Here is a 278369-nt window from a genome sequence, read left to right on the forward strand (position 1 = left end):
TTCCACCATTCTGTCTTCCAGCTCACTTATCTGTTCTTCTGCCTCTGATAGTCTGCTATTGATTCCTTCTAGAGTATTTTTAATTTCAGCAATTGTGTTGTTCATCTCTGTTTATTCTTTATTTCTTCTAGGTTCTTGTTAAATGTGTTAATTGATTCCTGCATTTTCTCCATTCTGTTTTTGAGGTTTGGGATCATCTACACTATCATTAGATCTTCCTGGTGGCTCAGACGGTAAAGCGTCTGCCTGCAATGTGGGAGACCTGGGTTCGATTCCTGGGTTGGGAAGATCCCCTGGAGAAGGAAATGGCAATCCACTGCAGCACTCTTGCCTGGAAAATCCCATGGACGGAAGAGCCTGATAGGCCACAGTCCATGGGGTCGCAAAGAGTCGGACACAACTGAGCGACTTCACTTTCATACTATCATTACTCTGAATTCTTTTTCAGGTAGTTTGCCTATTTCCTCTTCATTTATTTGGACTTGTGTGTTTCTAGGCTGTTCCTTCATTTGCACAATATTTCTCTGCCTTTTCTTTTTTTTTTAAACTTATTGTGTTTGAGGACTCCTTTTCCTAGGTTTTAAGATCAAATTCTTTCTTCCTTTGGTTTCTGCAGGTAAGGTTGGTCCCGTGGTTTCTGTAGGCTTCATGTAGGCTGTGATTTGTGCTTGTGTTCTGGTGGGAAAGGTGAGGGGTTTTTTTTGTCTTTTTTTTAAACCTCTGATGGACAGGGCTGTGTGAGGTGGTAATCCTGTATGCTGATGATTAGGCTTGTATCTTTGCCTTTGTTGTTTGGATGAGGTGTCCTGCACTGAGTGCTGCCGGTGGTTGGCTGATGCCAGGTTTTGTATACTGGTGGATGCCTGTGTGGGAGTTCTTGCTAATTAATGCACCCTAGGGTTAGGAGTTCTCTGGCAGTCTAGGGTCTTGGAGTCAGCACTCCTACTCCAAAGGCTCAGGGCCCAATCTCTGGCCAGGGAATGGAGATTCCACAAGTGGTTTGTTATGGCATTAAAGGGGATTAAAACAAACACACAAAAAGAAAAGGCAAATCCCAGACAAATGGCAAATACAAAATCAGGCAAATAATAGAAAAAGTAATGAAATATACACAAGTCTATATACACCACTAAAAAAAAAAAAAAAAAAATCTCCCTCACCAAAAAAAAAAACAGTTCAATAGATTGGCCCAGCAAGCAAAAGAAACCAAAAATGATATCAACCAGTTAAAAACAAAACTAACTAAAGCACAAACTGGAAAACAAAACCAAATCAAGGTGCCAACTGGGGAATAAAGCAATGAAAACAAAACAAACTACCAAACATGGTGAAAAAAGAAAGAGAGAATAGAAATACAAAGTTAAATAGAGATAGATAAAGAAGATTTACATAGATTAAAGAATAACTACAATAGGAAAAGCAAACAAAAGAAAAAATGTAGAAAAAGATAATAAATTTAAAAAATTTTTTAATAAAAAAAGGAAAGCCCCACAAAATAGCAAAAGGCTAACATACAGGCAGAAGTATATAAAAGAAATAAAAAGTGTGATTAAGAAAAATAATTCTCAAAAAAAAAAGAAAAATAATTCTCAAAAACTTAAATAGATTTAATAGTACTAATAAAATCAACAATTGTAGCAACAGAGGGGGAAAAAAAGAAAAAAAAATCCAGAAGCAACTACAGAACTAGTCAACATAAAAGAATAATAAATGTTTTTCTTGAATCTCAGCTGTCAGCATCCTTTCCCTTGCTGTGAGTCACACTCCACCTCTCCTCCCTAGGATGCCCTTCAATACTGGGCTGATCTCTGGACCTGCTGTGGGGGCTGCTCAGACTAATCTGGTTCTGCTTCTGTGTGTTCTTGCCTCCAGTATCCACACCTGCCAGAACTATTGCATTTTCTTTTGTGGGAACACTCATTGTCCTTTTATATACTCCATAGACACAGAGTCTGCCTAGTTGACTGTGTGGACTTAATCTGCAGCTTATACAGCTGGTGGAAAGGTTTTGGGTCCTCTTTCTTAGCCACACTGCCCCTGAGTTTCAATTGTGGTTTTATCTCCACCTCTGCATGTACTTTGGCCACCTCATGCGAGGAGTTGACTCACTGGAAAAGACTCTGATGCTGGGAGGGATTGGGGGCAGGAGGAGAAGGGGATGACAGAGGATGAGATGGCTGGATGGCATCACTGACTCGATGGACGTGAGTCTGGGTGAACTCCGGGAGTTGGTGATGGACAGGGAGGCCTGGCGTGCTGTGATTCATGGGGTTGCAAAGAGCCGGACACGACTGAGCGACTGAACTGAACTGAACTGCATGTGAGTCATCCACAGGCCTTTACTCCTGAGGCTTCCCTGGAAGACTTGGGTCTGCCCCATTGAGGCCCAGGTATGGAGGTAGTATAGCTGCTTGGTTCACAGGGGCTCTGGTAGCACCAGGTACTCAGGAGAGCCAGTGGCTAGGTCAGCAGGAAACAGTGCTCTTAGGGTTTTTTATAGCCTCTGGCAGCTCTGTCCCAGTGGGGATCGAGTGTGAATGTGGTGGGGTTTCTTGGATCACGGGGATCCTGGCAGTGCCAGGTACTCAGGGGGGCCAGTGGCTATTGTCACGAGATACGGTGCACTAACAGGGCTTTTTCTAGCCTCTGGCTGCTTTGCGTCAGTGAGAATTGAGCATGGAGGTGGTGCAGCTGCTTGGATCTTGAGGACCCTGGTGGTACCAAGTCTGTATCTTGGGGACCCTGATGGTGCCAAGTCTGTTTGTATCCTGGGGACCCTGGCAGTGCTAAGTGTGTACCACTTGGCCGCAGGAGCTATAACCCTATCAGAATCTTTTTCTAGTCTCTGACAGCTGGCAATCAGAGGGCCTCTGACTGGTCCTTCTCTGTTGCTTGGTGCATCAGGTGCTTAAAGGGACAGCCTCTTTGTGGTCCTCATTGTTCAGCTACTGGTGCTGCTCTATGGGGAGAGAGAGGCTACAGTACTGGTCCCACCCACTGCACGTGACTCAGCAGTACTGCCCTGCCTCCAGTGGCTACCTGGTTTTCCTCCACAGGCATTTTCCATGTGATCTCCCCCTTGACGTCCCCTCGGGCTGTCTCCATGCAATCAATAGCAGACCTTGCCCTGAGACTGCTCTCCAATCCCTACGCATCATCTCCCAGCCACTATGCTTTCTAGGGGACTTGCATCCTTGTCTGGGGTATGTATAGCTATGACAAGGACTCTATGTGTGATTCTTATTCCATTCAGACTGCCACAGATCAGCTGCTACAGTCAGTCTCAGCCTCAAATGCTTTTCCTCTGTCCTGGACAATTGCCCCAATGTGGGGATCTGACCCCTGTTTCAGTTCTCCACCTTCCAGGTGCAGATCCAGTCCTGCTCACTCTCCTCTTCTCCCCCTGCTTCCTTCATCCCACTGAATTTTGCGTGCTCTATATGTTCTTTTCCAGTGGGCAGGTGCTCCTGCCTGCTCTCTGCTGGTGTTCTGCAAGATCTTTTGTCTCTGAAGGTGTATTCTTGATGTATCTATGGAGAGAGATATAATCCACTTCTGCCTACTCCTCCACCATCTTGTTCTCCCTTGCTGTTTCCTTCTGCAGGGAATCTTCTCAACCCTGGAATTGAACCTGTGTCTCCTGCATTGGCAGACAGATTCTTTACTACTGAGCCACCAGGGAAGCCCTGGCAATTGTATTGGGTTGGTCAAAAAGTTTCTTTGGGTTTTTCCATAACACTGTACCAAAAACCCTGAGTGAAATTCTTGGCCAACCCAATATATTCTCCTGACAGATCAGCTGTTGTCCATCTTGTTTTCCTGTAGTCCTTTCCATTTCTGGTGTATTTCATGGCATTGTGGATTTGTTTTGCTGTTCTTTAAAGTTTAAATCCCATTTTTAGCCACTCATGGTTTAATTTAAGTTGGTAGACCCCTGAACCCTTGCGGTAGGCTGAACAGTGCCCTCCTCAAAGATGCCCACATCCTCATCCCCAGAACCTGTCAAAGACACAAAAAATAATTGCAGGTGTGATTAAGTTAAAGATTTTGAGATGGGGAGATGATCCTGGATTACCTGGGTGAACCCTAAATGTGATCACAAGGATCCTTGTAAGAGGGAAGCTAGAAGATCAAATGAGGAAGTAGGAGATGTGATGATGGAAGGGAGAGATTGGTGGGATTCAAGGAAGAAGTTGTGAGCCAAGTAGTGTAGGCAGCCTCGGGAGCTGAAAAGCAGGAGATTCAGATTCTCCCTTGAAGTTCTAGAATGAACCACCTCTGCTGACACCTTGACTTCAACCCAGGCAAAGCAATTTTGGATTTCTGAGCTCCAGATCTGTAAAAGAAAAACATTATCTTGTTTTGAGCACTGAGTAATTTGTGGTAATTTGTTACAGTGGTGACTGAAGAGGTCTTTGGGGCCTAGGAAAGAAAACAACAGTTTCAAAGGCCCTTGATGAATCATCTAACTTCGGAGAAAACAAAACAGAACTTTAGGTCCCGCCCTGATGCTCCAGTCTGGTTGCATCTATCTGGGACTTACCATCCCCTGTCAAGAAAGGCAATGCCAAAGAATGCTCAAACTACCGCACAATTGCATTCATCTCACATGCTAGTAAAATAATGCTCAAAATTCTCTAAGCCAGGCTTCAGCAATATGTGAACCGTGAACTTCCAGAAGTTCAAGCTGGTTTTAGAAAAGGCAGAGGAACCAGAGACCAAATTGCCAACATCCGCTAGATCATTGAAAAAGCAAGAGAGTTCCAGAAAAACGTCTATTTCTGCTTTATTGACTATGCCAAAGCCTTTGACTGTGTGGATCACAATAAACTGTGGAAAATTCTGAGAGAGGGGAATACCAGACCACCTGACCTGCATCTTTTGAAATTTGTATGCAGGTCAGGAAGCAACAGTTAGAACGGGACATGGAACAACAGACTAGTTCCAAATAAGAAAAGGAGTACGTCAAGGCTGTATATTGTCACCCTGTTTATTTACTTATATGCAGAGTACATCATGAGAAACGCTGGACTGGAAGAAACACAAGCTGGAATCAAGATTGCCGGGAGAAATATCAATAACCTCAGATATGCAGATGACACCACCCTTATGGCAGAAAGTGAAGAGGAACTCAAAAGCCTCTTGATGAAGGTGAAAGAGGAGAGTGAAAAAGTTGGCTTAAAACTCAACATTCAGAAAACGAAGATCATGGCATCTGGTCCCATCACTTCATGGGAAATAGATGGGGAAACAGTGGAAACAGTGTCAGACTTTATATTTTTGGGCTCCAAAATCACTGCAGATGGTGACTGCAGCCATAAAATTAAAAGACGCTTACTCCTTGGAAGGAAAGTTATGATCAACCTAGATAGCATGTTGAAAAGCAGAGGCATCACTTTGCCAACAAAGGTCCATCTAGTCAAGGCTGTGGTTTTTCCAGTGGTCATGTATGGATGTGAGAGTTGGACTGAGAAGAAAGCTGAGCACCGAAGAATTGATGCTTTTGAACTGTGGTGTTGGAGAAGACTCTTGAGAGTCCCTTGGACTGCAAGGAGATCCAACCAGTCCATTCTGAAGGAGATCAGCCCTGGGATTTCTTTGGAAGGAATGATGCTAAAGCTGAAACTCCAGTACTTTGGCTACTTCATGCGAAGAGTTGACTCATTGGAAAAGACTCTGATGCTGGGAAGGATTGGGGGCAGGAGGAGAAGGGGATGACAGAGGATGAGATGGCTGGATGGCATCACTGACTCGATGGACATGAGTCTGAGTGAACTCCGGGAGTTGGTGAGAGACAGGGAGGCCTGGCGTGCTGCGATTCATGGGGTTGCAAAGAGTCGGACACGACTGAGCGACTGAACTGAACTGAACTGATACCTCCTCTTCCCAACAAAAAACTACACAACTCATTGGGCCAGTCTCTGACAATGTCCTACTCTCAGCCTCTTCAAACCTAACCTGTATTAACTACTCTAGTCCCAACTACACTGGTCTTACAAACTCTACTCCCTCCTTCTGTTCCACTTGGGTTCTGGAACAGCACAAATAATTGGGCCAATCCAGGAATCTTCATTCTCTGTGGGACCTATGCATATTCATGTCTTCCGTTGGACCCCCCTGGACCTTGCATCTTGGTCTTCCTGTCCCCAGGTCTAATATTCCTCAAAGAAGAAGAGATAGAACAAATAGTCTACCCCCAAGGGGAACTTTCCCACCGAAAAAGAGGAGCTGTCATAGCCCCTCCTGATTAGGGCTGGCAGAGCAGCAGCCCTAGGCACCGGGATTGGAGGCATCTCGACCTCTGCCCATTTCTACTACAAGCTGTCCCAAGAACCTAATGAAGACATGGAGCGGGTAGTGGAGTCCTTCGTTTCAATTCAAAAACAAATTAACTCATTAGCTTCTGTGGCCCTTCAAAATAGGCGAGCCCTGGACCTTCTCACCACAGAAAAGGGAGGGACCTGCCTTTTCCTAGGAGAGGACTGCTGCTATTTTGTTAATGAAACGGGCATAGTCCAGGGCAGAGTCAAAGAACTTAGAGACAGAACTGAATGCCACAGAAAAGAGTTACAAACCCTTTACAGTCCCCAAAACCTGTTCCAACAGGTCCTCCCTTGGTTGCTCCCTTTCCTGGGACCACTGGTACTTATCATTCTATTCCTCTTATTTGGACCCTGTCTCTTCAATCTCTTTCAAAGGTTTCTCCAAGAACAGATCCAGGCCATCTCTCGAGATCGGGTCAAGATCATTCTTCTTCTCGAGAGCCTCACCCTAAGCTCAGAAAAAGGAGACCCTGGGCCCTAGGATGATCCTCCATTCCAGACCCCAAATCATCGCCCATATCCAGCATGAAGTAGCCAGAGAGATATGGTGCCCTTTCCCCCATTTTTTTATGATTTCAGGGTCTGGAATGAAGGAGTCTTTTGGGCCTAGAAAATAAAACAACAGTTTCAAAGGCCCTTGCTGAATCATCTAACTTGGGAGAAAACAAAACAGAACTTTAGGTCCCACTCTGATGCTCCAGGCTGGTTGCATCTATCTGGGACTTATCACCCCCTGTCCAGAAACCTTCCACCCACTACACCTGCCCAGAAAACTTATCACCCCCTGCCCAACTACAAATGCCATCTCAACTAAAGAATACCCAAAACATCACATCTGATTAACGTTTCCCTTATTGCTTCCACAAACCTCCCTACAAATATGGAGCCTCCCTGATCCCTCTCTGCGCTCAGCCTGGTCCTTAGGCCAACTGTCGCCCCCTCCTTGCCTGAATGAAGGTAACCTACTTCTGTTGAGGTCGACTTTCCTCCTTCTGCCTCAGCCTGGACTGAACCTTACAGTGACAGGAAATGAATAGTCTTCTACTTGTGTAACAAGTTTCTGGGTGTAAGGGGAAGGTTAGGATTCAGTATAGATCTGGAATTGCTTATTGACCAGTTCAGGGTGGAGCTGGAAGCACACAAACCTGTCCTACATAAATAGACCAGGGGAGGAGTACACAAAAGGGCTTGAAGCAAGACCTGGACCAAGTGTCTTCCAAGGAGCTGAAGAGACAGCCAGCAGGAGAGGCTAATGGGACTTCCAACTCCAACAGGTCCTACAGTGAGTTTGCACAGGTAAGGGCCACAAAATGTGGATGGAAGTCTGAGCAGTAAATATTTTTAGATATTGGATCCTATCTTGCTTGCATGTGTGTGTGCTTGCTAAGTCTCATCAGTCGTGTCCGACTCTTTTGCGACCTTATGGACCGTAGCTTACCAGGCTTCTCTGTCCGTGGTGAGAGGGTAACAGGCAGGACGGCCAGGGGTCTCCAAACGGAGGAAATAGGCTGCAAGTGTCAGACATTTTTATCTCTCTTAAGCGGCAGGAGGAAACAAACTAGTGATATTTTTTTCCCTTCTTTATACAAATTTAAAAGGAGGTTTCTCTTAAAATACTGTGTGCCCATAATGACACCTGGTTCCACCTGAAGTTAACTATCCTCAAACCTTGAGTCAACCAATGCATTTTTCTTATGGAAATGTTTGTCTTAAGTCATGTTAATGTACTGTGCATTTACCCCAGACTCTGTCTTCAAGTTGGTTCTGCCTAATGGCTCAGAACCTACTTGACAAATCATTATGTTATACTCAGTCATTGTTTCCCTAATCTATGTAAACAAAATAAATCTGCCCTTCTACAAGATTCAAGTCATTCATTTTATGGCCTGGGAAGACTTGTCTGGTGCCAAGATTATCCCAAAATACATCTTACGGATGAGGGACCTGGTGCTATTCTGAATTTTAAGACATTCCTTTCTTTCATTAACAGACTGCTAGTGACTCTATAACATCCAGCTGAAGACTAGCAGGGGGGTACTCTTTCTGCCCCCTTCTGATGCCTATGTCAGAAGCTTTCTCTATCTCCTTTATACTTTAATAAAACTTTATTACACAAAAGCTCTGAGTGATCAAGCCTCGTCTCTGGCCCCGGATTAAATTCTTCTCTTCCAGAGGCCAAGAATCTGGCCTCTTTTCGTGGTTCAGCAACAACCTTTCAGTGGGATTCTCCAGGCAAGAATACTGGAGTATGTTGCCACGCCCTCCTCCAGGGGATCTTCCAGACCCAGGGATCGAACACACAAGTCTCATGTCTCTTCATTGGAAGACAGGTTCTTTACCACTAGCACCACCCGGGAAGCTCTCTATTATTCCCATATTAATAATGGAGAAGAGAATCTCCACAAGGGTGTTGGTCTGGACTTTTTTTTTAATGTTTATTTATTTGTCTGATGGGTCTTAGTTGCACCACATGGGATCTTCATGTGTCATGTGAGAATTTTTGTTGTGCTACACAGACTCTCTAGTAGTGGCATGTAGGTTCAGTAGTTACAGCATGTGGACTTAGCTGCTTCCTTGTGTGTGGGATCTTAGTTACCTGATCAGAGATCAAATCTGTGTCCCCTGCATTGCAAGGTGGACTCTTGACCACCAGACTGCCAGGGAAGTCCTAGTCTGGATGTTTTTTGATGTGGGTTACTGGCACCCAGTAAGGAAGAAGGATAGATACAATGCACGAAAATGCCTGCTGGTAGACGAAACAGTAGGTGCTGAATTCTAGGAGGACAGATGAGGCTGGAGGTTCCCTGTAAGACTGGGGAATTCATCCACCAAGAGGCTGGGGAAAGAAATCGTGGGCCTCACTGAATCAGGGCCAGATGTGGTTGAATATTCTGCAAGTAGGTTATTTAGCTTGACAGTTTAGTAACGCTTCACTTATATGGGTATAACCAAAAGTCAGAAAGGATATAAACATTTCATGAGTAGTCAAAAATGAATATTTCAGTGTTTGCATTCTTTGGTTTTAGAACAGCCTCAGAGCTCTTGGCTCAGCTGTCTCCATTCTTCTTGTGCATATAATTCCAAGGAGTGTAATTATCTGATCACTGACCAACTAGATAAAAAGCAGCAAGAAGCCAGGAAGTGAGGGCACCAAATGGACAATTAAGAAGCAACAGCTGACAGCCTATGTTACAGTTTGTCATTGTTATTCAGTCACTAAGTTGTGTCCATGTCATTGCAACCCCATTGATGGTAGCCCACCAGGCTCTTCTGTCCATGGGGTTTTCCAGGCAAGAATACTGGAGTGAGTTGCCATTTCCTTCTCCAGGGGATCTTCCAAGACCAGGAATTGAACCCATGTCTCAAGCATTGGCAAGCAGATTCTTTTACTACTGAGCCATCAGTAAGGAATCATTAACTATTAAAAAGTGAACATACACACTGGTACCTCCAGATGCTCCAGCCTCCCAGCCTTTCCCCAGCACTTCCCAATCTCTTTATAATCTATCAACTAAAGAGTTAACTTCTAGCAGAGCAGAGTCCTCCAGACCCTGCCTTAGCACCAAGTGTCATTTCTGTATCGATTGGTCTTCTGTTGTTGCTGAGTGGCTAAGTCGTGTCCAACTCTTTGCAACCAACCTCATAGACTGCAGCAAGCCAGGCTTCCCTGCCCTTTACTATCTCCTGGAGTTTGGTCAAATTCATGTCCATTGAGTCAGTGATGCTATTTAACCATCTCATCCTCTGCTGCCCTCTTCTCCTCCTGCCCTCAGTCTTTCCCAATATCAAGGTCTTTTCCAATGAGTTGGCTCTTTGCATCAGGCGGCCAAAGTATTGGAGATTCAGCTTCAGCTTCAGCATCAGTCCTTCCAATGAATATTTCCTTTAGGATTGACTGGTTGGATCTCCTTGCAGTCCAAGGGACTCTGAAGAGTCTTCTCCAGCACCACAGTTTGAAGTCATCAGTTCTTCAGTGCTCAGTCTTCTTTATGGTCCAACTATCACATCCATACATGACTATTGGAAAAGCCATAGCTTTTACTATACTACCTTCTGTATGTTACATGCCTTCTATATGTTAATAATTTGATTATTTTACCCATGAACATGGGTGTACATTGCTTTAATAATTGAGAGATGAAATTCCTCCCTCAACATCTAAAACAAGAAATCCAAAAGTGTAACAGTTAGGGTTGTTTCATGTAGGGAGAGGACTCATAAAATTATAGGCCAGTGGGCATAAATACATTATGATGAAGGATAATAATTGATATGTATATTAGTGGGTCTTGGTCATTAAGAAAAGTTTATTGTTTGCCACATACCAGGTGCTACTCTTACTATTACATCCTCAGGAGTATTGTATCCTCAGGAGGAGGTTGCTGTTGTTCAGTTGCTCAGCTTAATCTATTGCAGACAACAGGCAAGAGCATGGTACACCTTAAAAGTTTTAATCCAAAGTGGACTAAGCATCTTAGAGGTGTTTATATAGAATTGAACCCTTACTCATCTAGACAACTAACTTCTTGAGAATGATTCAGTCTTCAGGGTTCCAGAGCTGGAACTCCTAAATGAAACAGAACAATGGCCTGTCTGTATTACTTACGGCCAAAATGTATGTGCTCTTGTGTAGCCAAATTCATCTTTCCATGCCAGTCCTGTGCAAACCTGAGCATTGGCTCCCTCGGGCTTACAGTACTTCCCTGTTTATGTGGCTGATAGTATTTCCCTGTACACCTGGGCTTCTCACCCCTCCCTGCTCACCTGGACTGGCCATATCTCCTTGTTCACCTGTGTTAATCACTTCTTTCTGCTCACCTGGGCTGATTACCCATCCCTGCTCATCCAGACTGATCACCCTTCTCTGCCCCCTGGACTGGTGTTGCTTCCTGGTTTATCTGAGCTGACCACACCTCACTGCCCTCCCTTTTTCTTTGCCTCAGTGGGCCTCCTTCATTTAGCTGTGGTGGCACCAAGGAGAAACAAGCCTCCTTTGTCATTTCTGACATTATGTTGTGATTAAAAATGGCATCCTCGTCAACTCATCTCAGACAGCCGCTCAAATCACAGTCCCCAGAAAAACAGGAGTTGAGAATAAGACACATCCTTGATGAGCTGGAGATGTGGTTGGATGAAAACAGAAAAGACAAGTTCAGATTGTAATGTGGCACATGATAAAAACCGAAACAATATGCTTTTCAAATACAGGGCGGAAACATGTTCAAGGTTAATTAATGGAAAATTTTAGGGTCAAAGAAGACAGTGAGCTACAAAGTAGGCAACAAATGTGACCTTGACCGATTCTATGTGGATTAGGTCACTGGAGTCTTCTACACAGGAGAGGGAGGGGACCCAGAATTCCCACCCTTCTCTAGTAAGGTGCCCTCATTAGCAGATGGGACTTGACTAGTCTGATCACTTTATTAACATAATCATTCACCCTAACCACTTATTCGCAGTGTTAGCCAGCTGTACAGACTAGCAGCTGGCCAAAGAGACAGAAAAACCCAGGCAAAGCTGCAGGTCTGATGGATGGATGCATGTTCTGCAGTAGGGTTCCAGGTGAGGGATGCTCACATTACAGATGCCCAAAAGCAACTGTGTACTTACTTCAAAGATTTCGCAGAGCAATAAGGAACCAGGGCTCTTTCAGGCATCCCAAAGCGCTGACCCCAGGACCACACTTATCACACACAAATGAGAGATGGAGCGTGGGAGCCATTGGAAGTGGCCGACACTCAGGCCAGACCATGTGGCTCCAGGAACCCTCCTTTCTCTGTAGGTCTATTCCCATCTCCTCTCATTCTCCTTTCTGCCTCCCTCTCTGCAGTTTTCCCTGTCTTACACTCTGGCTTACTTGAGTTCCTTCTCACATCAGCAAAGCTCCTTGGCTTCTCCACATCAGGATCTTTCTGGCTCCCTCTGCAGTTCTCTAATTCTTTCTGTGATTATTATTTTTTTTTTCTTTCTGTGATTCTTAAGAAAAAAGTTTAGATGGCTCAGTTTTTGTTTTCCTGCCAGTTGGGTATCAGGGCTCCCTGGCATGTCTAAAAGTCCTAAAGGTAGATGCCCAGCTCAGTGTCCTCAGAAGAACTGGGGTCTTACAAGGTGGCCCTTTCAGCCAGACCTGGGCCCAGCAGGCTGGGATCTAACTTCCTTAGCAAAGACTGGGCAGTGGATTTCCTATTTCTGAAAAGCTGGAAAGCTGTTTCAGTTGGAGATCGAGTTCTGCATTTTCACCTCTGTTCCCTTCCCAACAGGCTAGGTGACAATGATGTCACTTCCTTTCTCCATAAAATGATAATAACACTGTTTGCCACACACCAGGTACTACTCTTACTATTACATCCTCAGGAGTATTGTATCCTCAGGAGGAGGTTGCTGTTGTTCAGTTGCTCAGGCATGTATAACTCTTTGCGACCCCATGGAATGCAGCACGCCAGGCTTCCCTGTCCTTCAATATCTCCAGGAGTTTGCTCAAACTCATGGCCATCAAGTCAGCAATGCCATCCAACCATCTCATCCTCTGTTGCTCCCTTTTCCTCCTGCTCTCAGTCTTTCCCAGCATCAGGGTCTTTTCCAATGAGTTGGCTCTCCACATCAGGTAGCCAAAGTATTGGAGCTTCAACTTCAGCATCAGTCCTTTCAATGAATATTCAGAGTTGATTTCCTTTAGGATTGACTGGTTTGATCTCCTTGCATGAGGAAGTACTAACCTTAAGTCTTATTCAACTGGAGAAATGGAGGCAAAGAGCAGTTGAATAACTTGCTGAAGGTCACACAGCTAGTAAGTGGCAGAGCAGGGTCTGAACTCTGTTGGTCTGGCCACAGAATCCTTTCTCTCCACCAGAGTTAAATCATGCTACTGTACTGCCATTGCAGCATCCCTCAGGCTCCAAGGAAAAGTAGGCCATGAGATTAAAGAAGCTGCAGAGGGCCTTAGCTCTGTTCTGCAGAACAGGACAGTCCTTTGTTTCAGGCCAGGAACATTTCTGCCCTTTGCCTGTGTCCTCTATGAAGGGCATGGGAGGTGTGAGCCTGTCAGCAAGTATAATCTCGAAAACTTCTCTCTCAGTTAACTTCAAGGACTGTTTACCCAAGTGGACACAGGAAGATTAGGCAATTCATTGATCCGGCATGTAGGATGGGTTTGGGTGTGACCAAGCGCACTGTGGCTGTCAGAGTAAATCCATTCCATAGAGCAACTCAGACACCCACAGCAGCTGGGATAGCCCAGGACATGTGTTGGGATGTGGCTCATGAGCTGGGACTCAGCATCCACCAGTGATTCAAGAGTTAGGATGAGGAACTTCCCTGGTGGTCCAGTGGTTAAAACTTTGCCTTCCAACACAGGGGGTGCAGGTTTGATCCCTGGTCTGGGAGCTAAGATCCCTCATGCCTTGTGGCCAGAAAACCAAAACATCAAAAAACAGAAGCAATGTAACAAATTCAATAAAGACTTTAAAAATGGTCCACACACACACACACACACACAATAGGCTTAAGAAAAAAGAGGATGAGAATAGGACAGCCTGCAGTTGGATTTTCCATTTTATGCTCAAACATGGGGCTTCCCCAGTGGCTCAGCAGATAAAGAATCCACCTGTAATGCAGGAGACAGAGAGACTTGGGTCTGATCCCTGGGTCAGGGAGATCCCCTGGAGGAGGAAGGGGCAACCCACTCCAGTATTCTTACCAGGAGAATCCCATGGACAGAGTAGCCTGGGGGCTACAGTCCATGGAGTCTAGAAAGAGTCGACACCACTGACCATGCATGGGGCCCAGGCCATCTCTCCAACTGTCTGGCTGAGGGCAGCCCTAAGTCTGCATTAGTGGCAGGTGTCTACTGCTGAGGCAGGCAGGAAATACCACGCAGCATCCGGCTGGGGTTTTAGGCACTGATGATGCTCCTCACCGGTTCCCTTCCTGGGCCCTGCTTGCCAGGAGCGAGGTCAAAGAAAATGCCATTGTTTTGGAAAAACCTCCCCACTCTGCAGCCCTCTGCCTGGGGCCATCTCCTTGGCCTGAGGTAGTCGCTTGCCCACAAAGGCTGCACTGTGTGACCCTCAGAGTGAGTTTTCATAAATCAGACAGCAAACATCCGAACCCTCGGGTGAAGTGGACTCAGTGCTTGTGCCAGAGGTGATGGGACAGGTGCGCGTCACCTGGCCGGGGAAGCAGGGGTGAGGGGCGTGCTATTTTTCAGTGGGCGCAGCGAAGGGTGGATCAGCTGGCCAGACCCGGTAAATTGTTATTTACAGTTTCTGAGCTTTTAAAAGAGGAGCCTCCGCAGCATCGGCCCTGACTCCAGACCTGCCGCAGCATGATCACCCTGCTATTCCTGCTCGTGGTGGGAGCCCAGGCCCAGCACGGGGCCGAGTGGACCTACTCAGGTAAGGCCCACCCCAGGGGCAGCGCCCACTTCTCGAGGGTGAAGCCTGGTCAGTCAGGGGCGACCACGTACGACAACTGTGTGCGGTGCTGTTGGGGGTTCCGCATCTCGGGCTAGGGGAGACCTCGGTTAGGGAGAGGAGGACAGAGTTCTCCCCATGCTTTTCCGCTCCTGGTGCTGGCTTGACAGCCCACTCAGTGCTTCTGACAGCAAAGCCATTTGCACTCTCTGTGTAGATAAAAAATAAAGTGGTTATATGGAGTGAAGTAAGTCAGAAAGAGAAAGACAAATACTGTATATTAACACATGTGTATGGTATCTAGAAAGATGGTACTGATGAACCTATTTGTAGGACAGCAAGGGGGATTCCCTGGTGGCTCAGACGGTAAAGAATCTGCCTGCAATGATGGAGACCCGGGTTCAGTCCCTGGGTTGGGAAGATCCCCTGGAGAAAGGAATGGCTGCCCACTCCAGTATTCTTGCCTGGAGGATTCCATGGACAGAGGAGCCTGGCTGGCTATAGTCCATGGGGTCACAAAGAGTTGGACATGACTGAGCGACTATCACTTTCACTTCAGTAGAGATGCCAGCATAGAAAACAGATTTTTGGACACAGGAAGGGGAAGAAGAGCGTGGGAGGAATTGAGAGAATAGCATGGAAACAAACACATTACCATGGGTAAAACACATTGCCAGTGGGAATTTCTGTATGACTCAGGGAGCTCAATCCAGTGCTCTGTGACAACCTAGAGGGGTGGGATAGCGTGATGGGAGGGCGGTTCAGGAAGGAGGTAACATATGAATGCATGTGTACTAAGTCACTTCAGTCATGTCTGATTCATGGACTGTAGCCCACCAGGCTCCTCTGTTCATGGGATTCTCCAGGCAAGAATATTAGAGTGGACGGCCAGGCCTTCCTGCAGGGGATCTTCCCAACCCAGGAATCAAACCTGTGTCTTTTATGTCTCCTGCATTAGCAGGCAGGTTCTTTACTACTAGCATCCCTGAGAAGCCCAGACATATGTATTCCTGTAGCTGATTCATGTTGATGTATGGCAGAAACCAACCCAGTATTGTAAAGCAATTATCCTCCAACAGAAAAAAAAAAAAAAAGTGGTTGAAGGGAGTTCCCTGCAGTCCCACCGAGAATGTGTGGGGTTTGCAAGAACTTTCTTATTGGAAATTCCATGATACACAGTTTATCTAGAATGACTCAATGTGCCGAGAACCAAGTGACCACTACACGGCCTCCGGGCTGGTCTCTCTCCCTTGCCTAGCCCTGCTGAGGCCCCAGATTCACACCTTGAGCCCCACTTACAGGACATGAAGTGGAAAAAAAAACTCTGGTGTTTACCACAGGCCCACATGTGAGCCAAAGAGAGGAAGATTGTGGGGTTCAGATAAGAAATACCTCTTCTGCGTGGCAGGAGCAAAAGCACCTGCCTGGCCCTCCTCCTTTATGTCCTGGAGGGAGGCATGGGGCCCAAGAGGATGCTCACGGCTGCTGGAGTCAGGAGCAAGCAGGTTTTGAACCTGTTCTCTGCACAGTCCACCCTGGCCTCAGATACTGGGGGGAGTGTCCACCTAGGGTGTCCTGTTAAGGGCAGCAGAGTTAGGGACATCATGGGAAGACTCAGGAAGTCTAGCAGCAGAGGGCAGGACAGCCAACTGACCAATCATTCTGTCTGACCCAGAGGATCCCTCCCTGGCTCAGCGCCATGAGACCCCAGGGTTTCTGCTTGGGCAGGCCCATAGATGCTGAGGGTGGTTGTAGGGTAAGGACAAGCGAGGATTCCCACAGTGCAGACTGTCCCTCTCAGCTCAGCACAGCCTGAGACTGTGGCCTTCTGGAAGCACCAGGAGTACAGGAAAGCTACTGCAAATACCTCTTAAGAGGAAACACTTGAGAAACCCCTATGCTGGCAAAAAGCCATTTGGCCCATGAAGGGGCTGTGCTCAAGACATTTGGCCTTGGGACTTCCCTGGGGTCCAGTGGTTAAGATTCTGCACTTCTAATGCAGAGAGCAGGGGTTCGATCCCTGGTCCCAAGACCTTAGATCCTGCATGCCAGGCACAGAGCAAAAAAAAAAAAAAAAATTCTGACTTTGATGCTTGCATCTGCCTCTAGGAAAGACTTGCCTACAATTTGGTGTGTATTATTGAATAGTGAGGAGCAGAGGAGAAATAAAGAATTGACTTTTTATTGAACCAGGAAACTATAAGAGGCCCAGATATGATCATCTTACTCAAAATAACCTGTGGATGACACAGCGGCCCACTGAGGGGGAAAGAGAGCTGGAGTCCCTGTTGCAAACGGGTGAGACCAGACTCCTCAACTGTTTGCAGGCTGAATAACCCAGTACAAAGACTTGCTTTTTTTTGTTTTTTGTTTTTTAATTTTTTGGCTGTCCACACAGCGTGTGGGATCTCAATTCCCAGTCCAGGTATCTAACTGTGGAAGTGCACAGTCTTAACCACTAGACTATCAGGGAATTCCTATGATGACTTGCTTTTATCACTCTTTTCTGTGATTAGTAACTACCTTTAAAAAGATAAATTTCCTTTCTTTGACATTTTTTCAACTAATTAGTCTAGGTCATCCTTGAACCTGATGCTTCGTTTCTTGCCTTGAATCCACAGTGTAGGCACCCAGGTGGTCTTTACAATACTGGGAACCAGTGAAGGGGGGTTGGGAAAGAAAAGAGGTGGGAAGGTCCTGCCGGTAGGGTGTAGATGGGGCTTTGATAGTGTTGAGGGCCAGGAAAGGAAACTGCCACTTAGAAGAAGTGAGGAAAAGCCCTTAAAAGTAACACAGGAAGGCCAAGGCCAAGGAGCCCTCAGGACCATTTATCATCTGTGTGCCAAGTTCCTTTAGTCAGGTCCGACTTTTTGTGAGCTCATGAACTGTAGCCCACAGGCTCCTCTGTCCATGGGATTCTCCAGGCAAGAACACTGGAGTGGGTTGCCATGCCCTCCTTCAGGGGATCTTCCCAACCCAGGGATCGAACCTGTGTCTCTTTTATCTCCTGCATTGGCAGGAGGGTTCTTTACCACTAGCACCATAGCCAGATCCCATATTCATCAGCTGACAGTCACTCAAAGGAAAAACCAAAGCTAGGTCTTAAAGATAGCCATTGCTTTCAAAATAATAAGTCATGTTCTCAGGGCCACTGGTTGCAACAGAAAAATTAGGAACCAGCCGCGAAGCCCTCCAGGGTCTGTGAAGCTGATTTAGAAGCCCTTCCTGCCTCTTTGGGCTTCCCGGATAGCTCAGTGGTAAAGAATCCATCTGCCATTGCAGGAGATGCAGGTTTGATCCCTGGGTTAGGAAGATCCCCTGGAGAAGGAAATGGCAAGCCACTCCAATATTCTTGCCTGGGAAATCCCAGGTTCAGAGGAGCCTGGCAGGCTACAGTCCATGGGGTCACAAAAAGTTGGATGCAACTGAACAACTAAACAACAACAACCCGCCTCCTGGAGGCCCTGCTCTGCTTTCTGGAAGGCAGGCCTCCGGCCTTGACCTCAACCTCTGCCGGCCTCCCTGGCCAGGCCCTGCTGTGAGCTACCAGCTCTGGCCTCTATACTGGGTGAAGTGCCCACAGAGAGGGCCCGGCTGGGCAGCACCTCTCACTGTGATCCCCTTGGCTCTCTCCCATGTCAGAGGGGGTGCTGGACGAAAAACACTGGTGGCTGCAGTACCCGGACTGTGGGGGGACAAGACAGTCGCCCATTGACCTGCAGATGAAGAAAGTTCGGTACAACCCTTCCCTGAGGGCTCTGAACCTCACAGGCTACGGACTCCGGCAAGGGGAGTTCCCCATGACCAACAACGGCCACACGGGTAAGGATGGGCGACAGACCGGCTTCTGTCCCTGGGGGAAGCGGGCAGTGGGGGAGGCTGGCAGGGCTGCCCAGAGCTGGACACACAGAGCTGCAGAGTGTGGCCTGGGGGCTGCAGGTGTTGAGTCCTGGCACTTCATCCTGGGTCACGCAGCAGCTGTCTGTAGACTCGGTTCCCCACACACCCCTTCGTTCCGCACTGGCCTCTCTCCAAGCCCATTCTGACCCAACCAGCGGAAACTCAGCAGACAGACAGGTGACGCAGCGAAGCTGCAGGGCCCACTGTGTGTTCTGTTGATCTGTGCCCTGGTTTGATTGGCCACGTTTTCTATGTGTGAAGGTCAGACAGGAAAGGCTGGGTGTTGGGGCCCCCCTATTTTAGAAGCCCAGACTGGACACTTATAAAATCCGGCTATACCTTGGCACACATCTTTCTCATTGTCACCAAGTGGGTTCGTCTCCTCCAAGCCTCAAGACAAGCCCAGAGGGAGGTATTTTTTAGGCTGAAACCAGGGACTTTGAGAATCTAAGGGACTTCCAGTCATACAGTCTCTAATGGTCGAGCTGGACACAGTCCCCAGATGTCTGATTCCTCCACCGTGTCCTCCTTGGAAACATCCCTTTCTACTCCCATTACTGTCCATTTGCATAGGCTTATGGAGGGTAGGGTCATAGGACTCAGATTCCCTCTTTGCTCTATTGAGAAAATAAAACCCATTGCTCTTCATGTGGCTGGTGAAGATAGCAGCCCTCAGATACCTATGATTTGGATCACTGACCTCCACAAATAATTCATGAAAGCGTCATTTTATCATGAATGTCAAGATCCTGCTTCCAACATCACTCTCTGAAGCATCTGGGAGGTTGGCAGAAGAGTGGGACCTTTTCAGACTGGCTTCTTTCCCCTGTGTTGTACTGTGCTTTGTCACTCAGTCGTGTCCGACTCTTTGCGACCCCATGGACTGCAGCCCACCAGGCTCCTCTGTCCATGGGATTCTCCAGGCAAGAATACTGGAGTGGGCTGCCATGCCCTCCTCCAGGGGATCTTCCCAACCCAGGGATCTAACCGGGGTCTCCTGCATTGCAGGCAGATTCTTTGCCAGTTGAGTTACCAGGGAAGCCCTTCTTTCACCTAGTCATACGCATTGAAGGTTCCTCTTTGTCTTTTCACAACTTGATAGCTCCTTTCTTTTTTAGCATTGGATAATATTCCATTGTCTGGATGCACCAAAGTTCAGTTACCCATTCACCAACTTAAGGGCATCTTGGCTGCTTCCAAGATTTAGCAATAAGGATAAAGCTGCTATTAACATCAATGAACACCAATGTGTAGATGTTTGTGTGGACATAAGGTTTCCACTCATTTGGGAAAACAGCGAGGAGCATGTTTGCTGGATTGTATGGTAAGAGTATGTTTAGTTTTGTAAGAAACTGCTCATCTCTCTTCCAAAGTGGCTGCACCATGTTGCATTCCCACCAGCAATGCATGAGTGTTCCTCTTGCTCCACATCCTTGCCAGCATTTGGTGTTGTCAGTGTTCTGGATTTTGGTTATTCTCATAGGTGTGTAGTGGCATCTCATGGTTGGTTTAATTTGTATTTCCTTGATGAACTGTGCTGTGGAGCATCTTTTCATATGTGTATTTGCCATCTGTGTATCTTCTTTGGGTAGGTATCTGTTATGGTCTCTGGGTTTTCTGTCTTCTTATTGTTGAATTTTAAGGGTTCATTGTCTATTTTGGGTGGCAGTTCTTTATCAGATGTGTCTTGTACAAATATTTCTTCCCAGTCTATGGCTTGTTGTCTACTTCTCTTGATGCTCTCTTTTGCAGAAGTTTTAAATTGTAATTGAGCCCAGCTTATCAATTCTTTCTTTCATGAATTGCGTCTTTGCTGTTGAATCTAAAAAGGTACCATACCCAAAGTTATCTGGATTTTCTCCCATGTTATCTTCTAAGAATTTCATAGTTTTGTACATTACATTTAGGTCTGTGATCTATTTTGCATTAATTTTGGTGAAGCGTATAAGGTCTTTATCTAGTTTTTTTTTTTTTTTTTTCGCATGTGGATGTCTAGTTGTTCCAGCACCATTTGTTGAAGAAACTCTCTTTGCTCCATTGTATCACCTTTGCCATAGGCTTCCCTGGTGGCTCAGTGGTAAAGAATCCACCTGCCAATTCAGGAGATGAAGGTTCGATTCCTGGGTCGGGAAGATCCCCTGGAGAAGGAAATGAAAATCCACTCCAATATTCTTGCTTGGGAAATCTCATGGACAGAGAAGCTGAGCAGGCTACAGTTCATGGGGCTCACAAAGAATCAGACACGACTCAGCAAGTAAAGAACAATAACAACATCACCTTTGCTACTTGGTTAAAGATCAGTTGAATATATTTATGGGGGTCTATTTCTGGGCTTTCTTTTCGGTTCACCGATCTATTTATGTATTCTTCCACCAAGACCACACCGCATTGATCATTGTAGCTTTTTTTTCCCCTGGCCTTGTGGAGAGGCGTGTGGGATCTTAGTTCACGACCAGGAATTGAACCCATGCCCCCTGCAGTGGAAGTGCAGAGTCCTAACCACTGAACCACCAGGGAAGTCCCCACTGTAGCTTTTTAGTAAGCCTTTAAAAAAAAATTAATTTATTTATTTGGCTGGACTGGGTCTTAGTTGCTGCATGTGGGATCTAGTTCGCTGACTAGGGATCAAACCCGGGCTCCTAGATGGGGAGTATAGCGTCTTAGCTACTGGACCACCAGATGTCCCTACTGAAGCTCTACAGTAAGTCTTAAAGTTGGGCATCATTGGTGTTCCAACTTTATTCCCCTCCTTCAACACTGTGTCAGCTATCCTGGGCCTTTGGCTTCTCCATGTGAATGTCAGAATTAGTTTGTTGACATCCACAAGATAACCTATTGGGGTTTTGATTGGGACCACGCTGAGTCTCTAGGTCACATTGAGAAGAACTGACATCTGGACAATAGTGAGTCTTCCTATCCAGTAATATGTACTACCTCTCCATTTTTTTAGTTATTCTGTGACTCCTTTCATCAGAATTTTTCAGTTTTCCTCATATAGATCTTGTATATAATTCATTAGCTTTATACCTAATTATTTAATTGGGAGGGAGTGCTAATGTAAATGATACTGTGGGGTTTTTGTGGCTTACACCACAGAATCTTATTTTCTCACTGTTGTGGAGAGTAGAAGTCCAAGATCAAGTGTCTCAAGGTTAGTTTCTTTTTCGAGGCCTTTCTCATTGATTTGTAGATGGTCAATGGGATTGTGTTCTTAATTTTAAATTCTGCTTTATATGTCTATTTTATGTTTATATCCTTCCATTTTTATTATTAGAATACAGATATAAAATTACATTTTAACAAAAAGAAATCGAAAACACACTTGGATGTTGAGAGAAAGTGCTGCAAAAGTTTCTAAAGCTTATTTTCTTCTTTAAAAAAAAAAACAGTTATTTATTTATTTATTTGGCTGCACCAGGTCTTGGTTGCAGCGTGCAAGATCTTCAGTCGCTGCTTGTGGGATCTACTTCCCAGACCAGGGATTGAACCCCGAGGCCCCATGCATTGGGAGCATAGACCACCAGGGAAGTCCTTCTAAAACTTGCTTTCAGTTTCTCTATTTTGTTGTAGACATGAGCACAGAAAATGCTCAGATCATGTGGTTTTTCTGGGCTGATAAGAATCTGGTTAAATTAGTTCCAAACAAAGAAGAGTAAGCTCTGGAAGTTAAATCAATTGTCAGAATCCGGAAGGTTCAGCAAATTGATTTTGGGGAGGACTGCTAGTTGGCCTTACCTTTTCAAAAGCACAGTGATAAGCCCAGAGTGCTGCCATTTTTCAATCGGGCCTGTGCGATCCCGTTGATACAGCTTGAGAACTGAGACATTCTGTCTGCAGGGGATTGTGTTTCTGGGGAAACACGCTTATCGGGATCTCTGTTACGGCTCCTGTGGTACTAACTGTCCTCAGCTCTGCAGTCTCTGGACACAGAAAACTGAATGCCTTCTTGGATAAACTCTTCCATTTTTCTCATGGGAGCACTGACTTTGAGGCTGGCCACATTTTAAGCACTAAACACAAAACACCTGTTCTGCCAAAGGGCATGTAAAACCTCAGAGGCCAGATTCCTGCCTTCTGGCATATTATGAAGCTGTCATCACGGCTTCCTGCTGCTTCTGGAAGGGAAGAAGGGGGCATTTGACAGATATCAAATTCCTAATTTGGGGGCTTTTTGGCCACACCTTGAGAAGTGTGGAATCTAATTGCTTGACCAGGGATCCAACCCATGCCCCCTGCATGGGAAGTACAGAGTCTTAACCACTGGACCACTAGGGAAGTCCTCAAAGATCTCATATATGCTCGTTAAGAAATGTGCTTGCTTATAACTATTATCAATGACTTTAAATAGAAAAACCTTGTTAACAAGACAGATGCTGACTGTCCCTTTCCAAGTCCTAAGTTATACTCTCATAGATATTTTTCTTGGTCACTTTTGGGGTCACTCTGCATGTCTCCCTTTTGCCTGACTCATTCCAAAATATAGAGATTTCTCTGAGGCCTAAGCCAGTGGAATAAACAAGACAGCTGTCTGACCAGAGTGACTTCCCTGTAGAAAGTCTGTAGGGCCCAAGGCATGAGTTAGCTAGAAGACTGAACCATTTTCCTGTCGGCAAGAACCTAACATTTGAAACTGTTGATGATTACATCAAATTCAATCCCGTGCTGAGAGTCTGCGTGTTCTCTGACATGCCGCAGAATTTGATCTCTTGTCTTCTGAAAATAAGTTGAGGCCTAAAGTGATGATGTCCTGTCCAGGCCTGGTTCTGCCTGGACCTATCAACTGAGTGACTGCAAATCTTTCTACCTCCCTGGGTTGGCTCTTTGGTCCATAAAATAAAAGGACTTCTCTAGGGGTCCAGTAGTTAAGAATCGGCCTGCAAATGCAGGGGACACAGGTTTGATCCCTGATCTGGGAAGATTCCACAAGCCACGGGACAGCTAAGCCCAAGCACCACAACTACTGAGCCTGTGCTCTAGAACCCAGGAGCTACAGCTATTGAAGCCCACATGCCCTAGAGCCTGTGCTCCACAACAAGAGATGCCACCATAATGAGAAGCCAGCACACCACAACTAGAGAAAGCCTGAGCAGCAATGAAGACCCAGAGCAGTTCAACAACAAAAAAAGTGTTGAAACCCTCAGGGGTGCTCCCTTCTATGCAGCGGGATGGGTTGTTAGTTGGGCTGGTTCTAGAAGTCAACGTGGGATGAAGATTTTAGCCACATCATGGAAAAGATAATGACCTCAATTCAGCCTTCCAGGGTATTCACCTCAGGTAGTAAAAGTAACGGAGAAGGCGATGGCACCCTACTCCAGTACTCTTGCTTGGAAAATCCCATAGATGGAGGAGCCTTGTAGGCTGCAGTCCATGGGATCGCTAAGAGTTGGACACGACTGAGCGACTTCACTTTCACGCATTGGAGAAATAAATGGCAACCCACTCCAGTGTTCTTGCCTGGAGAATCCCAGGGACGGGGGAGCCTGGTGGGCTGCCGTCTATGGAGTCGCACAGAGTTGGACACGACTGAAGCAACTTAGCTTAGCAATAAAAGTAATCAAAACTGTCCCAAGAGGCCCCACTTCCTGTTCCCTACCCTGTGGGCAAATTCCAAAACTGGCCACAGGTGAAGAGTGGAGGCTTCCACACTCACTAGCCCTATTTTTTCAGGGATAATCAGTTGGACCTGCCCTTTGGTGTCCTGCCCCTGACCTGCTGGTCCTGAGTGGGAAGGTGTGTGCCCTGGGATAAGTGCCTGTCCAGCCCAGCTCAGGGCCTGGTCCGCAACTGGCCCTGTGTGCCAGTGCCTCCTCCGCGGGGGTCACCCTGCCCATGGCAATCCAGGTCTGTCTATAGCACCAGCTTGCTCCAGGAGTGGGCAGGTGAGCAGGGTCGCTGCCTCACCTTCGGGCCTGCCCTGTCCCCGCCCATCAGCACACTCCTCGCCCCTCGTCTTCTCTTCTAGTACAGATCAGCCTGCCGTCCACCATGCGCATGACGACCTCCGACGGCACACAGTACTTAGCCAAGCAGATGCACTTCCACTGGGGCGGAGCATCCTCGGAGATCAGCGGCTCTGAGCACACTGTGAATGGGATGCGATACATAATTGAGGTACCTTCAGGCTCCTCTTTCTTTCAAACCCCATAGTCATGTTTGTGTTACTGTCTTTTTAAAAAATATTTATTTACTTATTGGCTGTCCTGGGTCTTTGCTGCTGCGAGGGCTTTTCTCTAGTCTGCCACCCCATGGACTGCAGCCCGCCATGCTCCTCTGTCCATGTGATTTCCCAGGCAAGAATATTGGAGTGGGTTGCCACTTCCTCCTGCAGGAGATCTTCCCAACCCAGGGATCAAACCCAGGTCTCCTGTGTTTGATCGGCAGGTGGATTCTTTACCACTGAGCCACCTGGGAAGCCCTGTTTGAAAAAATATTTATTTATTTTATTTTTGACTGTCCAGATCTTCATTGCTGCTAGGCCTTTTCTCTAGTTGCAGTGGTTGGGCTTCTCACTGCGGTGGCTTCTTTTGTGGAGCACGACTGTAGAGCCTCAGACTTCCATAGTTGTGGCGTGTGGGCTCAGTAATTGCAGCTCCCAGCTCTAGCGCATAGGCTCAGTTGTTGCGGAACAGAGGCTTAGTTTGCTCCTCAGCATGTGGGATCTTCTCAGATCAGGGATCAAACCCAGGTTTCCTGCATTGGAGGCAGATTCTTTACTACTGAACCACCAGGGAAGCCCTGTTTAATTTATTATTACTATTATTTTTTGGTGGCTCTTGCTGCTTCTAGGCTTTCTCTAGTTGCAGTGAGTGGGGGCTACTCTCTAGTCATGCTGCACGGGATTCTCATTGCGGTGGCTTCTCTTGTTGTGGAGCTCGGGCTCTCGGGTGTGCAGGCTTCAGCAGCTGTGCTGCACTGGCTGAGTTGCCCCTTGGCACGTGGGATATTCCCGGACCAGGGATTGAACTGGTGTCCCCTGCATTGCAAAGCAGATTCTTAACCATTGGACTACCAGGGAAGCCCTACTTTTCTCACTAAAAGAGCCAAAAACACTTTGTGCAGTGGTGAGTAAGGTCACCCTGAGGTTAAATTTATTTTTCATTCACTCACCACTAATCACTGCTCTGTGCTGGGGGTTCTGGATGGGTCCCCTCCTTCACGAAGTCAGCCCAAAGCAGGAGTATACAGCCCACAGAGTGGGGCAAGCCCTCTTTAGTTTCAGCTGGATTTCTGTGTGGTAGATTTGCTAGTTTCCTCTCTTGCTTAGGATGGGTGCGTGCCAAGTCGCTTTAGTCATGTCTGACTCTTTGCAACCCCATGGATCGTAGCCTGACAGGTTCCTCTATACACAGGATTTTCCAGGCAAGAATACTGGAGTGGGTTGCCATGCCCTCCTCTAGGGGATCTTCCCGGCCCAGGGATTGAACTTATGTATTTTAAGGCTCCTGCCTTGGCAAGCGGGTTCTTTACCACTAGTGCTACCTAGGAGGCTTCATAAAGAAAGCCTATTGGATTCTACTTCAAAACAGAGACCTGATGAGACACTACCTGAAAAGATGTGGCTAGTGAGGATTATTCGGAGAAGGCGATGGCACCCCACTCCAGTACTTTTGCCTGGAAAATCCCATGGATGGAGGAGCCTGGTAGGCTGTAGTCCATGGGGTCGCTAGAGTCGGACACGACTGAGTGACTTCACTTTCACTTTTCACTTTCATGCATTGGAGAAGGAAATAGCAACCCACTCCAGTGTTCTTGCCTGGAGAACCCCAGGGACGGGGGAGCCTGGTGGGCTGTCTATGGGGTCACACAGAGTCGGACACGACTGAAGCGACTTAGCAGCAGCAGCAGCAGCAGTGAGGATTATTACTGCTTTGGATGACCATGGGTTTACAGTGGCCTCCTGAGGTAAGGGGGCATATGCCCACTCTAAGGAGACCTCAGGAGAACCTCGTGGCCTCATATGATCTCCTGGAACTCTGCCAGCTTGTCTGCCTGGGAGAAGGTGAATTGCCATCTCCCCATAAGAGATGCAGGTTTGATCCCTGGGTCAAGAAGATCCCCTGGAGGAGGGCATGGCAACCCACTCCAGTATTCTTGCCTGGAGAATCCCATGGACAGAGGAGCCTGGCGGGCTACCGTCTGTGGTGTCACAGAGAGTCAGACGTGACTGAAGCAACTTAGCACACAGCACACATAATCCCACTCATGTTCTTTGCATTCTTGGAGAATTTTCAGGTCTTTTTTTTTTTTAGGGTCAAAATTTTAATTTAAACTTGATTCACATATTTTATACATTATTCTTTTTTATTGATATATATATATTATTAAAGTATAGCTGATTTACAATGTTTCAGGTGTACAGCAAGAAGATTTAGTTATACATATATACATATATTATTTTTCATATTATTTCCCATTATAGGTCATTACAAGATATTGACTGTAGTTCCCTGTGCTATACAGTAAACTTTTGTTGCTTGTTGTGTATCTGTTTTTTTAAAATTAGAAATCTAGCACTTATTCTTACTAAGCAAGCAAGTGATATACATTATTTTTTTTTATTGAGTACAGGCTATGCAAATTAAGCTGTTTTAATAAATACTGGAAATGTTCATTACTTTGCAAATATAAAGAAAAATCAGCTAATACAAACAATACAAGCCTGCATTAACCAGAGCTTCTCCCCATGAACATTTCTCAGCCCTCTCCTCATGTCCTTCTCAGAACTTTCTGGTCTTAGATCTTGTAGTCCAGATGGAGGGAGATGGTGGTCAGCAGTGTTTGTTGGTCAAGCAGAGGCGCCAGATGAAGCATCTTTTTTTTCATTTTCCTCCTTTCCTGAAAACCTGAAGCATTTGAAGATTATGGGAATTGCCCTTGACTTGCCCTGCTAGCTCAGCCTGTAAAGAATCTGCCTGCAATGCAGGAGACCCTGGATTGATTTCTAGGTTGAGAAGATCCACTGGAGAAGGGATAGGCTATCTACTCCAGTATTCTTGGGTTTCCCTGGTGGCTCAGTTGGTAAAGAATCCACCTGCCATGCTGATAACCTCTGTTCAATCCCTGGGTTGGGAAGATCCCCTGGAGAAGGGAAAGGCTACTCACTCCAGTATTCTGGCCTGGAGAATTCCATGGACTGTGTAGTCCATGGGGTCGAAAAGAGTCAGACACAACTGAGCGACTTTCACTCCCTTTCTTGCTTCCACAGATTCATGTCGTCCACTACAATTCTAAATACGACAGCTATGAGGAAGCCCAGAAAGAGCCGGATGGTTTGGCTGTGCTGGCGGCCCTGGTTGAGGTAGGCTGAACCTACACACTCGAAGTTATAAACTGGTGTCAAAATAAGTGTTAAGTGTAGACAAAGGGTTTTCCTACTTGTCTCTCCTCATGTATTCCCGAGCTCACAGTTCTTGGAAACAGTGACTTGATAAAAGATTTACTCTTTTAAAGAAAAATATTTGTCTACTTATCTGGTCTTAGTCGTGGCATGAAGGATCTTTGTCCCTTATTGCAGCATGCAGCATCTTTAATTGAGACATGTGGGATCTAGTTCCCTGATCGGGGATCAAACCTGGGCCCACTATATTGGGAGTGTGGAATCTTAACCACCAGACCATCAGGGAAGTCCCTGAAAGACCTACTCTTTCCCCAGTCCTTGCTCACAGTTATTGAGGTGCTTCTGGGTCACCAACCTCAAAGACGTTGGATGATCTGGACAAGCTGAGTTAGAAGAGCTGATCCCAGAGGGGCTGACTTGATAGAAATTGGTCTGAGGACATGAGAAAGCCTGCGCCCCAGTAGACAGAGGCCACATCTCTGCATTCCTCAGAAAGTCTGGAAGGTGGGACTTATGTCTAGGCAGCAAGAAACGGTCAGTGAATACGATCCCCTCCCAAAACAAGTGTTATATTAGCTTCCCTGGTGGTTCAGCTGGTAAAAAAACCACCTGCCAATGCAGGAGACACAAGAGACATGGGTTCAACCCCTGGGTCAGGAAGATTGCCTGGAGAAGGAAATGACAACCATCTCTAGTATACTTGCCTGGAAAATTCCATGGACGGAGAAGCCTGGCAGGCTAAATTCCATGGGGTCACAAAGAGCTGGACATGACTGAACAGAGCACATCAAAAACAAGCATATCAGTGCTCTGGAAATGGACCAAAGACAGGAACAAGGTAAAGAACTTATGTATGATAAATGGTGAGAATTTTGAGTAAGAACAATGGGAGTTTGTGGGCTTCTTGCCTGGCATTCTTTCCATCTGCTAACTTGGTCAGTAAGTAATCCTAAAGGAAATCAAACCTAAATAGTCATTGGAAGGACTGATGCTGAAGCTGAAGCTCCAACACTTTGGCCGCTTGATGGGAAGAACTGATTCACTGTAAAAGACCCTAATGTTGGGAAAGATTGAAGACAGGAGGAGAAGGGGACAACAGAGGACAGGATGGTTGGATGGCATCACCGACTCAATGGACATGAGTATAAGCAGACTCCGGGAGATGGTGAAGGACAGGGGAGCCTGGCGTGCTGCAATCCATTGGGTCGCAAAGAGTCGGACACAACTTAGCAACTGAACAACAACAATTTGGTCAGCAAGGTAGTTTCATCAGGGCAGATGAACAGGAAAACCAGCAGCTTCACTGCCTGGTACAGGGATTCATTAGATTTGAAGTAGAAACTGAAAACCCATGCCCGAGGGGCATTGCTGATAAAAGTAGCAAACAACAGAAAAGACAGAAAACAAGGAAAACTCACAGCTTTGGGAGTCTGTCACGTCCTAACTGAGGTGAGTGGCAAGGGGCAGGCAATCAGAAATCTAACTGGGAGATCCTGAAAATGAGAGAGCCATAGAGAGCTTGTATCGGCTTCTCAAGAAGGCCTGATGGAATGTGAAAGCTGAGTCTAACTTGGTAACTGGCTGACCTTTGAATGTGCTCCTCAACCCACACACAGATTCATCAGTTTGGGCTCCTGGGGTTTGAGCACAACCTCTACTAAAATCACTGAGTGACTGTAAAATTGTGCTGACCATAGATGGTCTAGGCTAAAAAAATAAAAATAAGACTTAAGACCTGAGCAGATTCATCAGCTGCTACACAGTACTATGGACACATATTCTACAGATAAAGCCCAGGCAAGTCACTGAATACTTACATGAACAACAACAAAAACTCCACAGGATAGTTTTTAAAAATCAGAATTTATATGAGCTACCATATATTATCTAAAATGTCTAGTAATCAAGGAAAAAGTTCAGCATGCAAATAGGAAAATGTGATCTGTATTTAGGAGAAAATGCTCAGTTGTGTCCAACTCTTTGCAACCCCATGGACTGTAGCCCTCCAGGCTCCTCCGTCCCTGGAATTTTCTAGGCAAAAATACTAGAATGGGTTGCCATGCCCTGCTCCAGGGGATCTTCCTGCCTGGGGATCAAACCCAAGTTTCTTGTGTCTCCTGCATTGGCAGGTGGATTGTTTACCACTGCGCCACCTGGGATACTCTCTAGCACAAACTGATGTGAGTTGCACATTGAAGTCACTAGAGCAACCATTAATAACTTAAAATGGTTACATGGTACACTGAAAGTATTTGTTTAACATGAAAGGTAGCTAGAAGAACAGAGAAAGAGATGACACATTTAGAAAAGAGATAAACGACAGTCAAAAATCCAAGGAAGGGGGTTGGGAGGAAGGAGGGGGACGGATGTATGGGAGAGAGTAACATGGAAACTTACATTACCATATGTAAAATAGATAGCCAATTGGAATTTGCTGTATGACTCAGGGAACTCATACTGGGGCTCTGTAACAATCTAGAGAGGTGGGGTGGGGAGGAAGGTGGGAAGGAGGGTAAAGAGGGAGGGGACATACATATACATATGGATGACTCATATTGATGTTTGGCAGAAACCAACACAATTCTGTAAAGCAATTATCCTTCAATTAAAAAATAAATTTAAGATTAGAAAAAGAAGAAATCCAAGAAAGTCTGAATTTTCACCCAGTGGAAGAATGGATCAGCATCACTGACTGAAAAGAACCATTGTTCATAGACCTTTTTCACCAAAAGCAACCTTCCTGTCTTCTAAAAAGTAAACACTCATTCAAAAAATAGAGGATGTCAGAGGTCAGCATTGGAGCAGTTTTGCCTTGGACATCTGGCTCTTGTCCATCCAGTCAAAAGTCCTGAGGATGAAGAAGGGAGCACTTGAGACCAAGCCCCCTGATCATAATGCATCTGGGGGCCTCCCTGGTGGTCCAGCAGTTAAGACCCTACATTTCCCCTACAGGGGGTATGGGCTTGATCCCTGGTCAGGGAACTAAGATTCTGCATGCTGTGTGGCAGTGGCTAAAAACAAAAACAAAAAACCCACAATGAATCTGACTGTGGCTGACAATGCCCAAAACAAGGTCACTGGGGATATTTTAACAGTGACTTTGGCCATTCCATGAGGATATCACCAGATACTGCCAAGAAGGTCTTTTTCCAGGAAGCTGCCTAAGTGCTCCATATCTTGTCTTTCTGGAAGAAACTGGTGAGCCAAGGCAGTTGGTGCAAAGAACCGCCAGACTGTCTCCCCGGATGCCTCCTTGCCCTCATAGCTCTGCACCACCAGCCAGGATACCGAACAGCTGAATTAAGGGAGATAGTACCAGATGGAGGACCCACCTCTCTTAGGTTAACTGCTCCATGTTTCCCCTGCAGGTAAAGGATTATGCTGAAAATACTTACTACAGCAACTTCATTTCTCACCTGGAGGACATCAGGTATGCAGGTAAGAGAAACCAACAGAAGGTGCACCAGGGCAGAGGAATGAGCCTGAGTGTGATGGAGACGGGGGGCAGGGAAGAGTCACGGGTGGGCAGGGTTGCAGATAAGCTTTCCAGGGGACACTTAGCTCCCTGTGCAAGGTCTCTGGCTCCAGCAGTTCCCGTGGCTGGCTCACGCTGTACACACCTCTGGGAGATCCGTTCATAAACTACCTGTCGATTTCCATGACTGGGACGTCTGGATGGCCAGAGTTCCATGAATGAGGGATATTTTCAGTTAAGTCACCCTCACCTCTGGCCCCAGCTGGTAGTGATGATCCTGGTCCTTAGACAGAGATGAGCTCCTTGGTTTCTAGTTGAGAAGAGTCTCAAGAGTGAAGCCTCTTGTCATGGTGTCTGTGAATGCAGACACGGGGCTGGTCTCCCTTCTCTCTGCCTCCAGAAGGCAGGGTTCTTATCAGAACATTTGCCCACTCCCATGATCAACTCTTGACTTTAAGCTGTTACCATGTCTGCTGCAGCCTTGGTTCTGGGCATCTTACTTTGCCCCATATACCAGCCTCCAGTTCCCTGACCTCAGTCCTCACCCTCTCCAGCAATCTCCTGACCTCCAAGTCATGGGCCTCCACGTTTTGACTACTTGTCAAGCTTCTTGCCTCTCAGTTCTCTTTACCTGGCTTGGATGCCACGGACCATCATTCTGACACACCCATGCAAATGCCCTCCATCCCTCCACAAACTTACCTGATAAAGCCCTATGCCAACTTCTACTTTCTCAGACTCTGTAGCCAAACAGCCTATAGGGAATGTGCCTGAATGAAACACAGATATTTCTAACTGGTATTACTTTCATTCCTAGCTAAAATATAAACAAGTACTAACACTACTCAGAAATCCTAAAATACTCCTCTGGGCATTTTCTTTTCCCCTCTTATAATGATTGCATCACCTTTCTCCTCTCTCCTGAAGCACCCCCTCCCTGGCCCCAGCTTCTCCCCTGAAGGGGATGCCTGACCTCCCACTTCATGGAGAAGGTAGCCAGTTACTCACTCATCTTCTTAACTTGGCAGTCCCGTGGTTAAGACTCCCAATTTCCACTGCAGGGAGCACAGGTTCAACCCCTGTTCAGGGAAGGAAGATCCTGCATGCCATGCAGTGCAACCAGAAAAAAAAAAAAAAAAAACTTAGAAATTTTTTGCCTGCTCATTGGGCTATGCACTACTAGACTTCACAGCCTTGGTTAAACAAACCTGTTTATGTATATATCACAATGATATCCTCTTTGCCATTAAAAAAATGCAGAAGTGCTCAGGGAAAAACACAGAGTTCCTGCCTCATGCAGCATCTTTCGTTGCAGCATGTGGGATCTAGTTCCCTGACCAGGGATCGAACCCAGACCCCCTGCATTGACAGCATGGAGTCTTAGCCACTGGACCACCAGGGAACTCCCATGAGTGTCCCGTGTCTATAGACAGGTGCATATCCCGCCAGGGCCACCCAGCCAGAGGAGGTATTTGAGTGGGTTTCTCCCCAAAGTCTTTGCTCTTAACCCTTTCCAGGAAGCAGTACACTGGGTGATGTTTCCCAATGATCAGGTTCTAAGTTCTTCTGCTTAAATCAGGAGATTTAAAGACGGTGAGATATGAGCCAGAGCTGACCTCTCAAGGGGCAGCAGTGGTCCCTGACTTTGCTTCTCATCCCCTCTATAAGGACAAAGCACAGTTCTGAGGGGCCTTGACATTCAGGACATGCTACCTGGGGACCTCCGCTACTACTACAGCTACTTGGGGTCACTCACCACTCCTCCCTGTACAGAAAACGTCCACTGGTTTGTGGTAGCAGATACTGTCAAGCTCTCTAAGGCACAGGTAATGTACAAGATTGCGTTAATATCCAAGTCTCTCCTTTCCATGGCCTGATCAACAAGAGCGTTCCCCTAAATCCTATCTTATGCCAATACCTGGGCTCCTATAGTGTTTTCTATGTCCAGGGCTGTAGTGCCTCACCTCTGTCACCATGGGTGATCTTACTAGTGCTGTGCTGTGGCAGAAACGGGCCAACAGGCATCAGAGAATCCAAGAAATCTATAGGCAATGCAACAATAACAAAAAAACACTGGGACCTGATCCAAATCATAGGAGAAAATTTGCATAGTGAAGGCAAATATTTACTGAGTGCCGCTCTCACCAGTATTACATGTGCAAACTCCATGTCCTTATGGGGCTACAGTCTAACCTCACAAATAACTTTATGCAAGAAGGACAGCTTCAGATTTAGCCCTTTACCACCTAAAAATGTCTGTAGCCCTTTGAGGGGAAGAGCTGTATCAATCGTCTTTTGTCCTTAAGCCTAGCACGGGCACATAAGTATTTGTTGAGTTAAATAAAGGACAGATGTTACTGAGGTTGCAAAGCAAACCTTCTGGGTTCCTCAGAAGTGAATATTTCTCTTTTTAAATTTTCCATTTCCCTATTTCAGGAAAAAGTGCAAAGACCCCTTATTCTTATACCAACATGTAAAAACATTGCCAACCAGGTTGAAAGTGCCCTAAGATACCTAACAAAAGTCAATGTTAGTTATCTACGAAAAATGCACCTTAAATTCAGATCTAGAAGAATTTCTACAAATAAAGTTATCTGAGAGGACCTCAATTTAAAAAAAAAAATCACAAAATACCAAGAAAAAGGCACTATGAGTGAGTATCAGCAGAATTAGACCTACAAAGATTTCAGATATTGTAATTATCAGCCAATTAATATAAAGTATGTTTAATATTATAAAGAATGCATAATATCTATAATTAAACATATTTGATATGTTTAATATGTACAAGAGTTTGAAATACAAGGAAAGATCAAAGTATAAAAATGACCAAGTCAACTTGAAAAAATGTAAATTGTTAATTTCTAGAAATGAAAAGATAGTACCTGAAATTAGTAATCCAACAAATGAGTTTAATAGCATGTAGGACAAGTTCAAGAAAGAATTAGTAAGCTGGAAGACAGAGCTGAGACAATTATGCGAAATGCAGCATAAAGAGAAAAAGCGGTAGAAATATGAAAAAAAAGAGAGGTATAGAGAAAATTCTAGAAAGATCTGAAAAATGTCAAGTTGAAGTTATAGTGGGAGAAGAGAGATGGCATAGAGAAGAGGAATAATTTAAGAAATGTTGACTGACAATTTTCCAGAGGGTTGAAAGTCACCATGTTATACAACAAGGAAGCCCAATGAGTCAATGAAAACAAAAAGAAGCCCACACTAAACACATCACAGTGAAGCCACAAGCTATCAAAGCAGAGAAGATTTAAATATCAGCCAAAGAGAAAAGATGATTAGACTGAGCGTTAATTCAATGCAGTAACAATGAAAGTCAGGAAGCAGTGCAACAACTTTTTCAGAGCACTGAGAGAAATGAGTAGCTTACCTAGAATTGTACGGCAGCAAAAACGTCTCTCAAGAATGTAGACGAGGGACTTCCCTGGCGGTCCAGTGGTTAAGACTCTGCCTGCCAGTGCAGGGGACACAGGTTCAATCCCTGGATTCAGAGGACCCCACATGCCTCACAGCAATTCAACCAGTGCGCCACAACTACTGAGCCTGTGAACCTAGAGACTGTGCTCCACAACAAGAGAAGCCACTGTGCTGAGACGCCCTCCCACCACAACCAAGTGTAGCCCCCACCAGCCACAACTAGAGAAGGCCTGAGTGCAGCAGTTAAGACCCAGCACAGCAAAACTAAATAAATAAATAGAATTTACTCTAAAAGAAAATGTAGACAAAAACACAGGCATTTTCAGAAAAACAGAAATTGAGCTTACTACTTGGTATGTCTCTGTTTGCTTCTTTCTCTCTTTTCTGCTATCGGCTAAATACCTGTAGAAAAAGATTGAAAGATATTGTCAGAAGAATGACTGGGTGGATGAATGCCAAGGCACATAGTGCCCAGAACCGCTTCAGGATTTGAGATCTTCTTTATCAGAGTTATATAAATCCAAGCGCTGGTTCAACTGTTAACTAACTTAAAAAAAAAAGTTACTCAGTGCCTCTCCTCTCATTAATTCCTTTCATGTTGCTGGCAGATTGAGAAGCTAGAGAATTCCTTATTGAATCACCAGAACGAGACCATCCAAAATGGTTACCGCAGCACTCAGCCCCTGAACCACAGAGTGGTGGAAGCCAACTTCGTGTCTCACCCTCATCAGGGTGAGTGAGATCAACTCTCGTTTGTTCTTTGCCATGTGCGATGATAGTTTCCTGTTTTCCTCCTTCTCTGGGTGAGCCCATCTCTTCTGGCCACAGTAAGGGAAGGGGAGTCACCCAAACCTCAGGGGGCACAGGTGGACCAATTAGAACGGGGCTTGGGCGAAGAGGATGACTCATTTTCCCAGTCCAGAAAGTGGTACTACTGAGTAGGACAGAGAGGGTGATGAGAATGAACCAGCTCCGGAATATCACCTAGTATTGGCCAGAGACAGTGGGAGAAGCAAGATGTCAGGAACATAAGATGCTCCCGTAGAGTGTCGGCGCAAGTTAACCTCATCATATCCAACTCAGATATTTCCCCCACACTTCTATCTTGGTCTGCATTACAAACCCATCCTCAACTCCTCCCATAAATTCCCTCAAGGTGAAGTTAACTAGACCACATAATGCTTATTACCTTTTCTTGGGGATCAAACTGGGGATGGATTAGCCACCAAATGGCCTTTGAGCCTTGCAGGTGGCTCAGTGGTAAAGAAACTGCCTGCCGATATAGGAGAAGCACAAGATGCAGATTAGATCCCTGGGTCAGGAAGATCCCCTGGAGGAGGAAACGGCAACCCACTCCAGTATCTTTGCCTGGGAAATCTCACAGACAGAGGAGCCTGGTGGGCTATACAGTCCATGGGGTCACAAAGAGTTGGACACTTCTGGATGCACACAGGTGAAGCTGCAGATTCCAGGATGCTGGAAGCAGGCATAAGTGGTCCAGTTTCCCCTGGACCTTCCAGTCCAGGAGGTGGGGCTTCAACTGTGTCAGTTTGACTTACCTCATTTCTGTGGTCACAGGAATGTAAATATTCTGCAATTTCCCATCTTTATTTTGTCCAGTTCTCTGTAAAGTGGTGGTGAACTACACACATTCCCTGAATTCATTGTCTTTACAGTATATTCCTATTAACCATTCCTGAGGACTTTATTGAAGTAGGAAATGGCAATCCATTCCAGTATTCTTGCCTGGAAAATTCCATGGATGCCTTTATATTCTTTAATAAATAGACCTGGTCTCCAGTCAATATTACCCTATCTCTACATGTACCTTGCAAAAGTTAAAAATTTCCGTACATACTCCCCAGCACAATAAAGCTCCATTTATAGTTTTCTCCCCATCTCTCCTGGTTCATTTATTGTTTTCCATTGTATAAGTTTGCTCCTTTCATACAATACTAACAGGAAAAATGACACCACCTATAGTTTTAATTTCCCCATATTATACTTTATACGATATTGTTGTTGTTCAGTCACTAAGTCATGTCTGACTCTTTGCAACCCCATGGATTGCAGCATGCCAGGCTTCCCTGTCCTTCACCATCTCCCAGAGCTTGTTCAAACGTGTCCATTGAGTTAGTGATACCATCCAACCATCTCATCTCTGTCTCCACCTTCTCTTTTTGCCCTCAATCTTTCCCAGCATCAGGGTCTTTTCCAGTGAGTCGGCTCTTTTCATCAGGTGGCCAGAGTATTGGATATTAACAGTCACAATTTCTTTTTCTAAAGGATGACACCCTCCTAAACAGGTCCAATCACTAGCAGACTAAACAAAGGGCGCTTAGACCCATTGATCTGTCTCCTTGTTCTAATTTTGCTATGCTCCCTGTTTAACATTTTATGCTATTCTTGCAACAAGCACAGATTGTATCATTCTCCTTAGGCCACTTCTCAAATGCTCTTTCCATTGCAGCAGGGCAGGAGTGTCATTCCAATGTACCCTCATGAGCGACCTCAGAGGTTCTAATAACCACTTCTTAGTCCAGAACGTCCCATCTTGCAGTATGTTATTTCGGCCCTCACTTCTGAGACTTGCTATTTAGGAGGAGTACACCAACTCCCAGGCTTCCCTGGTGGCTCAGTAGTAAAGAATCCTCCTGCCAATGCAGGAGACTTGGGTTCCATCCCTGGTTTGGGAAGATCCCTGGATAAGGAAATGGCACCCTGATCCAGTACTCTTGCCTGGAAAATCCCAGGGACAGAGGAGCCTGGCAGGTTACAGTCCATGGGGTCACAAAGAGTCGGACATGACTTAGCAACTAACGACAGCGATAACAATAGCAACAACATACCAACTCCCAGGAGGTAGAAAGAGGGCTTCCTCCCAACCCCAGCCAAGGGATCTGAACAATGCCCTTCCTTTACTGAGAAGAGAACAGAGAATTGGGCATCATCTCACTCCAACTTTACTCAGACCCAGACTTCTATGTTGGAGAAGGCAATTGCACCCCACTCCAGTACTCTTGCCTGGAAAAATCCCATGGACGGAAGAGCCTGGTAGGCTGCAGTCCATGGGGTCTCTAAGTCTGGCACGATTGAGCGACTTCACTTTCACTTTTCACTTTCATGCATTGGAGAAGGAAATGGCAACCCACTCCAGTGTTCTTGCCTGGAGAATCCCAGGGACAGAGGAGCCTGGTGGGCTGCCAACTATGGGGTTGCGCAGAGTTGGACATGACTGAAGCGACTTAGCAGCAGATTTCTATGTAGCAACCCAACTGTACAATCCACATGATATTTCATAGTTCTATAGTATCCATACCAGATCGGTTAATATGATCAACTCATCAGAGATGAATGACCTGAGAAACAAAGATCAGTTATAAACACAGGAGAATAGCAAAATCAGCCCTCTTGCAACTTATTTGTTAGAAAACACCTATGTATTCTAAGGTAAAGGCTACTGAGCTTCACATGAAAACCAAGGATCAAGGGTTGAGCCATCTTCGACATGTCACCCCTTGGATTCTGGCAGCTTACAAGCCTAAATTCAGACATAGCAAGGATGCCTGAAGCCAATGGGATGGGAACATGGAAGGCATATGAAAGAATCAAAAATATTTCTCCTAAATATACATGTAGGGTGTGGTATCTGGCTGTCCTGTGTCCCCTGTTTTCCTGAATCTCTTCGAAGTTCTGACTTTTTCCTGTTAACTCTTTTTATAGAACACACTTTAGGCTCCAACCTCCACTTTTATCTAAACAACATTGACCAAAACCTTGAGTACCTGAGAAGATTTATTGAACAGAAGATAACAAAGAGAAAAAAAGAAAGGTATGGCCTTGAAGAGTGAGCCCTGCCTTCTGTTCAAGAAGCCCTGGGTGTCCAGATCATACCATTTCTACCGAGGCAGCTGCTTAATTTACGATTAAAACAGGAGAAACCATCATCCATGAACGGAAGTGAGATGGCTTAAATGCATGAGAAGGGTTTGAGCGAGATGATACCAATGGGAATTGACTGGAATAGAAATTTAACTACCCTCCTCTCGAATCACATACATTGATTTGTCTTAATTAGAAATCAACCTGAAATCCTGATAGCATTTAGATGAAATAAAATAACTTTGGAAATTTGTTATTTAGAAACTTCTCTTTTCTATTCCTTTGTGCCATTTCAAATATCGTTTTTTTGCTCTATCCGGAGGGACCCAGGTGATGGGGTAGAAATGAAGGTGGGAGGGATTTCCAGCTTTTTTCAAAAGTTCCCACTGACGTTATTGAAAGGTTAAAAATGAAAGCTTCCAATCAACAACTGATATTTTTATAACTTTTATGAAAACTGTAAGTACTATTGTTTGTTTGTATTATTACTGTTAACTTATGCTTCCAACTTTTCACTATTACAACAATGCAGAGTAGGAATTTGGCTGTGCTCAGTCACTTCAGTCGTGTCCGACTCCCTGCAACCCTATGGACCACTGCCCGCCAGGCTCCTCTGTCCATGGGATTCTCCAGGCAAGAATACTAGAGTGGGTTGCCATTTCCTTCTCCAGTGGTAAAGTGTGAAGTGAGTGAAGTGAAGTCGCTCAGTCGTGTCTGACTCTTTGCGACCCCATGGACTGTAGCCTACCAGGCTCCTCTGTCCATGGGATTTTCCAGGCAAGAGTGCTGGAGTGGTTTGCCATTTCCTTCTCCAGGAATTTGGCTGAGTTTAGCTTAAAAAACCTGACTTCCCTGGTGTCTCAGACCAGGGAAGAATTCACCTGCTACACAGGAGAACTGGGTTCAATCCCCGGGTCGGGAAGATCCCCTGGAGAAGGGCATGGCAACCCACTCCAGTGTTCTTGAAACTAAAAAAATAAACCCAACACAACAACAACAAAAGCCAAAAACACCCAAGGAAAAAAGTAAAATGGTTTCAGGTGATATTAATTTGGGCTAATGTTATTTCTCTAGATTGTCATTGCGAACATTTTAAAAACTATCTGCATTGGCATGGAGTCTTTACCACTACACCACCTGGGAAGCCTTTTTAAACTAAATTGCTGTCTATTTTGTGATCCAAAAGTTTTGTCCTGGGAGGGAGCTGGGAGGACAGAGGGCACATTGCATCCTAGTGACAGCAGAAAGTGTGGTTCTTTAAAAAGCCACAGAAACAGCCTCCTGCTGTCAGTGAGAAGAAAGCCACTTGGCCAACCACCCCCTTCAGGGGCAAGCCTGGGTCCCCCAGGAGCGGAAGCTGGGAGGACCCCCTTTGCAGGCTCTGCGATTTCAGAATTCCAAAACTGGTTTCCATGAGTTCGTGGTTCTCGAGAGAAGTTTTGAAAAACAAAATATCCCTTAGAAACAGCCCCTTAGTTGTTCCATGGTGCTCTCAGTGGACGTTCCTCTTCAAGAGTGCCGGGAATTTCCCCAGAGGCCTTCTGTGCCGGTGCCATTTTGTGAAGGACTAACTAAAGCAAAGGTTTTTGTGAAGGACCGATTAGAGAGGTGAGTGGGCCAGCTGTGTTTGAAGGGAAGCTGCTGCCCTCCAGTGGCCACTGTGAGATTGGCGGGGCCTGTGCCCAGGGGACCTTGGCAAGCCCCTCCACCCCTCCCATCTTTCCTGTTGGTAACCTGGGGCCCAAAGACCTCTAAGGATTCTTCTGTAAGTTACAGGCGTATCAGGAACGAACATTACAGTGCAAGTCCCTGGACTTCATCCTTTTTCACACAATGAAAGACGTGGAGTTGCACCCACTGGGCTCTGGTCCCTCTTACTTCCATGTCCTGCTTTTAGAATTTCAAAGCATCATCACTCTTGGATGATAGATACCCAGCCCTTCCCAACCACCCTCTTGTCACCTGGGGGCCGCCTCCCCGACCCCTGCTGAATGGACAGGCTGGCAACTCAGATGCCCCTTCTCAGGCCTGAGCTGGCAACTTGAACCCAGCTGACATGAGGCCCGGCTGACGTCCAACCGAGGCCGTGCAGAGGGGCCCAGGACAGCACCTGGCAACCCTGAACCTCACACAGGGGGAGCAGATGCCATGCCCTCCCAGGGACAGCTGCTGTCCAGAGAGAAGCTGCTGGAGAGAAGCACAGAAGGACCTCCGGTCTCAGAGAGGTGGTTCAGTGTGGCTGAGAGTGGCAGGTGGTGAATGCTGGACTGGGATGTACTTCCTGCCATTGGAAGTCCCCTGGCCACAGGCCTCGACTGAGCAAGTTATGATTGTATTTTTGCTCTCCACAAACACACAATCTCCAACTAAGACATAATACATCTCTTATTTTGTTGGAGCCTCAGAAGCAAACAGCTGGAGGACCTGGTTTGATTATCTCCAGATGAGATAATCAATTAACTGGGACCAGATAGTGTGCTCTGACACACAGCATCTTAGTGGGGAAGCAGGAACTCAATGGATGTGAGAGTTGGATCACAAAGAAGGCTGAGCCCCAAAGAATTGATGCTTTCCAATTGTGGTGCTGGAGAAGACTCTTGAGAGTCCCTTGGACAACAAGGAGATCAAACCAGTCCATCCTAAAGGAAATCAACCCTGAATATTCATTGGAAGGACTGATGCTGAAGCCTCAATGCTTTGACCACCTGATGCAAAGAGCCAACTCATTGGAAAAGACCCTGATGCTGGGAAAAATCAAAGGCAAAAGGAGAAGGGGTTAGCAGAGCTTGAAGAGGATGGTAGATAGCAGCACAGACTTAATGGACATGAATCTGAGCAAACTCTGGGAGAGTTGGATGGGACTTAGCAACTGAACAACATCAAGGAACACAACTGCAAGTCCTGTGCTATAACCACGTTCTTGTTGACCCTTTGGAACACTGGAATTGGCCTAGGGAACAAGTCAGGAAGAGGCAGGGGGTTATTTTCAGGATTTCAATTCAGTGGCCTCAGCTCCACCAAGGAAGATCCCTGGGGTGAGTTTTAGGGTGTCAGTACCCCAGAATCTTCCAGATGCATGGTAAATGCCTCATTGGCCCCTGCTCCAGAGCTCCCCACCCCACCCCTGACAGCATAACAGGCTGCTGGGGGGTGGAAGCTGAGAGAGAGAGGCCCCCGATGGCTCCATGGTGGAAGCTCAAACACTGGTCCCTCTGTGGGGAGTCACAGGAAGGCCTGCTGATGTACATCTTGCTTAGAGGTAGATGGTGGGCAAACAGAGCCATCACCAGGCCCAGGGTCAAAATACCAGCACGTGGGACAACTAGCCTTTGCCAAGGATGAAAGGATCCAAGGAGGGTGTTAGAGGCACTGCTCGCTCTGTCACCCCCTCTCCACCTGGTGAGCTCATGTCATCTTTCGGGGTGCAGTATTCTTGCCTACAAGATTGCCCACCGATATGATGCTGGGACCCTGATGCTGGGAGAGGTTGAGGACAAGAGGAGAAAGGGGTGACAGAGGATGAGATGGGTGGATGGCATCACTGACTCAATGGACATGAGTCTGAGCAAACTCAGGGAGATAGTGAAGGACAGGGAAGCCTGGCGTGTTCAGGTCATGGAGTCGCAAAGAGTTGGACACGACTGAGGGACTAAACTACAACAACAATGATACACATTTAAGAGGAAAGACCAGAGATGAGGAGGTTAAGCAACTTGCTCCAGGTGCTCCAGGTACCAAATGGGAGAGCAAGATATAGAACCAGGTCTCCTGTTTCTTAGGTTAGTTATCTTTCTACTAATTTCTCAGAAGGTAAAAGCGTCTGCCTACAGAGACTTCACTTTCACTTTTCACTTTCATGCATTGGAGAAGGAAATGGCAACCCACTCCAGTGTTCTTGCCTGGAGAATCCCAGGGACGGGGGAGCCTGGTGGGCTGCTGTCTATGGGGTCACACAGAGTCGGACACAACTGAAGCGACGCAGCAGCAGCAGCAGCAGCACAGTGCAGGAGACCCGGGATCGATTCCTGGGTGGGGAAGATCCCCTGGAGAAGGAAATGGCAACCCACTCCAGTACTCTTGCTTGGAGAATCCCATGGATGGAAGAGCCTGGTAGGCTACAATCCATGGGGTCGCAAAGAATCGGAGGCGACTGAACAACTTAATTTTCACTTTCTCGTTTGAGGAGAACCTAGGGCTCCTGTCAGAAGTTTATATCATCAGAGATTTAAAATCCTTTATGGTCAACAAGCTTCTCTTTGAAAATGAAAACACTATGGGGAGAATTCATAGATTAGGCTGTTACCAGTTATTTCAGTCTCAGTATGAATTAAATGCATAGTTCAAGCCCAGTAAATATTTTTAGGATGAAGGACTGTGATACCTTTCCTTTGGGTTTAGAATGGTGCTTTTGATGAGGAGGACTTAGGAGTAATCTGGTTTATCACAGGTTGCTCCAGGGGGGCTAGGATTGATGGATGACAGCCTGAGGTTATTGACTTGAGGGTTCATGGATATGGCGATGAAAGAAGGTCTAGAAGGTGAGAAAGTGCTGTAAACTGTTTCCTCTGTGGTGGCCATGGTCTATCAGCTGAGCCAAGAGTTCAGAGGACTTCAGAACTGAGCTGGAGGGACCCCCACATGCAGCTAGTGGGCTTTGAGGCTATCATACTGAGTCTCACCTCCTCACTGGGCTCTGGATCTGACTCCAGGAGCCTCTGGGACACAGGAGAAGGTTTGCTAGGGCTGTTCCTGGAAGTGGGGGGCAGGTAGGGGAGGCACAAAGTGAAATGGGTGTGAGGACACAGCCGAGGTCAGGAAGCTCAGAGATCAGGCTCCGGGCCAAGGCAGGGCTGTCTGAGGCTGAGGGGGCCTGGCCTGGGGCCTCTGTGTGCCCTGAGTGCATGGATCAACCTGTGGGTCCCACCCTCTGTCACAGGGAGAAGGAACCACACCTGAGAGTGGTTTTGAGCAGCTGCCTGGGCCTTAGGGGCTCTGTGGGCACTGTTAGTAAAATAAAAATAGGATGTAAGGCTTCAAATTGTGGATATAAAAATGAAGCACAGTAGGGACTTCCTTGGCGGTCTAGTGGTTATGACTCTGAGCTTCCATTGCGAGGTGTGAAGTTTCCATCCTTGGTCAGGGAACTAAGATCCCACATGCCCTGTGGTGTGGCCAAAAAAAAGGAGGAGGAGATATTTGTATACATATTGTTGTTCAGACGCTCAGTCATGTCCAACTCTGTGATCCCATGGACTGCAGCATGCCAGGCTTTCCAGTCCTTCACTGCCTCTCAGAGTTTGATCATTCATGTCTATTGGGTCAATGATACCATCCAACCATTTCATCATCTGTCATCTCCTTCTTCTCCTGCCTTCAATCTTTCCCAGCATCAGGGTCTTTTCCAATGAGTCAGCTCTTCAGGTGGCCAAAGTATTGGAGCTTCAAGTGCATATCAGTCCTTCCAATGAATATTCAGGGTTGATTTCCTTTAGGAGTGACTGGTTTGATCTCCTTGCTGTCCAAGGGACTCATATAGCTGATTCAACTTTTTGTACAGTAGAAACTAACACAACATTGTAAAGCAATTATAGTCTAATAAAAAATAAAATAGTAAAAGAAAAAAGAAAAAGGAATTAAGAAATGAAGCAAAGTTAATCAGCATAGGGAGAGATTGGAAATTGAAAAAAAAATAGCAAGAACATATAAGAAGCAAACCATAAAATAAGACGCCAAAGATTGCAACAAGTATAAATGGAATAACCTCTGATGTTTGAGGGCTGACTCTCAGATCAAAGGAAAAAAAAATCCTGAGCATGTCTAAAACATAAGACACAGAGAGGTTAAAAATATAGGGGTGAGTAGATACATACTGGAGAAGGCAATGGCACCCCACTCCAGTACTCTTGCCTGGAAAATCCCATGGACAGAGGGGCCTGGTGGGCTGCAGTCCATGGGGTCGCTAGGAGTCGGACACAACTGAGCTTTTGACTTCACTTTCACTTTTCACTTTCATGCATTGGAGAAGGAAATGGCAACCCACTCCAGTGTTCTTGCCTGGAGAATCCCAGGGACAGGGGAGCCTGGTGGGCTGCCGTCTATGGGGTCGCACAGAGTCGGACATGACTGAAGCGACTTAGCAGTAGCAGCAGCAGATACATACTAAGCAAATACAAAAAAAAAAAGCAAGTTTTGATGACAATATCAATATTCATGTAGAATTCAAGACTAAAAGTATTAAATCTATTAATAAGTTGAAACAGTAGCTGTATATATAATTGAGATGCTGAGGTGTGATCAAGTTGGTACTTCAATAGCACTGGCTGTGGGCACCAGGAATCCTGAGCCGGACACCCTTTCCTTAGAGATCTTATGAGAGTAGAGCAGTTAACTCGATTCTTCCTCCCCAGTGCTCAGTCCATGGGGTGGTCAGTAAGCATGCTCCATCCATCCTTCTGGCCATAAGAATTGCTTCCAAGTAGCCCATTCAGAGCCAATCCCAGAATCTGGGGGGAACTCAAGCCCAACACAGACAAAACTAAATTCATGATTTTCCTCCATAAAATCCAGTATTCTTTTTGTGACCCCAAACTCTAAATGGTACCACCAGCCATCCAATGAAGGATGTAAAAAAAAGAAACAGTAAACATTTTAATGTCTCCATCTTCTTTGCCCACCATCCCTTTGATCTTATCTCCTAAATATCTCTTAACTCTCTCTGATTACCTCTCAAGTCCATGGTCTCTTTCCTGCTGCTGCTGCTGCTGCTGCTAAGTCACTTCAGTCGTGTCCGACTCTTTGCAACCCCATGGACTGCAGCCCACCAGGCTCCTCTGTTCATGGGATTTTCCAGGCAAGAGGTCTGGAGTGGGTTGCCATTCCCTTTTCCAGTCTCTTCCCTAGCCTCCTCTTTAGTTTTCTTACTTCCACACTTGATAGCTTGATTCCAATCCAGCTGCAGAACAACCTTTCTAAGATGGAACTCTGACTGGGTCCTAGGGTGAGATTTGAGTGAAGTCCTGGGGTTAGGTTAGCCTTGTTGAAACACAGATTCCTGGGCTCTGCTCCCGAGTTTCTGATTCAGCCAGTCTGGGAGTAGACGGGGTAGAATCTGTATTTCCAACAAGCTCCCCGGTCATGCTGACCAACACTGCAGTCGAGAATCACTGGCATTGCTTACACAGTTTACCAGAAGTCTGCACTGGGGTGTGGGTCTAAACCTCCAGCCAGCTGTGAAGAGGTTCTCTGACTTGCTTTGTTCCTTAAGAACAAAAGAACCTATTACACTCAAGACTTGTTTTCAGGGGCAGAAAACCCAAATCAAGCAGGTTTCAGCAACAAAGGAAATCCATTGGCTCACTGAACTGAAAAATTCAGGTGAAGCACAAAAAAAGACATTCAGGTGAAGCACAAAAGAAATTCAGGCTCAGTGGGATCCCAGCTCACATGGTATCATCAGAACTGAGTTCATCCTCCCTTTGGCCTTGATCTCACAGCCAAAGTGGTCCCTCATGGTGGGTGCCAGAAGCTCCAGGATTCGGTCCTCTGGGCTTAGCAACCAAGGCAGAGAACTGGAATGGGGACCCCGTATCTACAGTGGGACCCTGGGGAAAATACCTTCAGCAAAAGGGAGAGAGGGATGAAGTCCACCCAATAAAGGGAAATGGTGTCCAGGTCTCAGATAGAGGTGGAGGGTGAGAAGGTGGGCCTTGAACAAATATTCATAAGCACCAGCTGGCCCTTCCCTGACTTTAGTGTTCATATTCACATTATCTATATGTTAAAAGGAGACATAAATGAAGACAATAGGGAAAAAAACCCACAGCTAAACCAAAAAAGAAACTAAAAACTCAATGATGACTCCTGCTGCCTGATGGGAACAAACCCAGAAATATTTTGGGGGCCACTGCAGATGTTTGAAAATGGCAAAAATATTAGATGATATGAAGGAATTATTTAAAATTTTTGTACTTAAAATAGAAGAATTTAATAAAGGGACTCCCTAGCAGTCCAGTGATTACGACCCTGCTCTTCCAATGCAGAGGATGCAGGTTCAATCCCTGGTTGGGGAACTAAGATCCCACATGTTATGAGGCATGGTCAGAGATGAAAAAAAGATAAGAAAGTATTTAATAAAAATATAGCTTTTCTAAAAAGCCTTAAAAATATTTAGGGATGAAATGGCATGATGTCTGTAATTTAAAATATTTCCACAAAGAAAATGGAGGAGAGGAAATATGGCAAGTTTATTTTAAAAATATCATTACTGGCTATTATGGTAGGCAATTAATAAGCAACAAGGATATACTATATAGCACCGGAAGTGATAGTCATTATCTTGTAGTAATTTATAATGGATTTTAATCTGCAAAAATACTGAATCACTATGATGTTCACCTAAAATATTATGAATCAACCATACTTCAATAAAAATTAATTTATTACAAAAAAAATAAAAAAATAAAAATATCATTACTGGAATGTGTCTTAGAGTTTGAGGAGACTGGAGACTTTCAGGACCTAAGAATGAGGTGTAGGGACTGTAACAGGCTGTGAGGGGAATAAAGACTAAAGCCTGGGGCTCTCTTTGTTGTTGTTCAATCACTAAGTCATGTCTGACTCTTTGTGACCCCATGGATTTCAGCATGCCAGGCCTCCCTGACCCTGCTGGAGTTTGCCCAAGTTCATGTCCATTGAGTTAGTGACCATCAAACCATCTCATCCTTTGTCGCCCCCTTCTCCTCCTACCCTCAATCTTTCCCAGCATCAGAGTCTTTTCCAGTGAATCAGCTCTTCGCATCATATGGCCCAAGTAAGTGGGTTTTCCAGTGGCCACCTGGCCACTGAGTTTCTCTCCCTGGGTTTCAGTAGAGCTCAAACCTTGCTAGCCGTGCAATCTGCCAGCAGTTTCTGATGACCAGGAGCCATGTTTGCCCCAGGTAAGCTCTGATCCCACTGGAATGAGGTTCACTCCATCCTGTTCTTCTGGGCTTGGGATTCTCACCTGAAAATGATGGAGGAGATGGGACCAATCTGTTTCCTCCACCGACAAAGTTCTATGACTCTGAGTTCAGACAAGAAAGAGAAGGGCAAGCTTCCAAAACAGTTCAGTCAATCCTGGTTTAGTTGAGAACAGCATAGTCTGAATTACAAAAAAAAAAAACCCTGGATTATGGCATAATTGCATAATTGTATTATGGCACCACCAACTCAATGGACACGAGTTTGAGCAAACTCCAGGAAATAGTGAAGGAAAGGGAAGCTTGGCATGCTGCAGGCCATGGGGTCACAGAGTCGGACACAACTGGGCAATGGAACAACAACAATGGCATAACTGCAATATAGTGAATGTTTCCTTCATTCAAGCATACGGCAAATGGTGAATTAATTGTTAATCAAGCATGTACAAGAAGAGGTTCTGGGAATTCCCTGGTGGTCCAGTGACTTCCACCACATGGGGGGTGCAGGTTAGACCCTTGGTTGGGGAACTAAGATCCTGCATGCTGCACGCTGCTACAACAAAAAAAAGTCCTATGAGTCCTGCTTTAATAAAGAGTTTTCAATTACCAATGTGTTTTCTTTTATGCATGAAAACTGAACTAGAATGGTTCTTTAAAGTGGAAGCAGTGGTAGATTGTGTTTTCTTGGGCTCCAGAATCACTATGGATGGTGACTGCAGCCACGAAATTAAAAGACACTTGCTCCCTGGAAGGAAAGTTGTGACAAAACTAGACAGTGTATTAAAAAGCAGAGACATCACTTTGCTGACAAAGGTCCATATAGTCAAATCTATGGTTTTCCAGTAGTCGTGCACAGGTGTGAGAGTTGGACCATAAAGAAGGCTGAGCTCCGAATAACTGATGCTTTCGAACTGTGGTGCTAGAGAAGGCAGATTCTCGAGAGTCCCTGGGACAGCAAGGAAATCAAACCAGTCAGTCCTAAAGGAAATCAGTACTGAATATTCAGTGAGCCAACTCACTGGAAAAGACCCTGATGCTGGAAAAGATTGAAGGCAGGAGGAGAGGATGTGATGGTTGGATGGCATCACCAACTCAATGGACATGAGTTTGAGCAAACTCAAGGAGATGGTGGAGGACAGGGAAGCCTGGCATGCTTCAGTCCATGGGGTCACAAACAGTTGGACATGATTCAACAATTAAACAACAATGGTTCTTTAAGAGCTAGTTTTCTTTAGAGGACTTTCCGTTCTTCCCTAAGAACTGACAACCATGGCACATCAAGTCCAAGTGTAAATGTGAATTCCAAAGACAGACCCAGCCAAATGGAATTCCTCGGGGCCTCACCAAGACCTTGGCTCACTCCCTTCCTGGGACCTTGAGCTGGGCATCCCTCCTTATCTGCAGAGTCATGTCTTTGCAGCAACTGGGCTGAGGAGTAAAGATCAGTGAGTCCCTGTAAACTAAGCAAAGTACAAGTATTATGCTTAATTCTCAAATAAGACACAAGTCAAGGGCATGAAGAGTTACCCAGTGTGAGCCCCACTCCTCAGAACAACATGATTGAGGCTGCAAAGGGAGAGGCTGCAGCAGTTATAACTTGGAGCCATGGGTCACCCGACCTCAAATTAAACCACCTATAAAATAATTGAAAATGCTAGTTGCTCAGTCATGTCTGACTCCTTGTGACCCCATGGACTGTAGCCTGCCAGGCTTCTCTGTGCATGGAATTCTCCAGGCCAGAATACTGGAGTGGTTTGCCATTCCCTTCTCCAGGGGATCTTCCCAACCCAGGGACTGAATCCAGGTCTCCTGCATTGCAGAATGATTGTTTACCATCTGAGCCGTATATATCAGGATGTATTATTATTATTATAACACATTATTGTATTCTATTTGTGAAAATTTAAAAATAATTTTTGTATCTATGTTTATGATGGTATCAGTCTGTAGTTTTCTGTCTGTAGTTTGGTTTTGGTATCAGAGAAATGATGGTTTCTAAAATGAGTAATGTATTCCTTTATCTTAATTTTCTGGAAAAATTCATGTCAAATTGGTATTATTTCTCCCTAAAATGTTTGGTAGAATTCACCAGTAAGTCCTTTTGGGCCTTAAGTTTCCTTTATGAGAAGGTATTGGGTTTTTTATCTTATTTACTTTTTTTTTTCTGTGCTGGGTCTTCACTACTTTGTGCGGGCTATTCTCTAGTTGCAGCAAGCAGGAGCTACTCTCCATTGTGAAGCCTGGGCTTCACATTGCGAGGGCTTCTCTTGTTGTGGAGCATAGGCTCTAGGATGCTCGGGCATCAGTAGTTGCAACACACAGGCTCAGTAACTGTGGCTCACAGGCTCTAGAGTGAGGGCTCAGCAGTTGTTGGTGCATAGATTTAGTTGCTCCATAGCATGTTGAATCTTCGGGGACCAAGGATCGAACCCATGTCCCTGGAACAGGGATCGAATCAACGTGCATTGGCAAGTGGATTCTTATCCACTACACCACCAGAAATGTCCTGAGGGAAGGATTTTAACTACAAGTTCAATTTCTTTAGTTGATGAAGATACAGATAATCTATTTCAGATTGAGAAAACTTTAGTACTTAGTATCTTTTAAGGTGCCTATTTCATCTAGTTCAGTTCAATTCAGTCACTCAGTTGTATCCAACTCTTTGCAAACCCATGGACTGCAACACACCAGGCCTCCCTCTCCATCACCAACTCCCAGAGCTTGCTCAAAGTCTTGTCCATCGAGTCAGTGATGCTATCCAACTATCTCATCCTCTGTTGTCCCCTTCTCCTGCCTTCAATTTTTCCCAGCATCAGGGTCTTTTCCAATGAGTCAGTTCCTCGCATCAAGTGGCAAAAGTATTGGAGTTTCAGCTTCAGCATTAGTCCTTCCAATGAATATTCAGGACTGATTTCCTTTAGGATTGACTGGTTTTATCTCCTTGCAGTCCAAAGGACTCTCAAGAGTCTTCTCCAACACCACAGTTCTTCTCAGTTACCAAATTACTGCCACAGAACTGTCCATAATATTCCCTTCTTATCCTGTCTCCTTGCTGTATTCTATTGGCTAGCAGTGAGTCAGCTTTGTTCAGGCTCAGACTATATTCGCGCTCCAATGACGACTGCATCAGACTGTCTTCTGTTTTACTCCAGAGGCAGCTACAGTGTTGGATGATCCTGGGATCGTTCACCAACATCGTGATAGGTGTCTCTTTTATGGTTTTGTTCTTGCACCACTAACTGGGCCCAACACCATAAGACCTGGGCTTCCCTTTCAGGACAGGCTTATCTGTGGGTCTTGGGAAAGGCTGATAGAGAAGACCTCTAGATGTGGGTATGTGATCTAGGAGGGAGGGATCATCATTTGGGATGGGGAGGAGTCCTGGTGAGCTCCTGGAATTCCTGTATGGAGTACTTGGGCTGGACGAGCCATAGCACCAGCTGGGGCCACATCTTGAACCTCCTGAACATTCCATCACTGTCACAGGGCATGGAACACATCCTTGTAAAGAGAATGAGGCCTGGGGAGGTAGAGGGGGAGGGGTTCTATGATGAGCATGCTGGGGGACTCAGCTAGCAGATAGGCTATTATAATAGTAACCATAAATATAACCTCTGGGCTTCCCTGGTGGTCCAGTGGTTGAGAGTCTGCCTTCCATTTCAGGGCACACTGGTTTGATCCCTGGTCCGGGAAGATCCCACATGCCTCAGAGCACCTAGGCCCGTGCGCCACGGCTGCTGAGCTTGCTCACGCAGAGCCGGTGCTCTGCAACAAGAGAAGCCACCGCAGTGAGAAGCCTGCACACCTCAACTGGAGAGTAGCTCCTGCTCTTAGCAACTAGAGAAAGCCCTTGAGCAGCCACGAAGACCCAGCACAGCCAATAAATAATAAATAAATAAAAGTTTTTAAAATTACTTATGCTTAAAAAAAAAAAATAGCCCCTGACATTGGTAAAATGCTTCTTAACTTACCTAGCATTTCCACCTGGTTTATATGAGGCAAGAATGATCAGCCTTAACTCAGAGTTGCACAGGCTGAAGCCAAACAAGATTAATGTACCTGATTAAGGACCAGAATAGGTAAAAATGTTGGCCCCCCGCCAAAAGGTCCTAAGGTGATTTTAAATTATTTCAGCACATTTTTTGGCATGCCTCTGTTCAAAAATTGCAGTCTGAGTCCACTCACCCTCAGATGGGCTGGAATTAGTGATGAGTTTCTAAAGAACAGAATGTGGCAGAACTGATGCTATCTACATCGGAACCCAAGGGTGTGAGTGTACCTGCAATTTTGTTTCTCCTCTTCTCCCACCCACAGGAATCCGGTTACCAAATATGAGGAACCCAAGATCATGCATCAGTTTCAGCCAGCATCAACCATCAGGAATGCAAGTGAACGAATCCTGCAGCATGTAATGCTGACCCGGGTTAGCTGCATGACCCACAGCCACCCAGAGAGAGGAAGCCACCCAAGAAAGGCAATGGAATCCAGGGCCTTGCATCTGGTTCCTTGATTCTCTAACTGACTGAATTCGGAGAAATTCCCTAAATTCTGACTGAATTCTCTAAATTCTCAAAATTTTTAAAACTTTGATCAGGATTTAGGCCTCCATATCAAACACTGAACTTGAAAAGTTATACTTTAAAAAGGTGCATCCAGGACTTCCCTTGTTGGCTCAGTGGATGGGAATCTGCCTGCCAGTGAGGACAGGAGTTCAATCCCTGGTCCAGCAGGATTCCACATGTTGCAGGAATGACTAAAACCATGCACCACAATTACAGAGTCCGAGCTCTAGAGCCTGTGCTCTGAAACAAGAGAAGCCACCACAACGAGAAGCCCACTCACAGTAACGTAGAGTAGCCCCCACTCACCATTACCACCACACACACACACAAAAAACGCACAAAGTGATGAAGACCCAGTGCAGCCAAAATGGAAAAAAAAAAATCATCCATCTATCACTTGTTTTTTCTTAATTTCTTTGTTAATATTTATTTATTTGGCTGCACTGGATCTTAGTTTCAACATTCGGGATCTTTAGGTGAGGCATGCGAACTCTTAGCTGTGGTATGTGGGATCTAGTTCCCTGTCCAGGGTTTGAACCCAGGCCTCCATCATTTGAGTTTTGATGCTGATGTAGAATCAGTGAGTCTGTTTTTGCTAATTAATATTCACATACCTGCCTGTCCTTCCAGGTCATTCCTCCCCAGGCGAGCATTGGAAGCTAAGTGCTTCTCAACTAAATCAGGGACCAAATTTTCCAAAATCTTCTAGCCACCACTAGGGGCTCAGAAATTCCTCAGTGGTTCCCCTCCCTCAAGGCCTGGGGCAGGGAGTCCCTTCCTCAAAGAAGGAAGTCTTGAACTTAGCACCTGGGGATGTGTACAGCCACAAAAGGAAGTCTCCTTGGCCGACAGAGATAGTACATGAGGCTCAGCATCTGCGATTTCTTCTTTCTCCTCTGGAATCTCCGCTCCGTTTCTCTTGGCAAAAATTCTGTTTATCTCCACAAATGTTCGGCCCTTGGTCTCAGGAATGACCACGTAGATGTAAACAGCAGTGAGGAGGCAGATTTCGGCAGAGATAATGAGACCGTAGGCACCAGTGACTTCCTGGGCCAAGAGACAAGAGAACAGGAGGGGCTGGAGGAAGACATTCCAGGGCCAGCACCAGGTGAGGCCTATGTGAGTCACACAGGAGTCTCTCGGTGGCCGGTTTCACTTTACTCCCCAGGAGTGAAATAGCTAGAGAATTAGATCCTGCCTCATGTCAGAAGGGACTCAGCCTTATGACAACGGGGACAGTATGAACAGTATGCCCTCTAGATCTGACCGCACACCCTCAGAATCGGGGGTGGGGGTGGGGAGGTGGGGGATCTCCCCTGGTTCTAGCTTGCTTGAACTTGGCAGACCAGAGCCCCTACATATTTAACCCTTCATGGTCTGAGTGCCCGAGCTCCCTTCAGTAGGTGGGAAACTGGAGTAGGTTTGACTAAGATGGCACCACCTTTGTTTTTATGGACCTTGGAGAGCCACCCCCTCTCTTGTCAAATTAACAGATGTTCTTAGTAGAAGGGGGACCCCTGCCTATTTCCTGGAGTCCCATCTGCCTAGAGGCAGGGGCCAGGTGGAGCAGCGAGTCAGGGCAAGGGGTCGTGCCCCCCACCCCCGTGCTCCCCACAGGATGCCTCCACTTACCTGGACGGACTGGAACACAAAGGTGCACCCCACTGTCCACCATGAAGGTAGGTGGCTGGCAAGGGCTACAGGAAGAGCTCGGAGAGGGCAGGACCTCAGGGCAGAGAGCTGGACCAGTGGAGCAGAGGGGTGCAGTGGGCCCTCGAGGGGTGCACAATGTTCTGGATGGCTGAGGGAGGGAGCTCCTGTCTCTCAGCCCCCTGCTTCTATCCGCTCTCCCCTCCCCCCCCACCACCCCCAGCTTCTGAGTACACTCACCACTGAGCTCCAAACTGAGCCTCTGAGGGCATCAAGGTCACACCAATGCCATTCTCTCCCATGTTGGAATCATTTTGAAATTCGCCAACATGGAAGCAGGAATGTGAAAGTCAAAGTCTCATAGTCGTGTCCAACTCTGCAACCCCATGGACCATAGAGTCCGTGAAATTCTCCAGGCCAGAACACTGTAGTGGGTTGCCATTCCCTTCTTCAGGGGATCTTCCCAACCCAGAGATTGAACCCAGATCTCCTGGATTGCAGGCAGATTCTTTACCTTCTGAGCCACTAGGGAAACTCAGAATCCCACTTAAATATCCTTGAACTCAACTCTGTCGGTCTGGGTCACAGATGCCTGGCACAGTGCAGACTAAGCAGGCGTTCCATCTGAGCGTTCTGTGGATCAGTACCTTGATTTTGGTTTATGGACAGCTCTTTCAAAACCAAGATTCTGCAGGGAATATTTTAGTCTTAGGAATCAGAGGGGTCTTTCCCCAGGCAGCGAGAACTGTATCTGATTCTCAGCAGGACACACAGAGAGGAGTGGGGTTCTAGAGTCTGCCCACAAGGTAGGTGGAGGTGAAGGCCCAAGGCTGCCAGCATATGGACCCAGGGCTGAATCAATGAGGAACTGTAACTGGAGGCCAGGGGGCCAAAGACAACTGAGCCTTGTGTGGGCAGAGGCTAATAAGAACGCGTAGAGTGTTTGGATGTGAACCGAGGGTCCCCCAGTGGCATCTGGCTGGCACAAGCTCCCTCTTTGCAGAGGTTCATCTCCTTCTTGGGCACTGGACCTGAAGCTGGGCACCTCTGGGAGTCACAGGAGATGGGGCGGCCCCAGCCTGGTCATGGTACTGGCTGACACTTAGGAAATGTTTGTTGAATGAGTGAATGTGAGCTGGAATGTCCTTTCAAGAAAAAGGTAAACGGAACTGAGAATTCCAGTGAGGGTGGGGCTCGCATAGGAACAGGGGACAAGGTGGAGAGGATATGATAGTATCGCCAGTCATGAGCATTCATTCACTCAGCAAATACCAGACACCTCCTCTGTGCGGGGCCCTGGAGGGCTGCGGGGCTCTGGAGGGCTGCGGGGCAGCAGGTCTTCACTGGGCCTGATGCCCGATGCAATGCCCAGGTGTAGGCGAAGATGCAGATGACACCGAGATAAGACAGCCCTGTGGGGAGAGGAAGGGCTGTCTGTGCCTGAGAGGTGCAGGCCTGGGACCTCTGAGAGCTTGAGGCTAAGAGCCCCATGTTCAGAAGAGCTCACTTGCAGGCCCCACCTTCCTGCTGCAGGAAGGAGCCACACCTGGATTTCTGAGCACCTGCGTGGGCCTCCAGGGCTCTGAGGGCAACACTGTGAGTGATACCTAGCATTCTAGTCAACAGGGACCTCCATGAGCCATACTGTTTGAGAGAACAGGAGGAATGCCAACCACTTATCTATTCTCTGCCCTTCACAAACATCGGGGCTGCCTAGGTGGCACTCATAGTAAAGAATCTGCCTGCAAATGAAGAAGATGCAAGAGACGTGGGTTCGATCCCTGGGTGGGGAAGATCCCCTGGAGCAGGAAGTAGCACCTGCTCCAGTATTCTTGCCTGGGGAATCCCATGGACAGAAGACCTGAAGGGCCACCGTCCAGGTCTACCTCCTCACATGGTCGCAAAGAGTCAGACATGACTGAGTGACTAAGCACACAAACATCAACATATTCTCGGCCCCCTCTGAGTGAGGGCATTATTGTTTCAATTCTGCAGTCATGGAATCAGAGCACAGAGAGCCTGAACACAGACCAAGAGGGCACTGGGTCCTGCAGGGGGTCAAGCAATGGCTCAAGTCAGACGGTCAGCAGGCATGGAGCTGGGACCGGGACTCGGCCCTATCTGACAGGATCCTTCTAGAAGCCATTGGACCAGGAGAGAGACCCCCATCTCTTCCAGCTCCCCACTACTAGGGCAACAGATGGCACTAACTCAGGGTGAATAGACTGCAACCCAACTAACCAAGCAGGTAACTCTTTCGCTACAATTATGAAAAAGGCTGCAAGGGTGGGGTTGGCACAGAGCTGGCAATGGAGGTGGACTGGGAACAGCTCCTTCCGTGAAGCTGTCTCTGAGCTGCAAGGTGGTGGATGAGCTGAGGGAGGGGCAGCCTCCTGGAATGGATGACCTGGGGATGAAGAGCCAGCAGGGCTGCTGAGCAGAGGCTCTGATTCAACAGCCACAACTCTTGGGCAGAAGCGGGAGAAAGCAGGTGGGCAGGATGGCGTCCATTTCAAGACTTGAAGCAAAAGAGGAGTTGGCTGAGACTGGAGGGGCCATCCTGGGTCTGGTGCCATCTGGGCAGCTGCTGGATATGTTTTCAGGCAGAGCCAACAGGACTGGACGATGAGTTGGAGAGAGTGAGAGAAAAGAAGACTCAGGGGATGCCACTGAGGGTTCCAAAAGCAGCTGGCAATTATCTCCTAGATAATGTCCCATTTTATTTACTTCTTTTCACTTGTCTAAAGTCCCTTAATGTTTTACTAGGAATAGATTGGTTTTAAAATGAGAAAATAAAGTCTTTAAAAAGGATGCTTTGGGACTTCCCTGCTGGTCCAGTGGTGAGGACTCCAAACTTCCAGTGCAGGGGACACAGGTTCAGTCCCTGGTGGGGGAATATCCCACATGCTGCGTGATATGCCCCACTCCCCACAAGAGGGAAACATTGATTAAACCGAAGCAGGACTGTAACTAGCATTTTCTTTGCCAGCTTCATCATCACCTTCCACTTCACGTGTTCCTCCACAGGCCCTGCTGTTCAGTGAACACAACCAGGCTTCGTCCACCTGAAGGTCTTTGCATGCACCCAGGAATCAAGGAGGAAATCATGATGGAAGGATGGCTTGGCAAAAAAGGCAAAGCGTGAAGACATTGTCTCTGAATTACAAGAATAATCTCTTGACACATTCTCATCCTCACACGTTGATAGTTTATGGTGAACGGTGTCAGATTCATGATCGCCGAAGAGAAAGACTTAGCTTCGGGACCAGGGACCAGGCTTGATCACTCAAGAGCTTTTGCCTAGCAGAGTTTTATTAAAGTATAAAAAGGATCCGACACATGTGGTCACTAGAGTAGCCGCTATGGAGAACAGTGTGGAGATTCTTTAAAAAACTGGAAATAGAACTGCCATATGACCCAGCAATCCCACTGGTGGGCATACACACCGAGGAAACCAGAATTGAAAGAGACATGTGTACCCCAATGTTCATCTCAGCACTGTTTATAATAGCCAGGACATGGAAGCAACATAGATGTCCATCAGCAGATGAATGGATAAGAAAGCTGTGGTACATATACACAATGGAATATTACTGAGGTATTAAAAAGAATGCATTTGAATCAGTTCTAATGAGGTGTATGAAACTGGAGCTTATTATACAGAGTGAAGTAAGTCAGAAAGAAAAACATCAATGTAGTATATCAATGCATATATATGGAATTTAGAAAGATGGTAATGATGACCCTATACGCGAGACAGCAAAAGAGACACAGATGTATAGAACAGACTTTTGGACTCTGTGGGAGAAGGCAAGGGTGGGATAATTTGAGAGAATAGCATTGAAACATGTATATTATCATATGTGAAACAGATCGCCAGTCCAGGTTTGATGCATGAGACAGGGTGCTCAGGGCTGGTGCACTGGGATGACCCCGAGGGATGGGATGGGGAGGGAGTGGGGAGAGGGGTTCAGGATGGGGAACACATGTATACCCATGGCAGATTCATGTCAATGTATGGCAAAAACCACTACAATATTGTAAAGTAATTAGCCTCCAATTAAAATTTTAAAAAAAGAATAAAATATGGTGGAAAGGCAAAAAAAAAAAAAGTATAAAAAGGGACAGAGAAAGCTTCTGACATAGACATCAGAAGGGGGACAGAGAATGCTCCCACTCACTAGTCTTAGCAAGGTAATTGAATATTACAGTAAATCAAAAGAATGTCTCAAGGTTGTAAAAGTCTTACCAGACCCACTCCCACAACATACACTTTAAGATGACCAGATTAGTCAGAAGATTCTTAAGAAGGAGAAACATGTCCTCAGGCAGGATATGTTGTTATATGGTTATTGATACAGAACTTAAGGAAAAACATATCCTTGAGCAAGATGACTTGTTTAGCTCAGGGCTTAAAGAAAAAAACATTTTATGTGACTAAAATGAAGGAATGTAGAAAAAAAGTTTGTCCTTTTCTTCTCCTGAAGAGCTCCATACCCCTTTCTCCTCCTGGGGGACCCCAGACTTCTTATCAACCTACCTAAGAATTGACTCTCTCAATATGATTGTGTTTTCAAATACAGTCCCCTGACTTGAGCAGGTTCGACTTACAATTTTTCAACTTTACAATGGTGTGAAATGATACACATTCACTAGAAACTGTACTTTGAATTTTGATCTTTTCCCTGGTCTATTGACTAGCAGTACGATCCTCTCTTGTGATACTAGGCAGCTCCTGGCAGCCACGTGCTCACCAGGGTCAGTGACAATCACTCTATTTTTCACTTGACAGACAATATGCAACACCTTACATGGGATAGTCAACACTTCAGTATAAAATAGGCTTTATGTTAAGTGATTTTGCCCAACTGTAGATGAATGTGTTTTCTGACCACATTAAAAGTAGGTTGGACTAAGCAATGATGTTTAGTAGGTCAGGGTGTTAAATGTACTTTTGACTTACAATATTATCAACTTATGATGGGTTTCTCCAATACTTTGGCCACCTGATGTGACGAGCCAACTCATTGGAAAAGACCCTGATGCTGGGAAAGATTGAGGGCAGGAGGAGAAGGGGGCAGCAGAGGATGAGATGGTTGGATGGCATCACCGACTCAATGGACATGAATTTGAGCAAACTCTAGGAGATAGTGAAGGACAGGGAAGCCTGGTGTGCTGCAGTCCATGGGATCCCAAAGAGTCAGATGCGACTTAGCAACTGAACATCAACAAATGATGGGTTTATGGGAATGTAACCCTATTGTAAGTCAAGGAGTTACTATATATAGTTTTAAAAAACAAAAACCAAACTCACTCCATCTGTGCACAGTTTTTAAGAAGGTTTTTAAGTTTTTATTTATCTATATTTTTTTTATTTTTGGCAGTGCTGGGTCTTCATTGCTTTGCTTGGGCTTTTCTCTAGTTGTGGTGAGCAGGGGCTACTCTCTATTTGCTGTGGCTGGGTTTCTTGTGATGGTTTCTCTTGTTTTGGAGCATGGGCTCTAGGGTGTGGGCTTCAGTGGTTGTGGCACATGGGCTCAATAGCTGTGGCTCCCAAGCTCTAGAGTCAGGACCCTGACTGACACAGGTGTATCACCCAGGGGGGTGGGGCTCTGATGCCAGGAGTCGGGAAGCAGAGATCTCTAAACAGAGCCCCAGACACCCCTTCTGGGGTGTGGTGGGGTTGGTCCTAAGAGTTCTACCAAAGTCCCCTACCAGGCAACACTGATGATTCATCAGATACACAGACTGGTTTTCTCAGGCCACTTTTCTCATCTTGGGGTGGCTGTACCCCTGAGACAGCTGCCACTCGAGCTCTAATTCAGAGCAGAGGATCAGCTGGCCCAGAGACTTGGGGCCCAGAGAGAAAAAAAAGAGCCCACTTGAGCCCCTTCCTGATGACAGGAAGGCTTAGCTTAGCTCGGGGCTTGTCCACACCCTGCTAGGACAAGGCCAGCTCCATCACACCGGCTGGTCTCAGGGTTGTCATTTGCAGAACGAGGGCAATGATAAAGCCATCTCTGAAGTCCCAAGTTCTGTGACACTGGGTTCAGACAAGGAGGAGGGGGCCAAGCTTCTAGAACAATCCAGTCACTCCTGGTATAGCTGAGAACAGCACATTCTGAATTCCAAAAAGTCTGGATTATGGCATAATTGCAATACAGTGAATATTTCCTGCATTCCAGTATACAACAAATGGCAAATTGGTCAGGTTTTATTTTGGTTTTTTGCCATTTTGTTTGTTGTTTTGGCTGTATCACGTGGCATGTGGGATCTTCATTCCCCTTCCAGGGATTGAACCCATGCCCCCTGCAATGGAAGTGAGGAGTCTTAACCACTGGACCGTTAGGGAAGTCCTGAAAATTAATTGTTAATCAAGTAACTATAAGAAGAGGTGATATGAGTCCTGTTTCAATAAATGACTTTCAATTGCTAGTAATTTCTCTTTTTTGTTTTTGGCCACGCCTTGTCACTTGTGGGATCTTAGTTCCCCAACCAGGGATTGAACCCTGGTCACCCGGCAGTGAGAGGAAGGAGTCCTAACCACTGGACTGCGAGGGAATTGCCCAATATTTTCTTTCACGCATGAAAACTGAATTGGTATGGTTCTTTAAAATCTAGTTTTCTTTAGAGGACTTCCCGCCCTTCCCTTCAAAATGCCAACATGTCAACTCCAAGTGTAACTGTGAATTCCAAAGAGTGAGACCTGGTCAAATGGACCAGGGGACCATTGGGACCTAACCCTGAGACCTTGGCTCACTTCCTTCCTGGGAACCTTGACCCAGGCATCCCTCCTTATCTGCAGAGTCACGTCTTTGCAGCAACTGGGCTTAGGCGTAAAGATCAGTGAGTCCCTGTAAACCAAGCCAAGTATAAGAACTAGGCTTCATCCTCAAACAAGACATGAGTCAGGGGCATGCAGAGTGACCCAATCTGAACCCCACACCTCAGAGAACAGCATGATTGAGGCTGCACAGGGAGAGCTGCAGCTATTACAACTTGGAGCCATGGGTCAGCTGACCTCGAATTAAACCCAATCAACAAGCATTTATTGAACACCTGCTAGAAGCGCTGATGAGGCTCCTCTGCTGAGTACCGTCCAGACTTTGCTCTTAAAGGCTGAACCACCTCCACGAGGTGGACGACAGAGGGGCTGCTGTTCCTGTGCAGCTGACAAGGGGGAGAAATCCCAAGAAATTCAAGGACTTCCCTTAAGGTTATGATATCTATGGCAAAGTAGGGGCTGGACTTCAGGCTTCCTGATTTTCAAGGTCACACAGCTCCCCACCACATGCAGGATCACCAGAACATCACGGTTTACTGATGTGAATTTTGAGTGAGAGCAGCCCCTCCCCTGCAACCTACCACATTTGTCAACCAGCAGGCCAAAAACTAGTGCTGACCCCACCAAGCCTCCCAGAGAAAACAGACACGGTGCAGAAGCCCTCCAGTGGCATGACTTTCCTATCCATGGAGGCTCCATGTTGCTTGAACTAGGTTTCATTATAAAAGGACTTGAAGACCTGGAAACATTGCCCCATCCACAACCAAGAATACTGGGCAACTCATGAGAGACCAAGAGGTAATATTCTTAATTGCCTCCAGTCATTGTACTAAAGAATGTTTCTGCCAGTACTTTTAGGACACAGTTGATTCTCTGTTGTTTGCTGGAGATTAAAATACCCTGAAATTAAAAGACGCTTACTCCTTGGAAGGAAAGTTATGACCAACCTAGATAGCATATTCAAAAGCAGAGACATTAGTTTACCAACAAAGGTCCGTCTAGTCAAGGCTATGGTTTTTCCAGTGGTCATGTATGGATGTGAGAGTTGGACTGTGAAGAAAGCTGAGTGCCGAAGAATTGATGCTTTTGAACTGTGGTGTTGGAGAAGACTTTTGAGAGTCCCTTGGACTGCAAGGAGATCCAACCAGTCCATTCTGAAGGAGATCAGCCCTGGGGTTTCTTTGGAAGGAATGATGCTAAAGCTGAAACTCCAGTACTTTGGCCACCTCATGCAAAGTGTTGACTCATTGGAAAAGACTGATGCTGGGAGGGATTGGGGGCAGGAGGAGAAGGGACAACAGGGGATGAGATGGCTGGATGGCATCACTGACTCAATGGACGTGAATCTGGGTGAACTCCGGGAGTTGGTGATGGACAGGAGGCCTGGCGTGCTGCGATTCATGGGGTCGCAAAGAGTCGGACACGACTGAGTGACTGAACTGAACTGTACAATGGAGTGAGATGAGGAACCAGACTGCACAAAATGCTGTTAAAAATTCACTATTGCAACTTCCCTGGTGGTCCAGTGGTTAGGACTCCACTCTTCCACTGCAGGGGACCTGGATTCAATCCCTGCTTGGGGAACTAAGATCCTGCAAGCTGTACAGTATGGTCATAAAAAAAAAAATACAATGATATGTCTCGGTGTAGAGTTTTTTTTTAAACAAATTTACTGTTTAACTTCACTTCATAGAGCTTTACTGTACAAGGGGCAACATAAGAAATATTGTTACTAATAGTATGACTGTGTGAGCTCTATCTTTATAAGCCTTAGTTTCCTCATCAATTATAGAAATAATATGTATTTAATATAGAATTTGTGAGCAATCACTGTGATATATATAGTGGTGGTACATTGCTTGACTGAGAAAAAGTGTTCCTTCAATGGTAATAATTATAGTAATATAATATATATAATCCATGAGCAACGATTGCAGTAGCTCCTATAAAGCAGAATAAAGTGTAGCTAAAAATGAATAACAGTGAATTTTTTTTTTTTTTTTTTGCCATATGAGTGGCTTATGAGATCCTAGTTCCCCAACAAGGGATAGAACTCATGCCCCCTGCAGTGGAAGGACAGGGTCCTAACCACTGGACCACCAAGGAGTTCCTGTAATGACAGTGATGTTTAAAGTACTGCAGGACTCACATACCCAAATGAATGGGAACAGACACTGGTTCCTGTTCTTGCCCTTTCAGGGACATGTTCCCTGTCTGTCCTGCATCACTGGTCCATCTTTACTGCATCCTCCTCATCACAATAAGGGCGTCCCAGGTGGCTCAGTGGTAAAGAAGCTGCCTGCCAATGCAAGACACTCAGGAAATGTGTCTGTGATCCCTGGATTGAGAAGCTCCCCTGGAGGAGGAAATGGCAACCCAATCCAGGATTCTGGCCTGGAAAATTCCAAGGACAGAGGAGCCTGGAGGTCTACAGTCCAAAGAGTTGGCCATGACTTAGCAACTGAGTGTGCGCACACACACACACACACATATCACAATACATACATGACTCTTGCCCTATACAAAGCCAACATAACCCACTCCTCTCTTCACTAAGCTTCATTTTTTGCTCCCTTGTACAGCAAAACACTTTCAAAAAGCTGTGTATCCTTCACCCCGCTCATTCTTCCTGAATCCACTCCAGTCAAGCTTTTGTCTCCAGGTCTCCCCTTAGCTGCTCTTGTCAAAGTCAGCCATGCCCTCCATGAGGTCAAAGCCAGTGGTCAACTCTTGGTCCTTATCTTGACGGCTTATCAGGCCCCCGTCCCTCTCTCCTGACTCACATGCTTTACCAGGCCTTGGAGACACTTTTCTCTGCTTCTCACCACAATCCCAACCCCTAAGGGTTTAGTCTTTTACTCCATTCTCTTTGTCATCTGCAAGTGGCCTTCCCAGGAGGAAGAGCAGGGGGACTAAGGCCCAAAGCGACTGGGCGGGGAATCCATGCCCATCCCCTCCCACCCCCTTCCTAATGTGTCTGTAAAGGATGACATTCCTGTGGTGGGGGGTCAGAGGGCAAAGTGGATGTGGGTTGAGTGGGACAACTCTAATCATCCCCTGGTCTTCAGAGGCCAGCCTCCAGGGAGTATCGGAGGAAGACAGCAGCTTCTGGAAAGAAGAGGGTGATTTCTGGAAGGAAGATGGCAGCTTCCACAGAGCAAGATGGCCGTTTTCTCCTGCCCACCTTGTGTGGCTTGTTGACCACTCAACGTTGTAGCTGTACCGCAAGGCAGAACCAAAGCCTGCTTCCAGTGTGTCCAGCACCAGCATGGGTTGCAGCGCTGCCAGAGAGGAGGTTTATGGTCAGGGACTCTGGGGTTAGTCCTGGGAACTTCTGGAAGTGGACAGGGGGAAGCTTCAGAAAAAAGGTTCACCGTGCTCTGCCCATGTGGAGCTTACATTCGAGAGGGGGGGCCCGGAGAGGGGGGCGCAAAAAAAACACAAAAGACTAACCTTCACCCCAACCCCCCCTCCCCCCGGCCCTCAAACCACAAACAAATAGGAGACTTCCAAATAACCATAATGCTGTGAAGACAATAAAACAGGGGACAGGGCTGGGGGGAGAGGGACAGCTCTCTGAGAAGGTGCCATTGAACTGAGACCTGAATGAATGATACGGGCCTGTGAGCATCTGGGGAAAGGGTATTCAGCAAACAGAGCCCCTAAAGGAGGCACATGGCTTGTCGGGAAAGCCAAGGCAGTCACATTTCCATGGCTTCCCCAACACCCAGGGCAGCTTTTGGGACCTGGCCCCAGGGCCAAAGTCTCAGCAGGTGGCAGAGACGGGGCAGGGTCTGTGGCTCCCTGAATCAGCACTGCCCAGGGCTCCGAGCAGCCAGCTGGCGCGAGTCACCTCCCCAGACCATCCCCCCATGCTGCTGCTTGCCTGTTGCCTCTGACCCTTCACCCCCACCATCAGCTGCCTGACTGCCACAGTCCTCAACCCTGGCAGCCCGCAAACAGAATTCGGGCAACTTCAGAAGCTGGGGGGACAGGATCAGGACACACTTCCCAACAGCTGGACTCACCCTCCACCCCACGTCATCTTGTTTCTGAGTCAGGAAGCTGCGTCTCCCCACTGCTCCCCCAGGGCTGATGGCTCCCCAGGAAAGACACGGCCAGTGCTGTCCCCATCTTCCCTCCACAGTCCCCTCGCCTGGTGGCAAAGGGACAGCGAGTGACAGTTTCCTAGACTTGGCACGAACCCCTTCCCTGGGTGGGGTGGGCAGAGGAGCCCCTGCCTCTTTTTTTCTCCATGCTTGTTCAGCAGAAAAACAGGTGCACTCTGCCTCCTTAGCGACACCTGGGTCCTGCTCTGTGCTGACCGCCTGGGGCCTGTGAGGTTTTATTACTCCTTTGGTCTCTGAACTCTGCTGACTTTCCCCAGGAGAACATTTTCCTTGGACTTGTTGATAAGATAAAGGGTCACAGTGTGAATTTTGTCTTTGCCTCCACCAAGCCTCAAATTAGAAACTCTCCCTTGCAACAAGGAGAAGAAAAACACCACCTGCCCTGAGTCCGTTAAAATGAGATGAGGCATCTTGGAAACCAAGTCAGGCCCGATTGTCTGGATCTTTTATGTGTCTCTTGTGTTATCTCTCCATATGTGCTTTCTCTCAGGAATTTGGACTAATTGTTCATTTTGGGGAAGGAGGACGCTAAATATTTTTAAAGAGATACAATTTAATTATTTCTACTTAAACGTATTAGGGCTTCCCAGATGGGGCTTCCCAGGTGGCACTAGTGGTAAAGAACCTGCCTACCAATGCAGGAGAGGTAAGAGACTCAAGTTCAATCCCTGGGTCAGGAAGATCCCCTGGAGGAGGGCATGGCAACCCACTCTAGTATTCTTGCCTGGAGAATCCCATGGACAGAAGAGCCTGGAGGACTATAGTCCCTATGGTTGCAAAGAGTTGGACAGGACAGAAGCGACTTAGCATGCATACTTATTAGTACTAAATAAGTCACTAAAATATTGAACAAAGTTGCTCAATTCAGAAATATCTCTATTAGCAAAATAATTAGGGAATAACTGAATAACTTATGACAAATAGGCTGCTTGGAATGCCAGGCTGCCGTTTCAAGGGATAATTTGAAAATTACATAGGGACATGGAGACATGTTATGAAAGTCATGTTAGGTGACTAAAGCAAAATACACTCGTATGCCTGGGTAAGAACATGTTGGCACGTGGACAGTAGCGTGATGGCCATAGGAGAGGGGAATGTGGGGTCCTTATTTCTCTTAAATGTCTCCTCATGACAGTTGAGGTATTCTCCCAAGTGCTATTAAATCTAAATGTTTTGTCTGCTGTGCCCTTCATCTGTTCTCAGGCCTCCCTAACAGAGTGTTAACTCTTGGGCCAAGCCTAGTACCATCTTTCTAGAGTCCATGCGTGTGTGCTAAGTTGCTTCAGTCATATCTGACTTTGTGTGATCCCATATACTGTGTGTAGCCCGCCAGGCTCTTTTGTCCATGGGATTCTCCAGGCAAGAATACTGGAGTGGGCTGCCATGCCCTCCTCCAGGGCATCTTCCCAGCTTAGGCACTGGACCTGGTCTCTTGCATCTCCTGCATTGGCAGGAGGGCTCTTTACTACTAGCGCCACCTGGGAAGCCCTCTAGATTCCCTATACGTGTGTTAGTATATGATATTTGTCTTTCTCTTTCTGACTTACTTCACTCTGTCTAATAGACTCTAGATTTATCCACCTCATTAGAACTGAGTCAAATGTGCTCCTTTTTATAGCTGAGTAATATTCCAATGTGTATATGTACTACAACTTCTTTCTCCATTCATCCATTGATGGACATCTAGGTTGCCTCCATGTCCTAGCTATTGTAAACAGTGCTGTGATGAACATCGGGGTACATGTGTCTTTTTCCATTTTGGTTTCTTCAGGGTATATACCCAGTAGTGGGATTGTTGGGTCATATGGTAGCTTTATTCCTAGTTTTTAAAGGAATCTCCAAACCATTCTCAATAACGGCTGTATCAATCAAGCATTTTTTTTTATTTCTAATTGGAGGATAGTTGCTTTATAGTTTTGTGTTAGTTTCTGCCATACAGCAATGTGAATCAGCCATAACTATATGTATATCCCTTCCCTCTTGAGCCTCCCTCCCACCCCCACCCCCCATTCCACCCCTCTAGATCATCACAGAGAACCAGGCTGAGCACCCTGTGTTATGCAGCAGCTTCCCACTAGCTATCTATTTCACACATGGCGGTGTATATAAGTCAATGCTGCTCTCTCAATTTGCCCCACCCTTTCTCCCCCCATGGTACATTTATACAATGCAGTATTTCTCAGCCATAAAAAGGAATGAATTTGAGTCAGGCTGAACTGAGGTGAGTGAAACCAGAACCTGTTATACAGAGAAAAAGAAGTCAGAAAGAGAAAAAATATATATATTTTATATTAACACACACATGTGGAATCTAGGAAAAATCTCACCCATTCTTGGAGGCTCAGCTTAAGGCAGGAGATAGATGGGTTCCAGATTAGGCATTCACAACTGGCCTCCTGTTGCATTTCATGGTGTAGGAAGAAGTGGGCTTCAGGGTGGTTACTTAACAATTAGCCTCCTGTTTGCATTACCTGAGACAGGAGATGGGTGGGCTCCAGGTAAGGCATTTACAATCAGCCTCCTGTTTGCCTTCTGAAATAGAAACAGGGTAAGCAGCCAGGCTTTATCTCTTGTAAACACCTTAAGATAACAGCCATGGCAGGAACAAAGAGGGGAAAAGTCCTGTTTGGGTAAAGGATTAAGTGATCTTCACTCCCTCGCTCCCACTCCCCCACCCCCTACTTTCTGGGGACACTACACATGTGCAGAAAGGCTCCTTAGGGGTCAAAAAGTCAGCTGATAATGCCAGGCCATGATGAGTCTTGCTCCTCCCAGAAGCCTTCAGTTTAAGATACATCTTGGCTGAGGAGTACCTGTACACCTCACATCTTGGGTGGGGATGTGTGTGCACATCCAGGGAGGTAGAAGGACTCCTTGATTGATGGAGGTGGCCAGCCATGAGCCTGCACAAGCACCAGCCTGATGCAAACATCCTGAAGTGAGAGAGGGCTGGCCATGGTTTGGGGAGTGACGAGAGGTTGGTGGAGTTGGAGCAGAAAGGGAGAGGAAGGAGGTAGCAGGCACATAGATACTGAGCAGGCTGAGAGGACTGGGGATTTTATTCTGAACCTAACTGGAAGTCATTGGCTGACTTGAGTCAGACTGTCCAGGGCTAATTTGCAATTTAAAGAGTCATTACATTGAAAATATCAGGAGAAGGGAGGTCTTCCTTCTAGGCATCTTTTGTGTGAGATGAGCTCCCCATCTCAACAGGTCCAAGAATGTTAACTGTCTTCTCCCCAAGGCTGCCACTCAGTTCCCCAAGCCACTCCCTATAGTCCCCAGTTAGAAACCTGGCAAGGACATCAGACCTACGGTGGCGAATCCCACCAAGTCCGCTGAGTTCTTACTCACGTCTGCCCCACCCCCACCCCCCTGCTCTGCTGGCTTTGCAAAGCCCTCATTATTTTTCTCCAGTAAGCCTCCCTCCCCAAGTCCCACCCAGTCTTGTTACTGCCGTGGACCTCCCTGAAACTCAGTGGTCATCTAAAGCCAGATTTATCTTGAGGACAAGGTTCAGACTCAGTGTGGCTCACTGGGACCCACAGAATCTCGTTCAGGCTCTCTACCTTCACCTTCACACTAAGTGATCCAGCCTTCCCCTCAACCCCTCCGCATCTCTTTGTGCCTTTCCTCACCTGGCACAACCATCCTCTCTCCTATGGCATCTTCTCCACCTGGAGAAATCCTTTTTGTCTTTAAGTCCCCATCTTCCTTCTGTGCAGCCATAGCATCAGGCCCATACCTTTCTTCTGTTGTATTTTACTAACCCATAGAAATCCATGGATCTCTAAATATTCCTATGTGTAGCCATCTGTGTCTATATTCAGCTAAACCACATCTCCAACTCTAGTCTATTACCATGTGGATCATCCTAAACCCTCTCTCTTGGCTTATCTGTCATTTCCCACTGCAACAGTGAGATAGTTCCCAGCACCTGCCATCCACTTACTTGTTAAATCCATTTACATGTATAGTGATCTCTCACTGTATTTTGTCTATGGATTTATTTGTCTTCCATATCAATGCTTATTCCCAAGCACTGAAAAATAACTAAATGCTTAGCATAAGTCAGGCACTAGCTTCCCCAGTGGCTCAGCAGTAAAGAATATGTCTGCAAGGTAGGAGACATGTATTCAATCCCTGAGTTGGGAAGATCCCCTGGAAAAGGAAAGGGCAACACACTCCAGTACTCTTGCCTGGAAAATCCCATGGAAGAGGAGCCTGGTGGGCTATGATCCATGAGGTTGCAAAAGAGTTGGACATGATTTAGTGACTAAACTACAACTGATTTAAACACTACAAGCATATTATTTACTTCTCACAACCAACCATATGAGACTTTTATGATTAGCTCAACAGAAGAAAGTGTTAGTTGCTCAGTCGTGTCTCACTCTTTGAGACCCCATGGATTGTAGCTCACCAGGCTCCTCTGTCCATGGGATTCTCCAGAAAGAATACTGGAATAGGTAACCATTTCCTTCTCCAGTGGATCTTCCAGACCCAGGGATCAAACCCAGGTTTCCTGCATTAGACAGATTCCTTACTGTCTGAGCCACCAGGATTTCCCAGGCGGCACTATTGGTAATGAACCCACCTGCCAGTGCAGGAGACACAAGAGACTCCGGTTCAATCCCTGGGTTGGGAAGCTCCCTGGAGAAGGAAATGGCAACCCACTCCAGTATTCTTGCCTAGAGCATCTCATGGACAGAGGAGACTGGCAGACTACAGTCCATAGGGTCACAGAGTGTTGGACACGACTGAAGTGACTTAGCATGCAACAGAAGAGAAAATCGAGGTACAGAAAATCCAAGGTGGTCGCCCAAGATGCACGATTACTAAATGGCAGAACCAAGGTTGACTCCAGAGAATAGATCCACAGAATCATGAACTCCAGAGCCTCTCCTGGGTTAGGAGTCCTCCAGGTAGCATGAGCTGAGTTAATAATGTCATAGCTCCTTAGCTTCTGACATTCCAGCCTTACTGCTCCTCAGTGTTGAGAACCGCTATCTACGGTTGTTTTCTGTGCCCCCTCACACTGTAGGTCCCTGCAGCAGAAGGGAAGGATGGTTCAATCACAGCATTGTGCTTTTTAATTTATTTGGGCCCTCACTACTTTTGTAAGTCATGGAATGCACCACCTGGGGAATCCCCATTTCACCCCCAAGAAGGTTGCTCTCAACTCCACCTCTGTCCCACCCTACCCCTGGTCTCTACCTCCCAACTCCCAGGAGATTTCACATCCTGCCAGAGGCCTTTCAATAGGTGGCCCCTCCACTTTTCCTTTCCTATGCCTTGGTTTTATCCACCTTTTTGTACACACCCTCTTCACACACGCACACCTCTAAGAAAAGCCTTCAGCTCTGCCGTGTGTTTGGGGGCACTTCCTCCTTCTCCCTACACTCTTCTCATCTCATCTTCAGGACCTCTCAGTGCTCGCTATGCACCTGAAGACATGCAGAAGTTTCCTCAATCTTAAATTTTAAAAATCACAACTTTGTAACCACCTCATCTCTCACTTCTCCCCTTCTTTCAGCAAGTATTGTTCGAGGGCCTCTTCCATGCCAGGCTCTTCAAGGCAGTGGGGATTCCAGGATAAACAAAACTGGTCAAACCCCTGCCCTCAAGGGGCTGACATTCCAGTGCAACCAAGCTACTTGGAGGAGCAGGGAATGCCCCCACCTTCTACCTGCTCACAGAAACACAGAACATCTTGGTGAAAAGTGATTATATTTGTTTTATTGAGTATACAGAAGCAATGCCATGGTCCTGTAATAATATAATTTGGGATCAGTAATCTCTGACTTGGTCAAAGTCTCCATGGGGACCTGCTTCCCAGATTCCTAGACATTATTTGTGACATCACACTTTCCAAGACTAGTGTTTCTGGAGATGGATCTGACGAGAGGACGGATTCCACTCTGAACACATGCCTGTGGCTCCCAGAAGACAATGGGATTGGAGGAGAGATAGCTTTTTTGGCCACATTTGATTCCTTCTGTCTTGACATCATGGTAATGATTTTTGTGATAGGAGCTGGTCTTACCAGGAGCCACACAATGGCTGAACCAGCACGGTTGAGAGACAGCTGCCCACCATGCTTCAAGGTTGGTGGTAGGTCAATCTGGAAAGAGACAGCCTGGCTTTAAGAACTGCACAGAAGCCCTCTGGATAGTCCCAGCTGTGCCTGCATTCCACGCCGAACTTGTCCTTATTCTGGATTCATAGCGTAGGAGAGAAGTTCTACACAGATCCTATTGATGGGCTCCTCCTCTCAAGTTACTGCCTTGCAGTTGACGGTGGAAACTCCTTTAGCTCCTCCTTTTCTGGGTGCACCCCTGGCACTTTGTTCATCTTGATGAAGATCCGATTGATTTCTATGAAGGTCTTGGACTTGGTTTCAGGGATGATCAGGAAGATGTAGACGGTGGTGAGAAGACATATCACGGCAAAAATGACAAAGCTGTAAGCTCCGAGGCCCACCTGTGGGAGGGGAGAGGGTCCACATTTTTGAAAAGGTTCTCAATTTACTGCTTGAGTAGCTTGTACCTCTGGGGCCCTGGGTCACACTTACTTGGATGAATGGGAAGACCAAGCCCACAGTGAAGTTGGAGAGCCAGTGAACAGTACCCGCCACCATGTAGGCAGCTGGCCGGGAGGACTGCAGGAAGATCTCGGTGACGAGCAGTGCGGGGATGGGACCTGGGGAGGAACAGGGATAGCTGACTTCTCTGTTGGCCAAACAAGCCCACCACAGGTCCTGGAGCCCTGCCCATGTAAGGTTCCAGAGGCATCTGGCTCAAGGCAGAGCAAGTATGTCTCCAGGACCTCCTGATTGTGTGGAGAAGCAGCGTGAGAAGGCATCTACCAAAAGTCAGGCACAACAGGTGACATCCTGTGATGTCCCCAAAAGGGGTCCATGACCATCTATAAAGATCTCTGCCCACCACATGGGCACTGTGTCCAGCCTACACAGGCTGCTTTACTGTCCTCCCTCTTGTCATGCTCTGCCCAAACACCTCAGCCAAAAGAGCGTAGCACAGAAGCCATTCAGGGCTGAATCTAGCCCTCCCTGGAGCCTCTCTAAGGAGCTCAGACCAGAATTTTCTAGGCTGGAAGAAGAGGGGCAGTGAAACCATTGAGTCAGCTCTGGGGTACATACTGGGCCCAAGGGCATGCCCTATGACGTAGGAGATGACACAGGCGATGCTGACGTAGGGCATCCAGGATATCATGTCCTGTGGAAAGGAAACAGAGTTGAATCACACCCAAAGCAGAGACAACCTGGGTTGGGACCATCAGGACTCTTGTCTCCCAGAGGGCCAGTTGCTCTGCCTGAGTTGGGAAGGAGGGCCTTTTTCAACAGGCAGCACCACCTGCCTACCCCTGGAATATCCACTGTAAATGAACAGTGGGTTGCTGGGGCAGGTGGAGGGCTGACCCAAGCAGCTGACTCATCATGATGATAAGCATGCACAGGAGGGCCCAGGTGGATGGCTGCACCCCAGGCTCCGCCTTCCTCACCTGCAGAGCCAAGGCACCCGTCAGCACGCAGCAGGCGGTGAAACAGACAGAGAAGCCCAGGAGGAGCAGGAATCTCCTTCCCATTAGTTCCACCACGAAAATCTGGAGGGAAAGGGCAAGGAAGAGTGGGAGGCTCAGCAGGCTGTGCCCCACCCCCCGCCACATCCCTGCCCAGACCCGCCTTCCTGGGCAGCCCCACTTCCATGTTCCACACAACACCTTTCTAAAGGGGCAGCTACACTCCAGTATTCTTGTCTGGAGAATCCCATGGACAGAAGAGCCTGGTGGGCTACAGTCCATGGGGTCATGAAGAGCCAGACATGACTGAATGAGCGAGCACAGCACAATGAGAGCTGGGTGAGCTATGCACCCACCTTCTCAAGTATGTGTGTGTGTGTGTGTGTGTGTCCTTGAATGGCCAGTCCAGGGGCCCTGTTTATCACACAGCGGCCCTGGCACAGGTTGTGACCCCCAATGTATAAGATTGGAGAAGAGCCATCTCTCATGGTGGCAGCTTCCAGAGTAGTGGGTGGGGTCTCCATCTTTGGGAGTCATAGGCTGCCCATCAGGAGAGACAGACTGTCATCTGAGGATAGCCCAGAAGTTAGAGATGAAGGGACCAAGGGGCACATTGCCACCTAGATCTCAGCTCCTTCCTGGGCTGAGACCACCTGCCCCTCCAAGGTGCCCTCCATCCCTGGTGTCAGACGGGGACTTGGCTCCCAGGATACTCACGGCACAGACAGTTATCAGCACGTTGACAGCACCTGTGCCCGCCGTCACATATTGGACATCGTCCTCATTCACTCCAGCGCTCAGGTAAATCTGGTCTGCGTAGTAGTAGATCTAGAAGGAAACCAAGGTGAGGCCTGCCAGGCCACCACCTGGACCTCTCGGGGTGTCCCTGCACCCACCGTTGTCCAGGCCGAGCTCCACGCCCACCCCCAACACCTGCTCCCTACCGCATTCACTCCGGAGAGCTGCTGGCCCGCCATGAGGACAATGATGGAGATGACCTGCCACCGCAGGGACCTCATCTTGAACAGTTTCAGCACGGAGATGAAGCCCGCAGCCTTCTCAGCCCTGTCCTCCTCCAGGATCTCCTCTATCTCCGCATCCACATCATGCCAGCCACGCAGCCTCCTCAGAGCTGGGGGAGCGAGCAGAGGGCGAGTTGTGGGCTGGACCACGGTGCACCCCCCCACTCCTGAAAAGATGCCGGAATCTCAATCCCTTCTTTTCGTCTCAAGGGAAAGCCTCACCGCTTTTGGCAGCTGCTTCATCTTTCTTCTGAATCAGCAGGTACCTGGGACTCTCAGGGAAGAAGGGCAGGAAGAGGAGCTGCAGCACAGCAGGGATCCCAGTCAATCCGAGGAGGATGGGCCAGCCTGCAAGGAAACCAGTGTGACCAGAGAGCTGATCCCAGTGCCCCAGACTCAGCCTTGGCTCCAGCTTGCCTCTGCCTCCAGCCAGGTGGAGCCCTATTGGCCGCTCTGGCCTTTTATCCTGATTGGTTATCTTTGGGTCTGGAACACAGGGGGCAGTGGGGGTGGGGATGGGGACAAGATCTTTGTCTTTTTCATCCCTGTGTCTGCCAACCCTTGGTACCTAATGACGAGTGGGCACTCTAAACACTTAGAGAATGGATAATGATGAATAACTACTGCCCATCTACCCTGGGGCTGCAAAGAGTCAGACACGACCTGAGCAAATGAGCACAGAGCACACCTACCAGCTGAACAAAGTGAAAAATTCAGATGATACCAAGTGCTGGTGAGAATGTGGGCAGATGGGAAGTCTCCACATGCTGTGTGGACATGTGGCATCTTTAGGAAATGGTCTAAAAGGAGCTAGTGATGCTGGACACCACACAGGCTCTAACCCAGCAGTCGTGCTCAGGAGTGTGCCTGGGGTGGAAGGAGAATGGGCCAAGCAGCACTGATTATAGAAGGGAAACCCAGAAACGAGGCAAACCTTCATCCATAAACGATGGTTCCTCATCAGGTGGAATTTTATACGGTGCTGAAAATGAAGCAGGTCAGGACAGGAGCCTGTCACACCAACACGGTGTTTGGTGCAGCATGGTTCCACACCATGTGGTTCCACTGTAGTTCTGGATCCACATATATATTATATCTCACAATAAAAATGGTTAAATAGGGCATCCCTGGTGGCTCAAGATGGTAAAGCGTCTGCCTGCAACGCGGGAGACACGGGTTCGATCCCTGGGTCAGGAAGATCCCCTGGAGAAGGAAACGGCAAACCACTCCAGTATTCTTGCCTGGAAAATTCCATGGACTGAGGAGCCTGGTGGGCTACAGTCCATGGGGTCGTAAAGAGTCAGACATGACTGAGCGACTTCACTCTCAGGGCTTCCCTGGTGGCTTAGTGGTGGAGAGTCTGCCTGACAATGCAGAAGACACGGGTTTCCTCCCTGGGTGGGAGGATTCCACATGCTGTGCAGCAACTAAGCCCATGGGTCACAACCGCTGAGCCTGTGCTCTAGAGCCCAGGAGCTGCAACTACCGAAGCCCACGCACCCTATAGCCCGTGCTCCGCAACAAGAGAAGCCACCGCAATGAGAAGCCAGTACCTCGCAACAAGAGAGGAATCTCTGCTCACTGCAACTAGAGAAAAGCCCGGGCTGCAATGAAGACCCAGCACAGCTAAAAATAAATATATAAATAAAACTGTTTAAAGTAAGTGAATGAGTGGTTCAGGCTCCTTCTAGGAGCTATGAATGCCTGACTCACTCCCTCTTCTCCTAGGATTTGCAGAAGGTGTAACCTTGGACATCTGTGTGCCAGGCACTATTCTGATGGCTTTTCACCTGTAGCCCACTCCCTGTCACAGCGACGTCAGGAGGCAGGTACCAGAGTCAACCCCATTTTACACCTGCTGACACTGTGGAGGGTGCAGCTCCCTCACCCCGAGGTCAGTTATTTGGGAGAAAAGCTGAGATAGGAACTCAGGCACGTTGAAACCTGAATCACCATCCTCCCAAGCTCCTCCCACCTCTTGGCTCCGAATCCAGGGCCTAGATGATCTGAGTTCTGCTTCCATCACCCTTGCATAGACTACAGCAAGCGTGGAAGTGCCTGCCATTTGGGCTGCTGCTGTCTGCCCTCTGGCCCCCCTCCCACCCACTATGTGAAAGTCTTCTCACAAGGTCTCAGTGTCCCTGCCACATCCAGACACCTGGTTCTTGACCTGCCCCGGACTTCTTTGCAGCCTTTGTGCTATGGCTGCTCACCTCCTATGCCCCTCGCTTCCATAAACTCTGACACTCTTCTCTTCTGGCCTTCCCTCCTTCCTTCCTTCTTCACTGAGCACCTATTATGTGCCATGAATTGTGCTGGAGATTCTAAGATGAGTCAGGCCAGGCTCTGCCCTCCACCTCTGCCTAGGGGAGGTGCCAGTGGCTGAACAGTCACCGTGAAGGATGGAGGGACAAAGTGCGAGGTCAGTAGGATGTCTGCAGCTCCCTGGTCTCACAAAGAGCTTCACACTCCTGGCCTCTCTGCTCACACTGGAATGCTGGTCCTGCTTCTCCCAGCCCAGGCCCTCTCTGAGCCCCTCTCCCTGGGTGGACCTATGGCTCTTTCCCCACATACCACAGAGTACTTGAAAGGTGCCAGGGGTTTTCTGGGTCCTGCTGGCTGGTTATGTGCCATCACTGGGAGACAGGAACCTAGCTGCTTCACTCCTGGTCCCAGATGCTTACAAGGGTGATTGTAAGGTGGGAAAGAGGATACTTAAAACTCCGGCCCAGGCCTGCACTATCTGCATTTGTGTCCTAACGACACCTTGGACATGTAATACAACCTCTCCCGACCTCAGGGTCTACAACTGTAAAATGGGTACAGTAAACAGTACATGCTCATAGGTTGTTTGGAAGATTAAATGAATTAATATAAAAGGCTTTGTGTCTGGCCCATGACGAGTACTTCATATGTTTTGACTGGTGCTTTATTAGTGGTGATTTCCCTTCAGAGTTTTGAGACCTAAGACAAAGAAAGGGGAAGTCATGCAAACACTGACAGTTATGAGTTACTGTGCACCTACTATGTGCCAGGCGCCAGGCTCGTGGGGCAGGGGGTGTGGCTCTGGAGTCCAGGTCTGGGGTGGATGCTGGCCCTGAGACTCACCACCACCTCCACGGGGGCTGGGTCTTGTGACCCTCTTTCCTGGTCTGCAGTGGGATGACCACAAGTCCCTGGGCAGCTGAGTTGCTGGGAGGCCCCAGTGCAGGGGTGCTGGAAGCCTTAAACATAGAGTCTGGCCCCCTGGCTGCCTTCACTACCTAGCCCTGGGTCTAGCAGCCACTCAGACAGCAGTTTATCCTGCTGCCTCGAAGCCCCCTCCTACGTGTCCAAAGAGGGACTAGAGAACATCGGTCTATGCGTCCCCACCAACGTGTTCAGGCCTGCTCAGCACAACCACCACCTCCGCACTGTGGGGTCAGGGCTCTGCAGAAAAGACCAGCTCATAGGAGCGGGCTAATGGTCTGGAGGCATCCCGAACTCACCTTCTTCATTTGCCAGGAGACCCCGAAGACCAAAGATCTGGGCCACAAGGATTCCGATGGTGATGAAGAGCTGGGGCACCACCCCTAGGGCCCCCCTCCAGTTCTTAGGGGCCAGCTCCCCTAAGTACATGGGGACGACATTGGAAGACAGACCTGGGAGAGGGGGTGGAAGTAAAGACACAATCTGGAAACAGTAGTCTGGCAGGGACAAGCTGTGTCTTCAAATACATTTATTTTCCTTAGCAATCACATCATTGTTGTGCTCAGTCGCTAAGTCACATCCGACTCTTTGCAACCCCATGGACTGTAGCCGGCCAAGCATCTCTGTCCATGGGATTTTCAAGAATACTGGAGTGGGTTGCCATTTCCTCCTCCAGGGGACCTTCCCCACCCAGGGATCAAACCCATGTCTCCTACATTGCAGGTGGATTCTTTACCACTGTGCCACTGGGAAGCCCTTAGCAATCATATTAGTTGGGCTGCAACTTTCTCAAAACTACAAAAGTAAGCAAACATCACCTTTCGCAATTCTTAGTCCTTTAGACATTAGGAGAAAATGGCCTGATAGAAGAAGTTCAGTGTTGTTGCTTCCAGACTGGTGTCACCTGGGGATACAGGCCAGCAGGACCTCAGGAATTCCCTCCCTACTGGTGTGGTTTCAGAGAGGAAAAGCCCAGGTGTGTTCTGGGCACTCTCTTCTCTCTTGCTCCTTGTGGGGGAAAACCTGTTAATAAAAGACCTGCCCACCAGCTTTGCTTTCTTATTTATACAATAAGCTGATGCATAGACATTGAAGCACAAGCTTTATTTTTCAATAAGGGGTGATAGTGGTAAAGAATCTTCCTGTCAATGCAGGAGACCTAGGTTTGATCCCTGGGTTGGGAAGATCCCCTGGAGAAGGGAATAGCAAACCAGTCCATGGGGTCACAAAGAGTCAGACATGACTTGAGCATAATACTCCATTAAGCATTAAAAAAAAAAAAAACCTTCAATATTTATTGTGGACCAGTATTTATTGTGGCTTTCTTGGTGGTTCAACGTAAAGAATCTGCCTGCAATGCAGGAGACCCGAGTTTGATCCCTGGGTGGGGAAGATCCCCTGGAGAAGGCAATGGCAACTCACTCCAGTATTCTTGCCTGGAAAATCCCATGGACGGAGGAGCCTGGTGGGCTACAGTCCATGAGGTTGCAAAGAGCTGGACCTGAGAGTGACTAATACCCAATACCAACTGTATTCTGGGATTTGTGTAAGGTCTGAACTGTTTTTGAATCCTCAGTATTTGAACTTGTCAGTTTTCCTGTCTTACTACAGTCTGATCCCCTTATGAATAGGTGGAATTTAATTCTATAGACTCCAGAATATTTTCACATGTATTATCTCATTTAATTCTGAGAAGCCCGGTGAGAGGTTGAGGATCTGGGAAGATCAGATGGGTTGTTGTTGTTCAGTCACTAAGTCATGTCTGAGTCCTGCAGCAGTCCAGGCTTCCTGGTCCTTCCCTATCTCCCAGAGTCTACTCAAGCTCATGTCCATTGAGTTGGTGATGCCATCCAACCATCTCATCCTCTGTTGCCCTCTTCTCCTCCTGCCCTCAATCTTTCCCAGTACCTGGGTCTTTTCCAAAGAGTCAGCTCTTCACATCAGGTGGCCAAAGTATTGGAGCTTCAGCTTCAGCATCAGTCCTTCCAATGATAATTCAAGGTTGATTTCCTTTAGGATTGACTGGTTTGATCTCCTTGATGGGTTGTCACTGTTCCAAGTACCGCACACAGAGCCAGAGACAAGCTGATGCTCAGCAAGACCTGGGGTCTGGGAGGGAGGCTCTGACCACAGGGAGACCAAGGGAAACCATGTGGGGCGAGGGGAGGCTGGAGCTGCTGGTGACAGGAGGGTGTCTGAGAGCCCTGAGATAGGACACTGATGGCCAAGTTTCAAGCTTTGCATTCTGCCCAAGGATATCTCTGCTCAGTATTTTAAAAGGACATCATCTTTCATTAATTAATACCAATTCTTTCTGATTTTCAGAGCTAAGAGGGACAGTCTTTAGAGCAGCTCTTAGGTGTCTTGTGGGTGGGTGGGGAGGGACTCTGCAGGCCCAGTGCCCAAAGGGCTGTGGAGGAAGTGAGGCCCTGGAAATGCCCACTCATCATTCAGGCCCTAGTGACTGCATCTGAAGGCCAAGCACTTCGGAACTTAATTAAGACAACGCTGGACAGACAGACACTGGAGGCTGTGAAGAGATCGGGTTCCCCGAATGTTGATAGAGAAGTGACTTTTAAAGTTTAAATTCCATTAGTGAAAGTCTGCAGTGTTTTTACCAAAGACCTTGACTAACAGCAAACCAGCTAACTGAGCATCTGGGAGTCTGAGCTGCACTAACCCTGTACTCCTTGGTCAGAGTGGCCACTTACTTCATTTTTAGGGGTGTCAAAGTACCACAGAGTTTGATAACACCCTTTCTGGACTTTTCAGGAAAAACGTGAAGAAATGAATGGCAAATGGATTAGGCTTCCACTAGAGTTCTCCAAGTATGACCTAAGGACACAGGGAGTTCCTGACACCTGGGGTTCTGTGAGATCAAAACTATCTTCAGAACCATCCTAAGATATTATATGTCCTTTTCACTCTCCTTCTCTGATAAGTTTTTCAGCAATCACACACCTGCTGACATCACACCAAGAGAACACAGAAGTAGGTTTGAGAGACTGGCTATCTTCTATTTAGCCAGACATTGAAGAGATTTGTAAAAATGTAAAGCAATACCACTAAATTTTTTTGGCCTTAGAAAACAGAATTATTTTCATAAAGACATGTAATGGCCTTAATTATTGCTATTTTAAAATGAATTAATGTAAATTCTTAGTTGCAATTTCTAATGTGGTAAATATTGATCAAAATAACACATGTCAGCAAAAACTCCTTAGAACCCTCAATAATTTTATGAGTGTAGAGAGATACTGAGGCCAAAAAGTTTCAGAACTGCCAACTTGAAGTCATACTCATTTAAAAGCAAAGGTTGGTTGGGAATTCCCTGGAGGTCCAGTGGCTAGGACTCTGGGCTTTCACCACCAAGGGCCAGGGTTCAATCGCTGGTTTGGGAAACTAGCTCTCATATGTCATGCAGTGGCAGCCAAAAATAAAAGCAAAGGTTGAAATATCAAACTGTGATTTGTAGAGCCTAATTTTTTTTTTTTTAATTAACTCTGAATTGTTGGCTGTCAATAGTAATGTTAACAGCACCTACCCACTGCCAACGACTTCTAGGAATCGTCTGTGTTTCATAAAGCTGAGCCCGGCTGCAGGAAAAACCCACAGGAGCGGGGCTGGGTGTCTTGCGGCTCCTGCCCAGATGGCAGATAAATGTCCAGGCACTCTCAGGCATAGACAGAATGAGGGCAGTTTGCCAGGGGACCCATTATCCCCTCTTTGAAGTGACTTGTTCTCTTTTTGGGAACCTTGTTTTCCTCTTTATTCCCCCAGGTCTGCAATCCCTTGCCACTTCCTTCAATACTAAGCTCCTCCCCATGTCCTCTACTGTCAGTAAACTCCAGGGAACGGGTTTGCTAATGTCTGGGCAATTTATCCCTTCATCCCAATCCCCGTGTTTGGAAGGAGAATGAGTCACTTGATGATGCCAGAACCTGGGGTGGTGGGGAGAGGGCAGCGGTGAGTGCCCAGAGTGCAGCATTTCCAGGGGTGCCCACCTGCTGAGAGTCCTTTGGACAGCAAGGAGATCAGAAAAGGAAATCAACCCTGAATATTCATTGGAAGGACTGAAACTGAAGCTCCAATACTTTGGCCACCTGATGTGAAGAGCCAACTCATTGGAAAAGACCATGATGCTGGGAAAGATTGAGGGCAGGAGAAGGTGGGGGATACAGGATGAGATGATTGGATGGTATCACTGACTCAATGGACATGAGTTTGAGCAAGATCCCGGAGTTGGTGATGGACAGGGAAGCCTGGAGTGCTGCAGTCCACGGGGTCGCAAAGAGTTGCCCATGACTTAGCGACTGAACAACAATCACCACCCTTGGGTTCCCACTTTGCAGTGTATGGCTCTGAGAGTGGGCACCTCTCTCTTTTTGATGACCCTGACCCTTCTGCCTACAGAAGATGCCAATGTGAAGGGGGGCCATGGCATGGCCAAAACCATGTGTCTTCAGTCTGAGGCATCATGGATGAGGGACTTTCCTGTAACCAGGGCAGCCTGGCCTGGGCAGAATGACCTTGAAGCATTTACAGTCATCGACTCTTTTCTGATAGAGGGATTCTACATTAGATTGTTTCTCAAGTTTTTTGACCATAACCCATAGTGCACAATATAGAAATACATGTTACGTCCAACTTGGTTCTCACATATATATAAAGAATTGAAACAAAGTTTCAAAAGACAGTCCTTACCTTTCCTGCATGTAACACACATCCCCATAACACAGGGGCTTATATGTCTAGCCACAGCAGAGATGTAGGAACAGCTTGAACCTACATGCTTTGGAGACCCCAGATAGGTTCAGGTCCCAGAGGTCTGTTCTCCCTCCCCTTGACTATCCCAAGTCACAGAAAGGTTTACCTGCACATATTCCCACCAAAACCCTGGCCACAATTATCATCTCAAATGACTTGGCGAGCTCACTGAATCCCATGAAGAGCGCAGGCACGATGGAGAAGATGTTGTTGAACAGCAAGGTTCCTTTTCTGCAGAGGACAAAATACCAGTTAGTTTGGTTTAAGGTTTCGCTCACTCCTTTGACAAGTGTTTGCTGGGCCTCTACTCCATTACAGCAGTTGCTGTTGTGTTATACACTTTGTTGTTGACCTAAGACAGATGCAGGTCAAGTGGATGGCCTGCTTCTCAGTGGGAGGAAATGTAAATGACTCCCAGGGGGAGGACATCAGTGGGGCACAAAGGCAAAGACTTGAATATTACAATACATAAAGGGGAAAAGGTGGAAGTACTGACAAGTTTCCTCTTCTTGGGCTCTAAAACCATTGCAGATGGTGACTGCAGCCATGAAATCAGAAGACGATTGCTTCTCGGCAGGAAAGCTATGACAAACCTAGACTGTGTGTTGAAAAACAGACGTTACTCTGCTGACAAAGGTCCATATAGCCAAGGCTATGGTCTTCTCAGCAGTCATGTTTGGTTGTGAGAGCTGGACCATAAAGAAGGCAGAATACCAAAGAATTGATGCCTTCAAACTGTGGTGCTGGAGAAGATTCCTGAAAGCCCCTTGGACAGCAAGGAGAGCAAACCAGTCAATCTTAAGAGAAATCAACCCCAAATACTTGTTGGAAGGACTGATGCTGAAGCTGAAGGTCCAGTATCTTTGTCATCTGATGCAAATAGCTGACTCATTGGAAAAGTCGCTGATGCTGCTCAAGATTGAGGGCAGAAGGAAAAGAGGGCCTCAGAGGATGAGATGGCTGGACAGCATCACTGATGCAATGAACATGAACTTGGGCAAACTCTGGGAGATGGTAAGGGACAGGGAGGCCTGGTGTGCTGCAGTCCATGGGGTCACAAAGAGTCGGACACGACTGGGTGACTGAACAACAACAAAGCATTTTGAAATCATAAACTACTGTGCTTTTAGAGTAATCTTGAAATCCAAACTGGATAAGGACCTTAGAGGAAAAGTTTAGGCCAACCTCACTTATCAACATAGATGTGAAAATCCTAAGTGAATTATTAGCTGATCGAATTCAACAGTACAGTTAAGAATCTTTCAAGACTTCCTTGGCGCAATGGATAAGAGCCTGCCTGCCAGTGCAAGGGACTTGATCCTTGGTCCAGACACATTCCAATGCTGAGGCGCAACTAAGCCCATGTGCCACAACTGCTGAGCCTGCATGCTGCAGCTACTGAAGCCCAAGTGCCCAGAGCCCATGCTCTGCAACAGAGAAACCACCGCAATGAGAAACCCTCGCACCACAATGAAGAACAGTGCCTGCTCACTGCAACTAGAGAAAGCCTAGGCAAAAACAACAAAGATCCAGTGTGACCAAAAATAAATAAATAAAAGGAATATTTTCCCTTGTGGCTCAGCTGGTAAAGAATCTGCCTGCAATGCAGGAGGCCTGGGTTTGATCCCTGGGTTGGGAAGATCCCCTGGAGAAGGGAATGGCTACCCACTCCAGTATTCTGGCCTGGAGAATTCCATGGACTGTATAGTCCATGGGGTCGCAAAAAGTCATACATGACAGAGTGACTTTCATTTTCCCTTTCCAAGGTTAAAAACACCATATTAAACATTATACTGGGGAAAATAAAGGATTATCAAGTGAAGTAGTAAAAGAAGTCAACAAAATTTGATACCCATTATGATTTTTTTAAAAGCCTTGCATAAAAATAAGGGCTGGGGTTCCCTGATGGTTCAGATGGTAAAGAATCTGCTTGTAATGCAGGAGACCTGGGTTAGATCCCTGGGTGGGGAAGATCCTCTGGAGAAGGCAATGGCACCCCACTCCAGTATTCTTGCCTGGAGAAAACCATGGACAGAAGAGCCTGGTAGGCTACAGTCCATGGGGTCTTATAGAGTTGGACACGACTGAGTGATTAATACTTTCACCTACATAAAAATGAAGGAACTTATGTGCACTGATAAAGGGTATCCCCTAAAAGAGTGAGTGAGTGAGTGAAAGTTGCTCTCTCGTGTCCGACTCTTTTCGACCCCATGGACCTTACAGTCCATGGAATCTCCAGGCCAGAATATTGGAGTGGGTAGCCTATCCCTTCTCCAGCGGATCTTCCCAACCCAGGAATCGAACCGGGGTCTCCTGCATGTCAGGCAGATTCTTTACCAACTGAGCTATGAGGGAAGCCCATCCCTTAAAAACCTATAAGAAAAAAACAAACCCAACTTAGTGAAACTTACAAAGCATTCCCATTTAAGTCAAGACTGGACATGGACTTGGGCCCTGGAGAGCCAACAGCAAAGTGAAAGCTTCTCTTGGGCGTCTCCTCGCATCAGGCTCCCAGGAGTCCCCCAGCCACCACTCCCATTACCCCCAGGAAGGAGCAGTGCCGTTACTGGACACACAGAATGATCCACCACATCACACATAGACAGGACATCTTCAGACAACAGGATTAGATAAAAGTTACAAAATATGTATTAAATGAGTTGTGTCATAGGGCATACATGTACACCTTTGGCTGATTCATGTTGAGGTTTGACAGAAAACAACAAGATTCTGTAAAGCAATTATCCTTCAATTAAACATAAATCAATTGAAAAAAAATAACGAGTCAAAGCATAGTATACAAAGAACAAGAAAGTATGTAAAACAAAACTATCACTAATACAATATTGTAAAGTTAAAAAATAAAAAAATAATAAAAAATAAAACTCAGTCATAATGAAAAAAAACTATCCAAAATAATAGCAAAAAAAAAGATAGATTTTAAACACAAATGAATAAAAATTATAGAAATGAAAAATATAGTCACTGAAACAAAAACGCAGAGGATAACTGCAGCAGAGGAGAGAATTAATGAATAGAAAGGCAAATCTGGGGAAGTTACATAGAAAGCAAGAAAGAGAGAGAGAGAAGGAGCAGGAGGAAGAGGAGAGAAGTATGACAGATTAAGGTAGGGAGAATTATAATATCATTGGGCTTCCCTGGTGGCTCAAACAGTAAAGAATTCACCTGCAATGCAGGAGACCTAGGTTCGATCCATGGGTCCAGAAGATCCCCTGCAGAAAGGAATGGCTATCCACTCCAGTATTCTTGCCTGGAGAATTCCACAGACAGAGGAGTCTGGCAGGCTACAGTCCGTGGGGTCATAAAGAGTTGGACATGACTGAGCGACTAACACTTTCACTTTCATAATATCATTAGTCACAGTAGCCAGAGCGTGGAAGCAACCCAGAGATCCATCAGTGAATGAAAGAATAAACTAAATGTGGTATGTTCATACAACAGAGTATTATTCAGCCTTAAAATGAAAGAAATCCCAACATGTGCTACAATAATATTGTACTTTTGAGGGCATTAGGCTAAAGTGAGATGACCCAGTCACACAAGGACAAATCTTACATGACTCCATTCATATGAGGTCCCTAGAGCAGTCAAATGCACAAAGATAGAAAGTCCATTGGTGACTCAGGGGAAAAGGGGAAAAGGGAGTTATTGTTTAATGGGCACACGGTGTCCATTTTTGCAAGATGAGAAGTTATAGCGATGGATGGTGGCCATGGTTACACAACAATGTGAATGCACTTAATGCTGATAACCTACACAATTAAAATTTGATTAAAATGTTATACATACATTTTACCACTTCTTTTTTTCCTGCAGGATCTTAGTTTCCTGACCAAGGATCAAACCCAGACCCTAGCAGTGAAAACGCCCAGTCCTAACCACTGAACCACCGAGAATTCCTACCGTAACTTTTTTAAAATAATTTTTTAAAGAAGTCAAAAAGGCAACAACAACAACAAAGACACTGAGGAGTTTCCCAAAGAAAGAATATAGAAAATGGAGGAGAAAAAATATTCACAGAAATGACAGCTGAAAACATTCCAGAACAGAAGACATGAAACCTCAGACAAGCAACTGGAGTAACTTCTGGGATAAATAAATGAGCCATAGATTGCTCGTGAAAGAGAAGATTCAATAGTGTAAGAATATCAGTTTTCCTCCAATTAAATGATAAATCCAAGGTAATTCCAAGTAGAATCCTTTTTCAGGGATTTCGATCAATTGATTTTAAAATTAACACAGAAGAGTAAAGGAATATGAATAATTAACATATTTTTGAAAGCAATTGATTTTTTTACATGAAAAAAATAAAACCTGCTTTCCCTCACTGCTGCTGCTGCTAAGTCGCTTCAGTCGTGTCCAACTCTGTGCAACCCCATAGACGGCAGCCCAGCAGGCTCCCCTGTCCCTGGGATTCTCCAGGCAAGAACACTGGAGTGGGTTGCCATTTCCTTCTCCAATGCATGAAAGTGAAAAGTGAAAGTGAAGTCGCTCAGTCGTGTCCGACTCTTCACGACCCCATGGACTGCAGCCTACCAGGCTCCTCTGTCAATGGGATTCCCTCACTACTCATCCATTAAATACAAAACAAAATTCCAGATCTATATGGGAAAGACAAAGTTATAAAATTATTTTTTAAATTATAGAAGACCATCCGTATGACATCTGGTGTGTGCATGCGTGCTAAGTTGCTTCAGTGTGTCCCACCCTTTCCAACCCTATGGACGGTAGCCCACCAGGCTCCTCTGTCCATGGGAGTTGCCATGCCCTCCTAGACATCTGGTAAGAAAGACTATTTAAGACACAAAAAGCAAAAATCATGAGTGAGTTAAATGTGACCACTTGCACATTTAAAGATTTTGAATTTTTACTATATATGGGGACTTCCCTGGTGGTTCAGTGGCTAAGGCTCCAAGCTCCCAATTCAGGGGCCCAGGTTCAATCCCTAGTCAGGGAACTAGATCCCATATGCTACAACTAAAGATCCTGCATGCCACAACGGAGACTGAAGATCCCCCAGGCTGCAACTAAGACCCAGAACAGGCAAATGAATAAATTAATTCATTAAATACATAACAAAAGTAAGCTTTAAAAATACTATATGTACAATTAAAAATAAAGCAACAAATTGAGAAGATATCTGTGGCTGAAATAACAGAGTCCAGTGTGGATATTACTTGCACATGCTTAGAGATGCAATTTCCTCCCAGCTGTGTAATTCTGGGTAAGTTAGAGCACCCCTCTTTGCCTGTTTTTCCCAAGTGTGAAAAGAGGAAGGGGCTTTTGTAAGAATTGGTGGAGTTAATATCCCCTAAGCCAAAGAACTGATACTCTTGAACTGTGGTATTTGGAGAAGACTCTTTGAGAGTCCCTTGGACTGCAAGGAGATCAAACCAGTCAATCCTAAAGGAAATCAGTCCTGAATATTTATTGGAAGGACTGATGCTGAAGCTGAAACTCCAATACTTTGACCAAGTAATGTGAAGAACTGACTCACTGGAAAAGACCTTGTTGCTGGGAAGGCAGAAGGGGAAGACAGAGGATGAGATGATTGGACGGCATCACCGACTCTATGGACATGAGTTTGAGTAAAGTCTCGGGGTTGGTTATGGACAGGGAAGCCTGGCATGCAGCACCCCATGGGATTGCAGAGTCGGATACGACTGAGCGACTGAACTGAAGTGAACTGAATATCCCCTAAAAGCACTTGGGATAGAGCCTGGCACAGACGAAGAAATCAATAAATTGTTAGCTTGCTACTGACATTTAAGGAATGCTGACAAATCTTTAAGAAAACCACAAACAACTGAACAGTATTTATCAACTCTTCAGTTGGACTTGTAACTGTCAGCTCCATCTGCAGACCAGACGGCTAGTCCTTCACTCGAGAAGCACCCTGCAGACCTGTGACTTGATTGATGTCCTGCCCCCTGGTGGTCCACAAGGAGAACTGTGCATCCAACACCAGACTATCAGACTTCAGGATCTTAGATCCCGATTCACAGCTTGTATGTGTCTATTCTCAAATTCTATTTTTGTGTGTGTGTGTGTTTTTAATATATATATGTCTAATTTGACTTCTTTGTTTATTTTTGCCTGTGCTGAGTCTTCATTGCTGCGAGCCTTTTTCTCTAGTTGCAGCGAGGGGACTACTCTGCGGTTGTGGCTTCTCATTGCAGAGGCTTCTTTTGTTGGGGAGCACAGGCTCAATAGCTGTGTCACATGGGCTGAGTTGTTCCTCAGCCTATGGGATCTTCTCAGATCAGGGGTTGAGCCTGTGTCTCCTGAGGTGGCAGGCAGATTCTTTACCTCTGAGCCACCAGCGAAGTCCTTAGATTCTTTTTGAAAAAGACTGGGGCGACGTAGAGGGGAAAAAAAAAAAAAAAAAAAAAGAAAAAGACTGGGGAAGGAATCAAGTTGTAAAGTCGGGCCTTGAGTCTTGAGCTCACTACATCTGTGGCCGAGAACAGAGCCCTGACCTCAACCTGTCTCTGTGTGCCCATCCTCAAAGGGAGGAGGTTGGAGGGGAGGAACTCTTAAATGTTGTTCATAACAAGGCTGCTATCTCATGCCTGTGGATTTTTACCCGGGGAGTGGGAGAATCAAATACAGAACCTCTCATGTGTCTGGAGTTAGAGGCAAGATTTAAGCTCTGCTCTTGGCGTTCATGACCCTCACAATGAAGGTTGCCCTGGGATCATGGTTTCACCCGGAAGGGCTCGACACTGATCTTAGCCATTTCAGAGTTTTGCAGGAATTTAACTTGGGCTACACTTTGCATGTTACTGGACCCCAGTGTAAAAGAACAGAGCAGGTTAGCTTACGTTCACTTAGGAGGCAGAGTGTAGGAGCATTAGGCTACAGTCTACACTGTGCCCCATGTCTTGGCCATGCTGTCCTACCCTTGACTCTTCCAAAGGCCAGAAAGAAGTTGTGGTAAGATTTCAAGACAAGAGAGGGCAAGAGTGGGAGTGAGTCCTGATCTCTGAAGCACTCTGTGTTCTGTCCAAGCCCACCCCAGAGCCCGAGAACCATCACCCCCACCCACCTCCACCCTTGAGACCTTCATTGCCTAAGTCCCCAGACACTTGGTCAAGGTCTGGTCTTCTTCTTAACTCCATTAAGAAACAAAAATCATCACAGTGGTCATTACCTAGTTTTACAATAATGATTTCTGCTTTAAGCTTGGCTTTAAAATTTTTTTTTTTCTTTTTCTGAAACTTTTTCTTTTATATTGGAGTATAGCCGATTAACAATGCTATGACAGTTTCAGGTGGGCAGCAAAGAGACTGAGCCATACATATCCATGTATCCATTCTCTCCCAAACTCCCCGCCTATCCAGGCTGCCATGCTATGTGGCAGAGCAAAGCTCTGAGCAAAGCTCACTGTGCTACACCGTGCGTCCCTTTTAAATACAGCAGTGTGTACATATCCATCCCAGACTCCCTAACTATCCCTTGCCCGGATCCTTCCCTGCTGGAAACCATAAGTTTATTCATCTGTGAGACTTTTTTTTTTAGTCTGGGTTTTAAACTGTGATGGAGTCTATGAGTTTCGCTGTCTCTTACCTGCCTAAGTTATTTACCAAGGGGCCAACCATGAGAGAGCCGAGGAAGCCTCCGAAGGGAAACATGGACACGGTAACCGACCACAGCAAGGTCAAGTAGAACTCGTTCATGTATTCACCGACTCTGTCGTAGTAGGTATAGTTGTAGAAGTCTTTCATGAACTGGAGAGCAGAGCAAAGCAGAACACCAGAGTCACTCGAGCTGGTTTGCAGAAAGAATGGAAACTGTCGGGCCACCAGATGGGATGAGCTGGGCATGTGGACATCAACATGATGACGTGCAGGAGAGGGAGTGAGGATTAAAAGCAACTAGCAGGGGGCACCCACAGGCCGGGGGCAGGAGGTAGGGGGCTGCGAGGCCTCTGATAGGCAAACCACTCAGGATGTTTCTAACCCCAGAAAGGAATGACTCCACCCTTCCAATCACAGAATCAATGTCGGATGATCCCTTCCCCATCCAGACCCTGCCGTGGATTACCTGTCTGTAGAAGATCAGAGCCCTCTCAAACCTCCCCCCGACCACCCCTGAGGCCAGCCTGCCTTGTGTCCAGCCAGGCCTGGCTCTCCACAAGATCTGAGGCCCAGGCACCTGGTGCAGCCCCACGGCCCTGTGCCTGCAGGTTCCTTGAGTCTGTGCTGTTGTCTCCTGGGTGTGACCCCTCCCTTCACTCGAGGCCCCACCGTGTGCCCCCAACACGTATGTGGTCCACCCTAGCAGCCACCCAGACATCAGCTGCTCCAAACCCACCTCTCTGTTCCCTGGGGGGCTGCGCCTTGCCCACCACAGCAACCTACCTCTGAAGGGGAGTTTATAGCAGCCACGTTGTACCCATACTGGAAGGACGACCCAAAGGCAGCTATCAGTGTCGCCAGGACAATCACAGGTGTCAGCCTCTGCGGGAGACGAGATCACAGCTTCAGGAGGCAGCCCCGGGCTTCCAGGGAACTCAGGATTTACTCAGAGTCTTGTAGAAAGATGGATGTAATGGGACCTGAAAACCCACGGTCTTTCAACCACTCCGTGTCTGGCAACCTACCCTCCACTCACCTGTGTGGAGCAGGTTTCCTTAACAGTAGCGCTTGCTGTTGCTAAGTCACTTCAGTCATGTCCGACTCTGTGTGATCCCATAGACGGCAGCCCACCAGGCTCCCCTGTCCCTGGGATTCTCCAGGCAAGAACACTGGAGTAGGTTGCCATTTCCTTCTCCAAAACAGTAGCGCTTAGGCTTGGACAATCCTGTGTTGTCCTGGGCTGTCCTATGTGCACGGTAGGGACAGCCCTCCCCCCATCTGTGACAACCTAAATGTCTCCAGACATAGCTAAATGTCCCCAGAGCAGGTGGGGACTCGCCCCTGGTTGAGAATCACTGGGTCAGAACAAAACTGAAGGGTCACCTGTTCCAGCACTCCATCCAATGTCTGAGTTGCTTCTATGACATTTCTGCTGTGGAGCTGCCTTGGCCTACTGCAGCAAATGCACTCAAGCACCGCCTCCAGCAGCGCTTGTGTGTTTAGTCGCTCAGTCGTGTGTTTGTGTGTTTAGTCGCTCAGTCGTGTCCGACTCTTTGCCATCCCAAGGACTGTAGCCTGTCAGGCTCCTCTGTCCATGAGATTCTCCAAGCAAGAATACTGGAAGGGGTTGCCATTTCCTCTTCTAGGAGATCTTCCTGACTCCGGGACTGAACCCACATCTCTTATGTCTCCTGCATTGGCAGGTGGTTTCTTTACCACTATGCCACCGGGGCTTCCCTGATGGCTCAGCAAGTTAAGAATTCTCCTGCAATGCAAGAGATGCACGAGATGCGGGTTTGATCCTTGGTTCAGGAAGATCCCCTGGAGGAGGAAATGACAACCTGCTCCAGTATTCTTGTCTGAAAAATCCCAAGGACAGAGGAGCCTGGTGGGCTGTAGTTCAAAGGGTTGCCTCCGACACAAACTCCCTTAAAAATCAAAGAGAAGAAATGTGAAAATTTTTAATTATTTAGGGTCACTGATTCATTTCCTTTAACCTCTAGACTTTGCTGTAAGAAGCAGAAGGCACAGTGAAAAAAATTTAAATATAGATTTCGGGGGACTCTTTAAACACACACATTCCGTGATATCCCCTTTGACCCTTGGGAAACTTTGAACACTCATTAACTGGAAGGAGCTTTGCTGTTAGACTCTATGGATCTCGGTTTGAATTTGCTCATTGCCACTTTCTGGCTTAATTTCTTTGATCTTCAATTTCCTCATCTTTAGCGTTAGGATAATGACAACCCTTGGAGTTATTGCGAGGATTAATTTTATGGAAGCGTCTAGTCCTGAAGGTGAATCCACTGACTGGGGGTGAGTCTGGGTATGGCTCTCAGAACCCACTGTTGATGCACTTCATCCGGTGTTCCTACTGAGGTCCCTGGCACATGGGACTCAGTACCTCCTGTGCAGAGCTGAGGTCCTCACATCTCCTTGAACAACATCCCTGCTGATCTAAGGAGGACCTTTTGAGAGAGGCAAGTAGGAACAGGACAGGCTGAGAAACAGTGGTCACCCGGGCCTTGCCTTGTGCCCGGAAGGGGACATGCAAGCTAGTGACACCCCTCCCCCACCCCACAGAGCAAGTGTAGGACCCGCAAGGGCCCTGGTTAAGAGCCGAACCCTCCCTCCACCAAATGAATTAACAAACACTTTGTTCACAGGAAGTTTCTGGTGAGGATGAGAAGAGCCACCGACAAGGAGCAGTGGGCTCAGGCCCCACCACTCCCGGGGGCCAGTAGAGGCAGTGGGTAATGGAAGTCGGGGAGCAGGCAATGGGGCCCAGGAGAGAAGAAGGGTTCCAGGGCAGTTGCTGCATGGTATTTTCTAAAGATGGGGGTACACAGGTAAGCACACCCACCACCACCCCCAAAACCCCACCCAGTAGGTAGCGTAGGGCCAACTGAGCTCATCTCCCAAAGTGCTCCGGGTAATCATCCACTCATTCATTCATTCAACAGATTGAGCACCCACTGTGAGTCAGGCATGGTTCTGGTCCTATGTTATAGGGAGATAGTAGAGAACAAAGCAAAGATCCCTCCCCTGTAGCTGGAGAAGGGATAGGCTACCCACTCCAGTATTCTTGGGCTTCCCTGGTGGCTCAGCTGGTAAAGAATCTGCCTGCAATGTGGGAGACCTGGGTTTGATCCCTGGGTTGGGAAGATCCCCTGGAGAAGGGAAAGGCTACCCACTCCAGTATTCTGGCCTGGAGAATTCCACGGACTGTATGGTCCATGGGGTCACAAAGAGTTGGACACAACTGAGTGAATTTCACTTCACTTCATAGCTGTCCTATTGCCTGACTTGATGGAAGGGAGGAAGGAAGGAAGGAAGGAAGAAATGAAGGAAGAAAAAATGATTAAAATGTCTCCTCTTCCAATTCTCCTCTTGTAAGTGATAAACTATAAATGCACCCAGTTTCATTCATTCCTCAGGGGCAACTCCGGCATTCTGCTTTGATGAGTCCTAGGATTTAAAGTCCTTAGCAAAGCTCAGCCAGGGAGCTGAGTGATGCCCTGAGCTCATACCTTAAACTGGGAGGATCTTGCCAGGCACATGACTAGACAGCTCCCTGACTGCTTTTACAGGATCCTAGCAAAACTTATCAGAAGGATCTCAGGCTGTCAATTCTTTAAGCCTAGAGCAAATGATTCAACTTCTAGTCCCTGGCTTCTTCCTTGAATTCAAGCCACAGGCACATTCTAGGGACCCTTGGGAATCAGAGCTCACCCTTTGTGGAAAAAGCAAGGACATTTTGGTAAGTCCTCACTGACCTTGCTTGTCCAAATTCCTTCCTTTGGATGAAACAGAATTATTCTTAAGGCAGGAAAAGAAAAATTTAAGGTAAAATTTTCTTCGCTGCTTGGAGCATTATCTCCTCCCCTTTAGGGTGCATCGTGCATCTGTGTTACACATTAACTAGGTCCCCTTAGAAAACACAGGAATGCCTCTCCTAAACAGATAAATAAATAATAAAAAAAAGCAATTTCCTACTGGCCCCAGCAAGATAAAACCTCAGGAGACAACATTCCTTCTTCAATCCTATAAGAGGTCACAATAGCTCTCTACTTGCTTTGCTAGACTATGTAAACCATCAATATGTTACCTTGATGTATATAACCCTCTGTCTCAGAAATTACATAATTGTGCTTTGACTTCTAACAGGAAGAACAGTCCCCAGAGCTCTCTGAAAGGCTGTTTCCCAGGTTATAATCCTCAAGCTGGCATGAATAAAAATTTCCATGTCTTTCTTAGATTAAATGTTGGTTAATTTTTCATGGACAATGCATTAAGCAAATATTTACTGACAGCCACCTATGAGCCAGGTACCACCCTACAGTCTGTTGAGCAAAATGCCTGCCCCCAAGAAGACTGTGGTCCAATGGGGAAGACATTTTTTTTTAAAGTATTTAATAATTAAACTAGAACTGTAGCAAGTTTTATGAAGAAAATCCACAAAAGTGGTTAAAAAGGGAAGTCAGGAAAGTGACTGAGAGAGGGTGGGGGCTTGGGTAGCAGAGTGACTAAGGCAGGGGCAAGAGGTGCCAGCTTTGAGGATTATTTTAGGAAGCAAAATCAAAGGAACTGGTACTCTGTCAGAAAAATGAAAATCAAAACCACAATGTGATACTACTGCTCACTCATTAGGATGATTAAAGCCAACAAAACATAATACGTGTTGATAAGGACGTTGAGAACCCTCTCCCATTGCTGGGGGAATGTAAAATGGTGCAGCCACTTTGGAAAACAGTCCAACAGTTCTTCAAAAAGTTAAATGTAGAGTAAGTATATGACCCAGCAAATCCACTCCTAGGTTTATACCCAAGAGAATGAAAACATAAACTTGAGTTTACACAAACTTGATCACAAATGTTCATAGCAGCATTTTTACCATACTCAAAAGTGGAAACAACCCAAATGTTCATGAACTGATGAAGTGATAAGCAAAACGTGGAACAGTCATTCGGTGAAATATTACATGGCCATGAGAAAGAACGGAGCACCGTTACTGCCTACAAAGCTCCTACAATGGAGCACTGTTACTGCCTTGAAAACGGGCTACGTGAAAGAAGCCAGTCACAGATCACCTGGTCCCATCTGTGTGAAATGTCCAGAATAGACAGATCCACAGAGACAGAGATCAATCAGTGACTGCCCAGGGTTGGGGGAGAAGAGGAGGAGATGGGAGAAATGCAGAGTGACTGTCCATAGGTACAGAGTTTCTTTTAAAGGTGATGAAAATCTTGTAAAATTGATTGTGGTGAACTTCCCTGGTTGTCCAGTGGTTAAGAATCTGCCTGTCAATGCAGGGGATGCAGGTTCGATCCCTGGTCCAGGAAGATTTCACATGCTGCAGGGCAACTGAACCCATGTGCCACAACTGCTGAAGGCTGCGTGCCCTAGAGCAACTGAACCCATGTGCCACAGCTGCTCAAGCCTGTGTGCCCTAGAGCTCATGCTCTGCAACAAGAAAAGCCACCGCAGTGAGAAGCCCTGTGTCCCGCAACTAGAGCAGTTCTGGCTCACTACACCTAGAGAAAGCCTATGCACAGCAACAGAAACCCAGTGCAGCCAAAAATAAATTCAAAAAATATATTAAAAAAATTTTAACTGATTATGGTGATAGTTATTCAATTCTGTGAATATATATTGACTTGTATAAATTTAAAGGGGTGAAATGGTCTGGGAGTTATATTCCCAATAAAGTTATTACACTATATAAAAGAGGGGTGTAAGAGAAATTCAGAGTTTAAGCTTTCCTTTTTGTCTCTCTTCTCTTCTTTTTTTTAATACTTGTGAGGAGGACAAAAGGAAGAATTTGGTACTGGGTTGGATTAGGGCATGAGAGAGAGAGGAAGGGGCCAGACAGGATGTGCAGGTCTCCCACAAGCTTGTTAAAAATGACAAGAGGGGCTTCCTTGGTGGCTCAGAGGTAAAGAATCTGCCTGCCAGTACAGGAGACACGGGTTCGATCCTTGGTCAGGAATATCCCACATGCTACGAAGCAACTAAGCCCATGCACCGCAACTATTAAGCCTGTGCTCTAGAGCCTGGGAGCTGCAACTACTGAGCCCGTGTGCCCTAGAGACTGTGCTCTGCAACGAGAAGCCCCTACAAAGAGAAGCCTGTGCATTGCAGCAAAGAGCAGCCTCACTCGCTGCAACTAAAGAAAAGCTCCACACAGCCGTGAAGACCCAGCACAGCCAAAAAAAAATGACAAGTGGCTCAGCGGCCTCGAGATGCAAGACAGGGCTGTTGTCTGAAGCCAGAGAAAGCTGTGATTTGTGCTTTGGAGACAAGCTAGGGGTCACTTCCCTCATGCCCACAGTAAACTGGCTTCCTGTTTTTCAAGACGGTGAGAACATTTCTGACAGGGTGTGATTCCAGGTCTCTGGGAAGAAGGCCCCACCCAAACCATCTCTCAGGAATTTGGCTCCAATTTCTTTTCTACCATCAGAGAGACACTCTCAGCCTAAGACTTTTGCCTGTCAGGCATCTCCAGTCAGAACAAAAATATCCCGGGAAAATAAGAGTTCCTATGAATTATTAACACAGTAAGTCACTTTATCACACTATGGAATGAACCCAAAGTTTCACAAACGTTCTTGAGGTCTGAGTGCTGAGGGGAGGAAAGACAGACAAACTGGAAGTGCCCTGTCTCTGTGGGAGTCCACAGCTGCCTTTCTTGCTGCTGGCTGTATGGCCTTGGGCCAGCTCCTAAACTTCTCTGTTCCTTCATCTGTAAAATGGGGATGGTGATACTGCTTTCCTCACAGGATGGATGTGGGGAATAAATGAGTTCATACATGTGAAACGCTCAAACCCGCAGCTGACTTGTGGTACACACTACAAGCGTTACACATTACATCAGAGGTTTGTTATCAATATTAATTATTAACAATGCAAATCAGAGGGAAGTTACTTGCTCAATGACACTCAACTAGTTGGTGGCGGCATGCCACAAAAAAAACTCTGCTTTCATCTTCCAAAGCATTCTGGCATTTTCTTTTTATAATCCATTTTATTTTGTCTTTCAGCCCAAGAATCTTTTTTTTCCCCGTGGGAAGTCTTGAGGCACACCAAATTTGTGTCTTTTCTCTTTACAGATGAGGAACCCAAAGGCCAGTGAGGTTGCGGTCCCACACACAGTCACCAGGGAGAAAGAGAGCTGGGCCCTTCCCACCAGCCTGAGCAGCGCCCCCACCCCACCCCCGGTGGTAGCCCAGACTCTATGGCCTCACTCACTGCCCCCCACTTCTCCTCAGCTCCTAAATGCCCCCTCAGCTTTGCTGTGTGACTTGCAGGTTCTTTTTCACAGCCACCACTGGCATAGTTCTGTTTTGATTTCCCCCAGCACGTATTTACCAAAGGACTAGGTCTGCCCTCAGGAGCCTGGAAGGGGGGCAGCATGCATCCCCTGGGATGGATCCCTGGAGGAGGCCTCTTTCCTGTGGGGATCACAGGAGCAGGTGACTATGATTAGCCTCCCTCCTGGGGGGATCACAGAAGCAAGTGACTATGATTATGTTTTGTATGTAACCATTTAATCACCTCCTTTCAAAATGCATCGGTCATTTTCAGGGACCAGCACGTGGGGCATTTCTGTTATTTTGCAGCCGCACTTGGGGACACAGTTGGGCGGCGCATTACTCTCTGAAGAGGCGGCACAGAAAGGACCAGGGCTTCCCCTGATCCCCTAATCCCCAAGCTCTTGTTATCTCACAGTCTCTTCTCTGTAAAATAGAGAGATAACATTTGACCTAGCACGGTCTTGTTACCATGAGGTCCACAAGACAAGCCCTGTGGCGTGACACACTGATTCCAAAGCAGGAAATCTCATGGGCGAGGGTGAGACTGGCATCTGGTGAGCAGACACCAGAGATGATGCCAAACAACCTACAGCAGCCAGGCCAGCCACCACCATCCCCCTCCCTGGCCCCACAGCTCCGAATGTCAGTAGCGCCCTGATCTAAAGGATGATCAAAAAATAATAATATGGGGACCTCCCTGGTGGGACAGTGGGTGGGAAACGGCCTGTCAATGCAGAGGACACGGATTCGATCCCTGGTCCAGGAAGATGCCCCATGCCAGAGGAGCAGCTAAGCCTATGTGATGCAACTACTGAGCCCACGGACCACAGTTCCTGAAGCCTGTGTGCCTAGAACCCGTGCTTCACAAGAGAAGCCGCTTCAAGGAGAAGCCCGTGCACCTCAATGAAGACCCAGTACAGCCAAAAATAAATTAATTTAAAGAATAATATGTATGGCGGATCTACTCTGTGCTAGGTAATTTACATGCATTATCTCATTTAGTTGTTCCAGCAGCCCTCTGTGAATGGCAAGGCTATCATTCCCATTTTATAGATGAGAAAACGGAGGCACAGAGTAGTTAAATAACTTGCGCAAGTTCCCACAGCTAGAATAGGCTGGAGCAGAAATGAATCCCAGGCATTTCTACCTTCCAAACCCACTTTAATCTATTAACTCCAGAACATGTGTCCAACCTGCTCATGGCAAGGGTCTCATATCTATGAATAAATAGTAATTTGCACAGATATGTATCTACTCCCATCAATATAAGCAGATGCTGTTGCAATGAATAAAATGCAAACTTCTTAAAAGTGTCAGTAATTTTATGTTACCTTTCTGTCCCTATGCATTTTCCTCAATCAAAAGATAATCAAAAGTACAGCAAGAGACAATCAAAATTAACAATAGCAATTATACAGCAGCACACTTCGAGAGAAGTCAAGAAAAATCTTTTGTCTCTAAAAAAAAAGGAGTCTCATTATCTAAAAGGTAGGAAATCTCTCCTACCGAGCTGAGTTACATTCAAATCCTGCAACATCCTTTCTATCTTCTTTGCCTACTGGCTTAGCTGATTTACCTGCTGAAAAGGTTAATGAAAATGTCCAGAAGCCAAAATCAAATAAAATCAAAAATATCTCTCAAGGGCCATGGGTAAGGATATTGTTGCTGATTTCAGAAGCCCTTCACCTAAAGTTCTTAAGGAAGTTGTGATAAGTCAATCCTTTTGAGTCCCATCAATTCTGTTCTAACTACTTTGAAAAGCTGTTCCAGAAGAATGCTTCCCAAAGAACCTTTAAACCTAAAAGTCTCTAAATCTCTCCTCTCTCTAGTCCTTGTAAAGTCCAGCTGCCGGGTGAACTCTGAGGGGGGAGGCCCCCAGTGCACACGGCTTTGAAGAGCATCCCCCAGCAATGCTGAACAGGTCCTGTGACGGGGCTGCTCCTCACTGCCTCCCTGACAGTACACTTACCCCTTCCCTCTTGTCTGGATCCTGCGGCTCCATCTTTGCTCTGGAAGTGCAGAGTTCTGCTTGTTTCCTTTCAGCCAAAATACCAAATGCACTGAATGGCGAGAGAAGACATTCTGGATGTACTTTGGCCGAGCCAGGTAACAGCCAATAGCATTTTTATGGGCAGTCTAAGGCAGAATAACCCTTTCGGGAACCCAGACGTTTCCCTTGTTTTCACTTCTTCTTTTGAAAGGAGCTGTCTGGGGTCTAGCTCAGCAAGTGGGCACCCCCCAGGGACTGTAGGCACCGTGCCTTCCTGATTGGGACAGTCTGCGGTATTTTCTTACTGCGAAAGTCAGACTCATGATGGGTGACTGGAAGGGTTATTTCTGTCACAAACACATGGAAAGCAACAGGTGCCTCTGACCCTATAATACTCCAGGTAACAGAGGGGCAAGAGATGGGGTCATTAGTGGCTTCTCAGAAGAGATCCCTGGCAGAAATCCTGCAGCCAAGTCTCTCTGCTGGAGACTCGGCTTTTGCCCAAATTACCATGCAACACTTTTCTCGGAAAGTTTCTTATTTTTCTTTTTAAGGAACTCAGAGTGGCCAAGGGATGCGATTTTCTGGGTAATCATCACTATTGCAAAAGCAGTAAATATTTCAAATCCCTTTATCTGCAGGGCAGGGAAAGTGAGTCACAGCTGCTCGTCTGGGTCCTCACTCATGGCCAGGCCATTGCTGGCCCCCTGCGCTCAGCACGTGTTCAGCCGTCATGGGGGCACACCAGGTCAAGCAGCCAAAATCCAGAGCAAAGCCTCACAAGGTTTTCACCCTTACAGGGCATAGTCCCTGTTTTATTTGCTGTGGCACAAACCCCACAGTTAATATAGGCACATGACCTGGTTTACTTTCAAGTAACAGTTAATTGGGGGCCCACTGTGTGTCAGGCACTGTTCTTGGCATCAGTGGCAAGCTGGGGAATTGTGCTCAGATGCCTCTGTGTGGGAGGTTGCAGAGGAAGGTGACCGTGTGTGTGTGTGTGTGTGTGTGTGTGTGTGTGTGTGTGTATGTGGTCCCTGCTTCCCCATTAACATATGTCTGGGGTGTACTGGGGGGCAGTGGGGAGGTGGGCATTGACCATTTTCTCTCTCGAGAATCTCACTTATTGTTTTTTCCCTTCTGGGTCACAGCCCTAATACAATGATTTCCAACTAAGGTTTGGCAAGACCAGAGGTTTCCAATTATTTCAAGAGTTTTGAAAAATTCTCCAAAGAAAATGCACTTTAGTTGGGGGGGAGGGGGAGGGGAGAGTGAAGAAAGGGGACAGGTTGGGGAAAACAAAAGCAGTGTCAGAAGTCTGCCATCATGGGTCATTGCCAGGCCCAGAGGAAATCAAGAGAACCACTTCTTGGCCCAAAGCTTCCACTTGGCCCCCTGCGGGCCCGCGGGGAGCTGACAACTGAGAGAGGGGGACACAGACCTCTCCTCTTCCTGCAGCCTTCACCTCCCACCTGGAGTGGGGGTGGGGAAGGAGACGGCAGTACAGGCCCAGGATGGGGTGGGGTTGGGGGTGCGGTAGTACCTGCTCCGTAGGCCTCAGGCAGGCACCGCCGCGGCGTCACCAACGCCTCAGCGGCGGGAGCGCAGCGCGAGCAGGGAGAACGCGCTGGGAGGCCGCGGAGGGGAGGCAGAGGGTATGCTGCTCGCAGAACGCCTCCTTACCCTTGCCCAGGGATTCCCCCACCCCTGTCTGAAGCCTCTTCAGCCCAGGACCCTCGAGGGCACCTGAGGACCCCGGAGGGCCTGGAACAGAATTGTCCCCGCTCAGGTCGTCTGTGTCTGTCCCCTGTCTGGTCCTTCCCACCCCCCGCCCCGGGCCCAGCAGCCTGGGGTCCTCGGGACCTTTTAGGCCCGTGGGAGGAGAGCGGTCTTTTGGGCGTCCACGGATAATGGGGAATCAGAACGCGGACTGGCCCCCTGGTCCGAAGCGGGGACTGTCCCTGCTGTGTGGCCTGGGATGGCCCTCTACAAGTGTCTGTGGTTTACTGAACTTTCCATGTTTATTTATTACCCGCGAGAGCTGAAAACGGGGATTGGGAGGAGGAGATGGAGGCGCAGGGTAGGGGGGTGGGGGAGAGTGTGGGTGCCGGGGAGCTGGGAGGAGGGGAGTGTCTTCTTTACATCTCTGGCCCTTGCTCTCCCGCCCTGCTCTCCTCTCCTTCTGAACTAGGGAGGGAAACTACCGATTGAAATCCGATTTTGTCTTGGGGTTTAAAATGACAATAATAAACACCACTGATTAACCCAAGGACATTTTGCCCAATAGCACATAGCAGACCAAGGCGTGTCCTGGGAACGCGTACTAACGTTTCCAAGAAACTGACCTGTGCTTGAAACTACCTCTGATGAGAGCCAAAGAATCATTTTTAAAGCAAAGAGGAGATAACTAAAAGAACCCATCGTATAGCACAGGAAACTTGCAGCACTCTGTAATGACCTATATGGGAAAAGAATCTAAAAAAGATGGATATATGTATATGTATAAGTGATTCACTTTGCTTTTCAGCAGAAACTAAGACAACATTGTAAATCAATCACACTCCAAAAAAATTAATTTAAAAAAATAAATAAAGTAAAAGGGAAAAGTGGCCAGACTCAGGTTCTGCCAGGACTTTCCTGATTTTCTCTTCTCCACCTTCCATACAGTTTGATTCATTACAGGGAAATTATATTAGGATTTTATCCAGAAAAGGACCCCAAAATTAGTCCTTTTCTCTAGATTAGATACTCTCTAATCTCTCACAATGGAGAAAGTGTTTGCTAAGAATACTTGTTTGCCAAGAATTCTGACAAGAGAATTTGGGTCCCAGATCTCATTCCCAAATCATTACCATATATTATTAAGCGTCATTAATATAAAGTGTAACTATATCATGTGGCTAAGAATCTAGCGGGGAAGGCAGAATTTCATCTGGTAAAACACTTGATGAATTTGTAACTATAAAAAAACTCTAAAGAAGGGTTGGGGAGCTGGTCAGGGAAGTCTTCCCTAAAAAAGTGACCTTGAGCTGAAATGGGAAAGAAAGATGAATAGACCAGTGCTGAAGCTGAAGCACCAATATTTGGCCACCTGATGTGAAGAGCTGACACATTGGAAAAGAGCCTGATGCTGGGAAAGATTGAGAGCAGGAAAAGAAGGGGTGACAGAGGATGAGATGGTTGGATGGCATCACCGACTCAATGCATGTGAGTTTGAGCAGGCTCTGGGAAATAATGGAGGACAGGAAAGCCTGGTGTGCTGCAGTCCATGAGGTCACAAAGAGTCGGACACAACTTAGCGGCTGAACGACAGCAAAGCAAAGGGGGATGAGATGGCGATGGGGTGGTGGAGAGATCCTTCCAGATAAGGAACAGTAAATGCCAAGGCCTGTGGCAGAAGAGAAATTGCAAGGTCAGTATAGCTGAAGAGCACCAGACAGGAAGAGTAAATGAAGAAGGAGGCTGGGGAAGTGGGTAGGGCCAGACTTATAGCCCGGGTGAGAGAGCTTGATTTTTGTTCTAGGAGAAGAGACAAGGCATTAGAGGATGGAGGGTGACCAGAGCTGTGTTTTTAAAAGTTCACTGTGGGGAAAAAAAAAAAAAAGTTCACTCTGGCCGCCTAGAAGAGAAGTGATGCGGAGACAAGAGACCAGTGGATTTGGGGAAGAGAAGAGAGATTCATTTTTTGCTGTTGAACAGGCAAAAGATGGGCTTCCTGGGTGGCACCAGTGATCAAGAATTCACCTGCCAATGCAGGAGACACAAGAGACTCAGCTTCAATCCCTAGGTCAGGAAGATCCCCTGGAGGAGGAAATGGCAACCCACTCTGGTGTTCTTGCCTGGAGAATTCCATGGACAGAGAAGTCTGGCAGGCTACAGTCCATAGGTCTGCAAAGAGTCAGACATGACTGAAGTGACTGAGCACAGACACAGGCAAAGATGCCAGTTGCTTGAACTGTATGGTGGCAGAGGTTAGAGAAATACATGCATTTGAGAGATATTTAGGATGGAAATTGACAAAACTTGATGATTGACACCAAAGGGAATTAAGAGGATCTTTGTATTACTGTTGTAATACAAACAAAAAATAAAAATGGTCTTTCTGAAAATGAAGATTTTCAGAAATTGAAGAGAAAAAGTTTATATGGGAAAATGTAACCAAGATGTGAGATGTTGAATTAGCATCATGCAGCAGAGCGGCAAATCCCTGGGCTGTTCTTGAAACTGAACAGGACCCTGTGCAGCTCCTAGGCACAAAAGCCTTTCTGTGTACCCCATTTCTTGTTTGTAGGGAACAGACTCCAACCTCCATGACTTTCCCTGAGTCCCAAAGGGTAGAATTGGGCTGTTACTAATCTGGGAAGGGAGGGAAAGTAGAGACAAGAGAAAGTTAGTTAGTGAAAGTTAAGTCGCTCAGTCGTGTCTGACTCTTTGCAACCCCATGGACTGTAGCCCACTAGACTCCTCCATCCATGGGATTCTCCAGGCAAGAATACTGGAGTGGGTTGCCATTTTCTTCTCCGGGGATCTTCCTGACCCAAGGATCAAACCCAGGTCTCCCACATTGCAGGCAGACGCTTTAACCTCTGAGCCACGAGGGATTTAAAGAAAGTCCTTAAGAAACAGCCAACAAATAACAATGCAGCCTTGGGGTAGGGTCCTGGTTCTGCCTCAAGGGATACACATAATAATATCTTTAAACTCTTTGTAGAACCAAAACTCCACAACAAATGTCAGCATTCTTCATTCCAGAGAAACTCTCTAGATTAAAGGAACCACAGAAACCCATCAGATTACCAGAGACTAGTTTAAAGGAGTTTAGGCACACACCCTAATCTTATCAGCAATCCCCTCCTTGAACTATTGCTGTAAAACTCATCATCTAATGCTCCTGGGTTGGGACACAGTTTGTGAAGGGCACGAGTCCTCTCTGTCCCTCTTTGCCTGGCAAAGCAATAAAGCTATTGTTTTCTACTTGACTCAAAACTCTGTCTCTGAGATTCAGCACTAGTGCAGAGGCCGAGTTTTAGGCATCATTCTGAGATCAGACAATGATACCAGGGCTTCAGAACAGTGCTGATGTCATCTCTACTAGGAATGTTCTGGAATGTTTAAAGTTTTGTTGTGGGCCTTATTGCAGAGACTGCTGTAGGTGCCCTAGTGAAAAGAGAACACTCAGTCGTGTCTGACTCTTTGCGAGGTATGGACTGTAGCCTGACAGGCTCCTCTGTCCATAGGATTCTTCAGGCAAGAATATTTGAGTAGGTTGCAACACCTTCCTCCAAGGGATCTTCCCGATCCAGAAATCGAGCCTGTATCTCTTAGGTTTCCTGCATTGGCAAGTGGATTCTTTACTACTAGTGCCACCTGGGAAGCCTATATATGTGTGTGTGGGTATGTGTCAATTGCTCAGTCGTGACTGACTGCAACCCTATGGACTGTAGCCCACCAGGCTCCTCTGTCCAAGGGATTCTCCAGGCAAGAGTACTGTAGTGGGTTGCCACATATATAAGCCTATATATATATATATGTGTGTGTATATATATATATATGCCTATGTATACATATATATATATATAAGCCTATGTATATATATCAGAGAAGGCAATGGCACCCCACTCCAGTACTCTTGCCTAGAAAATCCCATGGACAGAGGAGCCTGGTAGGCTCCAGTCCATGGGGTCGCTAAGAGTCGGGCACGACTGAGCAACTTCACTTTCACTCTTCACTTTCATGCATTGGAGAAGGAAATGGCAACCTACTCCAGTATTCTTGCCTGGAGAATCCCAGGGACAGAGGAGCCTTGTGGGCTGCTATCTATGGGGTCGCACAGAGTCGGACACAACTGAAGCAACTTAGCAGCAGCAGCATGTATATGTATGTGTGTGTGTGTATAAACAAAGGGGTTTTGCTTTCAAGATGGCAAAGTAGAAGGACATGCGCTCATCTTCTCCTGTGAGAACTCCAAAATTACAACTTGCTACTGAACAATCATCAACAGGAGAATGTTGGATCCCACCAAAAAGATACCCCATGTCCAAGGCAAAGGAGAAGCCCCAGCAAGACAGTAAGAGGGGTGAAATCACATTTAGAATCAAACTCCATACCCCCCAGAGATACTCTGAAAGTGAAAGTTGCTCAGTCGTGTCTGACTCTTGCGACCCCATGGTCTATATGGTCCATGGAATGCTCCAGGTCAGAATACTGGAGTGGGTAGCCTTTCCCTTCTCCAGGGGATTCCAACTCTGGAATCGAACCCAGGTCTCCCACGTTGCAGGCAGATTCATTACCAGCTGAGCCACCAGGGAAGCTCAAGAATACTGGAGTGGGTAGCCTATCCCTTCTCCAGTGGATCTTCCCAACCCAGAAATCGAAACGATGTCTCCTGCATTGCAGGTGGATTCTTTATCAACTGAGCTATGAGGGAAGCTCAGATGCTAGGAGGGCTCAAACAAAACCTTGTGTGCACCAGGACCCAGAGACCCCACCGGGACTGAGCCAGACCTGCCTTTGAGTGTTTGAGGGTCTCCTGTGGAAGTATGGGTCTGCAGTGGCCTGCCACAGGGGCAGGGGCTCTGGGTGCAGCAGAGCTCAGTGTGGCATAAGTCCTCTTGGAGGAGGTTGCCATTAACCCCACCATAGAGCCGCTGAGCAGACGAACTTACACAGGGCTAGGGAAACAGTCCTGTGTAAGTCCTGGAGAAGGAAATGGCAACCCACTCCAGTGTTCTTGCCTGGAGAATCCCAGGGACGGACAGAGGAGCCTGGTGGGCTGCCGTCTGTGGGGTCGCACAGACTTGGACATGACTGACGTGACTTAGCAGCAGCAGGGAAACAGACTCTTGTGTCTCGTGCACACCAGGACCCAGGAGAAAGGAGCAGTGACCCCACAAAAGACCAACCCAGACTTGCCTGTGAGTGTCCAGGAGTCTTCGACAAAGCCATGGGTTGGCGGTGGCCTGCTGCAGGATCAGGGGCTCTGAGTGTAGCAGTGCGTGCATGGGACCTTTTGACTGAGGTCACCGTTATCTTCATCATCTCCACCATAGTTTGGTCTCAGATCAAACAACAGGGAGGGAACACAGCCCCATCCACCAACAGAAAGTTGAATTAAAGATTTACTGAGCACAGCCTCGCCCATCAGAACAAAACCCAGTTTCCCCCACAGTCAAGTCTCTCCTATCAGGAAGCTTCCATAAGCCTCTTATCCTTATCTGTCAGAGGGCAGAGAGAATGTAAACCACAATAACAGAAAACTAATCAAACCGATCACATGGATCACAACCTTGTCTAACTCATTGAAACTATGAGCCATGCCTCGTAGGCCCACCCAAGACTGATGGGTCAAGGTGGAGAGTTCTGACAAAACTTGGTCGACTGGAGAAGGGAATGGAAAACCACTTTAGTATTCTTGCCTTGAGAACCCCTATGAACAGTATGAAAAGGCAAAAGATATGCACTGAAAGATGAACTTCTCAGGTCGGTAGGTGCCCAATATGTTACTGGAGAAGAGTGAAGAAATAACTCCAGAAAGAATGAAGAAACAGAGCCAAAGCATAAACAACTCTCGGTTGTGTATGTGACTGGTGATGGAAATAAAGTCCGATGCTATAAAGAACAATATTGCATAGGAACCTGGAATGTTATGTTCATGAATCAAGGCAAATTGGAAGTGGTCAAACAGGAGATGGCAAGAGTAAACATCGACATTTTAGGAATCAGTGAACTAAAATGGACTGGAAAGGGTGAATTTGATTCAGATAACCATTATATCTGAATTATAATTATTCATTATATCTGAATATACTGTGGGCAAGAATCCCTTAGAAGAAATGGAGTAGCCCTCATAGTCAACAAAAGAGTCTGAAGTGCAGTACTTGGGTGCAATCTCAAAAAGGACAGAATGATCTCTGTTTTTTCCAAGGCAAACCACCCAATATCACAGTAATCCAAGTCTATGCCCCAACTAGTAATGCTGAAGAAGCTGAAGTTGAACAGTTCTATGCAGACCTACAAGACCTTCTAGAACTAACACCCAAAAAGATGTCCTTTTCATTATAAGGGGACTGGAATGCAAAAGTAGGAAGTCAAGAGACACCTGGAGTAACAGGCAAGTTTGGCCTTGGAGTACAAAATGAAGCAGGGCAAAGGCTAACAGAGTTTTGCAAAGAGAACGCATTGGTCATAGCAAACATTCTCTTCCAACAACACAAGAGACTAATCTACACATGGACATCACCAGTTGGTTAACACCAAAATCAGATTGAATATATTCTTTGCAGCTAAAGATGGAGAAGCTCTATACAGTCAGCAAAAATAAGACTGGGAGCAGACTGTGGCTCAGATCATGAACCCCTTATTGCAAAATTCAGGCTTAAATTGAAGAAACTAGGGAAAACTACTAGACCATTCAGGTATGACCTAAATCAAATCCCTCATGATTATACAGTGGAAGTGACAAATATATTCAAAGGATTAGATCTGATAGAGTGTCTGAAGAACTATGGACAGAGGTTTGTGACGTTGTACAGGAGGCAGTGATCAAGACCATCCCCAAGAAAAAGAAATGCAAAAAGGTAAAATGGTTGTCTGCAGAGGCCTTAAAAATAGCTGAGAAAGAAGAGAAGCTAAAGGCAAAGGAGAAAAGGAGATATACCCATTTGAATGCAGAGTTCCAAAGAATAGCAAGGAGAGATAAGAAAGCCTTCCTTAGTGATCAATGCAAAGAAATAGAGGAAAACAGTAGAATGGGAAAGACTAGAGATCTCTTCAAGAAAATTATAGATACCAAGGGAACATTTCATGCAAAGATGGGCACAATAAAGGACAGAAATGGTATGGACCTAACAGCAGCAGAAGATATTAAGAAGAGGTGGCAAGAATACACAGAAGAACTATAGAAAAAATATCTTCATGACCCAGATAACCACTATGGTGTGTGATCAATGACCTAGAGCCAGATATCCTGAAGTCAAGTGGGTCTTAGGAAGCATCACTACATACAAAGCTAGTGGAGGTGATGGAATTCCAGTTGAGCTATTGCAAACCCTAAAGGATGATGCTGTTAAAGTGTTGCACTCAATATGCCAGCAAATTTGGAAAACTCAGCAGTGGCAATAGGACTGGAAAAGGTCAGTGTTCATTCCAATCCCAAAGAAAGGCAATACCAAAGAATGTTCAAACTACTGCACAATTGCACTCATCTAACACACTAGCAAAGTAATGCTCAAAATTCTCCAAGCCAGGCTTCAACAGTAAATGAACCATGAACTTCCAGATGTTCATGCTGGATTTAGAACAGGCAGAGAAACCAGAGATCAAACTGCCAACATCCATTGGATCATAGAAAAAGAAAACATAAGCAATTTCCAGAAAAGCATCTACTTCTTCTTCAATGACTACACCAAAGCCTTTGACAGTGTGGATCACAACAAACTGGAAAATTCTTCAAGAGATGGGAATACCAGACCACCTGACCTGCCTCCTGAGAAATCTGTATGCAGGTCAAAAAGGAACAATTAGAATTGGACATAGTTCCAAACATGGTTCCAAACAACAGACTGGTTCCAAATTGGGAAAAAAGTACATCAAGGCTGTATATTGTCACCCTGCTTATTTAACTTATATGCAGAGTACATCATGCAAAATGGATGTACTGGCTGGATGAAACACAGGCTGGAATCAAGATGGCTGGGAGAAATATCAATAACTTCAGATATGCAGATGACAGCACCCTTATGGCAGAAAGTGAAGAGGAACTAAAAAGACTCCTGATGAAAGTGAAAGAGGAGAGTGAAAAAGCTGGTTTAAAACTCAACATTCAAAAATGAAAATCATGGCATCCGGTCCCATCACTTCATGGCAAATAGATGAGGAAACAATGGAAACAATGAGAGACTTTATTTCGGGGGGCTCCAAAATCCCTGCAGATGGTGACTGCAGCCATGAAACTAAAAGACGCTTACTCCTTGGAAGAAAAGCTATGACCAACCTAGACAGCATATTAAAAAGCAGAGACGTTACTCTGCCAACAAAGGTCCATATAGTCAAAGCTATCATTTTTCCAATAGTCATGTATGGATGTGAGTTGGACTATAAAGAAAGCTGAGTGCCAAAGAATTGATGCTTTTGAACTGTGGTGTTGGAGAAGACTTTTGAGAGTCCCTGGGACTGCAAGGAGATCAAACCAGTCAATCCTAAAGGAAATCAGTCCTAAACATTCATTGGAAGAACTGATGCTGAAGCTGAAACTCCAATACTTTGGCCACCTGATATGAAGGACTGACTCACTGGAAAAGACCCTAATGCTGGGAAAGATAGAAGGCAGGAGGAGAAGGGGATGACAGAGGATGAGATGGTTGGATGGCATCACCAATTTGATGGACATGAGTTTGAGCAAGCTCCAGGAGTTGGTGATGGACAGGGAAGCCTGGCTTGCTGGAGTCCATGGGGTTGCAGAGTCGGACACGACTGAGTGACTGAACTGAACTGATATATTTGTTTGCTTTAATTGATTACAGTCAAAATCAGGTTTGTTTGATTTTTTGACTGAGCTGTGCAGCTTGTGGGATTTTAGTTCTCCAACTAGGGGGTTGAACACAGGCCCCAGGTAGTGAAAGCATCGAGTCCTAACCACTGGACCACCGTGGATTCTCAATCAGATTTTAAATTGTGATGAAACAGCTCTCTACTAGAAGCAAACCACCTAAGAACCCTCATTTTAAAGGAGCGAGCAAGAACCCTGTGGCCTGCTGGGTACAAACAACAGTGGAGATTTACTCAGGCCGTTGTCTTTTAGACTGCATTTGCTTTTGTGTTCAGATGTTAAAATTGCCTGGTGGTCCGCCTCAACCCTGTTTTCCTCTTAAGCTCCGTACTTTATTTATATGCTATGTTATAGAAGGTGGGTTTCCTTAGGAACATGTGTATCGCATTAGAGTACCTGCACATGTCTCAGAGGACACAAAGCGAGGCTGCTACCAAGGGGTGTGTGCACTGTTTGATTGGAAGGAGGGGCAGGAAGGCAGGAGACAGCTCTGGGTCATCCCCATTCCAGGATTAGATAAGGAAGGAGTAATTAACAGGTCCCAGCTTGCACCCAGCCCTCCACACAGGCAGCACTCCTGGTGCAGGGGTCTGAGAGGTTGACACAAGACTTCCCAAGCCTGGTGTGCAGTGGGGTCAACTATACCTTGCCCAGGCCTGCTGGGTTCTGGCCACTGGAACCCAACTCTGCAACGTGGGTGGAAGGAGGAGGGAGAGAACATGCCCGATCCAAGCTTTCTCTCACTCCAAGCTTTCTCACTCCGCAGGCCAGATTCTGCCCTCATTGAATCAGGCCCAAGATTTTATCAGATGCCTGCAAGGCAGAAAGGCTGCCAATCATGCTGACTCACCTGGTGAGTAAGCTTCAGAGACATTACAAGGTTCCTAAGTTTTCTTTCCAAGAACAGAATTTGACCTCACCTATTAGGGTGCCCATGCTCTAAAGGGAGTGACCCTTGGGAATCACGGAGAAGATGCGTGAAAGCCAGGGGATCACGAGGCTTCTCAGGGACATGAGTGGCTTCTGTTGGTTACACATTACCCTGGGTAAACAACTCTTTTTTTCCCGCATCGTGTTAAAAATAAAAACAAAACAGCAAACATATAATAAAATTGACCATTTTTAGGTGTATGGTTCAGTAGTGCTAAGTATATTCACTGTTGTACAACCAACTTCCAGCACTTTCTCATCTTGCAAGCTAAAGCTCTACATCCAACAAACACTAACATTCCCCAGCTCTGGCAACCTCCATTCTACTTTTTGTTTCTGTGAACCTGACTGCTTTAGTTGTTTCATATAAGTGGAATCTTGGAGGATTTGTCTTTTGGACTGTCTTATTTCACTTAGCATAATGTCTTCAAGGTTCATCTGCGTGTGGGCAAGGATGCAGAGAAATTGGAACCATTGTAGGCTGCCCGCGGGAATGTAAAATGGGGCAACTGCTGTTGGAAAACAGTTTGGTGGTTTCTGAAGAAGTTAAAAATAGAATTACCTTATGACTCAGGAATTCGACTCCTAAATATATTTTAATTCCAAAAGAATAAAAAAAACTGGCATTCAAGCAGAGATATGAATATGCATATTCATAATAACCCTATTTACTATAACCAGAAGGTGGAAACAGCCCACACTTCCAACAATGGATGAATGAATAAACAGATTGTGATATATACACACAATGGATTATGCAGCTATAAAAAGAAATGAAGTACTGACACAAGCCACATTAGCCTTGAAAACATTATGCTACGTGAAAGAAGGCAGGCACAAAAATGTCACATGTTGTAGGATTCTACTTATACTGGAAATTCAGAAAAGGTAAATCCGTAGAGACAGAGAGCAGATGGGTGGTTGCCAGGGGCTGAGGGGAGAGAAGAAGGGGGAATGACTGCTTAATGGGTGTGAATTTTCCTTTGAGGGTGATGAAAATGCTTTGGGACCAGATAGAGTGGTGATTATACAACATTGTGAAGGTACTAAACGCAACTAAATTGTACACTTTAAAAAGGTTAATTTTATGTGAATTTCTCCTTAAAAAAAAAAAAAAAAAAGGGAATAGGACTTCCCTGGTGGTTCAGTGGTAAAGAATCCACTTGCCAGTGCAGGAGACAAGGGTTCTTTCCCTGATCCGAGAAGATCCCACATGCTTCGGGGCAACTGAGCCCACGTGCCACAACTATTGAGCCTGTGCTCTAGAGCCCAGAAGCCACAGCTACTGAAGCCCGGACACCCTACAGCCCATGCTCTGCAACAAGAGAAACCACCACAATGAGAATCCTGCACGTCACAGCTGGAGAGTAACCCCTGCTCACCACAACTAGAGAAAAGCCCTCGAAGTGACAAAGACCCAGCACAGACAAAAGTGAGTAAATATACAAAATTTAAAAATAAAATGAAAAGCAAGGGAGTAAATGCTGAAATTCCTTGGTATGCCACTGCCCATCTCTGACTCTGTGGTTTTGACCTCATATTAATAGTGTTAAAGGATAATTTTCAGGGACTTCCCTGGCAGTACAGTGGTTAAGATTCTGTGCTTTCACTGCAGGGGGCAAGGGTTTGATTCCTCGGTGGGGAACAAAGATCCTGCATGCTGTGCAGCCAAAAAAATAAATAAATAAACTTTTCAAAAAAAGTGAAAATTATGACTTTTTTCCTTCCAGTTTTATTGAGGTGGAGTTGACATACAGACAGCACTGCTTAAGGTGTACAGCGTAACGAGTTGGCTTACATACATCATGAAACAATTATCACAATAAGTTTAGTGAGCATCCATCATCTCATACAGATGCAAAATGAAAGAAAAAGAAAAAAATATTTTCCTTATGATAAGAACGCTTAGGATTTACTCAGTTAACAACCCTCATGTGTAACATACAGTGTTGCTAATTTATTTACCTTGCTGTACTTTACACCCCTAGCACTTATTTCTCTTGAAACTGGAAGTTTGTACCTTTTGGTCACTTTCATCCAATTCCTCTTTCTCCAGCCTCTGGCAGCCACTCATCTCATCTCTTTCCCCACGAGTTTGTTTGTTTTTGAAGCATAATTGAACTACGGCATTGTGTTTGTTCCTGGTACACAACCCAGGGACTATTTCTATACTTTTCAAAATGATCTACTTACAGTATGTCACCCTACAAAGAAATTACATAGTTATAGACTCTGCTCTCCACATTGTACCTTCCATGCCAGTGAGTCATTCATTTTTTAACTCTTACTCTCCCTCACCTGTTCCTCTCTTCCTCCCACCTTTTACCTCCTCTGGCAACCGCCTGTTTGTTCTCTGTATCTATGACTCTGATTCTCTTTTCTTATGTTTCTTCATTTGTTTCACCTTTTAGATTCCACATGTAAGTGAAATCATAAGAGGATTTGTCTTTCTCTGTCTGACTTGTTTCACCTAGCATTAAGTGAAATTTAATTTTACAGTATTATTGTCTAGTTCCAAGATTCCATTCTTTTTTATGGCTAAGAAGTATTCCATTGTGTGTGTGTGTGTGTGTGTGTATACCAATTCTTCTTTTTGGCCATGCTGTAAGGCTTGCAGGATCTTAGTTTCCTGGTCAAGAATTGAACCCAAACCCTTGGCAGTAAAAGTGCGGAGTCTTAACCACTGCAACACCAGCGAATTCCTACCGCTTCTTCATCTATTCATTTATCAGTGGACACTTGGGTTGCTTCCGTATATTGGCTATTGTAAATAATGCTGCAGTGAACATGTTGTTGCTGTTTAGTTGCTAAGTTGTGTCTGACTCTTTTGTGACCCCATGTACCGTAGCCTGCTAGGCTCCTCTCTGTCCATGCGATTTCCCAAGGCAAGAGTACTGGAGTGGGTGGCCATTTCCATCTCCAGGGGATCTTCCTGGACCAGAGATTGAACTCCCGTCTCCTGTATTGGCAGGCAGATTCCTTACCACCAAGCCACCAGGAAATCCCACAATGAACACATATATACACATATACACATATGAAAAGATTCATACATCTTTTCAAATTAGTGTTTTCATTTTTGTTGGATAAATACCCAGGAGTAGAACTGCTGGATCATACAGTAGTGCTGTTTTTAATTTTTCAAGGAACCTCCATACTGTTTTCCATAACGTTGCCGTGAAAAGGAAAAAGAGGGATGAGTTTTTTCTTTCCCTTCCCTGAGAACAAAGAAGATAAAGAGAACAGTGAGCAGGCCTGAACATTCCTAGTTTTTTTACTTTAACTGCTCCAAGCTCTGCATGTCTGTAACTGAGTTTGCTTTTTCTGCCCCCTCTGTAGGAGCTACATTTCACAGCTATTATCTCCTCCCTTTGTAGTTCTTTTCTACATACCATAAAGAAGGCTCCAGAGCCACCAAACTGCCAGACTTAATTACTGGGTTACTGACAGCGTAAGACTGCTTTTTAAACAATGGAAGAGGAAGGAGACAAGATCTTAAAACCTTTGTTCTTCATCACCGACCCCTGACTGTGAGCCCTCATCTGATATAAGCCCCTAGGTGCCTCATGGTGGGGGGCACAGTTCTTGAGGCATGAGCGCACTGTGTTCCCCTCTCTGCCAGCTGAGAATGAAAATCACCTTTTTATTTCCCCCACACTCTGTATTTTTTTTATTCAGCTTCAATCAGCAGAGAAAGCCAAGATTTCAGCCAGCAACAATAACTGTTGTACCAATTTACATTCCCACCAACAGTGCAAGTGTTCCCATCTCCCTACATGCACATCAACACTGCTTTGTTGTCTTTTTGCTAATAGCTGCTCTGAGAGGTATAAGGTGGTATCTCATGGTGGCTTTGACTTGGATTTCCTTGATGATTAGCAACCTTGAGTATCTTTTCATGTGTCTGTTGGCCATCTGTATGTCTTGGAAATAAAATGTCTATTCAGATCCTCTGCCCATTTGAAAATTTGGTATTGGAATTTTTTTTTTTTTTTTGATGTTGAATTGTGTGAGTTCCAGCATCAGGTACCTACAACTCGCAGAACTGTAAGCTCAAAGGTAGTACAGGGGTAGAGCCTTGTGCCAACAGGAAGTACACTCTGAGCAACGCACGACTTTACACTGAAGCACGTGGTTTTTCCTACAGTTGTTTGAAATCAACCTTGGTGGGAGCATCACAGATAACAGTGTGAAGTGAAGATATCTCCTGCCATATCAATAAACAAGAAATGTCCCAGCCATCAGCGATTTCTGGCCTCCAAACGTGAATGAGGGCTCCATGGATGCTGCCCCGCACCCCCCACGGTGATTGCTGAGGAGCTGGGGGAATGCAAGAAGCAGCCATCTGCCACATCCTCACTCCTTAAGGTGAACAAGGAAATAGGATTTGGCCCCAGATAGCTGAGGTGCATACGAAAGGAATGAATTCAGTGAGTCCAGAGGCTTGCAGCTTCCCATGTATAGAACGCTAAACTCCTTAACTTAATATCTGATCTTCGATGTTCAGATTGTCTGCTCCCTTCGTTACAAACTTGTTTGTAGCCTGACTTCCCCTCCTGCCTCCTTGGAGCAGTTTTCTCAGAGCTACTGAGATGCTGTCTCCCAGGCTCGGAGTCCTAAACGTTTTCACCAAATAAAATAACTCTACTTTCAGGCTGTGGGTGTAGTTTTTACTCGACATCAGCAAAGTCTCTAAACCAGTGCCACCCTCGCCTCCAGTTGGTCTGTGGCTGGGCAGTTACTGCATCCCCCAGAATCTGGTGCCACCTGATGTCCCAGGACAAGATAACACATTTTACATTTCTAACTGTTGCAGTGAAAAGGAAAAAAGAGGAATGAGTTTTTTTCTTTCCCATTCCTGAGAACAAAGAAGGTCAAGACAATGGTAAGCAGGCCTGAACATTCCTAGTTTTTTTACTTTAACTGCTCTTAACTCTGCATGTCTGTAACTAAGTTTGCTTTTCTGCTCCCTAACTCTGCAGGAGTTACATTTCGCACCTATTATCCTTTTACTCTATGCTAAATACATCCTGTATTTATCCTTAAATCCTGATGTTTACCCTTAAAACACCCTTCCCCTGGTAGTTACACATCAAAAAGAAGGCCGCAGAGCCACCAAACTGCCAGACTCAATTACTGGGTTACTGGCGCCAGCCTACGACTGTCTTGGAAACAATGCAAGAGAAAGAAATCAAGATCCTAACACCTTTGTTCCTCATCACAGACTCCTGACTGCAAGCCCTCATCTTATATAAACCTCTAGACTTCTCAAGCAGGGGGCACAGTTTTTGAGGCATGAACCTACTGTGTTCTGCTCTCTGCTGGCTGAGAATTAAAGCCACCTTTCTATTTCCTCCAGACTCTGTCTCCATGTTTTTTATTCGGCTTCAGGGGGCAGAGAAAGCCAAGATTTTGTCCAGCAACACAACTAGGATCTTGAGAATATTATGGAAGCCAGCAGCCCAATAGGTGCTGCCTAGCCACTTAAGTCCCTCTGGAAGCCAAACTCTGCAAGCATCTGACCATTCTCTTGAAGACCCTGCAACCAGAGTTCCTCTAGGTCTCCCAGGTCTGTGGACTGGCAGCAGCCATCTCACCTGAGAGCTTGTGAGAAGTTCCCAGACCTGCTCAAATCAGAACCTGCATTTTAAACCAGAAGCCCAGGTGGTCCTGGCTCTCAGGAAAGTCAGAAGCACCCCTCCGTGCTTTGCCTGAAAGCAAATGTGGCATCAGCAACTCTCCCCAGACACCCAGCCCCGAGTTCTCCAGGCTCTGTGCCCGGCCAGGGCAGGCTTACCCCCAGGGCTGACACAGTATCCCCAGTGCTCTCGTCGTCACTCATGTCTCTCATCTCAGTGATGGTTGGTTCACTTCAGATGGCACCTGCCCTCCGACTCTCCACGATGCTTTCAGCCTGCTTTTCCTGCCGGGGTGGTGGGGCTGAAGACAGGGACAAGACAAAGGCTGCCCGCTGGTATTTAAGGAGCTCTCCCGGGTGCAACAGGTCCAGGCAAATCCAGGGATTTGCTGTGTTCCAGGGAGAAGAAAAGCTGCAGAAAGATTAGAAGGGAGAGTCTGCTCTCATCTCCCACATAATGGTCATGAGAAATTCCCCACTTGTTAAATAGGGACTGTTCAGCAGGAGTGAGTGTGAGATTGTTGCATCTGGAGCTAGCTGGGCCTGAGGCACTGGAAGGAGGGGAGGATCCAGCTGTGGGGGTGGGGCAGGAAATAGTAGGATCTTCTGTGGCACTTAGGGACTTAAGGAACACAGACAAGCTAACTGATCACAGTGATGGGAGGGAGGGGGCTTGCAGAGCATTCCTTGGGCTCAGTCATTGTACTAAGCACTGGGTCTCACGTTAATTTCATGATTCTCTCCTTTTTTATTAACTGAGATGCAGAGAGGTAATGATTATTTGCCTAGAGTCACATGATTAGGAATGGCAGAGTCTTGTTTGACACAGTTTCTCTCCTTTCGGTTCTTCATTTTTCACACCTGTCTCTCTCCTGACCACTTTCCTTGGACCAAGGCTTGCCTGCCAAGATGTGGCTGGGTGAAGACTTGACTGACCTCATCAGTATTGCTTTACTACGCCCAGGAGACTGGCCCAGAAAGACATAAGTTGCAAGAGTCAACAGGGGAAAAAAAAAGCTCAACATAAGAGCTGTAAGTTGAATTTTACTCAGTTATCATACTGAGGACTATAGCCTGGGAGACAGTCTCTCAGCTAGCTCTGAGAAACTACCAGAGTTGGGGGTTGGAGGAGAATGTATATGAAATTTTTTGACTGGGAAATACACGTAGTCAAGCCTTGCTGTTGTTGTTTAGTTGCTAAATCAGGCCTGACTCTTTTGCAACCCCTTGAACTGTAGCCTGCCAGGCTCCTGTGTCCATGGGATTCCCCAGGCAAGAATACTTGAGTGGGTGGCTATTTCCTTCTCCAGGGGATCTTCCCAACCCAGGGACTGAACCCACATCTCCCATATTGGCAGGAAAATTCTTTTAGCACTGAGCCACCAGGGAAGCCTACGTCTTGGTAAAACATGACTGCCAATCACAAAAACCAGATATCTCCAGTTAATGATTTTAGTGCTTTGTTCTACATGGGAAGTGCAGAGAATCTGGAGTCATCGAAATTCTTCCTTAGATATGCATCTTAGCTGTCTAGAGGCCCATGTACCCAGAACACAGGATGCTTCATCCTGAATTCCTTTCAGGGTGTGCTGTCAGTCAGGGGCTAATGACTTGTAGAACTGGAAGAAAGGGCAACATTTTTTCATTTCCACAAGTAACATCTAGTTCCCTCCAAGAACTTTCAAGAAACACTAAACATTCTTTAACAGAAAGCATCGTGACAGTTTACACCCAGAGAATTCTCTACCTTCAGAGCCTTACCTCACTATACCCTCTAATCCCAAACTGTGATATCATAATCCTTGCCCAATCCCAAGCATATTAAAAGACCCGCTTCAAATCACACTTCAAATATGTGCAACTTCCAGAGGTTAAGACAGTCCAGAGGTTAAGACTCCGCCTTTCAATGCAGGGATGGTGGGTTTGATTCCTGGTCAGGGAACTAAGGTCTCAAATGCCCCTGCATCCAACCAGAATTTTTTAAAAATGCCACTGGTTGTCCAGTGGTTAAGGTTCCATGCTTCCAGGTCAGGGGGCATAGGTTTGATTCCTGGTGAGGGAACTAAGATCTCATAAGCTGGGCTGTGCAGCCAAAAACAAAAATGTCCCTAAATATTCCACTAAATGTCCCTCCCACTCTGTAAAGTGAGGTGAAAGTCACTCAGTTATGTCCAACCCTTGGCGACCCCATGGACTATACAGTCCATGGAATTTTCCAGGCCATAATACTTGAGTGGGTAGCCGTTCCCTTCTCCAGGGATCTTCCCAACCCAGGGATCGAGGCCAAGTCTCCCGCATTGCAGGCGGATTCTTTACCAGCTGAGACCTACTAAGGCCCTGTTGAGAATGCTTTTCCTTATCCTGCCAGCAATGCATGGCTTTGTCTTATCAATAGGCAGGGCTGGCTGAATGGCAGACCTGCAACCCATGCAGTCACTAGCGACTCTGTGAGAAGGGCAACCTCATTTGGCCCTACTGTAATAAGATCTCAGTAAACACTAGCTTCCCTGGTGGCTCAGAGGTTAAAGTATCTGCCTGGGATGCGGGAGACCCAGGTTCGATCCCTGAGTCGGGAAGATACCCTGGAGAAGGAAATGGCAGCCTGGTAGGCTACAGTCCATGGGGTCGCAAAGAGTCAGACACGACTGAGCGACTTCACTTCACTTTCACTGAACACTAGCTATTAACTCCTATCAATGTCCTGACCCCATAACACCAGGAAAACTTTTTCTTCATGGAACCTGGATTCCGTTCTAATAAGTGATTCTGAGTTTGAGGGGTTTTGTTGTTTTTTTTGTGTGTGTGGGGCAGGGGTGGGGGAACCCACATACTTCATTCAGAAAGTCATTCGTCTCTTCCCCCCAAACTTCTAACTTTTCAGATGTGAAAGCTTTAGGCCCCATGTACATGCTGGGCTGGTGCCAGGGTCTCACTCTGTGCCCAGAACCCCACTGGTTTTGGGGGAACAGGCCCAACAAAGTGGTCCATGGAACTTCTGGTCTCTACGGACACCATGGCATCTCAGAGGTCTGCTTAGAGGCTATGGAGCAGAGAGAGGTGCTCTTCAGGGTGTCTGCTGCTTGAGGGCAAGAATACTTGCCAGAAGTAGGGAGTCAAGAGGGAAAAGGAGGGCTTTCCAGGGAGAGGGAACAGCATTATGATATCATGATTTATAATCAGAAATCTGTATTTCACCTTCATCTGTTCCTGGAGATGCTAAGATACTTGGAATTTCCTCAGCATTGAGGGTGTCTTTGTTATGTCAATGAGGTGACTTTTGAAAAAACACTGTGTAAACAAAGTATGGGGCTGGTTGCCAAGGGAACCAGCTCCCTGATTAGGGGGTTGGAACTTTCAGGCCCACCTCCTCAATCTCCTGGAGGAGGAAGGGGCGGGAGGTTGAATCGACCACCAGTAGGCAATGATTTAATCAATCACGCATGATGCCTCCATTTAAAACACAAAGGACAGGAGAACACAGAGGTTTGGGGAAAGTAGGACTAGAGGCAAGAAAGACCTGTGTCCTTTCACACCTGGCCTTGTGCACACCTGCCTTCGGGCTGTTCCTGAATTGTATCCTTGGTAATAAGCAGTGATCTAATAAGTAAAATGTTTCTCTGACTTTTGTGAGTTAATCGAGCAAATCAATCAGACCCAAAGAAGGGGTCTTGGAACCTCCCATCTACAGATGGTTGATCAGAAGCATAGCTGATAACCTGGACTTTGAGCTGGTGTCTGAAGCAGGGAGGCAATCTTTGGGACTGAGCCCTTCACCTGTGGATGTGATGCTCTCCAGGTAGAGCTGAATGGTGGAACACCCAGCTGGTCCTACAGCTAGGGTCAGAGAATTGCTTGTTGGAGTTGGGAAAAACTGCACGCATCACTAGCATGAAAGGGTGTGCTGTCGCTGGGGTGAGAAGAATGGAGGGAAACCTGAAGAGGCGACAGGTGCAGCTTGGAGGAGGCCTGAGAGTTTGGACTGTTCCCAGCCACTGGAGTGCTTCGGGCCGGGCTGCCTGGCCAGACTGTGCCTCAGGTGGTGCTCAGAGCCTCCCTGAGCCAGATGAGGGGGCTGGTGGGAAGATCAGAGAAGGGCAATGAAGGGTCATCAAGAGGAGGCGGGATGGACAGAGCGAGGCACACAGCACTTAATAAGGAGCAGAGGGTCTCTGAAAGGTTTCTCAGCACCAGTTGGGAAAGGCTTTTCCATTTTCTCGCAGGTAAGCGCATAGTGTCTGGTTCAAGATGTGGGGACCAAGGCAAGAGAGAGTAGCTAAAAAACTCTCCCAAGTGGTTGCCTGGAAGAAGCAGGACATTGCTAATTTTGTATTGTTGAAGTTTGTGTGTGTTGCATCTGTTTTTGATAATTTTGTTGCAGGAAGGGGGACCCCTTCCAGGGCCCGAAACTGGGCTCTTGTCTAACACTCGGAAATGAATTGTCCGAGGAGACACATCTGCTGACAAAGCAAGAGATTTTATTGGGAAAGGGCACCCGGGTGGAGAGCAGTAGGGTAAGAGAACCCAGGAGAACTGCTCTGCCACATGGCTCACAGTCTCGGGTTTTATGGTGATGGGATTAGTTTCCGGGTGGTCTTTGTCCAAGCATTCTAATTCAGAGTCTTCCCTGGTGGTGCAGGCATCACTCAGCCACGATAGATGCTAGCGAGAGGGATTCTGGGAAGTGGACGGACACGTGGTGTCTCCTTTCCCGAACTCTTCGGGTTGGTGGTGGCTTATTAGTTCCGTATTCCTTATCAGGATCTCCTGTCATAAAACAGCTCATGCAAATGGTTACTATGGTGCCTGGTCAGGGTGGGTGGTTTCAATCAGTGTGCTTCCCCTAACAATTTTATTTTTTTTAATTAAAAATTTTTTATTTTATATTGGAGCATAGCTGATTAACAATGTTGTTAGTTTCAAGTCTACGGTAAAGTGATTCAGTAATACATATACATGGATCTATTCTTTTTCAAATTCTTTCCCATTTTAGGTTATTAACAGAATATTCACCAGAGTCCCTGTGCTATACCATAGGTCCTTGTTATCTTCCCAAACTCCCAATCTATCCTTCCCTCTATGTTGCATCTTAATAGCAAAACTAATATAAAAAAGATGCAAGCCATTTCTAGGGGCTAGTCTATGTATTTTTCAATTATATAATTATATTAAGACTTTATTTTTAGAGCAGTTTTAGGTTTATAGCAAAATCGAAGGAAAGATACAGATTTTCAATGTGACCCTTGCTCCCACTCTTGCACAACCCTGTCCATCATCAACACCTCCCACCAATGGTTCACTTGTTACTTGGGATGAAAATGCACGAACATGTCATTATCACCCAGAGTCCACAGTTTACATCAGGGCTTACTCTTGGTGTTGGACATTCTGTGTGTTTAGATAAATCTGGGTTGACAAGTATCCATCATCATAGGGTCCATGTTGTGGCAAGTCGCTTCAGTTGTGTCTGACTCTTTGCAACCCTTATAGGCTATAGTCCACTAGGCTCCTCTGTCCATGGGATGCTCCAGGTAAGAATACTGGAGTGGGTTGCTGTGCCCTCCTCCTCCGGGGGATCTTCCTGAACCAGGGTCATACAGAGTGGTTTCACTGCCCTAAAAACTCCCTGTGTTCCACCTCTCTTCCTCAGCCCCTGGCAACCACTAGTCTTTACTGTTTCCATAGTTCTTGCCTTTTCCAGGATGTCTTATGTTGGAACCATACAGGATATAGTCTTTGCAGACTGGCTTCTTTCACTTAGGAATGCATTTACGTTTCCTATGTCTTTTTATGACTTGATAGCTCTTTTCCATTTAGTGCTGAGTAATGTTCCACTGTCTGGATTGTTGTTTAGTTGCTATGTCGTGTCTGACACTTTTGTGACCCCATGGACTGTAGCCTGCCAGGTTCCTCTGTCCATGGGATTTCCCAGGCAAGAACACTGAAGTGGGTTGCCATTTCCTGCTCAAGGGAATCTTCCTGACCCAGGGATCGAACCCTCGTCTCCTGCATTGGCATTCAGATTCTTTACCACTGAGCCACCAGGGAAGCCCCACTGTGGGTGCCACACAGTTTATTTATCCATTCACCTACTGAAGGGTATCTTGATTGCTTCCAAGTTTGGGGGAGTTATGGATAAAGCTGCTACAAACATTCATATGTAGGTTTTTGTGAGGACATAAGTTTCCCAATTGCTTGGGTAAATAGCAAGGAGCACAATGGCTGGATTGTATGGTAACAGCATGTTTAGTTTCATTAAGAAACCACACAACTCTCTCCCAACGTGGCTGTACCATGCTGCATTCCCACAAGCAGTGAATGAGAGCTCCTGCTGCTCCACATACTTGCCAGCATTTGGTGGTGTCGGTGTTCCGGATCTTGGCCATTCTCCTAGGTGTGTAGTAGTGTCTCCTTGTTCTAATGTGTGTTACCTGGTGACACGAGATGTGGAGCATCTTTTCAAGTGCATATTTGCCACCCATGTATCTTATTGATATTTGGCCGGCACCTGTTAAGGTCTTTGGCCCATTTCTTAATCAGGTTGTTTTCTTCTTCCTGAGTGTTAGACAGCCCACTGTGCATGTTGGTAAGGTACAGACATGACTCCCCCTCCTCCCAGTTTCACTGAGAAATAGTTGACACATATCCCTAAGTTGTATCAAAGTGTATAGTGTGATGGTGATTCACCAGTATTGTGAAATGATCTCAATAAGCTAACATCCATCGTGTCTTTTGCATACATTTTCTTTAAGTCTGCGGCTTGTCTTTTCATCCTCTTGATAGTTAATGTATTTTTAGCCTGACAAAATCCAGGAAATTGAACAAATAGACAAGCAGCACTTTGGGAAGCAAAATTCCCCAAGATACAGCAGTTAAAAAAAAAGAGACTTGAAGGCAGGGCTGCATGGGCTGTGAGGGTCTGCACAGAGCAAGACAGTGGGCTCTGATGGTTGCTTTTGGAAGGCTGAGAGCCCTTGTGCTCCAGCAGTCCCCAGCCCCCAGGGAACCTTAGCAGCCACCGCAGTGGGTCACTGGGCGTCATGATAAAATCATGCAGGGAGACAGGGTTGGTGGCTCAGTGTCTGCAGTGTCTCACTCAGGAGAGTTTAGCCTCAAGCTGTGAGCCCTTGAAACTTGGATCTGTTGACCCTCAGATGGGATGGGGCCTGGGAATCTGTATTCTAAACACCACTACCCCTGTCCCCCAACCACCACCGACACCAGTGTCTCTATCAGGCAAACTCAGGAGCAGCTGGCTGTGCCAACCGAGTGGCCTCCCACTTGACTGCTTTTGCCCATAGCAGGACCCAGACGCTGTTTCCAGGGCCCAACAGTGTGGAAGGTGCTGAACATGCCCCCACAGCACAGATCAGTCTGATCCACCCTGCCCAGCTCCACCCACATCAACGACAATCAGTTTACCAAACACACAAAAGAAAAATATTTTATTTAAAATAGCCACTTTGGCCTTGACCCAGTCAGGGTTTTCATGACAACTTTGCACATGCCAAAAAACCTCTCTCAATGTCATTATTCCACTACAGGAAGTCTGCAAAAATGTTCTTTCTCTTGTCATGGATGCATGCAGAGCTCTGTCTGCACCCTCAACCGAGACTAAAGTCATAATCTTTATTAAAAAACAAACACATACACACACACACAAAACAAAAACAGACACAATTCAGAAGCTCGGAAGTACAGAGAGGCAGAAAGTGCTTAGTAAACCTGAGAAAAAGACCAAGGTTCAAAAAGTGCCTGAGAAGAGAGGGGGTCGGGGCTGAGCCCATAGCCCCTGTGCAGGCTGAGGTCATACAGCAGTGCCCAGGGAATGAGGGTGGATAATCTTTGAGTACCCTGACACACAGAGAGAACCCACAGGAGGAACCACTTCTGTCTTGCTTTGATATGAGGCAGGAACCCCTCCTAGAGTTCAGAAAGGGGCTTTATTCCACTCGTTCTACTGCTCTGAACTCCACCCGCCCAGCTAGACTGACCTGAGTGAGAAAGAGGAGATGCTGCTGTTTGCCAGTACAAGGATGAGTCCCTCCCCTGCCCACACCTGTTCCCCACTCACAGGAACATTTTCACCCATCTACAGAGATGGGGTGGGGAGCAGAGGGAGAGAATGGAAATAGGTGCATCTTTGGGGTGGTTTTCAGAAGAGCAGACAGCACAGCAGAGGTGCTCTTCTCTGTGCCCTGACTCCCTCTGCAGGTGTTTCCCGGCTGCATCTGGTCTGGGGAAACCCAGGTCAGGCAGCAGTGTTGCACCATCTGATCCAAGGCCTCTGGGGCCCCCTTGAGAACAGATGTAGTCTAGCATCATTCTCCCTGGGGCCCATACTCAGCCGTGACTGATTTTCTCCTTTGCAGCAGCAACTTCCTGAATTTCTGCTCCATTCTAGAAGCTAATGTGAGGCTCGTTACCATCTGTGCGCCCAAGGTGTGCTGTAACATACTTCAGGGAACCCCAACTCCCCCGACATAGGCCATTTCTGTCCTAGGAGGGCAGACTGCCCTCCTGCCAAGCAGCCCAGAACTTTCTCTGACTCCTAAAGGGATGTTCATCCCCTTGCTGATTTTCATAAAATCTTTTTTAAAAAGGAAACCCAACAAGAGCGTTTTCGACCTAGTTCTGTAGAGGACTCTTCCTTTCAGTCTCTTCCTGTTACAGATTTTGCTTTTGAGAGTAAAAGAGGGATCAACAGTAGCTGTGGCTTTGGTTTTAATCCAGAACCATTTTACGGGTTCAGAACATCACTGCAGTTACAGAGTGCTCGTGGGACCCACATGAGGGGCAGCACCTGTTGAGTTCGACTCCTCCTCCTCAAGACCCCCCCATCCCAGTGACAGGTACACCTCCCTTCTTAGCCAGTGGCTTCTGTGACTTAACAGAGAAACTGTTTTCTGACCTATAGAGGAAAGGGTTGGTGGAAGAGTCATAGACGATAGAGATATGGATGCTTCTCTTAAATCCTTTTTCTTTCATATCACCCCAGGATGCAAGTGTCATGCCTCCCAATCAATCCCCCTAACTTTCCCTTTCAGGGAGGAATCAATATTTGGGTGATTTCCTAACTCTTTGGTTGCCTTTCCTGTAAAAAATTAACCTAGGAAGTGAATAAATCAGCAATCTCCAGGCAAGGATTACTGGAGTGGGTAGCCATTCCATTCTCCAGGGCTCCATCCCTGGATCTCCTGCATAAAAGCAGGCAGATGCTTTATCATCTGAGCCACCAGGGAAGCCCAATCCTTTCCCAACGTTAAGTGTCTCATAGAGGCAGGAGTCTGGATCCTGGCCACACCATCTCCATCAAGGGCAGGGAGCCCATAGACACAATTCAGGAGGTCCCTGGAGACCAGCCATCCTGAGCAGCTGTGTGCAGCTGTGCCCATGCTGGTCACTAGGGAACCTCCTGGTTCAAGGTAACTGACCCTTGCATTGGCCAGCAAAGCCATCTAGGAAAAGCCAGGCTCTCAGGGGAATCCCGACGCCCTGACAAACCAGGAATCTGTTGTGTGTATCTTGGTGGGGGCCCCATCTTTGGCACCCCGGCAGTTTATTGAGGATGGGTGCACGGTTGTACATGTATCTCTTGGTGCCTTGCCCACCCACGTAGGTCCCTCTGACTGTAAACAGTGCTGTGTGGTCAGGAGCCCCAGACTCCTGGACCCCAAGGTGACCTGGCAGTGCTCATGAACCACTGGTTTCCCTGAATCTCAGTGCAGCCCTCGTGCTGACAGAATCCCCCCCAGTGCAGAAGGACACGGCGTGAGGGGGATGTGCCTGAGGGTCAAGGAGGTAGACAAGCTGAGTTTGCGCTGCTCCCCACGGGGGTCAGGAGCTGCAACGGCAGGAGGCTGACAGGGCACCTGGCATCCCCGCTGAGGACTCAGAGCCGCCTGCCCCAGGTCGGCCGCACCACGCCTGGAACCGGAGGGGAGCAGCTCAGGTGCTGGGAAGTTCGTTTGGGGTCCGCCTGGGCCTCTGAGACTCGCCCCTCTTGGAGGGCGCAGGGGCCTTGGGAGGGCCAGCTGGGCTCTCGGCCTCGGGAGGCTGAGGGGAGCAGCAGCAGCAGCAGAGGGAGAGGAGCCGGGTCCTGACCGCGCGTGTGCAGAAGACGAACATGATGCCGTTGGCACCTCCCTGGAAGGTGTTCCCGATGCCCTGGTGGGGAGAAAGGAAGAGGCGTGAGTGCCAGGGCTGAGTGGGCCTGAACAACACATGCAGGGAAGAGCGGGGGACCCAGGACCTTTTCCTCCACCCCTGGGGGCTGGTCCGTGGGGACCCTGGCCACCAGGACCCCTGACAGCACCGGGCAGGCCTGAACTTGAAGGCATGCCTCGAGTCTTCTGGGTTGGGAAGGGCTAAGGGTCGGTCCACTTTCCTGGGGTTACTCCTAGGCCATGGGACAGCAACTCAACACCCACGGGCTGCCCTGGAGCCACGCTGACTTTCAACCTTTTCTCCTCAAGGCTCCCTGTCAGGCAGGGCATGGAGGAGGGCGCAGGGGAGCAGGTCCCCCACATGCCCACGCTGGCCGGAGCATTGGGGCCTGCCCGCCCCACTGACCCTGCAGCCGGCCAGGCAGGGGAGGGCAGACCTACGTGCAGAACCACCAGCACTGGCATCCGCACCGCCGGGGAGCCACAGAGGGTCAGGACGAAGCGCACGGTGCTCCAGACCCGCAGGCAGATGAAGATGAGCGGGATGAGGACCAGCTTCTTATCGGCCACGAAGGTGTGGCGCCGGAGCTGGTGTGCCTCGGAGAGGATGGGCCGGTACTCCGAGAGCTCCTCGTGCTGTGCGGGGAAGGCAGAGAGCAGACGTAAGATGAGCGACATGAGATGGGGGCCCTCCTCCCCACTCCCTCCCTTGCCCTTGGGCTGCTGTCTCCCCACTCCTCCTGGGGATAGACTGGCTGGAGTGGGAGGATGTGAGGCGTGCAGGGCCTGACACTGGCAGCCCAGATTCCATCTCTGGCCCGTCTTATCCATCCACTAGCCATTCCACATCCTCATGTGGATGTCTAAAGCATGTCAGAAGCTTTTCATGTTCAAAACAAATGCCTGACTTCACCCCCAAGCCTACTGCCTGCTTCCCCATCTCAGCCCTGTCCTTCCAGCTGCCCGGGCCCCAAGCTTGGGAGTGGTCTTTGGTTCCTGTCTCCGTGCGACAGCTCATATCTGCCCCATAGGCAAGCTCCACAGGTTCTGCCTTCAAAATGGACCCAGATCTGGAAGTTCTGTCCACAGTCACTGCCACCAGCCAGGTCCAAGCACCACCAGCACTTCGCTGGATGGTTGCCACCGCCTCTTCACTGGTCTCCCTCCATCGCCCTGACCACCCCAACCCCCGCTCCACTGCAATGTCACTCTCAACACAAATGCAGTATGGTTCCTTGAAAACCAATGTTCGTTACAGCACTATTTACAACAGCCAGGACACGGAAGCAACCTAAATGTCCACTGAAAGACGAATGGATAAAGAAGACGTGGTACATATACACAGTGGAATATTACTCAGCCATAAAAAACATCTGAGTCAGTTCTACTGAGGTGGATGAACCTATAGCCTGTTATATGACTGAAGTAAGTCAGAAAGAGAAAAACAAATATCATATATTAACACATATATATGGAATCTAGAAAAATGGTACTGATGAGCCTATTTGCAGGGCAGCAATGGAGACGAAGATACAGAGAACAGGCTTGTGGTCACAGTGAGGGAAGGAGAAAGTGGGACAAATGGAGAAAGTAGCATCAGCATATATACACTATCATGCATAAGACAGATAAAAGCGCTAGTCATATCTGACTCTTTGGGACCCCATGGACTGTAGTCCACCAGGCTCCTCTGTCCATGGGATTTCCTAAGGCAAAAATACTGGAGTGGGTAGCCATTCTCTTCTCCAGGGGATCTTCCTGACCCAGGGATCCAGGTCTCCTGCATGGCAGGCAGATTCTTTACCATTTGAGCCTCCAGGGAAACCTCCATAAGACGGATGGCTGCTGAGCAGTTGCTGTATCACAGGGAGCCCAGTGTGGTGCTCTGTGATGACCTGGAGGGATGGGCAGAGGGTGGGGGTGGGTGGGAGGGGGACGGGAGGGCAGGGATGGAGGCCATGGAGGGAGGGGATGTATGTACAATTATGTCCAACTCACATTGTTGTATGGCAGAAACCAACACAACATTGTAAAAATTAAAACAACAAGAACAACAAACCTAAGTCAGATCAAGCCAGTCTTCCACTCCAAGCTCTTGGTGACTCCTCGTTTCATCCGTTCCTTAAAAAGTCCCCAACTCTAGCTCTCTCTGACTTCATTCCTGCCACATTCCTCATGCTTATTCTGCTCCAGCCACACAGACCTCCTAATCCTCCAAACATGCCAGGCACACCCCACGCCCGGGTCTCTGCACAAGCTCCCTCCTGCATACATGCCCCATCAGTTCAATTCAGTTCAGTCGCTCAGTCAGGTCCGACTCTTTGTGATCCCATAAACCACAGCACACCAGGCCTCCCTGTCCATCACCAACTCCTGGAGTTTACCCAGACTCATGTCCATTGAGTCGGTGATGCTATCTAACCATCTCATCCTCTGTTGTTCCCTTCTCCTCCTGCCTTCAATCTTTCCCAACATCAGTCTTTTCAAATGAGTCAGCTCTTTGCATCAGGCAGACAAACAGCCAAAAATAAATAAATAAATAAATAAAAGACACAGGCAAGAGCTGCAGCTGGGCGGCGGGGCGGGGGGGCCGGGGTAGTCCTGGGCAGAGCCTGGTGGGGCCCTTGGGAACTTCCATCTGGGAGCCCTGGAATCTTCCTAGGGCAGGAGGAAAGAGGAGGTGAGAAGGGCACCCCCAGCCCAGACAGAAGACCAACTAAAAAGCCCTTCAAAGACAGAGAGGATCTCAGACCCATTGGTACTCCTGCCAGCATCTCCGTCAGTGACTCAAAGTTAAGCCACAAGAGGGCGGCAGGGAGCAGTGAGAATCAGGTAGACTTCCAAGTAAAAAGAAAACCCGAAGTGTGTGTTTCAGAAGACAGACAGGAGTACAGGGTGGGGATCAGGTCTCAGACAGCTGCGAGGAGCACTTTACACACTTGGAAGTGGCTGCTGAGCCTGCAGCACACTCGAAAGATGGGGGCATTCTCTCCTACAATTTCAGCCTTGAAAACGCAGAGCAGAAGGACACGCACCACATCAGCAGGATAAGCTAGGAAGCCTGTCCCCAGAGCTTTCACTTTGTTACCACTCCAGCCAGGTGCCATATTTTACCTTCCATCGGAATTGCACCTCTGCCTCCTCCTAGGAGTGCAGGAACCATGCTTGAATTCTCATTAGAAACTCCCACTGCCACTCAGAACTTTCATGTATAGTAGATGCTCAATAAAAATGCACTGAACGAATGCTTGAGCAGATCAATGGATGGGCTAATCTGAGCATTTCTGGGGTAGCCTTTTGCACATGGCTGGCTTCCTTGATGGGTCAACAATAAAGAATCCATCTGCCAATGCAGATGTGGTTTTGATCCCTGGGTTGGGGAGATCCCCTGGAGAAAGGAATGGCAACCCACTCCAAGATTCTTGCCTGGGAAATCCCATGGACAGAGGAGCCTGGCGGGCTACAGTTGCCAAAGAGTCAGACACAACTTAGTGACTAAACAATCACAACAACGACTTGTACATGGCTAGGAGAAAGCCTGTACTTTACATCTGCAGAAACGAACCGGTAGTCCAGCACAAGGAACAATTCGGTCAGATTATCAGAGGAAAAGCATTCTTTCTGAGAATTTCTGGCCAGAAGTCTAGCAGACTTCTGATCAGCCCAGTCTATTGAATTCCTGACAGCCCGAAAAACCTACCACTTAGGATATTTTAATCACCAAAATAAGAAGTGAATTATTTGTACCACTGATTAGGCAAGTCTGTGGCCTCCCCTCCCCCACTCGGGGGGGCGGGGGTGGGGCTGCCAGGTCAATTCTTATTTGGCTAGTGCTGATCGGCACGTAAGCATCTTTCATCCAGGTTACTTTCAAGGTTAAACAACTGCATGGATCTGTCCAGGAGGGGGCAGTAGAGAGCTGTGGCCCAGACCGCAGGCTGCGCTCGTAAGCCTCCTTGATTCCACTCACTGGGAGTCTGCGGAGCCCCTTAACCTTGGTGAGCCTTGTTTCCTCATCCACAAACGAAAGAATAAAAGGACCCGCCCCGACGGGGCTGTGTAATTATCAAACCAGACAACCCACAGAGCTTATAAAATTCGGCATGCATCATGGTGAGTGACGCAGAGCAAGGCATCCCTCACTCTCGCCGGTCGCTCGTCCTTCCCCTGAGATGGCCGACCCCGTCGCGGGGACACACTGGGCACACAGAGCTCTGGGCGGGCGCCGGGGACACCTACCGCCCGGTGGATGTGCTTCCGGATGAGGAGGTAGAGCACGGGCAGAGTGACGTAGGCCAGCAGCTCCCACAGCTTCCCGGTCAGCAGCATCCACAGCACCCGGTCCTCCGCCTCCAGGTTGATCCAGCACCAGCCCACCGACACGTCCGAGGCGTCGTAGCCGATCTTCTTCAGAGCCACAGCCGCCACGGTGATGGCCAGCGGAACCCCCCAGCTGAGGAGTAAGGAGCAAACAGGCCGCGGTGAGGACAGACCCAGCTCCCAGCGAAGCCAGCAAGGGCGAAGCGACCGGGATGCTGTGCAGACAAGGTCAGTGCTCTCCCAAGCCCACAGCAGACAGTGTTCCTGGAGAACAGGGGGGCTGGAGTCCTCAAAGCCCCCAACCCAGCTCTGCTCTGCCTAAGCCCAGGAAAGGGGACACAGGGGCTGTCCTGGCCTCCCACCTGGACACACACATCCTCCCAAGCGCTCAGAGGCTGGGTTCTAACTCAGAATTGCCAGGCTCCTCGGAGACTAGGATGCCATAGCATTCTCACTTCCCTCGTGGCTCAGACGGTAAAGCATCTGCCTACAATGTGGGAGACCCGGGTTCGATCCCTGGGTTGGGAAGATCCTTTGGAGAAGGGAATGGTAACCCATTCTTGTACTCTTGCCTGGAGAATCCCGTGGATGGAGGAGCCTGGTAGTCTACAGTCCATGGGGTCTCAAAGAGTCAGACATGACTGAGTGACTAAAATCACACACCATAGCACCGGAACAGCCAACTCCTTCCTGCATCGGGAGGCCTGGGCACCAACCTGCAAACATCGGCCCACATGGCCAAACATCATCCAGACACCCCACTAGCAGACAGGCCCCCGTGACCAGCCTGGGTCCGGGAGTGCATACATACACTGGCGGCTGTCAGGGTCCCGTGCAGCTGCAGCAGGAACTAGAAGAGGGGGTAGGCTCTAGGCAGACATGTCTTCTTGGGCCCTGGCAAGGATCCAAATGTGTTAGTCGCTCAGTCCTGTCTGACTCTTTGCGACCCCATGCTACTTTGTCCATGGAATTCTCCAGGTAAGAATACTGGAGTGGGTAGCCATTCCCTTCTCCAGGGAATCTTCCTAACCTGGGGGTTGAACCCAAGTCTCCTGCATTGCAAGCAGATTCTTTACCATCTAAGCCACCAGAGAACCCAAGGAGACACTTTAAAGCATAGAGCCGGGGCAGAGCCCCCTCTCAAGGCAGTGCTGGATGGACTTTTCTAGAGTTTAGCACAATGGCAACACAGCCAAGATTAGGGCCGAGCCCCAGGGCCCCTCCCTGGTAGTCCCCACACCAGTCTCCCCCCAAAACCTTTCAAGTCGGTGAGAGGGACACAAACAAGCTAATGTGGAGGCCCTCAGGGTGGTTAAGAGCTTGGATGGCGATGCAACAGGCTGGGTCCAAGTCTCGGGCCTGCCCCGCGTGGCTGCAACACATCAGTGTTTTTCTGCACAAAATGGGGATGATCACGATGCCTGGAGCAGAGCACTGCAGTCAGTCATTACCAGAATGAACTGATCAGTGTGAGGTTCGCACACAGGACAGGGTGTGTCCGTGTTTATGTCAGGCAGGCTCATCCCTAGGTCCCAGGATCCAGGATCCAGGCCTGCGGTGCAGGCTCCAGGGAGGTGTGAGGCCTGTGACCCCAGGAGGACACACGAGCCTATGTCCCAGGTCAGCTGCCCAGAGAACAAGTAGTAAGTGACCAGGACAGTGTCATTAGGAAAACACTTAGTGCAGAAAGCAGTTCTATCTCAAGGGCTCTGTGTAAGGGATGCCAGCTCTTTCTGAAAGTCATAGAACATGTGATCCCAGTTGCACTTGGTCTGTTACCAAAAGGAGGCTAGAAGAGCGGTGTTTCTATCAGGGTCTCCAAAGACTGCAGGATGGGGGAGGAGGCAGGGCAGGGATGGTGATGCAAAGGAGAAAGTCAGCTCCCTGGGCCTGGGGAAGGCTTGGTGTCCATCCTCCACTGACCGCTGCAGGAGGGCCCCACAGCCCTGCAGCTCCGGCTGTCCGGAGGCCGAAGCAACACGTCCCCCTTGAAGGCACAGAGGCACAGGAGGGGCCAAAACTCCACCCAAATCAAAGGACTATGGGATTATTATGTTACACTTACAATGGAGTGTGCTATTTTTTTTCAACTTTATTTGTGGCTGCACTGGGTCTTGGTTGCCGGGAGAGGTATTTCTCAGTTGTGATTAGTGGGGGCTACTCTCTAGTTGTGGTGCACAGGCTTCTCATTGCAGTGGCTTCTCTTGTTGTGGAGAAGGGCTCCAGAGTACAGACTCCAGAGTGCAGACTCCAGAGTGCAGACTCCAGAGTGCAGACTCAGTGGTTGTGGCGCACGGGCTTAGTTGCTCCGTGGCATGTGGGATCTTCCTGGACCAGGGATCAAACCGTGTCTCCTGCATTGGCAGGAGGATTCTTAATCACTGGACCACCAGGGAAGCCAAATGCTTGTCCTGTGAAGACTTATTGATCTATTAAGTTAATATATATTATTGTCAAACTATTTTGTCTTTATAAAAGTTTCCCCCTTTAAAACTCAAGCCATTGTAAATGGTGCTGCAATGAATGCTGGTGTATGGCAGAAACCAACACAACATTGTAAAGCAATTATCCTCCAATTTTAAAAAACAACCGCACACCATCCTAGTAAAGGACAACATGTGTCTACTATGAGTTCCAGAAGGCGATGGCCATGTGGGCTCACTGCTCACCTCAGCATCCACATCAGTGCCTGGCGTGTGGCGGGGCAAAACTAGGACCTACTGAATGAATGAAGCATGAGTCCAGCGGCCAAGACAGCTTTTCCCAATTAAATGTTCACTGCAAGGACATTCCTGCTGCTGCTGCCAAGTTGCTTCAGTCGTGTCCGACTCTGTGCGACCCCATAGACGGCAGCCCACCAGGCTCCCCCGTCCCTGGGATTCTCCAGGCAAGAACACTGGAGTGGGTTGCCATTTCCTTCTCCAATGCATGAAAGGGAAAAGTGAAAGTGAAGTCGCTTGGTCGTGTCCGACTCCTAGCGACCTCATGGACTGCAGCCCTCCAGGCTCCTCCGTCCATGGGATTTTCCAGGCAAGAGTACTGGAGTGGGGTGCCATTGCCTTCTCCAAGGACATTCCTGAAAGGAGGTGAAAGGCTTTTAAAGCAGCAGTCTCCAACCTTTTTGGCACCAGGCACTGGTTTCATGGAAGACAATTTTTCCACAGAATGAGGGGTGGGGGAGGATGGTTTGGGGATGTGGTGTTGGATAAGACTGTTGAGAGTCCCTTGGACAGCACGGAGATTAAACCAGTCAATCCTACAGGAAGTCAACCCTGAATATGCATTGGAAGGACTGATGCTGAAGCTCCAATACTTTGGCCACCTGATGCGAAGAACTGACTCACCGGAAAGGACCCTGATGCTGGGAAAGATTGAAGGCAGGAGGAGAAGGGGATGACAGAGGATGAGATGGTGGGATGGCAACACTGACTCAATGGACATGAGTTTGAGCAAGCTCCAGAAGACAGTGAAAGATGGAGAAGCCTGGAGTGCTGCAGCTCATGGGAGGTCGCAAAGAGTCAAGACACAACTTAGCGACTGAACAACAAAACACATTAGATGCAATGTGCACCTTTATTTCTATTATGGTTACAGCAGCTCCACCTCAGATCATTAAGCATTAGAACCAGAGGTTGGGGACCCCTGTTAAAGGGCTGAACCAGAAATCCTGAAGTTAGAGTTGGGAGAGCAGTGAGTAGAGACCATCAGCTGGCAAGATGGGAGCCAGGGATTCCCATCCTGGGGGGAAGGCAGAGCACAGGCTTGGCAGGAGGAAGCTGCCTCCTTCCCTCCTCAGCATCCCCAGGGCCCCCAAAGGAAACCCAGGGACCACAGGGTGACAACCGTGGTCCAGGTTTTACAACTTTTGGTCTGATGGACAAAAGCTACAACGCGATGTCTGTCCTCTGTGTGATGGGTGTGCCTGGAGCTGAGTCTGTGCTGGAAAACAGCCAGAGGGAAGACCAAATAGACAAAAGGTTTTGAAAGGGCTGAGACTGTGGGTTGATCAGTCAGAGTCGCTGTTTGAACTTGAGCACAGACAGCAGCTTTACTGGAGCCAGAAGCTGCCTGGGAGGTACCTGAGTGGAGGTGGGAAGAGGAGTAACCTCAGGGAGCGTGGGAACAGAATGGGCGGGATGGTCTAATAACCCCACCAAGCAGGCTCCAACAGATGCGTAATTTATAGATAAAGACACTGGCATGTTGGTGATGTTTTAACATCAGAAAGACGTCTACATACAGACACACACACACACACACAAACTGATTATGAGTTTTACTAATATAAAGTAAAACGTATGGAAACCTAGGGGGACAAGGGAGAGTGGAATGAATTGAGAGATTGGGATTTACATATATACACAATTGATGCTATGTATAAAATAGATAGGTTTCCCAGGTGGCCCAGTCAGTAAAGGATCCACCTACCAATGCAAGAGACACCAGAGACAGGGGTTTGATCCCTGGGTTGAACCCCTGGAGCAAAATGGCAACCTGCTCCTGTAGTCTTGCTTGGGAAATCCCGTGGACAGAGGAGCCTGGCAGGCTAACATACAGTCCATGGGGTTGCAAGAGTCAGACAGGACTTAGTAAATAAACAACAACACATTAAATAGATAACTAAGGAGAGCCTACTGTATAGCTCAGGGAACTCTACTCAGTGCTCTGGGATGACCTATGGGAAGAAAATCCAAAAAAGAAGGAATACATGTATATTTAGAGCTGATTCATGTTGCTGTACAGCAGAAACTAACACATCAATTGTAATGTGAGAAACACGCTCAGCAGCCCAAACTCAAACGAATGGTCTTGGAGAAACAAGGTGCAGCGGGAAGCGGGGCTTTAATGATGGTCTTGCAAGATCGGGTGTCTGGTGGGCAGGCTCACCCAGGGTCGCTACATGGATCACGTTATCCTCAAGCTATCCCTAGCAGGCAAGCCCCTCCTCCAGTTCCTCACTGGCTGAACACTGTGGAGCAAACAATCTTCCTGGGTGTCACTTCGGTTTACTTCCTCTCTCTTTATGGGCTGGCCCCTCACTGACATCTTGTTTCCTCCTTTCCTGCGCACCTATTTCCGTTCTTATGTTTTGAATTCACCAATGGAATGAGCCAGCATGAAAATCCTAGGCATCCCGCCCTCTCTCTGTTTGCCTGGACTTTCTAGTTTTGTAACTATTGCATCAGCAAGCTGTCACTCAAAACTAGCTATTCTTGAAAATGGACCACTTTAATAAAGTTCTTTATTTCTTGCAGTAAAGCAACCATACGTCACTATTTAAAAAACAAAACAAAACGATGTGAGGCGAGGCACACAATCTGTAAATAATAATAAAATACACAATACTCATTGTGCACTCCATACAGCCAATCGATTCTCACAGGATGCTCTTGTTGACTTTTTCCAAACTCTGGTATCCGCAGCCAACCTGTGGTTGCAGTTAGCCAATGAGAGTAGTTCCCTGACGTGAAGGTGGATGCTATTTTCATTTTCCTTAACGAGTAAGATGGAAGTGAAATGAGGAAGATCTGGGTCACCAGACGAGTGCTGGGAACTTTACTGGCTTGATATGAAGTTGATATGACGTTTGACATGACCAACCTCTCTGTGACTCAGGTAACACTTTTCCAACACCAGAAGATATTTCTTCTTTTTTCCTGCTCTGGGACCTGGCCCATTCTCATCACCTCCCTCTGAATGTCCAGCTTCCCACCTGCCCTGATGTAGCGGCTACCTGGGCTTAGGTTCAGAGACAAGAAACACTTTTACATTTTATCTTTACTACTAACATTTCCTGGGCTTCCCAGGTGGCACTAGTGGTAAAGAATCCACCTGTCATTGCTGGAGACATAAGGATATGCGTTTTATCCCTCGGTCGGGAAGATCCCCGGGAAGAGGGCCTGGAAACCCACTCCAATATTCTTGCCTGGAGAATCCCGAGGACAGAGGAGCCTGGCGGGCTACAATCCATAGGATCTTAAAGAGTTGGACATGACATTTCCTAATCACTTTCTTAACTTTAGATCAGGGGTCCAACATACTAGGGCTCTCAGGCCAAATCCAGCCCAAAGTCTGATTTTTAAATTTATTTTTCCATTTTATTTATTTTAAATTGGAGTATAGTTGATTTAAAATGTGTTCATTCCTGCTGTACAGCAAAGTGAATCAGTTATACATATACATATAGCCACTCTTTTTATTCTTATAGTCTTTTGATTGGAGAATAGGTAATTTACGATATTGTGATGGTTTCTGCCATATAGCAACATGAATCAGCCATAGGTATAAATATGTCCCTCTCTCTTAAACCTCCCCCTACTTCTCTCCCCAGCCCACCCCTCTAGGCTGTCACAGAGCACCGGCTTTGTGTTCCCTGCATCACACAGCAAATTCCCACTGGTTACCTGCTTTACACATGGTAATGTGTATGTTTCAGTGCCACTATCTCAAATCATCCACCTTCTCTCTCCCCCACTGTGTCCACAAGTCTGTTTATTTCTGCATCTCCACTGCTGCCCTGTAAATAGGTTCGTCAGTACCATCTTTCTAGATTCCATATATGTGTTAATATACAGTATTTTCCACTCTTTTTTTAGATTCTTTTCCCATGTAGGTCACTACAGAGCATTGAGTAGAGTTCCCTGTGCTACACAGTAGGTCCTTATTAGCAATCTCCTCCCTGGTGTCTCAGTCGGTAAAGAATCTGCCTGCAGTGCAGGAGACCTGGGTTTGATCCCTGGGTCAGGAAGATCGCCTGGAGGAGGAAGTAGCAACCCACTCCAATATTCTTGCCTGGGAAATCCCATGGACAGAGGAGCCTGGTGGGCTACAGTCCATGGGGTTGCAAGAGTGAGACACGACTTAGCAACTAAAATATATATATAAATATATATATTTATATATAGTGGTATATATGTCAGTCCCAATCTCCCAATTTGTTGTATGTTCTTTAAAATAAAGTTTTATTGGCAGACAGCCACACTCACTGGTTACATGTCACCTATGGCTGCTTGCAAGTTACCAGAGCTGAGCTGAGCAATTGCATGGGACGTCACATGGCCTGCAGAGCTGAAAATAATCACTATCCGGTCCTCTACAGGAAAAGTTTGCTGACATCTGCTTACAAATCAACAAAACTATAATTAGGACCAAAGGGGTTCTGAGTAGTAGTCTTGTTTTTCATATAATTTATTTAATTGTACATTTAAATAGTTTAATTTTTAATGATAGTTCTAGCTAACAACCAGCCCAAAAAATACCCTGAAATTTAACAGTTGGGTCCCACAAACTGGCTCCAGGTCACCACTAGACAAGGGAAGAAAGGGATCGGGGGCTGAAACTGCCCTGGGTTCTCACCTACAGAGCGAGGTGAAAGGCTGGCAACCTCAGATAAGCCAAGTTGCTCTCTGGCCAAGCGATCACCCTGAGCTGTTGGTGGTATGTGACCCTGGAAGGGACTCTGTAAAGACATGTGTGACCTAATTGCCACTTTCCAGAAATGTCTACTGCTAATTTCTGACAAGTATAGGGCTGGCCAAAAAGTTCAGTTGGGTTTTTCTGTAAGACGGTACAGAAAAATGCAAATGAAGTCTTTGGCCTACCCAATACCACGTAACAGGCTTCTTTTTTATCCCTGTAAAAAAAAACCACCATCAATCAAAAAGTAAACAAAACCAGAAGAAGTAAGATATGGCTTAACAACAGCACACATGGAACAGACCAAGGGTTGCAGTTGACCGTGGCCCAGAAGGTCGCGTGGTCGGAGAGGTCTCCCTGATGCTCAGATGTGGGTGATGGAGAGCGGCCAGCAAACTGTCCTGCCTCCATGTGGACACCTGGGATCCATATTCTAAACTTGAGCCTGTGATGCTGGCACCAGAGCGGGCATGTGAGGAGGTACTGGGCCTTGAGTGCTGAAAGACCTCTGAGGAGGTCCGGTGAGTGCAATAGCCATCAGGCGGACAGAGGAAAGAAAAGGCAGGCATGCTGCTCAAGTCCCAAAGCAGGGGGCTAAACTGGCAGCTTTCTCCCCTCCCTGCTCCCACCAAGGGAAGGAAGTCATGTGACCACATGCAGGGGATGCTGTGAAAGGCCTGAGGAGGAACATGGTTAGCGCAGGTGACCCCCTCTCTCCAAACCTGTGATATAGGCCGAGGAGAAGCAGGGCTGGGGTCACTTAGATGGAAGGCGCCTGAAGACCACACCAAAAAAAGGGACGGCAGAGGATGAGATGGTTGGATGGCATCACTGACTCAATGGATATGAGTTTGAGCAAACTCCAGGAGATGGTGAAGGACAGGGAAATCTGGTATGCTGCAGTCCATGGGGTTGCAAAGACAGGACTGAGCAACTGAACAACAACAGAAGCCCATCTGTGAGCAGAATCCCCTACTTGGAAGGGCACCAAGGGCTTCTCCCATAGGCATCCAGCCCCAGCTCTCACCTGTGTTTGCCTGGAAACCAAGGCCAGACTCCAAGCTGGCTACCTCCCCCTTCAGAGGCAGTTATGGGGTGAGTATGTCTCCCCATCTCCCCCAGATTCCTGTGTTTAAGTCTGAACCCCTAGAACCTTGGGATAGGACTGTATCTGGGGTTAAGGTCTTTAAAGAGGTGATGAGGTCAAAATGAAGTCATTGGGTGGGTCCTAATCCAATAGGACAGGTGTCCATGCAAGAAGACTCGAGAGTCCCTTGGACTGCAAGGAGATCAAACCAGTCAATCCTAAAGGAAATCAACCCTGAATATTCTTTGGAAGGACTGATGTTGAAGCTCCAATACTTTGGCCACCTGATATGAAGAGCCCTCTCACTGAAAAGACCCTGATGCAGGGCAAGATTGAGGGCAGAAGGAGATGGGGGCTGAAGCTCCAATACTTTGGCCACCTGATGGGAAGAGCCAACTCACTGGAAAAGACCCTGACGGTGGGCAAGATTGAAGACAGGAGGAGATGAGGGCATCCCCGACACAATGGACATGAGTTTGAGGAAGTTCCGGGAGATGGTGATGGACAGGGAAGCCTGATATGCTGCACTCCTGGGGGTCACAAAGAGTCAGACACTACTAAGAGACTGAACAAGGAATGGCCTTGTAAGAAGAGATCTGGATGCAAACACTCACTGAGGGACGACCATGTGAGCACACTGGGTGCAGACGGCTCTCTGCAAGCCAGGAGGGGAGTCCCTGCCCACACTTGGATCACAGACTTCTAGCCTCTGGAACCTGGAGGGAAGGATGTCTGTGGTTTAAGTGCCCCACCCAGTCTGCGGGCTTTGTTAGGGCAGCTGGAGCAGACTAAGGCAGAGGCTGTCTTACCAACTCTAGGGGAGAGACATGCAGGGGCAGGGGACCGCAGCCCAGCCCTGGGGACCTCCCCTCTCATCACACCCAGACCAGCAGAGCTGGGGGCCCTCAGTAAGCTTAGGGGAGGTGTAAACTGACAAAAGTCCTGCAGACTGGACACGAGCTTGGCTTGTGGAACTCGGCATTCACTTTGTTCTTCGGTTGCCCAATGAGAAGCTGAACCAATGCAGGATCAGCTGGGCAGTGAGCAGGCTACACCCCACACCTGAATTCCCTGGCATTTGTCAGAATCCCACGAGAGGCAGCTGGTGCCCACAAGAGCAATGCTCTGGGTTTCCCTCAGAGTCTCCAGTTTGCCCAGTTGGGGATCTTTTAAAACCTGTCCCACCAGTCAGGATGGGGAATTCCTGGGGTGACTCAGGGTTGGGAAGACCCTTCCCCCACTGCCCCATGGGCTCCAGATCTCCTCAGTCCACTGTGGATTCCTGCACTCGCCCCTCACCAGACCTTACCCTTCCTACAGATCTCTGCTACATGGGTGGCCCTTGCTGGGAGGCCACAGGAGGGTCTTCTCCCCAAACAGCAGAGCCTGGTCCCTGTGCCTGTGCCCAACGGAAAGCCGTGACTGTGGACGTGACCCTGAGACGCTCTGAGGACGAAACCACCAGGCAACAATGTGCCGATTTAGAAAGATCTTGGGGGAAAGACAGAGCCGGCCCAGAGGGAGGCAGCTGCAGGGAGCAGGGCCTGGGGAAAGGAATCCAGGCCTGAGGAGGCCTGGAGGTTTCTGCCCAGACAATGGGCTCTTAGTGTGAAGCGCTGGGCAGAGAGGCAGGACGTGGGAGTTCAGGGCGTCAGCCACTGGCCAGGCCACCACGAGGTCGCTCTGTGGCCCTGGCTGCAGAGGCGAAACACTCCCTGCCAGAGCCGGGCTCTGCAATCCTGGTTCTGGGGGGTCAAGGAGCACTCTGTAGCACACAGGGATGCTTTTCTGCCCACCTGGGCCCAGGTAAGGCCTGCGGCATCAGCATGTGCCCCAGCAGGGTCGAGGGGCAGCCCCTGGTGCCCCCACGAACATGCAAACGCAGTGCAGAGACCTCACTGTAGCAGGGCTCTCAGAAAACAAAGTCAGTTCAGCTCTTGTCACTTTGGGGAGCACCACCTGGCGTGGGGTGCTGTTCACGCGGCCATTGCATCTATCCCCATTCAGGCACAGCCGCCTGGGGCCTTGTCACTGGGCCCTCAGTGAGCGAGCCAGTGTCTGCTTAGAGAGCTCACAGGCTCTCCCCTTCAGGGCTCACGGTTCACCTTTTCTCTGCACGGGAACTTCTCCCTCCCCACAGCAGGGGGTTTTATGGTGACCCTGCCGTGCCCTAGATTTCTCTCTTCCTCCAGAACTCCCAGCCACTGCCAGAGGGTGGGTGGGCACGTGGGCCAGGGGTCATGCCCACATCTATTCCCACTTCAGTGGAGCCCAAAGAAATCCTAAGGCTGCTGCAGGTGGCCAGCTTGGCCCGGGCCCGTGGTGAGATGTGGCACCCCTGGCCCAACCTCCCCCCACAATCACAGGACACACCAGTGGATGCCTGGAACAGGTGGCCCTGGGCTACACAGGTTGGAGACAGTTAAGGACCCTGCCATCTTGGTTCAGAAGGAGCCCACCACCTTGGAGGGGAAGAGGGGCTGTTTTGAAAGGCAAATTGCTTTCTGCAGGGTGAGAGAGATGGTTTCAGGCTTATGTTATCAAAAGGGAAATGACCCCACCCGTGGCCACTGAGCTGCCCAGCGCTTTCATAGGTGAGAACTGCAAACAGATGGTCACAGATGCTTATCCACATGCATGTACAACATGACCACAAACAAACTTAATGGTTACCAAAGGGAGAGAGGGGGTGGATAATTTAAGATCCTACGTGTTTGGGATTAACATATACACACAATTATATATAAAATAGATAAACAACAAGGACCTCCTACAAAGTACAGGAAACTCTACTCAGTATTTTCTAATAATCTATAAGGAAAATGAACCTAGAAAAGAATATAAATATATAACTGAATCTGAAACTAACACAACATTGTCAGTCAACTATGTTTCAATCAATCGATCAGTCATGTGGTGTCGGTATCATGCCGCCGACACTGCTAAGACACAGTACAAAGGGACCTGATGCAGGACTTACCCTTGAACGTGGAACATTCTCACACCTTGGCTTCCCTGATAGTTCAGTTGGTAAAGAATCCACCTGCAATGCAGGAGACTCCAGTTCGATTCCTGGGTTGGGAAGATCCACCAGAGAAGGGATAGGTTACCCACTTCAGTATTCTGGCCTAGAGAATTCCATGGACTGTACAGTCCATGGGGTCGCAAAGAGTTGGACACAACTGAACAACTTTCACTTTCACTTCACTTAAAGATGAAGTAACAACCAGAAGATTCACCTTGGAATGCTATAGGAATCAATGGATATGAAACCCTTGAGGGAGAGCTTGAGACTTCCAGGAGGTTTATCTAGACAAAATCCTTATTAAGTACAAAAGGAAAAAGAGTAACTGCAGTGGAGACTGGTAGATAACACCTCGACCAAGTGATCAAAGTGAACATCACCAGGAAACGTACAAGTCACAGTTGCCAGCCACCCCCAGGTAGCAAGCGAGAACCCGTTTCTGTGAGATTTCAGCCCAAAGTGCCGATTCTGAATCTGTTCGGGGCCACACTGACTGAACCCGCCCACCCCGGTAACCATCTGCATGAGTCATTTTTCACCCGGCGATTCTGGTAAGGGACACAGAACTAACAAGCCACCACCAACCAAAAGAATTTGGGAAAGGTCAAAAGGAGACAGGAGACTCCAGTCCATATGTCCTCCCAGAATCCTCCTCACTGGAATCCATCTTGGCCAAGCAATACTCACACCACCAGGAAGGGCCTTGAGTCACAGCAATTGGCCAGAGACTACCTGGAAATGAATTACCTCATCATAAAACCCAAGGCTGCGAGCCACGTGGCAGAGCAGTCCTCCTGGGTTCCTTTACCTACTGCTTTCCCTGTGGACACCCCTTCCCAACAAAGTCTCTTGCTTTGTCAGCACGTGTGCCTCTTTGGACAATTCATTTCCAGATGTTAGACAAGCATCCACTCTTGGGCCCTAAAGGGGGTCCCCCTTTCTGCAACAATTCCACTCACAAGGAAGCATCAGGTAACCTGGATGAGAGAGATATCCTACAAAATAGGGTGCCTGTACTATTCCCAGGTGTCTCAGTGGTAAAGAATCTGCCTGCCAATGCAGGAGATGTGGATTCAATCCCTGGGTTGGGAAGGTTCCCTGGAGAAGGAAATGGCATCCCGCTCCATTATTCTTGCTTGGGAAACTCCATGGACAGAGGAGCCTGGTGGGCTACAGTCCATGGGGTTGCAAAGAGTCGGACATGACTTAGCAACTGAACAACACTAACAACATGGTCATGCAAGAGACTGCCCTTGCCTTTTGGAAATACACCCTGAAGGATTAGGAGTAGGGGGCATCAGGTCTGCAACTTATTCTTAAATGATTCCAGGAAAAAATTAATGGAAAAGATAAATAAAGCTAATGTATTTAATTACACATTAATAGTGGGGGAAATCCAGAATGCTAAAAATAAATGACTGCCGAATTACCTCTCAGTTTAAAAAATTATTGTCAAGGCCAAGAGACGGGACGGAATCCTAAAGGGGCACTGACCTTGAAGTTCTAACTCGGAGTCTCTCGCTCACAGCTCTGTGGCTCAGGCAAGTCTCATCAGCTGTGGCTGGAGGGTGATCAACCCTGGGTGAGTCCCCTGGGTTACGGAGGATCAAGACGCTAAGGAATCAAGACAGCACTTTGCAAGACCTCAGGAGCCTGACCTCTGAGGATAAAGTCTAAGCTGCCCTCCTTCCCCAATGAGATTTTTTTTTAAGTCTTTCAGTAAAGGAAACTATGTCAGGCATTATGATAGAGCCCCAGGGGGCATGCAGGGACTTCATGGGTACTAGTCTCTCCAGCCTCCTGCGGTGTATGGCTGTATTCAGCTCTATAGATGGCTTTTCCTACTTATCATGTCCTACCACTTAAAAAATATATATTACTTGTAGACTTCATGGCCAGTATTTAATGGCAGCATAACACTTCCAGGTAGGTTATAGTCTATAACTTACTGATCCCCTATTTTTTGGACATTCAAATTGTCATCACTGGCTAACAGTGCCATGCAAACTCCTTTGTACATCCAGCTTTGCATGTCATTTGGTTGATCTCCTTAGACTAGATCCCTATAATAGGATTTCTGGGATCAAGGGGTATGAACCAAATACTTTCTACATGGATTATTCCAATTTACATGGCCAAAAATAATTAGGAAAACACCAGTTTCATCTGCATATCACATTAATATCCTGCCTTACTACTTTTTTCCTTCTAATTTAAGGAGAAAATGGTACTTCTTTGCTATTGCTTGTATTGAGTATTCATGCTTTTACTTCTTTGTCAGAATGTCCTCTGTCCATTTCTGAAGATATTTGTCAGTTTTCTTTAAAAAAAAATCAACTCATAAGAACTCTTTAGAGAATAGAGATTGACCTTTTGTGTATTCATATTTTAAAATATTTTTGGAGACTGGAAGGTCTGAAGAAGAGTACTGATTTCCAGTCATTTGACATGGTTAATGACTGGGTCACTGTGTAGCCTGAGTCTGAAGATGAGACTTCCCACTGCCAAGAGGTCCTTGCTAGTGGAGGTAATGGAATTCCTGTTGAGCTATTTCAAATCCTAAAGATGATGCTGTGAAAGTGCTGCACTCAATATGCCAGCAAATTTGGAAAACTCAGCAGTGGCAACAGAACTGGAAAAGGTCAGTGTTCATTCCAATCCCAAAGAAAGGCAACGCCAAAGACTCTTTAAACTACCACACAATTGTACTCATCTCACACACTAGCAAAGTAATGCTCAAAATTCTCCAAGCAAGGCTTCAACAGTATGTGAACCAAGAACTTCCAGATGTTCAAGCTGGATTTAGAAAACACAGAAGAACCAGAAATCAAATTGCCAACATACACTGGATCATCGTAAAAGCAAGAGAATTCCAGAAAAATATCTACTTCTGCTTCACTGACTACACTGAAGCCTTTGACTATGTGGATCACAACAAACTGTGCAAAATTCTTCAAGAGATGGGAATACCAGACCACCTTACCTGCCTCCTGAGAAATCTGTATGCAGGTCAAGAAGCAACAGTTAGAACCGGACATGGAACAACAGACTGGTTTCAAATTGGGAGAGGAGTATGTCAAGGCTGTATATTGTCACCCTGCTTATTTAACTTATATGCAGAGTACATCATACGAAATGCCAGACTGGATGAAGCACAAGCTGGAATCAAGATTGCAGGGAGAAATATCAATAACCTCAGATATGCAGATGACACCACCCTTATGGCAGAAAGCGAAGAGGAACTGAAGAGCCTCTTGATGAAAGTGAAATAGGAGAGTAAAAAAGCTGGCTTAAAACTCAGCATTCAAAAAACAAAGATCATGGCATCCGGTCCCATCACTTCATGGCAAATAGATGGAGAAACAATGGAAACAGTGACAGACTTTATTTTATTGGATTCCAAAATCACGGCAGATGGTGACTGCAGCCATAAAATTAAAAGACATTTGCTCCTGGGAAAAAAAGCTATGACTAACCTAGGCAGCATATTAAAAAGCAGAGACATTACTTTGCCTACAAAGGTCCATATAATCAAAGATATGGTTTTTCAAGTAGTCATGTTTGGATGGGAGAGTTGGACTATAAAGAAAGCTGAGAGCCAAATAATTGATGCTTTTGAAGTGTGGTACTGGAGAAGACTCTAAAGAGTCCCTTGGACAGCAAGGAGATCAAACCAGTCCATCCTAAAGGAAATCAGTCCTGAATATTCACTGGAAGGACTGATGCTGAAGCTGAAATTCCAATACTTTGGCCACCTGAGGCTAAGAACTAACTCACTGGAAAATACCCTGATGCTGGGAAAGATTGAAGGCAGGAGGAGAGGGGACGACAGAGGATGAGATGGTTGGATGGCATCACTGACTCAATGGACATGAGTTTGAGTGAGCTCCGGGAGTTGGTGATGGACAAAGAAGCCTGGCATGCTGCAGTCCATAGGTTGCAAAGAGTCGGACATGACTGAGTGACTGAACTGAACTGAACTGAAGAGGTCATTCAGCAGCCATAAACTAATCCTTCAAAGAAAGACAATGAAGAATCCTTAGCAATATCGTCTGGGAGGATCCAGGTCAATATATGAACCTGCTGGACAGGTTTTTACCAAGTTTTAGACTAGCAAAGGGAGTGCTAATTTCTGGAAGAGAAAAAATTGTCAAAGTCCCTTTGACAGGAAAAATGTCTTTTTTCTTTTAAGAAGCAAGTGGATAGGGACATCTCTGGTGGTCCAGTAGTTAAGAATCTGTCTTCCAAGGCAGGAGACTTGGGTTCGAACCCTGGTGAGGTAACTAAGCTACCACAACTATTGAGCCTGTGTGCTGCAACTTTAGACCCAATGTAGCCATATATATATAAAGTAGGTGGATCACATACAACAGACAAGAGGAACAATCTGGTTCCTTACAGCCAGAGAAGGACACACGGGCTTTCTTAGGAGGCTTTCCCTAAGCATCACAGAAAACGTCCCTAGAAGTGAAAAGAAAGGTTCTTAGGGAATGTGTCTTTTCTATAGAAGCTGCACAGGTTCTCTTTATCACTTAAAAAATACATTGCATTCAGTACTTTTTCAAAAGAGGGGGGAAAAGAGAAGAGAACCTTGCAAAGGAAGTCTTGGGCTCCTTCCCAGGTACACATGAGCTTTATGCTGCCCACACCCAACCAGGCTCCCAAGAACAGGGTCCCAGAAATGGATGCAGAGATCCGGTGGGACAGAGAGAAAGGAAAGGCTGCCCCTTCTCTGTGGGTCTCTGTAGCACCTGACCCTGTCTGAATGGCTCACTGCAAACATTTTGACTTGAACAGCTGAGAAGTGGACCATTTAATTTCCCAGGGACCAGCTGGCCTCCCTCCAACAGCTGTGAGACCTGGAGGTCAAGTGACTCTTGCAGGCTTGTGACCTCACTGTTGTGACACCCAGGTGACTTGTCTCTACAAAAGTGCTGACCATCCTCTGTCCCTTGGAAAGAACTCAAGTATTTAACAGAGAGGACCTATAATTAGGGCAGCATTTGGTGCTCTTATTTGGAGGAGAGAGAAGAGGAAAGAAGCTCTGTAAAATTCCTGCCTTGGGTTCAGCACAGGACCTCACCAGATGTTTGCATCCTGAGATTACACTGGGAAGGGGCCAACCTTGGTTCACAGGTGAGTTACCTGGATGAGACTCTACAATGCCAGGGCAGGACAAGGCCTTGATTCTCGCTACCCAGAGACTCCAGGCAGCTGGCAGCTGTCTTCCAGACCAGCCTCTGCCTCTGACCTCAATTTCAGAGCTGCTGAACTTTGGAAAGAAAGATTATTTAGAACATAGATAACAAGAGATTGGTGCCTGAGGTTTAGAGATGAGTAAAGATAAAGTAAAGAAGACTGTCCTTCCTAAATTTTAGCACTGAGGCAGAGGGTTGGGTGAAGGGCAGCCTGAGAGTGGCCAGATGAATTACATGTACTTTTCCATCCTGGGGCACCTAACTCATCTCTCAGGTGCCTGTCCCCATGCCCAGGGGCAGCAGAATGGCCAGAAGGCAGTGAAACAGGTGGCCAAAGGTCCAGAGTGGCCTCACCAGTTCTCCAGGTGCTTCCAAGTTACTAGGGTCTGGCTCTGAGGGTTAGCTCTAGTCCCCCACGCTCCAGGGCCTTCGCTGAGGTGCCCACCTCCCTGGGAGGCTCGAGCTGGGGCCACCTCAAAGGGACGACCCCTGCGGCAATATACAGAACTAATTCATCAAGACCATCATTCCGCTGGCCCAGGGCTATCCCGGGACATGAGCAGACACTGCCGGCTGAGTGACCGGCCAGAGGTCCGACCAAGACGCGTGGCCCTGAGAGTGGCGAGGGCCACAGGGACAGCACACAGGATCCGGGCAGGGATCAGGGAACCAACCTGAAGGAAAGCGGCGTCGCCGTCACCCACCTGATGACATGGAAAGCCCAGAGCAGGCGGCCAGTCTCGGACCCGTGCGCCGTGCGCACGATGCTGAGATACAGGTAGAGGGCGATGGCCACCGTCCAGAAGAAGGAGCTGGTGTTGGCGAAAGTGGAGAGCGCGCCCTGCAGCACGCAGTCCCACGAGGAGTCCTTGAAGTCCTGTAGGACCCCGTAGAAGTAAGAGGCGGCCGAGAGCAGGTCGGCCAGAGACAGGAAGAGCAGCAGGCGCCGCGCCTGGCTGCGCAGGTCGGGCCACAGGGCGTGCGTGGCCATCAGCAGGCCCGAACCCAGCGCGGAAAGCACGCACGACAGAAGCACCACGGCGCGCTCCGACGGCACCAGCTCGGTGGGCGGCACGGGAAGTGGCATGGCCCAGCGCGGAGAGGGTTGGGATCAAGGATCCGCGTGTGGCCGCCGCCGCCGCCGCCGCAGCTGTCTGGGCACCGACCCGCGAGCTGCTAGCGTCCCAGCACCCGCCCCGCCCGCGTCCAGCCCTCCAGAGCCCTCGGGGCCCGCGGCCCACGCCCCGCCCCTGCCCCAGGCCACGCCCCCACCACGCCCCCGCGCCCTCCACGCTCCGCCCCTTAGCCCCCACGTCCAGACAGCGGGTGCGCCCCGCCCCCGTCCTGACGCCACACCCCTTCGTCCTCAAGCCCCGCCCCATGGCCCCCAAGTCAGGACTGCGGACCCGCGTCGGCCCCTAGACTGTCCCACGAGCCCCACCCTGGCCCCGGCGCGCGTGCCCCTAAGGCTGCCCAACAGCTCCGCGGCACGCTCCCCAAGTCCCCGCCGCTCTGCTCACACCACACCCATGGTACCTTGCATGATCCGTCCTGCAGGCCGCAGGTCTGCGGGACGTCCTGGGAAGGGATGTATCGGCAATTTTTTTAGGGCTAATATTTCCTTCCTTTTTTTACTGCCAGCCTGTGTACGGGGGAGGGGGGCTGGTGAGGGGGCAGTGGTATGCTGGAGGGAGGGGTGGAGGCATTCTTTCCACTGGTAACAAAAGCAACACTCAAAGTGATTCGTTCTTTAAGCAATGATAACAGAGGTGGGAGTTTGGAAGGGGGTGGTGGTTCCCGAGGGGGATGCTTCCAATTTTTCTTACAATGAGCACGATGACTGATTTGGTTTTTTCTTTTTTAAAATTAAGTTTAGTGGGTGAAATCTTACAGAAAGGAAACGATTTCTAATTTATTAGGTTTTTTTCCCCTGAAAATTCCATTAAAAAATTGGGGTACCATTCGTGTACCATAAAATTGGCCCTTGTACGCGTGCAGTTGGCTTGCCTGGTAGCTCAGTGTTAAAAGTACCCACTTGCCAATGCAGGAGAGGCAGGTTCAATCCGTGGGCTGGAAGAAGCCCCTGGAGAAGGAAATGGCAACCACTCCAGTATTCTTGCCTGGAGAATACCATGGACAGAGCAGCCTGGCGGACTATAGTCCACGCGGTCCGGAAGGAGTCGGACACAACTTGACAACTAAACACATGTACAGTGATTTATAGTGTATACACAAGTTTGTGCAAGCATCCTCCCTGTCAAATTCCACAACATTTTCATCACCTCAAAAAGAAACACCGATGGTTCAGCAGGTAAAGAATCCGCCTGCAGTGCGGGAGATACAGGAGATGCAGGTTTGATCCCTGGGTAGGGAAGATCCCTGGAGAAGGAAATGGCAACCCACTCCAGTACTCCTGCCTGAGAAATTTGATGGACAGGGGAGCCTGGCCGGCTGCAGTCCATAGGGCTGCAGAGAGTCAGACACGACTGAGCATATCCCACAGGGTCAAAAGAGAAGTAAGAAGTCCCAAATGGGATCACATGCTAAGCTCAAGGGACAAAACCAGGACTTCATACCTAACCTAACTGTGGTTTCAACCTCTTTTAGGAATGCAGTCTTAATCAGTCAGTCTGGAATTTCCTGCTCTGCAGTAGTGAAGTAATTCATTGATAGACCCCTGCAATCCCCCAAAGGAAGGCCACCTCAGCTGACATAATCAGCTCTTTGCTGACTAATTTCCTTGTCCCACCTCTTTCTGCCTGTAAAAGTCTTCTATTTTGTCCGGTTCTTCAGAGCTGCTTTCTGTTTGCTAGATGGGCTGCTGCATGATTCATGATGAGTGAATAAAGCCAGGAAGATCTTTACCACTTACTCAATGGAACTGTGTTTTATAACAGTAGTTGCTCCCCATTTTCTTGCTCTCCCCAGCTCCTGGCAACTATTAATCCACCTTCTGTGTCTATGGGTTTGCCTCTTCTGGACATTTCACAGAGATGGAATCAAATAATAGGTGGTTTTTGTGACTGGCTTCTTTCACTTAGCTTATTTTCAAGGTTCATCCACATTGTCATACATCAGTACTTCATTTATGGCTGAATAATATTCCATTGTATGGATGTCCCATATTTGTTTTTCCATTTTATCAATCGGCTATTATAAACAATGCTGCTGTCAACATTTGTATACAAGTTTGTGTGTGAACGTTTATTTTCAGTTCTTTTGGGTATATACCCAGGAGTGGAATTCCTGGGTCATTTCAGTTCAATTCAGTGCAGATCAGTTGCATCCGACTCTTTGTGACCCCATGGACTTCAGCACGCCAGGCTTCCCTGTCCATCACCAACTCCCGGAGCTTGCTCAAACTTATGTCCATCGAGTCGGTGATGCCATCCAACCAGTCTCATCCTCTGTCATTCCCTTCTCCTGCCTTCAATCTTTCCCAGCATCAGGGTCTTTTCCAATGAGTCAGTTCTTTGAATCAGGTGGCCAAGGTATTGGAGCTTCAGCTTCAGCATCAGTCCTTCCAATGCATATTCAGGGTTGATTTCCTTTAGGATTGACTGATTTGATCTCCTTGCAGTCCAAGGAAATTTCAAGAGTCCAACACCACAGTTCAAAAGCATCCTAGTCCAACTCTTCCATTCATACATGACTACTGGAAAAACCATAGCTTTGACTAGATAGACCTTTGTTGGCACAGTAATGCCTCTTCTTTTTAATATGCTGCCTAGGTTGGTCATAGCTTTTCTTCCCAGGAGCAAGCGTATTTTAATTTCATGGCTGCAGTCACCATCTGCAGTGATTTTGGAGCCCAAGACAATAAGTCTCTCATTGTTTCCATTGTTTCTCCATCTATTTGCCATGAAGTGATGGGACCAGATGCCATGATCTTTGTTTTTTGAATGCTGAGTTTTAAGCCAGCTTTTTTACTCTCCTATTTCACTTTCATCAAGAGGCTCTTCAGTTCCTCTTCGCTTTCTGCCATAAGGGTGGTGTCATCTGCATATCTGAGGTTATTGATATTTCTCCCTGCAATCTTGATTCCAGCTTGTGCTTCATCCAGTCTGGCATTTCATATGATGTACTCTGCATATAAGTTAAATAAGCAGGGTGACAATATACAGCCTTGACATACTCCTCTCCCAATTTGAAACCAGTCTGTTGTTCCATGTCCGGTTCTAACTGTTGCTTCTTGACCTGCATACAGATTTCTCAGGAGGCAGGTAAGCTGGTATTTCCTAAGGTAAAGTCTCATCTCTTGAAGAATTTTGCACAGTTTGCTGTGATCCACATAGTCAAAGGCTTCAGTGTAGTCAATGAAGCAAAAGTAGATATTTTTCTGGAATTCTTTTGCTTTTTCTATGATCCAACAGATGTTGACAATTTGATCTCTGGTTCCTCTGTCTTCTCTCGGTCATATGGTTACTATATTTTTAACTTTTTGAGGAATTGTTAGACTTTTCCCCAAAGTGGCACCATTTTATATTCCTGCAGCAATGTATGAAGAGAAGGCAATGGCACCCCACGCCAGTACTCCTGCCTGGAAAAATCCCATGGACAGGAGGAGCCTGGTAGGCTGCAGTCCATGGGGTCTCGAAGAGTCGGACACGACTGAGCGACTTCACTATCACTTTTCACTTTCATGCATTGGAGAAGGAAATGGCAACCCACTCCAGTGTTCTTGCCTGGAGAATCCCAGGGATGGGGGAGCCTGGTGGGCTTCCATCTATGGGGTCGCACAGAGTTGGATACGACTGAAGTGACTTAGCAGCAGAAGTAGCAATGTATGAAGGCTCTAATTTCTCCACAATCTCCTAACTCTTTGATTCTAGCCATCCTAGAATGGCTGGTGTTTCATTGTGGTTTTGATTTGTTGTTGCTCAGTGTTCAACATGGACTGCAGCACGCCAGGCCTTCCTGTCCCTCACCATCTCCCGGAGTTTTGATTTACATTTCTCTAATTAATGATTATATGGAGCATCTTTTCCTATGCTTATTGACCACCTGCATTTCCTCTTTGGGGAAATATCTGTTCAAATCCCTTGCCTATTTTTTAAATAAGTTGTATTTTTGTTATTGAGTGGTAAGAGTTCTATATATATTCTGGATATTAGACCTATCAGATACATGATTTACAAAAATTTTCTCCCATTCTGTGGGTTGTCTTTTCAATCTCTTGATAGTATACAAGGAAGTACAAAAGTTTTTATTTTGACAATGTCCAGTTTACCTCTTTTTTCTCCCTCTGGCTGTTATGCTTTTGGTTTACCATCTTTGGTGTCATATTTAAGAAGCCAGTGCCTAATCCAAGTTCAGAAAGATTTACACCTATGCTCTCTTCTTCCCAGTGTAACACAGCATTGGTTACTGTAGCTTTGCAGTAAGCTTTGAAATGAGGAAGTGTGAGTCCTGCCACAGTGTTTTCCTTTTCACTATTATTTTAGCTGTTTGGTGTCCCTTGCAATTCAGTATCAATTTGAGAATTAGCTTTTCCATTTCTGAAAAAAAAATAGGGATTGCATTGAATCTGTATGGAAATTTGGGGGGAATAATGCCGTCTTAATAATATTAAATGTTCTTATCTATGACCAGGGGATGTCTTTCCTTTTATTTAGGTCATCTTTAATTTCAGTCAATGATGTTTTATAGTTTTCAGTTTACATTAGATTTGATTTTGCAAGTAACTCATAAAAGGAGATTATCATCTGGATAGATTATCTTTTTTGCATCTAACTTTTAAAAACATTGTGTTATGAACTATGCATACTGACAAGTAGTTACAACACAGATATACAATCTGATAAATAATTATAAAGCAAATACCCACCAAGAAATACATTATCAGCACACCAGAAACTTCCTCCCAGGCCTATTTCTTCCTCCTTGGTCATTTTCTTGCTTTTTAAAAACTGTTCACGTATACATCCCTAAACATAGTAGTATAGTTTGCCTGTCATCTAATTTTTTTTGTTTTGGCCACACCATGTGGCTTGTGGAATCTCAGTTCTCTGTCCAGGGGTTGAACACAGGCCCTCAGCAGTGAAAGTGTTGGACCTTCAGGGACCTCCCTGAACTTTATGTAAGTGGAATCACACCCTATGATCCTTTTTGTGTCTTCTATTTTTTAACGTGTTTTTAAAATTTTAATTGAAATAGAGTTGATTTACAATGCTGTGTTAGTTTAAGGTGTACTGCAAAGTGATTCACATACACATATATATTCTTTATTTACATTCTCTTCCATTACAGTTTATTGTTAAGATATCGAGAATAGGCTCAGCTGGTAAAGAATCTGCCTGCAGTACAGGAGACTCAGGTTTGATCCCTGGGTCAGGAAGATCCCCTGGAGAAGGGAAGGGCAACCCACTCCAATATTCTTGCCTGGAAAATCCCATGGACAGAGGAGCCTGGTGGGCTGCAGTCCATGAGGTCGCAGTGTCGGACATGACTGAGCGACTATGACTTTCACTTTCACTTTCTGTGCTATACAGTAGGTCCTTGTTAGTTATCTATTTTATATATCAGTTCAGTTCAGTTCAATCGCTCAGTCGTGTCCGACTCTTTGTGACCCCATGAATCACAGCACACCAGGCCTCCCTGTCCATCACCAACTCCCGGAGTTCACTCAAACTCATGTCCATCGAGTCAGTGATGCCATCCAGCCATCTCATCCTCTGTCAGTCCCCTTCTCCTCCTGCCCCCAATCCCTCCCAGCATCAGGGTTTTCCAATGAGTCAACTCTTCGCATGAGGTGACCAAAGTACTGGAGTTTCAGCTTCAGCATCAGCCCTTCCAATGAACACCCAGGACTGATCTTCTTTAGGATGGACTGGTTGGATCTCCTTGCAGTCCAAGGGACTCTCAAGAGGCTTCTCCAACACCACAGTTCAAAAGCATCAATTCTTTGGTGCTCAGCTTTCCTCACAGTCCAACTCTCACATCCATACATGACTACTGGAAAAACCATAGCTTTGACTAGACGGACATTTGTTGGCAAAGTAATGTCTCTGCTTTTGAATATGCTATCTAGGTTAGTCATAACTTTCCTTCCAAGAAGTAAGCGTCTTTTAATTTCATGGCTGCAATCACCATCTGCAGTGATTTTGGAGCCCCCCAAAATAAAGTCAGCCACTGTTTCCACTGTTTCCCCATCTATTTCCCATGAAGTGATGGGACCAGATGCCATGATCTTAGTTTACTGAATGTTGAGCTTTAAGCCAACTTTTTCACTCTCCTCTTTCACTTTCATCAAGAGGCTTTTTAGTTCCTCTTCACTTTCTGCCATAAGGGTGGTGTCATCTGCATAGCTGAGGTTTTTTATATTTCTCCCAGCAATCTTGATTCCAGCTTGTGCTTCTTCCAGCCCAGCGTTTCTCATGATGTACTCTGCATATAAGTTAAATACGTAGGGTAACAATATACAGCCTTGACGTACTCCTTTTCCTATTTGGAACCAGTCTGTTGTTCCATGTCCATTTCTAACTGTTGCTTCCTGACCTGCATATAGGTTTCTCAAGAGGCAGGGCAGGTGGTCTGGTATTCCCATCTCTTGAAGAATTTTCCAGTTGATTGTGATCCACATAGTCAAAGGCTTTGGCATAGTCAATAAAGCAGAAATAGATGTTTTTTCTGGAACTCTCTTGCTTTTCCCATGATCCAGCAGATGTTGGCAATGTGATCTCTGGTTCCTCTGCCTTTTCTAAAACCAGCTTGACCATCTGGAAGTTCGCGGTTCATGTATTGCTGAAGCCTGGCTTGGAGAATTTTGAGCATTACTTTACTAGCATGTGAGGTGGGTGTAATTGTGCGGTAGTTTGAGCATTCTTTGACATTGCCTTTCTTTTGGATTGGAATGAAAACTGACCTTTTCCAGTCCTGTGGCCACTGCTGAGTTTTCCAAATTTGCTGGCATATTGAGTGTAGCACTTTCACAGCATCATCTTTCAGGATTTGAAATAGCTCAACTGGAATTCCATCACCTCCACTAACTTTGTTCGTAGTGATGCTTTCTAAGGCCCACTTGACTTCACATTCCAGGATGTCTGGCTCTAGGTCAGTGATCACACCATCATGATTATTTTATATATAGGAGTGTATATATTTTAATCCCAAATACTTATCTTATCCCTCCCACCCTGATCCCCTTTGGTAACCATAAATTTGTTTTCTATGTCTGTGAGTCTATTTCTGTTTTGTAAATAAGTTCATTTGTGTCATTTTGTCTCTTGTTTTTTTTTTGCTCAATTTATTCCTGTGAGATTCATCTATGTTCTCAGTGAAGCTGCAATTCTTTCAATTTCATTGCCTGCCATACAGTATTCCATCGTATAAATAAAATATCTATCCCATCTACTGTTTTGGGACATGTTGGATTGTTGGATAAGCAATGCTGGAATAAGCATACATTCTTTTTTTAATCAGGAAAAAAGTTACTAAGAACAATTCTCAGCAGCTGGAACAGCATATTCATGAACTTTGCTCTGCAGAGGTCAAAGAGCAGCTGCTTTCCTTCTGAGTCACTTAGGAAGCCCTTGACCTCCTCCTGAGAGGACCCAAGATCATGAACAACCCCGGGCTGTCAATGAAGCTGCTCGGCTTTTTACTGGTGTGAATAGTTCTAAGCTTGGATTGTGCAACCAGCCTTGGCTTTGGCACATGGCCACGCAAGAGCCTGGAATGGACTCTCCCTGGATCATAGTCATTTAATCCTTCAGAAGGTCTTTGAAGGACAAGGGAGGACAGAAGGACAGAAGACATCTTCTGGCGAGCATCTCTGTCACAGATCAAGTCGACTAGATCTTTCCCTATTTATTGACGTGAAAACCCTTCACCCACCTCCCCAGGCTTTTATTATACTTCATGTTTTTAGGGAAAAGCACAAGTGCCCCTCCCCCACTACCACAATTTGCAATAAAGTTTCCTACATTTGGGGAAATTGCAGGGGTCAGCACATCTGAAGTGCAATGGATAAACCTTGTCCTGGGAAAACCATTTTTGAGATCATGGTATTTCTCCAGCCAGGTAAGCATGTGCTCAGTCTGTCCAAGTCTTTGCAACACCATGGACTATAGCCTGCCAGGTTTCTCTGTCCATGGATTTTCCAGGCAAGAAGACTGGAGTGGGTTGCCATCCCCTTTTCCACGGGATCTTCCCAGGCCAGATGGAACCCAGGTCTCCTGTGTCTCCTGTATTGCAGGCGGATTCTTTACCACTGCGCCACCTGGGAAGCCCTTCAGGTAAGTATAGCGGTTGGTTATTTTACATGCAATTTTGAGCAAGAGAACCCTTGGCATTCTCTGCACTGGAAAACATTCAAACAACATTCATACTTCTCATTACAGGGGGAAAAAAATGGGAAAGACATGTAATGAAATAGCTTCAAATCACTTAGATTTAAGCTTGAGGCCAATTTTCCAGTCTGATGGCACTGATATTGCCCAGATGGGTCTGGGGACTAAGCAGAAGTGTGGGAATCATGACTCCCAAGTTGGTGGGTGATCTTAAGCTGCCTAATGTGGTCTCTGCGAAAAGGAGCCAAGAACTCTGGACACCTTGCCTCTCAACACAGGTGCTGGGTTCTGCTTCTCCCATCTCCATCCCAGGAAATGGTGGTCCTCCAAGGAGGCGTGACCCAGACAGCAAACCCAGAGAAACTCCTGGCTCCAAGCTTCCACTGACAGTTCCTACCCACATGGAATGCAGGGTCCCATCAGCCATGTTTTAAGAGGCCTGTCCTCTCAGTCCTCCCCTCCCTCTCCCTCCTTAGAGGAATTGGTAAAAATCCAGATGGAATCTTCATGTGACCCTGCGTCATCTCTCTAGCATCTCCGCCAAGCCAGCTGGCAGTCGTCTGCTGCGCCCTTGTCCAAAGGGGTCATGTCTAAAGGTCCTGGCACATCATGACAGCCCTCCTTGCCCTGCAGTTGTCTGGCTACAGAACTAGGGGCCCAGACCCCAAGAGGCCCCACAGTCATGGCCAGCAGCCCAGGAACAGATTGGCTTGGGTTTGCTTCTCCCTTGTCCTCCCACCCCAGAAATGGCACAAGGTTCTTCTCCCCTGTCAACCGCAAAGGGGATGGCAATCTGAAGTCTCTCAAACGAAGGAACCCTAAATGATTTTCTGAGCTCAGGTTCAACCTAAGCAGTAATCTATGTATTTGATTTTTAACACTAGAACAGAAGAGGGACTTTTCCTCATGCTGTTGGTAGAAATGTGGGCTGGCTAGCTTTCTCATTTCCCTCTTTGAAGGTGAATATGGCTCATTTTGGCCTTTTCTATGTAGGTATCATGGTGAGCAACAGTTGTGGAAGAGGAACCTGGTTCACGTGGGTCCCTCTCCCTACTCTCCCCTCCCAGCATCCTCAAAGGAGGTGGTGCAAACCCTGACATGCTCACATGAGCATTGAGCCACACAGATGGAAAACCAGGGCAAGCTGACCAGCCACAGTTGTGCAGTTGTAACTGACCAGGGTTCTTGGCCTCCTTGATCAATAGAAGTTGTTAAGAGGCCAGACAAGAAATTCAGGCAAAACTTTATTGGAGTGTCTGGTGTAGCAGGAGGGATGGATAACAAACAACAGTTTCCCTTGCTTGCTCACTCTCTGTGCGGGGTACAGGAGAAGAGGCAAGCTGGTTCCTTATATGAGGTGAAGGGAGGGTTCCTTATATGGGGTGAGGGGAGGGTGTATTCCTTATATGGGGTGATGGAGGCCAAAGAGGTGGCTTAGGTGGTTTGCCCACCCCTTTGGTGGTGTTACATGCAGGGGGCATGTACACCAGCCTGCTTTTGCTCCCTGGCTCTTCAGACTTGGCAGTTGAGTTTTTATATCTTCTTGTTTATAACTGGATGCATAGTTATTTTTAGTCCCTTATAGTTTCTTTGTATTTTGTTGTTGGAGGAAAAGTTTGTCCAGGTGCAAACACTGCAGCAAAGGCTCCCAGGTCCCAGCCTGTCTCACAGTCAGGGGCCTCTTCTTCAAGGAGCATGGCTGGTGGGTGTATTTTCCTACCAGAGAGACCCTCAGGGTTCAGGAAGATGTGTGTAAACCCTCACCCCTCCATCCCCATTACCTTGAACCTTCCTCTCCTTACCCCAAAGTCTAAAAGCTGTTGCTGCCAGCTTGCCGTGCACCAGGCCCTCCTGCCTGTGGAAGCCCTGAAGACCCTGCCTCTGCCAAGCTCGTATACCACAGCAGCTCCCAGGGTGACCACTACTGTGGTTCCCAGCTGCCTGGGCCAAATTAAAGAATAGTGGGGGCACTTCTCTGGCGGCCCAGTGGTTAAGACTTCGCCTTCCATTGCAGGGGCTGCAGGTTCAATCCCTGGTCAGGAAGCTAAGATCCCACATGCCTTGCAGTCAAAAAGCCAGAACATAAAGCAGAAACAATAGTGTAATAAATTCAGTTAAGACTTTTAAAATGGTCTAAAAAAAAAAAAAAAAAAAAAAAACTTAAAAAAATAGAGAAATCACTAAAGGGAAAGCCCACTTTCCTTTATACCTCTGCCTGGGGACTCACTTTGCAGGTGGGAGTGGCTGAAAGTACATTGCTGGCACCAGGAGTGAGGTCTCTCTCTCCTAGTGGAACACCCAGGTTCTAGTCCTGCTGCTCGGTCCTGGCCATGTTGGTGGGCAGAATTCTAAAAATGCTCCCACTTGATTCCTGAGCCCTGGTCATCTCATAAAACACCGATCTAGGTATTCCTCTGAGGGGATTTTGAAGATGGAATTAAAGGTTTGTTATGATCTGAGTGTTTACACTCCCTTGCACTACCACGCCTCACCAAATTCATATACTGAAACCCTAACCCTGACTGTGATATTAGAAGGTGGGGCCTTTGGGAGGTGATTAGTTTTAGATGTAACGTGAGGATGGAGCCCCTATGATGGGACTGGTGTCTCTGGAAGAAGAGGAAGAAACACCAGAGCTTCCTCTGTCTGCTGTGTGAGGATATAGCAAGAAGGCAGCTGTCTACAAGCCAAGAAGCAGGTTTTCCCCAGGAACCAAATCTGTCGGCAGCTTGATCTTGGACTCCTAGCCTCTAGAACCCTGAAAAACAAATGTCTACTGTTCAAGCCACTCAGTCTGCAGTATCTTGTTACAGCTGCCTGAGCTAAGTCAGGTGGCCTCTTAAGATACAAAGATGATCCAGGTTGGCCTGAACCCTTTACAAGCAGAAAGTTTTCTTTGGCCAGGAGTAGAGGAGGAAGTCAGAGAGCATTGAAGAGTGAGGGAGATTCCATCAGAGGGAGATTTGGCGTGAGGACCCAGCTGCCAGCAGTGATGGTGTGAGTTGTCGTTCAGTCCCTCAGTCGTGTCCAACTCTTTGTGACCCCATGGACTGCAGCACACCAGGCTCTGTCCTTCACTATCTCCCAGTGCTTGCTCAAACTCATGTCCATTGAGTGGATAATGCCATTCAACCATCTCATTCTCTGTCACCCCCTTCTCCTCCTGCCTTCAATCTTTCCCAGCATCACAGTCTTTTCCAATGAGTCAGCTCTTCCCATCAGGTGGCCAAAGTATTGGAGCTTAAGCATCAGTCCTTCCAATGCATATTCAGGGTTGATTTCCTTTAGGATTGACTGGTTGAATCTCCTTGCTGTCCAAGGGACTCTCAAGAGTCTTCTCTTATGAGAGGGCCTGTGAAATGCTACTAGGGATGAAAGAGACCTGAACTCAGCCAATCCTTGAACAAGCTGAGAACACAGTCATTAACGCTGGACTGTAGGACCCTGAATGGAAGACCCAGTTGAGCCATGACAGACTTCTGACCTGAAAGGTCTATGAGATAATAACTGGCTGTTTTATAAGCCACCAAATTGATGCTGGAGAAGACTCTGAGAGTCTCTTGGACTGCAAGGAGATCAAATCACTCAATCATAAAGGAAATCAACCTTGAATGTTCACTGGAAGGACTGATGCTGAAGCTGAAGCTCCAATACTTTGGCCACCTGATGCAAAGAGCTGATTCATTGGAGAAGGCCCTGATGCTGGGAAGGATTGAGGGCAGGAGGAGAAGGGGGTGGACAGAGGATGAGATGGTTAAATAGCATTACCAACTCAATGGACATGACTTTGAGCAAACTCTGGGCAATAGTGGAGGACAGAGGAGCCTCCTGGCTGCAGTCCTTGGGGTTGCAAAGAGTCTGGGACACAACTTAGGGACTGAACAACAGCAACAAATTTAGTGTAATCTGTTACAAAGAAAGAGAAAACAAATATTCCACATGACCCAAAGGGGCTACTTAATCTTTCTAAGTCCCCATGTCTCATTCAGAAAATAAGGACAGAAAATCCAAAGGGTTGTGAATAAGGGACACTGGGGCTTGTAGACAGATCCCTGAGCTTGGGGGCAGAAGGCCAAAAGTCACAAGTTGTGTCACTTTTAGCAAGTTATTTAACTTCTTCTAGTTTCAGTTTCCACACTTCTAAAATGCAGCCAATGGCAGCTATTTTCTTAATAACTGAGTGGCAGTTGGGCTCATGGCCACCCAGCCAAAGACTACATTTCCCAGAATCGCTTGCAAAAGAGGTATGGTCACCTGCCCAAGGCCTCACCAATGAAATGAGAATGAGGCATGTGGGCTGCTTCTAGGGTGGACTTTAAAACATGGCACATGCCCTCCAGCTCCTGCCCCCTCCTATGACTGGAACACTGAGGTGCCAGCCACACAGCTTCAACAAGCAGACAAAGAACATGACTTCCAAGATGGTGGAGAAGAAAGATGGTATGAACCCAGGTCCCTGAATGAGGGGGTTGCCGAGTCACCCACTGGCTTGGCATGTGAGAGAGAAATAAACATGTTTCCTTGGAGCCCTTGGCTATTGGGGGGGGGGGGGGGGCGGGGCGGGGTGCTCTTGTTACAGCAGCCTGGTCTCTGCCTTGACTAATTCAAGCAACTAGTATAGGGAAAACAGGTCCAAGGATGGCAAAGAAGAATCAGGGATGTCATGTAAGCATTAATTAGCCCAGAGCCTCCCTTTCACCTAGGATTTTGTTTTGTAAAATGGAGCAATTATTAAAATATCAAGTGATTTTTTAATCCTCCTCAATAAGTATTACTTCAAGAATATTCTAGAAGTTCAGTGAATCAAGAGATTGTAGTGATTTATTCATTCCACAGATTATCTACTGAGTCCCTATTAATTGCCTGAAGATAAAACACTGAACAAAACAAAATACCCACTTTCAAGGAGTTTTCCTGCTAGGCAGGAGGGAAGTGATAAACAACCAACAAATACATAATGTTCAATGGTGATTAGTATGGGAGAGAAGAGTAAATAAAAGGGTGGAGGCATGCCAGTGAGGGTGATGGGAATGTGTTATACAGGTATCCAGAGAAGATCTCCCTGATGCCACAGCATATGAACAAGATCCGGAAGTGAGGGAGTGTCCTGGGACACCCAGGGGAAGAACATTCTAGGCAGGGGAAACAGTCCATGCAAATGCCCCGAGGAGGAGCACAGCCTATGTGTTCAGGGAACAGCAAGGAGCCTTTGGAGAGGGGATCAGAGGGCAGATAGATCATGAGGGCCCCACAGTCAACATGAGGAATTCAGCTTTTGCATACTGAGAGTCCCTTGGACTGCAAGGAGATCAAACCACTCAATCATAAAGGAAATCAACCTTGAATATTCCCTGGAAGGACTGATGCTGAAGCTGCAATACTTTGGCCACCTGATGAAAAGAAGCAACTCATTGGAAAAGATCCTGATGCTGGGAAAGACTAAGTCTAGACTAAGAACAGGAGGAGCAATTGGAGAGCTGAGTAGTGGGGTGCTCTGAACTCCATGTACAGAGTAAAGCCTGGCTTAGGGGCTACTGTGTCATTGAGGTGAGGGGTGATGGAGGCAGAAATCAAGGATGTGTAGTTCCAGATGCAGAGATGATAGGATATGTGGAGGGGTCGGGTGTGAGTGTGAGCAAATGAGGAGTCAAGGAAGATTCTAGAGTTCCAAGATGAAAGGGCAGAGTTGCTCTTGCCTAGAGGGGCAGGTATGGGGAGGCAACAGAAGGAGCTCAGTTCTGGATGCCTTTGATTCCTACTGGACAAGCCAAGCAGTCCTACTTGGGGAAGGTCTTACTTGGAGACAGAAATCTGGAGGCGGTCAGCATAAAGACGGTGTTTAAGCCATGAGACCAACATCTGCAGAGGGAGCTCTGGGCACTACAAACTAGAAGTGGGAGGATGAGTCAGTGGAACCAGAAAGATGTCTTTCAGCAGTGATTGTTTTATTGTGGCAAAATTAAAATTTTTTTGATATGTCATAAAAATTATCATTTTCACTATGTTGAAGTATGTGATTCAGTGGCATTGATGACCTTCACAGGACTCTGTAACCATCACCACTATTTCCAAAACTTTTTCATCACCCCAAACAGAAACTTTGTACCCCTTAAGTAATAACTCCCCATTGTCTCTTCCCTCCAGCCCTGGCAATATCTACTTTCTGTCTCTAAGGAGTTCCCATTTCTGGACCTTTCACATCAATGGGCTCAGACAACATGTGGTCATTTCTATATGCTTCTTTCATTTACTATAATGTCTTCAAGGTTTACTCATGTTGTATCACGTAATGGCACTTTATTTCCTTTTATGCCAAGTAGTATCCCATTGGATGAATGATGCTTATCCATTCACTTGTTGATGAACACCTGGGTTGTTTCTGCCTCTTGGCTACTGTGAATAATGCTGCTGTGAATAAGCAGTGACTCTTAATGTGGGCTTGGGGAGGAAATAAAAGCTATGAGCATGTCTCCTTCCCAGAAGCTCTTCACAGTCTTCCAGGGGTTTTATTTGGCTCTATAAAAGAGGACTATGGGCTAAACTGATTGAAAACAGCTTTAAAACAAATGGGATTAAAAGAAAATTATCCATACGCATTAAATCTCAATTAGACAGGAAATATATTACACATATACTCAATAGGAACATGGGACCTAAATGTGGAGCACGTACAAGCTATGCTATGTCTTGCTCAACACCTGTTTCTCCACAGAACACACACTCGATAAAGAGGGACCTGGCTGGCCTTGTGCGTGGTGTCTGTCACACAACAGGTCCTCAGTCAATGTCTGTGGGACAAACGGAGCAGCCAGATGACAGTTGCTGGAGTCGCAAGGGACACACAGTGGCCCCTTGGCAAGGGGCAAGGATCTTACCTCTGGGCAGTAACCTGGAAGGGGACCAGGTGAGTCTGTTTTCATCAACTTCCCACAGAAATTGAGCAAATCCTTTACTTACCAACGTGGAAGACAAGGCCCAGGAGTTCGGTGTTTTGTTTGTTTGAGCAGTGCCAACAACAGAAATCACAGATGTCCTATCATGTTGCAGGTTTCTCAAAATACCACTCATGCTCATCACTACTTTTAAATTATGGTCATTACTTGGCCAGCTGCTGCTGGATCATATTTAATGTGCTAATAGAGGCACATATGTTTGTGTATTAGTCACTCAGTCATATCCAACCTTTTGGGACCCCATGGGCTGTAGACTTTCAGGCCCCTCTGTCCATGGAGTTCTCCAGGCAAGAATGCCGATGTGGGTAACCATTCCCTTCTCTAGGGGATCTTCCAGACCCAGGGATCAAACCCAGGTCTCCTACATTTCAGGCAGGTTCTTTACTGTCTCAGCCACAAGGGAAGCCCAGGGGCACATGTATTACTCTAACAAATTTGGTTTTATCAACTATTTTGATAATTATGTTACACTATGTGCTGTGCTTAGTCGCTCAGTCGTGTCTCTTTGTGACCATATAGACTGTAGCCCGCCAGGCTCCCCTGCCCATGAGGATTCTCCAGGCAAGAATACTGGAGTGGGATTGCCATGCCCTCCTCCAGGGGATCTTCCCAACCCAGGATCGAACCAGGTCTCCCGCATTGCAGGCGGATTCTTTATCATCTGAGCCACCTGGGAAGCCCAAGAATACTGGCGTGGGTAACCTATCCCTTCTCCAGGGCAACTTCCTGACCCAGGAAGCGAACCGGGGTCTCCTGCATTGCAGGCGGATTCCTTACCAGCTGAGCTACCAGGGAAGCCCATGTTACACTATATTTGCTATATAATCCATGTATTTTTTCCATCTTTGGGTCTATAGGCACTGGTAGATGGGCAAAGGGGTCACGATATAACCACAGTCAAAAGGCTGCTCCCAGGGCTTGTCTCCATGCCGCCTCTGCCTTCATCCCTGGGACACACAGGTCCTGGATCCAGACTCACACCCGGACTCCACGTCCTGACCCGGCTGTGAGGGCACCTCTCGCCACCAGGAGGCGCTGCTTCCTCCGTGTCAGAGGAAGCCCAGGGGCAGATACAGGGCTTCCTCCCTCCATCTTTGTCCTAATTAGGGCTGGTTAACGGAACCTCCTGGCAACTTTTTTCCTGTTCTCATTCTCCGCTCCCCCACGCCCTTCTCTTCCTCTCCCCCATCCACTCTCTCTTAAAATAAAACTTTCTATAACGGAAAATTTCAAAAATGTACAAAAGTATATGCGAACCCACCGGATGCCATGAGTCAACTTCAACAATTATCGCCTCATGACCAACCTTGTTTCACCTACATCCTACCTGGGGAACTTTCTAAGTATGTAGATACCCAGGTCCCACCCAAGATGGGGGAGTCAGAGTCTTAGGGCTTAGGAAGCTCCCAGGCCGCCCTTGGGGAACCACTTTTACAAACTTGGCCCCGCCTCTGGGATGCCGGCTCCGCCCCCCAGCCCCCAGCCCGAGCTTGCGGGCCTTCTCCCATCTCTGACCCAAGTCCTGTGGCTTCCATCACCCCTCTCGCTCAGGCCCCACAGGACTCCGGCACAGCTGGTCCCTGCCCTTTGGTCGCTCTTCTGCATCTATCTGAGAGCCAGTACTAAGTGACCACACCTCACACCCTTGAGCAATCTGCGGCAGCTACGTTCTGTTGGCTCCTGGGTCTTTCGCTGCCTCTTCCTATGGACAGAGAACAGGCCCCAGAGTCCATCATTTCTAGACTGGAAAGATACTGCTAAGCTATTAAAACTTGACTTGTGAAGCGTTCAGTAAAATCTCAGCGATGAGCTGAACTGGGTCACCACCACCCCGCCCCCACTCTGCAAACCCATAGTTGAAATCCTGACCCTCAGGATTTCAGAATGTGACTGAATTTGGAGACTGGGTTTCCACCCCCCACCTCCGCCGCCAGTATTTAACTGTGACTGCACTGGGTCTTAGCTGTGGCACCAGCATCTTCGATCTTAGTTGTGACATGTGGGATCTAGTTTCCTGACTAGGCCCTGAACTTGGGACCCCACTGGACCACCAGGTAAGTCCCTGGATATAGGTTCTTTAATGAGGTAATCAGGTTAGAGGTCATCAGGGTGGGTTCTAATCCAGTAGACTGGCGTTCTCATAAAAAGGGGAGGTGTGGTCACAGACAGGCACAGATCATGTGAGGACACAGGGAGAGGAGGGCCATCCATGAACCAAGGAGACAGGCCTCAGATGGGACCAGCCCTGCCGACACCTTGATCTTGGACTTCCAGCCTCTGCCACTGTGAGAAGACAGATTTTCTGTAGTTCTTTGTTAGTGCAGCCCTAGCAGAGTAACACAACCCCCGAACAGAAACAAGTCACAAAACAAGAAACATTCCTGAGTTCTGATGAACCAGTTTCTTATGGCTGTCAGAGGCAGCCTCAAGCACCAGACCCAGGTTCTGTATTTGTGTGTGTCCCCTGAGAGGCCCTGGGTTCAGCCAGAAGGAGAATTCTGGTTCCACCCAGTCTCCCTCGCCCCGACTCTCTGGGTGGGTCGGTCACCATCTTTTGCTGCAGCACCTGCTCTGTGCCAGGCTGTCTCAGGAAGTGGTCACCAAGTCCTGATCCCAAACCGGGTCATGAGTTTGACCTGGGACAACAGAGCCCTCATGACCTCCAGCCTGAAGGCTTATGGCAGGTGTTAGACAAAAGTGGCTACACAATTCATGGGCCAGGTGCACAGTGAAATTGCAGGTCCTTGTTCCAAAGTCGTTACCAAGTTCCATTGGTGACAGCCCAGATGCAGGCCCTGCTAAGCACAGGGTCCTGTGATGACTGCACAGACTGCATCCCCTGAAGCCGCCTTGGCTCTTAGGGAACAGCAAAGGGAGGAGCGAGGCCAGCGGCCAGGGCACAGCAGCCTCACCAGGAGCCACTGACTTGTCACCAGCACCTAGAATCAGCCACCTGCCCCTTCAGATCTGAGCCTCATGGAAGCTTCCAGACCATGACCTGGGGGAGATGGCTTCTATATTAAAAGTTAATAGTTTCATCTCTTCTCTCCTATTTGGATTCCATGTTTTAGCAGTGACTTCAAATAGAAAAAGACAATCCTTAAAGTTTGTCATTTAGAGACAGGATAATCTGTGATTTCTGTGCATTATGGAAATTAGACTAAGGCCTGATGCTCTGTTCTGGAATGATGCCTCAGGATCCTGGGGATGGAGTGACGAGGTACCAGCCTGAGCAATTACTACAGAAACACCAAAGGGGCACAGGGCACCTCTTAGTTAAAGAGTCCAAGGACCTATGTATTTGGCTGTTTACTTTGGCAATTCCAGTTCCAGCAAAGGATGGATTTGTCCATAGTGGCTCCAGGTAATGTCCAGAGAGAGACGCAGGGGATGAAGAGCGAGGGAACCCCTCCTTCCTCTGTGTAGGCATATCATTTATTTGTGAGTTTCAAACAATAAATGGGGCTCTGGCGAACTCATGTCTAATGAAAACAAGGCAGCTCCTAGGATGGCAGGCACACTTAGGCAGGATGGGACCAGGGAGCTGGGGGATCCAGGGGGCCAGAGTGGCAGGATCCCCCTTTGAATGTGTGTACTGGGACCAGCAGACTGCAAGTGCATCTCATCTGTACCCTGAGCCCACAACTCACACTGACCAGGGGAGCCCCTGACTGCATCTAGTGGGGTGAGAGGTTTTCCCAAGGATCCAGCAGCTGCTGCTATAAGAGGCCTCTGGGGAGCAAAACTCCCCCAATGCCCCCTAGTCCCTGGGCATCCCTACTAGCACCCTGTCTGGTGTAGGGCATGGACTAGGTGCTGAATTAAAGCTTTCATTTTGACCAGATTCCTCACCACACCCACCAATTTTAACCACTGATCCTGGGGGGAGAGAGCCCCAGAAAAGAGTGGCAAAGATTATTTCCTTCCCACCTGCCCCCCCTCCCTTAAATGTATAAAGGCTACAGTTATTTTGTACATGTTCAAGTGCAGGCTGGTCAGACAGAAAAAGTAAGAAATTTAGTTTTAAATATTCCAGGAAATCTCAATTTAAATTACATCAGTTCTTATCTGGGCCTCAGTTTCTGATCTGGAAAATGAGATTGTACTACAATGAACTTTCCCTAACGTATGATTCAGAGAGGGGACAATTCAGGTTCCTGTTGGGTTTTAAGAGCTGTGTAGGGTCCCTGTGGTCATACAGACAAATTAGGGAACAAAATGACCTTGCAGTTCATTTGTTGAAAGGACCCTTAATTATTGCCTCACCTCAGAGGCACCATCTGATGCTTCACCTAAAGAAAGTGTGTTTTTAAGGGCACTGGTTTTGTGGATGTGTTTAAATATAAATGTAATACATATGTGTGCATGCATACATACATACATATATATATGTATACATACACACATGTTTTTGTTTTCAATAAACTTTAACTTTTGGAATAATTTTAGATTTACAGAAAAGTTGGAAAGAGAATTCCCTCATATTCTTCACTCAGTTTCCTCTAAATGTTAACATTTTACACAACCATTATCAAAACTTAGAAATTAACATTGGTAAATGTTAAAAGATCTTTCTAGGGTTTCACCAGTTTCTGTACTCATGTCTTTCTTCTATTCCAGGATCCAATCGAGGACACCACACAGCATTTAGTCAAATATATGTTGTAACTTTTTATTTTGAAATAACCATAGATTTACAGAAAATTGCAAAAAACAAAACAAAACAAAACAAAAAAACAGAGACATCCTATGTACTTTTGAGTCAGTTTCTCTCAGTAACTGTAGGACAATACTGAAACTAGGAAATGGATATTACTGATCCACAGAACTTATTAAATATATAGGCTGACATATATATATTTAAGTGATTTTTTTGGTTTTTTGTTTTTTTGGCCTCACCTCATGTCACGCGGGATCCGAGTTCCCTGACCATGATCCAACCTGCACCTCCAGCCTTAGAAGCACAGAGTCTTAGCCACTGGACCACCAGAGAAACACCTGCATATACATTTTAACCAAATATATGTTTTAACCTCTACTTTGCCTCAGTCAAGAAGAACAGATACTTTCCCCAAAAACATAAAACTTGCATTTAACTCTACCTGCCTCCAAACTAAAGTCCAGTCATGAAGTTCTTGGTCCCTCTCTCCAACCCACCAGCTACAAACTAGGATTTGCCCATTCATTCCCAAAGAAGTGCACTCTGCCCCAGGGCCGGACATGCTCAACTTAAGGACCCTGAACTCCCCAAGTTCAAGGCCAATGTGCATGCATGCATGTGTGTGTGCGTGCACGCAGGTATGTTTGTATGGGTGAGAGAGACAGACAGAGACAGGGAAGTAGCCCTCTTTACCAGTCTATTTTAAACTCACTCCTGTGAAGCCAACACCACCCCCTCACATCTCCACAGGAGAGGAGATAAAGAACTAGATGAATATCCAAGTACATGTCTTCTGTCACCATCAGATATAAAGATGACAGAAATATTCTATCCATCCGTTCTAAAGACTACAGGAGTAAATTCAACTGCCATGAAGACATCAGTTTTATCCGAGACCCAAATGGAACCAGAGACAACCTGATCTTTGTTTCCTGAATGATCATCCAGGGATGTCTACAGGTGACCTCTATCTGAGACAGGTCACAGATAAGTGACCTCTATGTGAGAAACAGATCATGTTTCTGTGCTGACATAACTGTGCACGTGTTAGTCGCTAAGTCGTGTCAGACTGACTCTTTGTGATCCCATGGACTGTAGCCCGCCAGGCTCCCCTGTCCGTGGAATTCTTCAGGCAAGAATACTGGAGTAGGTTGCCTGATCCCCTTCTCCAGGGGATCTTCCCGACCCAGGGATCAAACCCAGGTATCCTATACTGCAGGCGGATTCATTACCACTGGGCCACCAAGGATGCTCCTTGCCAGCATAACTAAAAGCAAAGCTAGACAGGAAAAGGCTACTTTGCAAATGATTTTACCTGAACTCAAATTAACAGTCTAGTTAAATCATAATCCAAACCTGTGGTCCCTTTGGGCTTCCTTGGTGGCTCACATGGTAAAGAATCCATCTGCAACGCAGGAGACCTTGGTTCGATCCTTAGGTCAGGAAGATCCCCTGGAGAAGGGAATGCAACCCAGTCCAGTACTCTTGGCTGGAGAATTCCATGGACAGAGGAGTCTGGTCCCTTTATTTGAGAAGTTCAAGCCCCCAAATCAGTTGGTGGTTGGAGAAGGCAGAGGCATTCTTTACTTCAGCCTAAAACTGGGGGAAAAAATGTAAAGACTTTGGCTTATAATCGATCCCAAATGCTGTCTCGGTCAGAACTCCCGTGAGGGCTCTGGGCTGGCTCTGTCACTGCAGCCGGCATCCCAGGCACGCAATGGCCCTGCTGCAGCCCACACAGGCTCTGGGGAGCAGAGAGGAACTGCAGCCAGGCGGCCACAGGCATGGCCAGTGCAGTGTGCATGACAAAGGGATCCTCTCTGAAGCCAGCCCGCTGAGCAGAGGAGGACCGGACCATTCCCACGGGAACAGATCTGGCTGCCTGCTTTGCTTTCCAGCAATCAGAGAAAGGGGACTGGCTTAGCCTGGAGGAGGGGCTATCAGGCAGAGTGTGTCAAGGCCAAGGTTCAATTTCAAATCCCAGAAAACCATTCTAAGGCCCTTCTGACTCTTACAAAGTGGTCAGAATGGAAATAGTCTCCTCTCCCTTCCAGAGTTTAGAAGCACAAAGAAAGACAAGACAGAGCTAAGAGATGGGGTCCAGTTGGGTGGGCATGAGCAGGGGAGGGGCCCTGGGCAGTGGCTGGAGGGGGAGCAGCAGACGACACGCAGAGGTTGCAGGAGGGCCGGTCACAGTAGGTGCTGTCCTCAACTGCATCAACAGTATCCATCGCTTCATAGACCCTGGAGGCTTGTCTTACTTTAGTCACTGGGGTCAGAGGAGTCAGCCACTGGCATGTGGCTTTGCCTCTGGGATTCAGGTGAATTCCTATAAGCACTATATGGGAGAACAATGGGGAAAATCAGCGGGACAGTGAACTGGGGAACTCACCACTCAGTGTCAGCAAGTAGATAGCAACAGCAGGAAGGCAAGGACCCCAAGCTGGTTTGGCAGGCTCTGGGGACACACAGGGCCTGTCTTGCTGTTGGGTTATCCCGGGCTTGCTGGAGGCCATGGGGTGTGCCTGGTGATCCAAGACTTGGAAAAGCCACTGCTGTCTTGGCTCTCCATCCTTTGGTGGCTTGGATCCAGTTCCTGTTGCCATGGTAATCTGGCAGGCCTCACAGCTCGCTGGACCCAAAGCTGGCATCGGTAGGTGGAACTGGTGGGACCCGGAGAACCACACTCTCATCTCAGCTGAGCTCCCTTGGGGCAACCCTTCTTATCAGACACTAGTGCAGAAAACACCACCAGATTCTCCTCCCCATCAACTTCCTGGGCCTGGCTTCAGATGAAAAGAAAAACTCTCCCCAAGGCAGACACATCTCCTAATGCTCACACAGGTACCTTCTCTGAAGCATATGATTGCATTTGAAATTTGCTTCATGCAGGGAGGGAGAGAGAGTAGAGGGTGTTCACATTCAAATCACTCGGCAAAGGGGGTCCCCACAGGTCAGTGACACCATCCCAGGCCCATCTCTAATGACACGAGCCTGCAGTTAGGAGTACAGAGTTCTGAGCCAGATTGCTTGGCTCCCCTTTCTATCAACTGCATCCTTTGTTACTTTTAAAATTTATTATTATTGTTGTTTTCAGCTACACTATGTGGCTTGTGGGATCTTAGTTGCCCAGCCAGGGATTAAACCTGTGCCCCCTGCAGTGGAATCACAGAGCCCTAACCACTGTACCACCAGGAAGTCCCATCCTGTGTTACTTTTGCTCTTGGTACTTCTGTTTCTTCTCTGAAAGGCAGGGTAACAACAGATTCTTGCTCCTGAGATAATACATAAGCCCTAGGATGCAGGGCTTCATACATAGTAAGTGCTCCATAAACATTGGCGATTATCATTCCTACGTGCAAATTCCTCCTAGCCAGAAACCATCCATGGCCCAGCCTGTGCACCTTTTTCCTCCACCAGTTATAAGCAGGCAGCTCCAGGGGCCCAAGAGTTTGCTTCCCCAGCAGCCCTTACCAGCTGCCATGGCAGGGCAAAGCCTCCGACATCCTGTCCCAGCATCCCATGATGGTTCAAGTGTCTTGCCCCTTTCTTCCCTCCTGGGCCCACAACGTGCAGCACTTCTAGGGCAGTATACTTGCTGATTGCTTCCTGCATTATTACTCACAACAACCAGCTAAGACACTGCCAAAGAAACACTCACAGCTGGCCCCGCCGATGACAGGGGGCAGGCCTGTCCTGCCTCTGCTTGAAACCTGCAGAGAAAGAAATGGGGAGGGGAGGAAAGAGGATGGAGGAGAAAGCTGAGATTGCAAAGACCCCAGCAGGGCTGGCCCATGACCCACACTGATCAGGAGGAAAAATAAGCCAGCGCTTCCCTGGATGAGAAGTTAGAAAATGACAATAGTTTAAAATTCATGGGGACTTTCCTGGTGGCCCAGTGGTTGAGAATCCACCTTGCAACCCAGGGGATGTGGGTTTGATTCACGGGGGCAGGGAACTAAGATCCCACATGACCTGGGGGGCAGCTAAGCCCAAACGCTCCAATAAGAGAAGCCCTTGTCCTGCAACAAAGACCCAGGGCAGCCAAAAAAAAAAAAAGCAAGCAACAAAATAAAGCAGCAGTGACTGCTCCCAGATCCCAGGCACGGTCTGGAGTGGATCCATCAGAGTTCTGACAAAGGAGATATGGATGAAGATTTATGTCAAGGAGTGGACTCATGTGCTCACAGGGGCTGTTAGGCCAGGCTGAAGTCTGCAGGGCAGCCTAGCAAGCTGGAGACTCCTGGGCCAGAGCAGACACTGCCATCCAACCACAGAATTTCTTCCTCTTGGGTCCCAGCTGGATTCTTAAGGCCTTCAACTGACTAGATGAGGCCCACCAACTCTCCTGGATGATCTTCAATCAGAGTCAGCTGATGGTGGATGACGACCCACCTGCAAAACGTCACAGCAGCACCTAGTGTCTGGCTGGGTTCCTGGGTCCCACAGCCTGCTCACGCAGACGCCTCCAACTGACCATCACAGAGAGGCAGCCTGAAGATTGCGTGACTCATGGCTTTGGATGCAGACCACCCAAGGTGTGTGTGGGGGGACATGCAGCGGGAGTTCTCTACCCCAGCAAGGGAAATCCCAGAAACCTGCGTTCCAGGCAAGGGGGTACAGAGGAAGGCAGCTCCCCAGCCAGAGGAATCTCTCTGCCCGAGAAGAGAAAGCCCCTGGGAGGGTGTCCCACACACATGCTGCAGGAGGAGGGCACACAGGCTTATCCCTTCTTGGCTACAAAATGTCCAGTGGGGCTGATGGAATGACTGCTTACCTCAGTCTTCTGCCCCCAAACAGGTGAACACGTCTGTATGCTAACAAAGCAAGGCAGGGGACTTCTGGTGGTCTGGCTAAGACTCTGCTCCCAATGCAGGGGGCCCAGGTTTGATCCCTGGTCAGGGAATTAGACCCCACATGCCACAACCAAAGATGCCACGTGCTACAGTGAAGATCAAAGATCCTGCGTGCCACAACTAAGACCCAGTGCAGCCAAAGAAATAAAGATTAAAAAAAAATAAAATAAAAGCAAGTCAGGCGTTATCTTTTAGTGTGGGAAAATGCCCCAAATATGTCCAGTTTTACCCCAAAAGTAAGTCCTGGCAGAACACTTTCATCAGGTTAGAGCACCAGTTTTCCTGTGTGTAAGCATCGGTTTTCCTGAGTTGCCTGGGAGCTTGGAAAGGGGCAGATTCCCAGCCCTACAGTGGAGCTTCTGATCCAGCAGGTCTGGGAAGGGGCCAAAGGCACTTCCTGCAGCGACCATACCCTCCCGTGAGCACAGGAACAAGAGGGGTCTGAGTCTCCCCTTCCCTTGACTCCCAGCCTAGGCCAGCCCAGGCAGAGGACCCTGGAAACTGGAAGCAGAGGCAGGCTTCCCACTGTGAAGATGACTACATGCAGATCAAGGGGCAGCGGCACGCCTGGCCAGTGTGGGCGCTCTCCGGCTGCAGTCCCGAGTGTGGCTCTGCCACTACCGAGGGTGGGAGGGCTGTGCATTTCGTGGGGACAGGGCATGTCTTCATCCCTGGCACAGGTCCAGAGCAGGTGTCACAGGGTGTGGGAAGGATGGAGACGAGGGGCCTGTCAGATCCGGGTCCAGCCCACCCTCAGGCTCAGAAACAGTCTGGAAGAAAAGATGCCTCAATGACTTCCATGGTGGTCCTGCAGTTGGGACTTAGAGATTTCAGTGTCCAGGTCTGGGTTCGATTCCTGGTGGGGGGGGCACTAAGACCCTACAAGCAGCTCAGGACAGCAACCCTCCAAAAGAAAGATGGCTCCAAAAAGCAAGATGTGGGGCTGGGGGTATCTAAGCCAGCCCCGCCCCCTGATTTCCATGCAGAACCCCATTTTCTGAATCTAGGCAGCAACTTTGATGAAGAGGTCTACCTAGGGAGGCTGCCTCACTCCCCTCCTCCCGTCCCCACCCCAGGCGCCACGGCTGATCAGTCAGGGCTTTCAGATGGAGAGGACAATCTTCCAGAGAGAGGAGGCCAGGACCTGAGGAACAATCTTTCCCATCAGAGACAGGAGGCTAGCGTGAATAATCAGTCAGTGCCTCAAATCTGACTGCATTCCATGAAATCTACAAAACACACCAAGTTAGCAGTCTTTCACGGAATCAGACTTTACTGGAAAGTCACGACCCATGTGAACATACTTTTTCAATGTACTTTCCTTTCTACTGAAACGCTTTGGTCCACTTGCCAGGTGAGCTTCTGCTGCATTAACACAAGATGTTTAAAAGGCCTGGAGTTCCGCTCAGAGCTGTGATGATACTTCTCTTCTCCTTGTGTGTGTGCTAAGTTGCTTCAGTCGTATCCTGCTGTTTGTGACCCCTATGGACTGTAGCCCACCAGGCTCCTCTGTCCATGGGATTCTCCAGGCAAGAATACTGGCGTGGGTTGCCATGCCCTCCTCCAGGGGATCTTCCCAACCCCAGGATCAAACCCACGTCTCCTGCACTGGCAGGCGGGTTCTTTGCCACTAGTGCCACCTGGGAAGCCCTTCTCTTCTTACAGGGGCCCTTTTGAGCCCCAAGCCCGATACATCTTGCTATAGAGCTAGAGCTGCCGGCCCAAGGAACCAGGAATACAAGAAAATACAGGGAACCAGAATACAAGAAAATCAGAAGTCATCTTCACCAGGGGCGTTTTAAGTTCCTAGCACTTAAATTTTAAGCATTAAAGAAAAAGTGGATTCTGAGAACAAGGCTCTTGAATGTCACCATTCCTGGGAAAGCAGGACCCGTTCTCCATCCACGGAGATGTGGAAATTCACTCAGGAAGCCTTCCTAATTCCACAGTGCATCTTTCAGAAAGCATGAATGTCCCCTTCATGAACCCATAACATATTACTTTCAATGGGTGCTGAAGACTCAATGGGGAGGATGTCCTAGGTCTTGGGAGACTCCTGGTAAGAGAGAGAGATATGGGGAGGAAATCACAGACGTGCAAAATCATAACTGTGAGCAGTTCTGAACCATAGGAACAAGTGCTTTGTAAGAGCCCGGCCTGGTGGCACAAGCAAGGTACTCAAAGAGTCACGGCTTTGCGTCACACACTCCTCTGCAAAGCTTTGCAAGGAATCCAAGACATTTCATACCAACCATAAGTGTCCTCTTGCATTTCAAAGTGATGTCAAAAGTGGGAGGAAGGATTTCCCTAGTGGTCCACTGGTTAAGAATCGCCCTGCCAATGCAGGAGACAGGTTTGATCCCTGGTCAGGGAAGATTCCACATGCCTTGGAGCAACTAGGCCTGCACACCACAACTACTGAGCCTGTGCCCCAGAGCCTGTGCCCCACAACGAGAAGCTACCACAATGAGAAGTCCGCACACCGCAGCTAGAGAATAGCCCCTGCTCACAGCTATAGAAGAGCCCAAGCAGCCACAGAGACCTAGCACAGTCAAAAATAAATAAATAAATAAATAAATTTTAAAAGGAGAAAAGCTCGAACTCTTAAAAACCACTGGCCCAGATGTTTAAGGAAGAGGGCCTCCTAGGAGGTAAAAGGCTAAGTGTGGATACCATGATTATCTAAACTGCTCTTGCATTAAGAACTGCGTATTGAAAAAAATACATGTGTTTTGGGAGCAAGAGTTACTGCCCCCAAATCAGTCACAGATCTGAATAAATGTAAATTTTTGATGTGGCAATATGGCCCCAAATTCACACCCTCTCTCCACCTACTCATAGACTCTGATTTGATGCAGTTTATCTACCCTCCTCTCCTGGTCACATGGGCCTCAAGAATTCCATCACAGTAACCCCCTCCTCCTTGCCACTGATTGGCTGGGGCTGGACAGGGGGCATTGGGAAAAGTTTCCTCACTTACAATAAGAGACCCCAGGAAGAGTTAGGCAGGAGGTGAGCTGGTGGGAGACAAGTCAGTATGTGGAGGATGGCAGAGCAAAAATAGGGACAAAGTCTTAACTCCTTGACCTTGTTGAGTCCTGGATACATAACCCATCACAAAACTCCTCTATCTCTGCACTTATGTTTTATAAAAATTTTAATGTTCTGATCATTTGTTATTTTGAGTAGTGTTTTCTCCTACTTACAGAAGAAGGAATCCTAACCGATATATCCCATAATCTAAGCAATTTGAACACCACAAATTACCTTGGAATTAAAAATGAAAAAAAAAAAAAAAAAAAAAGGGCAAACCACTTAACAAAAAATGTTATGTTACAAAAGCTTCAGCAGCAGAAGCAGCTTCTGTGTCCTCTCCCTGCAAAGTGCAAGGGCAATTTGAGACAAACGTGGCATCTGCTCTGAGCACCTGGGTGATGTTCCCGGATATTGGCAGATAGAGGAGGGCATGGACCGCAGAGAGGAAGCAATGCATAAGTTCAATTTATGCCGTACAGGACAAAATCAGTCCCCATTTCCGGCTGAGAGTCCTGGCTTTGTTCTTCAGATCTGTGCTTTTCCCTGCCTGCCCTCAAGCCAGAACCACTCCCCCGTCCCACCTCAAAGACTAAGGGGACAACTTCTGGGCTAAATAAAATGTGGGTGAAAACCTGGACACTGGCTCTCACAAGTCTAGTCCACCTTAGCAGGAGAGGTGATGTGAAACTTCAAACAATTTCAAAATAAAACTCTGCCCAAGGGCCGTAATGTAAGTTTGAGTTTTGGAAGGAGCCCAGCACCCTTCATGCTTCTGAGCTGAGACTCGGCGTGAGGCAGCTCAGCCCAAATCCGCTTGTTGTTGTTTAGTCAGTAACTGTGTCCAAATCTTTGTGACCCCATGAACTATAGCCCGCCAGGCTCCTCTGTCCACGGGATTTCCCAAGCAAGAATACTGGAGTGGGTTGCCATTTCCTTCTCTAGGGGATCTTCCCAATCCAAGGACTGAACCCACGTATCCTGCATTGGCAGGCGGATTCTTTACCTGTGAGCCACCTGGGAAGCCCAAGGAGCCTGGATGCTGAATGGCAAATCAGGAAGGCAAGGTCCAGAAACGAGAGATTTTTTTTTTTGTAACTGTGAATGAGGAGCCTGTGGAAGGAAGGCTTTGTTGTGGTTAGGTGGGCTGTTTTCCTTTTCCATAAGGAGGATTTAAGGGCTCCTGTGGTGGCTCAGAGGTAAATAATCCACCACGGATTCTATCCCTGGGTCTGGAAATCTCATGGACAGAATAGTCCATGGGGTTGCAAAGAGTCAGACATGACTGAGTGACTGAACAACAGCAACAACAACAATCTAGGCTCCGTAAGAAACCTGCTTTTCAGAACCAAGGACCAGACAATTAGATGTGTTTTTATGAGGCCAAGGCCAAGTTTCCCACATACAAACACGGCAAGTACTCTCCAAAGAAACTCATGATTTCTCTTGAAAATCTCAAAGGCTTTCTTTTCCCCCAAGTCATAAGTGTTGCCTGAAGTTGACAGTGAACTAAACCAGCAGAAAAGATAAAAAGATGGATTACCTGGTTTGTGGGCTGAGGGAGGACCAGGGATGGGACCCTCAGCTGTGGCCCCGAAGCCACTGGACTCGCTCCACCTGTCCGACCTGCCGGGCTCGCCTCCACCTCTGGGCCTGGGCTCGCTGCCAGTGCCCAGGCCCTGCCTTAGGTGTGCATTCACCTGCAGAGAGGTGCTGGCACCCAGGGTCCCCTCCCCTCTCTGCCTCCACCGTGTGACCTACTCCCACCACCTGCCCAGCCTCTCAAGCACTGGAACATCCCTCTGAGTCACCTGGATCCTAAATCTACAGCTGGTGGAGAAAAAAACAAAAGGGGAGAGGAAGAAGGGAGGAGGAGAGAAGAAAAACCCAGCCCCCACACCCGCCAACAGTGCCCCGGTGATGGGTAGAGGTGGAGCCAGGTGGGACCAGGAGCCTGGGCAAGACCTTCGCGGGGATCGTCAGGGTCAAATTCCAGGGCTGCTCTTTTCCACTGGGTGGCTATTCTGGGAAAGTAGCTTTCAGCCAGCCGCTGACAGATTGGCTACCACAGAGGCTGGAATCCGGAAAACTCAGAGCTAGCACAGGTAAGGGCAGGGAGAACAGCCCCAGGGAATAAAGGGTGCCCCTGAAACTCCGCTCTGAGTGCACACAGACCCACTCACCCCTCTTGGTCCCAGCCCTTCAGGAAGCATCCCTGGGCGCCTGGAGTACTGACTGTCTGGTTTGAGAGAGGAGGTCCTGGCTTCATGTGCTAACCGGGGGTGGATGGGCACATGTTGGCGGGGCTGGTGGCATCTGGTACAGCCGGCTAGCGTCCTGCCATCCAGGATGAAGGGCCCTTGGCAGCCAGATCTAGCTTCTGGTCCCTTCTGTTCTCTGGCCAGTCCAGCCCAAGTCAATAGCAAGCATGGAGCTCTCCACACAGGCTGAATGTGAGGCCACAGGTGGCGCCAGGGGGGTGGGCCTGGGCATCCCAACTGCTGTTCAAGTTCAGTTGCGTGCTTCAGAGGTAGCCAATCGAGCCGAGCCTCGGGGAGCCACAGCAGAACAGAAGCACCGATGCCGGAGAGGAGAGCTGTGGGCACACGAGATCTTCCGATAACTAGAGTTTTCAAGTGCAAGGCAGGTGTTAAGATCTAAAGCCCCCACTTGGAAACCAGAACCGATTTCCCTAAGGAGTCAGTGAGGCAGGAAAAGGAGCCCAAGAGAGGACCAGTCAGAACCCAGCCTTCTTTCTCGGGGTTACAGCCTCGCTCACCAAGTGGGTAGAAGGCGTGGTCTCTGACCTCAGGATTGCATCAGTCCTCAGGGCTACATTGAGCTTTGTGCAGCCCCACCTCAAAGGCAGTAGCTTTCTCAGGGCCTCAAGAGGAGCCCCCAAAAGGCCAGGCCTTGCCCAAGGGTCCTGATGCACAGCAGTGGGTGCACTCTGGGTGGGTGGATCCACCTGGAACCTGTCTCTCCTTCCCCCTTCTTCCTCCTCATCCTCCCCCTCCCGGCTCCTCCTCCCCAGCCAGTCCTAGGTCAGAGGCCTTAAGAAAATCCCCCAAGCACTGGCCAACTCCAGACCGCTCTGGCCCTTAGATCATCTGCTAGTCACTGGGCTAAGACCCAAATGAATGGGAGAAAAATGCTTGGCGATTTCAGAAAACTGAACTGCAAGGGTGCTCACAGTAAAATCTTCAGCAGGAGCCTCGTGTGTCCTTGAATGCTGGAGGCAAGGGCTTCAGAAGCAGAGCTAAAAGAGAAGTGTCTGCCTCCAATTTAGCAGACGAGAATCTTTTAGATTTACGTACAGAGTCCCATGATAAGTCATTTGGGATCCCCCAACGTAGGAAGGCTCTTGTGGTTAGAGCTGGGTGAGTCAACGAAACAAACAAATGAGCTCGATGAGGTCAGCCTTTTGGAAAAGGAACAAAGAAAACTGCACCCAAGTGAGAAGCAGCTCATGATGCCAAGGCAGTGATCACTGGAAGCCCAATCCGAGTTCTCGAGTCCAGGGGCTCTCAGTAGGGGCAAGTCTGTCCCCCGGGGGACATCTGGCAACGTATGGAGACCTTTTTGGTGGTCACGAGCAGAGATGGAGATGCTACTGGTAACGAGTGGGTACAGGCCAGGCAAACTGATGCCATCTCACTGCACAGGACAGACCCACAGCAGAGAATGAACTGCCCCAAATATCAACAATGCTGGGACTGGGAAACAGTTCTAATACCACAAAAAAGACTTTCCTCTCTTCTTTAAAAGTCCTGGACAAATGGTCACCTTTAATCACTGGACATGTCCTCAGCCCAGAGGGCCACCTGCTACCTGCCAGGCTAGGTGATCACGGGTCAGTATCTTTGCAGGCAGATCTACGTACAGACCCCAGCTTGAGCAAGCTGCCTGGCTGCCCCAGCCCAAGGGTCCCCATCCTCAGAACTGACTCCTGCTGTGCAGCTGCAGAGACCTCCCAGTGAAGCCATGGAGAGGGAGTGGTGGCAGTCCTCATGGTCACAGCACACAACCTCACCGGTGACAGGTGCTTCCCGGGCATCAACGACCTTTCACATACTTTGTCACGCCCAAATAAATAAGAGCCCTGCCCATTAAAGCAGTCTTTCTGCGTTCCTGACCTTCCTGGCCAGTGAGACACCCAGGAGCCACACGTCCAAGGGTGCAGAGGGATGGGGACCTCACAGGAAGGCAGGGGACCGAGGGAAGCTGGGAGCTGAGAAGCTCGAGCCCCCCATCCTGAGCTGAGTCCAGCCAGACTCCATCCTCTGCCTCTGCAGACAGGCTGAGGGTTGGGAGTACCTGAGTAGCAATTACCAGTCACCTGGTGAGCCCCCAGAGACTGGAGCTGGGCTGATCACCCGGCATCTGGGGGTGACCCTGGTTCTGAGCTGCAGACCCCACAATCGAGGGTCTGGATATGAGTCCAGCAGAGACAGAGGCTCATCACACTCCTGGAGGTTTTTCTACCGCGATGCTCAGTCAACAGTCAACGGAAACCATCCTGAGGGCTGGGTGGGTGTGAAGGACCAAGCCCAGGCTGACAGTGGCCGCCTTCAGGGAGTGGGGAGGCCCAACCCACTAACTTCATCTACCTCAGAACTGCTTGACTGTTCTTTTTAAAACAGTTTTTTAAAAAATTATTTTGAGGTGGACCATTTTTAAACTCTTTATTGAATCTGTTACAATTAACACTTCTGTGTTTCAGTTTTTGGCCAGGAGGCACGTGGGATCTTAGCTCCCGGACCAGGGGTCAAACCTCTGCCCCCTGCATTGGCAGGCGAAGTCTTAACCACTGGACCCCGTCAGGGAAGTTCCTGAACTGTTTGACATTTTATGAGCATTACTATTAATTTTATAATTTTAAAAGAACATGAAAAACGATGACTGAGAGCTGAATATCTGGTGTCCAGGCCCTCTTTTGTGGGAACACACTTTGCCTGCTCAGGGCTCTCTGCACGGCCGTCTTGCAGGGACTCTGGACCCCGGGCGCCAGATCCCAGAGAGCTGCCCTGGCGAGACTCTGAGAAGACCACAGAGAAAGGGCAGAGGCAGTGAGGGAGGGCAGCTCTCTTCTGACAACTGCAGGGAACAAAGACGGCCCAGCCAGGCCAGCAGCCTGGGTGGGAAGGAGGCTGAGGACGCGACACCCCACGTCTCCTGCGACACTCCCTGAGCAGTTGACTGTCACCATGATGGTCTGAAAGACCATCCAAGTCCAAAGACCAAATGGATCCAAGACGAGGTTCTGGATCCATTGCTCACCCCGAGGTCCACAATGCGGAGGAAAGCTGTGCTCGGTTAAAATGTGTCTCCCACACCCCATTCCACCCCTGCCCCCCTCACACCTCTAGGCTCAGTGTCTCTCCTCACCCAGTCTGCTCGCAACTGGAACAAGGCCCAGACTCCCTGAAATGCCATTTTGACCTTCATGCACCCCACTTCAGACCCACGGAGCCCGAGCTCTGGTTCTTCCAGGTCCAATCGGTTTCCAGCCCGAAACCAGCGCTGTCAGCGCCGCCCAGCCCCTCACTCCTCTCCAACCCCCAGTTCTGGGGTGAAAGCGCCCGCACAGCAAGCCGCTGACAAAATGAAAAGACAGCCTACTGAATGGGAGAAAATTTGCAACTGACACAACCAATAAGGAGTTAATGGCCAAACTATATAAATAGCTCATCTAGCTAAAAAAACACATACAATTAAAAATGGGCAGAAGACATGAATAGATAACTTTTCTGAAGACACACAGATGGTCAACAGGCACATGAAAAGATGCCCCACATCACTATCATCAGAGAAATACAAATCAAATCCCCAGGCAAGAGATACCACCTCATACCTGTCAGAATGGCTATCAAAAAGATTACAGATAACAAATATTGGCGAGGATGTGGAGAAAAAGGAACTCTTGCACACTGTTGGTGAGAATGCAAACTGGGGTAGCTATTATGGAAAACAGTATGAAGCTTCCTCAAAAGAGATAGAAATAGAACTATCATAAGATCAAGCAAGTCCACTCCTGGGTATATATACCCCCAAACCGAAAAACACTAATTCAAAAAAATACATGCACCCCAATGTTCCTAGCAGCATCATTTGCAATAGCCAGGATGCGGAAGCAACCCAAAAGTCCATCAACAGATGAACAGATAAAGAAAATGTGGTGTATAAACATATAATGGAATACTACTCAGCCATAAGAAAGAATGCAATTTTTCCCATTTTGCAACAACACAAATGGACCTAGGGGGTATTATGCTTGGTGAAGGAAGTCAGACTGAGAAAGACAAATATTGTATGTCATCATTTACATGTGGAATCTAAAAAATAAGCAAATGAATATAACAAAAAAGAAGCAGACTCATAGATATAAACTAGTGGTTAACATTGGGGAGAAGGGGGAGGGGGCAAGATGGGGGAGGGGACTAAGAGTTACAAATTACTATGTAAACAAGTTACAGAGATATATTATACAGCACAGGGAATATAATCAGTATTTTACAATAACTTTAAATGGAGTATAATATATAAGAATTCTGAATCACTATATTGTATATCAGAAACTAACATAATATTGTACACCAACTATACCTCAATAATAAAATTATTTTAAAAACTAAAAAAAAAAGAATATACAGGTGCGAAGGCAAACAGCACCAGTATTCCCAGTGGGTTAAAAGGAAAAGTCACTCCGATGCTATAGCAATGCTGCCCTATTGGTTTCCATAAGGAGGGAGCAGCTCCCTGAAGACCCAGTCTGGGATCTGGACTCTGGAAGTTAACTGGGGGTCTGGGTCGCAGTGGGGAGAGTGGAAGAGATACAGAAGCCAAGCAGACATTAATTCACTGCTCTGGGCAGTAAATTAATGGAGGAACCTACTCCGTGCCCCCCACCCCCACGCCCAGAGAGAAAGCTCAGGATCGAGGTTGTTTCTGAGGCCGGGCAGGAGAACTCAGTGAACCAACATGGTCAGACAGCTCACCCACCACACCACCTGTGTTTGCCCAGTGTGTCCGACTCTTTGCAACCCCATGGACAGGCTCCTCTGTCCACGGGATGTCCCAGACAGGAATACTGGAGTGAGTTTCCATTTCCTATTCCAGGGGATCTTCCCAACCCAGGGTTAGCTCTGTGCTGTGCTGTACTTAGCCACTCAGTTGTGTCTGACTCTTTGTGACCTGATGGACTGTAGCCTGCCAGGTTCCTCTGTCCATGGGGCTTCTCCAGGCAAGAATACTGGAGTGGGTTGCCATGTCCTCCTCCAGGGGATCTTCCCAACCCAGGGATCAAATCCAGGTCTCCCACATTACAGGCAGATTCTTTACTCTTTGAGCCACTAGGGAAGCCAAGGATTAGGTCAAGGCTGGCCAAATAGGAATTATAAAGGAGGGATGTTTGTGGACCCCAGTCCATCCACTCTGCTCTTGTCCCCACATATTAATGGCTCACTTTTCACCTACGCCCCCAAACTATGCCTGATCCCTGACCACTGAGCTAATAACCCTGTCGTTAAAAGAATCAGACATGCTGAGAGGCAAACTGGCTGGCTGGGCAGGAAACTCAGCCCATTCAGGGGATTTTGCATCTGAGTATAGAATAAATTTGCTGTTTGGCTTAAGCCAAAAGAATGAAGCTCTAATTTGTAAATTTCAGCCACAAACCAGCTCTCTCAAGGAGACTGGGTCTTGGTGGCAGGGAAGGGTGAGCGTTCCCTGAGATTACACACCAGAACCTTCTGCTCACCCTTCTGCAGGCTCTCCTGCCTCCATGCCTTGCTGGCCAGCCTCTCTGTCTTGGGCACCCTCTTTCCAGCTTCAGCAAATGACTTTACATGTCCTTCAAGTCTTAGCCAGCCCTCCTCTCCTGGGGGAGGCATGGTACCTGCCCTGGCTGTAGGCTCCCCCGTCCACCCCAAGCATCATCCATCAGCACCCTCAGCCTGCTCTCAGAGTCAGAGTTTGCATGCTCCACTTGTTAACGACCAGGCTGGGCTGCAGGTGCATTGGCTGTACATGAGGAGGCACGACACAGGTGATGCAGGAGATGAGAAAGTGTTTCAAGAACTTTAAGTGTAAGGAATTGTTTACACGTTAGATCCTCTGAGCGCACCTAATCGGCAAGTTAACGGTGATTTGGACTCTTCAGAAGTTTGTTAGTTTGGTGCCTGAAACCAGGAATGCTGCAGCCCAAAGGAACCAGTCAGTCAGCCCGGGCAGGTGCACTGACCCAGACGGGTCAGAGGTAGTGGGTGGGGGGCTGGGGGTGGTCCACTTAGCTGAGTGCCCATGCTCAGAGCAGACCTCAGACATCCAGAAATGCCCCCGGGACTGTGAGAGAATATATTGCTGTTGTTTTAAGCCATCCAGTTTGTGGTCATTCGTTACAGCAGCCGCAGGACACTCATATGTCCCTGGGGTCATCAGTGAACTCACTGCAACAGGAAGAGGGAGGGGGCCAGGGCTTGTGGTTGAGAAGAGGCCCCCGAGCAGCCTGAACTCCTGCCCTTCCTCAGGATGTACTGTCACCCCAATACTGTGCATTTTCTGTTAATCAATACTTTCCTTGGATAAACCTAGTTACCCCAACTTTACAGCTAGCTGAAATTCAAAATCAAGTAAGTGATATGACTAATATTAAATGAAAGCAGTGAATCAAAGTTTTGTTTTCAAATGACACCCACGCCTGATTTTGGGGTGGGGGCAGGATTGTCCTTGAGATCCACTTATCAGCTCATTCTTTAATCTGCCTACAATGCGGGAGACCCGGGTTTGATCCCTGGGTTGGGAAGATCCCCTGGAGAAGGGAATGGCAACCCACTCCAGTATTCTTGCCTGGGGAATTCCATGGACAGAGGGGCCTGGCAGGCTACAGTCCATGGGGTCGCAAAGAGTCGGATACCTGAGTGACTAACACTTTACACACAATGCTAATCAGATATAGGGGGGTTTCATGCCCCACAGTAATTTAGAAGCAGCCACTCAGACGGCAGGAAAAGGTTCGCTGAAATTGGATTCACTGGAGAAACCAAGCAGAGACAAATGAGGGGTGCAGAGCAGAAGAAGTGGAGATGCTCCAAGACACACTCGCCAACACTTAAAAAGAGCACAGGGAGCACAGCTCCGGGCTCGGTGAAGACCTAGAGGGGTGGGAAGGGGTGGGGGTGAAAGAGAGGTTCAAGAGGGAGGGGATATGTGTACACATATAGCTGATTCACTTTTCTCTACAGCAGAAACTAATGCAACATTGTAAAACAATTATACTACAATTTAAAAAATGAATAAAAAATAAAAGAGCCAGGGGCCCTGAGGCCGGGGCCTTCAGGCCATGATTCCATACTACACAGCACAGCCTTGCATCTTCAGAGTGATGATCTGGCTAACAGAAGGTAAAATGGTATTTATTCTGCTTTAAGAAACATACTGTTCCCTTTGTCCGCCTGTCCCCACAGTGAACTCCAGGCTGGTCCCCCCGCCCACGTTCCCAGGCAGAGGGCATCCCACCCTCTCCTCTTGTTAACTCTGCCCTGGATTCAGTGAGGGGACTGGTGAAGAGCTGAGCACATGACCCAGAAGGGGCTCACCAAGCGAGCCGGGATCAGGGACACATAAATGGATGGATAAAGGAACAAGAAGAGATGGGTGAACTTCAGATTTTGATTAAATGTCTGAATTCCTCCCTGGGCTTGGCCCTTCTCTCTGCTGACTCTGCCTCAAACTCCCGCGGCTCCATTTCTCTTTCAGAAAATTCCTGGGACCATTTAACCATGGAAACAGCCATGACGATATGAATGGCCCAGAGGGCAGGTCCTCAAAATCCAGGGGGATCAGGAAAAAATGTCAGAAATGCTGCTGGTGTCCTAACTTAAAAAAAATTGTAAATAGCTGGCATGACAAGAAACTATGAGGACAAAAGGCCCACAAATAGAATTAGAAATGGTTGTGGGGGACTTCCCTGGTGGTCCAGTGGCTAAGACTCCAAGTTCCCAATGCAGGGGGCTTCAGTTCAGTCCCTGGTTGGGAAACTAGATTTCACATCCTGCAGCTAAAGATCCCACATGCCCCAACAAAGACCTGGGGCAGCCAAATAAATAAAATAAGTACTTTTTAAAAAAGAAAGAAATGGTGGTGGACAGATCCCTCAGGGCCCATGAGGGTGGCTTCTTGGTGGCCCTAATGCCATCTTCTCCCCTTGGGTGTGGATGGGACCTGGGACTTACTTCTGATTGCGAGAAGAGGGCTAAGGTGGTGGATCATGGACCTTAAAAGTGCCTTCACACCATCCGGGTTCTGGGATGCCCTGAAGTCTTTCCCACATTGTGGGGGTGGGGGAAGCAGCAGAGTGATCACAGCTGCAGACTGAGTCATGCTACCTGCACTCAAGCCATAACCACACTTGTGCCAGGGAGGTAAACCCTGCTAAGCCTCAGTTTCCCCATATGTAAAATGGGTACAATAGTAGCTTCCTCACAGCCTTGCTGTAAGGATTAAATAAGGTAATATTTGAAAAGTGCTTAGCACAGCATCTGGCATGCAGTAAGCACTCAACAAATGTTTGCTATTGGTGCATTACTTATTCACCTTCTGTTGGCCTGGCTGGACCATAAAGGCCACGTGGGCAGCAATGGTCTGTCTTGCCCGCTGTGGCACATAGCCTTGAACATGGGGTGGATCACGGAGTACGTGTGAACCATACCATCCTCTGTGAGGCAGGCAGGACGGGAATGTTTTTATTCCAAGAAAGTGAGTTGAGAGATGTTAAATTCTTGCCCCAAAGCACCGAGGAAATGGAGGGTAAAACAAGGACCGTCTGGATCCTAAACAATGTTCTTTCTATTTCTCCACCGCCTTCAGCACGCCTTCTAACAAAGTTAATTTGACACATATTTAAGGATAAGTGCTAGCCTGTAGTACAGTAATTAGGCTTAAATGGAAACAATTCACATAAATGAACATAATTAGCACTGTGTGTACACACTCGAGCTTGCATTTCTGGAAGTGTTTGGGAGAAGGTGTGATTCTCTAGTAAAGAGGAGAGACTGAGAGGCTGGGAAGGGTTTGCTGTCTTTTTTTTTTTTTTTAATTTGGTGTAGGAGGATGTGGCTGAGGAGTGGCGTGAAGGGAAGTTTCTGAAGTATTCTGGGGTTAAATGGCTTTTGAGGGGATGGGACAGTCCTCAGTGTGGGGGCCAAGGTGGTGGTGGGGTTTCTGGAGACATATCAGGCCCCAAGGTGCAGACTCGGTCTGAAATATTACTCTGGGTCCGTCCTCCCTTCTCCCCTGCTAAAAGTCTACCACAGCCGCCCGCTTACCCTAGCAGGGTCTCTCTACATCCCAGCCCACATTCCTCCACTGGCTCGGCCCCTGATCAGGGAGGTGGGCGTTAGTGGCAAGAAGACAGCCAGGTGGTCCCTAGGTGAAGGAAATTCAACACAGGCCCCCAGCCAGCTGTTTCTCTGCACATTATGAAGAAGTGTTTCTCTGCATCTCCAGGTTGGAGGCAAGGCTTTGAATTTGCTTGGGGTTTGGGCAGGTAATTCTGGGAACTAGCTTGCGGTGATCCAGGGGGAGGAACTGCTCCGTGGCTGATGTCATGGGCCAGGTTTAAACCTGCTTCACCCCATCACAGGTGGTGGGTTTCCTAATCAAAGGGGGTTACAACGGCAGTAGTCACCCACTTTCAAGCCTAGTTTAAATAATTTTGTTGTGAGATGATGTGACAACCTCAGAAAATGTTTTACCGTCAGGTTTAGGAATCAATTCGGCTCAAGTCAACTAACACCCCTCCTCCAGTGTGGACGTCCCTCCCCCACTACAGTCAGGCCAGCTCTTTCGCCTCTGCGTGGAACCTCCCTTTCCTCTGCCCACTTTCCCATCTACTGAGTGTCGAAACTCCACTTTCCTCATAGGAAGCTGCGATCAGCCTGGGGCTGATCTGCCAAGTGGAGGATGGGCCAGTCCAGAGGAGGTGATGGCAATTGGGCAGGAGCTGCCCAGACTGGTGCTAAGCTGAGGCAGGGAGGCCGGCAGCAGTGACTCAGCATCACTGGCAGGAAGGGACAAGACGAGCATCAAATGACGGGGCAGTAGAGGTCAGGACTAGACTGGTTGACCATAGACGCCATTTATGGGAGCTGCTGGAGCTCGGTTACCGCTCCGGTGCATGTGTGCTAAGTTGCTTCAGTCATGTCCAACTCTTTGTGACTATGGACTGTAGCCCCCCAGGCTCCTCTGTCCATGGGATTTCCCAGGCAAGAATACTGGAGTGGGTTGCCACGCCCTTCTCCAGGGGATCTTCCCCACTCAGGGATCGAACCCTCATCTCTTACGTCTCCTGCATTGGCAGGCGGGTGCTTTACCACTAGCGCCACCTGGGAAGCCCATTACCACCCGCCCACAGCCAAGGATATAAAGGATATGGGAGCAGAGAGTATTCTTTCTGCATCCACCCAAGGCATTCTGCTCCACTTAAATCTCTGCAACACTAGTTAACAACAACAAAAAGGAAAGCAGCAATTTTGGGGAAGGGGAAGAAAGGGATATCTGCAATGCAAAAATCTAACAAACAAAAAACTTCAAAAACCTCACTACATTCTATCAGTGTAGAGGAAGTTTCTTCTGATTTAGTCAAAGATTAAACATGCTTGATACCTAACAGCCACCACAGTGCCCTGCTGCATGGCTGATGTACATTATCTAATTGATTTTACACCATGAAGTAGGTCCTAACACAAGCTCAGCTTTACAGATGAGGAACCAAAACCCAGGCAGGTTAAGTTGTATTTGCAGATTCATGCAGCCAATGACAGAGATGGGCCTGGCAGGCAAGTCCTTGACTAAAAAGCCATGAGCTTCATGGACTTTGGGGTCCCAGGGGGAACTGAGGTGCCTTTGAAAGGAGAGAAAAGATCCATACTTGCTAATGGACTGCAGCATCTGGCAGCGTTTGCATGGCATCTACAGCCAGACCCTGAATGGGAGCGGATACCCAAGGTCAGCCACCCAAAGCTTTCACTCCTAAGGACTCTTCTGTCATTGAAACTGGGATTTCAAGTAGTTCTTACCAGTCCTCCTGACTAGCACACACATCAGCCCTGGTTGTCAGACAGCCTAAAACAAAATGATGCCGATTCTGTGGGTGCTAGAGCCAGGACTCTCTTCCTCAGGGTGTCTCTGTATTCTTCCTGTGAGACACAGGCAACCCTGACAGCAAAGGCCACCACTGCAAACTCGGCAGGAACTGCTAGAGAGCTCTGGGGGAGCCTACACCCACACCACTCCCTAGGGACCTAAATTCTGAGGTCCTTGTCGCTTTTCAGCAATTAAAAATGATGATCAGTGATTTCCTGGTGGCTCAATGGTAAAGAATCCCCGTGCCAGTGCAGGGGAAAACAGGTTCAATTCCTGGTCCAGAACGATTCCACATGCTTCGAAGCAACTAAGCCTGTGCACCACAACTACTGAGCCCACACCCTAGAGCCCGGGAGCTACAACTACTAAAGCCCAAGCATCCTAAAGCCTGTGTTTCACCACTGCAATGAGAAGCCAGAGCACAGCAACCAGAGAGTAGTCCCCACTCTGCGACCAGAGAAAGCACTCACGTAACAGCAAAGACCCAGGACAGCCAAAAAAAAAAACCAGGATCATAACAGATAACCAACTAGGACCTACCGCATAGCACAGGGAACTGTACTTAATGTTTTGTAATAACCTATAAGGGAAAAGAATCTGAAAATACATATATATATGTACAAATGAATCACCTTGCTGTACACTTGAAACTACCACAACATTGTAAATCAAATATACTTCAATCAAAACAAAACGAAACCAAAAAAAATATTGCCAAGATTGATATCAAAACAACAAAAATGAAGATCCTGATCTCCTCGACCTATCTACCCCACAGAGACCAGAGGATATACTGTCAGGCGCTCTACTGTGGCTGGGTGGCGCGAGGGGGCCTGGTTACCCAAGATCTGACCAGGTGGAGGCTGGGGACAGAGACAGGGCATGGGGACAGGCTCTCTGTCCTCCAGCCACCCCTGGGGGGCAAAGAGCTTCAGCCAATTCCACCCCACCCACCCACTTTCATAAGAACTCTCCACCCAGTCTAACTATGCCATAAATGCATCAGATTCCTAAATATGTCTCATGGATTCCTAATTTTGCTAATGCCATTCCCTTCAATTTACTTTTCCCTCTCCGCAGAATCCTGGCTGCTCTCCCAGGCTCAGATCATATCCCTTCCACTTCCACAGACTGCCTTGGTGTCTCCCCAGCCCTGTGAGTCCCATTTAAAATCCTGTTACATCCCCCGCTGGGCCTTTAGGTACTCAGCACTGCACAGCAGTCCTATGACATTTCATGTGTCCATCTACCCAACAAATATTTATCAAGCACGTGCCATATTGTTCTGTCACTTCCCTTGTCCATTCTCTCTCCATCTCCCAAGGTGACTCCTTTACCTCTTCTCAAGCTCTCCCCCAAGCCTCCCCAAACCCCCCTCAGCAACCTCACCCAGTCTCAAGGTATTAGGTAGTCACTAAGATTCCCCTGCCCTAAACTCTCTCCTATGCTCCAGCTGCCAGCATCAATACCATCTCCACTCGGGTGTCTAACAGACGACCTACTGTAGCCAGATCAGAACCTTGTAGCCTGTGCCTCCCAGTTCTCCCCACCTCCATAAATGATTCACCCATCTGTGCAAGCCACAAACTTCAGTCATTTTCGTCTCTTTTTTCCCTGCCCATCCTCCCTTGTCCATCCAGCTACAGACTCAGTTGACTCTACCTTCAACAACTATGGCCTCTATCCCCTCTGGGCTACAGGCCTCCTGCAGCCACTTTGGTCTCTAGCAGGACCAAGGAATCGCCTCTAGTAGGTACTCCCTAGCTGCCACTCCTGTGTATGTTCTCTACACAGCAGCCTGAGCCATTGTTTAAAAACATAAGATCATGATATTTGTAGCTCAAACCCTCCAAAGGCTGGGGAACATCACCCTTTGGATTTCATTCTAAATTCTCAGCCCTGCCCAACTTAAACAGTTACCACTCACCTCCAGCCTCTCTGGCTTCCTTGTAAATTTCTCAAACGCACCTTTGCACTTGCTGACCCTCCCACCTAAAAAACGCTCCCCTCACTTTACTGACTTAACCTCACCCTCCCAGGGAAACAATACCCCTCCCAGCACTTCACCCTCCAACTCCTTCACAGTATTTATCATGACCTAACATTATTTGAAATATTTATTTTGTTCATTTATTTCCTCTTTCTTCCATCAGAAGATCAGCTGCGCCACCAAAGCAAGGGTCTGCCTGTCTGGCTCATGGGGGTATTCTCAGTGTTAGATGATGCAGGCACACAGCAAGGATTCAATAAATATTTGCTGAATGAGTGAATGAATGGGTGCTGACAAGTCATTTTCTTGTTGCCTACTTTTGACCTCCTCTAACCCGAGGCTGAGCAGCCTCTAACCAGGGGCAGCATTTTGCGCATGCTTTCATTTTCCTGTACCTGCTAGCCCAGGGCCCAGTTACAAGGGCAGGTTCAGGGTCGGGGAAGACCTGCTTGTACCATCAATGGTAAGTGCTGCCTGGCTTGCAGTGAAGAGAAGGACCCGAAGCCAGTCTAGGTTTAGCATCATTGATTTGTGATGGGTGCCAAGGGGTGGGGCGTAAAAGTGCAGTTCTTGGGGACACCCAGCCTGGTAACCAAGGGGTTCTTGAGGCCAGAGAGAAAGATGGATTGGCAGGTGGAGCAGGACTGTCTTGGCCAGTCCTCAAGGTTGGGAAGCTCAGGAAACAAGCCACTAACCCACAGGGCAGCTGATGCCAGTGGCCTCAGGGCACCAGCCAATGTCCCCATCAGCTCTCTGCTCTTGGATAGATCTTCAAGGGGAATAACAGGGAGTACAGGAGAACCCCCTCCTCCCATCTCAGCCACTGCCATACAGAGGCTCAAGGGAGCGGCCATTGTCGTGGAGGTCTCTCAGATCTGGGGGCAGAGGCAGAACTGGCCCCACATACCTCACAGGGAGCCATTTTGCCTTCCTGACACGATTTCTGGCCAGAAGAGCTCCACAGGCACTTATCCAGGACGCCCAGCCACTTCCTGCTGCAGGAGACCAGCGAGGGTGTATGGGGGCCTGGGGGCGCAAACGCCCTGGGCCTGTCTGCCCAGCACGTGGTCCCTTTGCTCCCTGTGCCCCAGCAGCACAGAAACCTTGAAGCACTGGCAGGTCCCCTATGAGGTGCCAGCCTCATCCACCTAAACTAACGGTGGGCGTCCAAGCATGGCTCCTGTGCCTACCAGGAAGGTGAACTAACTACCGGAAGTGCCATCCTGACCCGGAAGTGCCATCCTGATCCGCGTCCCCAAGCCCTGACAGCGTTTCCACCAGCTGGGGGTGCGGTGGGGGTGGGGTGGGGGTGGGGAGCAAGGAGAGACTGGGATGGGGAGGAGGAGGAAGACAGCCCTCCGGACTGGAAGTTTGAAATCCTCTCTTTAAAACACGAACTGGCGGGCTGGACTTCTTATATATAACACTCCTTTAGTGACTGAAGCACTTGTCACAACCACCTTGGGGACTTAGCTTCAATGCCCTCACTTTCAGGAAGTCAAGGTATTTGCTCAGATAGCACGTGGCTGAGCAGCGGCAGTAAAATCAGAATCCCCATTTCCACTCTTAGACCAGTGAGCCCTCCAGGCACCCACGACGGAGACTGAGGAGGAGAAAAATAACCAACCATGCAAAATCCAAAAAAAAAAAAAAAATCCTTTCAAGATTATGAAATCAAAGAGCATTTTGTTGTTTCTTGGACGTTCTTCTTACTACTCTGAGGCCGCACAATTCAACAGACTTCTCTTTATTGTTGTTAAAGCACTTGCTCTATCTCCTGCCTCTTTTACCAACTTTCACACCAACCGAGAACGCAAGCGTTTACCTGGGCTCCATCCTTGGACGGCGAACGGGTCGCGCAGGCTTCCGGCCTCCTCCTCCCCGGGGTTTGGCTCCAAGGCTCCCACAGAATCTCGAAATCACCCCGGATCGGCGCGGCCACCGAGGGAAGCAGCCCGGCTCTGAACAAGCCCAGGCAAGCCCAGGCAGAGCCCGCTTCGCGGTCCTTCCTCCTGCGCGAACCACCCGGCCCCGGGGCGAGAGACGCGTCTCTCTGGCCCCAGATCCGTGGAGTCGTCTCTCTCCAGAGGACCGGGCGCGGGCCCTCTCCTCCACCTGAGAAGGAAAAGGGCGCAGGTAAGGGCGCGGAGGGGCGGGTGGGGGCGGCGCCAGCCCTCAGGGAACTGGGCGGGAGCGCTGCAACCACCCGAGTCACGTCGGGGTGGGGTGTGCGCTAGGACAGAAGACCGGGGTGCCGCGGCGGGGCGCGCTGCCGGGGCACCGAGCGCGCTCCGCCGTGGAGCCGGTCCCCCATAGGCATCGGGTCCCGGCCCCTCCACCGCTGCCGCCTGCGGGGACTGGTGCGTCCTCTGCGACAGCGCGGACAGCGCGGCGCCCCTCGTCTCCTCCCGGGGCGCGCTCCCGGAGCCGACGACCGGACTCCATGGCCATCGCGACTCTTCCGGGAGCTTCTCGCCGCTCCGCGGCGGGACCGAAGCCCAGGCGGGCCGAGGGGGGCCTGTAAGAAAGCAAACGAAACCATGGGGCCCGCTCGCCGCAATGCCCAACCCGCGGGCCTCAACCCCAGGAAGAGGGAAGGAGAAACCGCGTCCCGAGCGCGGATGAGGGAGGTGTCCCAGGTCTGGACCTGTCGTGTCCGGGACATAGCCAGCCCGGAAAGCAGGGAAGGACCTAACAGCCCAGATTCGAGGAGCCGGGGAAGGACTTCTAGCGCCAGAATCAGACACCCGGCAGGGGCCACCGCCCGCCGGCGCCCCGCCCCCACTCACCGCGCCCCCAAGTTCCGGTGCTGCTTGCCGCCGAGGTGGCTCGGCTCGCGCGTCCAGGGGCGCAGAGGCGGGTGGTGGTCATCGCCGAGATGCGGCGCTGGAGAGTTGGGCGCGCCGGGCGGGGACCGCGCGGGGGCAGGGCTCGGCTGAGCCGAGGGGCCGGGTGCAGCCCCCAGCATCTGCCTTACAGGTCCCCGGAGGCACAAATGCGGACGCGGCGAGGCGCCGGGCAGCCCTTGAGGTGCGCGCCTCCCTTTCCTCGCGGTTTCTACACTGTCCTGCGCATGTCGCGGGACGCCCCTGGGGTTGATGGGGACACATGTGCCGCGGTGGCCCCGAAGACGCCCTTCTCAGTTGTGGGGAGAGGATTCCCCAGCCACCACCCCGCCCCCAGCCACCATAGATCCTACCCAATCCGATCAGGTTTGGACCTGGGACCCTTGGGAGACAAACTGCCCTGCGGCCCTCACGGCCTGGTATGAAGGAAAGAGGAGTTACCCAGGCCTCCCCCTGCAAGAGTTCTGCGCTCAGGGCTGTTGCTTCCTCCGAGGCAAACCCTCTTAGCACACTCACACTTGCGGTACTCTGCACGTTATGCACCGAGACCCTGCAGGAACTTGTTTCCTCCACAGGGACACAACTGAAGGACTAGGGTCTTCTTGGCCCCATGAGACACCTGCATCTTGCACTGGGAGAAGATGGTCCTTGGCGGGAAGTGGCTGCTGCCCCAAGCATGTCATCACATGCACACTGCGGGGAGCAAGTGAGGCCAGCTGTGAGCTGACCCCATTTGACAGATGACAGTCCCCAGCTCACAGGGATGAGTCTGCGTGGAGCCCATGTTCCCAGCCTTTTCCAGGGATTCTAGAAAAGTCCCAGAGAAGGAAAGAGCCGGTCAGAATGCCCAGATGCACTGGATAGCTACCTTTCCCCACATGGGCAGTGGGGCAGAGGACCATTTCCCACCCACCCTCCCCCCAGGGTGGCCATCACTGTACGGTAGCTTGAGTGGGGAAGGTCTTTGCAGATCCTCAAAGATTCAGGAGGATTTAATGAGGCCAAGGCTTCCCTGGTGGCTCAAACAGTAAGGAGTCTGTCTGCCATGCAGCAGACCCGTGTTTGATCCCTGGGTCGGGAAGATTCCCTGGAGAAGGGAATGGCATCCCACTCCAGTATCCTTGCCTGGAGAATCCCATGGACAGAGGAGCATGGTGGGCTATACAGTCCACGGGGTCACAAAGACTGAGCGAGTAACACTTTCTTTTCAATGAGGTCAGTGGCTCTGGAGGTGGCACAGGCGACAGAAGGGAAAAGCTGGTTCTAATTCTGATTCTGTGTGTGACCTCAGGGAATAATAATAATAAAGCTAACTCACACTGAGTGCTCAGTGTGCCAGAAAGAAAGTAAGTGAAGTCGCTTAGTCTTGTCCGACTCTTTGTGACCCCATGGACTGTAGCCTTCCAGGCTCCTCCGTCTATGGGATTTTCCAGACAAGAATACTGGAGTGGGTTGTCATTTCCTTCTCCAGGGGATGGCTTCCCTGGTGGCTCTATCTGCCTGCAGTGCAGGAGACACTGTGTGCCAGGCATCAACCTAAATCCACCCTAGATAATAATCTCTTTCAATTCTCAACACAGTCCTGTGAGATACATACCAGTACTACCCCATTTCCAGGTGAGAAAGCTGAGGACCAGAAAGGTAAAACTTGGCCACCATCACGAGGGGGAGAATGAAGTGGAACCAGGACCCATATTCATTCCTTTCTGACTCCCAAGCCTCACTCCTTAAGCAATTGCATCTGGCCTCAATTTGGCAAATTGCTTAGCCTCTCCACGCCTTGGTGTTCTTGTGTGTACAGACAGCATCAGGCTCACGGTATGGACTCAATATATGTTGGTGGATTGAATGAACGACCCCCACACCCCTCAAGGTGGTCGTAAAGACTGCAGTAAATGGAGTTGCTGCACACAGCAGCACTTCATCAGCTTACCTAAGGAACCTCTGGAGCCCTGGGCCCAAGGAAGCTATAGTTCCCTGCTCCACACTTATGGACATTTGGGAGCATTTCCAGCTGAGACCTCCACCCTCACTGGTCCTTTCTTCTCCCTTTCCTTTCAGAGCCACCAAAACGCCTTGACCTGGCCGGCTGACAGATGAAGGAGTACATTTGGGAGACTCCAGACTCTGGTAACTAGAGGACTTGAAATAAGATTTATATCCACTTTTCCATTCAGAGGCCAAACCACATTCAGGCCTCTTTTTTACCCCCCTTAATCATGTTTGTGTAAGTGAGGACTGGTTTATAAAGGCATCTCCATATGTCAGTCTGTCTCACCGAGGGTGTTCAGCCCATCTGTATTTCCCCTAGAATTCATCCCATACCCAGATGCAGATGTACACACACCCCTGACTAGCAAGCAAGGGCACTATAGAGAAAGGGGGCTACAGAGGTAGCATGCACAAGCTTCAGTTCATGGCCCCCACCAGACACAGCTTCAAAACAGTACACTCGGGAGGCATTCATGTCTTAAATTTAACCACAGAAGCCCTAGAAGTCCTACTTCCGAATCAGCCTATGAGATTGATCTTGTCCAAAAATGTGAATTAAAAAAAAAAAAAAGAAAGGCTAGGGACTTCCCTGGTGGTCCAGTGGCTAAGACTCTGTGCTGCCAGTGCAGGGGACCCAAGTTTAATTGATGGTCAGGGAACTAGATCCCACATGCTGAAGCCAAAGATCCTGCATGCCGCAACTAAGAACTGCAAAGCCAAATAAATAAATATTTTAAAAAATTAAATGTAAAAAAGGATAGTGATATCCTAGGATTACATCACACTGATGGTTGCACAATTTTGTGAATCTAGTCTCCCTCCATATCTAAGTGGGGGTCAGTTCCAGGGCCCTCTTAAGATCCTCAAATTTGAAGATGCTCATGGTAAAGAACTCGCCTACCAATGCAGGAGACCTAAGAGACTCAGGTTCGATCCCTGGGTTGGGAAGATTTCCTGGAGAAGGAAATGGCAACCCACTTCAATATTCTTGCTTAGACAATCCCATGAACAGAGGAGCCTGGCAGGCTACAGTCCATAGGGCCACAAATAGTCAGACATGACTGAAGCGACTTAGCACACATGCAAGTTCCTTACATAAAATAAGGTAATATTATATTTAAATATAACCTATGCACAGTCTACTGTGTACTTTAAATCATCTCTAGATCACTCATAACACCTGATGCAATATAAATACAATGTAAATAAGTATAGCATTGTGTCAGTCACTCAATTGTGTCTGACTCTGGGTGATCGCATGGACTGTAGCCTGCTAGTCTCCTCTGTTCATGGAATTCTCCAGGCAAGAATACTGGATTGGGTAGCCATTTAAGTTTAACGTAAATGATAGGAAAATAGTTGCTGGCCATTGGCAAATTCAAGTTTTGCATTTTGGAACTTTCTGGAAATAGTTTCTTTTAATTTTTTTCAGTCAACTGTCAGTGAAATTCATACAACTGATATCGATACAGAACCCATGGATACAGAGGGGTGACTGTATACTGGAACCCACCAAACTATACTTTTAAGTGGTGAAATTTACGGTGTGTAAGTTATATCTCAGTAGAGGGAAAAAAGGGGGGCACCATTCTTCTTAGTGGCCCAAAATAAATGGCATGAACCCAGCAGGTTTCTGAAAGCCCCAGAACTCTTTTTTTTTTTTTTTTTTTTTTTACTCCAGCACGCTTGATAAATGCTAACTCCCCTGACTCAGAAGATTCCTTGGTGGTCCAGTGGTTAAGACTTTGTGTTCCACTGCAGGGGTTGTGGGTTTGATACCTGGTTGGGGAACTGTGATCCCGTATGCCACAGGAAACAATAAAAAGAAATAAATAAATTGGGCCAAGATACAAAAGAAAATCTAATCCTGGTGTAGGTAACACAAAGGAGTCGGGCATCCTGTGGCAGTTCTGCCTGGACCCTGGCAGGTACTGACAAGTCCAAAGCAGCCTGTCTTTTATGCCCTCGAAGACAGGACTGTGGTGACACGGGGTCTGAGACTGGACCCTGCAGAAGAAAGGGGGCTTGGTGGTGGGGAGGACTTGCCTATTGCAACCCTGCGTCTGTGAATGACAGATGTTGATGCCATATTGGTAAACAAGGATGCTGCAACCTTCAAGCCACCACATTACCAGCCACCCAGACCATAAGCCCTGAGGGAACTCAGGATGGAGGCAGGAAGCACCCACTCCCCAGCTAGAAGTCAACCGCTGCAGCCACCGCCAGGGGGCACCCTGAGGAGACTCAGGATGAGAAAACACGGTATTCTGGCCCAGAGAGCAGAGGGCATACCAAGGAATGACATCAGCAAGCCCAGACCTTTTCAACTTTCCCATGCATAGACAGGCGCTAAATTCCTTAACTTGAGATGTCTGGTGTTCTTTAACAGTAAGGTGGCTCAGTGGTAAAGAATCCGACTGCCAGTGCATGAGACAAGGATTCAATCCCTGGGTTGGGAAGATCCCTGGAGGAAGGCATGGCAACCCACTCCAGTATTGCCTCGGGAATTCCATGGACAGAGGAGCCTGGAAGGCTACAGTCCATTGGGTCGCAAAAGAGTCGGACATGACTGAACAACTGAACAACAACAATAGCAGCAATATTTTGATGTTCTGACTACTTGGTCTTTGTTGCAGAAACTCCTATGTATCCTGGCTCCTCGCTTGCCTCTTTGGAGCAGTCCCACAGGACTATCTGAGAGGTTATGTCCTGGGCTTAAGTTCTTTAAAGGTGTCCGCCAAATAAAACAAAACTCTCAGCTCTGAGGTCATGCTTTTTTTTTTTCAGTTGATATACCGAAAAGTCATTTGGTGGGCCCATGGTGGATGGGCCAGTGTGGGGATCTATGTGTAACCTGTGGGGGTGCTCCAGGGAGCCTGCCTAGCCCTTGCAAAGCCCTTGTGTCAGCAAGCACACTCTTCAAAACCCCACTTCTGAATAAGGAAGCGCAACTTGACTTGTTGGGTTGGTGAAGAAATCTCCACTGAATTAAAAATAGCAAATAAATGTAAGAAGTCAAAATGCTGTACAAAGGGGAGAATTACTTTAAGTGTTTACTCATGGCTATGCTGACTGGGCATTTTAACTAAACACAGCTTTACGTTTCTCCAGCTCCTAAAGTTGCCCCGTGGCTTGTGCATCAAATTCACCTTTTTTTCTAATTGAGGACAGAGAGAGGTCTAATTATTCTTAGGAGATAGCCCTATGGAGCAGTTGATTGATTGATAGATCAAGCACTTTATTTCTTTTTTAGTTTTTTTTTTTTTGGCTGTGCTGCATGGCTTGCAGGATCTTAGTTTCCCCAACCAGGGATCAAACCTGGGCCTCCTGCAGTGGAAGCACAGAGTTCTAACCACTGGAAAGTGAAAGTGAAAGTCACTCAGTTGTGTCCGACTCTTTTGCAATCCCATGGACTTCATGGAATTCTCCAGGCCAGAATACTGGAGTGGGTAGCCTTTCCCTTCTCCAGAGGATCTTCCCAACCCAGGGATCGAACCCAGGTCTCCTGCATTGAGGGCGGATTCTTTACCAGCTTAGCCACAAGGGAATCCCAGAATACTGGCGTGGGTAGCCTATCCCTTTTCCAGAGAATCTTCCCAACCCAGGAATCAAACCGGGGTCTCCTGCATTGCAGGTGGATTCTTTACCAACTAAGCTATCAGGGAAGCCCCAACCTAACCACTGAACCGCCATGGAATTCCCATAAGCATTTTATTTCTGATGTAGATAACTGCCTTATTCTATTGATTAGGAAGGAAAACAAAAAAAAAAAAAAAAGAAGAAGAAGAAGAAAAGAAAAGTCAACCCACGCCAGAAGGAAAAGTGGCTTGTCCTATAGAAGAGAGGGTCATCCTTGGAGGGTTGGTTGAACACAGTTCCATGCCTGGGCTTTGAGGTTGTTGAGTGGGGAATGTTATAGAAATGCCAAGGACATGGGGCTTCCCTGGGAGTCCAGGGGTTAAGATTCTGTGCTTCCAATTTAAAGGGCGTGGGTTTGATCCCTGATTGGGGAACAAAGATCCAACATGCTGCGAAGCATGACCAGAAAAAAGAAAAAAATGCCAAGGACAGGTTAGGACCCCCACGAAATGGGTCAGATGTTAAAGAGATACAGTAATTGGTGGAATGAGCCACCCACCTAAAGTAAGTCTACCCCCAAAGGAATGCTGAGGTCAACGAGAGAGCCGGAAAGCCTCCCAGATCCTAGAATATATAGACATTCCAACATAGGACCATGGGGATGACACTTATGAATGATGCCTCAGGCCCCTGTACTTACTGGAACCCCTTCTCTGGCCAGCCACACCAACACCCATCCTCAACACTTTGGGCGGATGCTGCCAACTTCTGTATTTGCAGCCATCACCCCTTTCCCCTTAGTTTGTCAGGTTAGCATCACCTCTATCTTTCTATAAATAGAAAGAATGCTTAGCACAGCCTTCAGAAAATCATGTGTAGCAAGCATCTGGAAGAGATAAAGGGCACTCACAGGACATCTTTGCTGGAGCTGGGTCTCCTTCCTTGGTAGGAACGCCTTGGGAGAGCAGCTGCTTTGGGCCTCCAGGGAGCTTGGGAAGCCAAGAAGCAAAGCAGTTGTGAAAACCAATGCAATTCTAGCACCAGGTGTGCAGGGAGGTGGCCTGCAGGTGCCTGGCAGGCTGCTCCAGTCTCCTTCACCAACCTTCTCTCCAAAAAGGGACTTTGCTGGGAGGAACTTCTCCTTCGAGTTAAGGCATTGCAGTCCCCAGGAGATGCCTGAGAGAGCGTGTACCTTCCAGAGACCCGTGGGCACTGGTGTCCCCAACAGAATCTATTAGTACAGACATCCAGGGTGGAAGATAGAGATGGGCAGATGCAACCGAATGTGGTGCTCAGGCCGCTAGGCTAAGCACAAGCGCTAAGCGGAGGCTCCTTAGTGACCTGGAGTCCCTCGGAGCTTCCAAGGTAGCCTGGGAGACCTGTGGGGTGAAGGCCAGAGGGGAGGGAGCATCAGAAACAATCTGGACCCATTTTCAGATTTTTATCCACCCTATCTTACTCCTCCTGTTTTGAAGAAAAACCTAATTTGTACTTTTCTTTAAAAACCACTTATGTCTGGTCCACTCCCTGTTATCAAATAAGCACATTTATCACACAGACGGAAGCCTGGTGTCTCTGAGAACTTGAACGGACTGTTTACAACACTGGGGCTGCAGGACAAGGTGACCTTCAGATCACAAAGGGGCAGTGCTTTGCGTGCGGCAGGGCCAGTCAGAGGACATGAGGCATCCAGGCCAATGCCGCGTCTAAGGCAACCTGGGAGTTTACAGGATGGAGAGATGTCAAGACAGGATTAGAAAAATGCATTTTAAACATTTAAAATTTAATGCTCTTAGATGTAAGTCATACAGAGAAAGACAAATGTCCTATGATATCACTCAGATGAAGAATCTGATAAAAAATGATATGAATGAATTTATAAAACAGACTCACAGATTTCAAAAACAATCTTGTCACCAAAGGGGAAAGGTAGGGGGAAATAAATTGGGAGCTTGGGATTGACACACACACACTGCTATATATAAAATAGATAATGATATTCTGTGATAACGTATATGTGAAAAGAATGAAAATATGTATGTGTGTGCATGTGTGCTAAGTCGCTTCAGTCACATCTGACTCTTTATGACCCTGTGGACTGTAGCCCACCAGACTCCTCTGTCCATGGAATTTTCCAGGCAAGAGTACTGGAGTGGGTTGCCATGCCTTTCCATCCCCTTTCCTCCAGGGCATCTGCCACACCCAGGGATCAAACACACGTCTCTACATCTCCTGCACTGGCAGGCACAAGACAAGCCCTGAATATATGACAGTGAAAGAGAAAGGCTTAGTCTCTCAGTCGTGTCTGACTCTCTGCAACCCCATGGATTATAGCCCGTCAGGCTCCTCTGTCCATGGGATTCTCCAGGCAAGAATACTGGAGTGGTAGTCATTCCCTTCTCCAGGGGATCTTTCCAACTCAGGGATCGAACCTGGGTCTCCATCATTTTAGGTGGACTCTTCACCGTCTAAGCCATCAGGGAGGCCTGAATATGTATAACCAAATCATTATGCTGTACACCTAAAACTAATACAACACTGCAAATGATTATGTGAAAGTGCAAGTTGCTCAGTCGTGTCCGACTTATTGTGACCTCATGGAATATACAGTCCATGGAATTCTCCAGGCCAGAATACTGGATCGGGTAGCCTTTCCCTTCTCCAGGGGATCTTCCCGACCCAGGTATCGAACCCAGGTCTCCCACATTGCCAGTGAATTCTTTACCAGCTGAGCCACAAGGCAAGCCCAAGAATACTGGAGTGGGTAGCCTTTCCCTTCTCCAGGGGATCTTCCCAACCCAGGGATCGAACCCAGGTCTCCCACATTACAGGCAGATTCTTTACCAGCTGAGCCACAAGGGAAGCCCAAGAAAACTGGAGTGGGTAGTCATTCCCTTCTCCAGTGGATCTTCCCAACCCAGGAATTGAACCAGGGTCTCCTGCATTGCAGGTGGATTCTTTACCAACTGAGCTATGAGGGAAACCCTGTAAATGAATTATACTCCAATAAAATTTAAAAAATAATACAGTAAAGTCAAATGCTTTTAACACACACACACAACGCAAATATAAGATAATTGCACTGTATACTAGAAATTATTTTTAAAAATCTAAGCATCTTTTTTGAACATGGAGCCGAGGCCAGATGTCTCAGCCCCAGCAGACAGACCCTGGAGCAAGTTGCCCCAAGAAAATAAGTGACAGGTATTGACGAGGCACTGCAGCAGGCATCTGAGCCCCAGGACAGGACAGGTCAACTTCTAGGCACACTTATAAACTCAAGTGACTGGCACACTGGCAAGATGTCTGAGTGCCCACTCTTGACCAGGCTTGACTCAAGGAAGAAGGAGCAAAGGGTAGACCTGGAACCATTAGGTGTCACTGAGAAGTGACCCTGTCCCTCAGTGCCCTGCCACCCTATTGTCATACACTGAAATGCTCTTGATTTTTTTAACTGAAGTATACTTGATTTCCAATGTTTCAGCATTGGATTTCCAAATTTCAGCCAAGTGATTCGGTTATACACATATATATTCTTTTTCAGATTCTTTTCCATTATAGAACTTTCCTGCTGGCTCAGCTGGTGAAGAATCCACCTGCAATGTGGGAGACCTGGGTTCTATCCCTGGGTTGGGAAGATCCCCTGGAGAAGGGAAAGGCTACCCACTCCAGTATTCTGGCCTGGAGAATTCCATGGACTGTGCAGTCCACAGGATCGCAAAGAGTCAAACATGACTTTCACTTTCACTTTTCATTATAGGTTATTACAAGATATTGAATATCGTTCCCTGTGCTATACAGTAGGTCCTTGTGGTTTATCTGTTTTTTATATAGGAGTGTGTATCTGTTAATTCCAAATTCCTAATTTATCCCTCCCCCCTAAATTCTATTGACTTTTTAAAAAATATTTCCCAAAGAGCCTCAGAACCAGCATTTCACTTATTACTTATCTATTTATTGGCTGAGCGGCATGTGGATCTTAGTTCCCCAGCCAGGGATTGATCTTTCTCCCTGCATTGGAAGTGTAGAGTCTTAACCACTGGACCACCAGGAAAGTCCCTCTATTGATTTTTTTTAATGGCAAGTATCAGGGGACTTCCTTGGTGGTCCAGGGGTTAAGAATTCGCCTTGCAATTCAAGGGGTGCAGGTTTGATCCCTGGTCGAGGAACTAAGATCCCACAAGCCTCGGAGCAACTAAGCCCTCCTATGTTAACCTCTGAAGGCCTCGCGCCCTGGATCCCACACAACACAACTAGTCTTAAGCGCCCCAGCGAAGGATCCTGCACGAGGCCAACAGAGATCCTGTGTGCCGCAGCTAAGACTCCATGCTACCAAATAAGTAAATATTTAAGAATAAGTAAGCAAAGGCAAGGATCATACCCTCTGTTGTGTGTACCTACTCACAGCTCAGATTTTCATGTCAGTGGATGCTTGTTGGGTTGAACCAAATTATCAAAGAATTCTTTGGGAGAAATAATTTATACCACTAGAGTAAAAAAGTTATGTGTTGTCTACTGGTCCTATTTGAGATGCCCCCAGTCACATTTCTTGGTTAAATTTCTCTACTTCTGTCAAGTTTACCTGCATCTAACCAGGGGTCTGGCAGCTCCCTTGCTCTGCAGCAGTTACATTGACAGGCCCATGCAGTGAGCTAATGACACAGTCTTACACCCACCCCAAACTGGAGAACCAAGAACTCCAGAACCCCTGGGCAGGATAGCATGCCATCTAAAAAGCATATTTTGCCATAGAGAGCAAAGGTCATCTCATGACACGAGAAAATGAGCTGTCTTTTAAATAATTGCAGTAATTCACCTCTGAGTAGCTGAAGGTTATTAGCAAGAAAAATTTTAGTCTCAAGGGTATTCAGGTTGGTCTTCCTCACAACTGCAAATCAGCATTAAACAAGTGGGACCACTGGGGAAAACAGGGAACTCACTGGGCATGAGACGATGAGCTGAGATGCTGAATAGAAATCCCCAAACAAGGACAGAAAGACAGACCATCAGGGGAGAGACCAGTGGGGAAAAAATGAGGCCAAACCCAGTGGTTGATTCACGTGGACTCTGGTCTGGGTTTGCTACCGTCCTTCTGTAACATTTCCCAAACAAGAGGTGGGCATAAGGACCCACTTGAAATCCCAGGGTGGGCTGAACCTCCTGCATATGGACCAGTATGCCCAGTGCAGGGTTGCTGGTGGTCCAGCCATCTGTCCTTTGCCACCCTGTTCAAGGATGGCCAGCTCTCCCTGTGAATTTTGTGAGATTTCCTCAGATAACAGAGGCACAAATGACTCATTAAGCCTACTCTAAGAACTGTGAACAAAGAAAACCACAGCATACCCCTCTGTATTGAATTCCCCAAGACCTTTCTAAGAAGCCAAATGAAATGTGGGAGGACCCAGGAGATGACACACATCCTGAATGGCAGGGAAATTTCTAGGTAAACTTTCTGTTTTATTGGTCAAAACATAATCCTGAAAAACTTCTGCCTGAATGCATGCTGCTGCTAAGTTGCTTCAGTCGTGTCTGACTCTGTGCGACCCCATAGATGGCAGCCCACCAGGCTCCTCTGTCCCTGGGATTCTCCAGGCAGGAATACTGGAGTGGGTTGCCATTTCCTTCTCTGGCCTGAATGCATGGGACCAAATAAAAACTCATATCCCCATTTCCCCAAACCGCCAGGGCCGCAGTAAGAGGCTGGGTTTTCTTCCTGAGTCCTGGGCTGCCCTCTGCTGGAGGAAGTCTGAGCTACAGAATTAATAACTGAACTGGTAGCCACCAGGCTTCAGTGGCCCCAAATTCCCAAAACTCCAAAGAGAAACAACTAGAAAAGAAGTCCTACGTTTTCTCCCCTGGACACTTTGCCCAGTGAGAGCTGTAAACCAGAGGTGCTGCAGACCTGCTCAAAAGCAACGTTCAGTTCCCAGGACAGCACTGCCTGATGTCCAGTAAGTTTTGCTCATGGTCTTTAGAACCTGAGATCAGTGTCACCTCCAGGTCTCCAATTTACTCACCTTGTCCTGTTTCACTGGAGTCAGGGTGCTCGATGGGTCCAGCGCTGATGACTTTGTCCTTGTCCGACATGCTGGTTGAAACACATCCCAGGGACTCACAGACCCGCCCTTGTGCTTCCTGTCTCCTTTGGGCAAGTCAGTTAACCTCTCGGCCTCACGATCCTTGTCTCTGAGCTTGGGCTGCCATCAGATGATTTCAAAGTATCTTTCATGTGTGGGGCTAAAGTTTGCATGCATAAGAGGAAAGGTAGCTTCTGATCCTTAACCAGATCTGCTGAGAATGGGCACAGCAGAGAAACCGCTGACTCTGCATTGGGGGAAAAGCAAAAGTGGTCAGTGGAGAAAGCACCTTGAGCCAAGATCTGGCCCTGGGACCCCATGATCCCAGCAACACCTTGGAGCCTCTTCCTGTCCTCTCCACCTGCCCCCCCCACCACCACCACCTGCCTCTTCGTCCTCCCTGTCTTCGGAACCAGGTGGGCACCACCAGTGTCCCATTTCCAGCTGAAATCCAAGCCCACCACTGGCTCTCATGGCCCTCACCTTTGCCTTACACCTCAGTTCCTGGAGGAGGCCCGGGGACTCGGCTGGCCAGTTGGCTCTGCCTGGAGGGTACAGGCAATCCCTCGGAGAGCTACCTGCCCCTGCGTCCTTGGCAGGAATACTGGCAGCCGCAGCACTGCGCCTGTCCCAGACTGAGCAGGAAGGCTTCTGGTGTCAGTTCTGGGGCAGCCTCCGGCTGGTGCAGGCCCTCAGACTGATGACATCAGCAGGGAGCAGGGTCTGCAGGCCCCTCGACCCCTGCCATCTCCCCCTCCTCTTCCTCCTCTGCCATCTCCTCCTCCTCCCAGCGCAATGCAGGCTTCAAGGGCAGTCTCCAAGGTGGAGACGCTCAAGCGAGCCATGGGAGGGAGCGGCCCCCAGCACCCAGGCTCTCCCTGCAGAAGTCCAGGGCCCAGGACAGTCAGAGGCATCAGTCTCCGAACTGTCTCAGCCCCAGAAGAGCAGGCAGCCTGACATCACTTCCCATCTTGCCCAGGAGACAGGTCCCAGGGGACGAGTTGGGCAGCATTTTCATGCCCCTGGTATAAATGAAGACCTGCACGGGAGGCTTCTATTCTGAGCAGAAAGTGCTGCCCAGACCCCCTGGGGAACTTCTCTGTCCCCGGGTCCCTGACTCCTGCCCCCTCAACCCTCACTTCATCCAGGAGGGTCCACAGCGGCCAGACACCACCCATACCTGCTGGCTCAGCTTCCCTCTGCCGGGGAGCTGGACTCCCTCCTCATCCAACTTTAACCTTCTTCAACTAACTCCATGACACTGGGAATAAAAAACCTCTCTCCCATCACCTTTGTGCCTCAGTCCGTCTCCATGGGCTTTCCCAGACATCCTGAGTGGAGCATTCAAGGATATGGTCCGAGAAGGTTCCTCTGCCATCACCCAAGAGGATGCCGGAGTTGAGAATCCCTTCTTACCCCCCAGCTGGAAAGGCAGCCTCACTTTCCAGACCGGTGTCCACGATTCAGAGCAGAAGGTCCAAAGCCAGGGCCCAAACACAGCATCCCTGGGCTCGTCTGAAAGCCTTCACTCTCCCAGCCCTACCGAGGTGCCACACAGTCTTGTTCTTCTATGGACGTTTCCGCAAATCGCGCCCCACACTTGGTAGCTGCTCCGTACAGAAGCAGGTGAAAATGATCCATCCAAGGATGCACGAAGACAGTCGCTGGTACCAGAGCCCGGCTTGTCATCCTTCCCAGCCGGGAAGGAAGGCTGCCTCCGGCTCCAGCCCTCAACTCCGAGGAAGTCGAGTCGTGCAGAAAAGGTTGTATAAATAAAGCCCGAGACTCACTCACTGCACCAATCAGAGGCCGGGTGCTGTCTCGGCGCTGGCTGCGCGCAGCCGCCGGGAGGTGGCCGTCGGGACGAGAGCGCGGCAGAGGCGCGCCGCCCGCCAGCCCGGAGCAGTGGTGCAGGGCCTCTGCGCCGCTCGCTGCTGCAGCCCCGGCGGCGGCCAGCACTGCTGACTTGGCCCCGGGCGGCGGGGAGGGCGGGGGAGGGCCTGCAGCGGCTTGGGTCCCCACCGCCCCTGCGCAAGGAGACCCGGAGAACCAGCAGCGCGGGCTCCGCGGGCCAAGGCCGGGGCAGGTGATGGCGGGGGGAGAGAAGAGGGCGAGGGAAGCCCTGAGTCAGCACTGGTGCATCGCGAGCCGCCGGGGAGCCTGGGACCGAGACGCACACCACCCCCCCTCCCCGGCCCCTCCAGGCACCCTTCCCCCCATACCCCCGCCCCCCACCACCGAACTTAGGGACCAGCCCTAGCTTTACTGTGTCCCCGCAACAATTACAGGGCCGGGATGCGCCTGTTGTAAGTGGTCTGGGAGGTGGAAAGAGAATTCTTTTTAAAGATCAGCCCAGTCCCATGTCACCTCCTGGAACTTGTCCACCGGCAGGGAGGGGGAGAGTTGCTTCCTGTTCCCACCCTCCTGCAGCCCCTGGGCTAGTGGGTCTGACAGTGGGGGAGATGGAAGCAGGGTGGTGGTCCTCACCAACGGCACTGATTTTCTTCCTGCAGAAACTGGTCCCTGGCTGTCCAGCGAGTGAGGCCAACTTTCTCCACACCAGCTCCTCAGCAGCTGGCTTCCCCATCCTACTTCCTGAGAGATGAGGGCCTCCAGGGGCCTGCCAGGGCTAAGACCCTGCACACCTGTCCATCCCAGAGGCTCTCAGTGTCACTTTGCTTACTTCTTCCCCAACTGCCTCGGTTCAGTCGTTTCGGCCCTGACTGCACCCACGTGAGGGAAGAAGAGCTCTCACCATGAGAAGCTTGTAGAAACCCCTCATTTCATCTGGTATTGGCAGCACATGTCATTTGTTTTCCAAGCCCCAGTTATGTGCGTGGCTCTGGGGTCACCTGCTCCCCTCAGGGCACATTTGTGAAGTTCCTGCCTCACCTGACCTCCCCTTTGGGAACCAAAGACCAGTGGACATGGGTGGGATGCTGAGATCAACAGTGGCATTTTCTCTGTAGCCATGGAGGGGTGGCCGCCTTCTTGGCTAATTCCAGATACAAAGGAATTAATTCCAGATGTACAGGATGCTTGTTTTTTAATCCAGGCAGGGGAGGGAGGTGCTGAGTTGAAGAGGAGTTTGCCTAGGGCATGCCAACTCTAGTCTCTTGCTTCGCAGGGTGGGAAGGCCACTGACACCTCTATGACACTGATGAGGGAAAAATTCATCAAGGTTTGTTCAAACAGCACATCCTAGCAGCTTTCTGGGCTGTGGGGGGGGGTGGGTGGGGATGCAAGTTCTGCCTGATGCACCAGTGAGGCTCCAGGGTCAGCCCCACATGATGCTGATCATCAAAGACCCTAGTGTGTGGGACCCCTGTGGCTCATCTGGGTGCCCCCAGGCTCGAAGTCTTTCACATCCAAGGATGTTAGTCTGGAAAAATTAAGTAGCTGTATGTCTCAGGGGGTTCTGCAAGCCCACACTACAGATTTATGAGCTGAGGTCAAAGATGGTGTTAAATATACAGGAAATGTATAAAAATGGTTGGAGCAAGACAGAGGGACAGGGGTATTGAAAGTGAAGAAGTATCAAGATGCCCCTAATTTGGGAGGGGGAGCTGTTTTCACCTACAGAAGGCTTTTCCAGTCTAGGCAATTATACAGTCTAAAACCCTACAAAATGTTTGTCTATGAGCCCAAATTTCCCCAAAGGCTTGTGGAGGGTTTGATGGGACCACCTCTCACATCCTGAGGAGCTATGGCTGGTACAGCCGCTGCCACAGTGCAGGCAAGATTTTCTAAAGATGAGCCCCCAACTCTGACACCCAGCAACCCAAGGAGGTCATGGCACATGGCCAGCCTTAGCCTATTGCTGCTTCAGGGACTTGCCTGGATACTTTATATCTGAGAGGTTTCCTGCGCCTTGTTAGAGCAGATTTATTGCCAGACCTAAAGTTATTTTTGTTTGTTTGTAAAAAGATACCTTTTTGCTTTGGGAAGAACCACATAGGAGCTCAGCCTGTCTAGTACCCAGGACCACCTAGGCACATTGGCCCTGCGTGACATCACCCCCAGTGCAGACCTGGATCCAGGCACTCCATGTCCCGGAATGCCATGCCAGCAGTGCCAGCCTTGGCACTCCTCCAACCAGCACCTACTGAGGCAGCAACTACCTTTGGGTGGCCTTTCAGCCAGACAGGGAGGAGTCTGGTCCTGGAGACAGAGCTCAGACGCCTTGGGCTCCTTGTGTATCTCCCCAGAAAGAGCTGCCGCCCCAAGAGTGCTTTAAGTTGCTCTTGTGCAGTCCCCCTCCTCATTTAGATGAGGTTTCTAGGACCCCCTGCAACTGCCTGGCACCCTGTGCATCAATCACCATTCAACACTACTACTAGTAACACATCCTTTCTTAAATGCTGCAACCTCGGCCCTGTGGTCGCAAATCATCGTTTGAGTTTCCCACCAAAGCTCATCTCAACAAACCCACAAGAAGAAAACCTCCATCCCCAATGAACAAGGCAGCGAAAGCTGCTTCTGTGTTCCCAGGGTTCAAGCCAGGCTGCAAAGATCACAATAGAGATCAGACCAGAATTCTCCACACGGTTTAAAGAGCCAGTTAACCCGACACAAACGCACACACGCACGCAGGCACGCACGGAGGCAAGGACTAAGCTGAAACTCATCAGTGAGTCTGTGGGGTCTCCCCGTGTGCCCAAGCGTGTGGACCAACCCAGAGTCAGATCCTGAACGCACTTTGGATTTTGCCCAGGGCTGAGCGCTCCCCAAGCTGAGTTACCCAACGGGCTGACCCAAGAGTGGGAGTCCCTCTCTTTCCTCTTCCTTCTGCTGCCTCCTCCTGCCGCTGAGGTTCTGCAGTCACTTGAAGGAGAAAGATTTCGCAGTACGGCATTCTTAAAGCTGCAGTGTCCAAATTTTCCTTCAAACCCCAAGTGTCACAGATATCCACTCACTTACCGGGGTCCTTTGCAGAGGGTGGGTGGGCCAGGAGACATGGGATAGGAGGCTTGGAGAAGCCAGGCAGGTGGGAATCAGAGACTCAGACTCTAGCAAGGGTAAAAAGGAGAGGCAGACTGCACCGTGAGAGCCTCTGCAGTTAAACCAGGTTGCTGGGACTGCAGCAGACTGCAATGGAGTAATTTTTTTTTTAATCACCAAACCCCCACCAAAAATTTCCCCACAAACTTATATTTATTGTAGCTGAATTAAAACGCAAGGTGCAAACATGAAACCAACATAAGAAAGAAATCCGATTTTTTTTTTAAAACTAGAATTCGCACCTCATTTAACAATTGTTTTGGAAAAATCTACTCTTGTGAGCAACTGACTCAGCTTTCCTTACACAGAAAGCCATGCGGCGAAAGACCTGGATGAACTTCATGGAGCCAGAGTTTCCTCAAAGTGCAGGGAGAGGGTTTCAGCTTTTTAGAAAAGAAAGTTTTTTTTAAACCCCAAGGAAAGGGGATTGTTCTGCCTGGCCATCTAGGGAGTGGGGTGAAATGAACTGATCTAGCATCCAGAAACCCACACACCCCTCCCAGAAAGTTACCTCTCTCTTCTCTGCTCAGCGGCTGCCGGCTTCTCTCCTGCCAGGATGCCGGCAAGTTGCAGACTGCTGCTGGGGAGGCAGGACCCAAAATAAGAAGTGTCAGCCGGGTCCCTGCACCGAAATGATGCCAGGAGTCAACGCTGCAGGCGCGGGGATGGTCTCTCCCCTTTTCCCTCCCCCACCCGGCTTTAATTTAAACTCCTGACACTGCAAGATGCCTGCTTCTACAGAGTCACATCTCCAAAAAGCCTCCTCATCGCAAGGTCCAAGGCTTTTGCTCCACCTTCTGCGTTTGTTCATCTGAAGATGATTTTCTGGCAAAAAAAAAGAAGAAGAAGAAGAAGAAGAAGACAGGGACTGCAGAATCCTTAATTCTTTCCTTCTTGGGACTACATTTTGGAGGAGGTGTGACTTGTTTAGAAGTTTGAGAATTGCAGCCTGATGCCCAGGAAGGAGCAGAAGCAGTGAGTGACAAGCCCGCTTTGCTTCAGGCGAAAGTCTACACCGTCACTTTACCCAAAAAAGGGACAGAGGTAGACCTAGGGTGAAAAATATAGGAAAATTCCTCTCTGTCTGCTGGCAAATTTTCAACAGTTTGGGAAACCTCTATTTTTGCTTTCCTTCAAGAAAATCCCATTTTAAAAATTAGCAGGCACCTAAAATGTAAAAGATACAAAAGTGTACATTTTGTCCTGCCACGTCTGGGATTCTTGAAGTTTTTGCTCCTACCTCCGTGCAAGTTAATATTTAAAATGGAGATGGAGATTTAATTGGGAAAATTCCAGGAGCGAGAAGCCCTTTAAATGCAGATATGTTTAAAACAGCACATCCTAACATAATCCACAAGAGATAAAGCAGAAGAGTAAACTGAGAAGGAGAGCAGGGTGAGGGGTGAAAAAGGAATTCCCAGATTTTGCATTTAACGCAAACTCAGAGTCTGAGAAAGGTCAATTAAGGAGAAAGGCTGGGGGAGGGGAGGGGAACAGAGATTCCTAAATAAATTGGTCAGAAGGACCGACTGCATCAATTTCACGTACACTTCATTACCAAAGTAAAGCCTGGTGTGTAACTGGTTTCTAAAGAGACCCCGAGGGAAGGCTCTGCAGCCGGCATTCTGCCCGGGGACACACAGGGCCACACTGCTGCAGTGCACCAGCCACGACGTGGGCACCGCATCCGCAGCCGCCCTCACCCACCTTCCTGGCGCTCGGGTTTTGGCAGAGACGCGTAGGGCTGTGCACCATGGGCAATGCTGGCAGACAGAGCCAAGGACCTGCCACCGTCAGGCTAGGGGCCCCCTCCACTGTGCAGCCCTGGTTGTGGCAGGGGGTGGCCACAGACTCATGGAGGGTCCCAGTGGAAGGGACCCCAGAGAGCAGGCAGCCCCACGCCCCCATTTCACAGACGGGTAATCCTGAGACCCAGGAAATGGTAGAACCTCTCCCAAGGTCACCTGGCCAATGAGAGGCAGAGCCAGGGTTAGAATCGGGGTCCTCCCATCCTTTGTCCTGTGAGTTTCTCACCCTATTTGCCATTTCCCCTGCCCTGTAGAGGAGCCGTGTTCCTCTGCCCCTTCCTCACGTGACCTTGAGGATCACCTCTCTGTTCTGTGGTCAGTCTCCCCTCCCTAGATGGTATGCAGACTTAGGCCAAGGAGTTTCAACTCTCTGGAAGCGGGAAAATTCCCAAGTCATTTTCTCACTTTCAGAGGCAAGACCATACTTAAGGCCTAGGAACCAAAGCAAGGGTTTTTTCAGTCTTCTCCGATTTTGAGACCTACAGGGCCATCTGTGTTGTTCTAGGGCTACTGAAACAAAGTGCCACACATTTGGTGGCTTAAAACAACAGACACTGATTGTGTCATAGTTCTGGAGGCCAGAAGTCTAAAATCAAGATGTCAGCAGGGCAGTTCCCTCTGGAGAATTCATTCCATGCATCTCTCCTGGCTTCTGCTGGTTACTGGTGATGCTGGCCCTTCCTTGCTCAGTTCAGTTCAATTCAGTCGCTCAGTTGTGTCCAGCCCTTTGCAGCCCCATGTACTGCAGCACACCGGGCTTCCCTGTCCATCACCAACTCCTAGAGCTTCCTCAAACTAACGTCCATCCAGTTGGTGATGCCATCCAACCATCTCATCCTCTGTCATCCCCTTCTCCTGCCTTCAATCTTTCCCAGCATCAGGGTCTTTTCCTTGTAGATGCATCACTCCAACCCCTGCCTCTGTCTTTGAGTGGCATCTCCTCCATGTAACTTCTTCCCTTCTTGTTTGTCTCTTCTATTATAGGGACCCATGTTATTGGAATTAGGCCCCATTCTAATCCAGCATCATCTTGTCTTGAGATCCTTAATTACATCTTCAAAGACACTTTGCCCCTATAAGGTCAACTTCAGAGGTTCTACATCTTTCAGAGGGGAAGGGCCGTGCTCCACCGCTCTGCACTGTCCACTGAAAATTTTCATATGAGACCCAACAGCAATGGAATATCACAGCGCTGATCCCACCCCAATCACTGGAGGTGCCATAACACAGAGCCTTTTGGTTATAAGGCATCAATAAGAAGTTATGAGAAGTTAATCATGCCATTTGCAGTAACGTGGGTGGACCTAGAGATTATCCTACAAAGTCAAGTAAGAGGAAGACAAATATCATTTGCTATCTCTTGTGTGTGAAATCTGAAAAATAGGATACAAATGAACTTATTTACAAAACAGACTTTGAAAACAAACTTATGGTTACCAAAGAGGAAGGGAGGGATGGATAAATTAGGAATCTGAGGTTAACATATGCACACTATTATTTATAAAATAGATAACCAACCAAGGAGCTATTGTATGGCACAGGGAACTATATTCAGTATGCTGTTATAGCCTATATGGGAAAAGAATATGAAAAAGATTGGATAGGTGTATATGTATAACTGAATCACTGTGCTATACACCTGAAACTGACCACAATATTTTAAATCAAGTACGCTGCAATATATATAAAAATTAAATTAAGGGACTTCCCTGACAGTCAAGTGATTAACAATCCACCTTTGGATGCAAGAGGTGCGGGTTCAGTCCCTGGTGAGGGAGCTAAGATCCCACATGACTTACCAAAAAACCAAAACATAAAACAGAAACAATATTGTAACAAGTTCAATAAAGACTTTAAAAATGGCCCGCATCAAAACATTTATTAAATAAATTTTTGAAAAAAGAAGCTAAAAGCTATGTGTACAGAATGGCCTCCAAGTGTCACTTTGGTTAATTCTTTCAACAACCCTCTGCAGCAGGTACTGTCATGATCACCCCATTTTGTGGGCTGTGCTAAGTTGCTTAGTTGTGTCTGAGTCTTTGTGACCCTATGGACCATAGTCCACCAGGCTCCTCTGTGCATGGGATTCTCCAGGCAAGAATACTGTTGTGGGTTACCATTCCCTTCTCCAGGGCATCTTCTCAACCCAGGGATCGATCACCCTATTTCACTGTGAGGCAAACTAAAGCACAAAGAGGTTCAGGTCACACAAGCTACTGAGCAGCAGCATGGAGACCATCTGGCTCAGAACCCTTGCTCTTGATCACACTTCTGCTCCCTTGTGCTGGGGTTGCACACACTCTTCTCTCTCTTGGCTCGACATCATTGATGTTCTGTCTAGTCTGCATCTCCAGTTGGTTTCTTTTACAGATATTTTCTGGGCATGTTTGGATGTGTGCTCTGTGCTGGTCCATCTTCTGGTCAATGTTTTTTGTCATCCCTACACCCCTATAGTCAAAGCTGTGTTTTTTCCAAAAGTCATGTATGGATGTGAGAGTTGGACTGTGAAGAAGGCTGAGCAGCACCAAAAAAATAATGCTTTCAAACTGTGGTGCTGGAAAAGACTCTTGAGAATCCCTTGGACAGCAAGGAGACCAAACCAGTCAATCTTAAAGGAAATCAACTCTAAATATTCATTGGAAGGACTGATGCTGAAGCTGAAGCTCTAATACTTTGGCCACCTGATGTGGAGAGCTGACTCATTGGAAAAGACCTTAGTACTGGGAAAGGTTGAGGGCAGGAGAAGGGAGTGACAGAGGATGAGACCGGTTGGATGGCATCACCAGTTGGATGGCTCAATGAACATGAGTTTGAGCAAACTCCAGGAGATGGTGAAGGACAGGGAAACCTGGCATGCTGCAGTCCATGAGGTGGCAAAGAGGCAGACACGACTGAGCCATAACAACAACCAGGAACACCTCTGCAGCCTTTAGACACACTGGAGGGACTCAGGAACATTAACTATGTGGATAAGCCCAAGGGGTCATCCTAAGAATGGAATGCACATCTAAAATTGTCACTCCTGATTAACAAAACATCCGTCAGGTCAGTAATTAACACGAAATGAGCATCCACTTTCAAATCAACAAGAAAGAAGAAACTTGGTAAGAACAGTGGTCTTTGGGAGCTGCCAACACTGTGGGTCCTTGCGTTGGGTCTTCTGTCTCAGGCTGTTTTAGTTAATTTGGTGAGCCTTTCCCTTTCTTCTAGAGTTCCAACCCCTGTTAGATTTCTTCTCAGCCCTTAAGTCCTCATAGCTTTGGCTATGACTTAGACCTTGAGAAATAACTGGGGCTGTGTAGTTCCTCTTTGGGTTTCCTATACTGGCATGGAGCCGTTTGCATGCACAGGGGTAGAAAGCAGATACAGTTCCAGTTTTTTTCACTGGCTGCCTTACGTGGGGTTAATATGCAACAGTCCCACTGTCTCTTACGTGTTCAGTAGCAGTAATAGAAGTCTAGGTTCCAAATACTACTAAATACATTAGGTTCTAAAATATTACTCTAGATCATATCTTCCCTTTTTTTTATAAATACAATTTTATTTGTATTTAATTTATTTATTTTGTCTGCAATAAGACAGTTCCCCAACTAGGGATCAAACCCATACCCGCTGCACAGAGTCTTAACCACTAGACCGCCAGGGAGGTCCCAGATCTTTCCCTTTTAAGGAGAAGGCAGAACCCTCAAAGGCCCAGAGCTGCCTGGAGATAAACTCTAGATGGCCATATGACTCAGGAGATTCTCTGCCTCTTACATCATAAAAAGTCCCTTGACCTTTACATAGCAGAGCATCTGGGTTGGAACTAGAGAACATTGTAGAGTGCATCACAGTGCCTTTTCTTTCCGGATGAGTAAAGCTTTCTGTGATGACTTCCATGTGCTTGGCCTTTTCTCTATCAACACAAAACCACCATCACCAGGGAGGGGTCCAAGAGGGTGGCTTTCGTGTTCAGCGGAAGACAAAGTCTTTGCCTGCCTTGAATTTCCTACAGGTTTGATAGCTGCACTGAGCGCAGCTTGTTCTGCTCTGAGCAATGCCACGTGAGGGCACAGGGAGGGCAGAGTCAAGTGCATTTTACGATTAGGAAGAACACTTCCACCCTACACGGTCACACTGTTCCCTCCTCCTGCTTCTTCACGGTCAGTTGGGGAACAGCAGTCTCCTACCCTCTTGATCTGCCTCTGAGTCTGTTTAAACAAAACCATAAATGCTCAAATATCAGATCTGCCAGCTTACATACGCATTTTGTAGGTTTTCTCAGTTGTTTCTTTAAAAACTCTTGGTTGAGGGACTTCCTTGGTGGTCCAGTGGTTAAAACTCCATGCTCCTTACTGCAGGGAGTGAGAGTTCCATTCCTGGTTGGGGAACTAAGATCCCACATGGCCGAAAAAAAAAAAAAAAAGTGTTGATTGAGCACCTACTATGTGCAGAGTGGTGGAGAGACACACATTTTGTCAACACTGGGCTGAAGGCGAGCTTGCGCTCCATAGATCATTAATGTATCTTTGCTGAGGCATCAGAGGTTCGCAGCTTGAGCTGAGATTCTTCCCCAAGATGTCTGTGTTAACTGCCAAGTGATGATGGGGGCATCTTCAGGCCCCAGCTGCCTGATGACACATAGTTCCAGTGCAAGAAGCCTACCTGGGATCCTTGAAATGGTCACCTCAGCCATGAACATCTTTCACTGTGTCCATGGGATCTGCCTCTTTTGGCCTATGCCCGAATGTCCCCTTATCAGAGTCACTCTCTTCTTCAAAACAGCACACCAGCACCACCTCCTCACTCTATTCCCTGCCTTGTGAGCAGGTGTATCAGCACTTGACATTGTCCACTTGTTTGTTAGTATCTGTCTCCCTATGCTGGGAGGCCACCTCCCCCAAAGCAGAGAGGTTGGCTCTTTGGCTCATGGCTGTGTCCCCAGCACAAGGACAGAGCTGGCAGGCAGGAGAGACTCCCTGTATTTTTGTAAATGAACGAAAGGACGAGCAAACACACCCCCTTTCTTTTCTATTTGCACCCAGTGGAATTCTTCAATTTCGGGCAAACCTATAATCACCACCACATTGTTGTTGTTCAGTCGCTAAGTTGACTCTTTGCAACCCAATCGACTGCAGCACGCCAGGCTTCCCTGTCCTTCATTATCTCCCGGTGCTTGCTCAAACTCATGTTCATTGAGTTGGTGATACCATCCAGCCATCTCATCCTCTGCTTCCCCTTTCTCCTCCTTTTCTTAGTTTTTCCCGGCATCAGGGTCTTTTCCAATGAGTTGGCTCTTTGCATCAAGTGGCCAAAGTATTGGAGCTTCAGCTTCAGCATCAGTCCTTCCGATGAATATTCAGGATTGATTTCCTTTCGGATTGACTGGTTTGATCTCCTTGCAGTCCAAGGGACTCTCAAGAGTCTTCTCCAGCATCACAGTTTGAAAGCATCAATTTCGGTACTCAGCCTTCTTTATGGTCCAACATTCACCATCTGTACATGACCACTGGAAAAACTATAACTTTGACTCTATGGACCTTTGTCGGCACCTGAGGACTTCTAATTTTCCCCCATCAGTGAAACCTGGTTTTCCCCAAGCCCATAGGATGGCTCTGCACATCATGGCCCATGGAAGTTACGGCTGTCCTTCCTGGAGACGCAGGCCAGGAGGAAGGGCTGGCAGAGCTGGCCATCTCTCTATGATCTGCCTTCTCATCCTAAAATGAATTGCAAACACTGTACCAAGGCCCAGGAGGTTATGAAGTCCAGCCTGGACCCTTGCCTCCAGCCTCCTTCCTCCTCTTGGCTTACCTCTCTCTCCTGCTCAACCCAGCAGCCCCTAGCCTCCTTGTGGTCTTTCTGGAAATCCCCCTGATAGCTCTTCTTCAAGTGTCAGCCCAGCTCCCCTCTTTGAACAGCCTCTTCTGATGGGTTCCCTGGAGCAGCTCTCAGCTCCATGATTCCTCCCAGTCAGTCGCTTCAGCCTGGTGTCTGTCACCATCTGTGATTCTCTGGTACATCTGTTCTTTCGGGAGAATGACAACGTTCATCCCTGATTCTCTGTGCAGGAAAAATTCCTGGGTCAATACCACCACCGATGTCGACATCAAGAAGAACATCCATTGAATCAAGGGCTGCATGACTGCTCCAGGCGCTTGCTGCCGTGTTCCTACAGACTTCTGTTTCCACACCTGTCTGAATCTGCCAAGGCCACCTTAACAGAATACCACAGACTGAGTGGCTTGCACAAGAGCAATGTGTTCCCTCAGTTCTGGAGGCTGGAAGTCCAAGATCCAGGTGTAGGCAGGGTTGATTTCTCCCGAGGCCTTTCTCCTTGCTGGGTCCTCACTTGGTCTTCCCTCTGTGTCTGTCTGTGCTTTTGTTTTTTTTGATTCTGACAACTTTTAAAGACTTTATTGCTGCTGCTGCTAAGTCGCTTCAGTCGTGTCCGACTCTGTGCGACCCCAGAGACGGCAGCCCATCAGGCTCCCCCGTCCCTGGGATTCTCCAGGCAAGAACACTGGAGTGGGTTGCCATTTCCTTCTCCAATGCATGAAAGTGAAAAGTGAAAGTGAAGTCGCTCAGTCGTATCCGACTCCCAGCGACCCCATGGACTGCAGCCCACCAGGCTCCTCCGTCCATGGGATTTTCTAGGCAAGAGTACTGGAGTGGGGTGCCATTGCCTGTCACAATACTGCTTCTGCTGTTTCTTTCTGGTTTTTTGGCTGAGAGGTACATGGGATGTTAGCTCACCATCTGGGGATCAAACCCATTCCCCCTGCACTGCAAGGTGAAGTTTTAACCACTGGACCACCAGGGAAGTCCCCTGTGCCTGTGTTCTAATCTGTTAAGGACACCAGTCAGATCAGGTCAGGGACCTCTAAAGACTTCACGTTAATGTAGTTGCCTCTTTAGAGACCCCGTCTTTAAGTACAGTCACACTCTGAGGTTCTGTGGGTTGGGATATCAGCATACAAATCTGGTGGGGGACACCTAGCAGCACATAGGCTATGCACTCGCACCACCCCCTACCCCGGCCCTTGTCATCGGGTGCCCTCTGCGAGCTCTCCTACTCTCCTCTGACTTTGACCTTCGGCCCCAGTCTCACTCCCACCCCTCCTCTCAGTGACCTTAGCATCCCTGTTGCTCATGTTTTACTCATAGAAGGTTTCTCCTCAGATCCTGTTTCTCAGGCTTGGTTATCCGGTTGCTCAGCCCACCACACAGCAATTACTCCATTTGGTGAGCACTTACTCAGGGCTGGGTGCTGCCCCAGCACTGCCCACGTTTAAGCCTCACATAACGCAGGATGCGGCTCTGGCTACCCCCAATATTACAGGCAGGAACCAAGCTCACACAGGTCAAATGAGCTGCCCCAGGTCATGGAATTGAAAGTGGGGGGACCTGGAGTGGGACCCAGACTTCCAGCTCCGTGTTCCAAATGCCGTGTTTGCCAACAGATTTCCAGAGCATTCATCCACGGGGAGAGGGGCTGAGACAGGCAGACTCACTTATAGAGCAAAAGACAGGGTGATCGATAAGAAATGGGAACATTAGAAAGAGCAGAATGAGAATAAAAAGCATGGGACTTCCATGGTGGTTCAGTGGTTAAGACTCTGCTCCCAAAGCAGGGGACCTGGGGTTCAATCCCTGGTCAGGGAACTAGATGTCACATGCCTCAACTAAGAGTTCAAATGCCACAGCGAAAAAAACAAAACAAAACAGAACGAAAACAAAAAAAGATTCTTCATGCCACAATGAAGACCTGGTGCAGCCAAATAACTAAGTAAATAAAAATATTTTAAAAAGGAATAAAAAGTGTGGCAATCTATTTCCACAATGCCTAAGAGCCTTCCACACCTCAGTAGGTCCCCAGTGCATCACCATACACCTCATCATAGGTTAGGTAATAGCATGAAAAGAGCCTGTTCAGTTAGGACTGGCAGAGTCAGCAAATAAAAGTACAGAACTCTCAATTAAATTTGAATTTCAGATGAACAGCTAACTATTTTTTAGTATAAGTATGTCCCATGTAATATTTGGGGGATGCTTTTACTCAAAATCTATTTCTTGCTTATCTGAAATTCAAGTTGATTGGGTGTTCTGTATTTTATCTACCAACTTTGTTCACTACATATACTATATGCTTGATTTTAAAAAGGAAGAGGGTATACAATGTATCCTAGAGCGATTTCCTTCCAAAATGGATAAAATAAAATGATGGGTACTTAAGTGATTCTTCTTTATAACAGCTGTCACAGATAAGACCTGTGTAAATGATGGAAGCCATAAATAAAGACTTAATAGTTTTATTTCTCTTTCATATAAGAAATTCTAGGTGTCAAAGGTCTACAGTGTCAGCTAGAGTCTGGATTTTTCCCACCTTTCTCTTCTGCCATTCTTGGCACGTGAATTTCAGTCTTACCGTCACCTCATGAGCCAAGAGAGTTGCTGGAGCCCTAGCCATTACATCAGCATTCCAGGCAAGAAGCAAGGAGCAGGCGGAGGAAGAATATGAAAAAAGCGTATGCCAACTGTCTATCCCCCTTTTCATAAATTCTACTTGGCAACTTCTACTTATATCTCATTGGCCAGAACGTAATCACATGGCCATATTTAGCAGCAAGAGAAGCTTGTAAATGTGTTAATAATTACATACATTGCCACATGGTAAAAAATTAAGGATTTGTTAGTAGAAGAAGGGGAGAATGGATATTAGGTAGGCAGGTAGACCATAAAACACTATATCCTCTTTCCTTACATATTAGGGCACCTGGCCTTTCTGTAGGAGGACTTTAAGGGCCTACTTTTGGAAAATGTAGGCAATTTTAACATGACTGATATCTTGCTTTATAGACTTTACTCATTATAATTCTAAGCCACCAAGGTTTACAATTTAATATAATAGAAGAGTAATAAAATAAAGCAGCAGATTGATCTTTTTATATCTCAAATCTAATTAAAAATAATTTTTAAAGGAGAAGAGTAAATTCCTTGAAGAATAAATTCCAGGTCTCTCTGGATCTCCCCACTTTATCCTTAGATTATGATTCAGTTCAGGCTTTGCCCAGATAGATCCTACTGTGCCCAGCATGGTGCAGGCCCAAGGGATAAAAGGAGGGGGGAATGTTGCCCATCAATGGGTTATTTGCTCATGGAGGTTACATATGTGAATGAAATGGTCTGAGATGGTGCCTGGGTTCCTTCCTGGTTGGATTATATGGGGAAATCACTCACAATCCTGACAAAACTCATCCAGTGGGGCAGAATTCTGGTCTACTGATGCTCCAGGTAGGCTGTAAAGATCTTCTTTATCTACTGGAGCTCTTCCTAGTGACTCACGTTTGGGAGCAATTTTCTTTTCCTCTTTTTAAATAATAATTTTATTTATTATTTTTTGGCTGTGTTGGGTCTTTGTGGCTGCTGAAGCTTTTCCCTAGTTGCGGCGAGTGGGGGCTACTCCTCATCACTGTGCTGTCTTCTCATTGCGGTAGCTCTCTTGTTGCAGAGCACGGGCTCTAGCTAGAGCATTTGGGCTTCAGTAGTTGTGGCTCCCGGGCTCTAGAGCACAGGTTCAGTGGTTGTGGTACACGGGCTTAGTTGCTCTTCAGCTCGAATCCTCCCGAATCAGGGGTCAAATCTGCGTGGATTGGCACGTGGATTCTTCACCAGTGAGCCACCTGGGAAGCCCCTGGGGCAATTTTCTGTCTCCTGAAATCACTCTGATTTGCATGAGTCTCTTGAATTCTGCTGAGAATATTTCCCCTTTTAGATTTAGTAGGAAGCAAAGCTCTTAAAAGATGGGTGAGGGGTAGGGGAAGAAATCTCTGCTTTGCCCTCAATCATTAAAAGAGTGTGTACTGAGATGTTCAAAAGGGACTCACGGGCTTGATTTCAGCCACGGGTCCAGCCCTGAGAGGCCAGAATTCCCAACTCCAGGGGGTGCAAATATGCAAAGGAGAGGTCAAGCGACTGCTTTGCATCCATCAGCTCAACAACTACTTGGAGGAGACAAAAGATTGCAGCACTTTTGAGATCAGAGAAGAAAGCTTGTCAGTGGTCCGTGTCCTGCGAGTATCGCCCCCACGTGGAGGATCGGGGAATTGCTTCCTCTTATCTCCATCTGGCTGAAGGAATCTTTATGGAGACAACTCAGGGGACAACACAAGTACCCTAGTTGTTGTTGTTGTTTTTTTCAGTTGCTCAGTCGTGTCCGACTCTTTGCGACCCCATGGACTGCAGCACTGCAGGCTTCCCTGTCCTTCACTATATCCAGGTGCTTGCTCAAACTCATGTCTATCAAGTCGGTGATGCCATCCAATCATCTCCTCCTCTGTCGTCTGCTTCTCCTCCTGCCTTCAATCTTTCCCAGCATCAGAGTCTTTTCCAATGAGTCAGCTCTTCAAATCAGGTAGCCAAAGTACTGGAGCTTCAGCTTCAGCATCAGTCCTTCCAATAAATATTCAGGGTTGATTTCCTTTAGGATTGATTGGTTTGATCTCCTAGATGTCCCAGGGACTCAAGAATCTTCTCCAGCGCCATAGTTCAAAAGCATCAATTCTTCAGTGTTCAGTCTTCTTTATGGTCCAACTCTCACATCCATACATGACTACTGGAAAAACCATAGCTTTGACTAGACACACCTTTGTTGGCAAAGGTCCCCCACCTGACTCCCAAGTCCAGGTGCAACTCCCATCTGAGAAATCTAAAGGTGGGGAGGAGGCACCTGACTAAAGCACCCCCTGGTGGTGACATTCTTTTCTTGAGAGCCAGTGCAAAGTGGGAGCTTCTGGGGACCACTGTGCATCTGGGAGAGTCTTAGATCCTCCCAAGGGATCGCCTGGAGGGGAAAAGAGACCTCAGAGGGACAGGTCTGATCTCCGGGGACTGAGGATGGAATTACAAACAACAAAACACCAGCCAGAGAAGGTGTTTTCACAGTAGTCAAAAAGAACAGCAGGCGTCACCTCTTCCCTGTTAAATCTCCAAAGACTCTCCAAAGTGCCTGGTCTGAGAAGCTTTGATTATTCGCTGAGCCCAGCAAGCAGCGATGCCAGCGCCCAGACCTCCCAGTCCAGGTAAACCTTGTCTGTGACCTTCTCATGTCTTCTTCCTGCAGTTTTAGAGCAGGCAGAGATCCCAGCTAGCAATTGCAGGGCTGCCCAAGTGGGAAAACAGGAGCTGGGCATGGGAAGATGCTGTACCTTGGAAGGACTGATGCTGAACCTGAAGCTCCAATACCTTGGACACCTGGTATGAAGAGCTGACTCATTGGAAAAGACCCTGATGCTGGGAAAGAGTGAAAGCAGGAGGAGAAGGGGATGACAGAGGATGAGATGGTTGGATGGTATCACCAAATCGATGGACATAAGTTTGAGCAAGCTCCAGGAGATAGTGAAGGACAGGGAAGCCTGGCATGCTGCAGTCCATGGGGTCGAAAAGTCAGACACGATTTAGCAACTGAACAACAGGACGTTTAAAATCCTGGCTGGAGAGAGAGGCTGGGCAAGTCAGTTTCCATTTCAGATTTCATCCAAAGGTGGAGGAAACATTCCAGCAGATTTGAATCGACAGAAGGGCGAAATGAAGTTTTGTCTTTTGCATCCAATGAGCCCCACTTGTTCAATGCAACTTTTGCTACACGCAAAAGCTTTAAAACTATCCCAGGGTTAATCTCCTAGTTGCCAGAAAGCACAATAAGCAGTGCATTAATTAGGGCTCCATTTGGCACTTCCTGTCTCACCTCTAAATACTTGTTTATGTGGCACTGGTTCTTCTAACAGCTGCCTCATTCGTGCTGTATTTGTAATTCGGATTTTCTTTAAGTACCTGGGAGCCATGCTCTAACATTACCCAACTTTCTGGAACTTAATACAGATAAACTCATTTGGGGTCTCATCCATCTGGCACTTAATTCTAGAGGAATTAGGAGGATTATTAGATTATTAGAGTTATTAGTTATTATAGAGTTATTATAGAGAGTTATTAGCGTGTTACCCAATTGTATGGGGGCTTCCCACGTGGCTCAGTGGTAAAGAATTCTCCTGTCAACGCAGGAGAGGTAGGTTCAACGGCTCTCTGGGTCAGGACAATCCCCTGGAGGAAGAAATGGCAACCTATTCCACTACTCTTGCCTGAAAAATTCCAAGGACAGAGGCGCCTGACTGGCTACAGTCCATGGGGTTGCAAAGAGTCGGACTGGACTGAGGGACTGAGCACACACACACCCCATTGCATGGGCTCTGAGAACAAAGTATTTCAGATACCTTGGCATATGTTTGAGTTTCATTTGCCTTTTATTTGGTAATGAGGACTCACATACTCAACATTCTCCCAAATTGGACTAACGATCAAAATGAAGTGTCTGATTTTAGCTAACACATAATGGACTTTTACAATAAGATTGCAATCGGACAGTTGAGGAGGCATTGAAAGGGATACAGAAGTAAGAGAGAAGATCTGGGCCCTTGGAGAGGTTTTTGCTGTGTGAACATCGGCTACGATCCCAGCTCCAACAAGTGTCAGCCTTGGGGATAAACTTCTGTGTGTCTAGCACTCCCCATACAAAGATCAAAAAGGATGACTGGGACTTCTCTGGTACAGTGAAGAATCCACCTGCCTATGCTGGGGACACAGGTTCCATCCTTGGTCCAGAAGGATTCCATGTGCCTCAGAGTACCTGAGCCTGAGTGCCCAAACCACTGAAGCTTGCAAAAAGAGAGGCTACCGCAATGAGAAGCCCAGGCACTGCAGCAAAGAGTAGCCCCCACTCGCAACTAGAAAAATCCCATGCACAGCAACAAAGACCCAATGCCACCAAAAATACATTTTAAAAAGGATGACCAGCTTGTCCTAATCCTAGGACACAGGGGAGCCAGGTAGGCAGGGTATCACGGCCTAACCAACACCACGCAAGTTAGACACTTCTTGGATCTTCATCCACAGGAAGCTGCCCCAATGTGATCTTTTTTTTTTTCTTTTTGTGATTTTTAAAGTTGTGAAAAGTATACACAACATAGGACTTCCCAGGTGGCACTAGTGGTAAAGAACCAGCCTGCCAATGCAGGGGACATAAGAGATGCAGGTTTGGTCCTTGGGTGGAGAAGATCCCCTGGAGGAGGGCATGGCAACCCACTCCAGTATACTGGCTCGGAGAATCCCATGGACAGAGGAGCCTGCCAGGTCCCTAGGGTCCCACAAGAGTCAGACAGGACTGAGCGACTTTCACTTTCACTTAGTGGGTATGAAGTGGTGTCTCATTGTGGTTTGACTTGACTTTCTCTAGTGACTAATGATGTTGAGCATCTTTTTATGTGCTTTTTGGTCATTTGTAGATCTCCTTTAGAAAAATGTCTATTTAAATCCTTTGCCCATTTTTCAACTGGGTTGCTTGGTTTCCTTGTTGTTGAGTTGAGAGAGGTCTTTACATATTCTAAATATTATAAATATTTTCTCCTATTGTGTGGATTGTCTTTTCACTCACTAGTGTCCTCTGATGCACAATCAGGTAGGACTTTTTACATATATTGAAAAAAAGAAAGTTTGATCAGACAAAGATCTGCCAGCTGGCAGCTATGTCGCTGTGGGTTTAGTCACTAAGTCATGTCTGACTCTTTGTGACCCCATGGACTGTAGCCCACCAGGCATCTATGTAATATTAATTAATTCATTTATTTAATTAACAAGTATGTATTAAGGAGGACTTCCCCAGTGGCTCAGCAGTAATGAATCTGCCTGCAGTGCAGGAGCCAAAGGAGATTCGAGTTCAATCCCTGAGTCCAGAAGATTCCCTGGAGGAGGGGATAGCAACCCATGCCAGTATTCTTGCCTGGAGAAACCCATGGACAGAACTGCCTGGCGGGCTACCGTTCATAAGGTTGCAAAGAGTCAGACATGACTGAAGTGACTTCACACGTATGCATGTAATAAAGAGAGCCTTGTTGTGGGGTTTATATTTACAAGATATAGTAGCCACTGGGCAGCTCCTCATCAAAGTATTTATAGCCTAGTTGACAAGACACTTCCCAGAGGCTGGAAAACAACAATGAATGTTTGCAGGTGACATATGATCATTTCAAACGTGTAAATTCCACTCGGATGTGATGGGAGTGCTCCTGCAGCAAGGGTGGGTGGTTAGGGAAAGCCGCACAACTTCACATCACTTGCTTGGAGGCACACAATCACATTTCTCAACAGCAATCAATATTTCCATGCTCACAGTGGGTGATGGGTGACATGTAAACTAGCAAGAACTTGGGAACATTAACCTTAGGTGTTACAACATCCCCAGCTTAGTCCCTAGCCAGGTCAAGATGATTATATTCTGGGGCTAGAGCTTCTTTGTAGCTTTGCAATAGATATAAATACACCACCAGTCCCTCCTTTCATGGAGGCTACACCATCAAAATTGCAGAAACATTTTTTATTGAGTGCCTATTTTATGTAATTTTACTGCTGTTTAGTTGCTAAGTTGTGTCCAGTTCTTGGCCACCCCATGGACGTAGCCCTCCAGGCTCCGCTGACCATGGGATTTCCTAGGCAAGAATACTGGAATGGGTTGCCATTTCCTTCTCTAGGGGATCTTCCCAACCCAGGGACTGAACCCGAGTCTCCTGCATTGGCAGGCGGATTCTTCACCACTGAGTCATCAAGGAAGCCCGTTTTTATGTCACAAGTGCTCTCTTTTCTTATTTGGTTAGATCATTTAAAAAAATATTTATTTTTAGTTGAAGGATGATTACAATGTTGTGTTGATTTCTGCCACAGAGCAGCATGAATCAGCCATAGGTATACATATGTCCCCTCCGACTTGAACCTCGTTCCCACCTCCCACCCCATCCTACCCCTCTAGGTTGTCACAGAGCCCTGGTTCAGTTCCTTGAGTCACACAGTAAATTCCCACTGGTTATCTATTTTACATTTGTTAGTGTATATGCTTCCATGCATGCACTCTTTTCTTAGTCTTAATTTTAAAATAATAATAAAAGTTATTTATGGTTGTATACCACTAAATTTAGCAGAAGTAGATCTTACAAAACAAAAAAGTTAAAAGGCCATTATTTATACAATCAAAAGAGCATATATTTTTAAAAGCCTTCATCTTAAATTTTTATGAAGAGATTTTCTAAGGCAGATAAGTATACTTTGCCTTAAAACGCAGACTAGTATACCTTGCCTTAAGTGACAAAAATGTTGCTGAAAAACAACATATAATTCAGATACAGTATTCCCCTCATGCGCAATATCTGAGTCATATGTTGTTTTTCAGTAACATTTGTTACTTAAGGCAAGGCATATTCTTATTTCAGGGAGCCTAATGCCACTGATTTGAAACTGTCCCTACTTGTAGCCTGGCTCCCCTATGAGAGTTTAAGCTCCTTGAAGGTAGCCGTGTCTCCTGAGCCTTCAGAGACTTGCTTGAGAGTGAGGGGACCCAATTGCCTAAGCCAAGGGTTCCCCAACTCCCAGGCCATGAACTGGTACCAGTTCATGAGCTGTTAGGACCTGGGCTGCACAGCAGGAGGAGGTGAGCTGGCCAAGCTTCATCTGTCTTTACAGCCACTCCCCATTGCTTACTTGCCGCCTGAGCTCCGCCTCCTGTCAGATCAGTGGCAGCATTAGAGTCTCATGGGACCTTGAACCCTACTGTGCGTGAATTATCCTGAAACCATCCCCTCTCCCAGCTCCCAGTCCGTGGGAAAATTGTCTTCCACGAGACCAGTCCCTGGTTCTAAAAACGTTGGGGACCAGTGGCTTTAATCCAAACAGCCAGACAACATCCTTGATTCTTCCTCCTTCATCACCTACATCTAAAAACATCAGCAAATCCCATCAATTTCCTCTCCTCTCCAGAGCCTCTCCCCACAGAATACAGGTGCACCTTGTGTGTCAACCATGTGTTTCTGATCTCTTGATGTCTGGGGCCTTGCTGACTGTGGAGGGACTGCCCCTCCCAAGGCTGGCCAGTTCCTAGATATAGTGATTCACTCTGGAGTGTGCCTTTCATATGCGAACAAATTGATCTAATCCCTAAGCCCCAACCTCCTTCTCCATCAGGCTCTCACACCCTGGGCCACTATCGACCTGCCCCCATTACCCTGGACCAACGACAGACAAGTAGGGGGCAGCCTCTACACCCCAGAGCCTGCTGATACTCTTCAAACTGGCCAATCCTAAGCCTACGACCCTGTCTCACCCATGCCTTCCCATGGAAACCACTATTGAGGCTCTTGTACACATTTTCCCTCACTCCCTCTGTCCCCTGGCTGACCCTGGTGCATCCTCATGACCCTGCATGGGTGGCAGGGCATGCCCACTCTTCTTGGGTACTGCAACCGACTACCTTCTCAGCAGCAGTTCTCTTTTGATCTGTTTGCCTTGCTGTATCTGAACAGTAATTGCATCTACATTTTAATCCATCCTGGAGTTGTGGCCCTAGGCTGTCTGGACTCTATAGTAACCCCCACCTACTCAATATGCTTCTCCTCCAGGCCTGCAGCCGTGAACCCGGCGACTTTCCGAAATGAAAACTGATTTTGTCAGTTCTCTTATTTAAAATTCCCCAGGGGCCTCCACTGCAAATTAGAATAAAATCCACGTTCCTTCCCATGGCCTAGAAGGCCTCTCGTGTCCCAGCTTCTACAACCTGTTCTCAGGCCTCCCCCTGCTTGGTGCTCTAGCCACACTGGCCTCCTTTCAGAGACGCCAAGCTATTTCCTGCCCCGGGGCCTTTGTACGTGCTGTTCTCTCTGCCTGGAACACTCTTCTTGGTTTTGTGCAACTGGCCTTTTTCCCTCTAGTCTCAGTCCAATGTCACCCCTGGAGAGGCCTTCCTTAACCATACAGTCAGACATCCTATTCCATTATTCTGTTTTATTTTCTTCATCACAATTGTGATTCTGTAATTATTCTTTTGGGCTTCCCAGGTGGAGCTAGTGGTGAAGAGCCTGCCTGCTGATGCAGGAGATGTAAGAGATGCAGGTTCAATCCCTGGGTCAGGAAGATCCCCTGGAGAAGGGTATGGTAATTCACTCCAGTGTTCTTGCTTGGAGAATCCCATGGACAGAGAAGCCTGGCGGGCTACAGTCCATGGAGTCGCACAGAGTCGGACACAACTGAGAGACTAAGCTCAACACAGCACAATTATTCTTTTGGGATTCCTAGGCAGCGCTAGTGGTAGAAAGCCTGCCTGCCAATGCAGGAGACACAAGAGACACAGGTTCTATCCCAGGGTTGGGAAGATCCTTTGGAGAAACATATGGCAACCCACCCCAGTATTCTTGCCTGGAGAATCCCATGGACAGAGGAGCTTGGCAGGCTACAGTCCCAGGGGTCACAAAGAGTCAGATATGACTGAAGCGACTGAGAATACACACAATTATTCTTTCACTGGTTGATCTTCTGTCTCCCCACCACATACCCCGACTTGGAGTAGAATACAAGCTCCTTGAGAACAGGAGCCTTGTTCATGGCTATGTTCCCTGAGCCTAGACAGCCTGGCATGTTGTATTGGATGCATGAATGAACAAGGGGTACCTTACCTGTGTGTCCAGGACTGGAGAGGGGAGTGGAAGGGGCTGAGGGGTGAGTGATTGCCCCCTGATATGACCCTGCAGCCACTTGGGAGCTGCTGGTTCATCAGAGGCTCCCAGCTCCTGGCTCCAGACCAGGCCACTGCAGAGTCAGGGCTGGGAAAGGCAGACAGCATCTGCTTCCTGGAGAAGCCAACCGGAAGCTGGCCTCTGTCTCGTGAGGTTCTGCTGACCATCACATTTCCCCAGCAAGGGTGCCTTGTCCTTCCGCAGACCCCAGGTTCATCTGTCGCCCGCTCCAGAGGCTTGGCTGTCCCCAGGCTGCGGCTCCACTTGGCCCGAAGGATCTCATGCGGCTTTTGCTGCTGCAGAGATGTCTGGGGTGGCTGCCAACACTTTTATCTTTTCATTTCATCTGCCAGCCAAGAGCTTTTTCCTGCTCTTGCCTCTTGAAGCTTAAGGCAAGGAATGCTGACCTTGAGTACAGGTGCTTCTTGATTCGTCACTCAAGGTTCCCTGCCCTGGTTCACATTCAAGCCAGCTGCTTCCCAATCTTCTCTCTTCCTTTCCCTTGGCCTCCCTGTTCCCTGGAAGCCTTGAAACAAACTTTGGGAATTTTTTTTCTCCCTGAGATCTGGGTTTAGGCAGTAGGAGCCCTGCTAGTATGCCTCCTTGAGTTCCCTCGGGGCCTAATGGTTAGGATTTGGTGCTGTTACTGCCTGGCCTGGTTGGGTGGCTGGGATCCTGCCAGCTGTGCCACATGGCATGACTAAAGTTAACAAAACAAAAAGACTTAGCTTAGTTTGCCCCCTTCACTCAAGGGTACCAAGGCACCTCTTTAGACTCTGGCCACATGGCTGCTGGGAGAAAATATTGCCAGAGTCATAGCCAAGTGCAGAGTGAAGGGGACTCCAACCCCTGAACACGGGGCTCTGATTCCCCACCTTCACCACATTCATCTGACGAACATGTTTTGAGGATCTGCTGCTTGCCAGGCATTGGTCCGCTGGAGTCTCGCTTACTGGACTGGGGAGGGACTTGGATCATGTCCATATTGTACAGCAATCCAAGAAGATGTGTTTGGAACCCATCATATGACAGTTCAGCAAACCATTCTGGGACAGCTGGATAGCCACATGCCAAGGGATAAAGTTGGACCTCCTTCCTCTCACATCATCTACAAAAATTGACCAAAAATGAATCAAAAGCCTAAACGTACAAGCTAAAACAAACTTTATAAGAACATGTAAGCATACATTTTCATGGTATTGGACTAGGCAAAGCCTTCTTAGATGTGATTCCAGAAGCACAAGCAACAAACCAAAAAAAAAAAAAAAAAGATAAGCTGGACATCAGAATAAAAAAAATTCTCATGATACAAAAGACATCATCAGGAAGGTGAAAATATAACCCACAGAATTGGAGAAAATTTTTGCAAATCTGGTAAGGGGCCTGTGTTGAGCATATATAAAGAATTCTAACAACTCAGTGGTAAAAGAACCCACTTGAAAATGGGTGAAGAATATGACTAGATAGTTCTCTAATAAGAAATGGCCAATAAGCATACGAAAAGATGCTCAATGTCATGTGAAAGTGAAAGTCGCTCAGTTGTGTCTGACTCTTTGTGGACCCCCATGGACTGTAGAGTCCATGGAATTCTCCAGGCCAGAATACTAGAGTCTGTTCCCTTCTCAAGAGGATCTTCCCAACCCTGGGATCGAACCCAGGTTTCCCACATTGCAGGCAGATTCTTTACCAGCTGAGCCACCAGGGAAGCCCAAAAGGTCACATATTATATGATTCCATTTATATGAAATATATAGTGTAGGAGAATCCACAGGTACAGAAAGTAGATTTGTGGTTCCCTAGGGCTGAGAGAATTGAGGGGAAGTAAAGACATTACTTTGCCAACAAAGGTTCGTCTAGTCAAGGCTATGGTTTTTCCAGGGGTCATGTATGGATGTGAGAGTTGGACTGTGAAGAAGGCTGAGCGCCGAAGAATTGATGCTTTTGAACTGTGGTGTTGGAGAAGATTCTTGAGAGTCCCTTGGACTGCAAGGAGATCCAACCTGTCCATTCTGAAGGAGATCAGCCCTGGGATTTCTTTGGAAGGAATGATGCTAAAACTGAAACTCCAGTACTTTGGCCACCTCATGCGAAGAGTTGACTCATTGGAAAAGACTCTGATGCTGGGAGGGATTGGGGGCAGGAGGAGAAGGGGATGACAGAGGATGAGATGGCTGGATGGCATCACTGACTTGATGGACGTGAGTCTCAGTGAACTCCGGGAGTTGGTGATGGACAGGGAGGCCTGGCGTGCTGCGATTCATGGGGTCACAAAGAGTCAGACACAACTGAGCGACTGATCTGATCTGATCTGAGGGAGTCAGTGCCAACAGGTACATCATTTCTTGTTGGGGTGATTAAAATGTTCTTAATTGATGTGGTGATGGGTGCACAACTCTGTGGATATATTAAAAAACAATGAATTGTACACTTTAAATGGATGAATTGTGTAGCATGCGAATTATATCACACTAAAACTGTTACCAAAAAAATCATGTGATGAAAACCCTGGAAAATCAAGAGGGTTTGAGAATCTGTGAATTCATAATTTGTGGTAGGCAGAATTGTGACTCTCTAAAGCTGTCCAGGCCCCAGTGTGTGCAGTCTGTGGGTATGTCACCTTATATGCCAAAAAAGACTTTGCAGGTATGATTAAAGGTATGGACTCTGAGTTGAGGGAGATCATCCTGGTTTACACAAATGGGCCATCTAATCATATGAATCCTTAAAAGCAGAAGTCCAATCCCAGATCCATCAGAGAAATGAGCCTGACAGTAAGGATGAGAGATGCTAGGCACTTGACCTGCCATTGCTGGCTTTGAAGACTAAGAAAAGGGGTCACAAGCTAGGGAATGTACTAGTCTATAGAAGCTAGGAATGGTCCTCAGCTGACAGTCACCAAGGCAACAGGAATCTCAGTCCTAAAACCACAAGGATCTGATTTCTGTACCCAAATGAACAAGGAAAGGGCTCCTCATAAAAGGAATACAGCACTGCAACTCTTTGGTTTTATCCCAGTGAGATCCACATCAGACTTCTGGCCTACAGGACTGTAAGATAATATATTTGTTTTGTTTAAGCCACTAAATGGTAGTCAATTGTTATGGCTGCAACAGAAAACCAACATGTAGCTGTTACTTTATGTAGACTTTAATAAGCCAATATTTAAAACAAGAAAAGAGTGCTAGTCATTCTCATGGCTGGGGAGGAAAAGGTATACTCGTGGCTGAAAATCCACAACACCTGTTCTTTCCTCCCTACCCCATGCAAAGACTGAAGGAATAGAGCTCACTTAGTGACTGCTGCCCCAAAATAGCTTGTCTGAAAAATCTCCATGGATGGAGGAGCCTGGTGGGCTGCAGTCCGTGGGGTCTTGAAGAGTCGGACACGACTGACCAACTTCACTTTCACTTTTCACTTTCATATCATGCATTGGAGAAGGAAATGGCAACCCACTCGAGTGTTCTTGCCTGGAGAATCCCAGGGACAGCGGAGCCTGGTAGATTGCCATCTATGGGGTCGCACAGAGTTGGACATGACTGAAGCAACTTAGCAGCAGCAGCAGCCCCAATATAGAAACTGTAACATGATTTTATTTCTAACTCCTCTGCCCTATCTGGTGAGTCATTCATCTCTCCAGGTCTCACTTTCCACATCTGGGAAGCAGGGCGAATTAACCCTGACTTCTGCCTACCCAACAGTTTAGAAAGAAAAAAAAAAAAAACCCAAAACTCAGCTTCAGAGCTCCAGGGCGCTCGTTGGCAGACACAGTTTGGGTACAGGACACCCTCCCCTCCATGGGCCATCATTCCTTTATTCTGGCTTCCTTCAGAGCATTTTGGGCACACCTGGTCCCTCAGGATGTGGAATACCTTGTCATGTGCCTTTGCAGCTGCTGTTAGCACAGAAGTGAGAGAAGCTTCAGGTATCCAAAGGTGCTGAAGCTCATCACAAAGTCCTATGGACAAAGTTTGAGATTTTTGGTTTGGGGGGAGCAATACTCTCACACTTTGTTGTTGTTCAGTCGCTAAGTCACGTCTGATTCTTTGTGACCCCATGGACTGCAGCATGCCAGGCTTCCCTGTCCTTCACTAGCTCCTGGTGGTTGCTCAAACTCATGTCCATTGAGTTGGTGATCCCATCCAAACATCTCATCCTCTGTCACCCCCTTCTCCTCCTGCCCTCAATCTTTCCCAGCACCAGGTCTTTTCCAGTGAGTTGGCTTTTTACATCAGGTGGCCAAAGTATTTAACATCAGATTCAGAATCAGTCCTTCCAATGAATATGTAGGGTTGATTTCCTTTAGGATTGCCTGGTTTGATCTCCTTGCTGTCCAAGGGAGTCTCAAGTCTTCTCCAGCACTACAGTTTGAAAGCATCATGGGACCAAATTGTTTTCATGATGGAAAGACAGCAAAGTAATGGGTCAGATCAGACTAGGAGGAGCAGAGTCAGGAGGAGACTGAGATAGGACTCCAAGACAGGGAGGAGGGCAGAGAAATGAAAACATCTCAACTATGTGTGGGTGTGGAAGTACTTTTCTCATTAGGGAGAAGTGCTGTGATGCTCTAGACTCACTTCATGTTACTCCCCTGATCCACACCACTGACACCTATGTGGACACAAGCATTTTCTTAATAAGCTGCTTTTCGTGACTTGGCTTTGGGATGTTTTCATTTATTTAAAATTTTTAAATTTTATTTAATGAATTTATTTACTATTGGCTGTTCTGGGTCTTCACTGCTGCATGCAGGCTTTCTCTAGTTGCAGTGAGCAGGGTCTACTCCCTAGTTGCAGTGCTCAGGCTTTCCATTGCAGTGCCTTCTCTTGTTGCAGAGCTCGGGTTCTAGGTCACGTGGGCTCAGTTGCCCTGTTGCATGTGGGATCTTAGTTTCCCGATCAGGGATCAAACCCATGTCCCTTGCATTGACAGCTGGATTCTCAACCACTGGACCACCAGGGAAGCCCATGGAGTGTTTTTAAAGATGTTCTGGAGGTAACTGAAGATCACTCTCATGATGTCTGTACAGGGATCTGGGAAACATCCCCTCCGTTCATCTCTGTCTCTGGGCACCTGCCTTCTTCCATCTGTACCTCCTTTGGCTTGGGTTTATGTGGTATGTGAGTGCACAGTGCACCCAGGGCCATGAACATGGGAAGAGCTCTTGACTGAGTCCTGGCATTGTCCAATATGGTTTGGCTGGCCCCTGCCCTAGACCCTCCTAACCACTTCCAGCTGTAGAGGCAGTCTGGCGGGGGCCTGGCTCCTTAACTCTCCCCGCAGTCCCCACCCAGCATGGCCAAGTCTTTGCTGACATCCAGCAGCTCCCTGCAGGCCCCCACATGGCCCCTGGCCCTGGTGACAGTGGAGCCCAGCCCGCCTTGGCTCCCCAGCCTTCCTGGAACCCTCTTGCCTAATATCCTGTGTGGTAATCATGCCTGTTGGCCCTCCTTAGTCCTGCTGGCCACTGCCAAGTTCCTTCTGCTAGTTCCTGACATTCCTACCTCTAGTGGAACCTTCATGAAATAAAAAGCTACTAAAAGTTTTTTCTTTCTGGTCAGAATGCCCCCTCTTGGGTGGTCCCACACTCCTTAGCATAGGTGACCAAGTAATCTCCTGTGTCTGGGATGGAAGAAAGGTGGGTCTGAAGAAGGGAAAGAGCTAAGATGCTCAGGAATGGGTATGGGATGGGGGAGCTATGTCTGGGAGGTGGTCCTGGGTGGTCGTGCATTAACTCAAGGTCACCCAGGGTCAGCTGAGAAGTAGGAAGAAGCAGCTGCTTTTCTGATGGCCATCGCCCCACTGGGGGCACTAGCAGCAGTGTAGAGCTGGGAGAAAAGTGATCACCAAGGTGAGGGTGAGGGTAGGCACCATGCGATCATGGGGAAGAATGGGGCAAAGGACTGGCATACCATCCACTGAGTGCTGAGAGGCAGCTCACCGGTCATCTCCTTTATCATCACTCCATCATCCTCCAGATAAGGTCTTCTTCCCATCCACTGTCTTGCTAATAAAGCCCCAGAGGTGCAAGCTACCACTTGCTGAGCACTTATCACAGGTGGATGGCTTAGCAGTAAAGAATCCGCCTGAAATGCAGAAGCTGCAAAAGACACGGGTTCGATTCCTGGGTCAAGAAGATCCCCTGGAGGCAGGCATGGCAACCCACTCCAGGGTTGCCAGTCCATTCTTGCCTGGAGAATCCCATGGACAGAGGAGCCTAGTGGGCTACAGTCTATAGGTTCGCAAAGAGTTGGACATGACTGAAGTGACTTCAAGGCTGTATATTGTCACCCAGCTTATTTAACTTATATGCAGAGTACATCATGAGAAACGCTGGGCTGGAAGAAGCACAAGCTGGAATCAAGATTGCTGAGAGAAATATCAATAACCTCAGATATGCAGATGACACCACCCTTATGGCAGAAAGTGAAGAGGAACTCAAAAGCCTCTTGAAGAAAGTTAAAGAGGAGAGTGAAAAAGTTGGCTTAAAGCTCAACATTCAGAAAATGAAGATCATGGCATCTGGTCCCATCACTTCATGGGAAATAGATGGGGAAACAGGGGAAACAGTGGAAACAGTGTCAGACTTTATTCTGGGGGGCTCCAAAATCACTGCAGATGGTGACTGCAGCCATGAAATTAAAAGACGCTTACTCCTTGGAAGGAAAGTTATGATCAACCTAGATGGCATATTCAAAAGCAGAGACATTACTTTGCCAACAAAGGTCCGTCTAGTCAAGGCTATGGTTTTTCCAGTGGTCATGTACAGATGTGAAAGTTGGACTGTGAAGAAAGCTGAGCACTGAAGAATTGATGCTTTTGAACTGTGGTGTTGGAGAAGAATCTTGAGAGTCCCTTGGACTGCAAAGAGATCCAACCAGTCCATTCTAAAGGAGATCAGTCCTGGGTGTTCTTTGGAAGGACTGATGCTAAAGCTGAAACTCCAGTACTTTGGCCACCTCATGCGAAGAGTTGACTCATTGGAAAAGACTCTGATGCTGGGAGGGATTGGGGGCAGGAGGAGAAGGGGAGGACAGAGGATGAGATGGCTGGATGGCATCATCGACTCGATGCACATGAGTTTGAGTGAACTCCGGGAGCTGGTGATGGACAGGGAGGCCTGGCATGCTGCGGTTCACTGGGTCGCAGAGTCGGACACGACCGAGCGACTGAACTGAACTGAACTGAACTGAAGTGACTTAGCACGCAGCACGCAGTGTCTTCAAGGTCACACGAGCGTAGACAGAGATTTGAAGTTGTCTGGTGGAGACACGGCCATAGCCTGTTCTCCCACCCCTAAATCACTTCTTCTGGAGATTAAAAATTGGGGGCAAAAAAAAAAAAAAAAAATTGGGGGCACCACGCCGCTCCTTCTACAGATGGAGAAATGCGAGGCCTAGGGAAGTCAAGTGATCAGTTCCAGGTCCCACGGCTTGTGCCAGAATCTGACGAGGAGCCAGCAACTCGGCTCCACAACACAACGACTTCCCTCGGCCCTCCCGTGTCCAGGAAGGCGGCCCGGCCCCTACGACGCACAAGAGATCCCAGAGACGCAGAAAAAGGCCCGCTCACTTCGCTCTTAAGACAAGCCCATCCACGCGAACCAGGGAAACATTTGAGAGGGGCCCGCCCGCCAACCCCTAGCGACCCGAGCTAGGGGGCGTGGTCTCGCCTGCGCCTCCGCCTCCGCCGCCAGCTCCTGCTCAGCCCCATCGCGCGCGCCCCTCGCCCGGTCCTGCTGCGCGCGCGCGCGCGCGTCCTAGGCCCGGGGTGGGGGGTGGGGGGGCCACTGCGCGCGCCCCTGGCCTGGCCCTACTGCGCGCGCGCGACCCAGGGCCGGGGCCCCACTGCGCGCGCGCCGAGGCCGCGGGGGTTTGACGCCCAGGCCCAGAGGGTCAGCCGCGCCTCCGGACACTGACGCGTGTCGGGTTGGGCCGGGACCGGGCGGTCGGGCCGGACTCGACCTCACCACCCGCCCCCTCCCCGCTCGTCGCTCCCGGCGTCGCTGGCGAAACCCGAGCGCGCGTTAGGCGCGGGGCCGCGTGACGCGCACCTGTCGGGGCTGGCCGCGCTGACGGAAGAGAATGCGCCGGGCCCCGACCTGGCCTGAGCCCGGCCAGCAGCACCGCACGGCACGCGCCGCCCCCGACGTTTCCCGGAGAAGCGGTCGGCTCTGACGGGCGTGATGAAGTAAGCTGCCTCCCCCGCTTTCTCTCCGGCTTCTTGGGCCGCAGGAGGAGTCTTTTGCAGCCGGGTGGCGGCTGCGCGCTCGCGCCCCTGCGAACCCGCAGGCCCCGGAGGCCAGCCCCGCGTCGCTGTAAAATCCTCGGGCGTTTGATTGGAAGAGTCACCCCAGCCACCACCCACCCGCCCCAATTTCCTTCCCCGCGTTCCTTCCGCAAAATAAATTATTCACTTCCTGCTCTGCAGATGCCTTGGCGCGGCAGTGCTGCGTGGTGGCGGGTTGGCTGGAGGCAGCCAGGCCCCGTCGAGGCTGGTCCGGAGGGGCCAGCGGCGTCTCCTTTTCCTGGACTTTCTGGAATTCAGTTCAGTGAGAGGAGGAATTGGAGGCCCCCACCCCCACTCCCACTTCCCTTGGGGATCTGCTTAATCTTTGGCACTAGAGCCTAGGTTTCCATCAGCGTTTCAAATACCTCCATCCAATGAATGGTTTTCCAGAAGCAGACCTGTCTGGGTCTTTGAAAATCAGTGAGTCAAACTTGAGTGTTTAAACGGAAGTGAGAACTTCTGGAGAAGTCATAACCTGAAATTCCTTGCCCACCCACCCCACTGTCCCCCAGGCAGGCCTGTGGCTCCTGAAAGGTAGTCAAAGCGGGAAACCTTCAAAGACTGGTTGTATTTTAAACTATGTTGTACACTAATCGGGGCTTCCCAGGTGGCTCAGTGGCGGATGCCTGCTAATGCAGGAGACACAGGGTTTGATCCTTGGGTGGGGAAGATCCCCTGAAGGTGGAAATGGCAACCCACTCCAGTATTCTTGCCTAGGAAGTCCCATGGACAGAGGAACTTGGTGGGCTACTGTCCATGGGGTCACAAAAGAGTGAAGACACATTAGTTAGTACATACGAGTTATAGTGATGGATAGAGTGTTTGAGTTTAGGAGGCTAATCTTCTGGCAAGTTTTAGGAGGACCTGAGAGGAAAATGCTCAGTGTTTGGCATGAACAGAGCTCACTTTTAGGCAATGTTTTTTTATGTAACCCTTTCTTTGAGGTACATAGCTGCTCAGCAGATAAACACTCCAGGCAGGCATTCAAGTTATTTTATTCGAAGACTAATAAAATTTACTATTGTGGGATGGTTTTAGGCTTGTGGGATGGTTTTAGGCCCTTTAAAGGGGAAACTGTCAAATCTGGGCGAAGGGAAACCAAGAGGCACCTTTGGTCATCTGTGGCCAATCCACTTCTCATTTTCTTAAAAAAATATTTATTTGACTGCATCAGGTCTTAGTTGAAGCATGCTAGATCTTTAGTCATGGCATGTGGGATCTAGTTCCCTGACCAGAAATGGAACCGTGGCCTTCTGCATTGGGAGAGTAGAGTCTTAGCCACTGGGCCACCAGCAAAGTCCCTACCCACTTCTCATTTTATTGATGGAATTTGAACAAGGCAAAATGTCATTGCTTGTTGCCAGATTTCACCATGGATTCTGCCAGTCCCTAACCCACAGGCAGAGCAGGAAGTCTGGTTTTGCTTTCTGTTGCCCTGAAATGGGAGCTTGGTGGCTCTTTGTCTAGGAGACCTTACCACCTTTACCTCCCAAAGTATTTTCACAGCCACCATCTGGGTTTTTTTTCTTTTGGCCAGACATTAAAACGAGGTGAATGCTCCCCATCTTGCAGCTGGAGAAAAGGCCCTGAATAGTTAGTGAAAGTCCCAGGGCTGCAGAGTTAGAGGATTACTCTACTGCTGTATTCTTTGGCCTGGATTATAAACCCCTTATGGGCTGGGGTAGAGACTTTTTTAACCATCTCAGGTTTATGCTGCTGTTGCTGTTTAGTTGCTAAGTCATGTCCAACTTATTGTGACCCCGTGGACTGTAGTCCACCAGGCTCCTCTGTCCATGGGATTTCCTAGGCAAGAATACTGGAGTGGGTTGCCATTTCCTTCTCCCGGGGATCTTCCTGACCCAGGGATTGAACCTGCGTCTCCTGCATTGGCAGGCCGATTCTCTACTGCTGAGCCACCTGGGAAGCCCTCTCAGCTCTGTAGCCCTTTGATTTTTCATCAGTATGACTGGAAGGTCCTGAAGTTGTCAGTGAGCTGTTCCTTGGCATTTTTTCCTGCTGTGCAAAGTCAGTTGGTTTCCCAGCAGTTCCAAGAGACAAGCAAGAAACGCCACTTTATTCATGATGCTCTTGGTTTAATAATGATAGTGGCTAACAGTTTTTGGACACTTACTATATGCCAAGCATTGTGCCAGGTGCTTTGTATGGATTGTCTCCTTTTGTGCTTCTTATTGACTTGTTTTCCCACTCCGTGGTTGAGGTTGGTTGGTTAGTTGTGTCCAACTCTGCAATCCCATGGGCTACAGCACGCCAGGCTTCTTTGTCCATCACCAACTCCCGGAGCTTGCTCAAACTCCTGTCCATCGAGTTGGTGATACCATCCAGCTGTCTCATCTTCTGTCGTCCCCTTTTCCTCCTGCCTTCAGTCTTTCCCAGCATCAGGGCCTTTTCCAGTGAGTCAGTTCTTCACATCAGGTGGCCAGAGTATTGGAGCTTCAGCTTCAGCATCAGTCCTTCCAATTAATATTCAGGACTGATTTCCTTTAGGATTGACTGGTTTGATCTCCTTGCAGTCCAAGGAACTCTCAAGAGTCTTTTGCAACACCACAGTTCAAAAGCATCAATTCTTTGGCGCTCAGCTTTCTTTATGGTCCAACTCGCACATCCATACATGACTACGGGAAAAACCATAGCTTTGACTAGATGGACCTTTGTTGGCAGAGTAATGTCTCTGCTTTTTAATATGATGTCTAGGTTGGTCATAGCTTTTCTTCCAAGGGACGAGCATCTTTTAATTTCATGGCTAAAGTGATTTTGGAGCCCAAGAAAATAGAGTCTGTCACTGTTTTCCATGGTTTCCTCATCTATTTGCAATGAAATGATGGGACCGGATGCCATGATCTTAGTTTTTTGAATGTTGAGTTTTAAGCCAGCTTCTTCACTCTCCTCTTTCACTTTCATCAAGAGGCTCTTCAGTTCCTTTTTGCTTCTTGCCATAAGTGTGGTGTCATCTGCATATCTGAGGTTACTGATACTTCTCCCGGAAATCTTGATTCCAACTTGTGCTTTATCCAGCCTGGCATTTCATGTGATGTACTCTGCATATAAGTTAAATAAGCAGGGTGACCATATACAGCCTTGATGTACCCCTTTCCCAATTTGGAACCAGTCCATTGTTCCATGTCCATTTCTAACTGTTGCTTCTTGACCTGCATACAGATTTCTCAGGAGATAGGTAAGGTGGTCTGGTATTCCCATCTCTTTCAGAATTTTCCACTGTTGTGTTCCACATAGTTAACGGCTTTGGTGTAGTCATTAAAGCAGAAGTAGATGTTTTTCTGGAACTCTCTTTCTTTTTTGATGAACCAGCAGATGTTGGCAATGTGATCTCTGGTTCCTCTGCCTTTTCTAAATCCAACTTGAACATCTGGAAGTTTTAGGTTCACGTACTGTTGAAGCCTGGCTTGGAGAATATTGAGCATTACTTTGCCAGCATGTGAGATGAGTGCAATTGTGCGGTAGCTTGAACATTCTTTGACATTGCCTTTCTTTGGGATTGGAATGAAAACTGACCTTTTCCAGTCCTGTGGCCACTGCTGAATTTCCCAAATTTGCAAGGATATTGAGTGCAGCACTTTCACAGCATCATCATTTAGGATTTGGAATAGCTCAGCTGGAATTCCATCACCTCCACTAGCTTTGTTCATAGTGATGCTTCCTAAGGCCCACTTGACTGTACATTCCAGGATGTCTGGCTCTGGATGGTGAGTGATCACACCATCATGGTTATCTGGGTCATAAAGATCTTTTTTTATAGTTCTTCTGTGTATTCTTGCCACCTCTTCTTAATATCTTCTGCTTCTGTTAGGTCCATACTGTTTCTGTCGTTTATTGTACCCATCTTTGCATGAAATGTTTCCTTGGTGTCTCTAATTTTCTTGAAGAGATCTCTAGTCTTTCCCATTGTGTTGTTTTCCTCTGTTTTTTTTGCATTGATTACTGAGGACGGCTTTCTTATTTCTCCTTGCTATTCTTTGGAACTCTGCATTCAGATAGGTATATCTTTCCTTTTCTACTTTGCCTTTAGTTTCTCTTCTCCCATGCCTCTCATGTGACTTGGGGAAGGGGGCCATGGCGCCAGGACACCTCTGCAGAAGTCTCCCATGACACAGACACGGCCACAATCTGAAATGAGACAGATATCTAGCAGCACAAGTGTTCCACCTGTGGATGGCAATCAGGCTTTGCCATGCTTTAGTTCCTTTGGCCTAAGTATAATCTGTAGTTGAGGTTGGAAGAAGTTAAATAACTTATATAAGGTCACACAGCTACCAAATAGCTAAGATCCCAGAAACTAGCGTCTCCCTCCTCCCCCAATAAGGGCCTTTCAGGTTTTAACAAAGCAACTCAGCCTTAAATACAATGCGTCTGCCTGGAATGCGGGAGGCCCGGGTTCAATCCCTGGGTCGGGAAGATCCCCTGGAGAAGGAAATGGCAACCCACTCCAGTATTCTTGCCTGGAGAATCCCATGGAGGGAGGAGCCTGGTAGGCTACAGTCCATGGGGTCACAAAGAGTCGGACACGACTGAGCGACTTCACTCATTCACATGATGTCAGAAGTAAGGTGAGTGAATCACTGTTAGAGTGGACGTCGGAGGCCAAGGCCATTTACAGCAGTTCATTGTCAGGGCAACCTGACCTCAGGAAGCAGAGCTGCTGACCAGCTTGGGTCGCTTATGGGAGCATTTAGACCACTGTAATTCCAGTCTTGGAAGGGAGCAGAATCTGTGTCCACTAAAACAGCGTTGTTATTGTTTTGTTTTTTTAGTCTTTTTGGAAAATGTGTATTTATGTATTTATTTGACTACACTGGGTCTTAGCTGTGGCTCGCAGGATCTTCAGTCTTCATCGCAGCCTCCGAACTCTTCGTTGCAGCATGTGGGATCTAGTTTTCCTTCCAGGGGTGGAACCTGGGCTCCCTGCATTGGTACTGTGGAGTCTTAGCCACTCCACCATGGAAGTTCCTCTAAAACAGTGTTTTAAATTTGTCATTTGGGGTTGTAGTCACACATTTTTTTTTCTTACCACATTGCAGCAGGTTTAATAGTGGCCCCCAAAGGTGTGCCCAGTTTATAACCCCAGAACCTGCAAAGGTGACTTGATTTGGAAAAATGATCTTTGCACATGTAATTGTGGATGTTGAGATGAGATCACCCTGGATTTAGGGTGGGCCCTTGTTCGTTTGTGTTCAGTCGTGTCTGACTCTTTTTGACTCCATCGACTGTAGCTTGCCAGGCTCCTCTGTCTGTAGAATTTTCCAGGCAAGACAGCTGGAGTGGGTTGCTGTTTCCTACTGCATGTCACACGTTTTAGAGGTAGGTGGGAAGGTGCCAGAAGCAGACTGCCTATATTCAAGTGCTGTCGCCTGTAAGCCGCCTGACCCTCAGTGAGCTCTTTTATCTCTGTGCCCCTTAGTTTCCTCTCTTCTCACTCTAGAAACTGGTATAGTGACAGTGCCCATCACATGCTGCGCTGTGCTCAGTCACGTCCAACTCGTGGCGACCTTGTTTGTGGACTGTAGTCCATCAGGCTCCTCTGTCTATGGAATTTTCCAGGCAAGAATACTGGAGTGGGTTGCTGTTTCCTTCTCCAGGGAATCTTCCCAACCCAGGAATCGAACCCGCATCTCCTGTGTCTCCTGCATTGGGAGGTGGATTCTTTACCACTGCACCACCTGGGAAGCCACCTACCTCATAAGCTGTGGCAAGAATTAAATGATGTGACTCATGTGAAGCTCTTAGCCCAGTATTTTGCAGTTAGTTAAGTGCTCTATAAATATCTCTTTTATTATTCATAGTATCATTTTAGATAGTGAGCTGCCGCTAATGTGTGCTGGGTCACAGTGCTTGAAGTCGCCATTAGAGATTCATCATCCACACAGGCCGCCCATACAGAGTCGGCAAGTGGGGTTTATTTGTTCATTCAGCAAATGTTTATTGCGTACCTTCTGTGGGCCAGGCCCCGCTTTTTTTAAAAATTAATTAACTGATTGATTTTGGCTGTGCTGTGTCTTCAGTGCTGGGCGAGGGCCTTCTGTTGTTGCCGAGCACGAGCTCTAGAGAGAGAGGGCCCAGGAGTTGTGGAGCACAGGCTTAGTTGCCTGCGGGCATGTGGAATCTTCCCAGACCAGAGATGGAACCCTGTGTCACCTGCTTTGGCAGGCAGATTCCTATCCACTGTCCCACTAGGGAAGCCCCAGGCCTTGTTTTGGATACTGGAGATAGGCAGTGAACAAAACAGAAAAACCCATGTCCTCATAGGGACTTACTTATAGCATCTTGAGGGGAGGGGTGATAGATGATAAACAAAATAAATCTGCTTATCATATGTAGGTATGTACTATGGGGAGACATAAAGCAGGAGATGAGATGAGGGTTGCAGGTTTACAGTTTTACACAGAGTCAGCTGAGAAAGCCTCATTGAGGTGACATTTCAGTAAAGAATTGAAATTAGTGAGGGAGTGAGCCACGTGGACATGTGCAGGGAAAAGTAGGTCAGGCAGCAAGAACAGCAAGTACAAGGGCCCTGGGGCAGGAGGATGGGTGGCTGGAGCCCAGAGAGGGACAGAGTGTAGGAGAAAAGATCAAAGAGGTAAGAGATGGAAGGCCAGAGTGTGTAGACCCTGCCGGCCACTGAACAGAAGGACGGGATCTGACCGATGCTGTAAACAGAGCACTCCGACTCCAGGGTTCAGGCAAAGATAGAAATGAGAGGCCAGGGAGGTGGCTTCACACAAAGGTGATGGCGGCTAGGACCAGAGTGGAGAGATGGAAGGCGGTGAGAATGGTGAGTAGCTGTATTCTAGGTAAATGTTGGTGATAGAAACCATAGGATTTGCTGTCAGATCGAATGCCCCAAGATCTCTGGCCTGAGCCCCTGGAAGGGGGGGAGTTGCCATTTACTGAGGATGGGCGACCTGCGTTTGGAGCATTTGGGAGATAAGTCAATTTGTTTTGAACGTGGTACATCTTGTAGACATCCAGCAGTTGGTCACAGTCACAGTTGACTGTGTGAGACGGGAGTTTAGGGGGAGAAAGTCCAGACTGGAAATAGCAGCCTGGTGTACAGGCAGTTGTGTATTGGTAAATGTTTAACAACCTCTGGAAGGGATGGCGGTTGGTGGCCGGGAGCCAGCTTGATAGCATTTGCCAACACCTGCTGCATAAATAACTGTCCCCACGCCAGCCAGTTTCAAGCACACCATTACAGAATATCCTCACCTTATGGATACCAGTCAGTCCTAAAGGAAACCAACCCTGAATATGCATTGGAAGGACTGATGCTTAAGCTCCAATACTTTGGCTACCTGATGCGAAGAGCTGACTCTTTGGAAAAGACCCTGATGCTGGGAAAGATTGAAGGCAAAGGAAGAAGGGGGCAGCAGAGGATGAGATGGTTAGATAGCGTCACTGACGCAATGGACATGAATTTGAGCAAACTACGAGAGAGAGTGGAGGACGGAAGAGCCTGGTGTGCTGCAGTCCATAGGGTCGCAAAGAGTTGGACACGACTTTGTGACTGAACAATGACAGATACAATAGGTTAAATAATGTCAAGAGCAGAGATAATAGTAATATGAAGTAAATCAATTAGGGAGTATTGAGTGTTTAATATCTTTGTTTTTTAATATAGCTTATTTGATTCTAAATTCGTGTAATTCGGTTTTAATAGGGGCCGTGTTTAACAACTGACTTGACAAATTCCTGAAAATTTAGGAATTGAATCTCTCATGCAGATATGTGATGGCTCTCACACACCATTTGAATTGTTGGGACCAAATATTGACCCCCGAGGTGATGATAATAAGGATTCTATGTGTTTAGTGGGGGAAATGGTCTCAGAGATCTTGGGGTTCTGTCCCCTGTCTAGCCCCAGGTCACAGTTGACGATGACAGGTTTGACTCGCCTCCACATGGGGGTGTCTGTGCAGAAGGCCCAGAGCACAGAGGGGAGTGTGGGAAGCACACTGGGGCTGGCGAGTGGAGAAGGGACCAGCACATCCCTTCGTACTTCAGCAAAAACTCCTCTTCACTTTGAACTTTTGTTTCACTCCCACACGCTCTTGTAAAAAATACCAAGCTCATGAGTTGTGATTTGAAGAAAATTCCTCTTCCCCCTGCCTGGAAATAGAAGGCAGAGGTCAAAAGTGTGGATGTAGCACCAGGGAAGGGACAGAGTGCCAACAGCTGCTGGCGTCCACCTCCCGGCTCCTTTCTCCCGCCCCTTGCCTGCTGGGGCCACAGGGTCAGAGCTGCTTCCTCCCGTGGTTTCCCAGAACCGGCTCTGCCATCCAAGTGCCCGCCCAGGCCAGGGCTGTGCTGAGATTGGTCCTGGGTGTGCCCCACGTCTGCCTCTCTTGCTTGGGAACCCTGCTTCTGGCCCATACCCTCTGGCTGGCCACGTCCGTGCTCGCAGCTTTGGGGATGTTAGCAGAGCCGCACTTTAAAAGGTGAGTCTCCCAGGAGGCCCAGTAGGAACCCCTCACCCTGGAGCTGGGGGCAGCGAGAGGTGCCCTGGACTTTGGACGTGGGCCGGCCAGTCCCAACTCTTGGATGAGCCTGTCACACCCTGGAAGAAGCCTCTGCCACACCTCACTTTGTAGCAAGGTGGGAGCGAGTGATAAAGAACTCGCCTGCTTAAAGTAGGAGACGTAAGAGACGTGGGTTCGATCCCTGGGTTGGGAAGATTCCCCTGGAGGAGGGCATGACAACCCAGGCCTGGAGAATTCCATGGGCAGAGGAGCCTGGCAGGGTCTGGTCCATAGGGTCAAAAAGAGCTGGACACAACTGAAGTGACTTAGCATGCACGAATGTGCATGCTGCTGGCAAGTATTTGGAATAATAATTGTAAATGAGATCACATCCTCCACACACTGAAGTTAGAGCCTCAGGGAGCTTGGTCTTCTAACTTCTGAGTTACTCTCAGTTATCAGTTCCATGCTTCCTACTTTAGTCTTATATTTCCTGGCCTAAACTGCCTTCATAAAGGTGATGGCCATCTCCCATGTAATAGAGAGGTTATCTCCTTTCCTTGGAAAACAGTTTGCTGGGAGGAAAGTGCTGTCGAGCTCCTCTAGCTGCCTCTCTTCACAGGTGGGGAAACTGCAGTTCCCAGCAAGGAACATGCAAGTTCAAGGTTACAAGGTGTTTAGATTCTTTTAGATTCTTCTGTGTACTAATCACCACGTGTTCCAGTCCACAGTTGAATACACTGTCCTCCTGTCCTGGAGTGGCTCATACATTGCACTCATGGTTTTCTTATTTATTAATTAAACAGATGCAGTTCATAGTAGGATTGGGCGTTGGAATGCTACTTCCGTGTTTTTTGGCCAAGTTCAAGTATGTAATCTTAGGAGAGTATTTCTTAGCCCATTTCTCTCAGAGGAGGCAAGGAAGCAGGAGAAAGGTTTTCAGAAAATCCTTCAGAAGGAGAGGCTTACAGCCCGAGAGCGGTTTAGGCCACAGGTGGCCGTGGAGCCTTGATCCCTGTTACCTCTTCTCCAGGGGCTGGGAGCATGGTCTTGACTTTGATGTAATTGGACTTCTCGGAGCCTGTTTATTCCTCTGTCAGGGCAACAGAGAGGACATCTGTATACCTGTATACCCTCCTTCTCAGGGTGTAAGGGCAATTGGGGGTGTTACATAGACGTCTGGGCGTGTCCTGTACTGTCTGCAGGGCTGGGCTCTGGAGCTCCCGAGAGGAGGGGGCAGCACAGGTTTTCCTGGCAGCTGCAGCAACCTGATGCCATGCTGGGCAGGGGCAGGGGGCACTGCACATTAATTAACTTAGCATTTGCTTTTTGTTTTGTTGGGTTTGTGTGTGTGTATGTGTATGCATGCAGTGTGTATGTGCTCGGTCATGTCTGACTCTTTGAAACCCCATGGACTGTAGCCCACCAGGTTCCTCTGTCCATGAGATTTCCCAGGCAAGAATACTGGGGTCGGTTGCCATTTCCTCCTCCAGAAAATGTTCCCTACCCAGGGATCAAACTTGGGTCTCTTTCATTGGCAGTTGGATTCTTAACCACTGCGCCACCTGGGAAACCAATATATATATATATATACATTTGGCTTGCTGGGTCTTCTGGAGAAGGGTATGGCAACCTACTCCAGTATTCTTGCTTAGAGAATTCCATGGACAGAGGAGCTGGCAAGCTACAGTCCATGGGGTCACACAGAGCCGGACAAGACTGAAATGACTGAGCACGCACACAGGCACTGGGTCTTAGTTGTGACATGTGGGATCTAGTTCCCTGATCAGGGATCTAACCCAGGCCCCCTGCTTTGAAAGCAAGGAGTCTTAGCCACTGGATCACCAGGGAAGTCCCTAATTTCGCATTTGTGTAGGGTTTTTGTCACTGGTATCATCTCAGCTAGTCTTCGCAAACCTCCATTTAGTTTGGGGGGTGTTAGCCCCTTTGATAGGTGAGGACTGATGAGGTGACTTGATTGGACCACACAAAGCTCAGACATGGCCTTAAGCCCAGGTCCTCTGACCCAAAGGGCACTTTCCTCCATTCAACTTGGGGAGCCATGTCACACAGCACCTGGGGCCTCGGGCTCTGGAACTGGACAGTGGACTTGGCTTGCTGTCTGCTCATCTGTGAAATGGGATCCTTGCAGGACTCCTTCCCAGCGCTGTGTGGAGGGAAGGTTGAGAACGTGCATTTACATCATCTGGTACACACTGACTGCTAGGTAGATGTCAGGTATTATTAGTCTCGAGGTCATTAGTAACCAGGTTTTGCAGGGGGATGTGTCCATCGCCAACATTCAAGGTGGCTTTGAAATGAGCATGTGTGCACCTGCCCTGGGCCCACTGGGGTCAGAGGTTCACTGCCCTGGTGAAGGCAGTAGGAGGCAGAAATGTGTGTTTTGAGGGGACTTTCCTGGAGAATCTGCCTGCAGTGCCAGAGACCCGGGTTTGATTCCTGGGTCAGGGAAGATGCCCTGGAGGAGGGCATGGCAGCCCACTCCAGTATTCTTGCCTGGAGAGTCCCATGGACAGAGGAGCAGCAGGCTACAGTCCATGGGGTTGCAAAGAGTCAGACATGATGGAAGCAACTTAACACACATAACACACATGCATTTTGAACAACCCTGCAGCCAAATCAAACCTGATGCTCCCCTCTGACACTGGCCCTGACTCGGCTTCACCACTCAGCATTCCAGACCCTGCTTCTCACGGTGGGCTCTTGGCACCTTAGGCCCCATCTCCAGGCTCTCTGCCCTAGAGTCTGCATTTTTGATAGAGTTCTCCAAGAGATTCATAAGCACACTGAAGTTTGAGAAACACTGTTAAGGTTAAAAGACATGGTAATAAGAAAACCAAACATTCAGGACTGCTCCCCTCCTGACTCGTTTAGGAAAGAGTTGCTCCCTGGTTGGTTAGCAACCACAGAGTAAGCAGCCGTGTTGCAATAACTGATATTTCTGATGTGTATTCATTTAAAGGAGGCTGGGGACGTAAGCAAGAGATGAGGGCATCTAACCTGAGCTCTGGGAGCCTGGAGAGGGCTGGGCAGAGAAGACTGCAGCAGACTTCAGAGTCAGAACAGGGTTAAATGGAGGCCCGGGGGTCGGCTCAGGTTTTCTGCCGTCTCCTGGGGTGGGCATAGCAGTGCTGGCCCTCGGAGCTCCCTCGCCTGCCACAACAGGCCCGTCCAGACCTCTGGCTGCCCGTGTACGATCAGGAGCTCCGAGATGTGGCTGCCAGCTGGCTGCTTCTCCTTCTCCAGGCTGTTGCCTGGGCTTCAGATTTCTCTCTGCCTCTTTCCTGCACTGACCTTGCAACTTTTCCTTCTCTCCAGACAGGGGCGGTTTGCCAGTTAAGAAGGAAGTGCTTGACGGGTGAGGGATAGGGATCGGAAAGCAGGCAAGGAAAGCTGAATGGCCCCGTGGTCCAAATTTGGGCATGAGTGCCAATAATGGACAGTGAAGAGGAGGCTGGGGGTGCCGCACGTGTGGCCCCTTGGTCCTTCAGTTAGACCTCCCATGACAGGAAGGTCTGGTGCTTGTAGATTCTGGTGCAGATACTGTTGCTGGGTCCTCATCTTGGTTTGGCCACTAACCAAGGCCATGTTGGAGATGAATCTCAAGAGAGGTGGGGAAAGAAGGAAAGGACAGATTGAGGGGAGGGGTCTGATGTCAGAGTGGGGGGCAGATCTGGTCCTTCGATACAGCAGATAGTGTTGGGGTGAGGGGATTTTCAGAATTCCTTCTGTCTCTTTAAACCTCAGTTTCCCCATCTATATAACTAGACCAGTGCCTCATTGTTGAAGACTGTGTTAACCCTTTATTTGGAGAACACCTGCCATATAATTGTGCCAAGCCAGTTGGGGCCCCTGGCCTAGGTCTGAGAGCCATGTCACATTCCTCCCAATTCCTTCTGTCTTTCCTTCAAAGCACTGGCCTTGGCAGGGATTTGGAGAATGGGAGAGCCAGGGAGTAAGAATTGAACATATCCAGCCCTACAGCCTCAGTCTGAGCAGAAGGCCAGAGAAAGAAACCCTCTGGTGCATCAGTGACCGGTCTGGGGCCTCGCCTTTCCTGCATGTCAGCTGCTTCAGATGAGACTGAAAACTAGCCAAGAAGTTAGACTAACCTCAGGGAGACCGTAGTGTGTAATTCCTGCCCATCAGCTCTGGAGCCAAGGAGCCAGATGCCTGCCCAGCTTCCCCCCCTTTCTCACCACAGGACTTTCACCTGCCTAAGCCTCAGCTTGTCTGTCTCTAGAAGTGGGGGACTGTGATAGTACTCCTTCACCGGTGGTTTTTTTTCTGTAATATTTCTTTATTTGGCTGCGCTGGGTCGTAGTTGTGGCACATGCGATCTGCGATCTGCGTTGCAGCATGCAGGATTTTTAGTTGCAGCGTGTGACCTCTTAGTTGCAGCGTGTGGGATCTAGTGCACTGATTAGTAGTCGAACCTGGGCCTCCTGCAGTGGTAGCTCAGAGTCTTAGCCACTGGACCACCAGGGAAGTCCCCCCTCTACTGGTTCTTTGCAAGACTCTTGTCTGGATTCAGGGAAATCTGATGCACAGAAGTATTTAGCTCAGTGTTTGGCACATGCCAGCATTCAGTGTTTGCTGCTATTAACATACACTATAATGTATGCTAACCCATTCTAGTCCCATAATGATTGCTACCACTTATTTAGTGCTTAATAGGTGGTAGGCATTGTCCAAGACCTGCTCAGCAGTCACTCATTTTCTCCTTTTAACAGCCCTCTGGTGTAGGTACCATGAATACCCTCATTTCTGATGAGGAAACTAAGGTACAGAGAAGTTAAATAATTGTTCAAGGTCTCAGTTGGTTCCAGAATCTGAGTTTTTGATCACAGTGCTGCAGCAATGATTAGTGGTCATTTTGTGGACTTCCCTGGCAGTCTGTGGCTAAGACTCTGTGCTCCCAGTGCAGGGGGGATGGGTTCTGTCCCTGGTCAGGGAAGATCCTGCATGCCGAGTGGCCAAAAAAAAAAAAAAAATGTTAGTGGTCATTTTGTGCTTGGAGCCCAATAGATATGGGAAGAGCCGACAGAGAAGTGAGGGGGCAACAATGTCCCCCCCATCTCCAGGTCGTCATCTAAGACCATGGCCTGCTGCTCTGATGACCCCGGCCACCCGTGCTTGTGGACGAGATTGGTGTTGGTCATAGAGTGGACGGCTCCAAGCGCACGACCACGCTGGGGCCTCCCTGGGGGCTGCCGCTGCTGCACAGAACGGGCCCCCTCCAGCGAGTGGCGTTATCTCTGCTTACAGGGCAGGCTCCCGGCCCACTGGCTGCCTGGCACAGAAGCCAGGCTGTGAGGAGGGAGAGGGAAGCTGTGCGACTGAAACATTTCCCTGTGAAACAGGTGGCTGTTCCTTGCCAGGAAGGAAATGTTTGATAACCTAGGAATGTGTTCCCCCACAACATCGCAGCCACCGAGCCATGTCTGATCCTTCCTCGTTGCTTCTCTGTCTTTCCTAGGCGCCCAGGCGTCTGGAAGATGCTCATGGCGGCTATGTGCATGGCCCTGCTCAGCGGCTTGCAAGCCCAGGATCTCCCCAGACAGGTCTCCATCATCCTGCTGGGAGCTACCGGGGACCTGGCCAGAAAGTACCTGTGGCAGGGCCTGTTCCATCTGTATCTGGAGGAGGTGGAGAAGGGCCACCATTTTCGCTTCCACGGGACTGCTCTGACGAGCACCGAGCAGGGCCAGGAGGTCATCGCCAAGGTCCTGGAGTCCCTGTCCTGCCCTGGGGATATGGCCTCGGGTCACTGTGCTGAACTAAAGGCTCAGTTCCAGCAGCTGAGTAAGTACCGCCGGCTGAAGACTCCCGAGGACTACCTGGCCCTGAGCAAGGACATTGAGGCCCAGGTTGAGCACGAAGGCCTCCGGGAGACCGGCCGAATTTTCTACCTCTCGGTGCCGCCCTTTGCCTACGTGGACATTGCCCGCAACATCAACAGCAGCTGCCGGCCAGGCCCCGGTGCCTGGCTGCGCGTCGTGCTCGAGAAACCCTTTGGCCATGACCTCCATTCCGCCCAACAGCTGGCCACAGAACTGGGGAGCTTTTTCCGGGAAGAGGAGATGTACCGGGTGGACCATTACCTGGGCAAGCAGGTGAGCCGCAGCCCGGAGCCTATAGGGTGGAGGAGCTGGGGTAGGTAAGATGCCACCCTCCAGGTAGCACCACTGACTGTGGAATTGGCCCCAAAGGCATTGTGAGATCTGGGCTCCCATGGTCATCTTGACTCTGGGCAGGAGGCGAGTGGCAACGGCAGGACTGCTTGGCCCTTGTCCATGCATCCTGTTCTTTTGTGTATCATGGCTTCTGTTTCCCAGCCTGGCCCTGTGTTCTGTACTGAGGGGGCCCTGAGACTCTCGGGTCTGGGCCCGGCTTTTGGGTGGGCATGCTGTGAGAATTCGAATTAACCATGTTACTCCGCACCCATCTGCCTTTTCTCAATACCTTTTCCTTTCCGGGTTCTGTTTTGAGCCAGAAGCCTGGTAACGAGATCTTAAAACAGGATAGGGACTCTTTGAGTCCTTGCTTCTCATCCAGGCCCTGTGGTGAAGCAAGGGGCTGGCCTCCTGGGTGAGGCTGGTCAGCTGGCCAGTTCAATCTGAACAGACCCTCAGGGCCCCTCAGGACACCTCTTGCTGGAAACCAGAGCAGAGAACACACAAGCACGTGTGTTCTCTGGCCCTGACCAGGCCATGGGCCAAGGGCCACATGGGGGTCATCATGTTCCATGGGGTTGGAGCTGCAGTGTTCCAAAGGTAAGCCCTTAGACCAGTGCCTGTCCTGGTAGGTTTTCACTTGTTTAGGGGAAAATTAGAAAAAAAAAATACTGGATGGTATTCAATTTGAAACTTTTCTTGTTCCATTTTTAGTGTTAAAATAACTTTCTTTATTAAAAATGGATGGTAACAGAAGATCAGTTCAGTTCAGTCTCTCAGTCGTGTCTGACTCTTTGCAACCCCATGGACTGCAGCATGCCAGGCTTCCCTGTCCATCACCAACTCCCGGAGCTTGCTCAAACTCATGTCCATCAAGTCGGTGATGCCATCCAACCATCTCATCCTCTGTTGTCCCCTTCTCCTCCTGCCTTCAATCTTTCCCAGCATCAGGGTCTTTTCCAGTGAGTCAGTTCTTCCCATCAGGTGGCCAAAGTATTGGAGTTTCAGCTTCAGCATCAATCCTTCCAATGAATATTCAGGACTGATCTCCTTTAAGATTGACTAATTGGGTCTCCTTGCAGTCCCAGGGACTCTCAAGAGTCTTCTCCAACACCACAGTTCAGAAGCATCAATAGAAGGTAGAGAATCTTAAATGTTTTCTTTCTTGGCAAAGAAAAAGAAAAAGGCTGCTAACCCTGTGGAGGTCACTGAGAGGTTCTCGAGTCCTTACTGGGCTGTGAAGGCCTGGCATCTGGGGACTGTTGCTCTCGAGAGTGTCTCCTCTGAGTGGGATAGAGAGGTTGTGGGCCCTTCCGTGGGGTCAGGATTCCCTCTTGGTTCCAGGAGAAACCCATAGCTCTGCAGTCTTCCTCCCTGGCAGGTAGTGGCCCAGATCCTGCCTTTCCGAGACCAGAACCGTGCAGCCCTGGACAGCCTCTGGAACCGTCACCACGTGGAGCGGGTGGAGATCGTCATGAAGGAGACATTGGACGCAGAAGGTGCGTGAGCGGTCCCTGCCCTGCATCAGTGGTTTGGCATCGGCCCACAGGGCTGGAGGGTCTACCTGGCCCCTGCGTCAGGGCCAGTGCTGCGTGCGTGCATGCTCAGTCACTAAGTCATGTCCAACTCTTGTGAGACCCCATGGACTGTAGCCCGCCAGGCTCTTCTGTCCATTAGATTTTCCAGGCAAGAATATTGGAGTGGGTTGCCATTTTCTCCTCCAGTGCTTGCTTAGAGAGAAGATTTTGCTGGTGTGCGGTCTCCTTTCAGAGCCTGCGTGTGCCCAGTTCTGTGCCATGCTATACCCCAGGGTGCCCGCGGGCAAGCCCCGGATGGTGACAGCTGCCCTAAGGGAGCGTGTAGTTGGGCTGTGTAGACTTGGCCCAGGCACTGAAAACGCTGGCTGCCAGTAAACCCTGGGAGGGAAGCTGGCTTCCTTGCTGAGGGTGGTGGAGACCATCAGCGCGCAGGGCTCCCAGGCTTCTGCTTACAGCAGTGGCCCCCTCTGCTTTCATCCTGAGTGTCAACCAGCAGCTGTGCCCCTTGAGCCCTGGCTTTCTGTGACTCCCATCACATCTCATGAGCATTGGCTGTATGTGTTCAGAGCTTTGGTTCTTTTACCCCAATGATAAAAGCTAATTCTTACCGTGTCCTGAGGCCCTAGTAGCCAAATGGGAAGGGCGCTATTATTAGCCTCCACCTACGGATGAGGTTTGGTGATGAGCCCAAGGTCACGGCCGGATATGGTGTAGCCAGGTCTCGGTCCAGGCAGTCTGGCTCCGGCCCCGGGCTCTGCACCATTGCAGCCAGCTCATCCCCTAACTGCGTGTTGCAGCCCTAGGCCACTGTCCCACCCATCGGTGTGGGCCTGGGCAGAAAGGTGGGCCCCAGATCCCTTGGTCCTGGATGGGGCCCAGGAGGTCTGTGTCTCTTTTCCGCTCTGTTCCTCCCCTCAGCATTCTCCCCTTTCCCCTTTGAAGTGTGTTTAGTGCTAGAAGCTCTCGGTGGGTGTGGGGGGTTTCAGGCATGGGGACCCAGCTGCCTGCTGTCCCCTGATGCCTCATGGGTTCACCTGGGGATATATATCAGGACAGACTCCAGAATGAATATTGCAGGTGGTGCTGTCAGGGCCAGGTGGGAGGAACAGTGGGCTAGGGTACCAGACAGGAGCCAGCCTCCAGGGTCCCTGCCATCCTAAAGAGGAGCTGGGCTTCTCTGTCTGGAACCTGTGTGAGAAGAAGGTGCCCTCCTCACTGTAGTGGGTCTTCATGGCTCTCCTCAAGCCTTCTGGATTTCCTCTCCTGTCCTCAGCAGGGGCTCAGGCTGTGGGTTTCCACCTGAGACCTGTGTGTGCCTCCTGTCTTGGCAGGAGTGAGGGCTGGGCCGTGCCCTGGCTTCATCCGCAGAGAGATGACCTACAGATCTGGTGCCAAGCACCTGGCTGGGGGCGGGTGGGAGCCAGCCCCTCTCTGCCTGGATGTGACACTGGGTCTCCTCTCCTCCCCCATTTCTGGCAGCCCCTTCCCCAGTCCTACCCCGTGATGTCTGGAGTCACCAATTGGTGTTGCTTCTTATTTCTTCCACTCTGCCACATCATTCTTCTTGGTGGTGGTTGTTCAATCACCAAGTCCTGTCTGACTCTTTTTGACCCCATGGACTGCAGCACACCAGGCTTCCCTGTCCTTCACTATCTGCCAGAGTTAGTTCAAACTCATGTGCATTGAGTTGGTGATGCTATCCAACCATCTCATCCTCTGTCATCCCCTTCTCCTCCTGCCTTCAATCTTTCCCAGCATCAGGGTCTTTTCCTATGAGTCATCTCTTCGCATCAGGTGGCCAAAGTGTTGGAACCATCCTTCTTGATATTTGATGTCATTTGTAGAATCTATATGAAGCCAGGAGCTGGGCAAAGGCCCTTCCTTGCAAAGGTACCTTTGAATGTCAGAGAAAGGAAAGCAGAAAGGAAGACAGAAAGGTAGGCTGAGGCCTGAGCAGATCTGTTAGCCGTGGCAAGCCCATGGCAGGGAGAATCTTGGATTTGGATGCTAGTGTGACGGCTGAGGTTTAGAGCAGAGGGCGGCCCATGGCTCTGCCTTCAGGGCTGCTGTGTGGGACCAAAGCACCGGCCCGGTTGCCTTCGGGGTGTGGGTTCCAAGCAGTGGGTCTTATTTTTGCCAGCTCAAGTACATGCTGCTTCACTGGGCCCAGAGCAGGGCAGGCCTCAGGGACCCACCCGTTGTGCGCGGCTCACAGCCAGGGTGGGGCTGGTTCAGACCGCTCTCCTTGTCAGAGGTGGCCAGTGGCACAGCAGCTGTCCAGGGTGCCGCATCTCCCTGGCCAGGTGTGCACACAGGCCTGATGGTGTAGGGTGGGGTGACTCCCTGCCTCTGTGCTCACCCCTTCAGCTGTGGATCTGGGTCCTCGGGAACAGCCAGAACTGGGGGTTCTCTTCCCTTTGCCTCTGTTTCTGCTTCTCCCTCCCTCTCCTTCTGTCTTGTCTCTCTCCCTGGGCCTAGGGGGCCCAGAAGGACAAGCGCTCTCTGCATCCCAAGGGAGGGGCCTTGTGCGTCCTCAGCACTGGTCCTCTCTCTCCCCTCCTGATCTGCTTCAGGGCCCTGCCGGACTCAAGCTCAGGCTGGAGAGAGAGGACAGGAGCTGGGGACCCTGCAGTCACCCACCATGGCCAGTAACGCTGTGCCCAGCAGACCAGGGCCGTGCCTGTGCCTCCCCCTGGGGTTGGGGGTGGGAAGCCGCAGGAGGAAAGACTGCCTGCCCTGCGGGAGGTCACAGCATCTTGCTGTCCGGTGAGCTCAGCCGGCGAGGTGCTGCAGTGAGGCCGAGTGCGGCCAGCAAGCATCCAGGCAGGAGTCCCAGCCCGGGGGTCTGGCCATTAAGCAGAAGGGCAGAGTGTGGGGGCCTTCTCCCCTCCCCCGCCCCCCTCACTCACTCCTGTGCCAGGAGGCCCTGGAGGGACCCTGCTCCTAGACTGTGGCCTAAGTGCTGGAAGGGAGGGGGCTACAGGCCAGGCCTGGTCCCAGACAGACCCTGAGTGGGGGCTTCTGAGCAGCACGGGGGTTTGGATGTCTCCTCCACCCCCCCGCCCCACCCCAACCCATCCCCTGGCTCCCTCGCTCCATGCCTCCCTCCCTGCTGTGAGAGTTTTTTTCTTCTCTCCTGCCGCAGCCTCTGGCCCAGAGGAGTTCACTGCAGTCGAGGCTGCTGCAGAGACAGGAGAGGGGAATAAAGGAGGTGGGGGAGGGAAGCAGGAGGCCCGCCCCAGCTCCCTCTCACCCTGTCTGGGCCACCCTCTTGGAAGTCCTGTCCTGAGAGTCACAGAAGCCCTGGCCAACCACTCCCTTGGGGGGGGTCTCCCAAGGCAGCCCTCTGGGCCCTCCAGGGAGTGACCATGTCTGGGCCACTAGCCCCTGTGTGGAGGTGACCCCTGCTGCCCTCATCACAGCTATGGGGATGGGCTCTTCTGGAAGGGGGGCTGTCCTCATGGACTGAGGTGCAGCTGTCAGGCCGGGCTGCCGTCCCCCCACCTAGAAGTGCAGGGAAGGGGTCCCAGGTCTGTGGCACCCCATAACCCAGGTTCTTAACCACTACGCCCTCAGCTTCAGTCTGTCCAAGCCCTCAGCAGTTGGCCTTCCTGTCGGGAGGTGCCCCAGGCGTCTCTCTGCCACCCCGGTTCCCCTCTGGCTGGAAGGCTCTCCTTTTTTTTGGCAAGAGGAAGGATGGAGCTTTCCTATGGACCATGTGGCTGTCCCTGCTTCAGGGGGCTCCCTGTTCTGACATTGGTCACCCTGAGGGTTGGACTGACCATTCCATACCCCTTGCTGAGGCAGCCAGCATCTCCAGGTACATGACAGCTGTCCTGTCTCCTGGCCTGGTGTTTGGGGGGGCAGTGGAGGGGGATGCTGGCAGCTTGCTCAGCAGGGCCAGCGCCCCTCCCCGTGTCCGCAAGGTGAGCCCAGAGCCGCTGCTGGGCCTCCAGCCCGTGGGCTCGCTCTGTCCTCGGCCCTCTCCCCATTTTTATTCTTAGCGGTCCCAGAACCTATTGGTAGAGATCACAGCCAGCTTTTCATTTTGTTTTTGCTTTGCTGGGAAAGTCCAAATCTCCCACCGAAGGAAGACAACCGGGAGGGGGTTCTGGTCTAAGATCTGAAGGCTGCATGTTCGGCAGCCTCTGCCGTGATGGCCACCCCTGTTGCCTCTCCCTTGGGATTGTTTTAAGGATTAAGTCAGATAATGCGCATGGAAATGCTCTACAAATGGAGACTACTGTTCTCCTTCCAAGTGGGCTGGGAGGGGAAGCAGCAGCGTCTCAGTCTCTCTGGGCACCAGGTGACTTGTAGGTGACTTGTGTTGGGTTATATAAAGATGGTAATTGATCTCCAATTCTCTCTTATGTCCATTCTTCACCTAATATTTTCTCTCTCTCACACTTATATATGTACTTAAATTTCCATGTATTGACAGCCTGCATAATGTATCCCTTTCAGTCTCTCTGTGTTTCTGTTCAGTCCTGTTTATATCACAGAATATGAGTCGTTCTATTATTAGGCATGTTGTTTCCACTCTTTGCTGTTTTAAATAGTACTTTGAGAGCTTTAAAAAAAATAAAGGTATTCACACACCGTAAAATTTACCCTTTTTTAAAGTGTACTATTCAGTAGTTTTTAATATATTCACATAGTCAGCAACCATTATCTAATTATAGAACACTAATGAGCGTTCTAAGAAGTATTTTTTCTTTACGTGTACTTCTGAAGTGGAAGGACTAGCCCAGATGGGTCAGCACGACCTTATGGCTGTTTTTACATCTTACTGGACTGTTTATCAGAAAATTCGCAACAGCTGCATTCGTCACTGGTGACATTCCTACACTCTGTCCACATCGGGCCCCCATCTTCCCTGTTCCTGTTGTTCTGGTGGGTTTGCAGCTGCTCTTCTCAGGGTACCTTGCATGGGGTGCTGCCCGGGAGGTTGTGAAGGGGAACATGACCCAGGAGTAGAGTGATGGGTCTCCCATACCTGCAGTCTTGTGACTCCAATGAGTTCAGTGTTTGAACAATTGAGGAGCCAAGTTGGTCTTTTCTCCCAGTTGTCCAATCTGGTTGTGCTTTGTTCCAGAGGTCCCCAACCTCTGGGATCTAATGCCTGATGATCTGAGGTGGAGCTAATGTAATAATAATAGAAATAAAACACACAATAAATGTAATGTATTTTTAATCATTCTGAAACCATCTTCCCCCACCCCAGGTCCATGGAAAAATTGTCTTCCATGAAGCTGGTTGGTGGCGCTAGTGGTAAAGGACCCACCTGCCAATGCAGGAGATTTAAGGGATGGGGGTTTGATCCCTGGGTTGGGGAGATCCCTTGGAGGGGGACATGGCAACCCATTCCAGTATTCTTGCCTGGAAAATCCCAAGGACAGAGGAGCCTGGTGGGCTATAGTCCATAGGGTCACAAAGAGTCAGACACAACTGAAGCGACTTGGCACGCACATGCATGCTTTATTCTATCCTTGTTCACGTATTTTTAAAAATCAGTTTTTTTTGGTGGCGGTGGGTCTTCATTGGTGTGCTCCGGCTTTCTCTAGTGGTGAGCAGGGGCTGCTCTTGGTGGCGGTGCATGGACTTCTTCTTGCGGTGGCTTCTCTTGTTGTGGAGCACAGGCTCTAGGACATGGAAGCTTAGCAGTGTGGCTCTCGGGCTTAGTTGTTCCTCGGCATGTGGGATCTTAGTTTCCCGACCAGGGATTGAACCCGTGCCCCCTGCATTGGCAGGTGGATTCTTATCCACTATATCACCAGGGAAGTCCCCCTTGTTCACATACCGGTGGGATTTTACCCCTCAATTTTCAACCTAGGAAAGATACTAGGAGTCATATGTGTCTCTTTCAGGAAAAGTCAGTCCACAATAACTGGTGGTAACCAGAAAAAAATCACCTTGTTGGGTGCTGTCAGGAGGACCAGCCCCCACCTGGGCTTTACTGCCCTGCTTTTCCTCCATGAGGTGCCAGCCATGGGCCTGATCACTCCACTTTAACTGGAAAGACAGCTCCGCAGGAAAGGATCCAAGTCCACAAATATATGGGCTGTGCTGAACACAGGCTCACTCCCCCTCCCACCCCCAAGCTTGAAATTAAGGAATGAAGGAAGCTCTCTTTTACACAGTGGGTAGTAAACCTAAGAATGCCTCCTCTCCAGGAGTGAGAGCGGATAAAAATAGGAAAAGGGCCACTTAGGGATTTGCTGAGCTAATGACTAGTAAGCAGATAACAGAACTCTTTAAGACTCTGCTGTGTTCTCTCCATCAAAAATTCATCTGCTCTCAAAGCTTTAACTGTCCTCTTTACACTCCTAAATCTACTCCAATTCATTGATTCCAAGATACACATTTTTACATATTTGAGCCTCTCTGAAGTTGGGTCTACCATGGATGGGGTGATAGAATTGAATTGGCAGCCTGTTTCCATCTTGTTGTTTCAGTCGCTTAGTTGTGTCCGACTCTTTGTGACCCCATGGATTGTAACTTGCCAGGTTCCTCTCTGTCCATGGGATTTCCCAGGCAAGAATCCTGGAGTGGGTTGCCATTTCCTTCTCCAGGGGATCACTTGACTCAGGGATAGAACTCTTGTCTCCTGCATTGGCAGGCGGATTCTTTACCACTGAGCCACCTGGGAAGCTAAAACATGAACTCCTTCAAGCCAGATCTTAGTTTCTGTCTCATTTTTGATTTGATGGAATTTAGTCTATGTCCAGCATTCATTGCCTTTCCAAGCCCTGGTCTTATAATCTCCAGTTACCTCTGAGATACTGATATTTTCACTGAATGTATATCACCATGTCAGACCCAGCAGATTTAGAACTTAAACTACCACTGCATTGTTCTCGTGAAATACTGCCTGCCTTTTCTAATTTTTTTTTTGGCCGTGGTGGGTCTTCGTTGCTGTGTGAGACTTTCACTAGTTGCAGTGAGCAGGGGCTTTTCTTCATTGCAGTGTGTAGGCTTCTCACCGCAGCGGCTTCTCTTTTTGCAGAGCGCGGGCTCTAAGAGCGAGCAGGCTTCGGTAGTTTCAGGGTGTGGGCTCTGTAGTTGAGACTCGTGGGCTACAGAGAGCAGGCTCAGGAGTTGTGGCACTCGGACTTAGCTGCTCCACGGCATGGGGGATCTTCCTGGACCAGGGATCAAACCTGTGTCCCCTAGTGAATTCCTAACCACTGGGCCACCAGGAAAGCCCTCTATCTTCTTCATTTTCAAATAGTGGCTGTTCTCTGAGTTGTCAGTTGTCTCTGACAGACCTTCTCTTGCAGCCCCTGTGATAATAAAAATGCTAGCCAGTGTGTATCAGTGCCTTCTGCATGCCACGTATTGCTCCACGCCCCATGCATGTGTTAGCTCATTGATGTTCACAGCAGCCCCACAGAGCAGGCACTGCGGCCAGTCCTCTTTTATATGTGACGTAGAATCACTTTCCCGAGGTCACAGGGCTAAAAGAAGGCACAGCAGGTCCTTGAACCCATGCAGCCTGGTTGCAGAGACTGCAGACCATAACCCCGCACGGCCTTTCATGGATCCAGCCAGTCGTCATGCAGTTTTCCCTCATCCTCTCAGTGTCTCTATGCTTCACTGTTTGCTGTGGCCCTTGTTACTTCCTTCAGTTGCAGCCAAAGCTGTTCATTGACTTCATTCCCACTGGTCCCCTCTCTGTTCATTTTGCAAATCGTAGATGGCTTAATCTTCTCATAGCACCTCTCTCAGGGTTCCACCTCTAATAAAAAAAGAGTTTTATTGAGAGATAATTCACATATCATTTGTTGTTGTCTAGCCTCTGAGTTGTGTCTGACTCCTTGCAACTCCATGGACAGTAGTCTACCAGGCTCCTCTGTCCATGGGATTCTCCAGGCAAGAATACTGGAGCAGGTAGGCGTTTCCATCTCAGGGGATCTTCCCAACTCAGGGATCAAACCCAAGTCTTTTGCACTGGCAGGTGGATTCTCTACTGCTGAGCCCCCATCATATAATTCACTTACTTAAGGGTAGAGTTCAGTGGGCTTTGGTATAGTCACAGAGCTGTGCATCCATCACTACAATCAGTTGTAGAACATTTTCATCAAAAGAAGCTCTGTATTCCCCCCCACCCCTGATTAGCTGCCACCCTCTGATTGCGCCCCTCATCCTCACAGCCCTGGAAACCATAAACTTACTCCCCATCTCTGTGGATTTGCCTATTCCAGACATTTCGTGTAAATAGGATGTACAGTATGTGATTTTCTGGGTCTGGCTTCTCTCACTGAGCGTAATGTTCTCAAGGTTCATCCACACCTGTGTCAGTGCTTCATTTCTTTTTTTTTTTTATTAATTATTTTTAATGGGAGGATAATTGCTTTACAATATTGTGTTCATTTCTGCCACAGATCAACATGAATCAGTCGCAAGTATACATATGTCCCCTCCCCCTGCCACCCCATGCCACCCCTCTAGGTCATCACAGAGCAGCAGGTTGAACTCCCTCTGTTGTACAGCAGATCCCCACTGGCTGTCTTTTTCACATAGGGTGATGTGTATGTTTCAGTGCCACCCGCTTCATTTCTTTTTATTGCCAGATAACATTCTGCTGTGTGGATGGATTCACCACATTTTGTTTATCCACTTATCAGTTGGTGGACATTTGAGTTCTTTCTCCTTTTTGGCTGTCATGAATAAGGCCGCTGCGAACATTTGTGTACAGGTTTTTTGAGAACATATGTTTTCTTTTCTCTCGGGTGTCCACCTAGGATTGGAGCTGCTGGATCGTGCAGTAACTGTTTAACTGGTGAGGTCGAGGACTTTTAATAGCTCCTCAAGCCCCTCAATCTCCTTTCCAAAGGCCTTTCCATCTGTTCTCCATCTCTGCTCTTGCGAATCACAGACTGGCCGCTTCTGCCAGACTAGCCAGGCTCACCCCCATCCATCATCTGACCTGTGTGTCGGGACCTCCGCCCTCTAGCTTACGCTTCTCACCCCAACCAGGATGTGGCTCAGGGGCAGAGTCGGCCCCCCACATACAGTTCTTTGAGACGCACAGCAATTTTAAAAATCTGAATTATTTGTACACGTGAGATTGTACTTAATGATCCTGTTTTTCATGTCCTCTGTATAAATGACAAGGTTCGGTCACTGTGGGCCCACATACCTGGGACACGGCCCTGCCTTGTCCTCCTCACACCTTTCCTGGCCCGTGAGGTGCTGAGCCCCTGGCCCCTTGCGTCGACCCCCAACCCAACCAAAAAGCCCAGCTTGGTTTCCTGCTTCAGCCACCAGCCTCCACTTCTGAAAGCCACCAGAGCCCTGCTGCTCAGCCCATGCCAGGCGCCCTGTTCTGCCGTGCGGCTGTTTGGGTGGGAAGTTACAGGGAGCCTGGGAGGTGGTGAGAGTGGCAGGCTCTGGGACCTGCTTTGTTGTGGTTTAGTCGCTAAGTTGTTTCCGACTCTTTGAGACCCCATGGACGTAGCCCACCAGGCTCCTCTGTCCATGGGATTTCCCAGGCAAGAATATTGGAGTGAGTTGCCATTTCCTACTCCGGGGGATCTTCCTGATCCAGGGATCTAACCTGTGTCTCCTCCATCTCCTGCATTGCAGGTGGATTCTTTATCGCTGAGCCACCAGGGAAGCCCCTGGGGCCAGCTGCCTAGGTTCCAATTTCATTTTTACCCCTTTCCCAGCTGTGCGACCTTGGGCAAGTTGCTTGACTTCTCTGAACCTCAATTTCCTTACATTGTATTTATTTTTTACATATTGAAATATGTATTTGTTTGGTTGGCTGTGCCAGGTCTTCATTGTGGCAGGATCTTTAGCGCGGCATGTGAACGCTTAGTTGTGGCATTCGGGATCTAGTTCCCCAACCAGGGATCAAACCCGGGCCCCATGCATTGGGGCGTAGAGTCTTAGCCACTGGACCACCAGGGAAGTTCCTCTTTACATTTTAAAATGAGGGTAATAGCAGGACCTCTGTACATGTTGTTACTGTGAGGGGTAAATGGACTGATACACATCCGCCGTTATTGCTATTATCTGTTATCTTTTTCTTGATGTCTTTTCAGTCATATTGTGAGGACTTTGGAGACCAGACCCCTGTGGGCCCAGGAGCTGAGCCTTGGTTCCCCAGCTGGGGGCATTTAGGGTAGTTTGGCTGCAACAGCCGGGCTGGTTGTCCTGTGTGTCCCGGGTTCTGCCTCCTTGACCAGAGCTGCAAACTCACGCTCCGCTCCCGAGGACCAGACACCTTCCCAGGAGCCGACTGTGGGTCTCACTTCCTGCCCCATGACTCTGGCGCCACTGCCACGCCTGGCCTGTAGGGCTGAACTCAGGCCAGGTGGTCCCTGCTCACCGTCCAGCTGGCCCGAGGGCAGGTGGGCCAGGCAGGTCTGAACCAGGGGCCTTTTCTTTGTGTTGGTTTGAATTAAGTATTGATCAGATAAAAAAAGAATGATTACACAATCCCAGGTGGCACTAGTGGTAAAGAACCCGCCTGCCGACGCAGGAGATGCAAGAGACCCGGGTTCGATCTCTGGGTCAGGAAGATCCCCTGGTGGAGGGCATGGCAACCCACTCCAGTATTCTTGCCTCGAGAATTCCATGGACAGAGGAGCCTGGCGGGCTACAGTCCATGGAATCACAGAGAGTCAGACATGACTGGGCAGGCACGTGCACACACCACACAATCTAGGTAACATATGCAGAACTATGATATGACAGGTGCCAGTGAACTTGCCAACCTTGGGTCCCTCCCCTAGTCCCATCCCAGTTCCTCTTCTCCACATTCCAGGTTTTAGGTGGACTTTCCCTATGCTTCTTTCTCGTTTCTGTGTGGATCCAGTTGTCTGAAAACGTGCTGTTAAATTTTGAAAAATCATGCTGTGTGTGTGTGTGTGTGTGTGTGTGTGAGTGAGTGTGAGTGTTGAGTCTTTCTGTCTCTTTAACCTGCATTCAGGATAATCTGCATGGATCTGTCTTCTAATAACTGACTTTTTTTTTCCCCCGACCTTTCGTAATCCGTATAACCTGTCTATGGAATTTCTTATTTCCCCTTGTATTTTTCACTGATTTTAAATTCTGTTTGTCCTGGTCATATTATATTTTCAAAGCAGTTTATATATTTATATTACATCATCGGCTTTATTTCTCTGAACATGGAACCTCCGAGGTGGGTCCCTGGTGGTGTGTGTGTTCAGCTTCCCAACCGCACAGCGTTCTGCGGAGTGACTGCAGCGCTGTATCTGATGTGTGAGATGCTGCAGGGAGCAGGCAGATGCAGTCCTAACCTGACGGAGCATCAGGGTGGCAGGAAGAGTGAGTAACAGGCAGCACCAAGTGAGTCAGGGGAAGCAGCCAAAGAGAGGGCCCTCCAGCAGGGTAGGCCGAGAGTTTGGTAGAATCTCCTAGAAGCCAAGATCTGAAAGACGAGCAGAAGCTGCTGGGTGACAGAGCTGATCCCATGTTACAGGTGACGCACTCAAACCTTCGATAAACAGCTGCTCTTCCGGTGGTGATGTCACCTTTTTCTGTACGTAAGGCTGTGAATTGGCCCGAGTCTCGGCAAGTCAGCGGAATGTGAGCCGTGCCATGTGAGGGGTTGTGGCGTTTGACCACTGGCTTGTATGTATTTGAGTCACTGGTAGTCAGAGGTGGTTCTGAGCCCTGGAGGAGGAAGTGTGACGTGTGTGGTTAACCAGCTCCTGACTGCTCACCCCAGCCCTGGACCTCTGACTTCTTCCTCTCGTGTAGACAGGCATGGTCATGGACCCGCCGTGCCAGACCCTGTGGGTGTAACAGGAGGGGTGCCTGGCGCCTCCACGCTGTGCCAGGCGCAGTGAGCGCTGTTGCCACTGCCGAGCTCTGTGGTCGGTGTTCTTTCTGTGGGTCACCTTCTTTTACCTTCTCGGTAACCCCATCCACTGGCCACCTGCCATTTCCACCTGTGTGTTTTAAGCTTAAATACACCTGGTTTCCCATCAACCCCTTCCTCTACCCAGTCCCCTCATCTCAGATAATGTCACCATGCCCGTCTTCTGCTCAGGCCTGAGCAGACACCTTCCCAGGAGCCAACTCCCCCCGCCACCGCCCCGAGTCCTTGAAGCTGGCTTTGGCTTCACCTTTTCACTGGTGCTCGCCCGCATGGGTCAGCTTGCATGCTAAGTTGCTTCAGTCATGTCCAGCTCTTTGTGACCCCATGGGTCATAGCCCACCAGGCTCCTCTGTCCATGGGATTCTCCAGGCAAGAATCCTGGAGTGCATAGCCATTTCCTTCTCCAGGGGATCTTCCCAACCCAGGGATGGAACCCGCATCTCTACATCTCCTGCATTGGCAGGCAGGTTCTTTACCTCTAGTGCCACATGGGTCAGCGGGTCCAGTCAGTTCTGACTCCAGAAGTGCCGTCCGCCCTCTCCAGCTACTGCACCCCATCACTTTCATCCAGGTCCCAGCATCACCCCCCCCAGGTCCCAGCATCACCCCCCAGGTCCCAGCGTCACCCCCCCTAGGTCCCAGCATCACCCCCCCAGGTCCCAGCTTCACCTCCCCCAGGTCCCAGCATCACCCCCCACCTAGGTCCCAGCATCACCCACCCAGGTCCCAGCATCACCTCCCTCCCCCCTCCCCCTGCCGCCCCTACCCCACCCCCGGCCTCTAGGCCTCCACGTGGTCTCCTGCGGTCACCCCCACCACAGCAGGCCGGGGGGTATGACTGTGCGGAGCTCTTGCCATCTCCTGCTTCAGCCCCTGCACTGCTTCCCCTGAGCCTGGAGACAAAGCAGCCTTGGCCCCTCATCCTGCAAGCCCCGCCCTCCCAGCCTCGCCCTCCTGCTCCCCTTCTTCTGGCGCCTGGCAGCCAAGCTCGACCAGCCTCAGGCTTTTCCTCTCTTAGCTCCCTTCGTCTCTGCCTGGCTTCTTGCAGGACTGCCCTTGCATGTCTCAGAGCGGACTCCTTATTACCCTCTGCCATGAATTCTGTCTATAATGTCTTTATTGGCTTTTCCTCCCTCCCATCTTCCCCCCCTCCCCCTGACTATAAGCTGAGGGCAAGGACCTGGCACCTTTGTGGGCTTGGTAGGGGGTGACAGTGAGCCCCCTTTGATGGCAGGATGAGGAGCAGAGACTTGAAAGTCAGGTGACTCACCCAGGGTCACGCACCAGCAAGCTGCCCAGGCCCTCACGGCGATGCCTAGCTTCCCGGGACCAGAGCCTTCCCCAGGCAGAGGCCTGGAGAGGCCCACGGGGTCTGACACCTCCTGGTGGGGTGGGTCTCATTGGCTCAGGGCCACCCGCCCCCTTCCTGCCCTGTTCTGCTCTGGCACTTCAGACTAGGGAGTGTGGCTGTGGGCACAGGAAGCACAGGCAGAGGTCAGCCACGTGCCCGGTCCTTATGACTCCTCCCGCACCACCCCCCCGCCAGGCCGCACCAGCTTCTACGAGGAGTACGGCGTCATCCGCGACGTCCTGCAGAACCACCTGACGGAGGTCCTCACACTGGTGGCCATGGAGCTGCCCGTCAATGTCAGCAGCCCAGAGTCCGTGCTGCAGCACAAGCTCCAGGCCTTCCAGGCGCTGCGGGGCCTGCAGAGGCACAGCGCTGTGCTGGGCCAGTATCAGGCCTACAGCGGGCAGGTGCGCAGGGAGCTGCAGAAGCCAGACAGCTTCCACAGCCTGACGCCGACCTTCGCAGGTGGGCCCCCAGGGCTGGGCACGGGCTGCTGGGCCGCCCCCCCACCCCCAGGTGGAAGCAGTCCTCCCAACACAGACCCCTTCAGGGTGGGTCGGGAGGGGCTGGAAGTGGGATTTTACCAAAGTGCTTAGAGGCGAGTGAGAGATGCCCCTGCCTCCCTGGCCTTCTGCCAGCCTAAAGCAGCAGGTCACCTGCTGGCTCCCTCTGGACAGAGGGACAGACACCTCAGTGGTGATCTCTGTTCAGTCCATGGATGTTTCCAGGGCTCGCCCAGCTGGGCTCAGACCTGGCTCTGCCCTGGAGGAGCTTATCCAGCCCCCAGAGAGGCTGCAGGCCGGGGGCACACCTGGCTGGCACGCAGCACGCCAGGCAGGCAGGTGCCCACTGGGGCACTTGCACAGGCTCAGAGCTTTGTGGGCATGGCCGGCTCCCTGACACTGACATCACAGCCCCCAGCAGCAGAGCAGCGGCTGCTGGTCGGGCGCTGACCACGTGCCAGCGCTGTATGCGCATCATCTCATTTAATCCTTCCGTGCAAACACATCAGGGAGGTGTCGGTGTCATCCTCACTTAAAGGTGAGGGGCTGTGAGGCTCCGCGAGGTTGCTAGAAACGTGCCCAAGGTCACGCAGAGATAGGCCGTGGGAAAACCAGGTTTGCAGCTCAGTCTGGAGGGCGCTCTGCGTCTGACTCTCACCGCCATGGCCCCCTGCAGGCCTCCTCAGCTGCACAGTGGTTCCCTGCAAGCCTGTGGCTGAGATGCCTGGCTCCCCCTCTCCTTCCCTTGCACCCCCCATATCTGACGGCCTCAGCACATTCTCGGCGCTCTACAGACAGGAAGGAAGCACCTTTCCCTAGGAATACCTCCCCCCACCCCCATTTAGCATCAGTGCCACCTTGCAACCCCACCCCTGCCCCATGAGACTTCTCGCAGAATCTCCCAATTGGAGCCCCTCAGCCCAGCTCCCCTTTGGGGACAATGGCGCTGAGAGGCCCCTCAAGGGCGATGGGTGTCCGAGGTGGCCCATGAGGCTGCTTTTTGAGCACCGACTGGGAAGAGAAGATAATAGAAGAGGTGAGAGGTGGGGGTGAGGTTAGCATAGCAAGGCCAGAGGTTCCCAGAGGAGGAAGCAGAGAAAAGGAGGGTGGCCAGCAGGAACGAAAGAGGGGAAGGTGAGCCGGCCGGGAGGTCCCGGTTCCTGTGCTGGAGCGTCACCCCCGCGGTCCCCCTGTCACCCACCCCAGGCATCCTTGTTCACATAGACAACCTCCGCTGGGAGGGTGTCCCGTTCATCCTGATGTCGGGCAAAGCCTTGGACGAGAGAGTGAGCTACGTGCGGATCTTGTTCAAGAACCAGGCGTTCTGCGTCCAGAGCGAGAAGCATTGGGTCGCTGCCCAGAGCCGCTGCCCGCCCCGGCAGATCATCTTCTACATCGGCCACGGCGAGCTGGGCGGCCCTGCCGTGCTGGTCAGCAGGAACCTCTTCCAGCCAGCCCTGCCCTCCGCCAGCTGGAAGGAAGTAGAGGGCCGGCCCGGGCTGCACCTCTTCGGTCTCCCACTCTCTGATTACTATGCCTACAGCCCTGTGCGGGAGCAGGATGCCTACTCCTTGCTCATCTCTCACATCTTCCACTGCCGGAAGGACTCCTTTGTCACCACGGAGAACCTGCTGGCCTCCTGGGTCTTCTGGACACCCTTGCTGGACAGCCTGGCCCACGAGGTCCCACGCTTCTACCCAGGAGGAGCAGAGAACGGGCAGCTGTTGGACTTTGAGTTCAGCGGCGGCCACCTGTCCTTCTCCCAGCCGCTGCCGGAGCAGCTGGTGCCGGGGCTGGACTCTGCTCCACTGCCCAGTGACTTCCAGGTCCTCAGGGCCAAGTACCGAGAGAGCCCGCTGATCTCGGCCTGGCCCGAGGAGCTGATCACCAGGCTGGCGGGTGACATCGAGGCCACCGCTGTGCGGGCCGTGCGGCGCTTTGGCAAGTTCCACCTGGCTCTCTCGGGTGGCTCAAGCCCGGTGGCCCTGTTCCAGCAGCTGGCCACAGGGCACTACAGCTTCCCCTGGGCCCACACGCACCTGTGGCTGGTGGACGAGCGCTGCGTGCCTCTCTGGGACCCCGAGTCCAACTTCCAGGGCCTGCAGACGCACCTGCTGCAGCACGTGCGGGTCCCTCACTACAACGTCCATCCCATGCCCGTGCACCGGCGCCAGCGGCTCTGTGCCGAGGAGGACCAGGGCGCCCAGGCCTATGCCGAGGAGATCTCTGCCCTTGTGACCAACGGCAGCTTCGACCTGGTGCTGCTGGGCATGGGAACCGATGGGCACACGGCCTCCCTCTTCCCACAGTCGCCCGCCGGCCTGGACGGCGAGCAGCTGGTGGTGCTGACCACGAGCCCCTCCAGCCCGCACCGGCGCATGAGCCTCAGCCTGCCCCTCATCAACCGTGCCCGGAAGGTGGCCGTGCTGGTCATGGGCAGGATGAAGCGTGAAATTGCCATGCTGGTCAGCCGCGTGGGCCACGAGCCCAAGAAGTGGCCCATCTCGGGTGTCCTGCCGGACTCTGGCCAGCTGGTGTGGTACATGGATTATGATGCGTTTCTGGGGTGATGGAACCTTGGCCCTTTGCTCACCCCCGTGCTTCCCTTCATTCACCCTCTCTCTACCCTCTCAGTCCTGCCCCCTGCCCATGCGTGACTTCCTCTCTGGAATCTGACACCTCAGGGTCAGGCCCTCAGCAGGGAAGGACAAGACCCTGTCCCAATCCTGTGACAGTCCCCGTCTAGTGGTGGCGGGTCCCCATGGAACAAGGAAGAGATGGCAGCTCTGCTCTTGAAGAGCCAAGTCGGGAGAAATGCCCACTTGAAGAAAAGACCTGCAGCAGTTACGTGTGGGCATCCACCAGCGCAAACAGGACCGTCTGAAAGCTCCCCGCCAGAGCAGGAGTGCAGTCGGGGGGTGGTTAACCAGGAGGTACCTGTGGGCCAGGAGCCTTGGACTGCCTCCAGCAGAAAAGCAGAGTGTGGATGCTGGAGCCCAGGTTCCCACCTGGAGCCACGAGTGCCTGCTAGGACCTGCTGCCGCCTCCTCCGTCCTTTTTTTCTCCAGCCTCCAGCTCAGCCTGCTGTCCTGTCCCCTCCAGGGCCACCTCCACCTGCTCTGCATCTCAGGTCCCATCTTCCTAGACCTCCACCAGGGAGGTCTTCCCACCCCCTCTGCTTCTTTGCTGTCCCTCAGACACCCTAGCAACAAACGCTAGGATGTGGAAACGGATCCAGGAATCTTGCGAGTGTGCTGTGGGGCTCCTTTTCTCAGTAGGTGGACTTTACCAATGGCAGGAGGCGCCGGTTCCCCGGCTCCATCAGGGAGGAGCCCTGCCCCAGGCATGTGCCGCTAGGCCCCAGCCTCGGCCCCGCTGGAGCCTGTCTTTTGTGGGGGGCGGGTGCCGATAGCGTGGACCTGCCACCACAGCCAGACAGCTGTGCGTGAAACACTGAAACTCACTGGACAGAGTTGGTCAGACCATTCCTGGGATCCACACTGAAGAAGATCCTTTTGTCTCGGGACTTCCCCAGTGAGTGTTTCCGCTCTCAGCGTCCCCTCTTGTTTTACCTGAAAAGATCCAGTTAAATCTTTCTCTTTTGGTAACATCTGGGGGGAGTGAGATATGATATCAGGGCACCCAGACCATCCAGGGGCTCTGACCCTCACCCAGCTGGAGCCAGGCCTCCCTGGCAGGGTGGCTGCAGCCCACATCAGCAGTGGCAGTCCACCGCCATCCCAGGGCCTTCGCTGGTTGTCAGTGCCGAGAAGGGGCAACTGCTGCTCACCCTCTCACACTACCTTGTGGAGGCAATGACCTCTTGTGTGCCAGCCCCTCCTGCCACCGCTCACCTCACCACTAACACAACACTGCAGACTTGGGGGAGGTGGTCCCGGTCAAGCTTCTCATTTAGAGTAAATGGGTGCTCCTGAGAAGCCCTGGGCCAATAACAGCTGTTTCTCTGAAACCCCCAAGTGGTAGGAGGCATCTACAAAATTCTTTTATAAAAAAGTGAAAATTCTCAAAACGCTTAATTTCAGCTTTCTGCAGAGCCCAAGTTACATCAGTGAAGGATAAAGCAGGGTTTTGTGTGAAACAGCTTCCCCATCTTATAGGCACAGTTTGTATCAGATCAGGCAGATACAAAGTGTCAAGGTCACACCAAGGGCTTTCCTGGACAAGAAGGAGCATCATGAAATGTGTCTTTCAACTTTTGATTGTTTGCACTTTCTTCAAGGCTGTTCATACTTCTTCAAGAATTTACAAGAATTCTTGCTTTGGAGATGTTTGCCCGTGAGGTGGGCGCTGGCCGGGGGCTCTGCACATAAAGGTACCCATTAACATTTGGCTTCCCCCAGCCTCCAAAGACCCCATCCAGACAGGACATCAGTATTAATGCCCAGAAGACTCACCTTGGCCGATCAGAGCACGTTTCCCAGGTGGGAAAGTTTCCTCCCTTTCTGAAAATCAGTGTTTTTAGCTTTGAGGCTTCTGATGGGAGTGGACTGTGGGAGTGGACACGTGGCTGCAGGTGTCACATCTGGCCACATGGGGGCGCCCTCAGACCACCCCTACTGTCTGGACACAAAGATGCTCATCTCTCCCCCCCCACCCCCGGCTCCTGAGCCTCCCTGTATCCCTAGCACTGAGGACCCCCCCTTCCCCTCCCCCTGCCCAATCTGTTCCTTAGGAACTTCTTCTGTGAGAAAGAAAGGGACCTGCTCGTGCCCAAGTGTCGCTGCAGGATAAGGGGCCAGCAAACTTCTGATGTCACCATTTCTGAGTAACAGCGAGTTACCACGGGCCTGAGCCAGGCATGTCTCGTTCTGAGAGGAGCACCTTGCCTCAAAATGCACCTTCATCTTTGGAGAGCGTGTGTAGGGGCCAGGCGAGGGCAGGAAGTGCCAGGGTTTCCTTCCCAGAATCAAGTGCTCTGGTTTTTGTTGTTGTTGTTTTTTAATTGGGGTACAGTTGCTTTATAATGTTAGTTTCTGCTGTACGACAAAATGAATCAGCTCTTTGTACACACATATCCCCTTCTTCTTGTGCTGCGTCCCTGGTGGCTCGGTGGTAAAGAATCCACCTGCCAATATGGGAGATGTGGGTTCGATCCCTGGGTCAGGAAGATCTTCTGGAGAAGGAAATGGCAACCCATTCCAGTATTCTTGCCTGGAGAATTCCATGGACAGGGAGCCTGGCAGGCTACGGTCCGTGGGGTTGCAGAGAGCACGCACGCATGCGCCTCCCTCTTGAACCTCCCTCGCAGCTCCCCCCCACCATCCCACCATCTAGGAAGCGCTGTCATAATGTTACACCAGCTTAGTCCACTGGGAGCCCTTTGTCATATTCCCACTTCCTCCCGCTCCCCTTCCCCTTTTCTCTCTCCTATCCTGTGCTGGTGGTTTTCAGACTTTCTGGGTCATGATCCACAGCAAGAAACACTTTTCATCATGAGTCAGCGCTCAGACTCATGCATGAATCTGCATCTCAAGCAAAAGTTCCATAAATGAATTCTCATCCTGAGAATTCTGGATACCTTCTTTTAAAAAAAATTCTTTTTTAAAAAATACTGCTTATAATTCACTAAATCAAGCTGATCCATAGTTTGAAACATGCTGCTCTAATCTGACTTTACCCTGTTGTGTAAACCGAGGTCCCAAGTGTTGGAAGGGAGCACAGGCACCCAGCTCACACAGGGATGCTCATGAGCACTCTGGAACTGGTACCCAGGCTTCCTGTTCCTGCAGCTTCGTGCATCAGGCTGGTCTCAACTGATGCTGCTACAGCCTCTGTGGTGGGATGCTCACTGCTCCCATCACGAGGGAGGGGAGGAGAGGGTGATGGAAGACACATCATTCAGAGCCCCAGGGCTTCTGGAAGCGGCGATGATGTGTCCTATACAGAGGGGTAATGGGTTCTATACAGAGGGTGGCAGGCTCAGTACTAAACATTTTCTGCTGTATGGTCTTGTTTAATCTTTACAACAACCCCGTGAGGAGGTAGAGGGATCCTGATTGACTGATGATTTTGAAGTTGAAACTGGAGTTGTCTAATGACAACAGGCCAGTTCTAAATTGGATGTGGGCTGCAGAGTTGTAGACATGTGCTCCCAGCCATCCTGCGGTACCACCTCCTTCCCAGGGAGCCCAGTGCGGCTCCCAGAGTTTCCCAGACGGAGTCCAGGCAGCTGGAGCGGCCTTGCAGGCCTGTGAAAGGAGGCCAGCCCCTCCTCTTGGAGGCCGGCTCACATCCTCCTCTCCGAAGCAGGTTTATCACCAATTGCTGCAGGGAGAGATTTAGGGACTTTCCCAGCTGCTATAAGCTAGATTCTGATGTTGCTCCTGGAGCAAAGTTTCCTGCCAACTGCAAGTTAGGACAGTCCTGTCCTCCTGCCCCACTTCTCGTTCCTCTGCCGACAGTGCTTTCTTCCCAGTCCCGGGCCTCCTGGGGACCAGCACACCCCAGGCTCTGCCAGCGGGCGGGATTTCAGAACACTCCCTTGGGGGCTCTTGTTCCAGAGCTCGCAGGCCCGGTCTCCCCGGTCTGGGACCTTCCTCCTCCCCATTTGTGTAGAGAACCAGACAGTGTGGCTGAGAAGGGAGGGAGACGCTTCCGCAGAAACTTAAGGGGCGGTTTCCTACAAGTCAGTTTTCAGAAACAGATTTTTTTTTTCTTGACAAAAATACACACAGTCTTACAGAAGCAGCCTCTGCATCAGCTTTACCAGCTCTATTTTTATCTTAAGCAGACGGGGACCCACGGACCTCAGTCCACGCCGGGCAGTGTGTCTGTGTCTGAGAATGAACAAGTCACAGGAAAGGCCAGTGGTGACAGAAGGGTGAGGGGGCCGTGGTGGCAGGTCCCCGAGCTTGGTGTCTGCCCGCCGCACAAAAGATAAACTCAGCGGGGCCGAGGCTTGAGAGACGGCTGTGTCTCGCGGTGGCTGCCTGTGTGGCCCAGTAGGGGCCATCCGCGCCCCCCCTTATCGATTCGCTGAACTGAAGAGCATCCCTCTCCCAGCTCTCCCACCTCCCCTCTGGGAACCTCCCACTTCCCCTCGAGGCTGCAGCTGTGCCGTGGCAGTTGAGATTCCCATGAGGAAGAGGGTGGGTCCTCCAACCTCATCCCTGTTTGGCAGCTGGTCTGCGCCCAGGGACAGCATCAGGAGGGATCTGCAGTGAGGTCAGCTCTTGAGGAGGCCCTGAGTGTTTTGACTGAGGTCATGGATCCATTCCTTCAAGAACCCCACCTGTCCCCACACTGTGCCCCACTGATGGGCCAGCGTTGGCCCAGGCGTCAGCCTGCCAGTCCAGGGTCCATCTTCCCTTGCTCACTTGGAGGTTGGAGCTGGGCACCAGCGTGTCCTCTGTGGTTCTTCTTCCCTTGCTCACTTGGAGGTTGGAGCTGGGCACCAGCGTGTCCTCTGTGGTCCTTTTCCCTTGCTCACTTGGAGGTTGGAGCTGGGCACCAGCGTGTCCTCTGTGGTCCTTTTCCCTTGCTCACCTGGAGGTTGGAGCTGGGCACCAGCGTGTCCTCTGTGGTCCTTTGCTGCACACTGTGTCACCTCCATGTGAGATGAAAATCCTGCTTCCTGCTCTTCCTGCTCTAGAGGCCTTCCCAGTGCCAGGCATCTTCACCAGAGGAAGCCCGTGGGGACCCACACCAGCCTGTGTTCTTGGAAGATGTGCATCTTCCAGGGCATCCCGGGACCCCTGTCCAGAGGTTCAGGCTTCTGGCCTCTGGCTGTCAGCACCCCAGGTGGGGCCGGAGTGAGGAGCTCTTAAGGATGCCTCAGCTCATTGCAAAGCAAGGTGCACACTCAAGAGCACTGTCAGCGCAGGAGAAAAGTGCCCTGAGACTGGAGGAGGCACTTCTGACCTCACAGCAAGCTGGAGGAGTTGGGGGAATGACCCCTTTGATGAACTGTCCTCTCCAGCCAACTTCCAGGAGCCCATCTCTCGTAAAGCGGACGCCAGTGCTGTACCTGCGTGGGTCCCGTAGATGGGGAGGGGCGGAGATCTCAATTAAGTATGCTGCTTTTATTGGTGCTGGTTCTTGATTCGTGATGGTCTTTCCCTTGCTCTCAGGTGTTCTAAAGGAAATCTCTGCATCTTTTCTGTCCCTCTGGCATGGGAAGGGATAAATACACTTCCATTCACTGAAAGTCACATGGAATATGGTTTAGCGACTGGTAGCTTTAGAAACAGAAGTGTAAACAGAACTACGTATGTTCATCAGTTTGGGTCCTTAGCTGTACCCCACGGACGTCTAGAAAGGTCGTTATAAATGGTGTGAGGTACTCGAGTATAAGAGGAAAGGACCCTGGAGAAGCTGGTAATCAAGGCTGAAGGCGCATCTCTGAGACATGACCTGCACAGTCTGCCCCACCCCTCCTTGGTTTGGAAGGACGGGGTGAGAGCAGACATCACGGGGCCTCTGCCGGCTCCGAGAGCCACTGCTTCCCGAGCCCAAGTGAAGGTTTCCAGCCTTCTTGGTGCTGTGCTTAGCAGCTGTTGCCAGGAAGAGCCCTGGATGGGGCTCCCCCTGGATGGGGGGTGTGGGCTCTGAAATCATGGTGTGTTGCAATCTGGGTTGTGTCCATGCATTCTGTCCTGTGCGGGGAAACAGAAATCCAAACAGGATTTCTGTCGGGAGGGAAGAGAGACAGGCAAGCTGTTAGTTTGGAGGGACTGTTTGTTCCCCCGGGTGGTGGGAGACCATGACCATAACCCCTCCTCTACCCCCCACCCCCCACCCCGGCCAATGGCATGAACATGCCACACCTTTCTGCAGAAAGAGCAACTGCTCCTGGCTTTTATGGAAACACTGGACACTTTTAACGATGCCTCTGACAATGAGACATATTCAGATCAGAGTTTTTAAAATGCCTTTTTTGTATGTCAAATGTACCATCTATTTTTTAAACAATAAAATTGTTTCCCCCAAATCCCTGCTCTTTATTTTTTCTGGGAGACGGAGTGTGATGGGCCATGTGTGTGCTCAGAGAGGGTGTGGCAAGGCAGACCCAGTTACCCCGCACCTATCACAGGTGGATCTGAGCAGCCAGCCAGTCCCCACTTGCTTGAGGGTCCCTTGGGCTCCTGAGAGAGACAGTGGGGGGCAAGACAACTGGGTTTCCTAAGTTCACAAGCAGCCTGAGGGACGTCATCTCCCCGTCAGCCTACCTGGCGGATCACTCTTGGAGCAGGCCTCGCCTGGAGGGCATTCACTGTGATGTCTGAGGTGGGTGTCGGTCGGGGCACCTTTGGAAGCATCAGTATTTTGGTAAAATAATGCATACTCGTTATAAGTGAATTCATACACTGCCAAAAAGTACACAAATGAATGTTAAATCACTGCAATCCAGTCCCCTCCACTGCAGAAGTGTTAGCAGAGCAATATTAGCAGAGGTGACCCGAAGCTCACGTCCTCACTGAGCCTCTGCTCCTCGTGTTCTTGACCCTTCCATCTGCCCTTTATTTGGGAGGTCCACCGTCCACCCCTCTTCAAGTTCGTCTTTCTCGTCCGCGTCCTCTTCACTAGCAGACTTCTCAGTAGCCTTCCAGTCACTTCTAGCCCCACATTCTGTTAGAAGTGGTCTCCAAGGTCACCTCTGATCCACTGGACACAGCCACACCTCAAGGTGGCTGCCACGCACCGCTAAGAGTCCACCACTTCCACAGCATTGGCCACCACAGCCCGGGCAGGAGACCTCATTTCACTGACGGTCAAGAGGTAACTGTCGTCAAGACCTGTCGGCTACCACCAAATCTGGGGGCCAGGACAGAGTCTGGGGTCGGGGGGCCTGGCTGGGGTTGGGGGACCTGGCTTTCACTGCTGTCCCCTCGTCTTCCTTGATTCTCTTTGTGATTGTCATTACTGCTGCTGCTGCTGCTGCTGCTGCTGCTAAGTCGCTGCAGTCGTGTCCGACTCTGTGCAACCCCACAGATGGCAGCCCACCAGGATCCCCCGTCCCTCATTACTGGGGGGACCCCAAAGCTGAGGTCTGTCCCCATTCTCACTTCCAATCAAGATGGGAGGCACGTTGGAAAAACTGAATTTTCTCATTTGGATTTTCATTTATGTATAAAAAAGACACCATTAAGGGACTTCCCTGTTGGTCCAGGGGTTACAACTCCTTGCTTCCCACTGCAAGGGGCACAAGTTCCATCCCTGGTCAGAGAACTAAGATCCTGCATGTTGCACAGCATGGCCAAAAAAGTTAAAAACATGAAGTTGTCTGCAGTGCCTGCCACCCCACCTAGTAGTTTTTCATGTTCAGCAACCTCCCTCTCTCAGGAGATGCTCTATCTCTGTGTCACATGGTTTGGTAGCCTTTATTTTTTATGTTTATTTCATTGTGAGCCTTCTCCACGCATCCCCGTGGTCTTCATACTTGGTTTCCACACAAGTGTGAGATCCACTGACGGGAAGCCTCCTGGAAGCATGTCCCCTCCTCTGCTGTTGAACATTTAAGTTATCTCTAGCATTCATCAGACGGTGCTAGTAGTAAAAAACCCACCTGCCAACGCAGGAGATGTAAGAGACATGGGTTTGATCCTTGGGTCAGGAAGATCCCCTGGAGAGGGAAGTGGTAACCCACTCCAGTATTCTTGCCTGGAGAACTCCATGGACTGAGGAGCCTGGTGGGCTACAGTGAGGTTTAAAATGACTCAGTGCTTGTGAACCACTTTGTAATCAAGAAACAAACCCCGATATGACAATAATTATAAACACAATAATAAGCAATG

The 278369-nt window shown here is 48.5% G+C and overlaps 5 protein-coding genes, 1 long non-coding RNA gene and 1 other non-coding gene across 10 annotated transcripts; 3 read left to right on the top strand and 4 right to left on the bottom strand.

Annotated features, from left to right (window-relative positions):
- Positions 1-7450: 7450 nt before the first annotated feature.
- Positions 7451-39019, top strand: CA6 (carbonic anhydrase 6). The gene is made up of 9 exons (XM_025285842.3): positions 7451-7619; positions 14585-14716; positions 18377-18556; positions 24597-24745; positions 27840-27932; positions 31340-31409; positions 33115-33272; positions 35484-35607; positions 38599-39019. The coding sequence occupies exons 2-9, from the start codon at positions 14647-14649 to the stop codon at positions 38724-38726; spliced, it is 972 nt and encodes a 323-aa protein (XP_025141627.3). The 5' UTR covers positions 7451-7619; positions 14585-14646; the 3' UTR covers positions 38727-39019.
- A 31538-nt stretch (positions 39020-70557) lies between these two features.
- Positions 70558-115892, bottom strand: LOC102401392 (solute carrier family 2, facilitated glucose transporter member 5). 2 transcript variants are annotated; one of them, XM_006076685.4, is made up of 12 exons: positions 115538-115892; positions 89745-89843; positions 88951-89111; positions 81467-81591; positions 76893-77045; positions 73627-73752; positions 73327-73514; positions 73100-73210; positions 72365-72466; positions 72003-72078; positions 71415-71542; positions 70558-71323 (listed from the first exon to the last, which is right to left on the bottom strand). In XM_006076685.4, the coding sequence occupies exons 1-12, from the start codon at positions 115589-115591 to the stop codon at positions 71120-71122; spliced, it is 1527 nt and encodes a 508-aa protein (XP_006076747.3). In that variant the 5' UTR covers positions 115592-115892; the 3' UTR covers positions 70558-71119. The 2 variants fall into 2 exon arrangements, with proteins under 2 accessions (XP_006076747.3, XP_006076748.3); XM_006076686.4 differs by lacking the exon at positions 115538-115892 and adding an exon at positions 98244-98456.
- Positions 115893-122792: 6900 nt separating this feature from the next.
- GPR157 (G protein-coupled receptor 157) lies at positions 122793-147782 on the bottom strand. The gene is made up of 4 exons (XM_006076687.4): positions 147292-147782; positions 129781-129994; positions 125983-126177; positions 122793-125542 (listed from the first exon to the last, which is right to left on the bottom strand). The coding sequence occupies exons 1-4, from the start codon at positions 147672-147674 to the stop codon at positions 125324-125326; spliced, it is 1011 nt and encodes a 336-aa protein (XP_006076749.2). The 5' UTR covers positions 147675-147782; the 3' UTR covers positions 122793-125323.
- Positions 147783-155453: 7671 nt separating this feature from the next.
- On the bottom strand, positions 155454-155616 carry LOC112585347. Its single transcript, XR_003109816.1, has one exon. It is a non-coding gene; the product is annotated as a U1 spliceosomal RNA (small nuclear RNA).
- Positions 155617-167488: 11872 nt separating this feature from the next.
- On the bottom strand, positions 167489-182518 carry LOC123333693. The gene is made up of 2 exons (XR_006551142.2): positions 168847-182518; positions 167489-167828 (listed from the first exon to the last, which is right to left on the bottom strand). It is a non-coding gene; the product is annotated as an uncharacterized LOC123333693 (long non-coding RNA).
- A 9167-nt stretch (positions 182519-191685) lies between these two features.
- LOC123465837 lies at positions 191686-195635 on the top strand. Its single transcript, XM_045165891.1, has 5 exons — positions 191686-191709; positions 192275-192487; positions 192692-193032; positions 193492-193542; positions 195420-195635. The coding sequence occupies exons 1-5, from the start codon at positions 191686-191688 to the stop codon at positions 195436-195438; spliced, it is 648 nt and encodes a 215-aa protein (XP_045021826.1). The 3' UTR covers positions 195439-195635.
- A 41542-nt stretch (positions 195636-237177) lies between these two features.
- On the top strand, positions 237178-276565 carry H6PD (hexose-6-phosphate dehydrogenase/glucose 1-dehydrogenase). Of its 3 annotated transcripts, XR_006641085.1 has the most exons (6): positions 245985-246151; positions 251673-252309; positions 253751-253868; positions 267308-267577; positions 268822-274958; positions 275016-276565. XR_006641085.1 is itself a non-coding variant. In XM_044942964.2 (5 exons), exons 1-5 carry the CDS (start codon positions 237580-237582, stop codon positions 270183-270185), a joined length of 2394 nt encoding a protein of 797 aa, XP_044798899.2. In that variant the 5' UTR covers positions 237178-237579; the 3' UTR covers positions 270186-276565. The 3 variants fall into 3 exon arrangements, 2 of the variants coding, with proteins under 2 accessions (XP_044798899.2, XP_025141630.2); XM_044942964.2 differs by lacking the exon at positions 245985-246151 and adding an exon at positions 237178-237584 and having other exon boundaries at positions 268822-276565; XM_025285845.3 differs by having other exon boundaries at positions 268822-276565.
- Positions 276566-278369: the final 1804 nt, after the last annotated feature.

This window comes from Bubalus bubalis, chromosome 5, assembly GCF_019923935.1.
Source record: "Bubalus bubalis isolate 160015118507 breed Murrah chromosome 5, NDDB_SH_1, whole genome shotgun sequence".
Taxonomy (NCBI): domain Eukaryota; kingdom Metazoa; phylum Chordata; class Mammalia; order Artiodactyla; family Bovidae; genus Bubalus; species Bubalus bubalis.

Bases quoted from the DNA above. Each gene is read 5' to 3' on its own strand.
- LOC123465837 (XM_045165891.1), top strand. From the start codon at position 191,686: ATGGCTCCTGTGCCTACCAGGAAG. The intron at 191,710-192,274 runs GTGAACTAACTA...TTGTTGTTAAAG, and splicing joins CTCCTGTGCCTACCAGGAAG to CACTTGCTCTATCTCCTGCC. The intron at 193,033-193,491 runs GTAAGAAAGCAA...TCTGCCTTACAG, and splicing joins AGGCGGGCCGAGGGGGGCCT to GTCCCCGGAGGCACAAATGC.
- GPR157 (XM_006076687.4), bottom strand. From the start codon at position 147,674: ATGCCACTTCCCGTGCCGCCCACCGAGCTGGTGCCGTCGGAGCGCGCC. The intron at 129,995-147,291 runs GTGGGTGACGGC...CTTACTCCTCAG, and splicing joins TGGGCTTTCCATGTCATCAG to CTGGGGGGTTCCGCTGGCCA. The intron at 126,178-129,780 runs GTAGGTGTCCCC...TTCCCCGCACAG, and splicing joins GGAAGCACATCCACCGGGCG to CACGAGGAGCTCTCGGAGTA.
- H6PD (XM_025285845.3), top strand. From the start codon at position 246,126: ATGTTAGCAGAGCCGCACTTTAAAAG. The intron at 252,310-253,750 runs GTGAGCCGCAGC...CCTCCCTGGCAG, and splicing joins ACCATTACCTGGGCAAGCAG to GTAGTGGCCCAGATCCTGCC. The intron at 253,869-267,307 runs GTGCGTGAGCGG...CCCCCCCGCCAG, and splicing joins GGAGACATTGGACGCAGAAG to GCCGCACCAGCTTCTACGAG.
- LOC102401392 (XM_006076685.4), bottom strand. From the start codon at position 115,591: ATGAGAGACATGAGTGACGACGAGAGCACTGGGGATACTGTGTCAGCC. The intron at 73,753-76,892 runs GTGAGTTCGGGA...GTTTCCTTGCAG, and splicing joins TCTCCTGGCAAATGAAGAAG to GCTGGCCCATCCTCCTCGGA. The intron at 73,211-73,326 runs GTAGGGAGCAGG...GTTTCCTTCTAG, and splicing joins AGCTCTCCGGAGTGAATGCG to ATCTACTACTACGCAGACCA.
- CA6 (XM_025285842.3), top strand. From the start codon at position 14,647: ATGATCACCCTGCTATTCCTGCTCGTGGTGGGAGCCCAGGCCCAGCAC. The intron at 27,933-31,339 runs GTAGGCTGAACC...TTTCCCCTGCAG, and splicing joins TGCTGGCGGCCCTGGTTGAG to GTAAAGGATTATGCTGAAAA. The intron at 31,410-33,114 runs GTAAGAGAAACC...CCCCTCTATAAG, and splicing joins GGAGGACATCAGGTATGCAG to GACAAAGCACAGTTCTGAGG.